This window comes from Aedes albopictus, chromosome 3 (assembly GCF_035046485.1).
Source record: "Aedes albopictus strain Foshan chromosome 3, AalbF5, whole genome shotgun sequence".
In the NCBI taxonomy this organism is placed as follows: Eukaryota; Metazoa; Arthropoda; class Insecta; order Diptera; family Culicidae; genus Aedes; species Aedes albopictus.
In genome coordinates, this window is record NC_085138.1 from 447724413 (window position 1) to 448012770 (window position 288358).

The 288358-nt window shown below is 40.1% G+C and overlaps 6 protein-coding genes and 4 long non-coding RNA genes across 16 annotated transcripts; 5 read left to right on the forward strand and 5 right to left on the reverse strand.

The window, feature by feature from the left end:
* Positions 1-13251: 13251 nt before the first annotated feature.
* LOC109407680 (transient receptor potential cation channel subfamily V member 5) lies at positions 13252-28443 on the reverse strand. Its single transcript, XM_019680833.3, has 6 exons — positions 27775-28443; positions 26412-27650; positions 26203-26354; positions 25871-26144; positions 13593-13835; positions 13252-13517 (listed from the first exon to the last, which is right to left on the reverse strand). Exons 1-6 carry the CDS (start codon positions 28171-28173, stop codon positions 13377-13379), a joined length of 2448 nt encoding a protein of 815 aa, XP_019536378.3. The 5' UTR covers positions 28174-28443; the 3' UTR covers positions 13252-13376.
* A 15517-nt stretch (positions 28444-43960) lies between these two features.
* Positions 43961-61434, reverse strand: LOC109425820 (drebrin-like protein). Of its 2 annotated transcripts, XM_019701164.3 has the most exons (5): positions 60613-61434; positions 60285-60477; positions 45476-45526; positions 45036-45199; positions 43961-44971 (listed from the first exon to the last, which is right to left on the reverse strand). In XM_019701164.3, the coding sequence occupies exons 1-5, from the start codon at positions 60865-60867 to the stop codon at positions 44399-44401; spliced, it is 1236 nt and encodes a 411-aa protein (XP_019556709.3). In that variant the 5' UTR covers positions 60868-61434; the 3' UTR covers positions 43961-44398. The 2 variants fall into 2 exon arrangements, with proteins under 2 accessions (XP_019556709.3, XP_062712750.1); XM_062856766.1 differs by lacking the exon at positions 45476-45526 and having other exon boundaries at positions 60613-61408.
* Positions 61435-77113: 15679 nt separating this feature from the next.
* Positions 77114-79415, forward strand: LOC109407560 (uncharacterized). Its single transcript, XM_019680631.3, has 3 exons — positions 77114-78219; positions 78276-78602; positions 78712-79415. Exons 1-3 carry the CDS (start codon positions 78180-78182, stop codon positions 79320-79322), a joined length of 978 nt encoding a protein of 325 aa, XP_019536176.3. The 5' UTR covers positions 77114-78179; the 3' UTR covers positions 79323-79415.
* A 22248-nt stretch (positions 79416-101663) lies between these two features.
* LOC109425818 (dual specificity protein phosphatase Mpk3) lies at positions 101664-222412 on the forward strand. Of its 2 annotated transcripts, XM_019701161.3 has the most exons (6): positions 101664-101908; positions 102593-103312; positions 206782-206890; positions 219717-219909; positions 219969-220104; positions 220210-222412. In XM_019701161.3, the coding sequence occupies exons 2-6, from the start codon at positions 102922-102924 to the stop codon at positions 220743-220745; spliced, it is 1365 nt and encodes a 454-aa protein (XP_019556706.1). In that variant the 5' UTR covers positions 101664-101908; positions 102593-102921; the 3' UTR covers positions 220746-222412. The 2 variants fall into 2 exon arrangements, with proteins under 2 accessions (XP_019556706.1, XP_029720416.1); XM_029864556.2 differs by lacking the exon at positions 101664-101908 and having other exon boundaries at positions 102061-103312.
* Positions 111581-130641, reverse strand: LOC134289934 (uncharacterized). Its single transcript, XR_009998762.1, has 2 exons — positions 115582-130641; positions 111581-113398 (listed from the first exon to the last, which is right to left on the reverse strand). It is a non-coding gene; the product is annotated as an uncharacterized LOC134289934 (long non-coding RNA).
* On the reverse strand, positions 155991-195784 carry LOC134289933 (uncharacterized). The gene is made up of 2 exons (XR_009998761.1): positions 174951-195784; positions 155991-173027 (listed from the first exon to the last, which is right to left on the reverse strand). It is a non-coding gene; the product is annotated as an uncharacterized LOC134289933 (long non-coding RNA).
* A 10666-nt stretch (positions 222413-233078) lies between the features above and the next one.
* On the reverse strand, positions 233079-281543 carry LOC109407558 (uncharacterized). Of its 5 annotated transcripts, none has more exons than XM_029864560.2 (8): positions 281264-281543; positions 262959-263337; positions 252485-254061; positions 251755-252427; positions 250793-251692; positions 244357-250727; positions 244167-244297; positions 233079-238052 (listed from the first exon to the last, which is right to left on the reverse strand). In XM_029864560.2, exons 3-7 carry the CDS (start codon positions 253998-254000, stop codon positions 244293-244295), a joined length of 9465 nt encoding a protein of 3154 aa, XP_029720420.2. In that variant the 5' UTR covers positions 254001-254061; positions 262959-263337; positions 281264-281543; the 3' UTR covers positions 233079-238052; positions 244167-244292. The 5 variants fall into 5 exon arrangements, with proteins under 5 accessions (XP_029720420.2, XP_019536173.3, XP_019536174.3 ...); XM_019680628.3 differs by adding an exon at positions 280534-280774 and having other exon boundaries at positions 251755-254061; positions 280857-281543; XM_019680629.3 differs by having other exon boundaries at positions 252551-254061; positions 281264-281542.
* LOC134291086 (uncharacterized) lies at positions 243244-243916 on the forward strand. The gene is made up of 2 exons (XM_062858370.1): positions 243244-243843; positions 243896-243916. The coding sequence occupies exons 1-2, from the start codon at positions 243244-243246 to the stop codon at positions 243914-243916; spliced, it is 621 nt and encodes a 206-aa protein (XP_062714354.1).
* On the forward strand, positions 254429-258299 carry LOC134289935 (uncharacterized). Its single transcript, XR_009998763.1, has 2 exons — positions 254429-257962; positions 258034-258299. It is a non-coding gene; the product is annotated as an uncharacterized LOC134289935 (long non-coding RNA).
* Positions 263346-280406, forward strand: LOC115262213 (uncharacterized). The gene is made up of 2 exons (XR_003895190.2): positions 263346-264246; positions 264314-280406. It is a non-coding gene; the product is annotated as an uncharacterized LOC115262213 (long non-coding RNA).
* Positions 281544-288358: the final 6815 nt, after the last annotated feature.

Here is a 288358-nt window from a genome sequence, read left to right on the forward strand (position 1 = left end):
ATTGCATAAAATGTCATGATAAAATTAAGTATACTAGTTTTATGTTGTTTAAACTTTGAAATGGGATTGATTAAAGATAAAAAAAAAATAGTTCTGCATTGAAATAAAGACGTGCCCTAATGCCTGTGGAGTATACCTGTTTGATACTAGCATTACTAAATGGGTTAGAAGACTGCTAAGTGAAAGGACTACAAGTAGTGTCAGAATTGTTGTACCCTGTTTATTTAAAAGCAGATGCTCATACAAAAATGCAAGATATGGTCAAACAATTGGCTTATTTCATTCAAACTGGAGAAATGTATTATAAATGAGTCTTAGTTGAGAATTCTAGACTAACATTTGAAAAGGTCGGAACAACCATTGCAAATTCTCACTTGTTCCGTCCCTCCTAAGCGTATTTCAATATTTTTATGCAAACTTTTCCAGTTAACAGATAGAGGGGAGTCAGATCTATCTGTTACTGGTAAAAGATTTCATGAATAATGGGGTGTAAGCCTAGGAGGGACGGGAGAAGCAGAAATTCGAAATGGCTGTTACGCCCTTTTCAAATGTTCGTCTAGAATTACATTCATTTTTAACATGATTTATTAGAAAAAGAATGTCTAAATTATGAAACAAGTAGTTAATGCTAGAAATTTGAATACTTTCGGTGCCTTTTCTCGAAATATGAGCCGTCCAATGTATGTTATGTCAGCCAGAATACAGTCTGGAAGATGTTGGGAGCTATTAGAAGACGTAGTAGTAGCAAATGCTGTGATTAATGCAAGTGAAACCATAATATTTCATCAAAACAATACTTAAATACGTGATTTTTTGATGGTTTGCGTTATTTTTTTTCTGTTAAAAACATTGTTTTTCGTAAATTTTCAACCTGCTTTGGTCATGAAACTTTCATTGCATTCTTTTGAAACACTTCCGATAAAAATAATTACATCAAATCTCAATTTAGAAACATTTACAATATTATGACATATGTATATGAGATGCATGCAAAATTAATATGGCAACACTTCCAAAAACGACCTAATTCATGATTTTCAAGTCGATCTATAATGCAGGTCACCATACAAAATGACTTTGTTGGATATTTTTCGAAATTTGTTAGTTTTTTATTATGGAATTCTAAAAAATGTTCAATTCGGCTAAACGAATGTCTAGGCAAAAAATGACATTTAAAGGGTTTTTACCCTCGTTTTAGTTTCAGTGTATATGTAAATGTGCTGTATCACATTTTTATAAAACAGTACTAGATATACTATCACTACGATAAAAAAGTTTTATCATAAAATCTTTTGTATGAGTTTCCTGACACTTTTTTGAAAATTTTTTAGCTTCGGCTAAACGAATGTCTATCACTGTATTATGATTTATCAAGCAGTTACTTCAAAGACTTCTACAAAAAATCCTCTAATATTTACTTCAGAACTTTTTTCATGGATTGCTTCAGAAATTCTTCTAAGCATTGATTTTGGAATACTTGAGTTGATTCCTTCCGGAACATCTCCAAGAACTTCTTCAGGAACTTCTTCAAAAATTTATCAAGGAATCCTTCAAATATTCCTTCAAGGATTCATTTTTTTGCGAATTCCTTCGAGCATTTCTTCAAGAATATCTCTTCGGATCCCTTCATAAAGTCCTTCAAGGATTATGTCATGAAGTCCTTTAACGAAACCTTCAGATGAATCTGAAGGAATTTCTCCAAGGAATATTTTTCCTTCTCCATGAAGGAATCTTGCAGGAGTTCCTCATGAAAAATTTCTATGATGAATTTCTGAGATCATGCTTGATCAGGTATGGCTACTGAATGGAGCCTTGTAAGATTTTCTAAAAAAAATTCGGAGGAATATCCGAAATAATCCTTGTAGAAATGCTTGCAGGATTTTTCAAAGGAATCCTCGAAGAATCTTCTAGATGAACTCTAAGATGTATTCGGAAAGAATCATTGGGTATTAAGTAGTTGTAGAAGTACTAGAAGTACTATGAGGAATAACGTAAAGGATTCCTGAAGAAATTTTGAAAGCAAAGGGATTTTTGAAAGAATTAATTATTAAATGCCTATCCAGCTTTTTACGCTGGCTATAAAACGACAAGGGGTGATTCAGTTTTGACATTTCTTGCCGACAGATTTTATGGTTGGTTCTTAGTAGGCGATAAATTCAAGTTGTTGATTCAAGTGTCAAAAATTTTCACCGAATTCAAAAGGTATGTTTCTGACTGTCCCTGATCTTCTCATGTTTGAATGATCTGATTAAATAACTGCTTTTTCATTATTTTAGGCAAATCTTGGATGATTGGATGTACTTAATAGATTATGAGTGGAAATCTTGAGGAAGCTTTTATAAGACTCATTTTTTGGGGCCCCGGAACCGCTATGCTCCTGAGGGGAACAGGCACAAGCTGTTGGTCTAAAACACGACACGATTGGAGAGAGCAACCAAAACTTTTTTTTTGTTCTAGAGTCTCAGGGCTTAGCCGTGATAGGGAGTGGGGAATCTTCGGCGTGCAAGAGCCTTGGCTCCCGAAGGGCTAGACTAGGAGAAGGAGAGGCTAACTATCTTGGCGAGGAATGGGTTTGACTATTCTCACTTTGACCGCACATGGCTTGTCCGAGAACTGAGAACTGCTAGGTCACAAAACACAACCCATACGACTCTCAATCACACCCATCTCGTTCAAACCCTTATGTAGGCAATTAAAATGGCAGTAGGTCACTTCGAAAGTTTGCCAGGGCGAGCACGACTCAGTTGAGTGACAACACCGTCATAATTTTAGTAAATGTAGGTATCAATATCAACCGATTGAGTTCCGAAATAAAAAAAATCATTTGAAAAGCGACACTTGATGGTTTATATCACAGTATAGTGTTCAATATTGGTTCAATATAAATCATTCGATAATTAATTTTTGGTAACATTCTTCTCTTTCATTCCATGCTTTAGTCCGAAAAGCCTCATACTTTCTCCAATGAAACCTGAAATAACAACATTAAATTAGTAAACATCAACGAAAACTCAATTTTCATTCCCTAACGAGCTTGCGAAGAGTGAAAACTTTTGATGTTTGAGTATGAAAACATTCAGCATTATATAGCTTACTTCGATCAAACCATAAAAAATTATAGTGTCGGCAACATATGTCAGAAAGGGGTGATTCAAAATTTATGGGAGGGCCAGCGTAAAAAGCTGGATATTATTTTTCAAAGAAATCAATGGCATAAGCCCCTAAAAATTTCTCTCAAATTCGTTGATGCAAATCAATAAACAATTTTAAAGAATTGTTATAGATTTCGGTGGAGAAATTTCTGCTAGAAGCCTTGGGGGAACTTCTATAACACCGCTTGAGTGAATTTGTGCAGGAATCCTTTGGGGATGAATGTGTTCACCCTTGTAGAATTATCTGAAGGAACACTTTGAAAAATCCCTGAAAAAATCTTTTTAACGTAGCTTTAAAAAATCTTTGGAGGAGAAGATTAAGTCTTTACTGGATTTTTTTAAATGATTCATGGATGAATTGTGAAAGAGGAATTGAAAAAAAAATGCCTAAGGAATCTTTGGACGATTTCATACAGCAATTATTGGAAGAATTTCTGAAGAAATCTTTGAAATGCTTGAACAATGCTTCGTAAGAAATCCTTGAAAGTAATTCAAGAAAATCCATTCGAGGCATTTCATAAAGAACCCTTGCATAAATTTCTGAAACCAAATCTTGAAGGAATTCCTAAAAGATTCCTCTGGAAAATTTGCTCAAGAGATCTTGTGTGGTAGCCAGAAAAGGAATCGTTTCATGAAATCCTAAAAAAAAACTCTATCAAATTCTTGGGAATACAGGTTATTGAAGAAATTGCTTCAGAAACGCTTGGAGCAGTTCCGGAAGCAATCGCTGTAGCAACTGTTGAAGCAAATCTTGGAGGAGTTTGTAAAGAAGTTCTTTAAGTGATTCCTAGATGAATCGTAAAAGAAAAAGTTCTTCCTCCTTTGGAACAAATGCTTGATGATATCGTTAAAAAAAATCGTGAAGGAAATCAGGATGAAATTGGTGTTATCGCTAAGTTAATCTTCAATGGAATCAATAGATGGAAACCTTGGAAGAATACCTAAAGAATTTATTGAAAGAATTCCAATAACATTTCTTGGACGAACATCTTTGAGAATTCTTGAAAAAAATTCTTGCATTTTTTTATTAGAATTTTCATTCGGAAATTTCGTTAGGATCTTTTTCAGTAAATACTTTGGAAATCCGTGCAGGTATTCGTTAATGAATATCTTTGAAAATATATTTGGGAACTCCTTCGGCAAACCCTCCTCTGAAAATTTTCTTCGGAAATTGGTTTGGGAATTCCTGAATATTTTTCTCTGAATTCATTCTTTATAATTTTCAAAGAAATTCTTTGGCAATTCATTTAAAAATTGTCTCGGCTATTGTGTTCGCAATTCCTTTCGTAGCAAGTTACAAGTTTCATTTCTGTTACAAGTTTCATTGAAAATTCCTACGGCAATTCTTATGAGAAATTGTTAGGCAATTCCTTTGGAAACTTCTTTAATCAGTTCTCGGCAATGCTTCAGCAATGGCTTTGCAAACTTCTTCAGATTTTTTTTTCTACGGAAATTTCTTTGGAAATTCCATTTCCAACTGCTCTTTTTTTCATATAACCTTTGGCAATGTTTTTTTTGGCAAGGCCTTTAGAAATCCTTCTAGTCATTTTTATTGGATTTGATCCTAAATTTCCTATAAGATTATTGTTGGGGTTTTCTTGGGCATATTTTTTTTTTTTGAAAACTTTTTTGGTTCGGTAACTCATTCGGTAATTTCTGGACAATAATATTCGAAATTTTTTTAGGTTTTTATTTTTGAAAATATCTTCGACATTAGTTTTGAAGTTTCACCGGCAGTCCCTTCGCTAATATACCTAACAATTACTTTTGTAATTCTTTCAGTAGTTCCTTTCGAAATTCATTCGGCAGGTACTTTGAAAATTCCTTAGTCAATTCGTTTGTAAATTGAGGCGGCAATTTTAGAAAATTTCTCTAGTAGTTCTTTGGAAAATTCCTTTGGTAAATCCTCTGGAAATTTCATTTGATAATTCCTAATGGAATTCCGTCTATTGTTACTTTTGAAATTCTATGATATACACTTTTGCGAATTAAAAAAAAAGCATTTACAATGGAACGGTCAAAGAAGTTCACAAACAATTTCAAACGGAATTGCTCAAGTAATTTTTGTTCAGTGCATTATTTTTCCGTGACCGGAATGGTAAAGAAATTTAACACAACAAGCCCCATTTGATTTGACATTTCGTTTCAGCTTCGTACTAGGATCCGGAATAAAGCGACGCTTTCTCATTTCTTGAGCGATTTCTTGCCTGAAATTCCCACGCATCGAGATAGGCCAAGAAATTTCTTGCGATCTGCGTACTACCCATAAAGGAGCGCTTATCCGGACGTGCTGTGGCTGTTTTTACTGTCGCTATGAGTCAGAGGTTCTTACAAAAGTAAGGATGCGATCATCCAGACACGCTGTGGACTATTTTTACTGTCGTCATGAGACAGAATTGGATACAAACGTAAGGGTACGAATATCCAGATGTGATGTGGACTGTTTTACCGTCGCCATGAGACAGAGTTTCTTACAAAAGTAAAGTTACGGTCATCCGGACTCGCAGTGGACTGTTTTTAATATCACCAAGACAAAGAATATCTTACAAAAGTAACGGTGCGGTCAACCAGACGCGCTGTGGATTGTTTCTACTGTCACCATGATTCTGTATTGGATACAAAAGTAAGAGTGCGGGTCTGTGCCTTGACGTTCGCGATGTAGTGACGCGACGACCGTTTGGGTGCCTACTAGATTGCTTGATGTGCATTTGGCACACTATGAGCTACCGAATCGCAGGGGCATCAAAAAGAACCTTTGTAGGAATTTCTGCTGGAATCCCTGAAGGAATTTCTCAAGAAGTATATAGAGAAACTTTTGGAGGAATTTGCTGAAGAGTTTTTCAAAAGTAGCGGAATTTTATGAATATCCAAGGAACAACTTTTGAAGAAATCTCAAAAGAATACCTTAAAGTACTGAAAGAGTATATGCTTGGTTAGATTGGCTATTTTCGGTAAAATGATTATTAAACAGCATTATTTGCGTGACGCGTTTCGGTCTACTTTTCTTCGACCATCTTCTGACGCCTAAAAACATTTATTCCTTACAAACATTGTTCACATATAGTACAAAATATTTCGCATACAACACTTATATTTAGCTGATTAACTTCACAGTTTCGTCAGACAATGGACACTATTTTTTCTTCTGGTAATTTTGCTCTATATTCCCCACTACCCCATCCAGTTTACGTCACATACTGAAAGAGTCCCTGGAAATAGGGTATGTGTGCCATCATTAATCTCACGCTCCGATATTCATCCTATTCGAAAACAAGCGATTACGGCACCGATTGATTCCGTTCTTTTTGTTTTCATGGGTGCTCACTTCTAATAAAAAATACAAAAATAAGAAACAAAACAAACAGCGCTTCAATCCTTTGTTTTTCGTAGGATGAAAATGGGATCCACATGCTTAAGGAGGGAACCAATACCCTATTTCTGAAGAAATCCCTGAAGAAATTTTAGAAGAAATCCAGGGATTAAAAAAATTCATAAAGGAATTTCTGAATAAATCTTCAGTCTAATTTCTGTAAAAATCCCTGATGGTATTATTGAAGGAACCCAGGGAAATCTTCGAAAAAATCTTCTTAGCAGCAATTGATGCAAATACTCCTGGAGGAATACCAGGGAAACTTCTTGGGAAACGCTTGATGAAACTCAAAGAATAAAAATTGAGAAACTTTAGAAGAGTTTCTTTAGAATCTTTGGAAGATATCCTTCAATAGAGTACGTGGAGCATGGCTTCCCAACCTTCGTTTCACGACCCCCCAATTGCTTGCAGGCACGCTTCGATTGTTCTACGAAAAGCAGAGTGACAACAGCCTGGGGGCCGCGAGAGCTAAGGTTGGGAAACGGTGACCTGGAGGATTCTCTTTAAAACAATCCTAGGGGAATTTCGTAACTCTCTTTAGAAATTTCCAATGCAACTGCCGTAGAAATTTCTAGGAAATATTTCTGAAGAATTTTTTAATTCGCAGAAAAGAAATCCTACGAGTATCCTTGGAGGAAATGCTAGAGGTATTTCTGGAGAAATATACAGATAATACTACTAGGACTCCTGAAACTATACGAATTTCTGCTGTAGAGAAATTGCTGCTAGAATCACTGAAAGTAATAATTCAACCATATCTGGAGAAATTCTTGCTTGATTTTATGGATGAATCTCTGAATTATTTTCAATGAAATCCTTGTAGACATTTCCGAGGAAATCTCTGGAGGAGTTCGAGGAATTTCTGTACGAATTCCTAAATGAATCACATGAATATTATTTGAAACAATAAATGCTGCCGAAAGAATTTCGGAATGCAGAAATGAACCAGCCTAGAGCTGAAAATCTCAATATGTAATAAAGAAATATAAAACTTCTAGAGAACATTCTGATTCCTTCAGAATCATTTTCTAAAGAACACTCTTGAAAAAATTCTAAAGTAATTCCAGGTGAAGTTTCAGAAAGAATCCACGGGAAACTCCCTTATCGAATTCTTGGAAAAAATTCTGAAAAAATTCTTAAAAGCATATCTGAAAGAAACCATGGAGAAATGTTTTAAAGATTCTCTGGAAAAGTTTTTGAATTCTTGGGACGTTTTGTGAATGAATTCCTGGAGTAATTTCTGAAGATATCCTTAGTGAAAATTCGGAAGGAATCGATAGAAAATTTTCTGAAGAAATCCCCAGTAGGTTTTATAAAAAAATGAAGATTTTTTCATGAATCCCTGGAAGATTAACGTAAGGGATTACTTTTTTTTTTCATCTTTATTAACGTGTTTTTTAACAGATGTTAGTTCAACAAGGGGGGTAAGGGATTACTTTAATTTCTAAAAAAAACTTTTAAAAAACTTTAAAAGATGTTCTAAAGAAATGCTTTGCGAAATTTCTGAAATAAATCACTGGAATAATCCGTGGATGAATTTTTGAAAGAATCTCAGGATAGTTTTCTATATATGGAGCATTTTCTATGGAAACTCATGAAAATCTGGAGGAACTTCTGTAGTAATTCATCCAATATATAAAATATTCCTTGAAGAACTTTCTGAAGCAATCCGTGCAAAGTTTTTTTTAAGGAAATTCCTGAAATTTTTTCTTAAGAAATCCATGGAACAATTTCAGAAGGATTTATCAAAGAGGAATTCATGAATGAATCTATGGATTTTCTAAAGGAATCACTGGAGAATTATCTGAAGAATTCATTGGAAGATTTTTTTAAAAGAAATCCGTTAATGGTTTCCTAAAGAAATCCTAAAGGATTTCTGATTAAATTCATGGAGGAATTTCTGAAGCAATCCAAAAATATTTTCTAAAACAAACCTTTGAGATTTTTTTGCAGGAATATCTAATGAAATTTAAAAAGAAATTTTTTATTTTTTTTTCCTTTTTATGAAATATTACATGTTAAGGAATTCCTAAAGGAATACTTACATTACAAAAATATTCGAAGAAAAGAGATTTTTCCTACAAAGCAAAACATTTTAAAAATGCACAGATAACTTTTCTTGAATTTAAGAGGGCGCTCAAAAAATTGCAAAAAATGACTAATTATGAACGGAGTTTCTTTCCCATGATTCAAGCTCCTTTAATATGTATCTTGTCGCGAAATGACTATAATACTAGATACACCGATATATCGCTGCGCATACCGACCTCACCCACCATAATATCAGGATCCTGGCTACGCTAGTGCACAAAATACTTGTGGTAGCTGGCAGCACTGGTCATAAGGACTAAAATAAAGCTCATTATCTCTGATACGGTGTGAGATAAGCAATTCAAATGATCAACAATGTTACGTACAGTACGTTTATTCACGGTGTTGTTGGCAACACTGATCATGCAAATTCAAATAAAGTTTAATATCTTTGATCCGGTGTGTGATGGGCAATACGATTGTTCAACACTGTTTTAGTGCCCCTTTAGTCTGAACAAATCTGTTTTTGCTGGCAACACTGATCATGCAATAAAGCTAAATGTCTCAGATCTGATGTAATTGACAATTCGAATGTGTAATTGGTGAATTAACAGATGCCGATATGGAGCAATCTAAAACTTTACTTGTTAACTAGCGCCACCTTAGCGGCGAAATCACCGGATAATTTGTTTCCTTCTGAACAACCTTGCTGAAAACGACACTTTTCTATCTGCTTTCAATCCCGAGATAGTGAAGACTGAAACTTTACTTGATAACACAGGAGGATATCAGGAGATTCCAGAGGCGTTTCAAGGGGTACCAGGAGGTCTCAGTGGTGTTTAATGTTGTCTCAGGGTCGTCTCAGGGAGTGTTAGGGCGCCAAGGGGTCTCAAAGGCACTTTTGAGGGCCTCAGGGGCGTTTCGAGATTATCAGAAGAGCTCCAGGAGTGCTTTTAGGGGTCTCAGGGGTTTTTGGGAAGTTCCCGCGGATTTCAGGGGCGTTTCAGGTGTTCTCAAGGAGTCTCGAGGTCTTTCAAATAGATCTTTGAAGCGTTTCAGAGAGTATCAGAGGCGTCCAAAAAGGCTTTCAGGGGGTACCTGGAAGTCTCGGGGACAGAAGGGTTTTGTGTGATGGTGGATTCATACTAATACATCAGGTATCAGAAGGCCGGCTCCAGAGGCACGAAACGCAAATAAAAGTGAGTTTTTAGATCATTGAACACACAAAAATATTTTTCTTAAATAAGATCATATAAAATAATGATAAAACCAAGGCTTAATGGCGTGTTTAGGGCATTTTGTGTTTTACAATTTGTTTGAAGCTTAAAAATAACTAAACCTGTGACTAGATTGCATTTATACTTCTCTGGTTCATTTGGCAACATACAACATAGTAATATATCTCCAAAAATGTTGTACTAATTCACACGAAACAGTAAACTTTGAACGCTATTTAAAAAAAAATCATCAAATATCATGTCGGTGAAAAAAATTTACATGAAAGCTTATGTATTTTTTAGGTGATCGCCGATGAAAAAACTTGCCCGAACTTGCCTGCCTGCAAGAACGTCCTATATACATTTTGCGTGATTTCAGGATCTTTCTATAAAAAATCAATGCATATTTTGTTTTTTTTTTCAACTAATTTCTTTGATATATGTTTTATTTTAGTATTTTTCATTATTATAACTCGAAAACGGACATTAAATTTGTTTACAAACGTAATTTAATGAAAAAACTCGATTTCAGGTAGGTATTTTATAAAACGACTAATATCTCATAAACAGTAGGCTTTGGAAATTTGACGTCTTCGGCAAACTTTTTAAGCATAAATAGTCGAACAACTTTGCCGAAGACACCATACCGCTAAAACGAAAGATGGCCAAAATGACTTATAGGACTTTTATGCGAATAACGTAATAAAAATATGCTACCGTTCAGAATATCGACCTTGTTCATAGAAATATTTTCTCTGAAGACACCAAGTGCGGCTCCGTGGTCGTGCGGCTAGGGTCACCAAGCTCTTAGTCGCATCGTGCTGAGGAGCGCGGGTTCGATTCCCGCCGCAGCTGTCAGGAAAAGTTTTCGGCTGTGCCACTGGGCGTTGCATGCTAGTCCGTTGTCTAGTGTCGTGTTTCCTTCAAAGAGCGAAAAGCTCACTGGAAGCATTGAACGTGTCCGTGTCTTTTTTTAAGTGTGGATCTCGACATCTCGACGAGCTAGAGGTTTTTTCCGTGTATTTTCAATCCTGCACAAGTGTGGGGCGTTAAAGAGGGCTAAAATGAGCATGCAGGGGGTACCTCAGAAATCTCAGAGGCGATGCTGGGAGTTTCACGGGTCTACCAGGATTTCTCAGGCGCGCTTCAGGAGATCTCAGGGGCTTTTTTCAGGGAGTCCCAGGGGGTTTCAGAAGGGTTTCAGGGGCGTTTCAGGAGGACATGAAGGTCCCGGAATCATTTCAGGAGGTACCTGTTGGGTATCTCAGGAGGTTCAAGGAATCTCTAGGAGAGAAACTTTGGAGCGCTTCAGGGGGCTTCAGGGGCGTTTGAGAAGCTCCCCAGGAAGTCTCAAGGGGGTTACATGGACGTCTGAGGAGCTATCATGGGGCGCTCCAGGGAGTGCGTGTAGTTTTCAGAGTGTTTCAGAGAGTCTCGGGAGCGTTTCATAGGGTCTCAGGAGGTTTCCGGGGGTCCCAGAGGGGTTTCAGATGGTCTCATGGGCGTTTTAGGGGATCTCAGGAACGTTTAAAGGAATTTCGGGGAGTATTAGTAGGTCAAAGGGACACTTCAGGGGATATAAATGGTTTTTCAGGGAGTTCAGGGTGTCTCATGGGCTTTCAAGTGCGTTGGTCTTTTACATCCTAGAGACTTCACATCTTTGGCAAAAAAAATCATTTTGACAAAATTAACAACTCTTTCGTAGGTGTCAAAATTCCGCGGCATACTGTTTTTAGGTTACATATTGTAAAAACAAATGATATTGATGAAAATCAGTTTTTAAAGCTTATTTTGACAACTTTACTAGAAAACTTGTGAAGCAATGATAATTCTTAAATTCAAATAAAAATATATGACATTTTAGCTATCCAATTTCACATCATGTCTATTTCATGAAGTTCTATTGGTCAAAGTCTTGGTCAAACTTGATTTTAGTTGTTACAAATGTACTTAAACAGTACTTAAGACTGGACTATCCAGTTCCTTACTCAAAATGCTAGAACTGTCTAAAAATAAATCAGTTTTCTAATAAAAAAAAACCTCCAACAAATAGCAATCATCGCTGATGAAGTACCTCAGCTCCTGCTCATCTCAAAAGGTAAATATTTAAAATATGGGTCACGACCACAACTCGCCAGTACCTAGATTATCGCCACTCTCTAGCGCTGGTGACCATGTGCCACTATGTTGCCAACATAGTACATAGGTAGCATTCCCCAATCATATTTGTCGCGGCGTGAATAATTGAGTGTCAATCTACGCTAAACGGCAGTTGTCACCCGCTTGCTTTGGTTTAGGTACTCTTTGGTTCCACATCGGATCGGGGCGCGTCATCCGTGTCGCCATCACAACCATCGATCAACTACTGCACGTGACCTATGCTGCTACATACCAGCAAAACTCACCCAGCTCTACAAATAATTAAGGACTCGAGCGCTCTGGAGTGCCAATGCTTTCCTCGATAGTAGCAGTAGAATGGCACGACGTGATATAGCACTGGCCATTTCTATCAGAGCTAAAATTATACCTCTTCTAATGACTCCACTTTGCTACTATGAATGGCTTTGCTGTTTGTTATTCTACGAGAGATTTCAATTAAAAGAAATAGTTCACGGCATGCTTCGGACTCAACCATATGTGCTTCTTCGCCACAATATACAGTTGGACTGTCACCGTCACCACCATTCGAATGATGGCAGTGATTAGCAAAAGTCACGTGATACTTGTATAGTCGTTGCAGAGGCAAAGTCACGAAGGATCTCTGATTTATTGATTGACATGGTAAAGGTTTCTGCCATAGTTTATCCTAAAACTGTTATTTTGACATTTAACGACTGGTAGCGAAATGTCCTTGGCGAAAATGTCAAAAATTTGCATAAAATTTATTAAATTTGACATGTGATCTCTAATTAAGTTTAAACATGGTTAATAACCAAATTCGTGACCATTTTCCATCGTTTCGTTTTTCGCTTCACTTATCCACACCGATAACATCAAAGCAACCTAGAAAAGTAGCACATGCACCCAGTCTCCGGGGTGACGGTTCCGTGCCGGCAGCTTTCAGGCCATAAACACTCGAACACAAAGGAACCGCTAAATGAAAAGCTTTTGACTCGGATGTGCAGCGGCATTTCACCGCATCCAAGGAGACCGGATTGAAGAGAGAGATGACACAAAAAGAGGAATGTTTATCACCAGAAGGAATGAACGCATCGCACCGCCTACTACGTTCACCGTCGGCCCACGACCCTCGGCCAGGTGAAGTGCCATAGTTAAAATGGATTGCTTTCTGCTGCCATTGTAAATCATAAAGAGTCGGGTAAACAAACGGAAGAGCTTTTACCTCCAGGCACCACCCACCCGAGTTCAAGGCTTGCGCTATTCATATGCGAAATTGAAAAACGAAACATTTGAAAGGGGCGACCTCGAAGGGCGAGAACAAATGGAGCCGCATGGTTATTTTCTTCAAACGTAATCGTTTCTACTCCTATGGCTTGTGGTTTCTAAACAATCGGAATAAAAATGTATTTGATAAATTGAACAATTGGGAATATTCAACAAGGTATTTCGTTAAATGGTTTGACTTTGAAGTGCTCTGAAATTTCACTAAGGTACATTTGCAAATTTCTCCATGATTAGTCGTCGCTTCTCGGCTCTCGCTTCCCGCTCAACTTGCCGTTTCTTCTTCAAGCGCTCATGGACGCGTTTCATCTCGAGGATTTCCTTCATCTCTTCTTTGTCTTCGTCCTATTGTGGCAATAAATAGTTATGGTTATAGTAAGACAATAAACGATGTGCATCGCTCCATAAATTTATAATTACCGTCATATTCAATCGCAGCACGAGGGCTCGCCTTCCGTCCGACATGGGCTGACTGTAGGCCATGAAGTTTTTGAGTCGCTCACTGGGAGGAACTCCTCGTTCCACCACCAGGACAATTCGCGCCCACTGTCGTTGCCACTCGTTCTTGGTCTCGGCAATCATGGTATACGTGTTACCCATCATAGCGATGAGCAAGTTGACTAACAGGACTGCTACGATTACCATGAAAATGACGAACAGAACCTGGAAAGGGAAGATTTTTAGTGAATTATTGTTCTTTAAAGTTTGCAGAGGTAATCTAGATTATAACTAAACATTGCAGAGTAAAAAACATCCAATCAGAACATTTGCTGTTTGATGCAAATGACTAATATTACAGTAAAAACAGTAACACTAAAACTGTTTCAATACTATAGCTTGAAAGAATAGCCTAATGAAAGGAATATTTCCAAATAATATGTTAGCAGCTAAATGCCAAAAACATTCAAAGGAGGCAATCAATTGAAGATAACGGTAGTAGCTGAACGGCAAGAACTGTTTCAACTCTGAAAGTTTAAAGAACAGCTCCGAAGTAACATTTTCAAATAAATAAAATTATCTTGATTTTATGAAAACATCTTGAAAGCAAATTGGAGAAAAAAAAAACATAGTAGGCGTTGCGGCGTGCAGACGTGTTTTGAGTTGCTTGTCACATTACTTTCGCCGTTTTTGTTGTGCGATTCTGTTGACGGCTTAAGTTTAGTACGCACCTGGAACGGAAAGCGGCCAAGAAAAAAATCCTTTAATTACCAAAGTAATTTTCACAGTCGATCTTGAGAAAAAAAAAAGAAAAGTCGACGAAACAATTTGTTTACCAACAACCACATTTATTTACAAATAATCAATCTGCAGGGCATGGAACCGGGACGATAGAGATGATCAGCATTCGGAAGCGCTGCAACTGCACTGTAGCAGGTACATATCCCCGTTTGGAACCAACTAGCAAGAAGATTTACTAGCAGTTAGATGCTCGACCGGACGTGGTTCGAGTTTGGAACCTTGCCTTGGTTTGTTTGTGACCTTGTCTGAGGATCATTTGCGTGCAGTGTTTGGTCAAAATCAGAAGTGGAAGCAGAATAAATCAATAAATCAACACTGATTTTTCATGTGGGCCTAACTGACGTTTTCGAGTTCTCTTCATCGATCCTCTCTTTGTGTTATCACAGAATGTGTATTAAGTTTTCCAAAAAAAATTTGGTTGAAATGCGAAGAAGACGACTACATGTTGCTATAGAAACAAAAAGAACAATGGTTTTGTTTGTTTTGATCAAGTTATTAGCGAAAGAGAGAGTCGACGAATAGAAATCGATCAAGTCAGTTAGGCCCTTATGAAAAATCATTGTCGAATCATCGGGTTTCGGCGATGAAGATAGCGAGGTTGTAGAGGATCCCGGAAAGCAGCTACAAATTTTGGAAGAATCATTAATTCCAAGAAAATGATTTTGAAGAGTAATTTGTGATCTGGCTGATGATGTACATAACGAAAAGCTTATAAAATGTGTATAAAGTAAAGAAGCCAGTAAATGCAACGATCGAAATGGTAGCATTGAAAATATGTAAATTTCCCCAAGAGAATGTTATAAGAAATTCCAAAGGGAAGCCTTACCATATTTTTAGATACTTCTACAAACTGTTAATGGATTGAATTCTACATGAATTCATCCAGAAGTTCTGTGGGATTTCCAGCAGCAGTTCATTGGGAATTCCTTAGGAGTTCTATACGATTTCCTCCAGTTCTTCAGCAGTTTCTCCAGGAATTCTTCGGGAATTTCTTTAGGCGGTTTTCCGCAATTCCACCAGAAGCTCTTCGAGAATTCGGTCATGCGTTCCTCGGAAATCCCTTCAGGAATTTGTCGGGAATTTACTCTGAAACTTACCGTGAATTCTTCCAGTAATTATTCAGGAATATCTCTACGATTTCCTCAGGAATTCCACGATGAGTTTGCTGAACAAAGGAATTTCTCCAGGAGTTCCTCGGGAAGTCCTTCGGGGATTCCTTCAGGAGTTCCTCGCGAATTCTTTGAGTTCTTCGGGAATTCCTCCAGAAACTCCTAGAGAATTCATATAAAAGTTCCACGGAAAACCTTGCAGAAGTTTCTTTAGCATTCATCCGGAAATTTGCTGGGAATTCTCCAGGGTTTTTTCAGGAATATCTACAGAAGTTTCAAAGGAATTTAATCTGTAGTTTCTTGAAATTCATTTAGGATTCCCTCGAGTATTCTTTCCAAATCCCTCCAGAAGTGCTTCGAAAATTCCTCTCCGGGGGAACTCCTCGAGGATCTCTCGGGGAACTCTTGGAGGATCTTCCAGTGAACTACTGGAGGATCTCCTGGAAAACTCCTGGAGGATCTTCCGAGGAACTCCTGGAGGATCTCTCGGGAAACTCCAGGAATAACTTTTTTTTTTCTATTCGGGGATTTTCTGCCGTAGGCAGGAATAACTGCTGAGGAAGTAACGGGAAACTTCTGGAGAATCTCTCGGAAACCTCCTGGAGGATCTCCCGGGTATTTCCTGGAGGATCTTCCGAGGAACTCCTGGAGGATCTCTCGCGGAACTCCAAGAATAACTGCTGAGAAAATTCCAGGAAACTTCTGGAGAATCTCTCGGAAACCTCCTGGAGGATCTCCCGGAGAACTCCTAGAGGACTTCCTGGGGAATTCCTGGAGGATCTTCTGGGGAACTCCTGGAGGATCTCTCAGGGAACTCCTGGAGGATCTTCTAGTGAACTCCTGGAGGATCTCTCGGGGAACTCCAGAAATAGTTGCTGAGGAAGTTCATAGAAACTTCTGGAGAATCTCCCGGAAACCTCCTGGATGATCTCCGGGGGAATTCCTGGAGGATCTCCTGGGGAACTCCTGGAGGATCTCTCGGAGAACACCTGAACGATTTCCGAGGAATTCTCGAAGAACTTCTGAAGGAATTCCCGAACTTCTGAAGGATCTTCCGAGGAACTCCTGGAGGATCTTTCGGATCATCCGGATAGATCTTCCGTGTGTGAAAGAGTGTTGGTTCCGTGCGAATTCCGATAGAAACTAATTTATGTATGTTAAGGGAGCCGCTCGTCACATTTTTTTCGCGTTTGGCATTTTTTGTTCTTTTAGCGATTCCACTGACGTTTTGGCCGGTGCTACGCCATTCGGATGGTTCTTCCGCAGGTGAAAACATGTTTGTGAAATTTAATGGAAAATGATTTGCTGATTTTGAGAAGAATGGATCAATGAAGCCAACTTTTCTTGCGTTCACCGCATGTAAACAAAGGCGCCACCGTATATGGACATTTACATTGTGACAGCAGTGGAGTTATGTCGAACACACAAGGCTACGATGGCGCTATCTATTCATTCCATAGCGGCCGTTTTAGTTTTAAGGTTGCTATGATTCACGTTGTGTTGGTCATTTGTTGGGCTTGTTTGGCCAAATATTTGTCATGTCTAATGGGACCTTTAGTGATCCATTGTGGAGGATTGTGTCTAAATTCAATTTCGCGTTGCTGGAACAGCTGGGTGCGCTACACCATCCGGAGGCGTTTCAATGTCTTGTGAGTGATTGCATGATCTTGCAAAAGGTGCTTAATTTCGTATCGAGAGTGTCAAAATTTGTCGTCAAATCCACGGTTTTTCATCCAATAGTTTTTCGATTGTAAAGTGTATGGGTGTGACTTTAATAGGCTCCAGTTTTTTCCAGTTCTTTACATCTTTGGCTGATATACCACGCCATCACAGTGGTTCGCGAGTTGTTCCAAAATCTAACAGTGTAGCCTCATGTTCATAATTTTATAAATGATGTAGCGACGTTTGTTCTGACGATGACAAACTGCGAGGGAGACGGAACGAGGAGTAAGGCCCAAACATAACGTGAACAGCACAACGACAAGAACGAAACGACCAATTTTCAATGTATGGAGCTCCGTATAGTTGCCCACAATGAACGCGTAACGGTTAGGACATTATACTATGACGTAATTTTTTTTTTTTCTAAAATCTGGAACTCCTGATGAAATTGAGGAAGAAACAGGCAGAGAAATATCAGAAGAAACTCTTGGGAAATTCCAGGAAGGAACTCCTGAAGACTTTCCGGAAAGAACCGCTGGAGAATTTCATGAAAGAATTCCTTGAGCAAACATAGAAGGAATGGAACCTAGAATGATGGAACCTAGGAAAAAACTTCTGGAGGAATCCCGGAAGAAACTCCTAGAGAATTCGAGGTAGGAACTCCCAGATGAGTTCCAGAAAAATCTCTTGGAAAACCCCAGGAAGGAACACCTGCAGGTATCTCGGAAGGAACTCTTAGAAGAATTGTTTAGAACTGTTAAGGAATCTCAGAATGGCCACTTGGTGGAATTCCAGAAGGAACTGCTGGACGAATTACAGAGGGATCTCTTCGAAAAATTGCGGAAGAAACTCTTGGATTCTGCACGAATCTTGGATGAAACATTTGGAGATTTCCGGTTGCAAATCTTGGTGGTATTCCGGAAGCATTTTCCTGAGGAATTCCGGAAAGTATTCCTGTAGGTATCTCAAAAGAAAATTTTCGCGAAATTTTGAAAGAAATTCATCGGGAAATTTCTTAAGGAGCCCTACAAGTAACTATCATTAATGGCGAAATTCCTGGAGCAATATGCTGGATTAGATTCTAGGTAATCTCTGCTACATTTTCTGAAAAAGAAAACCCGGAGCGAATTCCTGGAGGAATCCTAGAAAGATTTCTTGGATCTCCTGAAGGATTTCTGCAAGGAAACCCAGAAGGAATTCCTACATAAATCATGAAAACTGTTTTTGGAGGAATCTAGGAAGGAATTCCCGAAGAAGTGCCGGTAGACAGTTCTAGAGGAATCCCGGAAAGAACTCATGCGAGAATCGCGGAAAGAAGTCCGTATAGAATCCAAGAAGAAATTCCTAGAGGAATACCGAAAAGAACTCCTGAATGATTATCGGAAAGAATTCTTGAAGGAACTCCAGAAGGAGCCCCGGGGGAATCTCGGAAAACAAATTGGAGGAATCCTTGAAAAGTCTACTGGATAAATCGCTAAAGAATCTTCAAGAGGAATTCTGAAGGCAGTTCTTGGAGGACCTCAGAAGGAATTTCTGAAGGAGCCCCAGAAGAATTGTTTGGAGGATTGCCGGATATAATCCCTGAGCAAATCCGGATTGAATTCTAGGAGAAACGTTGAACTTAAGGATTAAAAAAAAAACTAGTAAAATCCTCTAATCCTTATGAGAGGAAGAGAGGTACCCCACCAACAGTTGGTGAACGGGATGGTGAACTGCTTTATGTACATCGTAATTTCTCAGCTGGAATGCAGCCAATGCAGCTGATTTTTTAAATGCAGTTTGTGCTAACTATAACCTCATCACTAAGGTGGCCCACACTTATATGACAGCTGTTTTGGACTCCCAGAAGCTACACACTCAAAACAGATTTTCGGGCTCGGCAAAAACGCGCACAGCCGTCTGCTCAGTAAAACTAGCAGCTGATATCCCAGCAAAAAGTGACATTTGTTAGCTGACTCTCAGCAAAACGATTGCCGAAGCTCAGCAATGAACTGTCAAAATTGCTGAGATCTCAGCAAAATTGTTGTTTGCTGATTACTCGGCTGTGCAAATCTCGGCAAAAGAATGGAAAAATGCTGATATCCCGGCAATCTGAATTAAGTGTGTACGTTCAAAATTTGAGTAAAATCGGTTGAGCCTAAGGGAGCGCTCAAAACGCTTGAAGTTTGTTTGGGAAAACTTGGCCAAATGTATGCAGAAGTTTTCGAATTTTACCGCTAGGTGACACTGTAAGCGTTCAATAATCATACCCTTTGGTATTATTGAAGGTGATTATATGCCAAAGAACTTTGCTGAAGACCGCGAAGTGATTCGACGGCTGTGATAAAAGTTATACTTTAGGCAAAGGAAGGCAAAGTATTGAGAATTCATTATTGATATTATTCCTTTACATGTCTTGGAAAAATAATAATAAAGTTTATCCTCACTTTATCTAGGAGTTCACATGAACAGGCATGTTAGCCAGACGAACATCACAGATGTGATAATCGACAATGCGTTTCAATAATTTCATAAAGAACGAGGTAACCAGATAAATCTGGAACTCATTCTTTCTTTATACAACGCACGCACCCGGTCTTCGACAAAGTTGTTTGGTATATAGTAACCTACAATAATACCAAAGGATTTGATTACACTAGTTTACAGCATTTTTGAACTCGGTAAGCTGATGATCATTTTTGGTGTAGAATCATGCCCTGAGTTCGAAAACGCGAAAGAAAAAAAATACAGTAGAGTGGAAATTTTTTCGACTTTCCATACAAGGTTGATGATTTGAAATCGATTTTTGTTCTATTTTTAAGCAAAGTCGCTCACTTCAAACATCTCATTCTCCGTTATCAATGCTCCGATTAAGCTGAAATTTTTACTGTAACTCGCCTACATATGATGTGTCAAATAAACGTCGAGAAAGAATTTTTAAATTGTTTTTTTTTTATTGAAAAAAATACATTTCTTCAAAAAAATTTGGGATTTTTGCTAAATTTTAAGGAGATCGTCCCTAAAACTTGCCAATATCTTGAAATTCATCAATCTGACGCAAAACCTGCATTCAGATGATCGAATGGTATTGTATTCAGCTTTTAATTTATGGAAAAAGATTTAAAATTGGATGAACAAAACGCAATATATTTGAATTTTAGGAAATTACATATTTTGAAAAGTTGTAAAGCTCGATATTGAGCTAAAACTCAAAAACTGTTCTACTTAAAATTTTTTGAAGGTCGGTTTCGAAATCAGCACTAAATTGCGCTTCAAAAATTTTGGTCGTTGACAGAAGTTCACGACTTTCGTTTTATTTTGTAAACTAGTGTTATTGAGCGCTTACAGCGCCACCTAGCGGCAAAATTCGAAAACTTAAAATTTCTGCATACATTTGGCCAAGTTTTCCCATACAAACTTCAAGCGTTTTGAGCGCCCCCTTAGGCTCAACCGATTTTGCTTAAATTTTGAACGTAGCTTCTGGGAGTCCAAAACAACTGATGTAGGAGGTAAGACTTGGCATTTCTCGATTTTTTTGTTTTTCATAAGTGTATAGATCCGACTGCATCTTAAAGTTCATGAGGCACTTCATTTTGGAAATGCAACTCTATGATCACGACGAGTACTCCAGCAGGAGGTTTCGTAGGTCCTCAGCCACCGCAGATTTAAGCATGTCAAGGACTCCCTTTGGACCCTTCGTGACAGCCGTCAGATGAGGAGGTACCTGGCGGTGCTCGCGAGGCCAGAAGGTTGTTAACCCCAAGAGTGTAAGGCAGTAATGCCGGCAACCGGACCCCACCCAGACAACCAGTAATCGTATACGATGTTGCATAAGATGATAAAGTGGAGGCCATATGCGTCCATGCCTCCATTTAGGCGTATGTAAAATGAACGCATATCGCCTCCACTTTATCATCTTATAAAACATCTTATACGATCACTGGTTGACTGGGCAGCCAGGCATCCCGGGAAACTGGAATAGGTGGGCCTGTCAAGGCCTGCCTGTCTCAGATTGTAAGAAGGAAAGGGTTGCAAAAATTCCCATGCACCACAGGTTAGGTAAATAATACAGGTCAGGTAGAGAGACCTTCTGGAACCAAGTGACCAGGTAGAAAAAAGAGGAAAAACACAGATACACAGAAGCGCAGGGGCTTTAAGCCAAGGAAAGGCAGAAGGGCGGATGTCTAGCGCGCGAAGGGTGACACGCTTGACATCAAAACGGACGAGTCTTGTGTACTCGGAAGTCTTGAAGGTGATGCAGAGAGATGCCAAGCTCGTGGATCTTAGTGCCGACGTACGCAGTATTTGACGTACTCACACAGTCGAAATGACCCTCGAGCTCAAGCGTGATAAACCCCGTAAGGACGCCGCCAACAAGTTTTTGGCGGAAGTGATCCTGGGTGAGGCCATAGTCGTCCGGCTATGGAAAAGTCCGGCAGGGACACAGGCGACTTTCGTTCAGCTACCTGTGGCAGACGCTAACAAGTCTGTTAACCCTCTAATACCCAAATTTTTGATTTTGATCTAAATATCATTTTTCGTCATCTAAAATCGATTTAAACATGTTTTGGAAGATGATTCTTTTTAATTCTCGATTTTGTGAATTTCAGTTTTTGATTTTTCTAATTTTTATTTTTGAACTTTTTATATTTTTCCTGGAAGTCAATTTGGGGTAATGATTTTTTGAGATGAAAACATTTTGAGATTTTATGATTATTGTTGAAATATTTTTATTTTTATTTTTTTTCACAGAAAATTTTATTTTCCGTGTAATTTTATGGAAAATAATTTTAGAGTGTATTCGATTCCCTTAAACTATTAAACAAGGATAGAATGATTTGGGAAAAATTTAAAATATGTTAATTGTAGCGATTCAATACAAAATAAACAATGACTTCTAAAAAGTGACTTTAACATCATTTTTTCAATGATTTAAAAAATGTAAATACGCTTTAAAATACACCAAAAACCATTTTGAGATATACAGAACAGTCCTAAATATTTGCCAAAAATATAAAAAAAATGGTTTTCCACGACACAAAAATAACAAAAATGCTCAAACTATACCCCGTCTAAAGGCGGGATTGGGTATTAGAGGGTTAAGAAAGGGAAGCTCAAGGTGGGCTGATTGGTATGTCTGCTTCAAGTATATTAGACCGGGACACTAGTAATCAGACTTACGTGGAACTGTGAAGGCTGTGAACATTGTTGACGCAGACCAGTAACTACTGTATCAGGTAGTCGCTGTGTGGGAGAACGATATCGCCATCATATACCAAATCTATACCGAGTTCCCGCTGATAACAGTAACTGGGTTACGGAAGGATCCAAAATGACGAGGATATGGACATTGGACAACAAGCAAGTACCCGGTCCAGAAGTTGGTGTCTACAATACATCCTACAAAGGCTTCGTGGTTGCCAAGGTCAATGGGGCCTCGTTATATAGGTGCTATGCGTCTCTGGGGTGGTCGCTCGAGCAGATCACACAGATTATCGACTACATGACGGACGTGCTGACAGTTCGGTGGTAATAGCAAATGTCTTCAATACCTGGATCTTTGTGATACCTGTACAAACCAGCGCCCCGCTGCAGCGGGGTCAGATCCTGTTAGAGGCACTGACCCTGCTCGATGCCGATCTGATTTGTACTTTTGTAGTCCTGGTCCTTTTTGTAGTCCTGATCTAGCATGTAGTTCTAACTGGAGGGTAGATTATGCCTACGCCCATAGCGACCACCTGGTGGTTCGCTACCATATCGACTACAATAACAGTAAGTAGCGGACGGAGAAAAGCAATTGCGAGCTTCCGCCGCGTCGGACTAGGGACTGGTCCATAAGCTAAGCCTTTAAGACCGAGATAAAGGCAATCAGATGAAGACATCTGCCAGAGTGCCAATACGAACCCATGGAGTGATGCCAGGCACGAGGTGTAATGGTTACCATCGAGCAATCTTCAGAGATGCTCGAGAGGGTCATCGAGAGGTTCTTACCGAGTCCTTGGCCTCCAGGATTTCTACAATAATCCTTCCAGAATTAATCAAGAAATTTCTGGTGGAAATTCTTCTAAGAACTTTTATTGGTATTGTTCCAGGAATGGTTCTGCTATTCATTCGTGATTCCAGGAACTCTTGGAATTCCAAGAGCAGTTACTGAAGAAATCTCAGCTGAAATTTGTTTGGAAATCCAAGTAAGAATTCCTGAAGAAATCTTAGTAGAAATATCTGAAGGATTCCTAGCAGGAATATCTGCTGGAATTCCAAAAGAAATTGCTAAAGAAATCATTGAAGAAATCTCGGAAGAAGTCACCAGAGGAATCCATGGAGGAATTACAGTAAGCATTGCCCTGGAGAAACCTCTGAATCAATCGCAGCAATAATGTCTAGAGAAATCCCATCAGGCATTTGTGAAGATATTCAAATAGAATTTCTCCAATGATTTCTCGAAAGTCCTCCTAGAGTACCTCGTGGCATTCATCCGCGGATTTCACCAAGAGTTCCTTCAGCAATTCCTCTAGAAAATCCTCTAGAAATGCCCACTGGTGCCGAAGTTCCTTCTGTGAATTCTACTCGGATTTTTCAAAAAATACCTCCACAAAATACAGCTGGGTTTCCTCCAGAGTTTTTCCCAACTATCACTCCAGATTTTTTTTTCGGAATTTATCAAATACTTCCTGTGGGATTACCTCTAGAAATTCAGGTTAAGATTCCTCCAATTATTCTTGATGGGATTCATCCAGCAATCTCTGCTACAACTAATCCATGAATTCCTCCAGAAGTTCACCCAGCGATTTTTTTCCAGGGATGCTTTCAGAATTCGTCTAGGAATTCTTCCACGAAATCCTCTGCTTACTTGAAATCCTCTACAGATTCCTTTGAGAATTTCTCTTGAATTTGAAAAAGCTCCTAGAATGGTGGTGGGATTTCTCCATGAATTCAGGGTGGGAAACCCTCAAAAAGTATTGTTGGTATTCCTCAAGCAATTCTTGCAGGAAATATTCTAGAGATTCCTTGAGGGCTTGAGAGCAAAAACTGCAAAAATAGCGCCTGGAAATGCTTGAGAAATCCGATCACTATTAGGGAAATCCTGGTAGGAGTTTCTGAAGATATTCCGAGAGGAATTCCTAGATGAATCCACTCTAAAATCCCTTAAGAAATCAATGAAGCAGTTTCTATAAGAACCCTTGGAGAAATCCATTGACGAATCCCAGCAGGAATTTCAAGCAGAAAGTCAGAATTCCAAGAGGATTTTCCAAAAGATTACTATAGAAATTTCTCTAGTGATGCCTCCTGGAATTCTCTCTAGGATTTCTCCAGTATTTCCACTTAGTATTACTCAAGGGAGTCTTCTTGAAGTTCTTCCAGTAATTACTGCTATGATTCCTTCACTGATTCCTCCTTAATTTCTTCAATAAGTTCTCTAGGAATTCCTCCAATAATTACTGCTAAAGTTTCTTTAAAAATACTTTTCGGGAGTTCTTGCTGAGATTTCTCAAGCATTTTCTGCATTTATTGCTCTTGAAAGTCCTTCTTGAAAGAAATGGCTGAAGAAATCCCGGCGGGTGTTTCTTGAAAAACCCATATAACTTCCTGGCGAATTCCAGAAAAGTCTACAGGAATCCCAGTAGTAGTCCTGGAAAAATCCCAGCAGTAGCACCTAAAATGATCTCAAGAGGATTCCCAGTAGGTATACTTAATTTCTGAAGAAATCCTTGAATAAATTACAGCAGAATTTACTGAAAAAAATCCGTGCAAGAGTTTCTAATGGTGATGCCTGATTCTTGAACGAATACTTTCAGAAATTTCCCAAAAGGATTTCCTGGATGAATCTATAAATCCCTTGTAGTGTCTCAAGAAGTATATTAATAAGGTGGTTCAAAAAATCATTTTTGCTCCACACCACTTATTCGATTCGTAACCAGATTCTAAGCCATCTCCCAAAAATCGAGTTGGTTTGGTTGAAAATTGAAAGTGCACAAGCCCTTCAAAGTTTGTATGGGAATTACTATGGGAAAACGATGTTTTCCATTCAATTGACCGTGGCATTTCCCCAAGTGCACGAGAGTGTTAGTTGACCTTTGGTACTCCTAGGCTACTCTATCAGCTACAACTTTGCCGAAGACCACATTCAAATCGGATGCCTCGTTAATTAGTTATTGATTTTTGTCCAACAGTGATCGTTCAAATTTCCAGCTGGCAACATTGCTGCACATGGCGCCAAAGACATCACACAGAAATCATGGCTACTATGTTTCAAGGCAAATTTCAGTGATGTTCATCGAATAGTGTAACCATCATGATCAAAGATTTTCGTTCTGGATAAAAATCGATAACTAATTAATGAGGCGTCCGATTTGAATGTGGTCTTCGGTAAAGTTGTAACTGATAGAGTAGCCTAGGACTACCAAGGATCAACTAACACTCTAGGGCACTTGGGAAAATGCCACGGTCAATTGAATGAAAAACGTCGTATTCTCATAGTAAATCCCATACAAACTTTGAAGGGCTTGTGCACTCTCAATTTTCAACCAAATCAACTTGATTTTTGAGAGAAGGCTTAGAATCTGGTTACGAATCGAATCAGCGGTGTGGAGCAGAATCGATTTTTTGAACACCGCTAATTATAGACATTTACAGGATAAAGTCGCATTTGAACTTCAAAAATGACCTAAACTAGATTTACATACCAGTTTGACATTAAAACGATCATACCTTAGCGCATCCCTCGTGTTCCGTTTTATCCAGCGCCCCGTAGTAGTCACCAAAGTTCGTCAACGACATCAGGAACATCGCCACGATGGACTCCATCGGAGAAGGCATTGGATTTTCATCGCCATCCTCCTCGCCCTTGAACGATAAGAACACAATGTAGTAGGCCTGGGAAAAACCCATCACGAACACCAGATAGATAACGACGAATCGCAGCAAGTCTCCCATCACCATACGGTAGATCATCACAACGAACGGCCCAACGGTTTTGAATCCACTGGAAAAAAGGAATTTGGATTCGTTATTTGGATAGTGGGATTAAGGTTCGTGCGTACCGGCAGAAAAACAAGAAATAGGGTGCCGTGGTCAACATGATCGTAACAGCTACATGATCCTCCATCTCGATCAGGCAAAGAACTTTCAGAAACGGCACGATCATCATTATGCAACATGAGAATAAGAACATCACGCGGGAAGGAGAGATCATCTGAAAATTATTGAACTCGTAATAAATTGTTTTTTGTTTGTTATGCGAAATTCTTACCAAATTCTCGAAAAACATTTTTCGTCCCAAAAACCGGAATTCTCTCAAAGCTCCAACCAAGTAAAGGAACGATCCGATGAGGATGATGATCTCCGAAACCAGCCGAATTCTATCTTGCAATGTGTCGTACTGCATGGTGGCGCATTTTGAGTTGAAGAATGTGTTGTCTTCCAATATTGCTGGATCAAAAAGTGTTTCGTTCATGTTGAATTGAGTGATCTTTTCGTTGACTTCCACCGCTAGCAAGGTAGGTAAAGTTACGTTGGTGGAGTCGGAAAATGTTAAATTCTTCATTGTAATGCTGGTGGTGGTGCGATTGGCTCCAGTTTCTTCCAGAACCATTGGTCCCCTTCTTAGGGTAAAGCTCACTAGTGAAACGCAAAAATACCAAAAGAAAACGAAAAATTGGCGATAGAACTTGTCTTTGACGAACGAGTTCCATTTGGTCTTGAGCAAATCGATCAGTACACCTTCCAGTAGGTCCAGATGCTCAGCTTTGTCACCGAATACCACTAAATTTAATGCTGAATCTTTGTTGATGTTCCCTGTTTCGATGTCGATCGTGTCGATCAGGACCAGTGGATAGGCTGCACAAGTGATACTTCCCAATTGCCAGTAGATTTCCCGTTCAATGTTCATTATGTGGAAAAACATCTCAACTCGGCCTAGCTTGGCCGCCAATGTTAACGGTGTCAAATTCTGCAGGTTTCTTATGTCCAAAGAGGATCCAACTTCGTACGCCATGTCGAATGTTGAAATTTTCTCGTAGATTACCAACATATGCAAGACGGTGTTTCCGTTCGAGTCCTGATTATCGGGATCAGCTCCCCGAGCCAACACCAATCGGTAGCATTCCTCTTGTCCCAAGCAGGCCGCGAAACTCAACGGATATTCGCCCCAGTACACGTACCCATCGTAGTTGGTCATGGGAAGTACGCAGATGATTTCAGTTTCGATCGAATCGTATCGTGTCGCTTTTTGATCCTCAGGACACATAAACGTTCCGCAACATCGCTCGTCCACGTCCGATCCACTGTCCAGCAGATATTTAACCATTGCCGGATCTTCGTTGACAATCGCCACGTGGAGCACACTTTCCCCGTAATATTCATCGCACATGTAAATATCATTGATCAGTTTTGGATAGAATCTCAGCAGGCGCTTGGCAAGATCCGCGTGCAAAGATGTTGCGTTCAGTAGGCACAGATGAAGAATAGTTTCCCCGACTGCTCCGCGCTCCTGAAAAAGCGAGAGAAAGCACAGATGACTAGATTGTGATTCAACAGTTTCTCACTCAAACGTGTCCCAGTTTCGTTTTGGCGCGCTCACCTCTTTCTCATCCGTAGGCCCCCATCTCACTCACCTTGATGTTCCAGCACACCTCCCTGTACCCCGACGGATTCCTCTGGTATTCGCCCTCGGTCACGTCCGGACATACTGCGTCAATATCAAAGTCCTCCTCTGGATTTTCCAAGGCTCGAATCTCGGGCAGCTGCTTCGATCGAGGCCGTTCTCGATTCCTCAGCAGGACCAACTGAGCCACCGGAATGTACTTTCCTTTGCCCTTATTGTACAGAAATGGCTCGACTTTCGTTTTGATGGCATGATCTATTTCTGCATATTGTTTGTTTTGGATTGCTCTCTTCATCATGTCTACCAAAAGACCACCTCCTTTCAGATTGACGAACTTGTACAACGCCTGGGTGGAAACTCCGGCCTGCTTCTTAACTCCACTGGTAACATTACTTTCCGTATTTCCCATGACCGCAGATGGGCACCCAGTTTAGACCCCAGGAAAACTTTTACATAACAATTTTCACTAAATTTTCGAATTGGCGCGAGGAATGCTGCCAAATTTTCCGAACAAATTTTCTCACACTGAAACGGTATCGATCCAACGAGCGAAAACGGGGTTTCCTTGGAAGCGATCGACGTGCCGATTTGTGTTCCCGGAGTGCCATGTGCTTCTTGCATGCCGGTTATTATTATGATACGGAATTGATGCGTATGAGCAATGACAGCGGGCCTCGTTGGAACTGGGATCAGTATTGCTGCTTTTTAGGGGACTCCAATAGGGAACTAGAATAAAGCGCAGTAGGCGTTGCCGCATGCAGACGTGTTTTAAGATGTTTGTCACATTTCTTTCTTGTTGGCCATTTTTTTTTCGCGATTCCAATGACAACTTAGGTTGGTGCTACGCCATCCGGATGTTTCTTCCGCGAGAAAACGAGTGTTTGTTCTGTGTTAATATTGATTTTGAGAAGAATTTGTGTTTCGCGTTGCTCGAAAGTCATATTTATAGTTTTAAACTTTTTGTGTTAGGTACAATACAAATACCACAAGATCCCGGTGTGATAGAAGAATGATGTTTTCGGCAAATACTTCAGTAGACTAACTATCAAACAATGGAGACCTTGGTCCGACATTCGCCCGCTATGCGGTGCCAGTGTAAAAAATAGTCAAACTCCAACATGTCAGAACCCTGATGACATGAAAGATGGCGCCTTCGGCTAGCTAAGAACTAACTGTCAATTGGGTCTATGGTTCAGAATGTATCCTCTAGGTGACGCCTAGCGTTGAAAAAGTGCAAACACATATATCTCGAAACTCTACGAGCAAAGAAGTATGCAGTTTCGCAAAGTTATTGAGCAGGTTACGAACTATCTGATAACGACGGCTTCGGTTCAAGATTCGTCCGCTAGGTGATGCCAGTGTCAAGAATATTCAAACCAATTTACATATCTTAAAATCCTGATAAGTTGTTCAGCAAGCTAAGAACTATCTGACAAATGGGTCTTTGGTTCAGGATTTATTCACTAGGCGGCTCCTAGTGTCATAAAAGTGCAAACACGTATATCTCGAAACACTAATGAGCTAGAAGTATGCCGTTTTCGCAAAGTTGTTCTGTAGGTAACGAACTATCTGGCAAAGGTGACTTTTGGTTCGAGACTCTTTCGCAGGGCGGCGCCCATTGGCGTAGCTAGGGGGGGTTCCAGGGGTGCCTGGCACCCCCTAGAATAAATTTGGCACCCCTTAGAATTTTTCCTGACTAAAATATTAACGCGCACTGAGACGGCACATTTTTCCTAGACAGTCACATAAAATTAAAAATTTCACACAATAAATTCCAATATTTATTAATGACACATTTAAATAAAACTTAAACACACCCGGAATTACTTATATTATCTGTTATACGTTTTGGCGTTTTGCATATTGGTAAGAACAACCAGCAGACTTCGCCATGGATTCCTCCAGTAAGACCTTTATCCATTCATACAGTGATTTCTTTAGGCTTCCTTCCTCATGATTCTCCAGGCTGTTCTGATGGGGTTGTACATACTAGAATTTTTTGCTGAGATTGATCCAGCAATTTTTCGTAGGATTTCTTTCGAAATTCTTACTATGGTACTTCTTGGAATTCTTCTAGGGGGTCTCCTAAAAATTTATCTTGGGATTTCTTCAGGAATTCCTGGTGGGGTTATTCAGGACAACCTTCCTGAGATTCTTTCAGAAGTTCCTCCGGTGATTCTTCCAGGAATTCTTTCAGAGATTTTATTCAAAGTTCTTCAAGAAATTTCTCATGAAATTCCTTCGGGAGCTATTGGCCATCCTCCGGGAGCTGTGGCTAGGATTCCAGCAAGTTCTATTAGAACTCCTCCAAAAATTATCTCTGTGGTACCTACTAGGGAAGTTTTTTCGAAAATTCTTCCAGAAAATCACCGTGAGATTTTTCTAAAAATCCCTTCGGTGATTCTTCCAGAGATTTCTTCAAGGATTTAACCAGGACTTCCTCCAGAGGTTCTTCCAGAAATTCCACAGGGGATTTCTCCAAGATCTTCTATTGGCCTTCCTTCATGAATTCCAGCTGAAATTCTTTAAGCAATTTCCTTTAGAACTCCTTCAAAAATAATTCTAGGGATTTCACCTGGCATACTTACATGCTGCAATACTTTCGAGAAATCTTCCTGAGATTCCTCAAGAAATTCCTCCTGCGATCCTATCAGGGATTCCTCCAGTATACTTCTACCGATTCTTTAAATGAGAACTGTAGGTATTCCTCCGGGCATTTGTTAGAAGAACTTCTTTTAGGATACCCCCGGCATTCCTGATTCTAGGATTTCTCTAGAAGTTACTTCTAAATATGATACCTCCCGGAATTCTAGGAATTTCCCAGACTCCTAAACTCCGTTTTTGCGGCACACCAGCCTCTTGCCGGCTTGCTAAAAGGAGTAGAAAAAGCGAGCCTGTGACACGTGGGGCGCCACGAAAACTGATTTTGGGAAACGCTGCTCCAGATATTCCTGCTGGGGTTACTCTAGCAATTCCTGCGGTTCTTCCAGCTATTCTTCCTTAATATATTCTAACTGTGGTAGTTCAGAAATTATGCTACGGATTCCTCTAGAGCTTTCTCTTGGATTTTTTGCTGGGATATTTCCAGGTAATCTTCCTGGAACTCTGCCAGACATTTCTTTGGTTGCCCTACCAGAGATTTCTCCAAGGACTCATTCAGGAACTCCTGCAGTAACTCCCTTTGGCCTTCCTCCAAGAATACCTCAAACAACTCCTCCTGCGGTTCTTTCAGCAATTCCTTCAGAAATGCTTTTAGTGATTCCTTTACGAATTTATCCTAGCAGAAATAGCTGGAAATCTTCCTGACATTTCTTCAGGAATTCCTCTGGCGATTCCTTCAGGACCTTCTCTAAAGATTCTTCAAGAATACCTCTACCGGTTCTAGGATTTCTGCTGAGATTTCCACAATGATACACCCCAGAATCCTCTTAAGAATACCTCCTGAGATTTTTCCTGTGATTTCTTCAGAAGCTCTCCGGTGATCCTCCAAGAATTTTTATCAAAGATATTTAATCCAAGGATTCTCTCATAAATTTCTCATGGGACTCCTCTTGACCTTCCTCCTAGGACTTCTCCAGAATTTCTTACTGTAACATCTCCCGGAATTTTTCTAGGAATTATTGTAAGAATTTCTCCAGGAATTCCTTCAGAAACTTGCTGGGATTGTTCAAGGCAATCTTTCTTCAGGACTACCTTCAGTGCTTCCTCCTTGAAATCCTAAAGGTTTTTTTCCTGGGATTTCTCCAAATATTTCTTCCAGAAAACCTTCTTGCCTTTCATCCAGGAACTGCTCCTGGGATTCCATAAGCGATTCCTGCTACTTCTAATGTTTCAAGAATGCCTCCTAGGTCTCGTCAAGAAATTCTCACTGTGATACCTGCAGGAATCCCTATTGGGATTTCTCCTGGCCTTCTTGCTAGGATTCCTCTAGCAGTTTTCTTATGATACTTCCAGAAATGCCTTTGATCCTTCCAGGGATTTTTCTAGAGACTCACCCAGGAATTCCTCTAGAGTTTTTATTTGTAGATTACTATAGAAATTAATCATGTATTATTTTTTTAAAATTTTTATTATTGTGTATTTTAACTTATGCTAATTCTACACTGCACGATTTTACCCCTGAAACTCCTCTTGGGCATATTCAAGGAATTCCAGTACAAATCTTTAGAAGAATCCCTAATCGAATTTTGGGAATAGTTGGAATTTCCAGAGAAATCGTAGGAGATATTACTAGAGAAATCTTATATGAATTTAAAATTTGTATTTAATTAGAAGGCGCAGAATGTTGCTAATTGACAAATTGAGAGATGAATTTACGAAAAAAAAATCGCGTTCTGGTGGGATTCGAACCTACAACTCCGTATTCGCTAGTAAGGCCATTTCTTTAAGGATTCTTTCGACATGGTTGCTTGTTATTTTTAATTTCTGCGGTAGTTTCATTAGAATTTCATCGACAACTTCTTTGGGACGAAAATCCAAAAAGAGCAGAATGGCTTCCCGAAGATATTTCAAAAAAAAAAAAAAAATGTAAAGAAGTTCCCAGAGTCATTGTCGAATGGCTTCACTAAAAGAATTCCCAATGGAATTGCCTAGAGAGTAATTGAAGAGTTTTTTTTAAGCGAATATCAATAGAATTGCTGATATTATTAAAACAATGGAGCGGACCTGGTGTGATGGTTAGAACACTTGACTATCACGCCTTGGATCTGGGATCGAATTCCACTCTCGACAAACTCACAAAATGTGGGTTCTTCCTTCGGAAGGGAAGTAAAGCGTGGGTCCCGAGATGAACTAGCCTAGGGCCAAAAATCTTGTTAATACAGATAAAAAAATAAATAAAAATAAAACAATGCTTGAAATACTATTTAAAAAATCAGCTTTATACGGCATTCCATTTTACAGATATATTACCAATTCAGTCGAAATCGGAATTTGGTGCAAACATCAGAATCCCGATGAAAAAATCGAAGTTCGCTCGCACCAAATTCCGGGTTTCAACTGGATTGATAGTATGTTAGTGAAGCTTCAGAACGGAACTCAGGATAATCAAATGCGAATTTTGTAGTCTTGAGAATTATACTTACAATACTGTAAAAGTATTTTTGTAATTGCGTTGCATATTTCCCTACTTTTCACTTGCGGTAAGGGCAATATAACGGCCTACTTTTTTTCACTAAAACAAAAGTGCCGAAAAGTACTACTTTTCGGCACTCTTAAGAGTGCTGAAAAGTAGTACTTTTCGGCACTTTTGCCAGCGCACACTTTTTGCCAACTATCACAACTTCCGTTGATACAGCTGCTGCTTCTATATCCATTGAGCAGCTCGAGTTTGAATCAGGATGATTCAAGGGATGATTTAAATTCTGATTCGGCCTGCAGATCAGGTGTAGAGGCAGTAGCTGCAACTGCTTTCGCTCTTGCCTATGGTCATAGATATTTAATTATCTAAGCTATGGTGCTGCATGACGACGACGGGAGCTTGAAAATTTGTGACACCCAGCCTACCATAGCCTACCTGATCGAACAAAAATACAACGCAGGCGCGCTTAAAGGCGCACACGTGGTTCCTCTTGATACATGTTTGTGTAGCAAGAAGAGATTAAACCAAGGATTAAACTTAACTTTTTTTTTGCAATTACAAAAAACTTTGTATGGAACTCGTTGCAAAACTCGATTTTTTCAGCACTCTTCGTATTTATCCAACTCGGCAAGCCTCGTTGGATAAATGTACGACTCGTGCTGAAAAAATCATCATTTTGCAACTTGTTGCATACATAACTATTTCGTGTCCGCATGGTAATATTCAACTAATTAAAAAAACGCTTTTTAGCCATTAATTTTGTGGCCAAACCAAAAATGCAAATATATATTCTGATTTTGCAATTTTAAATATTTATATTTCTTAAAATTGTTCTTGAAAACTATTTATATAAGGGTTGTTATCATGCAATAAAACAAAGAGGATGTCTCGATGAATACAAGTTACACGCAAATTTGTGGATATTTTTATAGTTTCCGAGATTTACACGTCTAATAATTGCTTTGAAAATGTATTCTAATGGACCTGATTGTTTTCAATCCACAAAACATGGGTTGTCGCGATGATTGTTAAGTACTTAAGTTTAAACTGAAAATACAAATTATATTTTCCCGCGACGCAGTATATCATTATACTAAGAAATTGAGGGTGGATCGGTTTCTCCTTAAAAAAAAAGCAACCTGGAAACCACTGAAACTGGCACCCCCTAGGCACCCCCTAGGAAAAAATCCTAAATACGCCAATGGCGGCGCCAGTATCAAAAATATTCATACTTGTGCTTCTTACAATCCTGGTGATATAGAATGATGGCGTCTCCTGCACTAACGGAAATTTATCCAAGAGATTCTGTAAAGATTCTTTCGGGGATTGTTCCAAAAGTTTCACCAGAAACTCTACCAGTAGTATTTTTCCAGAAACCTACAAGAGATTTGTCCAGGAATTCCACTTGTTATTTTTATAGGGTTTCCTATAAGAATTTCTCCATGTACTTGTTTATGAATTCTACAAAAAAATCTTCCAGAGATTTAACCAAGAATTATTCCAGGAATTCCTCCACGAATTTTGCATTTTTCCATAGATTCCTCTAGTATTTCAGGAAAAAAAAATCAAAGATTTCCCAGGAGTACTAGGATTTTTACATAGATTTCCCTGAGGATTTTATCGTAGATTTATGTGGGGATTCCACCATGAATTTATCCCGAAATTCCTCCAGAAATTCTCTCAATAACTTCTTCAGCAATTCCTCCAGAGATTTCTCTAGGGGTACCTCCAGAGAATCATGCGGAAATTTGTCCAATAATTACGCTAGGAAATTCGTAGGGGTTTTCTTCAGGAGTTCCTTAAGATTTTTTTCTCAGATTCCTCTAGGGGTTCCCTCTGGAGACTCCTCCAGGGGTTCCCTCTGGAGATTCCTCCAGGGGTTCCCTCTGGAGATTCCTCCTGGGATTCCCTATGAGGATTCCTCCAAGGATTCTCTTTGGAGATTCCTTCAGGGGTTTCCTCTGGAGATTCCTCCAGGGGTTCCCTCCGGAGATTCCTCCATGAGTACCCTATGGGGATTCCTACAGAGGTACCCTCTGAGGATTTTTCTAAGAGCTCCCACTGGGTATTCCTCCAAGAGTTTCATCCACCTGCAAAAGTTCCAGAAGTTCCATCTAGGAAATCATTCAGGAGTTCTGAAGATTCTTTCAGATATACTATTGGAAGATTTTCTAGGAGTTTCGCTTAGGAATTTCCGCTGGAATTCTTCTGAATATTTCTCCAGGAGTCTGGGAAATCCCCAGTGGATATTCATCCAGAAGTTCCTTCTATCAATTGGTGCATCGGTTCTCTCTGAGGATTCCATTGGAAATTTCGTCTTTGAAGTCCGCCATAAATTTCCTCTGGAGGTTCAGCTATGATTTCTTTTGTGAATGTTGCCAGGAATTCCCTTTGGAAACTTCTCCAGATGCTTCTTTTGGGTATTTCACAGGTCTATTTCTTGGAATTTCTGCAGGAGCTCCTCCTGATTATATAATCTCTAGGAATACCTTTTCCGGATCACTCCAGAAGTTCGTTCTGGGGAATCCTTCAGATGTTGTACGGAACTCCTAGAGAAATTCCGGAATTTCTTCGAAAATTGATCAAGGATATCTTTCCATGATTCCTCCTTAATTCTCCAAGGATTTTTTTAAAACATTTTTCCAAAGATTTCCCTACGCGTTTTCCAAAGATTTCTCATAGCATTTTTCAGATCTTCTTGCAAGGGTTTTTCAAATAATTCTAAGTAGTTTCAATTATCTCTTCGAGAATTTTCCCAAATATTTCTCCACATTCTCATTTTTGGATTTTTTAACATTTTTTCAAGGATTTTTCTGGGCATGTAATCTTTTCAAATGCGATTGGGCAATTCTTTTTTCCGGAAATGCATCCGGGGATACCTCCAGAGAGTCTTTCAAAGTTTTTTTTCCTGGATTTCTCATATAGATTGGTGGAATAGACCGGCCCAAATACAAAAATGTCGAAAAATTCCACGGGGCACCCTCTAGAATCGTGCCTTTGGATAAGAAGAGCACTCTGTGAAAGATTCAGCTCAATCGGTTGAAAACTGAGCTGGCGCAAATGAGTTGAAGGTTTGTATGGGAATCTCAGTCCAAATATATGGGAAATTGGATGCCCTCCAGTCTCTCATACAGAACGCTGGTTTGGCGAGTTCGATATGACTCAAAATTGAAAGAATAGCAGTTGATACCCTAATGAACAACTTTGTAGAAGACCATATCATGATAAAACTTAATTTAGTTGCGGTTTTAGCCAAAGAAACCAGGATGAGGACATCTTCCCCCGTTTACTCTCGGTTGTTATATGCAGCACGTGTTGGTCGGCCGTAGCTTGCGCGCTACATCATAGGCAGCTATGTAATTCTACATTGTCTCGATACTCACCCACATGCGTGAGCAATGGAAATGAAGGACAACATAGCCGCCTATGATGTAGTGAGCAAGTTTCGAACGGCAAACACGTGCTGCATGTAACAGCCGAGAGTAAACGGGGGAAGATGTCCTAATCCTGGTTTCGTTCGCTAAAACCGCAACTAAATTAAGTTTTATCATGATATGGTCTTCTACAAAGTTGTTCATTAGGGTATCAACTGCTATTCTTTCAATTCTGAGTTAAATCGAACTCGCCAAACCGGCGTGCTGTATGAGAGACTGGAGGTCATCCAAATTCCCATATAATTGGACTGAACATCCCATACAAACCTTCAACTCATTTGCGCCAGCTCAGTTTTCAACCGATTGAGCTGAATCTTTCACAGATTGTTCTTCTCATCCCAAGGCACGATTCCAGAGGGTGCCCCGTGAATTTTGAAAACTTTTTTTTCGCATCATACAAATGTGGGCCGGTCTATTGGAGGAATTGTACTGCGATATTGTAAGAATTTCCGAATTGATAAATTCCGAAGTATTTCTCGGAGTAAATCTTGAAAGAGTCCCTGAAGAAATTTCTCCCCTCTTGATTGAAACTGTTGAGAAATTTCTAGAGTAATCTTAGGAATAATACTTGGACGAGTACTTCGATGAATTCTTCGAAGACTTTCTAAAGGTTTTTTTTTAGGAATCCTTGAAAAATACCTAGATGAACCATCTGAAGAATTCCCGGAGAAACTCCTGTAAAAATTTCAAAAGAAGTACATAAAGATTCCTTAGAAGAATTATCGAAAAAGTCTTTGAAAATTTTCTAGTGGAATCCTGGAAGAATTCCCGGTCGATTCCTTCAAAAACTCCCTAACAAATCTTTGCGAGAATTTCCGGGTTTTCCTTAGAAGGACTCTTGGAGAAGTTTTTGGAACCATTCCAAAAAGATACTTGGAAAAAAATTAAAGATGTCATAGGAGGTATTTAAGGATACATCCCAGCAGGGGTATTTGGAATATTGCCTAGGGAAATCCTAGAGAGGATTCTTTGGAAGAAATCCTAGAAGAATTCCTGGAGAAAATCCTGGGAGAATTTCTTGAGGGAAATCCTGAAATAATAATTTATGTAATCCTTGGAAGAGCTCCTGTAGGAATACAAACAGGTGTTCTCTGAAAAAAAAATGTCTGAAGGAAAAGAATTTCTTGTGAGAAGTTACGCAGTAAATTTATTTTATTTCAATTTTACTTTAATTTCTTTTTAATCTATTTCATTTTACCAGAAGTGCCTCCATCATTGCCAAAAAATGCACTATTATTCATATTGATTTCTACCTTCTTGTAGTAGTCTTTTTTATTACTACATATTTTCTAGAAATCATCCATGAAAAACATAAAAAAAATCTTTATGAGCGATATGAAGTTTTTTAAAATATCAGTAAAGTACAACCCAAAGATTTTTTTCTAAGAATTGAGTAGAAAAAAATGTTCTACAATTTATATTTAAGAATTCCACCAAGTAATCCTTTAGTGATTCCTCCAAAGATTGCGTTAGCGTTTTCTTCAAGAAATCTTTATTGAAGAATAATCTGCCTTGAAGAATCTTTTAAATGATTAATACAAGGATGTCATTCAGTATTTCTCTAAGTACTCTTCCAAGACTTTTCGGAGAGTCTTGTTTCCGAGATGTTTTCAAAAGTACTTCAGAATACTTTAAAAGATTCTTGCAAAGACTTCATCAAGTATTTCTCGAAATATTTGTTCAGGAAGACCACCAAGGATTCTATCAATTATATCTCAGAGGACTCATCTAGAAGATCATTCAAAAAATTCTTAAGAAGTTCCAGAAAGAATTACTACATAAAATGTTTTATCGATTCCTTCGGAACTAGATAATCTTCCAAGAAATTATAACAATATTCCGCCAGAGGAAGAGTGATCCCTCTTGTTTTGCTTCATACATTGGTTTTCATGGTTTGTTTCAGAGAATAATAATGAATGCTATTTCATTTAATGATTTTCCAAGTCAAGTATTTCTACAAAGGTTGATTGATTGATTGATTTGTCTTTATTAAAGAGACTTTCAGCCCTTGGCTGGTTCGTCTCTTCTACAAAGGTGCTTCAAGACTTCCTCAATTATTTCCTCACATATTTCTTTCAGAGGTTTCTCCAAGGATTCATCTTGGCATTTCCACAAGCATTCATCTTAATCTTGGCGTTCTTTCAATGATTTCTTAATATGTTTTGCCAAGAAATCCTTCAGAAATTCCTAGAAGGATTCTTTCATAAATAACTGCATTTTTTCTTCGAAAATTTTTACCACGGATCCTTTGAGGAGTTTCTCTAAGATTTTACTAAGATATTCATCCTAGAATTCCAGGAAATTTCCAAAGAATCCATTGGATGAATTCGTACTGAAGTTCCTCTAAGAAAATCTATGGAAATTCTTTCGAAAAATCCTCCTGGAATTCCTCCAAATAATTCTTTAAAATCCATCTAAAGGGTGATACGGTCAAAATTTGGTCAAACAATATTTTTAATAACTTTAGACTGTGTACACCAAAACAGCTGATTTTTGGACCAGTAATGCTACATTATATGTAGCTTATACCATAAAATTTTCATCAAAATCGATTGAGTATTATTTGATATATAGATAAAACCATCGACCTACCTATTTAAAATTTTGTACAAGGGCGCTCCATAGTAAATTTTCGGAAATTTAAGGTCAGTAAGCACAATTTTGATTATAGAACTATCAATACTGCTCCGATTTTTATCAAAATTTTATAGTGTAATACTATTATGTAAATATGTTCTTAGTAAAATTTTGAGCCATTTTGTACGAATACTTTCAAAGTTGTAGCAGTTTGAATATGAAAAAAACTGACCGGGTGCCACTTAAGCAAATATAACTTTGTAACGGCTGGATCAAATTGAATGAAATTTTTACATTACATTTTGATATGCATACTTCACATAAAGAAAAATTTTCATTGAAATCGGTTAAGTATCTCTGGCTCTATAAATAAAACAGTAAAAATGTGTGAATCCTCCTTGCACAAAATTTTAAAATTGCAGATCTCAGGGTTCAACAATATCTCCGCAAATACTAGACCGATTTTGATGAAAATTTTATGGTACAAGCTACATATAATGTACCATTACTGATCCAAAAATCAGCTGTTTTGGTGCACGCAATCTAAAGTTATGAAAAAAATTGTGTGACCAAAATTTGGCTTGACTTGACAAAATTTGACAAAATTTGACCACCTAAACAAATATAACTTTGTAATGGCTGGATCAAATTGAATGAAATTTTTACACAACATTTTGATATGTATACTTTACATACAAAAAAATTTTCATTGAAATTGGTTCAGTATTTCTGGCTCTATAAATAAAAGAGTAAAAATGTGTTCTTATTTTTTAATCCACTTTGTACAAAATTTTAAAAATGCAGTTTTCAGGATTCACAATATCTCCGCAAATACTAAACCGATTGTGATGAAAATTTTATGGTATAAGCTACATATAAAGTACCATTACTGGTTCAAAATTCGGCTGTTTTGGTGTACGCAGTTTCAAGATATGAAACTAATTGTGTGACCAAATTTTGACCGTATCACCCTTTAGTCTGGGAGCTTCCTTAAAGATTTTTGCTACCATTCCTCTAGACATAGAGTCTTGGAACTGTTCATAAAACTTCTACGATTTTCAAGAGGACTCTTTCGAGATTCTTTCGAGGTACCTACTGAAAAATTCTTTAAAGTTTCCATCAAGCATCTCAGTCAAGAATTACTTCAGAATTTATTATTGATTCGTCCAGAAATTCCCCCAACAAGGTTTTCTGGTATCTTGAAGAAAAAAATCGAAAAATTTCTTCAGAAGTTTCTCCAAGGATTCCTTCAGGAATTTTAGCAGTCTTAGCAGCTGTTTTGTCACTTTCTCCAGAAATTCTTTAAAAATGACTAGATGCATTATTTAAATGATTATAGCGGGGCAAAGATTTCATAAAAGATATTCTTCGAAAATTCTTCAGGAATCACATCAAGAATTCCTTCTGGATTTTTTTCCAAGGATTTATTCCAAAAAATCTATCGAAAATTATACATAAATTATTTCAGAATTTCTTCAAAGAAGAATTTCTAAGAAGTTCTTGGAAAGCTTTCATTAATCATTTTTCAATTCTATCTTGTTAATTTATTTAAGAATTTCTCCAAGAATTTTACTGATGACTACTTTTGGAATTTCTCCAGGAATTGCTTTAGAAATTTTACCAAAGGAATTCCTTCAAAAATGCCTTTAAAAACTCCTCCCAAAATTCCTTAAGGATTTTTTCCAAAGTTTTCTTTAGAAGTTCATCCAATAAATTCTCTTGCGATTTCTTGAAATTTTCTTTCAGAATTTATTTTCCTGTTCTTTAAAATTTCTCAAAAAGATTTCAAAACTTCTACAATAATTTTGTAGAAAAAAAATCTACTAAAACACCCTTCGGGAATTCTCTCATGCAATGATTTTGTCATGTGTATCTACAATTACTCCTTCAAGAATCGTTCCGAAATTCTTCCAAGGTTTTCATCAGAATTTTTTTCTATATTGGGTGACAAAAGGTATTATCGGCAGGTTTTTTCTCTTCGCCAAGGGGGTTTATGTAGGCCAAATTTCTTGAATCTTGTACAATTGCACAATTCAGCTTGATTGGGAAAGATTTGACGCCAATTTTGAGTTCAGTAGGTTTCAAAAAACCTCCCATGACGAAGAGAACAAGACTACCGAGAATACGTCAGTTCCCCTTGATACCTTTGAAGATTTCTTTAGCGATAACACCAAGGATTCTTCCAGATTTCCTTCAAGGAACCTCTAAAAAGTTTTTATAGCGATTTCATCAAGTTTTTTTCCAAGTGTTTCATGAGAAACGTTTCCAAGAATTATTTCGTGGACATCTTTTACAAATCATCTAGGAGTTACTTCAAGCTCTTCATAACAAATTCCTTCAAAGGTTGCTTCAGTGATTGCTTCAGGAAGTGCTCCAAGCGTTCTTTCCTTCAATAATATTACCAAGAATTCCATAAAGAATTACCTAAAGCTTCCAAAAACGAAACCTTTGGGACTACCCCACATGATCCCTTCAGCAATTGTTCTGATTTTTTTTGTCTTTATTAAAGAGGCTTTCAGCCAGACGCTGGCTCATCTCTCAGCTTTGATTCATTCAAGGATTTTTTATTTATTTTGTTCAAGCAATTCTTCAAACATTTTTTCTTGCAGTCCTTCCAAAGATTTCTTAAGAATTTCTTCAATCATTTCTTTAGATATACCCGTAGGATTTTTTTTTCAGAAACTCCTCCATTACTTGCTGTAGGAAATATTCCAAAGATTCCTTAGGTGATTTTTTCAAGTGCTCTTTCACAATTCGTTCAAAAATCCTTCAAGAATTTCCAGTAAAGATTTAATCTTTTTCTCCAAGTATTCAAAAGTTTCTCCACAAATTTCTTCAAGATATTTTACTTAGGAGATTTCACAACGGGTTTCCTTCCGATAATCCTTCAAGGATGGACATATCCATCCTCAAAGGTCTCCTGCACAAATTTCTTCAGGGATCCTGCAGAAACTCTTTCATGGCCTACTGTAGAAATTCCTCCAAGGAAATCTATAGGAATTCTTTTAAAGGTGGTTTCATGATTTGCACCAAAAAAAATAGAGGAATTCTTTGGAGTTTCCGCAATTTATTCCTTTGAGAAAAAATCCAGGCATTTCATAATAAATTCTTCCAAAAATCCTTTTTTTTTCAAAATTTCTTCAAGAATCCTTTACGTAAAATCTAGGTGCTTATGTCTTGTCCACATGGACTACATTTCATAATATTATTTTTTAGTAATTCTTCTGGAATATCATCAAAAATACCTTCAGAACCCATTCAATGATTATTCCTGGAATACATCATAAAATGTATCTAGAAGATTCTTCAAATATTCCATTAAGAATTTCTCAAAAAAATTCATGCAAGTATTTCTACAAGGATCCCTTCAGGAACTCCCTCAACATTCCAATATAAAATCTCTTAGAGATTCATTCAGGTATAGTTCCAAGCATGATCGCAGAAATCATTCAAAATATTTTTCGATGAGGAACTCCTGCAGGATTGCTTCTTGGAGAAATCTCTATAGGCATTCTTGGAAATCTTAGTTATAGTTCATCCATGGGTTCTTCTCAAAGATTTCTTTGAAGGACTTTTTAAAGGAATTCGTAGAGATATTCCTGAAGGAATGTTTGAAGAAAATCCTACGATAAGTCCTTCTTTATCCTTTTTTATCCTTTCCTACAGGTATTTTTTGAAGATATTCCTAAAGTAATTCCTGGAGCAAGTTCTGAAGGAAATCTTAGAGGATTTTTTGCAAAAGTTCTTGAAGTAATTGCCAGAAAATTCTTAAGAGATATCCCAAAAGGATTTTTTTTTCAGAAATTCTTCAAGAAATACTTGGAAAGAAATACTCGATGAAATCGTTGAAATGTCTTAAATGCCTCGTGGATGAAATCTGAATGAATACTTGGCGAAATCGCTAAAGGAACCCTTAAAAGAATTTCGGAATAATTCTTGGAAGGAATTCTTATAGAATTTTATCAAGTATTTTTGTGGAAATTCTTGAAAGGTTTTCTGTATAATTTTATATGAATTTCTGAAGTAACACTTGGGCAATTTTTTTAAACAACTCTTGGACGAATTATTGAAGGAATCATGGAAGCAGTCCTTGAAGGAGATTTACTTTCGTGTTTCTTAAGCCTAGCATAAAGACTGCCCCAGAAAGTATGGACGCACCTAGTCTTCAGTTGTCTGGGACTGATCGATGGTTCTTGTTTCGGGCTCCGTTTTGTCTGTTTCTGCCTACTATAGGATCGAAAATTCAAACGTTCGTTGCCACGATGAACATTGGAATTCGAAATGGTTACTTTTTTGGTCATACCCCGCTCTGTGTTAGTAAGAAGGTTTTTTGTTGTGCTCAAACACCTTCATTATTTGTTTATCCAAACGAGGGATAGCAGGATCTGTATTTTTTACCCAATTTTTGCCTATGCTTTAACGTGTTATTCCCATCGTGGTTGCTAGTTGCTGGTTGTACAATTTTCTTACTTATTCCCACCATATTTTGATCTTTTCCAAAGTGACCTTTCAAACTCTGTAGATCGTTTGTGCACATTTTTTCAATGATGTTCCGTTGGAAGTTCATGTATTTTAAAATACACTGTTGGAACCGCAAAAACCGTCATACAAATGCTGAGAAAATAGGTTGACCAACAGGATGTAGCTTTCAAAAAGAACTAGTCATCAATAGTTATGAAATGCCAGTATTTTCTTACTGCGTCCATACTTTCTGGACCGGTCTTTATATTATTATTTTTTTATTAGAAAATTTTCACAGATGAACCGCACTATTGAATTCTGCAAAGTGATGTAAGGGCCTTTTCATCGTGTTTTAGGATAAATCTGGTGAAATGTCGTACCGTCAAGGCGCCATTCACCGTGGGGGCTCCATTCACCGTGTGCCTTCGAATATTTTTTCATATCATTCAATCATAATATGGAAATAATGAAAAAAATATTCGAAGGCACACGGTGAATGGAGCCCCCACGGTGAATGGCGCCTTGACGGTACATCTCCTCTATTCGAATGCAAGATGTAGTCATAAAGTAGCACATATGAGAGAAAAAACATCATAAAATAGGATTTTTTTTTGGTTTTCGGAGAATGAAACAACACACATCCGTTGAATACTAATTCTCGTGTCGCATAAGAGAAAAAGGTTTTTTTATTATTCTTTGCGGTGTAGTAGAATTTTAAAGTTTATCTAGTAACAACAGTTAAATCTAGGATCTCGTTCCTATCGGGGTTGTAAAACATGTATGATAATGATAAATTGTCTTTACTCCTTGCTACATTGCAATCATTAATGTGTAAGTTACGAACGAATCAAATTCGAACATTGCTGCCCTATATAATGTGATGTTAATGGGTATCCTCTCCGATTGCCACGGGAAATAATCGAATATGAATAATCCAATACTTTGATGGTTAATGAATAAAAAATACAACTCAGTAGTCAGGTTTGGCAATGCTAATCTAATACACGAAATGACGAAGCACGTGGTTGTTGTGATGACTTATTCGAACACTTCAAATCCTTTCCGAGAGTGCTTAGATGTGATTAGATCAATTCGACATAGTTGGCTGGGAAAAGTCCGTACGTTCCGTCCGGAGCCAAACCTTGCCACCAGCCTTCGTCGATCTGATCAATGTGCGTGATGATATCGCCGGGATCGAAGCTGATCTCCGATTCGTCCGCAGCCTGGTAATCGTACAGAGCTCGCGCTTTGATCATGTTGTCCTCGTCCGACAAGTCGATGGTCGCGTTTGGATCGAAAAATTCCTGTGCCGCCGGTTCCGCCGTTGTCCCATTCTGTCCACCGTTCTGTTCGGCTTCTACCTCCGCTTTCAGTTCATTGATCAAGCTAGTTTCTTCGTTGGACGAATCGGGCGACATGATCAATTCCGGAGCTACCGTTTGCTGGATGTGTATCGGACTCAGAGCACTGTTCAAAAAGCGAGCCTTGGCTGAGCTGACCTTTCCGCTGGCTTCAACGATCTGCTTAATTTCACGATCCCGTTCCGTCTTGGAACTTTCCGAAGTCTGTCGATCATAGCTTTTATCGGGACTCTGTGGAGCTTCCAGCGCAGCTTCCCGTTTTTCGAACTCACGTTCCTCGCGACGACGTCGTTCCTGGAAATATTCGTAAGCATTGTTCGTCATCCAGAACCATTCACTGATTCCATTTCATACTCACCTCCTCAAGTTTCACATTTTCCTGTAGCTTTCGATCATATTCCAGCTGCAGTCGATGCTTCTCCTCCTCCTCTTCCTTTCGCCAGAACTCATCCCGCTCGGCAGGGTTGATCTCTTTCGTTGGAATGACTCGACTGTAGTTGGTACCAACGGGTTTCTGAACATCTGAAAACACAATCAATTCGTAGTGTTGTAATATCGCGAATGAGACTATCCGAACTTTTCATAGCAAATAATGATCCGAAAAAAAACAAATCCACCAACTCAAATCGAAGAGCTTTTTTGCGAGGTGGACGACAAACTTGGACAATCACACATACATCTACTAGAGAGAAGGGTTGAGTGAGAAGTCATGAGAAGCGATTGATGGATTTTTAGTTAGTTCGACGAGTTGAAGCCAAGACTTGAGCTTTGTCAGCAACGAACACATTCCTTCGTTACCAGTTGCGCCTGAGTTCCACATTTTGGTCAGAGTTAAAACACGTGGTTGGCCTGTGAATTTGGTATAGAATAAATTAGGTAGTACTAGACAATATTATCATTCATGGACTTTCAATTTTTACATCCTAATGAGTTTTTTTTCTGACCGTTTTCTGGCCATATCACTGGAAAAATTCAATGAAATAATAGTGAGTTTCTCGGATATTCATACGATAACTGTACGACGTTGAAATTCGTTTGCCCCGTTAGCTGCAAAGCATTAGTTGATAATATGACTTAACCTCAAATAACACGGTCCGACAATTTTTTTGCCCAGCTCCAAATTTCACCTTTTCTGATTGCTCTCGACTAGAAACTCATAAATCTGAAGTTTTTGACCCTCCTCCTCCTGGGAGAGGGGAGGGACATTGACTTAAAATTTTGAAAAATCGAAAAATTCCAAGGTTTTTCGATCGCCATTTCGGTTGAATGCACGATATCAAAAAAGGAAAAGGTTGACCACGGAGCTTTAGGGGTTGTGCAACTACCAACAAAATTTCACGAAGATCCGTCGAACCATTCTCGAGAAACGGTGTTTTTACGAAATGATGTTTTAAAGATTTCTTATATTGCACGCAAAGAATCCAACTACTATATGGCACAATTGTTGATTTAACCATGCCGTTTAGCATCATGGTGTCTTCGAGGAAGCTTTTCACTACAATAACGTGCTTCTTTTAACTTGTTGGTAAAAATGATCAATCCCCCTAAAAGTGAGATAGAAAATTTACTTTTTGAATTTTTTAAGATACAAGGTTGATGTCTTAACAAGAGTTGTAGAAAATTCTGTTTTGAATAACTTTGTCGAAGACGCCAAATTCGTAACTCCGTTAGTTTTCAAGATACTTTACGTTTTTATTACCGGCGGCCCATTGAAAGTGGTTTTTTCCCTCAATATTTTTTTTTTACTTTTGATTCCACAATAGGTCAATAATTTTGACTTTCTAAAAGAGACAATTACTTGTGCTTTCGCATTTGTATGAGATAGTTTGCATACAATTGCCTATGAAGTAGTGCGGGGCAAAAGTTCGCACCTAACAGTCTCCACAAAATAACTATTAAGAGGAAAGACATTAATTTCGTTTTTCATTGCTCAACGGTTCCCTACCCGAGTAGAGGAAAAGAGCTTAATAATAGCATATTTTGATATGGAGATCAAAAAATGATATGGGTTTGATTGACATAAGAGATAAAAGATCTAAAAATAAAATCAAAAATTTACTCCTGGAACATCATCATCATATCATATTTAGATTTTGTAAGATCTAATCAATAGCAGCGAGCTATTCGTTTGCCCTTGAAATATCAAGTTTTGATCTTGTTCCAGGATGAACATTTTTCAGATATTATTTTCAGATATTTTATCTCTTATATCAATCAAACCAATATCACGTTTTGATCGTCAGTATTTCACCTCTTCCCGGGTATCATGTAACTTTTTTGTAACGGTTTTTGTTCTGCCGTGTTATCTAGGTGGCCATGAAAACAAGTTCATTCTATGTAAACATGGCACCACCAAAACGCCAAATAAGTGAACTTGTGCAAAAGCTCATATTTTTTTGAAATTCAGCCTTTCCACAGGAAATTAATATAGTGGACGTTATATTTGATGGGTTTGTCGTTCTTTGAAAAATATTAGATCATATTTTATTTTTATGTTGACTTTACATTACATAATTAATTTTAACCCTTAGGGTGAATATATGACGAAGCCACACCTCGAATTTTCAAGAGCACAAATCTGAAAAACTGAATGTCTGTTTGAGCTTAAAAGTTAATCGATTGGTCAGCACCAGCGGGTGTGGCTTCGTCATATATTCACCTTAGGATAGGGCTGAGAGAGAGGAGACAGCTGGCTTCGATTGCGTGCTACTTAATGTCAAGAAGGTCCTGTCACAAACCGTCACAGCGAACCGAGCAGAAAACGCACATCGATGATGTGAAGTGGCCAAATATCAAAAAGAATTCATTACAATTTCGCTTCGTTTGTTGTAATTAAAGAAGCTAAATTGATGATGATTAGTTTTCCGTAATCAGCGCAACGAATCCATTTATTACCCACGCTCTGTAGCTGCGAATTCAATATGCAAATATTTTTTGACCAATTATAAATTTTCAAATCATTGTGCGGCACACAAAATTGTATAAGGAAATAAGAAGAAGAAATGTAAACATCGGGGCCGTCAGTGAGCTGTCTCCTCTCTCTCTCAGGGATAGGGGTATAGTTTGAACATTTTTGTATTTTATAGCTGATAGCTAGGATTGTTTAGCATATATAAAAATAATTTATAATGTCTTTTGAAACGTATTTCCTTTTTTATCATCTAAAAGTTTACGTTTTGGTGACCTCTCATATTTTATTGTTTCTTTTGTATTAAATAGCGACAATTTACATATTTCAAAATTTTCCCCACCCATTATATCATCGTAAAATAGTTATGCGGTATTGAACACTAGCATTATTTTTCCAAAAGTAACACGAAAATGAAATTTTCCTAAAGAAGATTTAAAAATCAAAACATTTTAACAGTAATCACAAAATCTCAAAATGTTTTCGACCAAGTTTTCGAGTCAAACAATGAGAACTCAAATTGGCTTTAAGAAAAAATAAAGTCGCGTAGGGATGTTCAAAAAAATAGAAAAAAAAGAAATTTACAAAATCACTAATAAAAAGGTATCTTCAACCAAATCACGTTTAAATCGATTTAAGATGACGAATAATGATGTTGAGATCAAAATAATAAAACACATTTCGTTGCTTCAGTGAAAGGATGAACATGAATTAACTTGAAATAAATGTACTTCGTACCATTAAACTATCTTTTAACATGTGCGAACTTTTTCCAAAAATAACTCGATAAAATCTAGTGCTATGTTTTGAAGGTTACATGATACACGGTAAAAATTCTGCACGCTAGATGTAAGGGAAAAATACCTTAACTATTCAATGTCGTAATCAACATGATCAGAAGTGCTTTTCCTTTGAGATCGCAATGCTGTCAGTGTTAATTTGAAGACCAAAACAAACCCACCAGAGAAATCAACAGAAAATCCCTTCAATTTGCACTACTGTAAAAAGCAATACGATCCAAAGTGAATAGTTGTTGATTTGGTAATGACTGTTTTGGGCATGAAAGTAAATGTGGAGCGGACCTGGTGTGGTGGTTAGAACGTTTGATTATCACGCCGAGGACCTGGGATCGAATCCCACTCCCGACATACTCACAAAATGTGGGTTCTTCCTTCGGAAGGGAAGTAAAACGTGGGTCCCGAGATGAACTAGCCTAGGGTTAAAAATCTCGTTAATACAGACAAAAAAAAAAAAAAAAAAAAAATGAAAGTAAATATAGATGACATGCGGTAGAAAGTGCTTCGCTTCGATTTGCACTTCTCTAACAGATGTGAAGCAGTGTAGTGGTAAAATAGTTGATCGTGACTCTAAAGGTCCTGGTATCGAATCTGGGTGCGGATGTACATATTTTTTTAAATTTTAGTTTTGAAATCAAAACATTGTCAACAACGAATTGATGTGAAGTTACATTAAAATTGAAGAGGCATTGGATGTTCTTTGTCAAATGATATGTAATTGATAACAAACTGATTGAACAGTAGTGCGAATTCAAGTGCCAATCAGTTTATATCACAGTGCAGATTTTTTAACGTTTAGGGAATCGTTAAGCAATGAAAAACGAAATTAATGTCTTTCCCCTTAATAGTTATATTGTGGAGACTGTAAGGTGCGAACTTTTGCCCCGCACTACTTTATAGGCAATTGTAAGCAAATTATCAAATTATCAAGGGCCCATATAGCCAAGGCGGTAAACGCACGGGTATTCAGCATGACCATGCTGAGGGTGACGGGTTCGATTCCCGGTCGGTCCAGGATCTTTTCGTAAAGGAAATTTCCTTGACTTCCTTGGGCATAGAGTATCTTCGTGCCTGCCACACGATATACACATGCAAAAATGGTCATTGGCAGAGGAAGCTCTCAGTTAATAACTGTGGAAGTGCTCATAGAACACTAAGCTGAGAAGCAGGCTTTGTCCCAGTGAGGACGTTACGCCAAGAAGAAGAAGAAGAAGCAAATTATCTTATATAAATGCGAAAGTACAAGTAATTGTCTCTTTTTGAATGTCAAAATGATTGACCTATTGTGGAATCAAAAGTAAAAAAAAAATATTGAGGGAAAAAACCACTTTCAATGGGCCGCCGGTAATAAAAACGTAACGTATCTTGAAAACTAACGGAGTTACGAATTTGGCGTCTTCGACAAAGTTATTCAAAACAGCATTTTCTACAACTCTTGTGAAGACATCAACCTTGTATCTTACAAAATTCAAAAAGTAAATTTTCTATCTCACTTTTAGGGGGATTGATCATTTTTACCAACAAGTTAAAAGAAGCACGTTATTGTAGTGAAAAGCTTCCTCGAAGACACCATGATGCTAAACGGCATGGTTAAATCAACAATTGTGCCATATAGTAGTTGGATTCTTTGCGTGCAATATAAGAAATCTTTAAAACATCATTTCGTAAAAACACCGTTTCTCGAGAATGGTTCGACGGATCTTCGTGAAATTTTGTTGGTAGTTGCACAACCCCTAAAGCTCCGTGGTCAACCTTTTCCTTTTTTGATATCGTGCATTCAACCGAAATGGCGATCGAAAAACCTCGGAATTTTTCGATTTTTCAAAATTTCACGTCAATGTCCCTCCCCTCTCCCAGGAGGGGGAGGGTCAAAAACTTCAGATTTATGAGTTTCTAGTCGGGAGCAATCAGAAAAGGTAAAATTTAGAGCTGGGCAGAACAAAAGTTGTTTTTTTGTCGGACCGTTTAATACTCGAAACTACTTTTGGCAATTTTAGTCAGATTGAAGTTGAAATCCTCATAATAAACATGTTCTCAATAACATAGAGATGTTCATCAAAAAATTCTACAATATGTTGCCGAATTCCTAAAAAATCCGTTGAAGTTTCTGGAGAAGCGATAGATTCCCTGGATGAATTCTGTTAGCAAGTCGCATATCAATTCCCCAAAAAAATGTTGAATAAATTCTCGTTGGAATTTCCAAGGACTTTATGGGGGAATCCCTGAATACCTGATAAAAGCTCTGAAAAATTTCACTATGCAATTCCTGGAAATATTACCGAATCAATGCCTAGAAGAATTACCTTGCAGATGAATTATCATAGTAATCCCTGGATGAATGCTCAGGGCAACCTCTAGAAAAATGAACTATTCTCTAATTGTTGAACGGTTCACGCTAGCAGTTGAAATTTTAATTTAATTAAGGGGGTTTGAGGCGAAGGCGTAGCAAGCTCTTTGGTCAATGGGGAGGGGTTGTAATAATTTTCGTAGGAAATCATAGCTGAACTCTTTTGGAAATTACGAACTCTTATTAGGAATAATCTAGGCTTTTCTTCATGATTTTCATCAACATTTTCTCCGACATAATGAAAACCCGTCCGAAGATTTTTTTGAAAATGTGTTCATATATAATTTCTTCCATGACTAATAAGGGTTCTTTCAGTAATAAATCATCCAGATTATCTATGCTTATTAGCAATCTTGGAATATCCAAGATCTGTATTCCTCTAAGAATAAATCTTCAATGGTATTGTTCCGAGTACATCCTAGCCGGAAATTCCATCTACATAGTCTGAGACTGCATAAACTCATCTCAGAGCAAAATCCTTATTATTAATTGACGTATTCTCGAAAGGATCCCTGGAAGAATTATTAAAGGTATTCTTGCAAAAGCCTTGAAACTATCACTGGAGGAAACCCTCGAGGCGTCCGTGTAAGAATTCCTGAAGGGAATCCCTGGAGAATTTCCTGGAGGTATTTCCGGAAAACTCTTAAATAATGGATTCCTTGGAAAACTCTTTGAATTCACCTGAATCGGACGAATCGCTGGAATGTATTAAAAAAGAAATGTCTAGATGAACCCAAGATCTTTCTCAGCGGAATTCCTGGTGCATTCTGAAAGAAAATTCCGGGGCGACCTCTGGGAGAATTCCGGAACAGCCTTCCCTGGGTGAATTCCTGAATGATCCCCTGGAGAAATTGTTGTAAGAATAACTGATAGAATCCCTGAGTAAACTCCTGAAAAAACTGGTAGAGGAAGAATCCCTGGACAATTTCCAGGCAACTTCTTGGCGGAATTCCAAGAGAAATTTCTGGAGAAATCCCTACACATATTTCGGAAGGAGACCCCTGGTGAAATACCCGGAGGAATCCTGATAAAATAAAAGTCCTAAAACTATCGTTGGTGGAAAACCCTTGAGGTATTCCAGGGAGAATTTCTGAAGGAATCCCTTGACAAATTTTTGGAAGAATCCCTGAAGGGCTTTCTGATGGAACACCCTCAAAATTTCCCCGAAAAAAATCCTAGAGGAATCTTAAGAGTAATTCCTGAGGAAATCCATAGATAGCTTCATGAAAGATTTCTCGGAGGAAAATAGAATGTCAGGATATATTATAGGACGAATTACTGAAGAAACTGCTTTGCAGGAGGTGCACTGCAAGGGTGTATTCTTGAAGAAATTCATGGATGCATTTCTGAACAAATCCAAAGATGAACTCCCAAAGGATTTCTTGGGGAAAATTGTGAAAGAATTGCTGAATGACTCATTGGAGAATTTCCTGGCTCCTGTATGCATCCCTCTGAAATTATCTTAAAGAATTCCAATAAAAATCGCTGGTGGAATTCCTCTTGAAATGCTTGAACTAATTCAAAAAAGTCTTCAGGTATTCTTGAAGGCATCCCTGGAGAAATTCTTGGGTGCATCTCTGGAAAAGGTGAGGGAAGGATTTTTGAAATTTTTGAGGGAATCCGTGAAAATTTTTTTGAAGAGATCCCGAAAGGAATTACTAGAGGAATTCCTGGAGCAATCACTGGAAGAATTCCTGGAGTAAACCCTGGATGAAATCCTGGATAAACGCTTGGAGGAATACCTGGATAAATTCCTGGAGGAATCCGTACATGAATTCCTGAAGGGATTCCTAGAGAAATGCTTGAAGAAATGCCTGGAAGAATCCCTGGAGAAATTTCAGGACAAACTCCTGGCGGAATCCCTGAAGGATTCCCTGAAGGAATTCCTAGAGAAATTCTTCCTAGAGAATCTGAAAAGAATCCTGGAGGAATTCGTGAAAGAAATCCTAAAGGAATCCTTGGAAAGGTTCTTGGCGGAATCTGGAAAAAAAAACCTGGAGGAATTCGTGGAAGAATTTCTGAAGGGATCCGCGGAGGATTTGTTGGAGAAATTCCTGGAGGAATTGTTGTAGCAATTTCTGAAAGAATTTCATAAGTAACTCCTGGAAGATCTTTTGGTAGAATTCGTGGAGAAATTCCTAGAGGAATCTCAGCAGAAATCCCTGGAGGAATCCCTAAACGAAATCGTGGAGTAATCCCTGGAGTAGTTCCTGGAATAATTATTGGAAAAAAAAATCCTAGAAGAACTTTTGAAGAATCCCTTAACAAAAAAATCCCTGAATGAATTGCTGTAGAAATTTCTGGAGGAAATGCTGAATCAATTCCTGGAGGAAACTTTAGAGTAAGTCCTGGAGGAATTCCTGGATAAATTTTTGGAGTTATTCTTGGAAGAATTTCTGGAGGAGACTCTGGAAGAATTCCTATATGAAATCCTGGAGGAATGACTGAAAGAATACCTGCAGGAGTGCCTGGAGAAATACCCAGAGAAATGCCTAGAAGAATCCCTAGAAGAGTCCTTAAAGAAATCCTAGGAGGAACTCCTTGAGGAATGCCTGGAGGAATACTTGGATGAATGTCTGGACCAATCCCTAAAAGAATTCCAGAAGGAATATCTGAAGGAATGTTTGAAGGAACCCCTGGAGGAATGCTTTGAGGAATGGCAGAAAGAATTCCTGGAAGACTCCCTAAAGGTATTCCAGAAGACATGCCTGGAGGAATTTCTGGAGCATTTTTTGAAGGAATACCTGGAAGACCTATTGGAATTTCTGGAGGAATCTCAAGAGGAACACCTGGAGGAATCTCTAAGGGAATTCCTGGAGAAATCTTTATAGGAATTCTTTAAAGAATCTCAGGAGAAATCCCTGCACGAATTCCCGGTAGAGCCCCAGCAGGAATTCCTGTAGAAATTTCTGTAGGAATTCCTTGAGAAATTCTTGGAAGAATCCCTCGAGGAATCCCAGGAGGAATTCCTGAAGGTATCCCACGATGATTTTCGTTTTTTTTTTATTTTTATTTCTTTTTATTCGTGATTTTAACTTAGGCTAATTCATCACACAACCGATGATTTTCTGAAAAAAATCCCTGGAAGGAGTAATAAAGGAATCGCAGAAGGAGTTCTTGGAACAATCCTGAGAAATCCTAAGAAGAGTTCGTGGAGGAACTCCTGGAGGAATCCTTGTAGCAGTTGCAGGATGAATCCCGGAAGCAATCCCAGAAGAGTTCCTAAAGGTAATCCTTTAAAAATTTCTGGAGGAATTCCTTGAGGCGTTCTTGAAAGAATCACAAGAAGATTTCCAGAAGGAATCTTTCAAGGATTTTTTTTAATAATCCCGGCAGTTGTTCCTGAAAGAATCCCAGAAAAATATTCTCGAGTTAACTGCTGAGGGATGCCATGAGGAATTTCTTAGCAAATCCCAGAAGAGCTTTCTAAACGAATTCCTGGAAATAAATGTGTAAGAGTCCCTGGAAGAAAATCTCAATGAATCCATTTCTACAGTAATTCGAATTATTGAAGGAATGCTTGGATGGACTTCTAATATTTTTTTGTACAACATTTTGAAAGAATTCCTTAATGAACTTTTGAATAATTCCTGGTTAAATTTTCTGAAGAGGTTTCTAGAAGAAAATTCTCTAGAAATATTCCAGATGATATTATTGGAGCAATCTCTAGCGGAATTCTTGGAAGAATATATGAAGAAATTCCTTTAAAAAATCTCTGAAGGAATACCTAAAATAATCTTTGTTAAAGTTCCTGAAAAAATCCTCGAAAAAAAAAACGATGGAACATTCACTGGAGAAACCTCTTAAAGAGAAATCCCTGGAGGAATTCTTGAAAGAATCTCTGGAAGTATCCATGAAAAAATCACTTAAGCAAGCAATGGGAAAATTCCTGGAGGAATCCATCGATGCATCCTTGCAGAAGTATCTGTATAAATTTCTGAAAAAAAAATCGTGGGGGCCTGTTTTAAAACAAGCTCTGAATCAATCACTCTCGGAACCCCGCAAGACGTCCATAGAGGAAGTCACGAAGGAGAAATCCATGGAGAAGCTCCCGAAAAAAATACCTAGAAGAATTTCTGAGGATGTCCCTACAGAAATTCATAAAGAAAGCCGTTTTTGACATGAGGTATGCTAGAATTAAATACTAGAATGGTGCTAGAAAGGCCTTTTCTTTCCTTACAGGAACCGGTTTAGGCATATCTGGAAAATTAGGCATGTTGTTTTGTATTTCAACCAAGCATGTTATTTGGAGATCCCTGCAACGCTCCTGGAACTTTTCTGAAACCGCTTGACATCGTTTGGAACGTCCTTGACCCTTTGAAACTCTCTGAGATCACTTGGAACACTTCTAGAACGTCCCGGGACACCCTTGGAACGCTCGTGAAACCACCTGTAATGCCCTTGAAACGCTCTGGAACACACCGGAAAACTCCTGAAATGCCAAATCCTCTGTAACAACCCTGTAACTTCTTGAAAACAATGAAAACCCCAGGATAGTCTCAGAAACTCCCTGTGAAACCACTGAAATCCATTGAAAGCTCCTGAAATGCTCTGGAACGCCTTTGAAACTTTTTGAAAACACTCAGAGCCATGGTGAATTACATGACATATAATGGAAGTTTACATGATATTTCATGACTTTTACATATACAGTGTATCAAACAATTGTCCGTACAGCAATTTTTTAGTCAAATTAATTTTTCATTCAAATGATCATAACTTTTTTGTACATCAACCAAACACGTTGAAATTTTGATCAATTATGAACCATATATTAAAGCTTCATTAGTAAAATTTTGAGTGAGATCGAATAAGTTTTCTGAAAGTTATAGAACTTTAAGAAAAACTTTAAAGATTTTTGAACACATTTTTAAAACATTATATCTCAATATGTATGTACTCGATAAAACTATATGTTTTATCAGATTATATGTGCAAAATATGGTATTTTTTTTTAAATCGTCTACTACATAAGCTTATATCCTTATATCCCCTGGAAGGCAGCTGCAATCCCGTAAAAACCTCTGGAATGCTCCTTTAGAACACCTTTAAAACCCTATGAGAACCTCTGTAACGCATCTGAATCCTTAGGAACGCTGCAGAAACCCCTGGAGATCCCCTAAATCCTCCTGGAACGCCCCTGAAACCTTTTGAAAACCTTGAAAATCCCCAGGAACGTCCCTGAAATTCCCTGGATCACCCCTGCAATGCCCCTGAAACTTCATGGAACACCCCTGAACCCCTGGAATCTCCTGGAACATTTCTGAAATCTCCTGCTACTCCCTGGTACTCCCTGGAACGCCCCTGCAACCTCTTGAAAAACCGTTTCTGGTAATATACATTACCTAGCGTCAGAAAACTATGGATTACTGCACGAATTTATTCTGGCCTGCTTACTCTCACACGAAATTTGACGTTTGAGCGGTGTCGACACCTCTCAAACGTCAAATTTTCTATGAGAGTAAGCAGGCCAGAATAAATTCGTGCTGTGGACCATAGGGCACCGCATTGTTTTGGATTTTGGCGTTTCTTGGCCTTGTTATTTACAAAATTTCTGTAAGAGTGAAAGGGAAGGTGAATATCATGCAGTGCCCTCTAGGGAATTCCACAGAAACTCCATCGCGGATTTTGCCAAGTAATTCATCGCGATTTCTGCATAAATTTGTTCCAGGACTCCTCCATGAACTTCGTCTGGAATTTCCAGGGAGCTCTTGGTGAGATTCTTCGGAGGGTTTGGATTCTCAGAGAAGTTCTATCTGGGGGTTCTTCTGGGATTTTCTTAAAGAGGTTCCGCCTGGAATTTCTTCAGAAGCTCTTGCCAGGATTCCTCTATGACAGTGATCCTCAGGCCTATTTTTTCAACGCTTGTATTGCAGCTCCTGGATTAATTCGTGAAACGTTAAACACGTTATTCTAGACTATTTTGGGAGTAGAACAACTTCCTTAAGAAACATTGCAAGAAATTCTACGGCATCAAAGAGACTCGGCATCATGTGCGGCCCGCGGGCCGCAATTTGGTGACCACTGCTCTATGAAGTATTTCAGAAGTTCTTCCAGATTTTTTTTTTTAATTTCTTAATACTTCTGATATTACCGTATTACTCCGCTAATACGACACCGACTGTTGTCGAATAACCGGGGTGAACTTTTAATTCGACAAACTGATCACCCTACACGACCATGCTCATTGAAATTTGGCAACTCTATTTTTGTTTTTGTTTTCCGGATTTGTTATGGGACATAATTTCAACAGATATTGTGGCGGTGCGAATGAAAAGCTCGTTCTTTCTACGATTGTTACCATCCTCTGTTCATTCCGGTTGGTCTCCAGGCGGTTTGGGTGTCGAATAGCAACAACTCAGAACTTCCGGAATTAGCTTCTGCACGAGGAGCTGCTGCGGGTGGGAGTATAAGCGCAATATCGAACTGCCATATAGCCGAGGCGGTAAACGCACGGGTATTCAGCATGACCATGCTGAGGGTGACGGGTTCGATTCCCGGTCGGTCCAGGATCTTTTCGTAAAGGAAATTTCCTTGACTTCCTTGGGCATAGAGTATCTTCGTGCCTGCCACACGATATACACATGCAAAATGGTCATTGGCAGAGGAAGCTCTCAGTTAATAACTGTGGAAGTGCTCATAGAACACTAAGCTGAGAAGCAGGCTTTGTCCCAATGAGGACGTTACGCCAAGAAGAGGAAGAGGAGCGAACTGTTTTACATTTACAGTGTACATCGCTGTGACATTTGAGCACTTTTTAATTCGACATATGTCGAATAAGCGGGGTACGAATTAAAAAGTGTCGTATTAAAACGCATCGAACGAGCGGGGTAAGACGGTACTCTAGGTGTCTCTAGATTCTTTCAAAATTCGTTCAAAGTTTTTTCTACAAATTTATTCCGAATTTCTTCCAGGAATTCCTTTTTGTTGCTCCACAAATTTATTCTACGATTTTCTTCTGTGATTCCTTAGGGAACTTCATCTATGATTTTTTAATGATTTCTTCAGAAGTTCTAGAAGTTCCCTCTGGTATCTCTTCTAAAATTCCTTAAAGATTCCTCCAGGAACTCCTTCCAGGATTCCTCCAGACCTTCCTTCTGGGACTTCAAGAAATTTCTTCTGAGATTCCTCAAGAAGCTCCGGGAATCCTCCAGGAGTTCCATCGTAGATTCTACTAATAGATTTGTTTTTGAATGTCTTCAGAAGTTTTTTTTTACTTCCAGAATATTCCTGGAAATATTCTTGCAATTTCCTACTGATTTTCTTCCAACAGTTTTTTCCGGAATTCCACTTTTCCATGAATACCTTCTGGAAGTCAAAAAAACTTCTTTCCATTCCAAAATAAGCTATTAGAAGAATATCAGATGAAATTCTTGGAGGATTTCCAGAACACGTTTAGAAATCCCGGAAGAAATCCCAGAAATAATCTCAGAAGGAATCCCAGCAGGGGTTCCTGAAGGAATCTTAGGCGGAACATTTTAGGAATCTCAGAGGAAACTGCTGGAAGTTCCCTGAGGAATCACGGAAGGACATTCTAGAGGGATCCTAGAATAAATTTGTGGAGAATCCATGGAAGGAATTCCTGCAAGAACCTTAGAATTAATTTCTAGAAAAAAATCGGAAGGAATTTTGAAGAAATTCAGAAACGACTGAAGTCAACTCAGAAGGCATTCCCTAAGGAATCTAGGATAGAATCTCTAGAAGTATCCCGAGAATACTTTCTAGAGGAATCCGAGCAAAAGCTTTTGAAGGAAACCCAAACGGTACCTCTTTAGGAATCACAATAGAAACCCCTGGAAGAACCCCAGAGGGAACTTCTCAAGGAATCCCAAATAAACCCCCGGAAGAATCTCATCAAGGAAATCGCAGAAGAAACTCGTGGAGGAGTCCTGGAACAAACTTGGACTAACTGTGTTGTTGTTTTCTCCATTTCTTGACTCTTCAATAACATAGTTTCTCAAAGTTTTGCTCAAACAGCATCAAAAAATAGGCTTGCAGCGAAACTCAGGGTCGTTAAAAAAATGGCTATATTATAATATTTTGTCTTCTTATAAAATCTTCTAAATTTTCACTATTGCTTGGAAAAAATCTAGTACCAACTGATGAATAATTTTCTTCTTATTTCTTCTTCTATGGCTCGACGTTCGCATTGGAACTTGGCCTGCCTCTCTTCATCTTAGTGTTATTAGAGCACTTCCACAGTTATTAATTGAAGGGCTTTCTTTGCCTGTCATTGCATGAATTTGTACATTGTGAGGCAAGTACAATGATACACTATGCCCAGGGAGTCGAGAAAATTTTCCCGACCGAAACGGGAATCGAACCCGCCGTCTCCGGATTGGCGATTCATAGCCTTAACTACTTTGCTATGAATTATCAAATCACTTGAAAATGCGTTTTATGAAACCGGTTTCATGTAGTGCAATGATATCGTGCGCTCCCCATAGTTTCCTTCGAATTTGTAAAAGAATGTTAAAAAATAATGTACATGGATGGGTTTTGATTAATTTATAGGGAAATTCATTGCAGTAGTTTATTCCCCATTCACTGAAAATCAAGCATATAGAATGCCAAATATTGCGCGTTGCATGAAAAACACATTTATGGCGACTACTTTTCTAAGTCCTAAAAGATGGTTGAAATTCAATCGCGGTGCAAATACCACGTGTAGTCGCAGCAGTCATCACATCACCCGGCCACGTGGTGAACTTTTTTCATGAAATATCAAAGAACTCTATGATGGAAAATTTGAAAATCAGGTCTGTTGCCTTAGGCGACTATCTCGCGCGTATCTTTGACTGCGACCAAAAGTAGTCGCCAAAGTAGATTTTATTTTGATTCTTATAATAAATTGTGCAAGCAATTATTCAGTTTGTTTTGATTCATCAAACTACCTAACACCTATCACTGAAAACGTGCAGGTATAGGCAATCATAGAAACCTATGAAACCAACAAAGCGAGCCTATGCTATCTAAGCGCTGAGAGTATGCAAACGAGGTAGGCTGTGCTATCAGCGCATTACCAATTCTCGGGCTGTCCAATCTATGAACGTGATTCAACTTCAAATGTTGGTCAAGACCATGCAACGACGTCAGCTGTTTCCATACTAATCTAATGTTCCAGAACCAAACAATGGGTCAATTCAAACTACAAAAAAAAACTCGTATTCGAATGAGCACAACCGGTGCAAAATCGATCAATTAATCGAACCTGCTGCCATTCGCCTGCTGATTCATTCAATAAATATAAAAACACACCACTGCTGGCGCTGCTGTCCATTTTCTACATCATCACCCATCGCCTTTCACCAAGTACAGTGTGGCGCTCAACACCGGCCACTGACTGACTGCATTCCCCGTGATGATGTGACTAATGAACAAACTGTTATTTTTCATTTTTTCTATCCATGATGACCCACTTGTTTTCCAGCAAACGCCACCCGTCGCCTTTCTCCGCCTACTTGTGAATGGGCGGCATTTTCTCCACTGCCGTGGCCGTTTCGAAACAATCAAATTTAATTAAAACTGGGAGAAAAGTCATTCGACCACACTTACCGTTGGCCTGTGAGTAATCTTTGACCTTGAAATCGTTGACGATTACTTTCTGCAGCTTTTCTAGCACCAGCGCTTCCTCGACATCGTCTTCGTTGGTGGCATGGATGGTGATGTGCGCCCCATGTAACAAGTTCGTCACGTCCCTTACATGTTTGGCACAAGTGCCTTTGCGAGCAGTAGGCGCCCCTTCACCCTAAAACGACAAGTATCGAACCGTGAATCTCCAGATCTTTATCTTATCTCGTTTCGTAAGGTTTGCCAGATCAACAACACTATTCCGGTGTTATTCCTGGGAACATTAAGATAAGATATACGCTCAAGTAGTCACCTGCCAATTGATGAACACAAACTTTGCAATTCCAGTCTCCTTGTTATCCACCCGTACGAACCCGTATTGAATCTTGCCCGAGTTGAACTCGGCGGCCAGTTCGGATAACCCATCCTCGCCGGTTTCCTGCAATTTGAGCACATTGGTGTGGCCCTCGTACGAAAACAGGGCCCAATTCGTGGAGCTCTTCGTGTCAACCACCGTCGTCCAGGCTTTCACCAGGGATTCTCGATTTTTCACCAAATCTATTGACATGATTTACGCACTTGTCTTCTGCTGCGCTCCGGAAACTTCTTCTCCACTAGCTACTTTTTTCGAGCGATTCTTACACACGCGATTGCACACCATTCATGTTATCAACATAATAAAATTGCACTCAACATCACAATGTTAGAAATCACTTTCTAACTCCTAAAAATGCATTTTTTGTTCCCGTTCCGATGGGTATTTTTCTTTTTTCGGACATCAAAGCAGGCGAAGCGATCTGCCAATGTGACACTCGGTGAGAGTCTTTTCTGGTGGAATGTGACCGAACGAGACGATGTCCTACCCACTATGTTATTTTTCGGAGCAAGTAATGTTCTCACCAACCATTAACAAAGTTGAAGACCATGAGTTGAAGTACGAATACCGACATAAAAAAAATATGCGCTCTTCCGTTTTGCTCTGTATGCGGCAGTTTTCGTCAGTCGGTCGAGGTGCGGTGGTAGTAGGCAGTGCCGTGTGGGCTGTCTGTACGGGTCGGTGTCCATGCATTTACTCTCGCACCACAGCACTTTCTGTGAATGGATCGAAGCAGTCCGTCTAAGGACGCGTAGGATCGCGCACACAAAATTGTGTGTCGTTCATTTGATGTTTTGCTTATAAGCGCATGTTATACTTATGACACACATGTGATACAAGAATCACTGTACAATTGCGCTTGAAATGAGTGCCATACTGAAAATTCTCTCAGTTCAAGTCAGTCTTGTTAGAATTTTCTTGACATTGCGTACCGTTGTACAGGAATCACACTCGTATCACATGTCTATCTGGGGTATTAGTCATAACTAGTTGAAGTAAATTTTGGAATACCGTGTCAAAAATACAACTATCTATTTCCAAAGAATTCTTGCGTTTAGTATCATACAGGCGTATCTACAATGATCGATTTCTCTTCGTCGATTTTCTCTTCGGATTACTCCGGAAAATACGATCAATATTCGGATGATCCCTCGGTGTATTTCGGTGAAGGACGACTAGGACTAAGCATTTAAAACAACAAAAACAACCAAAAATGATTTGCAGGACAAGTTATTAGCCGGAGAGAAAATCGATGAAGAGAAATCGATCATTGTAGATACGCCCGTATGATACTGAGCACGAGAATTGGAGAAACTGAAATAACAGCTAGATGTTCCTCGATTCATAATAATTTCAGTATGATGTTATTAAACAACAATACGATCTTGTACTGACTCTTCGAACCCCCTAAACAGAATACCCTCTTCGAATGAGTGTAATCAGTTTTGTACCATTTAATTCCGCCCTCTTTTGCTTATCTTTGACAGATACGCGTATTTCGACTACCCCTTGTAATCTTCCTCAGTGTCAGTTATCCAGTGCTCTGTTCGGATGTCACTTCAACACGCATTTCGTTCGGGCAAGATCCAGTAACTTGTATGACAGAATCTTAGCGTGTTCAGTTGCATGCTTCAAAAAGTATACAAACACTGTTCGTTAATTCTCCGCAATGAGGTCTGCCAGAGAGTGAGAGATAGTGAGAAATGCAGAAGAGAGTCAGTCAATCTGTACTTATAGCCATTCATAAATGTTGACAGATTTATGCTGCCCATATTGAGCATATTCGATGAATGTATGGTGCTGAAATAATTTTATCTAGATGTAATCGACAAAGCAAGTTCAAAATGATCGTTTATGATCGGCTTTTATTTTTCATACAATAAATCCCTACGAGAATTGCTCTGAGATTCCCTCAGAATTTCGGTTTGGGATTCCTCCAGAAGTTCCCCATCCATGATCTCTCTAGAAATTAATTCAGTATGGCTCCAGGAGCTCTTTCTTACTCCTGTAACTCCATACGGGGTTCCTTCAGAGATTCTTTCCTGAAATTCTCTAGAAATTTCTTCCGAAATTCCTATGAAATTATTCTAGAAGTTCTTTCGGGGATTACTTCATGAGTTTCTTTTAAGATTTCTCCAGAACCTTTTGGAATGTCTTCAGATTTTTATTTACTGAGAAGAAACTTTCGAAAGAATCTCAGAAATCACTCGTGTAGAAATTCCCTACAAAACTGCTGGAGATATTCCTTAAGAAGTTATTGGAGGAATTTCATAAAGAACTTAAGAGCAAGTGTTGAAATACTTCTATAAAGAATAAAAAAAACTTCTGGAGTATTTTCATTAGCAAAATTTAATAAACTTCCAGGATGAATTCCAGAATATGTAATCTGTAAGAATTCCAGCAGGAAATCCTGCAGGAATCCCAGAAGAAGTTCTTGGAAGAACCCCGGCAGGGTATCCTGAATGAGTTATTGGACCAATCTAAGAAGAAATTCCTGGAAGAACCTTGACTTATTTTCCAGGAGCCTAGAGTCCTGAAGAAATTCCGGACTTTTGAAAAATTCCCGGAAGATACTCCGAGTGAAATTCCCGGAGAGGTCCCTGATGCCTGTCCTGGTGTAATCTTAGGAGAAAATCATGGAGAAATACCAGAAGAAATTATGAGAAGAACCCTTAAAGTTACCTAGAAGGGGTTCCTGGAGGAATGCCGGAAGAAGTTGCTGGAAGAAGGATTCCCCAGATAAATCAAATAAACAATTCCTGGAAAAATCCTAAAAGGAGTTTCATGAGGATTCACATAAGAAACGCCCAGAGAAAACCTAGAGGAATCCCAAACAGTTATATCTTATTATTATTAATAGCTTTATTAAGGAGATTTTCAGCCCGCGGCTGGTTGGAGATGATCTTATATCTTATATATCTAGTTATATCTTAGATAGACCCAAGCAACCAAAAGTTCGGATAAAACAGCATGTTTGGGCTTAATCAGCTATTCGTCATTTGAATGTGAACTTCTCCCGAGCTCCGCTGTCTCCGAAGTTCATGTGAAGTTCACCGTTAATATTTATCCGAACTTTGAGTAGTAAGTTCAACACAAGTACAAGACAAGTTCGGAACGAAACATTTCAAGTTGTTGTTATATGTCCATTTGAACTATATTTGAGCTTTAGAGGCACGCAAAAGTTCAACATGAGTTCGGTTAAAATTTGATTGAACTCTGCCCTAAAGTTCAAAGTAAGTTTTTTCTGAACCTTTTTTCGACTTCAATGTCGTTTTGAAGAGAAGTCAATAGTTTGTATGTGTACTTCCAAGTTCATAAACAATACATGAGTAACTTTTTGGAGAATCAAGTTCAACGAAATCGGAATTGAACCAAACTTGAACTCCTGAGTTCGTTCTTCCAGTGGAATCCGAACTTTTGGTTGCTTGGGGAACTCCAGGAGGAATCATTGGAGGAACTCCAGGACAAATCTAAGAATGAATTCCAGTAGAAATCTTAGAAGAAACTCTTGGAATGATCCCGGTAGGAGCTGAAATTATTGGAGGATAGTTCGAAAAAACTCCTGGTAGAATCTTAGAAAACACCTCTGGAGAAACCCCTGAAGGAACTGCTAGAAGATCCGTAAGCTGTGCTCTATTCTTCACATCTCTCTTACAGCATCGTTTCATTAAAATGCTGTCAGTTAAACAAACGTCAAAATTACTTACGGAAAAACGAGAAATTTTACTTGAGCGCTCTTCTTGGGAACAGGATACCTACCTTAACCGTGAAAGAATCTTCAATCAGGTAAGGTACTTCCAAGAAAAATTGTAAATCATGTACGGAGCTAGGAAAAACTTATAAGTGGCAATTCTTCCACGATTGGAGCCTTAAGATTATATAAACTTTAACGAAAAAAAAACAATACATGTGCGGAACTAGGAATAATAGTAATAAGGGGCAGCCTCAGCAAAAATACACAAAAAAAAATCTGAAAGTCATGACTCTACAGTAGAGCAACAAATTCTCAATTTATCTTCATAAATAAAAAGCTAAGAAATTTGCTTTTAGAGAAAAATATAACACATGGCAGTAAGTAAAAAAAATTCTCAAATTAGTATAGTATACATTACTAATGTTTCGTATTCATTTCTCAACTTGTTTTACGATTTCTCAAGCCAAGTTTCGTGTTCAGAAAGAATCGCTCAAGAAATTTCGTGACAGGCAGAAATTTCCAACATCGACTACAATTTGAAAATTTCTTAACAACTTCCCATTACGGTTTCATGGACAATTCAGTCTGGGAAACACCGGTGGGGGGGGGCTGCTGGGTTTGCGGTTCTTAATGTTACTTGGAATCCTTGTAGTATTTTAAGGGCATCGTTAAAAATTTTGATTCGAACCCGATCAGAAAAGTATATCAACTGAATATCAAGGTTTTAATCCTTAATACCATTATACCTTCGTTAAATTTGTATAAATATCACCTCGGAAATTACAAGTCTTGTTATTTTAATAAAGATTGCATACCTACACTTTGGGGTTCTGTAGTTGTTGGATATAGAATAATAAAATAATAACGGTCCAGTCCTCACCCTGTCCATTCTGCAAAATGTGACCTTCTAACCTCGAGGCTGCCACGAGTACCCTGGCCTCCACCCATCACTAACAAACATGATTGAAAAGTTATTATCTTGTACATAGTATATTATGAAGTGTAGAAAGAGATCTTCGGCTCCGTAAAGCGTTATACGCGATTGAGCCTCAAATAAATGAACTTGATAAAAAATAAAGTAATAACATTTTTTTCTTTTTAATTGTACATTTATTCGATACCTTTTATTGATGTAATAACAAAACTTGTTATTCAGTTATTTTCAAAGTAAATCAACAAATACCACATCAATAGCATACTCTGTTCAACTTCCAATTGTTATTGTGATGTTCTTCTAACATTTCGTATTTATTTTTGGCCTTATAGTACAGGTTGCTCTTCGCATGGTATTCCCTTCTGCTCGGGAAGTTGCGTGGGAATTTTGCCTAGGGATACCATAGCAAACTTCTCAAGGTATTTCAAAGAAAAAAAATGCTTCAATGAGTCGTTGAAGAATTCCTTCTGGAACTTATTTCGGGATTTGCTCCAAGATTTTTTTCACATCGGATTTGACACTGGCAGTAGGCGTTGCCGCGAGCAGGGGTGTTTTGATCTGCTCGTCGCATTTCGTTCACATTTGATTTTTTTTTCTTCGCGATTCTGCTGACGGTTTAGCCGGTGCTACGCCATCCGGATGGCTCTTCCGCGGGTGAGAAAGTGTGAAATATCATTTTCGAGAAGATTTGTGTTCAAACGTGGATCCGTGTTACTGGAGCAGCTGGCAGCGCTACACCATCCAGAAGAGTTTTAGTGTCTTGTACGTGATCGAATGCCGCTGCCAGCAGGCAAGCGGTGCCGAAGCTCGTATAGAAAGTGTCGAAATAAACCGTCACTCCCGCGTGTTATCATTAAGTAGTTTTTCTGTTATAAAATAGTTGCGATTTAATTTTGTTTGGTTCCTGTTTTTTCGTAGTTTTTCGCGTTTTTCGCCGATATGTCACGCCGTCAGATTCGCGAATCGGTCGGTACACCACGCTATCAATGATTCGCGAGTGGTTCCAGAATCAAACGGTGTGGCCTCATATTCATAATTATGTGAGAGGTCAAGTGACGTGTGTTCTAATGATGACTAAATGTGTGCGCGATGGTGGTGAGACGAGAGCATGCCGAGGAGCAGCCGATCTGCACTGTTACGACGTTACCGTGGTGATGGCAGCGCTACCTTGGATGGATTCCGGTGAGAATGTTCTGATTACACTAGTTTACAGCATTTTTGAACTCGGTAAGCTGATGATTGTTTTTGGTGTAGAATCATGCCCTGAGTTCGAAAACGCGAAGGAAAAAAATTACAGTAGAGCGGAAATTTTTTCGACTTTCCATACAAGGTTGATGATTTGAAATCGATTTTTGTTCTATTTTTAAGCAAAGTCGCTCACTTCAAATATCTCATTCTTCGTAATCAATGGTCCGATTGAGCTGAAATTTTTACTGTAACTCGCCTATATATGATATGTCAAATAAACGTTGAGAAAGAATTTTTAAGTTGGTTTTTTCTTATTGAAAAAAATACATTTCCTCGAAAAATTTTGGAAATTTTTCCAAAATTTAAGAAGATCATCTCTAAAACTCGCCAATATCTTGAATTTCATCAATCTGATGCAAAACCTGTATTCAGATGTTCGAATGGTATTGTATTCAGCTTTTAATTTATGGAAAAAGATTTAAAATTTGTTAAACAAAACGCAATATATTTGAATTTTAGTAAATTACATATTTTGAAAAGTTGCAAAACTCGATATTGAGCTAAAACTCAAAAACTGTTCTACTTAAAATTTTTTGAAGGTCGGTTTCGAAATCAGCACTAAATTGTGTGTGTGTGTGTGTGTATACAATCCATCGCCCACTGACCGGCAGTGCTTTTATGGAAGAAAAATGTCTGCGTCTATTGTTGATATATGCTGATATATATAGACGCAAATATTTTTAGTCCTGGAGATGGAAGGTGATAGCTCTACTGCACATCTAACGACCCATTTCGAGGTATGCCTTGACTCGCACGTGCATCCTGAGGTCGTCTTCTGCAACAGTAAGCCCCGCATTAATGGATCCAGGTATCAAATGGATATCTGCAATTCATTAACACTTCCTGAATCAAAAAATTGCATTTTTGTTTCTGGCACGTATTTAGTGTAGTAAATTTCATATATATGAATAATGTGGTGCAAGGAAAGGTCTCACCGAATTTCGCATAGTCTGCCAGTACTCTCAATTTTTCAGCAACGATGGATCCAGCAATTCAAAGGCTTAATCAGCGGCATCGGGACTCATAGGCACATCCGGAATATACAAACGGTATTGATTTCACTACACAAGAAACGACGTGAAGAGAACAATCGAGCTGGCTTTACAGTAATACGCACATAAAAATGACTTTTTCACACGCGGAACAGATCGGGTGGCGTAGACCCGGCCATAGTAGCGGAATTGTCGAATCAAATTCACCGGATGGCATAGCATCACATAATTCGACCAAAACCCCAATGAACCCCAATGCACAAAACTGGTTTAACTGAACTTCACAAACTCAAAAGCAGTGGTACATTTTTCACTAAAATCACTTCACCAAATGTTTTTCAAAATGTTTTCAGCAATGCAAAACCTCACCGGCCATTTGAACTTTTCTTCGGCCGAATTGAATTCAATTTCACGAAGAAGCGAAAAAACGTGACACAAGGCAACGATGCAGCGACCCGCGCGCACGACCTGCTGCGATCCAAGCTCATTCGCACTCCTTTCGAAATCAGCACTAAATTGTGCTTCAAAAACTTTGGTCGTTGACAGAAGTTCACGACTTTCGTTTTATTTTGTAAACTTGTGTTATCGTTACTACATCAAATTGAACTAAATACGCGCCAGTTTCGAAGGTTACCTTGAAGCAGGAAGTGTGGTTGCATTATCGTTATCCATTTGATAACGGCAATGCACACATGCGGGGCTTGTTGTAAGTGAAATGGACAGCGGTAACTATGTTGAATCACTTTACACCGATTTCAGTAAGGCGTTCGACAGACTTGACATTCCAATGTTGATTTTCAAGCTTGATAAAATGGGAATCGAGTCAAGACTACTTAAATGGATCGAATCGTACTTAACTGACCGATTACAGATAGTAAGATTTGAGGGAAGAAGTCAGAACCTATCAACGTATCATCAGGAGTTCCACAAGGCTCACATTTAGGACCTTTGCTTTTCACATTGTTTGTAGGTAAATGATATCACGTATATTCTAAAACATCTCAAAATCCTTATATACGCTGATGATATGAAACTCTTCAAAGAAATAAAAAATGAAGAAGACAGAGAATGTTTTTTGAGTGAAATACGCATATTTGACCAATGGTGTAGTAAAAGCCTGCTGCAATTAAACGTGAAAAAATGTAATTCAATTTCGTACAGCAGAAAACATAGTACACCACCATTAATTGTATCTTTAGGAAACCAAGAAGTTGAAAAGTGCAATAGAATTAGAGATTTAGGTGTTAAAGATCTAAGAAGATTCCAAATTAACTTTCACCGATCATTATAACGCTATCACTCATAAAGCAACTAATATGTTAAGCTTCATTAAGCGTTTTAGCTACAACTTTCAGGACCCATACACGATTAAAACATTGTACGTCGCTTATGTAAGATCAGTTCTAGAATACTGTAGCATAGTATGGTCTCCCTACATGGTAACACATGTGGGTCGAATCGAATCAATACAAAAGCAGTTCCTCCTATATGCCTTAGGCACCCTACACACTACTCAAACGGTTTGACCAACATTGACTCCGCCCCCAGGTTGGTGGTTAAGTTGGTGCTGTGTTTGACCGTGTGTGATGCTGCTTGACGAACCGATTTGGCAGTTCGTCAAACCGATTTGACGGTTGACGGTTTGGTCGGCAAAAATCAAACCAGTTTGATTTTAATCAAACCAACGGTGGACGGAGCCAAGGTTTGACGAACCAATCGTACCGTGTGTAGTGTTGTTGCACAAACACAGTGCGATTTCAAATGGGGGATGATGTTGGTGCAACCAAAGTGACATGTTGGTGCAACACAATTTGGCAGTTCGTCATACGGTTGCAGAAACATTCGCTGGTTCGACCAACCAGGGGGCGGTGGCAATGTTGGTCAAACGGTTTGAGTAGTGTGTAGGGTGCCTTACGCAAGTTAGGTTGGTCAACATTTCCACTGCCTTCATATGAGGCTAGCTGCTTGCTTATAGATATTCAAACGTTGAAAGAGCGTCACGAATTAGCCATGGTTTCATTTATAAATGATTTAATATCTCAACGCATCGACTCCGCCAACTTACTATCATGTATAAATTTCTATGCTCCTCCTCCTCTTCTTGGCGTAACGTCCTCACTGGGACAAAGCCTGCTTCTCAGCTTAGTGTTCTATGAGCACTTCCACAGTTATTAACTGAGAGCTTCCTCTGCCAATGACCATTTTGCATGTGTATATCGTGTGGCAGGCACGAAGTACTCTATGCCCAAGGAAGTCAAGGAAATTTCCTTTACGAAAAGATCCTGGACCGACCGGGAATCGAACCCGTCACCCTCAGCATGGTCATGCTGAATACCCGTGCGTTTACCGCCTCGGCTATATTTCTATGCTCCTGCTAGACTATTGAGACGTCGTAATATATTTGCTCTAAACAAACATAGAACAGATTATGCAAAATTTGGTCCTTTGAATCGAATGATGAACCTTTATAATCACCACTGTGCATCTATTAGTTTAACCATGTCTAGAACAAATTTAAGAGAATATTTTAAGTCTTTGAGACATAATAGAGTAGGGGAGACTGAGGAGACTTGATCCCTGGGGAGACTTGTCCCCCCCCCCCCCATATTCGCTTGGAATCAAAAACATTTTTCTTCTAGCATATTTTTTCCAAAACTACTCCTGGACAAACGACTATGTTTTGGCTATAAGTGATTTGGATTGTACATTGCATTATTTTTCAACGGATAATGGTTTGTTTTCAGTCTTTCAGAAATCTTTTAGGCGATTCCGAAAAATCTCAATAACTTTGTGAAAATTGAACCAAATCGTGTAAAAATTTCACAGCACATAGTTTGAATAAAATACTTTCAAACTTATTTATCCAAATAAGGCTGTTGTTAACATATTTTAATTAATTCAGCTTAGTATACACAACAGTGACATGGGGAGACTTGATCCCTCGAGGATTACTTACACATTATACATGTGAAAAATAAAATTTTATTCGGAAGCCTCTATTTACTTGGAATTCTAGTCTATTCAACGATAAAATGTGTCAGATAATTATAACTTTAGTGCAAACCAAGAAAAGGGGGATCAAGTCTCCCCATTTTGAAAATACGGCATATCCTTAAAAATTTAAGGAAATCTTACAATTTCAAACACTCCATATTCATCAAAAATACAAGAAAACTCGAAAATAAAATGAATAGGAAGACTCTGGAATTATTTTTCCTTAAAATAAACCTTGTGCTCAAAGGGGGATCAAGTGTCACCCATTTTTGAAAAATACATCATAAGACATGCCTTCATAAAAACACAGTTTTGAAAACTTTAACAATAGTTTAAAGGCCTTCTGTTGTGTACTAACTTGCAATAGATGTTTAACTGCCATTTTGTACGGAAATCGGATCTAGTTTTGTGTTTTTCTTAAAGTTTCAGGTAAATTAAGAAAAAGCGATCAAGTCTCCCCAGTCTCCCCTATAGTTCTTAAGTGATATAGTTAAGTGAAATTGTAGTCTACGGTATGTTTGACGAAATAAATAAATAAATAAATAAATAGAAAGTGACCTCGGAATGGACGTGAGTAACATTTTGAAACGGATCACTGGATCCCATCAGAGCTTTCAACCTTTCAACCTTTCAACTCTCGGGCTAAAGATGATACACACACACACACACACACACACACACACACACACACACACACACACACACACACACACACACACACACACACACACACACACACACACAAGATTTTTTCACAACGGATTTTTTTCACAGTCATCATTGGGTTGGAATCAAAGCAATCCAGTAATTTCTACAGGAACTCATTCAGGGAATTATCATTAAGTAATTTATTGTGAATTTCCTCAGAGATCTTTTGGCCAATTTCTGGTATTTCTGATGATATTCTAAAGCGATTCGTTAAGGAAGAGTTCAGATATTCTCATGGGAATTCCACTAAGAATTCTTTCGAAAATTTCCTCCAGGCATTGTTTTGCAAAGTTTTTCTGAAAATCATAGGAAAATTCACTAAAGATTCATTTCATTGGAAGTTTCTCAACAGCAGCTACTTTGTTGAATTTCTCAAATGCATCCTTTTTGCGGAATTCTATCAGGGATTTCCACTAACTACTTGGGAATTCTTTGGATAAATTTCTGTCGAGATTTCTTGAAGAACTTCTTAAGGAAACGTTGGGGAATTCTTTCGGAGATGTCTTTAGGAATTCATTAGCAATTTCTTCAGGTATTACAACAATAATTTCTTCAGGGATTCGTTGAAAAATCATGTCAGGGATTGAAAGAAAGACATACCACCGTCTTCAACCAGAGGTTGCACAGACTGAACGATCAGCAACATAGGACAACAGACGACAGACGAAACACTCAGTGAATCAGTGGATAATTTTGCGTTTGACGAAAAGGAATACGAAACGCGAAAACGACTGATGCCACAAACTGCACAGCCACGAAGCCAACTTTGCTTCAATAATTCGTTTCGGAATTGCTCAAATTATTCTTCCATGAATTCCATCTAGGGTCCATCCGACAGTCCATCCAGCGATTTCATTGGAAATTGCTCAGGAAATGATATCGGAAAGCAACAGTGATTTCTAAAGGTGTTGCTATGGTATGCCGTTATACATATTTTCTAGGATGCCTTCGGAAACTTTTTCCTGAGACTCATAAAGAGCTTTCTTCTGGGATTCCTACAAAAGCTCTTGCCTGGATTCCTCCGGGAAGTACTCTCGGGATTCTTCCAGAGATTCTTTCCTAATTTGCTTGAGGAATACTTTCTGAGACTATTGGGGTTGTAAGAGGTGCTGGCGAAAGTATTTGACAAATTCTTGCATTTTTTTTTAATTCCTCCAGAAATTTCTTTAGAAATTATTTCCGAAATTTCTGTAGAAATTAATTCCAAGATCCTTCTAGGATTGCCTCTTCCAAGATTACCCAAGCATATTTTCCTGAGATTCTTCCAGGAATTCCTTCCGTGATCTCTTTACATTTTTTTCTAGGATACCTCTAGGATTCTCTAGTGATTCCTCAGGTAGCCATCTCTGAGATTCTTTTTGGGGTTCCTTCTGACGTTATCGGTGGAGTCCTTCCAGGAGTTTCTTCTGAGATTCCTAACAGGTTCCGTCCCAGGAACTCCTGCAAGGATTTCCTCTGAAATTCCTTCAGGGACTTCAAGGGTTATCTCATGGATTTTCAGGAATCCTCAAGGAATTCCATCTGAAATTCTCCTAATAGCTTCTGATAAAAATCAGAAGGAACTTGCTGAAGTATTTCCTCAAGGAAACCCTATAGAAACTTCATGAGGAAATCCATAAACAAAAACTGCAGGAGGAACTTCTCAAACTACTCCCTAATCAACTTCTGGAGGATTTCCATTAGAAACATCTGAAAGAACTCCAGAATAAACTTCCGGACGAGTTCCAGAAGGATCTGCAGGAATTCCTAACGAAGCTTAAAGGAATCCAGAAAAGAGTTGCTAGATGAATCCAGGAAAGAGTTCCTGAGGAAATCCTAGAAGCAGTTTCTGCAACAATTTCAGAATAATTTCCCAGAATGAGTTCCAAAAGGAATCCCGGAAAAAGTTCCCAAAGAAATTCACGAAGAAGTTCCTGAAGAAATTCCTGGCAGAAGCCTAGAAAAAAATCCCGCAGCGATCCTTGATGGAGCTCCCGAAATAATCTTGGAGTCCCGAAAAAGATTCTTTGAGGAATTCGGAAGAAATTCCCGGTGGAATTACCGTAAAAATCCCCGAAGGAGTTCTTGAAGCAATCCCAGAAGTAGTTCCTGAAAGAATCCCGGAAGGAGGTCCCGGAAAAATCCCGAAGAAGTTTTTGGGAAAATACCTTAGGAATTACAATGCTCCCTGGGAATCCCAAAACTCCTGGCGGAATCCTGGAACAAGTTTGTGGAGAAACCGCGAAGGATTTCTTGGAGAAATCGCGGATGGAGTTCCTGTGGAATCCCAGAAAAACCTACTGGAGGGGTACCACCGTGCCGTCATCATCTCATAAATCAGCACACTTTCACACGCACGCGTCCCCTACATTTTGAATCTAATCAAGCCACCCATGAAAAGCTGGCGACATTCTTCTATGGTCCACTGCACGAATTTATGCTGGCCTGCTTACTCTCACGCGAAATTTGACGTTTGAGCGGTGGCGACACCGCTCAAACGTCAAATTTCGCGTGAGAGTAAGCAGGCCAGAATAAATTCGTGCAGTGGACCATGTCCGGAAGCTGACGAAAGTCCGAATCGTAAACAACAAGGCCACGAAACGTCAAAGACTTAGAAAAAAGTATCATAGCAACCGCCGTATGCATCATGTGATTGCTATGATTTTCAACAAATTCCTTGACGTTTCCCCCATAAACTCTGAATCGATCCCTGAGAAAACTTTCGATGGTATTCCAGGTCGAGATAATCCTTGCAATGATGCTCGAAACTATCTCTGGAGATATTTTTAAAACAGCCAGGTTTTTTCATGGCTATTTGTTCATGGCATGTGTTCTTAAAAAAAACTTCTAAAGGAATCTCTTCAGGTTTAAACATTATCGAAGCAACTTTCGAGAAAATCTCATGCTTTACTTAGAAAAATGAATTCACGGAGGTGTTTCTGGAACAATTCTTCTCAAGAAATCCTTGGAAGTAGTCTTGAGAAACTCTTTAAAAACTGATCGCTGAATAAACCAGACTCTGGCCGAAATTTCCCATAAAAATGAGTTGATAAATTAGAAAGCTGGTAAAGCGATAAAGACTGATATGTCGTAATAGTTATTTATGCAACGAGTTGCAAAATGATAAATTTTACAGGACGAGTCGTACATTTACCCAACGAGGCTTGCCGAGTGCTGTAAAAATCGAGTTTTGCAACGAGTTGCATACAACATTTTTTGCAATAACAAAAAAAAAAATAACTAAAATGTGATCATTTCCATCAGACAATGTTGACTGCGTTCAAGTTCAAAAAATTGAACGCGTTCAGTTCATTTTTGGCTCGCACCATCGTGCTTCGCAGTGCTCCATCATACGAGACACGAAATTTGGATCAAGCAAGCCGTGCTATAACCGTCACAATTTTGCCAGTTCTTACCGTGGGAACTTTGGTTGTTGATCAAACAATCGCATTATGATTCATAATGCAACTGAAATGAGTTGCATTGTGAACCTTGATGCAATTGTTTGGTATAGTACGGAAACTTTTCGTTACCGAAACGGCTAGTATAAACATTGAATTTTTAGTGTTGAGTTGCAAAATATTTTAAAGATACGGTTTAAAAAGCAGATAATACCAATAAGTCAGATTAGGCTGTAAAAGCTGGAGCATCTCTGAATGGTAAAGTTGGAAAAGCTCAAGATTCTAAAACGGCTACTAAGGCTGCAAGGGTCGTAAGAATACCCAGGTAACCAATAAGCAGTTCGAATGGCATTAATTTTCCTATCCCCCAGATTGTCAAAATAAAAACAAAATATTTTCCCTGCCCATTTTACGGCTTGCCTTTCTCTTCTATTTTTATCCTCACTCTCCTCTCTCGTGTGCAACTTTTGAGGCTTGGGGCACGTTTTGGAATGCTGTTGTTGCTTTTTTTGCTGGTTTCGACGAAATTGGGATTTGATCACTCGATACTCGGGTTGACGATGGTGCTGAACTACGCTACGATGTAAGCTATAGATGATTAGATAATGTGCGTTGGTTTTTTGATCAATTTAAAGCTTGAATATTACACCGGCAGCTGCTTCGTCAGATATTGGAGCATTGGAAAGTAGCTAAAATTATGGAAAATATTTGCCAAAGCATGTTTTTTTAGTTGCTACTCTATAAATGACAACAAGCGAATGATAATGGCATATACAGCCGGGGCACGTCAATTAAAAAGTGGAACTGTGTTGTGGGTTTAGCATCACTTATCTCACGTAGCTGTTTTATGGCACTAATGTAGCAGTTATGCTGCTTGTTGACCAAAACATTCAGTGCATCTGAAATGCTACATAACCGCTGTCAGATTTTCAGTAGCATTTCAATGTCTAATATAGGGCAGTTTAGCAGTCGAACTGCTATGATACGGCAGTAAGCAGGTCAAATGCAGATATAAAACAGAAATACGGCTTATTCAAATGCTTATCGGTTACCTGGGTAAATACACTGAAAATGAGGCTTGCAAAACTTGCAATGTTTTTAAGCCACATCCGGTGAAAAAAAACTGAATAGGCTGAAAAGATTGGAAGAAGTGGTAATGCAAAAACAGCCAATAGTCCGAAAGGCGATAGACAAATTTATAAGGCAGAAAATGATGTTTGGTATAGCTGAGAAGTTGATAAAGTTGAAAAAATGGATGTAGTTGAAAAGGTTGATAGCCCAATCTTTTCCGGTAATGTTGAAAAAATGGAGAACAATATATACGTTGTTAAGACGGAATAGCCCGAAGTAATTGAGGGGGTTAGAAGCAAAGGGGTACAAGTGGCAAAACCCCACTTTCGAGTAAATGTGGTTTTAAGTTTTTTACCAATTTTTCATCCCATACAAAATGTATGGAGTTTCAAAATCACCCCATTTTCTTCGTTCAATTTAAATCATCGTAAAAATAAAAAAAATATCCAAAATTTTTAGTAAGGCTGAAAATTATGTGTGAAATCTAAAAAGGTCGTATGGCAAAATGCTCTAGTACACAGATAAAAATAATGAGATTTACACGTCATGTAAACTTCAGTTTAGTCATGTAAATTTAGAGTTATGATGGTTTAAATGATAAATCATGTAAATTTGTGTTATATGTCATGTAAACACAGAGTCATGCTGAATTACATGACATATAATGGGAGTTTACATGATATTTTATGACTTTTACATGATATGTCATGTAAACTTCTGTTCTATTCCACGCTCCAATCATGTGCATCATATGCTACAGAATTTTACACTCTTTTTTCAATCTGTGTAGGTGTAAGAGGGCTGGCAGTGCTGAGGTTGTTAGGATTTAAAAGTTAAGTAATGCTGTGTAAAGAAAGGTACAGAAAGGTTGCAAGACATGCAATCACAAACGTAGATGTTCTGCCCTGGTAGGTATACGTAATAAAAACGTGTGAAAGGAGGCACTTGAAGGATAAAAGCATTTCCTGGAAATATTGAAAAACAATAACTGAATAATCTTCAAAAGAAGAAAAAAGTAGTATTTTAGCTATATTTTTTGAATAGAATAGAGTAGAGAAGATATGCCAGAAGTGTCAGATAAGAGTAAACAATTGTATTGCTAAAAACTAAAAAGCAGTTGTTTCGCCTTTGCTAATGAAAATTTACTATTGTTCTATACTTATCATGTGGGCAGCAGTGTAGTTATTTTCAAACACAGCTGTGATTTTAAATGAATAAAACTGCTTTTCAATAGTTGATGATTGAATGATGATTTCTTTCACAAAACACGCTGTAAAAACTTAACTAGTGCAAATGTGCAAATATTATAAAAATTAAAAACCAAAACAATGTATGCTCCATGAGTTTATGATCACTTTCAATCTACCGTGTAAGTCGACTGTCATGGCCGCCCAAACATTCGCTCAGGTTGGGCCTGCTACAAACGCAAACTATTGCGTTCCGCAAGTCAAAAAACATCATAGTGACCATACTGTCCATCGCTGCCTACTGTGTGTAGAGGGACGATCGGTTCAGCCTACCAGTAGTGGCAACAGCAACAGCAGGAGGATAAAGAGAGAGAAAACAAAACAATCAAGTCAAGTCCGCAATTTGTACAGTCCCTTTCGGAGAGAGGTTCGTTGTCTCCGTTCGATCGGTTTTTCAGAGCTTAGCTTGTCCAAAGGCTGTGGTGAGGCACAGAAATTTCCACCTCGTCTGGTCTGGAGCTACAAACTGTGTGTGTTTGGTGTTTGCGCTGAAGGTGCCTTGTTGCGTTTGCCGAAATTGCTGGTTCTGTTAGGTGATTGTTGGTTGTGGTTGGTTGAGTGTTGATCGTAGCTTGCTTCGGCTGCAGGTGATCGATAGTCGAAATTACTTCGATTGCTGTACTGATCAAATCTTTCGGTTTGATCGTCCAAGTGAAAGGCAGAGAAAAGAAAATTTTCCTTTGCTGCAGCTCACAAAAGAATAGAAAAGAAGCAAGCCAGACAAGGAAAGTCTCGATCGAAGCCAGAAAGAGAAAAGATCACGATCTTTCGGTCAAAGTGGACAGTGTGTGGGGAGAAAGAAGAAAAGAAACAGTGGCAGTGTTTGTGTGTGCTAGTATACTTTGTGCAGAAGGAAGAAGAAGATTTCGTTTTGACATTTTGATTTATCCTTTGCTTCTCTCGCATGTTGTGGGACATTTGCTGTACTGCCCGCAAAAGCAGTTTTTATGTTGGTTTTGGAGTTAATCCGGGCGAATTCTAAGCTCGATTAGCTGCTGAAAAGTGAAACTAGATTGTGGTTTCGACGGTGGAAGTGTTGCAATTCAAGGTTCTAGGTGCAGTTGGCTGCTACGGTAACCGAAAACGACTCGGCTACTGCGTGTGACAGCTCGCTCGGCACGTACAACACTTCTATGAGCAGTGGTGACCGCGGGAGGCGGGGAGTATCTTTTTTTCTGGCAACTCGGTCCCCCAAAGGCAGCAACACTGAAGAAGTTCGTGCAAACACGTCTCAATATGATCCGAGATCCGGGTGCCGGTCCGCACGAAAGTCCAGGTAATTTACATTACATGAGTTATGTTTATTGTGCAATGAATCTGTCTTCTCTGTAGAACCGCAACCGTCGATCAAATATGACCGGATTGTATACGACATGCACCGACCGCAACTGCCTGTGGCAGTACCGCCGGTCACCCCAATGGATCTGGATCCGGAAACACCACTGGACATGACGGTGCGTCGGAAGGACTCGTCCGATCGGCAGCCGGAGGTGAACACCACCTGCGGATCACCGGCGGTGATCGATCATCAGCACAGCTCCAACGCAGGCGGCGGAAATGGCAATGATGCGCCAATCAATCTGAACACACGTCCCAGTGTGATTACGAAAGCGCCTCCGCCGCCAATCAAGAAGCGCATCAGCAGTATGCATAGCAATGGTAAGGGACGGGAATCTAGTAGGCGGATGGGGATGAGTTTTGGAACAGTTCAAAGCATGCCTAGTGTGATTGATATGAATACATTTATACGAACTTTTGTCGATTTCAGGTGAAATAGTGATAAAAAGCGCTGTGGGTGATAATCTTTCTCCGGTCAACTGTGACGTTTTCATCGAGGAACACTTCCGGAGATCGCTAGGTAATACATATGCTTCCATCTATGGAAACAACAATAACAATCAGCAAAAAAGCAGTGGCAGTGATACCAGAAACAGTAGTACTAGCAGCAGTAGCAGTATTAGCAGTAGTTCAAGCAATAGTAGCAGCAACAGTGTCGGCTTGAGCACCAACAGTAGCTCCAGTGGAATCAGTAGTGTTGCCAGTATGGTTGCCAGTGGTACGAGCAGCAGCAGTGCTGGCAGTCTCATCGGGAGCAACGTTAATTTCAGCGTTGGCAGCCACCTTGGAAGCGTAAGCCCTATTGTTAGACATAATAACATAATCCCACCACCGGCTGTCGAGATCTCACCATTGCTTAAGGTAAAAGCCGAGCCGGGTCTTGCTCAGCCGCTCGTTCGGCCGGAGCTTAAGGTTAAAGCCGAACTAGGCACCGTACAACATGTAAGGCCCGACTCGGAGGAAGAAGTCGATGATCATTTTGCTAAAGCTCTCGGAAACGACACATGGAAAATGATACAGGAGAAGAAGATGAACCTTTGAGCAATGGATTAGCCAGCTTTTTCTAGACTCATACAAAATGTTGGTTGGTAATATATTTAGGCAATACTAAGGTTTAATCTAAGAGTCCCGGTGTGGAAGCCTGAAACGTTATAAGCAACGGCAACAACAACAAACGTGCGCTCTTTTTTATTAGTGAAAGTATCATATTAACGTTAGATTGTACACAGAAGTAAAACGAAAAAAACATACAAGCAACATTGGTGGTGCCTCGAAAACTCGCCGAGATTACAGATACACAGAGAGAGTCCAAGACTAGGCTTTTGCGAGGCACGCGTGCGTTCCGTCGTGTCCGCGGGGAGAACGGTCAATTGTTAACACATTTATACCATTTTTAAGAGAGAATCAAAACAACCACTCGTACTATATTTACTAATGCTGATGTCTGTGTTAGGAACGCTTCTCTTTTTTTATTATTACCTTTTTTTTAATATAAATAGTCACTTGTTTAAAACGAGCGCATTTACTAATTCCTTGTTGTTTGTTGTCAATGATATTTTTGTTCCTGATGTAGATGTTTTTTTCCGATCCTTTCGTTGGTAAATTCTTGCCCTTGTGATCGCGTTGGTGGTTCTTTCTGGTTAAGAGAGATCAGATGAAAGGGGATATAATCACAGAGCCGATAATCAACTTGGACTGATGTAATCTGACGACATTCTAGTTTATTATCAAAGTTGGCATTTGGAATTGTAAAGTTCCTGCTGCATTTGAGTGCAGAATGTAGCCATAGTTTACCGGTCCAAGAATGCCTTGGATACGACGCCGACGATCAATGTTTGTTGTTAGTTTTCGGAACAATTCACGTTCCAAGCCTACTTTGATTTGGCCATCTGTTTCAATGGTAGGATGATTTTCATGGCTGTTGTTGGACTTTGACAGCTGCGATAGAACTCTAAAAATATGCAAACACACATCTAAGCTAGCTGTGCTTAGTTTTTTTCCTGCGGATTTTTTCTGAACAGCATCAGTTCTCTGAGAATGTTTATGATTCCGGGACGAAGGAAATTTTCTGAGTAGATTTTTGATTCCGGTGAGGATCTCTAGTACCAATACTGAGACCAATACAAGAAAGAAATAGGTAATTCTGGAAGCAGGCTAATGAATCTAGAGAAAAAGCTGAAACATAGCTCCAAAATATAGATCAGGATTTATTTGAAGAAACCAAAGGCGGGGATGCATCGGAAGTACCTCCAGAAATTTCATGGGCAATCCTTCAAGTGTACCTCGAAAATACTTGCAGAAGTTCATCGGGAAATTTTCCGGCAGTTGATCCTCCAGGAATTCCTCAGGAGTACCTCCAGAAGCTCCTCGCGAATTCCGGCAGGAGTTCCTCGAAAATTTCTCCAGGAGTTCATCGGCATTTTTTCAATCAGTTCCTTTGGAATTCCTCCAGGACTTTCTCGAGAATTTCTCTAACAGTTCCTCGGCATTTTTTTACAGAAGTTGCTCGGGAATTCATCCAGGAGTTCCCAGGATATTCCTCCAGGGTTTCCCCAGATATTTCTGCAGGAGTTCCTCGGGAATTACTCCAGGAATTCTTCGGGAGTTCCTCCAGGAGTTCTTCCAGAAGTTCCTCAGGAAATCCTTCAGAAATTCCTCGGGAATTTCTCCATGAGTTCATCGAGAATTCCTCCAGCAGTTCCTCGGGAATTCCTCCAGGGTTTCCTTGAGAATACCTTCAGGAGTTTCTCGGGAATCCTTCCAGGAGTTCCTTGGGAATTTCTCCAGCAGTTTTGGAAATTCTTCCAGGAGTGCCATGGAAATTTCTCCAGAAGTTCTTCGGAAACACCTCCATAAATTTCTCGGAAAGTCCTTTGAGAGTCCTTCGTGAATTCCTCCAGGAGTTTCTTTGGGAATTCCTCCAAAAGTTTCTCAGGAATTTCTTCAGGAGATTCTCGGGAATTCTACTTGAAGTTCTTTGGGAATTTCTGAGATCCTCGGGAATTTTCGCGGGAGTTGATCGAGCATTCCTCCAGGAGTTCTTACAATTCCTCCAGAAGCTCCACAGGGGTTCCATCAGGAGTTCCTCGGGAATTTCTCGAGGAGTTCCTAGAAAATTCCTGCAGGTGTTCCTTGCCATTTTTACCTGTCAATGCATCCAGGAGTTCCCAGGAAATTCCTCCAGGAGTTCATTGGGAATTCCTCCGGGAATTTCATAGGAATTCCTCCGGGAATTTCATAGGAAAAGAGATTAGAAGTTCCTAGGGAATACCTAAAGAAATTGCACGGGAATTCCCCCAGGAGTTCCTCAGTAACATCCACAGGAGTTTCTCGGAAATTCCTCCAAGAACTCTACGAAAATTCCTCCAGGAGTTGCTCGGAAATTGTCCAGGAATTCCTTCAAGGACTCCTCCAGGAATTCCATTGGATATTCCTCCAGGAATTCCATCGGATTTTCCTCCAGGAATTCCTTTGAGGAATCCTCCAGGAATTCTTTCAGAGATACCTCCAGAAATTCATTCGGGAATTCCTCCAGGAATACCTTTGCGGATTCCTCCAGGTATTCCTTCGGAGATTCCCCAAGGAATTTCTTCGGAGATTCCTCAAGGAATTCTTTCGGGGATTCTTCCAGGAATTCCTCCATGAATTCTTCAGGTATTCCTTCTGAGATTCATATAGCAATTCCTCCGGGGATTTTTCAGATTTCTGCAGGATTTACTCCGGGTATTCGTCCAGAAATTTCTCCGGGGATTCCTCCAGAAATTCCTTCGAAGATTCGTCCAGGAATGCCTACGGGGATTCCTCCTGAAAATTCTCAGGGGATTCCCCCAAAAAATCTTCCAGGATTTCCTCATGGAATTCCTCCAGGACTTCTTCCAGAAATTCCTGCATTTTTTTTATCTGTATTAACGAGATTTTTAGCCCTTGGCTAGTTCATCTCGGGACCCACGCTTTACTTCCCTTCCGAAGGAAGAACTCACATTTTGTGAGTTTGTCGGGAGTGGGATTCGATCCCAGGTCCTCGGCGTGAAAGGCATGCGCTTTAACCATCGCATCAGGTCGGCTCCAGAAATTCCTGCAGTAATGCAGCATTTATTTCAGGAATTCCTACAGGAAATCTTCCAGAAATTCCTTCAGGATTGTTTCCAGGAGTTTTTCCAGGAATTCCTCGAGGATTTTTTCCAACAATTCCTCCAGGATTTTTCTCCAGCAACTCCTCCAGGAATTTTTTCTAGGAACTACTCCAGGATCTCTTCTAGGAATTATTCCATATTATTCTATTCCCGGAGGAATTTCCTGAGAAATCCCCAGAGGTATTCCATGAACAATGTCAGGAACTATTCCTAGAGGAATTCCTAGAAGTATTACTGAAGGAATTCCTGAAGAAATTTTTGGAGGAATCCCTGGAAGAATTCGCGGAGCACTTCCGGAAGGAATCTTCGGAGGATTTCCTGGAGAAATCCACGGGTTAATTCTAGGAAAACTTCCTGAAGAAATCCTTGAAGTAATCCCTGGACGAATCCCCGGAAGAATCCCCGAAGGAATTCCTGAAGGATTCCCCGTAGGAAACTTTGGAGGAATCCCCGGAGGGGTTCGCGGAGGACTTTCTTAAGGAATCCTCGGATAAATTCCTGGAGGAATTCCCGGAAAAATATCTGGAAAAATTCCTGATAGAATTCCTGAATGAATCGTCGGAGGAATTCCTGGAGGAATTCCTTGATGGGAGAAATCCCCAGAGGAATTCCTGGAGCAATTTTCGGAGGAATATCTGAGGAATACACGGAGGATTTTCTGGAAGAATCCGAATTCCCGGAGGAATTCCTAAAGGATTCGGAGAAACTCGTGGATTCCTGGATATCGAGGAGGAGTTCCTGGAGGGATTCCTGGAGGAATTGCTGGAGGAATTCCTGGAGGAATTCCCGGAGGAATTCCTGGAGGAATTTCAGACGAACTGCTGGAGCAACTCCCGAGGAACTTTTGGAGAAATTCCCGAGGTACTGCTGAATGAGTTCACGAGGAACTCCTGGAGGAGGAATTCTCGAGGAACTCCTGGAGGAATTCCCGAGGAACTTCCCGAGGAATTGCAGGAGGAATTCCTGAGGAAGTTCTGGAGGAAGTCTCGAATTCCTGGAGGAATTCCCGAGAAACACCTGGAGAAATTTCCAAGGAACTTTTGGAGAAATTCCCGAGGAACTTCTGGAGGAATTTCCGTAGAACTCCTGGAGGAATTCCTGAGGAACTTTTGGAGAAATTCCCGAGGTACTGCTGGATGAGTACCCGAGGAACTCCTGGAGGAGGAATTCCTGGGGAACTCCTGGAGGAATTCCCGGGGAACTCCTGCAGGAATTCCCGAGGAACTCCTGGAGCAATTTTCGAGGAACTTCCCGAGGAATTGCTGGAGGAAATCCTGAGGAAATTCTGGAGGAAGTCCCGAATTCCTGGAGGAATTCCCGAGAAACACCTGCAGAAATTTCCAAGGAACTTTTGGAGAAATTCCCGGGGTACTGCTGGAGGACAAATTCTCGAGGAACTTCTGGAGGAATTTCCGAAGAACTCCTGGAGGAATTCCCGAGGAACTTTTGGATAAATTCCCGAGGTACTGCTGGATGAGTTCCCGAGGAACTCCTGGAGGAGGAATTCTGGAGGAACTCCTGGAGGAATTCCCGGGGAACTCCTGGAGCAATTTTCGAGGAACTTCCCGAGGAATTGCTGGAGGAAATCCTGAGGAAATTCTGGAGGAAGTCCCGAATTCCTGGAGGAATTCCCGAGAAACACCTGCAGAAATTTCCAAGGAACTTTTGGAGAAATTCCCGGGGTACTGCTGGAGGACAAATTCTCGAGGAACTTCTGGAGGAATTTCCGAAGAACTCCTGGAGGACTTCCCGAGGAACTTTTGGATAAATTCCCGAGGTACTGCTGGATGAGTTCCCGAGGAACTCCTGGAGGAGGAATTCTTGAGGAACTCCTGGAGGAATTCCCGGGGAACTCCTGGAGCAATTTTCGACGAACTTCCCGAGGAATTGCTGGAGGAAATCCTGAGGAAATTCTGGAGGAAGTCCCGAATTCCTGGAGGAATTCCCGAGAAACACCTGCAGAAATTTCCAAGGAACTTTTGGAGAAATTTCCGGGGTACTGCTGGAGGACAAATTCTCGAGGAACTTCTGGAGGAATTTCCGAAGAACTCCTGGAGGAATTCCCGGGGAACTCCTTGAGGAATTCCCAGGGAACTCCTGGAGGAATTCCCGGGGAGCTCCTGAAGCAATTCCCGAGGAACTTCCCGAGGAATTCCTGAGGAAGTTCTGGAGGAAGTCCCGAGGAACTCTTGGAGGAATTCTCGGAAACTCCTGGAGGAGTTTTCGTGGAACTCGGAACTAGTGGGATTTCCATGTCAACTGCTAAAGGAATACTCGGTAATACCTCAAGAAACTCCTGCAAACATTTCTGGAGGAACTTCAGTAGACATTCCTGGTGGGAGCTATGAGAGTTTGTCCCGAACTAGCTTCCGCAATTCCGACTGCCTTTGGAATCTCCAGTTTCCTTCAATTCCCGTGGTTTAATGATAATCATACTTCGACTCCTATTCAGCAGTGGTGAATTAGCACAGAACATTAAGATTATCAACTGTACAACAAAATAATTCAACTGCTGTTCAGTAAAAAAATCACGTGCTTTTCATCCTGTACTCTGAGTCGATGTATGATGAAACTAAAACACTTATACAGATATGTGCTAATTTGTACATAAACTTAACAAGAAGCAGGTAAAGGTCTTGTTAAACTATTTTGTAAAGGAATTACTGCAAGTTGAATAAACTCTTGAAAAGTGTTTTAAATTGTCTCTGTAAATACCGATACGAAAGTTTGAAAATTGGCTACTTTTTCAATTGAAAAATCATTCGTACAGTAATGTGTAATTTTAGTTCAGCTTTTATTACTATAATAAAGTAACAATTCAGCATGCATGCTTGATTGTGGCTTCCGAGTGTTTGTTGCGTTCATATAACGTTAATTTTCATTCCATTTTGACGGGGATTGAAACACTTTCAGAGTGTGGTACGAAGACAAAAGCAAGTAATCAAAGGAATCTTCAATATGATCCTAAAATTAAAGACGAAATCTCGCTTTTATTGAATAATACGATCAAGCATGATATTCTAATAGGAACTGTACTTTACTCGAACTCGAAATACGAAGGAACAATGAGAAAATTCAAAATAAGGAAAACGGTAAATGTAGTTCTAGTTTGACATTTGAGGTCGACCTTGACGTGATTTCCATTTTTGACATTTTTCGCACTAGGGATTTAAAAATGTTCCTATCTGGCATACACGGTGAGAAAAATCACTCAAAGTATGTGTTATAAGCTAAGGGACAAAAGATTTGAAAATTTAAAATTATATATTTCGCAACGATGTGTTTTTAATGAAATTAGTTCAAAGTGTTACGTCTGTTTCTCTGTCTTTTGTCTTTGAACCGCCCTTTGAAACTTTTTTACCACAATCCGGAACGCAATGAATTCCCGTCATTCTAAATTTACATAAATTGAAGATCGTGGTCAAAAATTCAGCTGAATTGGATCACTCTACGCTGAGATGCAAGATTTTGTATGGAATAACTGTCATCGATTGCATGTACAAAAATATACAAAAAAAAATCCAATCATGAATCTGCTAAAAGGCTTTCCCATCATAGTAGGCGCTGGCGGCTGGCAGTTCATTCCATTTTGACGGGGATCAAACAAATTTTAGAGGATGGTACGAAGACAAAAGAAAAAGTAACCAAATGTATCTTCTATTCTGTTATATTACTTTTGTTTTTAAACCACCCTCTGAAACTCTTTGACCACAATCCGGAACGCAATGATATCCCGCAATGTTTTTCTGCCTTCCACCTCGATTTGTTCGTTTTTTTTTTCAGAATCGAATGTTTCAACTTTTGATTCACACAATTGGCGAAAGAATAGCACACACTTCGTCGTTCATTTTTTCTCATCATAGTAGGCGCTGGCGGCCGGCAGTTCTTTTACAGCTTCTGAAGCCAAGGATGGCCCGTATTTACGAACCATGCAAATGAAGTGAACTGCGAAATGTGAAAAGTGGCATTCCCTTCCCGCCTGCGCCTACTGCGATGTACTGACCACAGATGAATCGTTTGTTCAGTGATTTTGATTGATTCATCTTTATTATAGAGACTCTCAGCCCTTGGCTGGTTCGTCTCTCACTTGTTCAGTGTCGTTACAAATGGCAAATGAAACGTTAACGTTTTTGCAGTTGATGTGATGCAAATACTTCGAAAACTCTCGTTGACTAGATCTTCAACTTCAGTACTGATTTCGAATGGTGCTAGAGCGATATCAAATACAATCTACTCACCTTTGGAAGCCAGTACTTAGGAAGATTACAAACTCTCTTTTTCGATTGGTTCGGTTCGGTTCGGTGCCTTCAATTTGATCTCTCACCTCTCACTCTCACAGTTATCCCTTTATTCCTTCGACGAAAAACGAAATCCACCATAGCCTCCTTAGATTGGTGATATTCACGCGCGCGCGACTTATCTCACTTGCAATCAAACAATCAAAAGAGTCGACTCTGCGGGAAACCGTGAACTTTTGCAATCCTTTTTCTCTGTCTTTTTATACATATGTTTACCCATTTCGTTATTGTAATCGAAAACCGATCGGATTAGTAACTTTTTATTGCGATTGAAAAGGGGACACTATTTTGTAATGTCTCAGATATTTTAACTTTTCTTTTTTTAGCTTTTTTTATATGATTATGATCGGTTAATCTTAGTGATAAGTTTTAATACAAGAAAATCCTTTACTTCAAAGAGATAAAACACACAAAAAATATGACAAAACAACAACAAGTTTACACACATAAGCAACTAGTGAGTTGTACCATCCATTGGGTTGAAAGTATCGTTACATAAGTGTAAAGTTCTCGATGAAAAAGTAATAAATATTTTTGTGATAGAAACTTCCTTGAAAGATTCCCCGCACTGTTTCATTCTCCTTCTGCACTGATAATACACTGAGAAAAAAATCCGACTCAACTCCCAACAAGTATCCGAATGCCCTGGACCCAATGTAGACCAGACCACCGCCAAACGACGACTGCGGTGAGCTGGCTGCGCAAAGGTGGGTTTAAATGAAACTTAGATGTTACAGGTGACAAATCTAGAACAAAAAGACATCCGATATAATATCAGCCGCGCCGGATCCCCGCTCACATGCCGAAGAGGAGAATCACTTCAATGTCGGGTGCCGTTTCTGTTTTGTGCGTTCATACGTTGTTTTTTCTTCTCAATCCGTGCGTTGCAACCTGTGGCTCACAGCGCAGCGCAGCGCACACATTCATCGGCTATGGAGAAATAATAAAATCGGATTGAATTACACCCTCAACCGAAAGGTGGTTTTACCCCTGTCGAGCCGGTAGCCACCCTTTTCACCTCCTCCTTCAATCAGATCAGGAAACCCTTCGTGGGTTCAAATCTGTGCGAAAAACGTAAGCAAATGTCAAATCGTAGTAGGCCGCCGTTGTTGTCAGGAAAACGTGTTAGGGTACCCAACCGTTCTCGCATCACTCAATCACACCTGCTGAACCTTCCCTGTCAACCCTACCTACCTTGATTGACTGTTGTGCTTCCTTTGGTTACATGACTTCCAAGCACACACAAAAGTAGACTTACAAATCCAACGCGCCCCGCACGGTTCGGTGACTGAGTGACTGGGTTTGGTGGTCAGGTTCCCATCCCGGGCGATGCAGCAAACAGATTCACAACAACCCGATGTGTGTAATGGAATCCGGTTCTTATGCGAAGTCAGATGAGACCGATCGCATTTTGCAACAGACTGAGCAGCAAGGATTTGAATAAAACGGAAAACATCTAGTTACCTAAGAATTACTACACAATAAAGATGGGTGGTGAATGGTGATGGTTATGGCGAGAGATGATACACAATGTAGTGGCCTACTTTGATGATCACGGTATCCCAGTACGTAAAGAAAGAAAACCTGTTGAAAATCCGATTCCAATGGAATCTCAATCACGTGTAGCACATTCCTCAATGATTACTTCTTAGTATTGATTAGCTTGACATACCAACTGGGATAGAGCCTGTCTTTCAGCTTACACGCTGATTAACATTAGCATTAAGCAAGTCGCACAAATTCGTAGGTGTTACAGACCCAGACCGCTGCTGTTATGAGAATTGCCTCCTTCCCGTTTGCTACCGAAGCACAGGGATTTGGGTTTTATCACTGACAAGATAGACAAGATAGAAGCAATTTTCCAATGGCCGAAAGCTGCCCGGTCATGTCTTTGTGACAGCTGAGGGATGGGAAAGCAAGATTAGTTGTACACCTAAGAGACACCTAGTAGAGAAATCTATGTCCTCTTAGGCCTAGGTGCCCCGGGAATGTGGGTGTTGTTAGTGAAGGGGTTAGGTGCAAAGAATACCTTTGGTAAACTTTTAGGCATCAAAACGATATACACGAACAAACTCACCAAATTATACGAACTCCAGTACTCTCTAGAGAAAGTTGTTGACTGCCATTTGCGTGTCCCGGACATCTAGCAGCAATATCATCAACCATTATACGGAAATGTAGACGAATAAGACAAACTCTCACAAAATCCGCGAATTATCCTAATCGACTTTTAGAGGCGAATGAACCCGTTGGTTTAAAACCTCTTATAGGGTAAGTGTACCAATTATGGCTATAGTACCAATTATTCGCCATAGTTTATTTTCACCCTTTAACGATGTAAATCAACAAGAAAAATTTTGCGAACAACAGATCACGTTAACAAAAGATGGTCGCACTCATTCAAACTCCACATTTTGCTCAAATCATGGTAGAAATAAATCATTTTCCTTAAAATTTCGGCTTTCTTTGCACCCTTTTTCGCCATAGTGTACCAGTTATGGCTAACCCGTGGGCTAACCCCATAAGGAATGCATGCAAATATGTAGTGCGAAAAGGAACCGAAGTTAAAAAATGTAACCATAACTGGTACAGGGTTCCTATCAATGCTGTAATAAATACTAAAAGTAGTTTTGGCTCCGTTTCTATATTTTTCCTGTGATGTATGGAAACTAAGCTGTCTTTTAACTTATTGAGGACATCCGTTGGTCTTCTCGTTATTTTTGTATAAATAGCTTTCCTTAGGTAGTGCCATAATTGATACACGCACCCTATATGTTGAACACCAAAGATCATTGTACCGACTTTTCGAACCCTTCGAATGAGTGTAATATCAGTTTCGTACCTTTTAATTCCGCCCTATTTAAATTAAATAGAGCGGAATTAAGTGATGATGATGATGATTGTGAACCCACATCAGCGCAAGGATTACCTATGTCTGCAGAGTCATACCGGAACGGAATGATCTACCTGATGGTTTGTTGTAGCAGGGTAAGCTAAATTCACTGGAGACCTTCGGAATACAACCTGATGATTGTTATCTCGTGACAAAGTCTGGCCACCCCACGAACATTTGCCCGGAAACCAGTTCATTTAGTTACCTTAGGCTACTCCTCCGAAATCCCCATGTATTTGTCATTTTCAAATATAAAAGGTAGTAGCAAGGAATGAGCTCACCGGATAATCCTCTTCAGCTGGTTTTACGTGTATGCTTCCAGTATCAGTAGCAAATAGGTTTAGAATACTCTCCAAACCATACTGACTGTTCACTCATTCACACCACTCGCAAAACTCTCGGATGCAGCCGCAGCGGATTTCTGAATCCACTCCCTTCACGGGCAGAAGAGGTATTTTGCCACAAACTGCTATCACCATCGCTGCTGACCGAGAAGCTTCGAAATGCGCCAAATTCCATCCAAATCTTCACTCCCGGTCTAAGAGAACTCGAATGACGACGACGCCGACGCACAATTCTTCCTACACTGACAATTGCTGACCGAGAAGCTTCAAAAGTTAAATAGAGCGGACTTAAGTGGTACGAAACTGATTACACTTATTCGAAAAACCAAATATCAATTTGTAAGCACTTTTCGAGGTAAAATTTGTCGGAAGACATAGCACAACTAGCCGTTTCTCTATTCAGCGGCCATATTCAAAACAACGCAGCCGCTCGCGCGCACAGCCTGCTACGAATTCTACGAACAGTATGAAGCTGAGAAGAAACGTCAAATCAAATGGAGCTTGTTATGTTATTATTTTACCATTCTAATCAAGGAAAAATAATGCACTGAACTTAAATTACTTTTTTTCTGAACCATGGGGGATACTTAACCTGCTCAACAGTCACATGAATACGGAGGTCCAGGTAGTGTGGGGTTAAGAACTTTCATCTACAACAAAAGTAACTGACACTGAGGTAGATTACAAGTGGTAGTCGAAATACGCATATCTGTCAAAGGATAAGCAATTAGGGCGGAATTAAAAGGTGCAAAACTGATTACACATTCGAAGAGGGTATTCTGCTTAGAGGGATCGAAAAGTCGGTAAAAGAAAAGTAAAAGTCAGGACTACTTCTTTCTCGACTCACCAAACAACCATGAGGTCGCCAAACCCTTCGTCTTTCCGGAACCACCAAGGCATTGCTTCAGAGAGGGGCTAGTGCATATTGTACCCTCAGGTTTAGCTGCGTAGCATTCAGCAACGAACATCGATGACTCGCTTGGTGACACTCGCTTGAGTCTCCGAACCTTTTTACCACCTCTTGTATAGCGTCTGAATTAGCCATTCTTCGAGTCCACGCGCCACCTCCTCAAGACGCGGGAAGAGCCTTCAACATCTCTGGAGACTGCTTTGTAGAAGCCTTTACACCTCTACACGGATTGGCATTGGCACAGAAACCTTCGAAGCAGGCCTTTTTGCTTTCCCTTATATCGGTCTTCAGCGCGATTCTACCACCCGTCGCTAATTTCGCTTTAACAGTACGTGCTCGCTTCATTCGCCTCCTGGCCCGAAGGCAGGCGCGACGCAGTTTCGCCATCGATTGGAGTCCACCGGTAAGTTGATGGTCTCCCATTCCTAAGGTGGACTTGCCTAGGCATGGTCGCATCGCATGCACGTGAGAGCGGCCGCTACCAGCTTATTTCTGCTTAAACCGAGTAGGTTTCGCTCACGGCGGAGCTCATCCCTAAATATCTCGTCGTTGAGGTATGATGATTTCCACCAATGAGGACTTGGCCTTGGCTGAACCACCTCTTCCTCTACCCGCTGCTCAGGCATTGAAGTCACTTGCTACTACTACCGGTCTTCGTCCTGTCGATACGGTCGTCATACAGTGCAGCATTTGTGTGAACTGCACGATCGATCAACCTCCACATCGCCTACACAGTAGGCTGCGGCTTATTTTTCAAAAGCTGTTGGAACCTGGAATTCGTAAGCTCTTTTGGATTCAAATGACACAAAAATCGAAAGCTCTGAGTTTAAGCCAAAAATATTGAGATTTAGAGGTCGCGCAATCGCTTCAAAGTTGAATTTTCGAGTAATAAAAAGGTGTTTTCACTTCAAGTGCCATAGCTTTCTCAATTTTCAACCGATTTCCAATCTTTTTTTATGAATTTCTCACAAATTAAATTTCGAATAAACTTGTAGAACATATTTTTTTTACAAAGTCACGCAAAATATGAGTTTTTGAAGATTTAATTTATTTTTTCTACTTTTTACAAAAATTTTTAACTTTAGAGTCCTATAACTTTTTAACCGTTTGGCCAATTTTAAATCTTTTAACTTGCTTTTGTAGATATTTTTGTTGCCTATCTTTGTCCCAAACAAACTTCTCATCAAAGTAGTCATTTTTATAATACTTTTCACCAAAAACTGCCAAAACATGCCTTAAAACTTGATTTTTTCATGTAAAATTGGATTTTTGACGATTATTTGAAATTTTTTACTCCAAACCAGACACTTAGCATCAAATTTAGGGATATGGAACACATTGGAGGATTTTTTCCAATTTTTTTTTCCTCGCATTTCGAACATGAAAATATTTTTTTGATTCGGAACACTCCATATGATTATTGAGAATAAATTTTTCACTTTGAGCCCGAAACTAAGCATGAAAACAATTAAAATGTTGCCAAAATTCTGATTTTTCTAATAAAATACGTGTTTCTGAACGGTTTTTGGTATTTATCTAAAAATTTAAAATTGGTCGAGCGGTTAAAAAGTTATAGGACTCTAAAGTTAAACATTTTTGTAAAAAGAAGAAAAAAATAAATAAAATCTTCAAAAGCCCATATTTTGTGTGACTGCGGAAAAAATGATGTTCTACGAGTATATTCGAAATTTAATTTGTGAGAAATTCATAAAAAAGATTGAAAATCGGTTGAAAATTGAGAAAGCTATGGCACTTGAAGTGAAAACACTTTTTTATTACTCAAAAATTCAACTTTGAAGCGATTGTGCGACCTCTAAATCTCAATATTTTTGGCTTAAACTCAGAGGTTTCTCTTTTTGTGTCATTTGAATTCAAAAGAGCATACGAATTTCAGGTTTCAACAACTTTTAAAAAATAAGCCGCAGCCTACTACACAGCTTGCTTCTCTCAGGGCCCCACAGTCCCATCACTTGTGTCCTTCTTCCAGACACCTGAAGCAAGCTTTCGGTGGCTCTTGTAGGGTCAGTTGGTGCACTGACAGTGATCTCGTCTTGGTGTATCACTCATCTCGACAACCTCGCCAAGGATGCGGAAGAGCCACCATGGCTCCCAGATCCACAAGCTTGGCGTCGCTCCTCATCGCCTTCAAGACTTCCAAGAGCCTAGACTATTCAGTCTTGATGACGAACGTATCACCATTCTCGCGCTTGGCACCTGCCCTTCAACGTTTTTAAGCCTGATGTCCCTACGCTCTTGCACGCCCTGCGGTTTCTTCTTCTTCCGCTCAGCTATGGTCAAGGGGGCGTCCTCTAATCAGTGGTCGCACACCCCATTCCCTTTCAATCCGGGGCGGGCCGGCCTTTCAGGCTCATTCTTCCCATCTTTCCGGGAAGCCTGGATAAGGTCCGACTTGCCTGCTGTACTGCCAATCTTCGGGGTCAACCAAGGGGTCAACCCTTGTTGAACTATCCGCGAACTTCACGGTTGCTACCGCTGCCGCAGTTTCCATGAGTTTCTCATGGTCTTGTAACAAGACTCTTGTTTGGCTGCCGTCATCGACTTTTGAAGTCTCAAAAGGCCTGCTTGAAATCCCAAGCAGCACACATGTCACAAAGAAGTGTCGACAGCGCACGTTTTTGGTTGTCTGTTTTTATTGATGACCCTCATCAACCACGCTTCATCGCACCACGCACTCGACAAGATATTAGCCTGGAAGAAAATGAGGTTTCAAACACTGGCACTACGTGCGCAACTGCCTCATACCGTCTCCGATCACCTCAAAGGAGGACTTGCTAACTCACTCTTTGCGAAAGGGTTAACCTTAACATTATATATGTTTTTGGTTACTAGGGGTACACTACTCCTCTATTGGTTTTCTGCCTACAAAATGCAAATAATTAGTAAAAAAATCAAATTTGATCATTTTTTCTTTAAAAAAAATCCAAACTCCCGATTTGATCCGAGAAGAATCGGAGCAGGCGTTGCACACGCGTGGTCGTTTAGAATTTTGTTACGATTGCTCAAGTTAGGACGATTGGAAAGATTCGCGTATTTTTTTTTTCTCGAAAACATTTGTGCAAACGTTCCGGTGTATGTGTGAACCAATTCGAAACGAAAAAAAGGACAGATCCGAATGTTTCGTGAAGTGATACGAGTTTGAAACAACGGCAAACGTTGTCGTGAAAGTTTGTCCCCGGTGATGGCGTTACGCCTTCCGGAAAAAAAATACAAATAATGTTGGGGATATGAGCGGTCGAAGCTTTTGAAGTGTTTTATGTTTTCATTGTCGGGGAAAAAGTGCAATGGTTTTGTTTTGATTTGAATAATATTGGCTGTTAGTGCGATATATTGACTAGTTGTTTTCTAGATTCCAGGTGAGATCTGTTTTGAATAAAACAAGAAGAGTGTTTTGTTCGATGTAAGGAAAAAGGCAGCTGCTATGGACTGGCCTTCCACGTTACACCAGATTGTTTTTTTGCACGGGTAGTTTTTTCGCTATAACTCAGTCAATTTTGAACCAATTGACTTGATTCGACGAAAACCATTTTTTCATTAATCCTCAACGAATATGTTTCGAAAAATAAGTTTCTGTTAATTTTTTTTTTTCATTTTGCGTATAATGTACGGTCCATTCGCACCACCATACTGAAACATTTCAAATGGAAATATATCATGTACAAAAACACGAATCCGACAGACGGTGAACATGCTTATTCGTAGATTTTAGCTCCAGTTTTGTAGAGAGTAATTCTCGCTGAGACCGGCCTACTATTTACACCAGGGGTTCTCAAACTTTTTCAGCTTGCGACCCACTTTTGATTTTTATTGAATTTGGCGACCCACCAGCACATAATTTCATAACATACGTCATTTTAGAAAATTTGGGTTGACTTTTTGACTAAATACATTTTATAGCGTTCATAGGTTTTGATGAAACTGCGTATTGTAGCACATTTTACAAATTTTAGGTTTATCACACATTAATTGAGAACTTTTCATTTTTTTTTAAGTCCAAGTAATCAGTTTTAGTAAGACCCTTGTAAGAACTTTGAATATGTTTGCAAATTTCTAATAAAAAATTTAAAAGTCCGGTTCAATGCAACAATACAAAACATCACAGATTTTAGGAATTCTGTCGCACATTTTTTAAAAAAAGAACTCATAGAATTATACATAGTCATAGTGAATACAAAGACAATTAAATACTTCGGGGAACTTTAAAATATCCATTAAATGAAAAGAAAAAATGTGAAGCATTTTGTATCGTGATTGCTAGGACAAAAAGACAGAATGTATGAATAGAATTAAGGAGAAATCTAAATTCCAGAAATAATTCTGCCCATTATCCAAGAGAGTTTTTGTTAATTTAAAAATGGCTAACAAAATAAGTATTCATAATTTAAATGACACATTTATTATGATGTCACCCAAACTTTCGCGACCCACCCAAAACCTGCTCGCGACCCATAGTTTGAGAAACGCTGATTAACACATCTAAATATATATATATATATATATCTAAATCTATTAAATATATTTAATATATATATATATAATTTAATATATATATATATATATATATATATATATATATAAATGGAATGGTGTTTCAAAGTCACGAATAGGCTCGGGAACGGGCCAACGGATCTACACCATTCTTTCAGTGTTTCATTCGTGCAGGGCTCCGACGTGTTCGTACGAAAAAATAATTGGAAAAAGTGTACGGGAAGGCAGAAAAAAAAACGAGAAAATCTGAAATTGCGCTTTGAGTGGAACTTTTCTTTGGACTTAGATGTCAAAAACACAGTAGGCAGGCAGTACAACGTTTGCCGGGACAGCTAGTATATATATAAATGCAGTGGCATACGTAGAACCGTGCATAACTTGCGAACGGAAGGTCCGATTTTGGTCGTCTTAATTTGTTCTGTTAGTTTTCACCCAATGAGGCATGAAACATGAAAAAATAGAGTTTTTGAAAATCGATCTTCCATGCATTTTGACCGGGGATTTGGTCTTGACTAGAAACTGAAAACGTCAAAAAACGCAGTAGGCAAGATAATGTTTGCTGGGTACAGCTAGTTGTCTATAAAATTGCTTAAGGTGGCGATTTTCTGGAAGTCCTTGCCAAAAAAGTAAGGAAAATGCATTTGGTTACTCAAATTGATGGACCCCTGGTTAGTTAGAGCCACAACTATTTTTGCGGATCCCTCTATTTTGGTCAAATGTAGGCTCATTCGAACTGTTATAACTCGAAAGTTTCTTCTGAAACTTCCTCAAAATGAAACGTTGAATAGAGGAAAGATAGAGCTACTATTTACAGTTAAAAAAGGTTGGAACGGCCATATTGATTTTGGTCGCCATCTAAGATTTTTATACCAAAACTTTTGTCCACCATTTTCTCAACCACCGATTTTCAAATTTTTGCATCAATTGAAAGCTGAGACATTTATGCACAACACATCAAAAAATTAGAGATGTCTGATTTTTCTGGAGTACCTTAACCCCATAAAAGAAAGTTATTGTAGTCATTTAAACGGAAATCTACGGTGAAATTTTCGTTTTAATACACAGTGGGGCATATGTACGTGAAACGTTGAAAAAATATTTTTCTATTTTTTTTTTTTGCGCAGCTACCTTATTTTTATGAGCTTTGTAAATCTATTTTAGGTGACTGATCATGATGCAAAGAGTAATTGATATTCTCTTAATAAAAAAAAAAACTTACAGTTCGAAATGTTCTAAAAGAGGATTACATTAGTAATAACTAAAAAAAATCTACTATTAGATAGTTTTCAACAGTTTTGAGGCATTCCAATATGCATCATTCTAAAAAATTCTATATATAAGTTGATATTCGGCATTCTAGTAGTATATCCTGCCCACCGTATTCTTCTGGCTTTGGTAACTGCAGAGCGTAGCGAGCACGTGGCTCACCCTCTGCCACCACACACCGTTATCTTGTTCAGCGACAAAGATTATCCTCAGCACTCGTCATTCGAAAACACCAAAACTCCACGGCATTAGCAAAATTTACTAATCTGTGAATAGACCGTTGGGCATTCAAGTCTTCTGGTCTCTAACCAAATTGCTGGGCGCTAATTGATCAAATAACGTTGAATTTATCCATCTACTGCTATTTTGCATGAAGCTGACCAATCAGTAGGTCGGCTCCAGAGGCACGTTCGACACAAACGAATGTCTTTGAGATGAGAGTCACAATGAATCCGAGTAACAAATTGATAGCACAGAGCACGTTATCGAAAATTATGTTATCATTGAGTACAAGTTGATCACTAATTATACTATACTATATTTTGTTCAATATTATATTTAGCTATCATTATGAAATAAGACAGCTGTTTGATTCCTATCTGGTTTGTTATCAATCAGTAGCCATGTAGTTCTATTTTATCGTATAAACTTCTTTACCAATGTTAGTTCAGAATTTTCATAGCCCACTTACGCATCTATCATTCACTATCAGATAGCTCTTGATGTCCTGATTGACCTTGTCGAAGTCAAGATTCTTCTATGCTGGGTGCCTGTACCAATTATGGCACTACCTAAGGAAAACTATTTGTACAAAAATAACGAGAAGACCAATGAATGTCATCAATATGTCAAATAATAGCTTAGTTTCCATTCTTTACAGGAAAAATATAGGAACGGAGCCAAAAATACTTCTAGTATTTATTACAACTTGTGCCAATGATAAGAACCCTATACCGTTTATGGTTACATTTTTTATCTTCGGTTCTTTTTCATACTATTTATTTGCATTCATTATGGGATTAGCCATAACTGGTACACTATGGCGAAAAAGGGTGCAAGGTAGCCGAAATTTTAAGGAAAATGGTTTATTTTAACCATAATTTGAGCCAAATGTAGAGCTTAAATGAGTGCAACCATCTTTTGTGAACGTGATCTGTTGTTCACCATTTTTTTTCTTGTTTATTTACATCGTTAATGGGTGAAAATCAACTATGACGAATAATTGGTACTATAGCTATATTCGGAACACTTACCCTAGTCGGGTTCTCGAGATACAAAAGTTCAGTATTTTTAGAGCTTACTAGCTCTACCTACCGGATAAACCCAGCACCAACTAGTTCACTATCCATTAGCTCATGATGTACTGATCAACTTTGCCGATGACGAAATCTTTCTATGTAATCTGATTCTCGAGATACAGGATTTCAGAATTTGTAGGGCTCATTATCGTTACCTAGCGGATGAATTAGTTAACTATCCGTTAGCCCTTGATGTACTGATCAACTTTGCTGAAGACGATTTTTTTTATGAAGCCTGATATTCGAGACTCAACAGCTAAGAATTTCTAAAACTCACTAGCGCTACCTATCGCGTAAACGTTTAACCAACTAGCTCACTATCGGAGAGCTTGTGATGTCATGATCAACCTTACCGAAGAGGAAATTTTTCTATGTAGTCTGATTTTCAAGATACAGAAGTTCAGAATTTTTAGGGCTCACTAGCACCACACTAGCACTACACCTAGTACTTAACAGATTTGCCTTGAACCAACTAGTGCACTATCGGGTAGCTCTTGTTGTCCTGATCGACCTTGCCGAATATGAAATTCTTCTATGTAGTCTGATTCTCGAGAAATAGAAGTCTGGAATTTTTAAGGCTCACTAACGCCACCTAGCGGAAAAACCATGAACCAACTAGTGCGCTATCGGGTAGCTCTTGATGTCCTGATCAACTTTGCCGAAGGCGAAATTCTTCTATGTAGTCTGATTCTCGAGATACAGAAGTTCAGAATTTTTAGAGCTCACTTGCGCCACCTATCAGACAAACCTACAATCAACTAGTTCACTAACGGATAGCTCTTGATGTCCTGATCAATTTTGCCGAAGACAAAAATTTTCTATGTAGTGTGGTTGTTAAGAAACAGCAGTTAAGAATCTATGACTTACTAGCACCACCTAGTGGATAAACCTAGAACTCCTGCACGGAACCGCCAAACTACTTAAAATTTAATTCTTTTGACGCAATTCCATAGTTCGGCCCAATAAGCCAAAATTTGAGTAAATCGATTAAACTCACGCTAGGTAGATTGCCTTTACCCCCAGCTAAAAAATATACTCAAGAGTACGTAAGTTCAACCTAAGATCCCCCCTCATTCAACTCAATTTTGAGTAAATCGACATTTACCCAAAATTGGCTTATTGGGGTCAAGGACCTCCTTTGAGTAGATGCATATCTGTTTGTTTTTGACAACATCGGTGAGCCAGAGAGGGAAAACAACCTAATTTTGGGTAATGAGTTTATTCGATATACTCAATTTTAAGTAAAATCGACCCAAATATTAGGTAGTTTGGATTTTCCGTGTGGTCGACCTTGTCGAAGACAAAATTCTGTCTATGTAGTCTGATTCTCAAGATACATAAATTCAGATTTTTTACAGCCCACTTGCGCCACCTAGCGGGCAAACCTGCAACCAACTAGTTCACTGTCGGATAGCTGTTGATGTGCTGATCAACCTTGCCGAAGACAGAACTCTTCTATGTAGTCGGATTCTTGAGATATAGATGTTTAAATTATTTAGGACTCACTAGCGCTACCTAACGGATATACCCAGAACTAACTAGTTCACTATCGTATAGCTATTGATGTCCTGATCAACCTTGCCGAAGACGAAATTCTTCTATGTAGTCGGTTTCACGAGATACAGAGGCTTAAATTGTTTAGGACTGCCTAGCGCCACCGAACGGATAAACCCAGAACCAACCAACGCCATCTAACGGATAAACCCAGAACCACTAGTTCAGCGGATAAGTATTGATGTCCTGATCAACCTTGCCGAAGACGATTTTTTTATGTAGTTGAATTCTCGAGATACAGAGGATTCAATTTTTAGGACTCACTAGCGCCACCTACTGGAGCGAATACGTACCAAATTACGTACTATCGGAGAGTCCTTGATCTCCTCAACAACTTTGCTGAAGGCACCAGTCTTCCAAAATGCTTCATTTCTCCGCAGTTATCGCAAAAGTTACTGATCTATAAATAGATCACTGGGCGTAAATGGGTTAATGCTGACAAGAAAATATCAAAAGAAATTTTGATATTTCCAGAATGCTTTTCAATACTGGCTGTGCAAGCACTAGAATAAAATAGAATAGGATGAAAATGGGAGCCACATGCTTAATGAGGGAACCAATACTCTATATTGCCAAGTTAATAACATTTTCACAGGCCTCTGATCAATTTGCGATCTTTGACAAAGTTTTTCGGCATATCCTAGACAATACTTTAACCCTTTCGTGACGAATCAGCACAATTGTAATAACAGTTTTGCATATATTTTCATTTGTTTTTTTTTCTTTATGGGATGTAAACAGTTTTGATAATTCAGCCATTAGGTATATATTTGTATGTATGCAAACAAACCTTTGTTTACGTTGCCCGTGAGATTTACCACAACAAGATGAACAATAAGTGGACAAAAATCGTAAAACATGATAAAGTTTTATCTGTCCCATATTTTCATATAGAAGTCAAAGCTAGAAATAAAAAGTTAGGTGTAGTTCTTTCAGATGAGAAAAAAGTTCTGGAGAGCCAAATTTGAGCCTTTTGCCTCCGTTTCGAAATCATAATTTATATGGTCTTAGACTAATGTTTTAAACTTACGAGGCAAATGCAAAAAGTACGTTTCTCCATACAAAATTCCTTACAAATTTCAACCACAATGTGGAAAACGGAGGCGCAACCAATTGATCCTAAATTTCGCACAGATAGTATGGACGCTAAAAGGAATCTAAAAAGCTTTGTTCCAAAAAATCGACTTTATTGACCCAGTCTAATATATTTACTTTAACACTTTGAATAGAACCCAGTCAGTGGTGTGCTTCGTCTGACGACGGTTTCCGTGTTTGAAGAAAGAACCTTTTTAGACGAATAAAGAAGATACTTGATGATACTCATCAAGCAATTTTTTTAGTATTTTCGTTCCTATCAAAGAGATTCGATAATTCATATGAAATCTGAATAATTTTATTATATGAGAAGGACAAAAATCAGTGCTCAAAAAAGAATCGTAACTCCCTACAATCTAATTCAATGACATACTCATTCCCGTACCCCATGCCTAAACCCATTAGGTGATGAATGTGATTCAGCTCGGAGCGCCCCAGCACATCACCCAGCAGGTCGCCACCCAACTTCACCCTACTTCAAATTGCTTGCAAACTTTTGCAACCGAAGGTCATCAAATCCTCATCCCCGGTGCACCTGCATTCCCCACTTGAACGCACGCTCGCTTTAACTGGCCTGAATTCATACCATGTGCACACATGTCGTCCCAACATGTTTCACCTTCCGTCGCCAGACGCTTCGCTATACTATCCTGACAGACATCGCCAAACAAGCAGCGATACCGAAATTTCAGTGCCTAGGTATTGCACATGATAGTTCGATTCGTCCTTCAACTTTTTTTTGAAGCAGCAGCATTCAGTGCAGTGTGTACGAACCAATACCAATCTGTTGCATACATGCAGGATGCACGTTGTGTGTGCGCAGCCCGAATGGGAAAACAGTAGGCTTTGATGCGCCACCGACCGGTGCCAATGCATGCGTTCCCGTCTACCCCGACAAATGCACACGGGCTGCTACGATTCACATGCAACAACGGCGGCGATGATGGGAGAGTGTGAAGGAATGTTGCTTCGGCAGCAGCATCAGGGTGGCAATGTAGGCGCGTTCAGTGCGCATGTGTCATACTGGTTGCATATCTGCTTCCAACACACCATCATCAAGAGCTTCTAGCCTAGCAGCTGAAGCTTCTTCAGCAGAGGCAGAAACACTCGGTGAGATCCGGGAGAGAGTGTGATGTTTTGTACAATTTAGCATAATAGGACTGCTGGGTGTTGTTATAATTTTCCGGTTTCCCGTTTGGTTTGGATGCCCTGGTGCATCGAAAAAGCTCAAGTGTCCTCAAAGTTGTGAAGTTGGAATATTGCGAGTGCTGTTTGTTTTCGGTAGGGTGTAAGGACATTTTCTTTTCTGGTGGTAATCTCGTGAAAAAAGGTGTGCATTGTGGGTGGATTCAAGGGGGATACTTTTTTTTTTCTTCTGCTCTCATTGGAGGTGGGAAGGGATGCTGCGCGTGTTACAGAAGATGCGAACGGGGTCCAAAAGGAAAGGCTCACATCTGAGTGGAAGATTACGCAATTTTGAAACAGTTTGGTCTTTCGCTGAAAGTTTGTAGATCCAGTTGATGATAATTGTTGATTCTAACAAAGTTCTACACGTTTAATTCGCATTTAACTTTCTGAACAACTGTCATTTATTCCCATTTTCGTTCATTTTACGAGTTTGCAAGCCCTGATGTTTTGAAGCTGCAAATGGCCAGCGCTGTCCATTCCCTCGTCGATGTCAAAATTCATTGAAGACTTACACAATCGCAGGAGGCCAACACTCACGCAAAGCGCCGTTGCTTCCATGCTTGTGTTGTTCAGTGGCACACATGCCCATTTTCAGCCTACTATTGGTATTGGTTCGCCCAACACCAGCACAGGCGATTTTAATTCATTATTTCAGTCGGATTTCGTTCAGAAAGAACACGGCCTGCTTTACTTGGTGGAGTCGCTTCATACGCTTCGGTGGTGTGGTCCAGTTCTGATGTCGCTCCTCTCGGCCGTCGTTATCTGTACCGTACGCAGTAGTCCGTGTTTCGTGCCTCCACTGAATACACTGAATTGCTACTCCTAGTGCAATCTGTCCAGTTATCACACAAGCGTCGTGCATAATAAATAGATAGCGTTTTGCTTGGCAAAATAAAACAATAACAAATTAATTTGTGGTGCGATGAGTAACGTCTAGGTGTGTCGAAAAAGAAAAGTCTTCGAAGACGCCGCGATCCAAGTGACCGACCGTAGAGGAAGTTTTTTGAGATAGTTGTCATGAAGAAGTGAATCCGTTGGTGACCGTGAAAGCATCTGATTTACAGCATCGCAGTAGGCGGTGCAGTGTGTTGATTACCATAGTGATTGTTGTTCTTTTTTTCGAGTGTTGTTCATGCAGTAGGCTTAGTGTCCGAGATGCCTGACCACGATATCGAGATAATAACAAGCGAGCAGTTGCACAGCGAGCTGCGAAAATCGCACAAAAATTTTATCATCCTCGACTGTCGCAGCTCCAACGAGTTTACCGAAAGCCACATCCGTACGGCGGTAAACTTCAGCATTCCGAGCATCATGCTGCGACGGTTTGCCGCTGGCAAGATCGACATCACCTCAACGATCAAGTGTCGCGATTTGAAAGAAAGGATACTGTCCTGCTACAAGGAGAGCACCTTCGTGTTGTACAACAATAGCAACGACGGAGTGATCAACGATCCTGGCTACAATAATCAGACGACAAATGACACTACAATCAACGTGTTGCACAGAAAACTAAAGCAAGATGGCTGCCGAGTGGTGTGTCTTGAAGGTTAATATACACAACTGTTTAATTCTTTACTATCACCCAGTTTCCGTTCATTTCACCCAGCTAACATCACCCTATCCCACCAGCTGTATCCATTTAAAGCAATTTCCTTATTGATGTGATCCAGATCTTAGTCATCGCCATTCATCATTAATTGATTTAAAAGGAAATATCATCGGTGATGTGCTGCGCTGTGCAGCGCTGCTTCTGTTGTGTGGAGAATAATTATTATTCATAGCCTACTGTGTGATGGTGTTGGTACATGGAATCAGCGATGCCAGTTGTTGCAGTCCGGTCGATACTGGAGGAGAATTTTGCTGGAAGCTCAGACTAGAGCAGACGTAATATAACTGTTGTAGTCCAGTCCTTAGTCCTTCCATTCGTTTATTGTAAACTTAGATAAAACTTTCCATTTTACGGTAAAATGAACAGCAGCTGTAGCTGTCAGACTACTGAAATCAGTTTCGCCGGAAAACCATTATTTTCACTATACGTGCACTGTTTTATAATCTCTGATCGTTGTGAAAGTAAACATACTCGTAGCGTTTAGCGAACAATGAATTGGAGTTTTCAGCGATATTTATAAAACTGCATTTTTCTCAATTTGCATCAAATACGTCCGGTGAATCTTCTGAAAGTTTAGCTCCACATTTAAACATCAGTTGCGTTGTTGCAAGTTATCCAAACTATTGTTAAGTTTAGAGTACAGAATCTACAGCTACTAGAACTCGTTTTTTTGTTTCATAGTGCTATGTTACACGATCAGCTAGGATTATTGGAGCTAATAGTATTTCAATAGAGAGTATGAGACATATTTTCGAGATATTCAGGGCTATCAAAACTGTTCTGCTATTCTGAACATGGGATCTACAGCCGTAACAACTACTTTTGTGTTATTTCAAGTTACGCAGCATTACCGACCCTAAGGATTGTGTCTCAGATAAGCTAAGAAGATATAATACAATATTTACAGGATTTTCGGCAGATTCAGGAACAATATTAATGTTTCCATTATATAATTCTGCTAAACGTATTTCATTCACTTATGTTTGTAGAGTTTATGGAGTTGTAGACACTATTGAGAGTATAGGGTTTTAACCGAACCAACATTTTTGCTGTAAAAGAGTTTAATAATCCATTATTAAGCAAACTTTAGCTAAAGAAGCTGTTATTGAGTTACTTCTGTTTTTTTTGAGAAACGACAGATATCACTGAAACGAAGGAAAAGACTTCACAATAAAGCTTTATTGATTACGTCCGAACAGCTTGAGTACTTATCTGAATCTACGTTCGCAACCATGAATCCTTGAAAAATGTCATGTTTGCTCTTCTTGCTGACTATCTGACCGCCGCTATGTCATTAGGCCTAAGTTGGTCATTTTCAAGTTTCCACAAAACGGTTCAACTTTGATCGTTATCGTGCCTGGGCACATAACCTGTACAGAGTAGGGTTTATAACGACGGAGGAAAATACTTGAGTTTGCAATAACGGTTTATTGACTATGTCCAAACAGCTTGAGTACTTGTGAAGAACTGACTGTAGTAGGAATTAATCTAAATAAATGAATATCGAACAATATAATTTATTTAGATTACTATAAAGGATAATTCCTACACAGACTAGGAAATTTTCCGAACAAATTGTGTAACCAAGGGCTACAACCATTATCCATTGCTTCAACATTATTAGAGTAACTTTATTACGACCACGGTGTACAACATTTAGAAGGTGATATCTTCCGCAAAACTGACAGTTTTTTGATGACGTAATTCAAATCGTTCAAACACGTGAACAAATTGATCTAGAACTCCACATCAATTTGGTCACGTAGAAGGACGACAAGAACGACGTCACGTGTTTACATCCAAAGTTGATGTTTACATTGGTAACTAGCCTGCTTTGTGAAATTGTATATCGTAAATACGACCACATTGGTTACCCAAGCAGTACACAAGTTACAAAAGAGTATCGGAGGCAGCGACCATTGCCTACTATTTCAACATACCATCTCAATCGCCCAATCGGCGATATTCGCTAACAGTGATAAATTCCCTTCGTTACTGAAATCGGAGTTGAATTCCTTAAGTTCGTTGATCCGCTCATCCAGGCAGTTGAACCTTCCGTTGTGCCTTCGGTCCCACTGGATTCAAACCTTCCACGAACAACACTCGATGGACCTTGTTCACTTGAGCCTTGGGAATCGTGAGCCTGCTTCTGGTACCGGGATCACTCCGTTGAGAACTTCCGCGACGCCCGTGGAACTTCCGATCCTTCTCCAACTTGACTCGTTCAGCTGATGCTTCCGGTGCCACATTGGTGATCACTTTTGATACGCGAGTCGCTTGAAAAAGAAGCTTCTTCCGATAATTTCAGCACTCTTGAGTTTCCCACACCAGTCCAATGTACTCCCGTAAAATTTTCAATGATTTTGTCTTCTTCAAACCTGATCTTGTCGGTTGCTTCTTCAGAGACCACACCGATCAGCACCTCCGACATACCTCTTGCATAATAAAACGTCCGCAATCCGCACATGGTCAGTCACTTCAATCTTTAAACTACATTGCTTCCACGTAGCAACGGGATGCTGCAGGTCACGTTCTTCGCGCTGGGCCCATAACCTCTTGAGTACAAAGAAAACACGGAGTGGTTAAACGAGAAACGAATTCAGTTTTCTCTAAACTAATGATACACTCGTGAAAAAATTTAGATATTGTGAATTTTAAAAGAAATCAAAGGAAGTGCATAGTAAAGTAATGGATACACTTAATGTAGTAGAAAACAATACTGACACATGTGTCGATCTGAAGAACTGATCTTGTACCGACTTTTCGAACCCTAGCAGAATACCCTCTTCGAATAAGTGTAATCAGTTTCGTACCTTTTAATTCCGCCCTATGAAGAACTGATCTTTGTAGTAGTTTGATTGTTCGGTTCTATTCCAAATGACTATCCAAATATTTAATACAATTTTAAGAAAATTTTAGATATACAGTCAGGTTTATTTTTACGCGGTTTTGATTTACGCGGCCGCGTAAATGAAAACTCCATACAAAAAAAAATTTCATCGTCTTATTTTTGCATGATTCGTCGAGAAATGGTGAGACTTTTTTTACGCGGTTTTTCGAAATTTGAACTGAGTTTTTTTTTTACGCGGTACGTATCCCCCGCGTAAAAAAAAACCTGACTGTATGTGTTTTAGATTAACGTAAGACTAAACTTTAGGACAGTGTGTGTGCCTCTGAATGTCCAAAAAGAATATAGTAATATCTAAGTATCAGTCTTCAAGCAGATCCAGCAACTGTAGGTAACGTTACTACTGTTGCGAGCATAGATCTGAAACTCTGCTTTTCTTAGTAATTGGGCTGGTCTGGAATATTCAAAAATAATGTTGGAATGATTCGTTCATTATTCGAAACTACTGTAGCAGCTGTAGATATCGAGGGCTAAACTCCACGATAGTTTGAACGATCTTGAGTACATAAATAATAATATCTATAAGTCTACGAGGAAGTCCAGTAGCTATAGTTGATTACTCTGTATAACGGATATGGCTTCCGTTACCAGTATAGATCTGAAGTTCAGAACTTAACATTAATTTGGATATCCTGCATTATCCTAAGATTGTCCATGGGTGGCTTCCGAGTTGCCAAGAGATTCTCGGATTACAGCAGAGTATGAAATGTTAAAACTTGTTGCTTACCGTACAAAATTACTCATGCAGATTAGAAGGACTGCATTTCGGAACAGTTTGGAAAACTTATTAGAACATCCCAAAATATGAACAACTGCTCCATATTTACAAAGAAGGCTATTCAAATGTGTTATATGCTTGGTTATATGTAAACTATATCCAAAACTTCTTGATGTTGAGGATGTTCTAGGTTGTTAATGCGGCGTCAAGCGCAATTACACTTAAGGTTTTTGCCTTTCTCGTACACCGAGGTGTACGTCAAAAATTGAAATGTCGATAGAACCGTCGCAGGGTCAAGTCTTATAAACCAATCGACTCAGCTCGACGAGTTGAGATGATGTCTATGTGTGTACGAAAAGGTTACCTCACTTTTAGTAAATATCAAACAATGTCAACGCTTTTGGTTTCAATCGACGCGGAATATAGTCCCCTTGTTTCCTATTAAAAATGGTCTGAATTGATTCATCCGTTCCTGAGTTATGGCCATTTTTGTGTTCCGGATCGGTACCCCAGGATGGGATCAGATATCAAAATGCAACAAAACCATGTATGTGACACAATAAACCGCGGTTTTTTCGGCAACCTGATAAACAGTTAGCACAGAAAATGAGCTCAGACCATATGTTATACTACCGGTAGTGTTCCGACACCAGTTCCAAGTGTCCCACCAGTGCAACACTGCAACAGTGAACCAAACCCGTGCATGCGACACCTCAAATCGCGGCATTTTCGCTAACTTAATGAATAGTTAGCATAAAAATGAACTGAGATCACCTTTGAGACTACCGATAGCGTTCCGGAACCGGTTTTGGCCACGCCGGAAGTGGTCTAATGTAATAGTGAACTGAACCCATGCATGCAACAAACCACGGCCTTTTCGATAATCGGATGAACAGTTAGCAAAAACTTAGATCTCATTTGAGACTACCGATAGTGTTCCTGAACCGGTTCCGGGTGTCCCGTAGGAAGCGGTCAAATGTAAAAGTGAGCAAAACTCATGCATGAGACACATCAAACCGTGACTTTTTTCATAAGCTATGACCGGTTGACAGGAAACTAGAGTCAGACCCAAGGTCGGACCACATTTAAAAATATCGATAGTTGTTGCTGCCAACACTGCCTCGTGTATCATGCAACCGAGCTATCATATCGAGAAAACACAAGATTAGATTTGTGAGTGAAGATCGTAGGCAAGCAAGTGGAATTTTTCTGATTTGTTGTTTGATAATTTAACTAGATAATAACCATCTAATCTACTTATAGCTAATGATAAATAACTTACAAATACCTTTAAAATGAATTATCCCTAAATAACACAGAAGTTTCACAGTAAGTTATTAATAGTTGTTACAGTATCTTATTGTTAACCTTAAATTCTACTATCACAGATGAATGAACACAGATGTTGCGGATGAAATTGATAATTGTGCTAAACTATGCCTAAGACCAAATGATGTAAGTAAAATATGTAAAATAATTGGATTCTATTAAGCTAACTGGAGAATAAAATTCCAACTTAAAGCTGTTTTGCACTCGCAGTACGGCGTTGTGATCAGCTCATAAGAATTTGGCGATGACCCTCCAAAGAACTATTACCAAAAAATTATGAAACACTACAAATGCACATTAAAATATAACATATTATAGTGGAACCTTACAAATGCGTAACAAATTAGGACATCACACTTGTGCAAATACAACACAGAACAGATATTTTGCCCTGTTACCCTATTGTGGATAACAGTTTTTGATGACAGGATGACGAGGTTTCATTAATGTTGTTGGTCTATCAGTCAATCCTGTAATCGTATTTTCTCTGGCAGGTTGCCTTTTGTTCGCAGCATTAGTTGCTTTCATAGCTTGAGTTTTGTCTAGGAATTTCTTATCCTAAGGAATTTCATTTTAATGCGAGACGTCTACATTCTGATGTCCCTGTTAGGGAACGACTCCCATATATTACAGTTGATTTTCGCACGAAATAACCTGAAAGTAGGCTACTCAAGTGAAACTGCTGAAATCTCATTAGGCTTTAAGACACCAGAGCGCTATAAATGTGCATTAAAATTGAGGAGATGCTTACAGATTATAATGGGACATGTGACAAAAAATAAAACTTGTAATAGAACACCCCCTTTCGCCGCAACAATAGTGTTCATGAGCCGTTTCCGAGTGTCCCGCCGGAAGTTGTCAGATGTAACCAAATCCATTCATGTGCCACATCACATCGCGGCTTTTTCAATAACCCGATGAACAGTTGGCAAGAAAATAGGCTCAAACCACATTTGAGGCTACCGGCAGTGTACCGTAACAGGTTCAGTGGATCACGCTGGAAGTGGTCAGGAGCCAAACCCATGCATGCGACTTAGAAAATCAAGGATTCAAGATCACTTCATCCTACGTCGTTGGAAAGTTCATGAGTACCTATTTGACGAGAAAGACACTATGACCACTAGGTGGATGAATATAAGTTTTTTACGAAGGTAATGGTGAAAAAAACCGCGTTACTTCAAAAAACGTAGTAAAAACCGTGTTTCAAAAAACTGCGTAAAAAAGGTTCAATCAGGGATAGATGTCAGTAAAGATTATAGGTTTCAAGGGATTCCAGGATGTTTTAGGGGCGTTTGAGGAGTGCTTCAAGTGGTTACAGGACGTTTCAGGCAGATTTCAAAGGCGTTTTAGGGGGTTCCACAGGATTTCAGGGGGTTATTTTAGGGGGGCTTTTGTGAGCGTTTCGGGGACGTTTCAAAAAGTTACAGGGCGTTCCAGAGAGAGTACAAAGGCGTTTAAGGAGATTTCAGGGAATTTTAGAATATTAAAGGGTGGCTTTTGGGGGCGTTTCAATGCGTTTCAGGGCGTTTCAAGGGGTTACAGGACATTTCAGGCCGGTTCCAAAGGCGTTTTAAGGGAAATCCTGTCAAGGGGTTATTTTAGAGGGGCTTTTGTGAGCGTTTTGGAGGGGGGGGGCGTTTAAAAAGTTACAGGGCGTTGCAGAGAAGATTCAAAGGCGTTTAAGGAGATTTCAGGGGACTCCCGGATGTTTCAGGGGGCTTTTAGGGGCATTTATGCGTTTCATGGAGTTTCAGTGATGTTTCAGAGGCGTTTTGGGGATTTCAGTGAATTCCAGAATATTTTAGGGTGGCATTTGGGGGCATTTCAATGTGTTTCAGTGCATTTCAAGGGGTTACATGTTGTTTGAGGGATGTTCCAGAGGCCATTTAAGGGGGTTTCAGCATGTTTCAATGCGTTTCAGAGCGTTTCAATGGATTACAGGACATTTCAGAAAGGTTTCAGATACGCTTCAGAGTCTTTTAGGTGCGTTTCAGGTAGGCTTTTAGTTACAGAACGTTTTAGGGTGGATTAATCGCGTTTGAGGGGATATACGGGAACCCCTTAATTCCGGATGTTTCCAGCAAAATCGTCCACACCTCCCTGATATCCCGTCGGATCCTCTGTAAAGGAGCTACGACCCCCCGAAACCCATTCTGTAACACCTTTGTAACGCCTCTGTAACATCTCTGAAATTTGATGAAAATCCTCTGAAACTTTCTGAAGTGTCACCGAAATCCCTCTAAAACCCCCTTGGGTCGCATGTAACGCATCTGAAACCCTCCAAACCCCCAAAAATACCTATGTAACGCCTCCTGTAATATCTTGGAAACCCGCTGAAAATCATATGAAACTTTCTGCTCCTTTGAAATGTTTTCAAAAGTTCTGAAACGCTCTTGAAACGTCCCTAAAAGCTCCCCTGAAACATCCTGGAACCTCCTGAATTGAACCTCTAGCCTTTTGTCACATCTACCGTGACTTGACATTCATTACACCGTTTTTTGTTTTTTTTTTTTGATATCATAGTTCTTTTTTGTACACGGACCGCTTAAAAATCGCTTGAAGGAACCGTGTAAAAAACTTCAGTGTTCTCATATAATCCCTAATAGAAAAGTAGGTTTGCAATAAGTTTGCTGAAGTCAAAATTCACTTGTCATTACGGCCCTAAAGGGTTAACTTGGTATAGGCGTCAACTTGTAACGTAGTTGGGGGGCAGAAGCTCTCCAAAATTGGACTCAAGCCTACTTTTTCAGCTCAATGCACTAGTTTTCTCATGAATATGCCTGAATTAGTTGAATTGCATCGATGTTTTCTATATTAGATAAAAATAATGAGCTTTACACGTCATGTAAACTTCATTTTAGTCGTGTAAACTTCCAGTTACATGTATATGTCATGTAAAAACTCTGAGTCATGCTGAATTACATGACATACAATAGAAGTTTACATGATTTTTCATTAGATTTACATGACATGTCATGTAAACTTCTGTGAAATCCCACGCTCCAATCATGTGCATTATATGTCACAGAAATTTACATTATCTTTTCGATCTATGTTGGTTAAAAATTGGCTCGTATGGTTGATGTCATTAAGTGGTAGTGTTCTGTTTTTATTCCTTCTATCTTAAAAACATGTATCGATGCTTCAAAGAGCTCATCCCAACAAACACTATTGCTGTACAACGGATGAATAAACTGCTCTAACGCATGATTTTAAAATGTTTAGCTGGATAAGCTGTTATTCAGCTATCATTGTTACTTAGGATGTCTGCTTTAATGACTATTCATGGAAATAAGTGCAGTTGAAGTTCTAACACAAGTATAAAACTTTCTGTTTGTTTACGTTTTTGACGACTACCCATGGCCAACCTATAAGTTCTTAACAACGTTCAGCCTGAACCCTAAACCTTAATAGAGCTTGAGTAGCGCAAAAAAATGTATTAAAAACGTAGTACTTGTAAACAAATATAAAACTTTTCAGGAGATGGTTTTAACAATCTCCTGAAGGGTGACCCCTTTCGGGCTTTATAGCGTTTTATCACGGGTTTATTAGAGCTGTGAGGATTAATTTCAATGTTTTTTTGTTGATATCATATACTTGCGTATAATCTGGCAACACTTTCGCATACAGATTTGTATCAATGAGATTTCCATTCCTATACACACTGCCTCCTATGATCGCTCGGTTGTCTGTCAGTTTCATTATAAAACTTGTCCAGCACACTGCGAGTTGAGATTCCACCACCGTGGATAAGTGTTGGTGCACATGGCGCATACCTACACACATGTGCTCGTTCGCTCGTTCGTTGCCAGCACAGGTTGTTCACAGCGAGTGTAGATATCGTGTCGTGGTCATACCGACCAATCTGCCTACATCCCGACACCAAACGCCGTTTCCGAAGCTCTGAATCCAGCAGCAGCAGCAGCAGCTATAAAACGCGCCTGCGCATTGTTTATATATTTACAGTCGATTACTGCGCGCTCGTCTCCACCACCCTTTCCCAGTAGACCGTCCTTTCCGGTCCTGGCTGCCTGTGTGCGCGCGTGTATTTCCAATTCAACTATCGCCCGCCTCCCATCCTGCAGGCCCCACTCGGCTCGGCGGCGTGTCTCGCCCATAATCATGATTTCATTCAGTTTTATCAACCCAACCTACGCGAACCCACAAATGAGAAACACATTTATATAGTAGACGAGCGTAGTTTTTTTTTTCGCTCGCTCGTGCCATTTCTTTCCCACCAACGGTCGTTTGTTCCCTTTCCAAGTTAGCTGATTGCTAATACCTGTCGTTCGAGGGAAATTCTGGGAGAATACTCCCATCGCCTACGCTGTTTTATCTAGAAACAAAATCCAAATGATTACTTTGCACAGACTTTTAGTTTTTAGGAATGCTGGATGGGATTTTCTGAACATGCCTTTATTGTTTTATGTATACCATACATTCATCTTGAACACCAGGAGCATCAACTAGCTTTTACAGAATTCGAAAATATCGATTTTGTATCCAGTTGCAGAACTGTCTACCTGTGGAAGAGAAAATACATAAACAAACGTTCGATAGTTTTTACCAGGTCTTTGAAAATTTCATCCACTGTGCGTTGGGACGCTGCGATGTGGCCTACTGCCAGTCCCCGGTAACCACCCCAAGTGCCAATATAGTAAATTATTGCTCTGGGCCTTGCGATGCAATGTACATACCTCACGATACCTACCTACATACATAACCAAACCATCGAGGAAAACTCCCTCCCGAACGCCCTGCCTGGCACACTACGATGATGCCGCGATGAGGTTTTCATTCAGCTTTTCCCCCCGACTAACGTTGTCGTCGTCGTCGACGTCGCCGTCGCAGGAGGCCACGGGGAGTCGTCATCATCATAGCACGGTGCGGTGGTCGTGGAGTCCCAGTTGGCCTTGATGAAGGTGGTGGTGCGGGATGACAGGTTTCATAACAGTCAGCTCGTGCAGAAGGGAAAAAAAAAGTCGAACATTAGAAGAAACATGGGCTGCTATGACCGCGGTGACCATTTCTTTCCCAGAAGAAGTCAGCGGCACCTACCTATCTCTAGCTAAGGCTGTGACCATAGTGGGTAAGGTGAGATGCGATCGGATGCGATAAGTTATGAGATGAGAAGAGGGATGTTTGATAGGCCATAGTGCATGAGGTTTTCAATGAGGGTGCGCATGTTATTTTCACATCCTTTTTCCCCTATTTCGTGCGCATCAACGACTCGCGTGATTTGATCGATGAAGTCGTTTGTATGTTGAAGCGCTTCTTTGGATGTGGGTAGTAAAATGATCGTTTAATCTATAAGAGCGGAAAGATAAAATGCACCCGCTTTTTGTTTTGTGCGGGCCGTTTTTTTGCTATAACTTAGTCAGTTTTGATCCTGTTGTAATAGCAAAAACCGACCAGTTAAAAAAAAACCTGGTGTAACTGTACAAGATTGAGGTTATTGAATTAATTATTTGAGAAAAGAATGTATAACATGTAATTATATGCGCGTGAGCGATGTCTTTATGTATACACATATTTTTACTTTCTGAACTGGGCTATCTGAGTGTTGATTTCAATTTAAATCAATATGAGACTGTTATACTGATTTTCGGCATTAAAACATTACTAGATTGTGCTGACCTCGGTAAAAAGAAACACAAATTCGGCAAGTATGTATTATTAAGTGTATAGGTTTTTTTATTACAAAATTTTCGGCGATATCTACGAGAAAAGTTGTCTCTAATAAGTACACAATATTCATCATAAGGACTGTATCGTTAATTATGCGTACACCTTTGAGGCCCTGTATTAAAAAGACTAAGTCTTATTTTGACAACTGCTGTGTGTTTATATGTTGCTAGCGTTGTAAACAAAAGATAATCTTATTAAAAGTTAAAGTTTTTCCTCAAGTGGAGCAACGCGAGTGTTTACGGATGAGAAGCGAAAATCGATTGTGACCAGGTACTGCTATTAAAAATGATTATCGCTAAGAAAATTAGCAAAAGTTGGAGGTGTTAGCGTTTTTTTCTGTCCAAACTGTTGCCAAACGATTCGGTACGCATAACACACTGATAGACTCGCCCGAACGCGACAGAAAACCAGGTGCGTCCAAGTCAAATTTGGACAGCAAAATCTTCAAAAGAAAAAAGGAGGTATTCATCGTAGATTGCGCAAAAAAGTGTGGAACGACTAGGGTAAGTGTGCCCATCGTTGTGGTATTAAGGTAAATTCATTTTAAAAACAATGATCGTACCATCTAATGAAGGGTTGCAAAACGTTAGTTGGTAGTTTTCTATTCAAATTTGCTTGGAAAAATATAAAAACTATCGTTTTTCTATGTTTTCGATCATAAATCGCTTACCACAACAATAGGCACACTGTTTCGTGGCAAGATCCACGAAAAATTAAATATAAAATGATACCATCGGCTTTTCTGATGGTCAATAAACAATGTAATTGAATTTAATTTACAAAACAAATAAAGCATTTTCAGATATAGCAATTTTCAGGTGTACTCATAATTAACGATACAGTCCTTATATTAGGTAAACGAGTATCAATCGAAATTGATGTAACACTCTTTTCGTTAAGGGATCTAGTTTTGCCTGACAAAGAAAAAAGCAGAACTTTTCAATCAGAATCCTTTTAGCAATTAAGTTGAATACCATAAAACCTTAAACTTTCTAACTTGCACATGAATAACATGCACTGAACAAACGACCATGTTTGACATTGATCACTTGATTCAAATCCCGAACAGAGAAAATGAAATATTTTCTTATACACATATAATAACAAAATTATGCTGTAAAAAAACTTAAACGATTTGATGGAATACTATTTTATAAGCAATGAAATATGTTATTTTAGATGGTGATCGATAGACAGTATGATAAATTTTTATTACGTCTGGTCCATCAAAATGCATGTCATGCGAAAAAGCATTGAGTTATGTTTAAAAACAACAACATATTAACGCATTTTATATTACCTACTAGCATGCCCAACACATTAAATCCGCATTGCTTTACATACACAACGAGCGCAATCATAAAATCCATACCCGACAAGCATTCTCTTGCGTTCTCTTGCGATCACATGCGTCGAAGCAGCTCTATCGCATCTCCGCACTCATCGCAACTCATCTACTATGTACGGTTCATGCGTTCTGCATATAGTTTCCACAGAGTGTGCTTCGACGCTTATCCGATCTCTTATCTCTTTGCATCGCACCTCAGCCACTATGTGCTCAACGTAAGGTGGATGTTTCAAAGATATGGAACCTGGATGAGGGGCCTCATCCGGTCGGTGGTGGTGGTACACGCCTTTTGTGTCGAGCCCACGCGCACAGCAGCGGAAGCGGGTGCAAGCAAGTGGGTGGCGTAAATACATATTGAATGGCGTTGGACGTTTTGGATTTCAGTTTGTGTTGGATTGGCAATGCGCGTCTAAAATGGGTACGATACAGTTGATCGGAAATTTCTCCAGTGACACGTGGGCACGTGGTTTATCGCTGTCGACATATATTCCTTATAGGAAAATTACGATAGAGAATCTTTATCAACGTTACCTTTCACCTACGCTATTTTGTTCTATTCTTGAGAAATACGGGTAAACTATTCGCAGAATAACTACCATGCGTCTCCATTACATTTCGCTGACCTTTTTGGTGGATTACTTTTCCCAGCTTTTCTAATGATCATAGATGGCAATGTGATTTAGAGAAGGTTGTCCGTTAGTAAGCTTCAAAATATAAACAAAATTTGAGGGGAAAGTGCTGATGTCACACCCTTAGTCACCAATATGTCTTCTAATGAGTTTTCTTTTCGCAAATACTGTTATATTTTTTTTTTCGATCAATGCAATATGTATTCAGACTTAAAAAAATACTGTCTTGAACACGGCAAATAAGTCCCAAAGATTCGTGATTTAAACCACAAAATATGACACAAGAGTACATATTTACCCATTTTTTTCATTTTTATTAGCCATGGTTGAAAATATTTGATTTTTAACTTTAAATCTTTTGTCCCACCCCTAGCTTGCACATACTTTGAGTGACTTTTTCTTACCGTGTATGTCAGATAGGAACATTTTTGAATCCCCAGTGCGAAAAATGTCAAGTTCCATCACGTCAAGGTCGACAGAGTTTGTAATGCACTGCACGCTAAAAACTATGTTCTTCCGCAAAAACATGTACGTTCGTACCTAAATGACTTTTCAAAATTAAAGTAAGTTTCTAAAATACAAAATAGCTTCAAGGCTCTAATGAGAATCGCATATTATCCAGATCAGAAAAAGCACTTTTCTCCAGAAAAAGTGAACAAAACCAGTGTGTCCGATTATCATAATTGACAAAATAAACAATCGGACATTCTTATTTTCTTCGACCTGTGGATCACTTTTAAAAAAGTGCCTTTTTAGCAATGGAACATTTGCCATTCTCAATTGAGCCTTAATTTCTTTCTTCAATAAATTCTTATTCAAAATTGTATGGTATAAACAGTTGGTGAGATATGAGAGACTTTCAATACAATAATAGTATGGTATAGATTTGTGCAGGAAACTTTAATAACAATTGTCAATCTATAGGCAACTGCATTGCTTTGATTTTGTATGGGATTTTGACGTTTCTTGGCCTTGTTGATTAAGGTGTGGACTTTTCGTCTGCTCTCATGGATAGTGTGATTGATTTTGATTAGTGTGCTTCATTCGCGTGGAACAGTCGCTTGCTGGGGTGATCCGCTGGGAATGCTTAATGACATTTCAGTTCTAGAAAGACTTCCAAAGGTATTGTAGTCAAAGCTATGGTAGAATCAAAGCCTGATAAGATTGTGGTTTAGTCCACGGTAGTAGGAATTCTGCAGTGATTCTCACGCAAAACCTCCAGCAGTTTTCCGTGATGCCTCCAGGGAATACTTATTGGTAATCTTTCAGAAATTGTTTGGAGGATTTCTTGTAGGATTTCTTCCGAGATTCCTCCAGGATTTCCTTCCGAAAGTCCTTGTAATTCTTTCCGAGATTCTTGCAGGAGTTCATTCTAAGCATTCATTGGAAGAACAGGATTTCCTTTGGGAATTACTTCAAAGATTTAACTTTGGAAGTTTTTTTTCTGGGATTCCGAGAAGAAATTCCTAGATAGTACTATTGACACGACCAATGAAGAAAACCTAAAAGGAACTCCTTGAGAAATTCCTTACAAACTTATTGGTGATAAGTTAACGAATATGTTGCTCAAGGATTTTCATAACAAACTTCTGGAGTGATTACATAAAATTATCATAAGAAAATTCCTGAAGGAATGCCTTTTTAATCTTCTGGGGGATTTTCATAGGAGTATCTGAGAGAATTCTTGAACGAAACTCCGAAGGAAGTCCAAAACAATCTGCGAACATTGCAGAAGGAACTCCTGGAGAATCTGGCATTCCTCTTGAAGTTTTTTAAGGAATTCCGGAAAAATCTCTGGATGAATCTCAAAACAAAATACTGGAAATTTTTCAGATAGAACTCATGGAGTGATTACGTAAATAGGTTCTGCTGAAACCCCAGAAGAAGTTCCTGGAGGAATCCTGCAAGAGTTTCGTGGAGGAGTCCCGGAAGTTTTGCCTGGATGAATATCAGAAAGAATGCTGGGAGAAATCCAAGAAGGACCTGCTAGAGAAATCATAGAATGAACACACAAAGCAATCCAAGGAGGAGTTCCGAAAAGGAACTCCGGGATAAATTCCATGAAAACTTCCAGGATAAATATCGAAGGGTGCTCCTGAAAGATTATCAATAAGAAACCCTCATTATTGTTTACGATCGAATCCGCTATTGAACGTAAATTGTTTGCATTTCCTTTAACACCAGCGAATCAAATGGAATGAGCCTCTGTTCGAATTTGTCCTGTCCTGCTCACTCCCACAAAAAAAAAAATTGAAAACACCGCGCACAGTAAAAGTCTCATTTGACTTTTACTGTGCGAACTGTTTTCAAATTTTCTGTGGGAGTGAGCAGTATGCCAGATTTGTGCATAGGCTCATACACGGATTCAAACAAACAAATACGTTTGAGAGTGAAAACGTCCAAAAACAAGAATGAGGGTTAGAATCCCTGGAAGATTTCCTGGGTGAATCAAAGATTTATTCTGGAGGGATGTTCTTGAGGAATCTCGCAAGAAATTTCAGAAAGAACTCATGACGGAATCTCAGAGGGAAATCATGAAAGACAACTTAAAAAATATGAATATAATCCATAAGGATGTACTGGATGATTTTAGAAGAAAATCGTGGTACAATTTCGGGCGAACTCCTGAAGGAATCGTAGAATCCCAAAAGGAGCTCCTCTCGCGTATCTGAGAAGTAGTTTCGAGAGGGTTTACATAAGAAACTCTTGGAGGAATCTCAAAAAGATCTCTTGAAGAGGTATCAGGAGGAACTCCTGGAGAAATTCTCAAAAAGGAAAAAGCAAAAAAAAAATTCTTGAGAAATTCCTGAATAAAGTTATTTAAAAATCCCAGGTTTCCACTAGAATCTTCAGCTGAGATTTCATGAAAATTGAATCCTGCGATTCATTTTGAGATTCGCCTAGATATTCCGGAAGTCTTCCTACAATTCAACTAGAAGTTGTTTCAGTGATTTCTCCAGGAATTCCTTCAGAAATTCATCTAGGAGCTAATTTTGTTTACGCGCTTCCTCCAGCAGTTTAGTCTGAGATTTCTCTCGTTTTTTTATCAGGGGTTCGTACATAAAAACCATTCGGGATCCCTCCAAGAAATTCATGCTTGACTTCCCCCTAGAACTGCTTTAGTTTTAGAGGTTCCTCCAAGAGCTAATTCCAGGACTTCTCCATGAGTTTCTTCTGGGATTTCTCAAGGAATTCGTTCTGGGGTTTTCATCCAAGAAATTGTTCCGAGATTATTCTGAAAAAAAAAAGTTTAAACTCCTCAAAAAATATTTCCTGAGATTCCTCCAGGAAAACCTTTTAGGATTCCTCCAGGATTTACTTCTGTAATTTCTGCTGGTTATTCCAGAATCCCTCCAGAAAATCGTTCTGAAATTCCTTTAGAAGTTGCCTATGGAAATCTTTCAGAAGTTTTTCCATAAAATTCTTATCTAATTCCTACAGGGCTTTCTTCAGAAATTCCTCCAACAATTTCTTAAGGAATTTCTCCGGCAGTTCTATAAAAAATCCTTCTGGATTTCCTCCAATAATTCTGTAGTTATAGTCCTCAAAAAGTTCTATAAGGAGATTTATTCCCATAATCTTAGAAAGAAACTTGTAAAGATATTCCAAAGGAAGAAAACTTTGGAAAAACTACTAAAGGAATCCCTGGATGATTTTTAGAAGGAATTCCTGGAGGAATCTCTAAAAAAAAATTATCGACAAATCTTGGAAGAAACTCTAGGAGTCCCTAAAGGAACAACCAGATGGAGCCACTTTCAGAACCACTGAAACAAAACCTTGAGGAATACCAGATAGAACTTCTTAAGGAATCGTGAATTTCTCGTATGTCGCCCAGAGCGTTTCCTGGCTGCAAAAAAAAACATAAGCTGCTCTTAGAAGCATTAGGCCATATGAATAAAACTGAGTGAATAGCTTTACTCAGGTCTCTGAAGATTCACATAGATTTAGTTAAAAGTATTTACTGAAATTTATTCATATGACATGATTTATAATGCGATTTTCTATTTCTCTCAATGTGTCTATCCAAATAATAAAATAATATCATGTTTCATAACACTACATTACAATATTCAACCTGAAAGAGCTAAGCTCGAAATTTGAACAATATGTAGGTATGGGATACCGATAAACAGTGATCATTTGTCCGGAAGTAACATTTTGATGACACATATTAGTCTTGTAGAGATTTTAAGAACTGTCATAAAACTTAATTTCTTTTATTTTAGTTTCATGGTGGTTCTAAGAACCTCTACTAGCCTATTTGACTAAAAAATGTTACTTGGGTTGTTCTCTTCCAAACAGTCTGTACCTAATACCCCGGACAGTAGGGTGGCCCATACTTATATGAAAAACAAAAAAATCGAAAAATGTCAAGTTTTACCTCCTAAATCAGTTGCTTTGGACTCCCATTGAACGCTTACAGCGCCACCTAGCGGCAAAATTCGGAAACTTAAAATTTCTGCATACATTTGGCCAAGTTTTACCATATAAACTTCAAGCGTTTTGAGCGCCCCCTTAGACTCAACCGATTTTGCTCAAATTTTGAACGTAGCTACTGAGAGTCCAAAACAACTGATTTAGGAGGGAAGAGTTGGAATTTTTCGAAATTTTTGTTTTTCATATAAATGTGGGCCACCTTACCCAGACAGACATGTGATACGAGTGTGATTCCTGTACAACGGTACGCAGTGTCAAGAAAATTCTAACAAGACTGCTTGAACTGAGAGAATTTTCAGTATGGCACTCATTTCAAGCGCAATTGTACAGTGATTCTTGTATCACATGTGTGTCATAAGTATAAAGACTAGAGTGGGTCAACGTTGTATGGGAAAATTGGAATTTGATCAAATCAACCCGGAACAAAGTTTTTTTGATACTTTTTATCGTCCCAAGCAACTGTGCAAAATTTGGGCGCGATCGGTTGCGTCCCCACATTCCGCATTGCGTTTGAAATTTGTATGGAATTTTATATGGGAAAACATACTTTTTAGCATTTTCCTTATGATATGCTTAAATTTGGCTGGAACTATTTAACCGATAATGTCAAAGTATAGCCTAGGGGATGCTGATCAACTTTGCGGAAAAGAGTAAGGTGCTAGAGCGACTCTGAAAAAAGTTATTAATGTCCAAAGTTAGATACCTCCGCGCAACTACTAAAAACCATTTTTGCTGCCAACACTGCTGGTGCTTCAAATGATCACTTTATCCTTGCATTTCATTCTGACATTTCTGAACTTGATTTGTTCGACAGAGTTGTTTAAAAACAACAACTCATGGTATCAGTCGTTTTTCTATGCAATTTTATCCCTTATTTGTTTTCTAATCGCTTTAAACATTCTTATAATTTTAGGAAAACTCTGTCCTTTAAGGAATGATCGCGGTTCCGAATTTGTTTTAGGGGAGTAACGGACAAACCTCCCATCCACTACCTGAATCTGGCGAATGAAACTTCATAGTGTTACAAAAAGGGAATAATGTGAGAATTCTTTATTCTGCATTTGTGCAGTTTTGATTATTTAATGAACCCCGAAAAAGGGTACAACTGGAAAACATGTTTGGCCTATCGAATGACCAACACCACCAAGGTACATGGCGGATCTAATTTTCGCTTAATTATATTGCTGGAGAATTCGATATTCCGACATTCTTCAATAATATTCGCAAACTCTATTCTTCCCTGTATTAACTGAGGAAAATAATTGAATTTTTATTTGTTTATTGTTACATTATTAGTCAGTGTCCATTTAATTTCCATTTGTGTGTTTTTCTGTGAACCATTTTTTTACAAGTTTTATTGTTCAAAACTGTTGAAACCATATCATAGGAATAATAATTATGGATTACTGCTGCAGCGGCAGGACTAGCTCTGTGTTCGGGGAGACCTTATACAAATACTCACAATTAGAAATAAACATAATTATTAACCAAATTTCTGCAAATAAAATGCTTGCATAATTTATTCTATCATGAATGAAGTATTATATGTATCTGCGTTGGTAGCCAAATTTCGCATATGAAAACTCTCACAAATTACCGATTTCGAGGACAAGGGAAACCAGGTTTTAGAATACTCGAAAGTATCAAAGCTTTTTTTATTGTTCTTGGTTTGCGAAGTAAAAAAAAATGTGATCACAAGCCAGGCTACAGAAATACTGGAAAACTACTGTCTTCCTTGAGGAATCCTGGGACAACATCGGAAGTTATCCGTGTGATCAAAAGTTCCAGAATCTCTTGCACACTTCTGATCTCAGATATGTCGTAAGCCAGGTTAAAGGGAATGGTTTAAAAAGTGGCCACCGAGTCAGAAAGATGAATATTGGTTGCTCCTCGTACTCCTCTAAAACATTTCCGGAACTATTCCTCAAAAGCTGACCTAAAATAATAAGAATATTATAAAAAATAAAGGTTAACGTAGAAAATCAACTGGAAAACATTAATTTTTGAACTTCCTAAGTGTTGTTTGTTGATGAAATGGGGTTTGGTTTTCATGAAATGACAGAATGGAATGCAAGGATGAGGTGATCATTTGAAGCACCAGCAGTGTTGGCAGCAAAAATGGTTTTTAGTAGGTGCGCGGCGATATCTAACTTTGGGCATTAATAACTTTTTACAGCGTCGCTCTAGCACCTTACTCTCTTCGGCAAAGTTGATCAGCATCCCCTAGGCTATACTTTAACATCATTGGTTACATAGTTTAAAACAAATTTAAGCATATCACTAGGAAAATGCAAAAAAGTATGTTTTCCCATATAACACTCCATACAAATTTCAAACGCAATGCGGAATGTGGGGACGCAACCGATCGCGCCCAAATTTTGCACAGTTGTTTGAAACGATAAAAGGCATCGAAAAAATTTTGTTCCGGAAAAATGACCATGTTGACCCAGTCTAATAAAGACATTCATCTCAAGCTCTACAGAATCTGTCGCGACGAAAAGGGTAACCCTCTTTCCAAACCCTGTCGCATGGCCTGCGTCCAGTTATTCTGATTAAACGATTCATTCATCTCATCCGGCCGGCTCTTACACTATGTATTTGTATGTACTACCGAGCTTCGAATGCTCAAGCTTAAATTCAAATCAACTGGGTTCAAAGGCGGAGCAACCTATAATGCACCGTACTACGCCGCCGCTAACTTGATGACTACGACGACGAAGCTACCACCAACGTCTACTACGATGGAGTTCAATTGACTTTTCTTGGGGACGATGACGGCGACAATAATGATTAGTCGCGCTTCCATTTTTCAATCTTTTTCACGATCGGTGCCCCCCTTTGTACAAATACGGTGGAGAGGGGGTCATTTTCTTCCCCTTCATTCTTTTTTCTACACTTTCTACTTCAGAGAACAGAAGGAGTCAATCATCTGTGGTGGACACACACTACACACTCGTATAGTGGCTCATGAAATGCTGGATATGATGGACCAGGCGTTTATGATTTGCTGCTTAGTTACCTAGTCGTAAACCTGTGCCTACAATTTAGTGAGTGTAACGCGTACGCCCCATGATGCAAGTGTTATTCTCCTGGGCGAATTCGATGTGAAATTACAAATATATCAAATACCGTACCAACTTGCAACAACACCACATAAGTTTCGTCGCCACGAGTAAGCATTGCTTACTACGTGAACGTGATTCCAGCAGCGCAGCGGTGGCGTCGGTCGGTGGTGCTGCAAAATTCCAATCGCAGTAGGCTGCCCGGTCGCGACACACTGCACTGCAGCAACCCACTAAAGTGGTGTGTAGGTGCATCAAACGAGTAGAAATACCTCATCACCACCGCCGTTCAGCTCCACACATTGAGTTAGCTCTAGCACTCTAGCAAAGCAGGCGACGACGATGTGTGGAGGAGGAAAGAGTGAATGCAAATTCAAACTATAAACGCAACCAACTCCAAACCACCCAGCAAAGCGTTGCGTTGCGTTGCCATATTGCCGCCTTCGTCACCCACCCGGTGACGAACGCAGGGCGATGTAAAATATGTATGGGGAGACTGGTGGGTTCGGGTGTGAGCGAGCACGACACGAAGGACGATATCCGCTCATTCATTCGCCGCCACTGCTCTTCACAACTCATTCATTTAGTTGGTGCGATTTTTTTTTTGCTCTGCCCCGCGCCGCGTGCTGCTTTGTTGCATGTTCGCTCGTATACTCGCTCGCTGGTGTTTTGTCGTTGCTCGTTTTACCCACCCGCGCGATCGGTCGCCACCAGTCAGCAGCCCCCGGGTTACCTCAACGAGTCAAGCTCATTCATAAACAGTTCATAAACTCAAGTAGGAGAGCCGAGACCTGGTACAAGCAAATCTGTATAAGTCGATATTCGCCAGCAACTGTGTAGACAGAAATTGAGATCGTAGCAAACTAGTTAGATCTATTACGGTGTGTTACTACGGCGATTCTTTCAAGGGATATTTGTTTTTTTTTTATCTGTATTAACGAGATTTTTAGCCCTAGGCTAGTTCATCGCGGGATCCACGCTTTACTTCCCTTCCGAAGGAAGAACTCACATTTTGCGAGTTTGTCGGGAGTGGGATTCGATTCTAGGTCCTCGGCGTGATAGTCATGTGCTCTAACCACCACACCAGGTCCGCTCCCATAGAGATATTTGTTGTATTTATACAGTAGTAGTGTAAGACATTCATGTTCCGATCAGATTTTACCTTTCTCTTACATCATAGCGTTCTGGAAGGCTATGATCACTCAAAATACGATTATTCGATAGAAGGTTCGGAGAGTCGAGTCACATATACTAATCAACTCAGTTCGACAAATTGAGACGATGTGTGTATTTGTGTATATACATATGTCTGTGTACAAAACACACTTTCAAGGTTCTTCCCATTCGCCGATTTTTCGGATTTTAGCACGAATAGAACCGTTATTTAATCACATTGTTTGCTAATGAGAATTTTCCGGATCGGTCGAGGTGTTCCGTTTGTGTTCCGTAGTAATGGCTATTTTAATGATCCGGACAAACACCGGGGCGAATGGTTATTTATTAAACTGAACCAAATCTCATCAGGCGACCAATCAAATTGCGTCGGTTTATCAATGGAGACCACGAAATACACGATGTCCACACAAAATTGAAGATGGCTACCTAAAACCAAGATGGCGGCCCACAATTCGAGACTGCGGCTGTTTTGGGCTCACATTGACGAATAAAAAAATAGGCTCTTAGGTATTTGGGTCCGGAGTCCAAAAATGTTTACCAGAATATATGAGGCTCATAGTTTTAACCTATAAAACAATGACTTATAGATATATGATATATAAGGGCCCATATAGCCGAGGCGGTAAACGCACGGGTATTCAGCATGACCATGCTGAGGGTGACGGGTTCGATTCCCGGTCGGTCCAGGATCTTTTCGTAAAGGAAATTTCCTTGACTTCCTTGGGCATAGAGTATCTTCGTGCCTGCCACACGATATACACATGCAAAATGGTCATTGGCAGAGGAAGCTCTCAGTTAATAACTGTGGAAGTGCTCATAGAACACTAAGCTGAGAAGCAGGCTTTGTCCCAGTGAGGACGTTACGCCAAGAAGAAGAAGAAGAAAATAGATATATGGAAGAAGCCCGCAGTCTGAGACCAGACAAACAGACGTAACACTCTGATTATTCCCATCGTGTACACCGATTTAATGGTCTATTCAAAAATTTAATAGCTGACCAACTGGCCATCCGTGGCGCTCGCATCGTTTTTGAACGAGTTTGACGTTTGCCCACTGCCGCCACCTAGTTGATGGTTGGCCAAACTCAGTCCCTTTAGCATTGGGCGAAAAAGCTTTCGTGACTATGATTCGAATCGAAAAATGTTCCAAGTGTTACGTATGCTTGTCTGTAGCTAGATTGCTAGCCTATGGAACCATGCAATATGGGTGTATTTGGTATGGGGAAGATGTCCGAGGTTTAAAAAATGTTAACGCAATTTTCAACATCAAAAATAGCCTTTTATCCAAACTAGCGGCCAAAAATTCAAGATGGCTGATGTTTTAAGGAATTTTAGGCTCTAAAACCATGCAATATTTGTATATTTTGGATGAGGAAGATTTTCAAATCTCAGGTTCAAAAACGACGATCAGAATATTCAGTAGTAGACTAAAAATTGAAAATGGCGGTTGTTGTATGAAGTTTCAAACTTTAAATATGTGTATATTTGGTACCGTAAACCGGGGTCAAATTGATCAGCGGGGTGAAATTGATCACTTGGGTACTAAATTATAATTCCATACTAGGAACTCTTACGCGTCGTAATGATCTTTAACTTTTTACGTCATCTGATTCGTAGGGTAATTCATGTATTTTGGACAGGCTGAGGACAACGTTGAAAAAATCGTCCCCTAGATTTCTTAGAAAGCAATTAATTATTTTGCAAAGTTACCAATACGCTTATAATATGATTGTGCTTTTCGTTCCTGGTGACAAAAACCTTAACGAAAGCATTTTAAGCTGAGAAAATCGCAATTTCCGATCGCCTGTTAGAATTGCATTTTGGACACCCTCAGGTATATACAGGGTGTTAGGTTCCTGAGTGCAAACTTTTTAAAGGGTGATAGAGGACCATAAATGGTGAAAAAAATTGTTCTACGCATATGGTCAAATCTCAACCGTTACGTAGTTATTGAACTTCCCATGTTTTTGACTCTTATTACCTTAACTGGCAATAACTTGAAAATGGTCAAACTTTTCGAAGTTGTTTTACCCTTATTTAAAAGATTATTGAATTTTCTATCAAATGGCATCTTTGAATCGATTGGTTTAGTAAAATAACTAAGTTTTCTAGAGCAAAATAGCTAAAAATAGTGTATTTTTATTGGTTTTTGTCAATTATCTTTGAAACATGTGTAATAAATTAAAATTCTTTCTTCGGCAAAGCTCTGGCCCCTGTTCCACTCTACAATTCGTTCTTTGACACTAAACTTCTAGCTCTTATCTTTTTCTTGCTATTTTGATTTAAATGTGCGACACAATGCGCAAAAAAGTGCTTTCCATGACAGTTGCAAATTTATGATCTGAAATGCGATGTTTAATTCGAAATTTCAACAAAACGATGAGAGATAGAAGTTTGATGTCAAAGAACGAATTGTAGAGTAGAACAGGGGCCACAACTTTGCCTAAGAAAGAATTTTAAATTACTATGCATTTTTCAAAGATAATTGACAACAACCAATAAAAATACACTATTTTTAGCTATTTTGCTCTAGAAAATTTATTGATTTAACTAAACCAATCGATTCAAAGATCCCATTTGATATAAAATTCAATAATCTTTCGAATAAGGGTCAAAAAACTTCGATAAGTTTGACCATTTTCAAGTTATAGCCAGTTAAGGCAATGAGAGTCAAAACCATGGAAAGTTCAATAACTACGCAACGGTTGAGATTTGACCATATGCGTAGAACAATTTTTTTCACCATTTATGGTCCTCTATCACCCTTTAAAAAGTTTGCACTCAGGAACCTAACACCCTGTAGACAGGGCAATTATCTCAATGTTTAGCCATGAATACTGCTAAATCATGGAAGTAGCATAAATTAACAAATATTTTCTTACAAATAATCAAATTTCTCCGCTTAACAGGCATCTATTTTGATAACTATTACAGTTTTTGTTAAAATCGAGGAAATATCGCCAGACCCACAGAATACGCCTCCAAGTATGCAATCGTACAGCATCCCCATGTAGTTCGTCAGATGACCAAAATATATTTACAGTAGAAAACTTGTAATGTATTTTGGACACCACCTATATTAAGCGTTCTAGATGAATGTTAAGAGATTGGCTGCCTAATGCTTCTTTATTGAACATGTTTCAATGCAATAAGGCTTTTAAATTTCTTACAATTAAAATTTCAACGATTTTGAGGTGAATATTGTATGTGACTGTGAAGTGTATGTCGTCTTGCATACCTGTGCATTTGAGGGGTTTTAGTGAAATAATTTACATTTTCGATAATTTTGAAGTAAATTCTTAATTGTTAAGCGTATTTTCAACGTAAGTCATCAGAATAGGGTCTATTTGATCCAATAATCGATATTGAGAAGTATCTACTTTTATTAGCTCTCCGGAACAAGGCATACATCGCCGTGCATGTCCAAATTATATACATGTCCAAATTATATTTTTTACCCTAGATGTCTAGAGATGAGTGTAGACTTTTAATTTTTTAGAAAAAGTTAGTTTTGCCTTATTTTTTCAAGGAATTTGCAATGTATTTCTCATTTAGCTGAAATCCTTGCTACTAAACAATCAATTGCTAGTAGGACTTCCCGTGAATTCTCTGTTTTAACATTTTTGTGGAGCCTTGGTTGGGATGTTATGCAGCTAATCAGAACATGAAATTGTTATAAAAAGTTCATTTTATGAAGAAATAGTCATTTATTGTAATAGAAATCACTTATTTCCAATTAAATTGCCTACCTTTAGGCGTTTAAGGGGAAATTTCGAAATTTAATTTTGCATTTAAAGTATTAAATTCACTAGTTGTAAGATTTTAGACGCGTTATTCGGTTTTAGAAGAGCAAATTAAGCGGTGAAGGAAATTTTCCTTTCCAGCCGATGCTTAATTGTATACTGATCAATTTCGCCCCAAAGTTGCATTTCCAATATTTTGATATTTGAAGTTATTTAACTTAAACTTTAAATTTGTTGAACAAAATTCTGTCACATGGTTCCATGGAGATCCACTGGGTACTGGTTTTACAGAAATTATTTTGGCAATATTTGAACAGGCACTGATGTTATCCGTAAAAGTTGTTTTTAAGTGATCAATTTGACCCCGGATTACAGTATGTGAAAGACTGGAAAATCCTAGATGACGACCTTGATTCCAAAATGGTGGCCTAAAACTCTAGATACAGTCGACTCTCCATATGTCGATGTTCTTCATCTCGATATCTCTCCCAATCTCGATGGTTTACTCGGTCCCTTTAATCTGCACATATTTTACCGTTCCACATGTCGATATCTCCTTATCTCGATATCTCTCTATCTCTATTTGATCTCAGGTTGCTAGATCCCGTTTCTTAGGTGCAAAACATTCTGGGAAGGCGAAGTGGCATCTGTTTGTTGTCGGTTTTTTTTTCCTATATACGGACGATTTTTCAATCTAGTGTGCATTACTAATTGGTTCTTGAGCTCAATCTCTCCTTATTTCGATGGTCTCTTCAATATCGAGATGTGGAGAGTCAACTGTAGCGGCAATTTTGCAGGTTTTGGCTCTAAAACCATGCAATATGGGTAGTTTTGGCATGGGGAAGACGTACAGAGTCCAAAAATGACGACTAAAATATGAAATATGGTGGCCCAAAATTCAATGTTGTAGATGTTTATGGGATTTCAGGTTCGTAAACCAGGCTCTATGGGTAATATTAGGTAAAAGGAAGAACTCCGGAGACCAAAAGAAGGTGACTTTATTATAAAGTTTTATGCTCTTTATTGTTTGTTTTCATTTATGCTAATTCTTCACTCTTTTATGCTATTGAATCATGTACATATATACGTACCCGAGTAACAATGGAGCCTAAAAAGCTAGCTATACTTTATACGTACCGTCGTATACACTTTTTCATGATTTTTCAACTTTATGACATTATAACTCCCAGATTAGTGGATGAATTTCCACAATTTTTACACACAATAATCGTTAGTATGTATGTATGTAGGATGTATACAAAATTTGAGCTAAATCCATCAATAAACAAAAAAGTTGTTCATACACCAATCGGACACATCTCATATAGAAGTGGATTGGGGCTACTTTGGGCATTTTGAACTATAGCAAAACTGCATTTAAAATTTTAAAACTGCATTTTTTTAGAAAACTACATTGTACTAATACTGTTGCATACTATATCTTACATGATTTCAATAAATGTATGCATTTTTGGATGGTTCTGTGCTATCTTTGGTATTATGAGCAGCGTGATATTGTAAAAAAGACAGTCTTAAAAAAGGGACCATCAATCTTTTATTTAGGTGAAAAGGTCATTTATAATGCATAACGATTCAAATATTTGATTGTATATGCTACGTTGATAGATTTTGAATGAATAAATTAACCCTTCGAAATTTATGAACTGTAGCAACAATGCATACAGAGCAAATGTTGTGATAGATTTATTTTTTTAGTTTATTCGATGTTTTTTCGCGTCCTGACAAGCAATAAAGGGTTTGTTTGAAGAACAATTTCTACCAAATGAAGGGGAAAATATTGCTACATAATATGTAGTCCCAAAGAAATCAAACAGATTTGACCCATATTTTGAATTCAAAAAATCCAAATTCAAAAGTGTCCGAGGTAGCCCCGCATTTCAAAAGTAACCCCGCACGACGGTGCACATAAAGTTTATTTAAAGTATAAATGGGCGATTACAGAATTAAATATGGATTTTACGGGTATAGTATCTGTTCAGTCGCAAAATCGTTCTTTTCCATTTCAAATCAACTTCAACTGTTCAAGGTAAGTATCGTGTCCAGACGGACACCGTGGCAATCCGGGTCAACTGATTCTGTCGGCCGAAACTCTATTTCGAGGAAGGATGCAAATGATGCAACCTACTCGTGCAAAATACTGTACAAGACTGACGTTTCATTTCATCATGATCATGGAGCTTGCTGACGTTTATTCACCTCTCTCTTTCAAGCATGCAGGCGGGATAGGATTTGTTTTCATCGGGAAACTTTTCCTGATGACAACAAATCCTATTCCGCCTGCATGTTTGAAAGAGAAAGGTGAATAAACGTCAGCAAGCTCTATTTGCTTTGTTTACCGGTAGCGCATCACCGCTGCCAATGCCATATGCCCTGTTTCTCGCTTTCTCTGTATCCCTCTCAATCCCTACAGTAAGTAATGGTTGCTCTATAAATACCGTATATCTGCACGCAATACGGCTGCCGCTCCGTTGTTACTTGGGTATATGTATTTAGCATAGGGAAGATGTTTAGATACTAAAAATGGAGACTAGAATATCCTAAATGATGACCTTGAATCCAAAAAAAAAAAACCCAATACCCAAGATGGTGGCTGTTTTATGGGCATGTTCGAAGATAACTAAAATATCACAAGATGGCGTTACAAAATCAAAGTTTGCGACTTTAAAAATAAATTGCAGCTGTTTTATGAAGTTCAGACTCTTAAACTACGCAATATTCAGTATTAACACATGAGAATAAGAAAGTCTTAAATGACGTTACAAAATGCTTCTGCTCTATAATGTTTTAGGCTCTAAACCCATACAATATTTATATAATGGGTGGGGAGATGTTACCGAGATATTGAAATAACGTTCTAAATATTCAAGATGAAGAGCTTTGTATAAGTGAATTTTCAATCGTGGTCTTATCAAACAAAACAGATGCTCAGTAACGATTTGATTTTTTTATCATGTAATCAAGTCCGCTATTCTTCAACAAGTTATAAGAGTTTCGTTGATATGATTTTTCTAAGGCACGAGGTAGACACCATAACCGCTAGGTAAATTAATGTAGGTTTTTCTTTTTTTTTTCATAACGGTCCTTTTCGGTTTTGATAGAATATGCTAGATAATTTAACACAATAAATGAAGGAACGTGGCTTAACTTTACTTTCAAAAATGTTTGAAGAATGTCTTGCGCAAAGGTTATCGGCTTATTGTGGATTACCTGTAACAAATCAAAAACAAACTTTACCACGCAGTGGGACGATGACGATAACTTTACTCTGCGACGGTAAATGACACAACATAATGTGTCAGATGAGAACAGATTAATCAAAATCGGCGGATACGAGTGTGTATGTCCGCCGATGATTACTAACTTCTTCTGTTCTGACTGAACCGGAGAGTGTAGATTGTGGAAAAAAAAACATAAAGGGTCAACAACAAGGAAATGGCCCCTCCCCACCTTATTTGTACAAGAGGAGCTAGAGGTGAAAAGGATTGAAATGTGGAAGCGCAACTAACAAATTGTCGCTGTCATCACTATGGTCCACTGCACGAATTTATTCTGGCCTGCTTCCTCTCACAGAAAATTTGACGTTTGAGCGGTGCCGACACCTCTCAAACGTCAAATTTCGTGTGAGAGTAAGCAGGTCAGAATAAATTCGTGCAGTAATCCATACGTTCACAAGAAAACTCAATTGGATTCCATCGTAGTAGACGTTGGCGGTAGCATCATAATATTTGCCATGAAGGATTTCTCTAAGATCGAATTGTTGGCTAGTTTGGTATACGATCAATTTAACACCCATCACATCACAGCAAGCGAATCGAAACAACTTCTTTCGATCTTCACATTTGCCACCGCTGCCTACTAGATAACCCTGTGTATCTATTGCTGCACGTTCCAAAATGGCAAACCTTCTAAACACTAAATATTGCGAACATCCGTCACCGCGGTGGTGATCTAGTGCTTCCCACGACTTCCTTGGCAAAGACCAACCAACCAGCAGTATGGTGGCAGCCAGTGCAGCTAAGTATCCATAAGAAGGCGACCATGTGACCGATCGTTCGTGTTCGTCTGGCCGCGGTCATTGAAAAAAGATCACCTACGCGGCGACAACTTTTCTGGGCTGCTGCTGGCTGCTGGTGGTGTTTTGTTATTATCCTCTAAGTCTGACTACCCCTCGTGAGCGTGTAGGCACTCCAACTTGAAAAGCCCACGATCCGCACCGCTATAAGCGATGGTGCGATGTGGTCCACTCTGTGAAAGCAATAACAACGCAACAACGGCGGGGTAAGGTAAATTAGCACAAACCGTCCCAAGTTGGTTGCACCACCATTTCCTTTCCAATTTTACTAATCATAAAATGACAACGCACTTCGTCCGTCGTCCGTCGGTTGCCCCGTAATAGGCCAGTCCATCCGGTCGAGCGCGATCAAAAGAAATGGGTGGTGAAGCAACGTAACAACAACAAACGGTAGGTAGCTGATAAGGTTCTCCTATCAAACGAACGAACGACCATTCAGCTCAGCTATCAACCCCTTGTGGCGACGATGCGATGGTGCTCGCGTATTCAAAGATTAGATAGGAAGCAACTTCCGGCCAACGTGCATACGATCCGATTGTGCACTCACTGCACTGATTGGTGATCGGGTTATTAACGGGCTCTGATGATTAGGGTGGTTCAAAATGTCTACACCAATAGGCTCCTAAAGGCCTATCTCAATTTCTACATAATTCGATGAAGCATTGATTAAAACGAGATGTTTACTCATTTTTTTAAGAAGTCTTATTAGGTAAAGCCCATAAAATAAATTTTCTAAAATTTTAATAATTTTTGCAACACTCTTTGTTTAGCATTCAATTTTGGGCAAATTTTGTTTACCGTGTATGTCAAACAGGAACATTTGTTGTCAAAGGTGAACCAATGTGATGTCTTTTGCAACCCGTCGTTTCACTTTCGTTACGTCAAGGTTGACCTCGAATGTCAAACAAGACCTGCTCATAATTATTTTATTTTCGAGTTTATTAACTATTCTGTCATTGTTTAAATTCGGAAAAAATACCATTGAGATCAGAAAAGCATGCTCCTTCGTGTTATGCAGTAAAACCGGGAAAATATTTTTCATTTTAGGACCCTATTGATCGCTTCTTAGTTAGATTTAAGCACCCACCATCAGTAAGTACTTGAGTCCATTAGATATAAACTGAGACCAGGTCTGGATTTGGAAATGGACTAGGTCTCTTTAACGAAAATAACGAATTAAGAATTGCCGATTTTTAGAAAAAAAAAACCACTCTGCGGTATCCGCAAAGTTCTACCGCGGCTGTCAAAGTCCTATCGCAGTCAAGAAAATCATATCTTATCATTGAAACTGATGCTCAAATCAAAGTATGCTTGGAATGTGAATTGCCCTAAAAAGTAACACCAAACAACGATCATCGGCGTCGTATGCAAAGCATTCTTGGGTCGCTCGATGATTGAAACCAGTAATCTGACAGCTACGGTAACTTTAATGGTAGCACAAGTCCTTCTCTCGGCGTACTAGGCGCTAGTGAAGGTCTTTGAAGATCCGCGTAGGTCTGAGACATTGTACGAAAGAATGTAGAGGTCTAGCTTACACATACATATGTACACATTCTTCTCCTGGAAGAATCCTGGAAAATGATGAAGTCGACTACTTTTGCATTTTCTTGTCATTATCAATATGCATCGTACAGGCCTTCTGTATGTTGCTCGAAAGAATGTGGAGACTTGTAAAAATTCGCAAAGGTTATTTCAAATCCTTCAAAGCCTATGATGGGTTACAAATGTCCATGCGGTCTATTGACCTTCTTTGTGCATTAGGATCATGTTTGGTCCAAAACTTACACTACGCCAGCAAGCTGTTCCCAACGTCATGCAGTAATAAGGTTGAGGTCTGGGAAGATCTACAAAGGTTCGCCAAGCTTCAAATATATCTACCAAGTTCTGTGAATGATTGTAAAAGTAGGGTAAAAGTCTGCAAGGGTTTCCAAAGAATTGCGGGGATCTGTTAAGATTTTGAATCACATATCCATGAAGATCGCTAAAGATGCGCGATGTTTGTTAAATGTATACCAAGACTGGCGAACCTGGACTACGCTTGAATTGATTTGATAGCGACCATGCAAAATAAAAGGCTACTGCTGTTCGATTACTTGTGCTCAGATTGATTGGTTTTTTCCTGCCCTGATCAGTGTTTGAAAATAATTTGCACATATACGAAAATTATCTAATTTGTAGATTAGTGCCAAAATATGTACATCAACAGTGCCAACATAAGGTCAAGCAAAAAAGTAACATTTACGGTTCACGCAAGTAGTTGATTTTTTCATGTTTCTATTACAAATATGTTAGATTTTCATTTTTAAGTTTCTTTTGAGGTTCAAGTATGTATCAGAGGCATATCAAGGCTTTTTGGAGAATTTCAGGGCAATTCGCAGGGGATTTTCGTTGGATCGAAGAGACGCGAGCACCTGAGAAACCTACTGCCGTTCTACGCATAATTGTTTCATGTAGATAACAATATCTAACCAACAAATATGTTCAGTCATGATTGTTTCTAGTAATGTTTAAATTGATTTCAGTCAACCAGAGTATTCTGGTTGAGAAGCTACTCATTGTCATTTGAATTAATTGTTACTCAAACGATTAGCTAGGCACGAAACACCAAACACCCTGACAAATCTCGCAAAACTGAACAAGGTTGTCGGGTCAAATTTTTCGAATGCTGGGCCATTGTGAGACCCACATCGGATAACTGTTGGCCAAAACAAAAACAGGCCAATGATAGATTTAAGTCGGGTAATATGCCATCAATGACAAACAAAGCTTTAAAACTGTGACGCCACAATATATATTACTGAATGATATGAGCCGATTATCAATCTTCGAAGAGCTTTGACTGATGTGGGGGTTGGTGTCAATTGATATGCCGATGGTAAATGAAAAAGTGAGTGGTTACCTAGGCATCTCAATTTCGGCTTGAAATGTCGGTTGATATTGAGACTTTGCAACACTACCTGGAACACTCTTATAACCTCTTGAAAACACCTGGAATCCACACGAACACCCTAGAGCGCTCCTGAAACCTCATGACCCTCATCACCCTGTAATACCCCTGAAACCCCTGTAACACCCCTAAACCCTCCGCAATCTGCTAATACACTCCTGAAATTCTTTGAAAACCCTAAGAACGCTGATGAAATTCTTTGAAATATCCCTGGAATGCCCATTAAGCTTCCTGAAACTCACTGGAACACACTTAGATCGCCCCAGAAACGCCCTAGTAGAAGTTGAAAAAAAATCTGTTAAGATTACAATTAAGATTAATACTTTTTTTAATTTCTTTTTATTTGTGAATTTTAACTTAAGCTAATTCTTCACATCTTAAGATTAATACCAGTGTTCAACAATTGAATCATGGATGCACAATAAGAGTGAGATAAAAAAAATCATTTATTTAATAAAGTATCGATGAGAAGGTAATTTTTAATAGTGCAAAAACGTCCTTCCATTTCTTGAAACTATGGTGTGACTTGGATATTATTGTTGGTTTGCCAGCAAATCTTATCTCGGAACAATAATTTCTTAAATATAGCAACACAAAGTTTTCAAACATTTTTTTTTGAAATATTTATAATTTTGTAAATGAAATAAACGAATGCACCTCACTGGCGAAGTTCACTCCCTCCGAGATTTTTTACACTACTGCGGGGTACGCTTGCACCAGGTACCACCCAGCTATAAATTAAAATATTTTATTTTGCTTTGCTTTCTCAATAAATAAGTCGAAATATCAGTCAGTACATAAACTATTTACAAATACTTTACTTAAAATGCAACATTATGTCAGAAAACGATCAAAAAAAATTTTAAAATGGATTTTATAGTGTCAAAATTCTCGGGGCAAGTGAACTCAAAATTCATCGCTGCATTCGTTTATATCATGACACTCATGCGTACGCTTCTATCAGCCGCTTAAATTGAACGAAATTTACTTAGGTTTGATTTACAAAATGTTTTTCGGAAACTGTTCTACATTTGGGTAGTGTTCAATAATTGGCGTTTAACCCTATTTGAATTCTTAATAATATCCATATTAAGAAAAAAAAACTCTAATAGTCTATTTTCCGCTAAAACTCGAAAACTTTTATTTTTATGGAAGTTCTAAAATTTAGGCAACTGTTTACTACCAAGGTAACCAATAAGCAGTTAAAATGGCATTTATTTAGCACTATATACGCTTTTACAGCAGGTCATTAAATGCTGTTCTGTCGTATATACGCCATAAGTGCTACTTAAATGCAGGGTTTGGCCCGATATACGGCTGAATAAATGCTTGTATCTCCTATCCCCCAAATTATCAAAAAAACAAAAATATTTCCCCTGCTCATTTCCCCCAATTCAGTATTTCCCTTGCTCTTTTCATTTTTTCTCTCTCTCCTAGTTCAACTTTTGAAGCTTGTGCACATTCTGGATATACAGTTGTTTATTTTTTTGCTAATTTCTTCGAAATTGGGATTCAATCTCTCGATCCACGGGTAGATAATGGTGCTGAACTGCGCTACAGGATAAGCTATTGAAGATCAGGTAATGTGCGCTGATTTTTAGGTCTATTTAAGGCTTGAACCTCACACCAGGAATTATTTCATTTCGTTTTGGGGCTCTCGCATGCTGGAAATTAAAATCAATTATAGGAAATGAACCAGGGCAAATTTGTCTAGAAAATCTGTTCTTCCATTGATTCACTCAATTGCTTATGAATTGATTTACTCCATTGCTAATAAATGAAAGGACATCCGAATGATAGCGGCTGTTACTGTCGGGATAGATAAATTAGAAAATTGAAATGTGTTGTGCTTTCAACATCTCGTAGCAGTTCTATAGCAAAAAAAGTAGCAGTTGTGGTGCTTGTTAACCAAAACTTACCATGCATTTGATATGCTACGCAACAGCTGTCAGATTTTTAGCAGCATTTCAATTGCTAATTTAGGGCAGTTTAGCAGTCAAACTGCTATCATATGACAGTAAGCAGGTAGAGTGCAGTTATAAAACTGATATACGGATTATTTAAATGCTTATTGGTTACCTGGGTAGGGTTAAAGCTCCCTTAGTGGAGGTAGTACCTATAGTGGTGGTAGTGGAAATTTAGCACAATTTCGACCAAAAAGCTTGCAAATGACATTTTCAATAGATACATCATACCTAATTAATAATCTTAATTCAGTTTTGTGTTCAGGATTTGCCGAAAAACCTATTTAAAAAAAAATATTTTCCTTAATTTGTTTGCTCCTTTGCACCTGTAGTGGTGGGTCCCATAAGAATTCAATGGATAGTAATAGGAACCAATGTTAAATGTTATCTCCATAATAGGAACCGTGTACTTATAGTTGGTGCAAGTGATTTATTAGAAAAAACTGAAATAAACAATAGTTTTTACATTTTTTTCTAGAAAATTTAGGTGAAAAACTACCGATTAACGTTTTTAGCCTTTTTATTTTGTGGTTTTATCAATTTTATTCAATTATTTTACTACAAGGAGCTACCAATAGCACCACTATTGGTACATTTACCCTACACGGTTTTGTTCCATACTGCTTTATGTGAAACACCATACAGAATCGGAACTTCGTAGAAAACATTGTGTAGTTCCTAGCAGTCAAAATCAGTACCGTAAACCGTGGTCAAAATGATCAGACGTTTTGCCGTTAGATTGAGTTTCATTTTAAGTATCGTTACTGTTGAAATCAGATATTAAGCTGTATTTGTATGTAATCTATTCAAGGTATGCTTTATCTAACGGATAAACGTCTGATCAATTCCGTCTCGGAGATCAAATTGAATCGGTTTACGGTAAAAAGAAATATCCTGTATTCTTTGCAAACTAAATTTTGATATGCCAGCTTAGTTTTTTATCAAGTTTTCAACAACAAATACACCTTGGTATGCTCGGTTTTCGCACTTACCAATGCAAAAGATGTTTCCAAACTTAAATAAACTTTCAAAACTATCGATCGTTCGAAGGCAGCACAGCTTGGTAGATCGTTGCCGAGTCCTGTAAATTTAAGTGTGTGATACATTTGAACGACAAAATATCTAAAAATTAGTCATCAGATTATGTATTTATTAAAAACTTTTGCGAAAATTTACACCAGACTTCCCTACACAATATTGTTTAGGTTTTTTTGGCAGGTGCCTTTGAGTTTCGACAGAACTTTTCAGAGATCCAAATATTCGTTCTGCAGTCTCTCAAAAAAAAATAATGTCACTATGCCATTAGACTCTGGGCCTGCTTCTGCTGCGATGTCCTGCCTGGATTCCAGTCTTTACAGATTGTGTATCTGCTCCTGAGTAGTGTTTTGTCGACCCTTGGGTCGACCGGCTTCAAATGTTTTACCGTATTTCTGGGTTTTGGTAACATCGATGATAAAACTTAGTATTGAAGATTCAGGCATTCAATAATGTAACAATAAAGTGTTCTCCATCGATACACGTAAGGTTTCACTGACCCCAAAGGATGTTGAACTTTTATTTTAAGTTTCATTCATCTCCATTCATTGAGTGGAGTCGCCTTTATTCAAGACTGTTATGTCTGCATTGCCAAATGAAGACTTTTTTTAGATTGTTTTTTTTCTGATTTGTACGTCTTAAGTATTATCTTGAAATTATTTACTCTTGAAATGAATGCTGACAAGTCGCCAATTTACAACAATATTCATTAGTTTAGCATTTAAAAATACTTACAGGAATTCTTCGGGAATTTATTCTTCAGGAATTTATTCTTCAGGTCATGCTTCAGGTTATGATTAATTCCAAACTTTTAAGACTTCCCACACAGCAATTTGTTTAACGATTGAAAATGTGATGATTTTCTAATTGTTTCCGAAGATATTTCTCTACACAGCTAGAAAAAATCGCTGAATTCTGTAATGGTTTACCGAGACCTCAAACGCCGATCGTTCATTGAACAGTTTCACCTTAATAAATTAGTGAACGTTTATGAATTTCACCGGTTTTCGTTTTGACCGATAAACGATAAAATTTCACAGAAGTTCGTTGAAGTTTGCTAATTTCACTGATTTGTTTCGGTAAAAATGTTTGCCGAACGTTCTGCGGTCGAAATTCCAGTAAACCATCTCCAAAGTCGATGATTTTTTCTAGCTCCAACACCTGAGAACTTACAAAGAAGCTGTATTCAGCAATCTTATTCAGAAGCCCAAAAACCACAACTTTTCTGAAGGCGGCATTTTTGTAAATGTTCAGCTTTTAGACATATAGAAGTGAGTCGGGTGATGCAATAGTTTTTACCTTACGGTGATTAGCCACAAATCTCTGTGCTTTTGTTAACGGACGTGAAGGTGGGTTGCCAGCTAGGTCTGATCACGAATTTGTGAGACTTGCTTATTGCTGATGCTAATGCTATAATACACATAATCCCGACAAGAGTCGAATGAGCTTATGGTGACGCAAGAAAATTTTGTTGAGCCACCCTAATTACGATGCCGGTGAACTGATTGCGGCTTTTGATAAGCAATTGTTTACAGTCGAATCGAAAGATTACACTATGCAGCGTAACAGCTATATCAATATAGTTGACCTGCGGTAGAGGCGTACCAAGAAGATCTTTCTGGGGAGAAGGCTTCGAATGATTTCTATGAAAATTTGTACATATATGGGAAAGGATTCGAAAGTTTATCTTCAATACATCATATGAATATCTAGTAAATACATTGTTTCCAGTGTCTGTACTGTACATAATATATCTTAAATTTCCATCTAATACTGAACGTTATTCCAAGCTATTCAATTTGCTCTTCTCATGATGCGGCTGAAATCGATGAAGTCAGCCATGACGTCAGGATGACGGTATCAACATTCGTAGAATTTTACAGGATGCGGCAGGAAAAAATGCGAAAAGTTCAAGGCACTATTACACGCTAAATATGGGATATATATGACTATTTTTTCATGACAGTGTATCAGTCAATGTCTATATTCTAGCACTGAAAAATAAAAATGAACATATTTGATGTTTAACATGTGATAATGTAGGCCTAATAAGCGGATATGAATAAACTGCGCGCCCAATGGTCATTAAACAAAATGACTATAACAGTATCAAAATTAGCACAAATTTGATGAACAACCAGACCACACTGATCCAGAACCATGTAGTTTCACATACCAGATGAAATAAGTACATATATTTGATGATATTGTAGAGAAAATCAAAAATTTTGTTTTATCAGATGCGAAATTTAGCAACCTGTGCGATTTTCTGCGGTTTGAAAATTCCGGTTGTCTTCATCTTCAGGCACCGCCCTGTAAAGGTTAGTGACCAAAATGGGAAATATTTTAATTAACTTTTCAGAAAACTAGCCTATTATAGATCATGGAACGTTGAAACATAGATTGGTTAATGTCAAATGGACGAAAATGAGGTTTGAAGTTGAAAAACACTTTCGCATTTTTTCCTGCCGCATACTGTACACCTCGCATGATCATTTCCCTGTTTAAAACACATCGACATGTACACGTTTTGCAAAGCCTGCTTCGATGCCAAGGTAAACATTTACAAATAACACTTCGTATAATTTACCATCCAGCATTTAAAAAAAAACTCGGCAAATAAACAAACCTTACTCGGAAAGGCCGCACCGCACATTCCCGGCTTGCTTGGAGTTGTTTAATTTTGCCCCGGTCAACTCCCGTCTGATGACCTAATAATTAGCAACCAGTCGATAATTCCCACATTGCTTTCCGCGCAAATTCTCACGAGTTCACTTCATTTTGCCCTCGGGGGTCTAGTCATCATCATAATGCTCCGGACTGGACTGGAGAGCATTCCAAGAATTCGACTCCAAGCAGAGAATCCAGTCGAAGCGGTCGAAGCAGGCTGGGCTGGTCCGCCTTGGCGGCAGACATGATGTACGCGTTTGAATCGGACCGACCGACCGACCGACGCGGAAAATCAACGCCAACTTGAATCATTCGATTTAAACGAAGAACAAGTTTAAAAACAGAATGAACGCCCCCTCTGCCGTTCCTGCTGAACTAAACGTCGTCATCAGTCCAACAACGGAAGAAGACGGTCGGATCCGTCCACGATTTATGGCTGGCTGGCTGGCTAGTGGTGTGCGGTGCTGGAAGTGGCAGACAGACATCAAAATTCATGAATGAAATCCGCCACATTTAGAAGTTGGTATATACGTAAGGTCGAATGGCTTTCTCGGATATAATGGTGTTCCCATGTGAAATCACCGCCTTACTTCATCGTGCATATACACACAAAAGTAACACATAGTCACAATCAAGCTTCGTCATCATTGTCGTCGTTGACGGGTGGCGGCGACGAGACGACGATGCAAGGCAAGAATCCAGCCATCAGCAGTAGTGGTCGCTTGCTTGGTCGGTCAGTCAGTGTGGGAAATATGCGATAATAGTGGTCTTCTTCAAGTTCGGAGAACACCACACAGAGCGCAACGGACTACTTGGATGAACGAGTTTTGGGTACGTTGCTTCTGGACACCATTCATTCTTTTGGAGAAGAGTAGACGGGGTTGGTTCATTGATGTGCTTTGTTGGATTGAAGTGTAGGGGTACCGTAAACAAAACGCCTACGTAGATGAAAACTATAAAAATAATGAAACATCAATTTCTGAAAATTTCTAAATTTCTCTAGGTTTTTTTACATCGTAATCTTTCCTTTGGCAAAAACTGACAGAATAACACAAAGACGATCCAAATCTGACGCTCTGTTTGCCAGTTCAAGCCAAACATGTCTAAAGGTCCTATCTGCAAAAGAGAGGCTCTCTTTTGTTGCCCTCTCTTTCGTTAATATCTCAGCTGTTTGTTTGTATTATGATTGTATCCTTCATTGAATGATGGTCAAAACAATCGTCTTTTGATTTGTACTGCAAAATCGTAGCGCTGCAGGAGGTGTGTTGGACAGGATCTATGGTGCGAACGTTTAGAGGTAATCATACCATCTACCAGAGTTGCGGCAACACACGTGAGCTGGGAACAGCTTTTATAGTGATAGGCGACATGCAGAGGCGCGTGATCGGTTGGTGGCCGATCGACGAAAGAATGTGCAGGTTGAGGATCAAGGGCCGATTCTTCAACATTAGCATAATAAACGTGCACAGCCCTCACTCCGGAAGCACTGATGATGACAAAGACGCATTTTACGCGCAGCTCGAACGCGAGTACGACCGCTGCCCAAACCACGACGTCAAGATCATCATAGGGGATCTAAACGCTCAGGTAGGCCAGGAGGAGGAATTCAGACCGACGATTGGAAAGCTCAGCGCCCACCAGCTGACGAACGAAAATGGCCTACGCCTCATCGATTTCGCCGCCTCCAAGAACATGGCCATTCGTAGCACCTTCTTCCAGCACAGCCTCCCTTATCGTTACACCTGGAGATCACCACAACAAACGGAATCGCAAATCGACCACGTTTTGATTGATGGACGGCACTTCTCCGACATTATCGACGTCAGGACCTATCGTGGCGCTAATATCGACTCCGATCACTACCTGGTGATGGTTAAACTGCGCCCAAAACTCTCCGTTATTAACAACGTACATTACTGGCGGCCGCCCCGGTACGATCTAGAGCGACTGAAGCAACCGAATGTCGCCACCGCATACGCGCAGAATCTCGAGGCAGCGTTGCCGGACGAGGGTGTGCTCGATGTGGCCCCTCTAGAGGACTGCTGGAGTACAATCAAAGCAGCCATCAACAACGCAGCTGAGAGCACTATCGGGTACGTAGAACGGAGTCGACGAAACGATTGGTTCGACGAGGAGTGCAGAGCGGTTCTGGAGGAGAAGGATGCAGCGCGGGCGGTAATGCTGCAGCATGGAACCCGACAGAATGTGGAGCGATACAGACAGAAGCGGAAGCAGCAGACCCGTTTCTTCCGGGAGAAAAAGCGCCGCCTGGAAGAAGCGGAGTGCGAGGAAATGGAACTGCTGTGCCGTTCACAGGAAACACGCAAGTTCTACCAGAAGCTCAACGCATCCCGCAAAGGCTACGTGCCGCAAGCCGAAATCTGCAGGGATAAGGACGGGAGCCTCCTGACGGACAAACGTGAGGTGATCGAAAGGTGGAAGCAGCACTTCGACGAGCACCTGAATGGCGAAGAGAATGTAGGCACGGAGGACCAAGGCAGCGGAGGAAATGACTATGTTGGTGCAGCAGAGGACGGGAACGAACCAACTCCCACGCTGATGGAAGTTAAGGATGCCATCCACCAGCTCAAAAACAACAAAGCGGCTGGTAAGGACGGTATCGCAGCGGAACTCATCAAGATGGGCCCGGAAAAGTTGGCCACCTGTCTGCACCAGTTAGTTGTCAAGATCTGGGAAACCGAACAGCTACCGGAGGAGTGGAAGGAAGGGATAATCTGTCCCATCCACAAGAAAGGCGACAAGTTAATGTGTGAGAACTTTCGAGCGATCACCATTTTGAATGCCGCCTACAAAGTGCTATTCCAGATCATCTTCCGTCGTCTTTCACCTAAAGTAAATGAGTTCGTGGGAAGTTACCAAGCCGGTTTCATCGACGGCCGGTCGACAACGGACCAGATCTTCACCGTACGGCAAATCCTCCAGAAATGCCATGAATACCAGGTCCCAACGCATCACCTGTTCATCGACTTCAAAGCGGCATACGACAGTATCGACCGCACAGAGCTATGGAAAATTATGGACGAGAACAGCTTTCCCGGGAAGCTGACTAGACTGATAAGAGCAACGATGGACGGTGTGCAGAACAGCGTAAGGATTTCGGGTGAACTATCCAGTTCATTTGAATCTCGACGGGGACTACGACAAGGTGATGGACTTTCCTACCTACTATTCAACATCGCCCTGGAAGGTGTTATGCGACGAGCCGGGCTCAACAGCCGGGGTACGATCTTCACGAAATCCAGCCAATTTGTATGTTTTGCGGATGACATGGATATTATTGCTAGGACATTTGGAACGGTGGCAGAACAGTACACCCGCCTGAAACGTGAAGCAGCAAAGGTCGGACTGGTGGTGAATGCGGCTAAGACAAAGTACATGCTGGTAGGTGGGACTGAGCGAGACAGGACAAGCCTTGGCAGCAATGTTACGATAGACGGGGATACTTTCGAGGTGGTAGAAGAATTCGTCTACCTCGGTTCCTTGCTAACGGCTGACAATAACGTGAGCCGTGAAATACGAAGGCGCATCATCAGTGGAAGTCGTGCCTATTATGGGCTCCAGAAGAAACTGCGGTCAAAAAAGATTCACCCCCGCACCAAATGTACCATGTACAAGACGTTAATAAGACCGGTGGTTCTCTACGGACACGAGACATGGACGATGCTCGAGGAGGACCTGCAAGCACTCGGAGTTTTCGAGCGACGGGTGCTAAGGACGATCTTCGGCGGCGTGCAGGAGAACGGTGTGTGGCGGAGAAGGATGAACCACGAGCTCGCTGCACTTTACGGCGAACCCAGCATCCAGAAAGTGGCCAAAGCCGGAAGGATACGGTGGGCAGGGCATGTTGCAAGAATGCCGGACAACAACCCTGCAAAGCTAGTGTTTGCAACTGATCCGGTTGGCACAAGAAGGCGTGGAGCGCAGAGAGCACGATGGGCGGACCAGGTGGAGCGTGATCTGGCGAGTGTTGGGCGTGACCGACGTTGGAGAGCTGCAGCTGCAAATCGAGTATTATGGCGGCAAATTGTTGATTCAGTATTATCATGAATTTGATGTTAACTAAATAAATTAAATGAATGCAAAAATAGTTGAAAAGTGTACCATTACATTGCAATAATTGAACAAAGTGAACAAAGTGAACAAAGAGAGCCTCTCAAATGCAGATAGGACCTATTAAAATGTTTGGCCTGCGCCTGAGTTATACGCGGTCCCACGTAAGCTCTTGGCCATATGAGCGAGGGAACCTGTTTAAGGCACTTTTCGCTGTAACTCAGTCAATTTCACACCCATTTTTGTACATTGCTGAATAATGTACGTATCTCACCGTGTCCCAAACATGAAGTCAATCGGTTCAAAATTGACTGAGTTATAGCAGCCAGTGCCACAAATAGGTCGCCCTGTCCAAATGGTCCCAGACCTTATATCTTGCGAAGAAGAACAAGGAAATTGAGCAATTTCTCATTATAATTCTCCATCGATTCCTACCACGTTGTATCTTATAATTCCTCCAAATAACTCTGGAGGGATTTGCCCCATATTTTTTTCCCTGGAATTCCTAGCGGGATTTTACTTAGGGTATCGCGCCACTTGGGCGGTGGCTTCTATATTCGTCTGTTTTCCACTATAACTGAGTCAGTTTTGAACCAGTTGACTTGAAATGTTGTACACGGGTAGATACTATACCTATCTCACCTCAATTGTGTCAAGGATGTCCTAGGATTCCTCATGAGATCCTTTTAACCATTTTTCTTCAGGAATTCCTCCGAGTATTCTTTTAGGGGTTCCAAAATTCTTGGAAGTACCAGTTTCAGCTTCTTTCGGGATCCTAGCCGCAGCTTCGTAGTCGCGCACAGACGAAACCACGAATCAACGACAGCACCAAAATACACTTTACTTCAGAGTTTGTTTTAAACCATTTAGTGATTCATCTGGGGTTTTTAGGATACCTTTAGGTATTTCTGCTGATCTTCCTTCAGGCAGTCCTCTCGGAATTTCTTAATTGATTTTTCTTAGGTTTCCTTTGGAGATTCATCCCGAGATTAATTCAGAGATTGTTTCAAGGATTCTTCCCGGGATTATTTTAGGAATTTCTTTCGAAATGCCTTCTGAAATTCCTTCTTTGATATATAGCCCGGGTTTCCGTCGTTGATTCTTCCTCGAATACCTGCAGGGATTTCTCCCGGGACTCCTTCCGGCATCTTTTCAAGTATTCCTCCAAAGATTCTTTTAGAAATTCTTCGTAGATATTTTATAGACTCGTTTGGAGATTTCTCCCAGGATTTCTTTCGAAATTTCTCCAGAATTTCTGTCGAGGGTTCATCATTGGATTCCATGGATTTGTTCAGAGATTGCTCAAGGGGTTTCTTCATTGATTTCTCCCGAGATTCCTTTTGGCTTTTTTTCGACATTTTTCCCGGGATTTTTTCAGTGAATTCAGCCGAGATTCTTTTCGAAATCTCTAAAGGAATACCGTTAGGAATCATTGAAGGAGTCCCGGGAGAAATTCCTGATCAAACGCAGTGAGAGATATTTCACAAGGAATTCCGTGGAGACGAACCAGCCTCGGGCAGAAAGTCTTGAAAATAAAGATAAAAAAAATGGAAAAAAAATAATTCCGGAATAATTTCTTTGAAGGAATCCTATGGGTGATCCCGATGGAATCAGTGATCATAACTAACGGATTCCTTCTGAGAATTTATCCTGGATTTCTTCAGACAATTCTGCAGAGATTCTTTCCGAGATATTTCATTGCGTTCAATCAGGGATTCCTCCCACGACTTCTTCATTTACACTCAATTCTGAATTGCCTGTTCGGCACTTTTTTGACGAAATTAGAACAGCAGTACGATTTAGGTAGTTTCGGTTATCGATATTACTGAGGTTCAGTACACAAACTCACAGTGGTCCAGATATGAAAATACCTGGCAAAAAATATCAAATAATAGTTGTCTGCTAGTTTTAGCCTAAACAAATGTATTGGAACAAGATTTAGTTCTCAATTTTATATTTATGACATTTTCATTATTTGCCGATTTCTTCGAACAAAATCCGAACAAAACGGCTATTTTTTATACAATTTGACGGTATACATATCATCACGGCGCTGTTGTTTTGGCAGCTCTTGGCAGCTGCATTTTTTCTTAATAAATTCTGCATATTTGAACGAGTATTTGAACAGAATATCACCGCGGGGAGTAGCGGGGAGCGATTTGTAAGACACTTTGCAGTCGAAGTGTAAGAATTTCTCGTACAGAAGACTTGTAATGCCAATTTTGGAGCCAAAAGTGTTATTATTATCTCTCGCTCCATTGAAGATGACTGATATACACAAGAACGTTCGTATACACTTTTGGAATCATTTTAATTACGAATATTACTAGACTTTTGTAGGGGGTGAGCTCGTATGTGTTCTTTATAAAAAAAATAGATTTTTTTCATCAGCAGCTATTCAGTACTGTAATAAGATATAAAATCATTATTTTAAAATTCTTTAAATGACATTCAATGCTCCTGATATTGTATATGAATGCTTGATATACGTCAACCCATTTTAAGACATATTCGAAAATTGACTTTCTGCCAGCTTTTCTTAAAACTTGACCATTGTGCAACTGTCAAAAACGGATGCAAAAGGTAAACAATTCGGTATTACTGTATTCAGCTGTTCTGATTTGGGTTTGTTCAAATATTACGTAACGCCAAGGGGGGGGGGGGGGGGGGGTTAGGGGGCCTACCCCAGCAGCACACAAGTCACAAAGCAGTATCGGCAGCGCAGGTTTTTGGCTGTACAGGAGTTGCATTCATGTAACTCAAAGGCAGAATAACTTAAAAATGACTCGTGTACAACCAAAAGCCTGCGCTTTCGATACTCCTTTGTGACTTGTGTGCTGCTTGGGTAGCGCTGTATTACGCTTCATACAAAATTTCAAATCTTTCCATACAAAATTTTTGTCTTGGGGGAGGGAGGGGGTCTAAAATTGTAAAAATTTTCGTTACGTAATATTTGAATAAGCCCTTTAGTCAAAAAATTACCGAACACGGTATACAAAATTAAGCGTGTTGATTCCTTACGAGATTCCTTCCGGTCACAGACAAACAGACGTAACACTCTTCAAAAGAACTTGGCACATACATTTCGGGCGAAACTGGAGGCATTTCCTCTGTTTTGGTTTTTGATTTTTTACTAAGGCCGTTACAAATATTTATTTCACTTTTTGTCCTACCACTCTTTGGCTGGTCGAGGGGGGGGGATAAAAATAATAAAGCATTTCATCTGAAAAATATTTAAAACTCATCGGATTTGTTAAAGAATTTTCATCAAATCCCGAAATTTTGATAAATATTTTTTCATCTGCCCCCTCAAAATTCAAAATCCAGCCAAAATTTTTTGAGGGGGGGGGAGACAAAAAGTCAAAATATAATTTGTATCAGCCTAAATAACGAAGCAATATTTTCAAAATTGGTTTTCGTGCACATGTAGAGTATGGATCAAGGTAGCTTCTGATTTTTTTTTTTTTTTTTTTGTAGTGGAAAATGTTTTTCGTTTTTGCAGAAACCATTTTTGAACAAAGTTTCACAACAAAAAAATGGTTTTTGTAAAAATGGAAAACATTTTCCACCTTAAAAAAAAATCAGAAAATACCTTGATCCATACTCTACATGTGTACGAAAACCAATTTTGAAAATATTGCTTTGTTATTTAATAAAAAATCAAAAACCGAAAAAATGAGAAATTGCTTCCAGTTTCGCCTTAACGGTGAAGTTGAATTTAATTTGATTTCCGCGATCCTTCCACCAGAGGCGCTAATGTTTGATCGCTTTGACGTGTGCTTGTGTACACCTACACGTGTACACGTTGCTGAATGATACAAACGCACTTTACAGATGATTTGTGCACAAGTGTGTGTGTGTGTTAGGCAAACGTCAAATCGCAATCCATCATTGAGTTCTCAAAATTGTATCTCATGAAACCTAATGCACGCCTATCCATATACGGGAGGACAAAATATGTTTGCAAAATTTTTACAAATTCCTAACACGGGGAATTTAAACACAAGTCACTACCACATAGGCAATTGGATTGGTCAATGGCCAACAGTTTTTCGTGCTGTTCTACCAATAGGTGGCAGTATGTTCACGGAAAAGTCTTCAGCCAAAAAAAAATGAATTTCCTTAAAGAGTTATGTCTGTTTGTCTGTGTTCAGGCATTCCTTCCGGAATTCTTGCACGGATTATGCCCCAAACTGCATCAGGTATCATCATCAGGAATTCCTCCAGTAGTCTTCCCGGGATTTATTTAGGTATATCTCCAGGAATTCCTTTAAAAAACTCTCGGAATTCTTTCATTGACTTTTTCCAGGTTTCTTTATGAAAATTTTCCAGAGATTCATTTAGGGAAACTGTCAAGGATTCTTCGCGGGATTCACTGAGGGATTTATTCCGGAATTCCTAGTGAGATTCCTTCATTGATTTCTCCTTGGATTTTTACTAGATCACGTTCAGGTATGACTTTCAAAATTTATTCATGGATTTCTTCAAAAATTTCTTCAAATATCTTTTAACTATTCCATCATTCCATTTCTCCTGGGATTTATTCAGAGACTCCTTGTGGGATTTCTTCGGAAATTCCTTCCGGGATTTATCCCGAAATTCCAACATTCTTAGTATTCCTTCAATGATTCCATCGGGGATTTTTCCTGGGATTCCTTCAGGAATATCTCCTGCTGGAGTTTCTTCTTGGTTCTTCCATGAATTACTCCAGGTATTCCTTCCGGGAGGGGGGTGGGGGGTGGGTATATCGGTCGGATTTTTTTCCTTGAATTATTCTATAGAATCCACCATTGATTTCTTTCATATTTTTTACGAATTCCTTCATGAAATTTTCTATAAGTTTTTCTTTAGAAATACTTCCTTTTAGAAGAACCGCCAGGAATTTCACCAACATGGGTTATTTCAGAAATTTGTCCAGTTATTTTTTCATAAAACTATCCAACCATAAAACCATTCTTACAGCATTTTTTATAAGATCAAGAGTTTAAAAATTTGACCAGTTATTTGTTAAAAAAAAAAACTCCAAATATTCATACAGTAATATTTTAAGGGGTAGCTTCCTTAAAATAATTCACCAGTGATTCATTGGGAGAAATATCTCCCAAGTTCCCTTTAGAAATTCTTTAAAAACTTAAGAGATATCTTTAAAAACTATCCATTAATTTTTCATGAAACTTTTTGTATGAGACCTCTGAAGTTTGTGGATGGATCGTCACCCTTTGCTGATCTTCCCTCCCTCCGCAAGGGCGTTTCCCCTCCAGAAATATTGCAAACAATCCCTGCGTAAAGTAATCTTTCAGAAATTCCTCCATCGCTTTCTTCAGAAAATCATACAAAGATTCTTCAAAAAATTTCTCCGCGGCCCCAAGCAGGTATTTCTCCAGAGATTCATACAGAGAATGCTTCTGAAGCTTCTCCGGGTATTCCTCCATATATTTTCTTGGATATGCTCTCAGGATTTATTCCAAAGATGCTTTTAAAAAATTCTCTGAAAATCTCATTTGGAAATTTCTCATGAGAATTTTCTATTATACTTTACGTGTAGTTTAAGTGTTTGTCTAGACATTATTCCAGGATTTCCTTAAGAAAAACATTCACGACTTCCTCCGGTTGTTCTTGTAGAAAATTCCTGAATTTCGAAAAAGGATTCCTCCAGGAATTTCTATAAATATTTCCTAATAAATTCCTAAAGAAATTCCACAAAGGCAGTTTTTCCTGGTAATACTCAAGGAATTTCTTCAGCAAAACCTTCTGGGATGATGATGAACCTGGGCTTGTTAGGGGAATATCTGTAAGTAAAAAGAAAATCGTGTTAAGTACTGTTCTTTTGAATTCCACTAAGAATTTGCATCCTTTGGCAGATACGTATTTCGACCTCAACTTTAAGGTCGTCTTCAGTGTATTGTACTTGACTCGACTCAAGTACAAGACACTGAAGACGTCCTTACAGTTGAGGTCGAAATACGTATCTGTCAAAGGATGCAAATTCTTAGTGGAATTCAAAAGAACAATACTTAACACGATTTTCTTTTTACTAACCTTCTGGGATTTCTTCGAGGATTTTTCTGGGATTCTTTCAGATTCTCCAGAGATTCTACAAAAATTAGAATGAAAATTTATTCACAACATTTTTCCAGAGTTCTTGGAGAAGTTCCTCCACGGATTCTTTCTGAAACTTCTCTAGCAACTTCTCCAAAATTATCTCCAGGATACTCCTGCAGTAATTTAAAGAGCTTTCATGAACTTCAGCAAGGCATTTCATCAGAAATTCTTCCATGGATTTTTTTCTTCAGAAATTCATGTAGAACTTAAGCGATTTTTTCGGAAATTCTTCCAAGGGCTTCCTCCAAGAATCCCTTGGAAAATTTTGTCAGGGGTTACTGAAGGAATTTCTAGGATTCCTTTTGGTACTGCTCCTGCGGTTTCATCAGAAATATCTCCTGGCCTGCTGGGATTCCTTCAGAGATTCCTCCAAGAATTCGTTCAAATATTCCTTTTCGACGATTCCTTGAAAGAATTTCTAAAGGAATTGCTGGAGATTTTTAAATTTCCTTAAGATATTCCTGAACAAAATTCTCTGAAGCAATTTCTTAAGTATTCTTTAGTTTCTGCGGGAATCACTTGGGGAATACCTGGAGGAAATCCTGAAATAATATTAAGAGAAACTTTTGAAGTAATTCAAGGAAAAAGTTCTGGAGGAGCTTCTGAAAAAAATGACTTAAGCCATTTCTAAAGGACATTCTTGAGGAATTTCTTAAGAAAACCTGTGAAAAAATTGTGGAGAAATCCTTGGAATAATTTCTGCAGGAATTCGAACAAAAGCTACTAACAATGGTGTTGCAGGAGTTCTTGAATATATCCCCGAAACATTTCCTCAAATAATCGCTAAAGGAATTTTCGAAGGAAATCCAGCAGAAATTTGAAACAAATCTGGAGAAATTTTTAAGAGAATCACTAAAATGTATTTCTTAAGAAGTTAAATTTTCCGAACGTATTCCTTTATCCTGGAAATCTGGAGAATACTCTACAGTAGTTCCATGAAGAATTTTTGATATATACTTGGAGCAACACTAAGAAATAAATAATGAAGTTATTTCTGAAAGAATCCCTGAAAGCACCTCTGGACTGGAGGGATTCCTGAACGGTCTCCGCAAACATTTCTGAAAGAATACCCGAAAAAAGGTCTCAATAAATCTCAAAAGACGTTTTTTTTTGGTCTGTATTAACGAGATTTTTAACCCTAGGCTCGGGACCCTGGTGTGATTACACCACATACTTACAATTGTTTCTTGGAATCATGTTTCAATAACTTGACTGTTGATAACAAATTTATATGAAGATTCAAATTGTGAGACACCTTGGGCGTTAACGGGCTAAAGTGAACTGTTCTGATCATTATCGGTATTTGATTACTATTGACTTAGATTCAAACTTATTTCCTCTAGGGGTCTGAAATTCAACCGCTACCCAATTTTATCTCGCTTGCAGATACTTCCAATTACCGAAAAAAAAAACATCAAATTATGAGCAATCCCAAATTGACAACAGCCTCCTAGGATTACGTAGAAGATAAAACCAGGCAACGAAATTGGTCGCGACTTCGAGGACGAAGGAGCAGCTATTTTTACTTGTTCAATCTGTGTCTATGTTTCCACGTCTGATTGCAAGAAATCAAAATACCCGAACCAGGTATACCTCGATTTAGTGGACCCTCGATTATATAGACCCTCGATTTTATGTACTTCGATTTTATGTACATTTTACCTCGATTTTATGTACAATTTTTTTAATGGTAAAATTTTTAATATTCAATCAGCTTAACCCTCTAATACCCAAATTTTTGATTTTGATCTAAATATCATTTTTCGTCATCTAAAATCGATTTAAACATGTTTTGGAAGATGATTCTTTTTAATTCTCGATTTCGTGAATTTCAGTTTTTGATTTTTCTAATTTTTATTTTTGAACATCCCCACACTTTTATATTTTTCCTGGAAGCCAATTTGGGGAACGGATTTTTTGAGATGAAAACATTTTGAGATTTTATGGTTATTGTTGAAATATTATTATTTTAATTTTTTTTCACAGAAATTTTTATTTTCCGTGTAATTTTAAGGAAAATCATTTTAGAGTGTATTCGATTCCCTTAAACTATTAAACAAGGATAGAATGATTTGGGAAAAATTTAAAATATGTTAATTGTAGCGATTCAATACAAAATAAACAATGACTTCTAAAAGGTGACTAAAACATCATTTTTTCAATGATTTTCAAAAAATGTAAATACGCTTTATAATACACCAAAAACCATTTTGAGATATACAAAACAGACCTAAATATCAGCCAAAAATATAAAAAGTTTGATTTTCCACGAAACAAAAATTACAAAAATGCTCAAACTATACCCCGTCTAAAGGCGGGATTGGGTATTAGAGGGTTAAAACATGCAGTTTGTATCATGATGACTTATAATGCAGGGGTTTTCAATCTTTTGACATACGGAGCACTTCATATCAATAAGTTGTTTTGTGGAGCACCCATATTAGCACCAAATCATACCTCATGACATACTTAGTTCTATATATTCACCTTAATCTCATATGTACTCCCCTTTCTGACTTTTTTTTTATAAATATCAGGCCAAACATTTCAATAGGTCCTATCTGCATTTGTGAGGCTCTCTTTGTTCACTTTCTCTTCAGTTATTGCAATGTAATGGTACACTTTTCAACTATTTTTGCAGTACAAATCAAAAGACGATTGTTTTGACCATCGTTCAATGCAAGGAGACAATCATAATACAAATAAACAGCAGAGGTATTAACGAAAGAGAAGGAAACCAAAGAGAGCCTCTCTTCTGCAGATAGGACCTTTAGACATGTTTGGCCTGATATATCTGGCTTTGTCGATATTTTTTACAGATCCCTTAGCAATGACAACATTTATGACGGATGCATGCAAACTGCTCATTTCTTTTAATTTTCTAACAAACTTTTTTCAACATTTCTTATGACTTCCTCACAAGGCACGATCGGTAAAGTACTAGATTTGTAGTAATGAGCTAAGTTTTTGTATGGTGAGAAGGTTAATTCTCCGTTTCTGCAAGGAAATGGTACAGAAAAGCGTGGGTATTATGATTAATACGCGCGACGTGAGACGAAACATAACACTTATAGTTCTTACAATCGTCAAGATATTAAAAATTTACCTTTCGTCGACCGGTTTCGTTTTTAATATCTTGACGATTGTAAGAACTATAAGTGTTATGTTTCGTCTCACGTCGCGCGTATTGTGAATGTCGTTACTGTTCTTACGTTGGCACAAATCACGAAAATTTGATAGCATTATGATTATTTGTCTAATTTGATGCTGTTTGAGCAAAACTGTGGTAAACTGGGCTGTTAAAAAGACAAGATATGGAAAAAACAACAACACAGTTTTTCTCAACAATGTTTTTCTCAAATAGCCTCAAATTAAACAAGGAATCATAATACCCACACTTTTTGCACGACTTCCTCGCAAAAACGGAGAATTTACTTTCTCACCATACAAAAATTCAGCTGATTGAATACCAATTGATTGAATTGTGGCAAATTCCATGAAAAGGTCATTATGATGCTTCGGAAGATTACAAGATATGTAATAAATTATGTCTAATGCTGTCATTGTAGAATCAGTGTTAGTTAGTCAAGATTCTCCAATTTCAGCGTCCCTTCACGTGTACATTCCCAAGGATGAATTCCTGGAGGAATCTTTGAAGAATCTTTGAGCGATTCCTGAAGGAGTTTCTGGAACAAATTCTGAAAGAATCCATGAAACAACTATTGAAGAAATCCCAGCCGAAATTTCTGAAGTAATTCTAGTAATATTGAAGTAGTCTCTAAAGATATTTCCGAAAGTAACACTTAAGAAATTTAAGAAGGAAAAAAAACTGAAGAAAATTCTTAATAAATTTCTGAAAGAATTTCTAAAAAAAGAATATTTTTACAATCCATAGTTGAATTTTCTGAAAAAAATCTGGAATGAATGCCTGGAAATACATAACAAAACCTCTTGAAATACTTTCGAAAAAAAAATCCTGGAGAAATCCCCAAATAAAAATCCAATTTTTTTTAATGAACTTCTGGAGAAATACATACAGAAATTCTTAGAGGTACGCTTGGAGGAAATCCTGGAGAAATTTCTGAGAAAATGCATAGACGGATACCCGGCGGAATTTCTGATGAAATCTCTGTGTCAATTTCTGCAGGAATCTCTGCAAGAATGTCTTCCAGCCTTTCCATGGACATCCTCTGTAGAAGTTCTTGGAGCAATTTCTGGAAGAGAAAAGTCTTGAAGGATTATCTAAAGGAACGTGAAGAAATTTTAGGAATTTCCTTAAAAATCTCTTGTAGAATTCCTTAAGCAATCCTTGGAGATAGTTCTTAAGAAAGCATCTGAGAAAAATTCGAAGGAGTTTTGAGCTTCTGATACTCAATATATCCGTGAATCAAATTCTAAAAAAAAAATGTATGGAGTATTTTTGAGAAAGTTCATGGAAAGTTTTCTAGATGAATGTTTTGAAAAAAATCTGGAGGAATCTCTATTAAAGAAATCTGAAAAAATTCGTAGATGAATTTCTGGAACAATCTATGCAAGATTTATCCAATCCATGCAACATTTCTGACTGTCCGTGCAAGTTTTAATTAAGGTGTTGTTGGAGAAATTTCTAAATGATGTTCTGAAGTATAAAGGAATCTCTAGAAGATAATTCCTGGAAGATTTTTTCAGGAAATCGTGAACGATTTTTGAATCCTAGGATAGATTTCAACAATGGTTCATGAAAAAAATATCTAAAAATCTGTGGAAGTTTTTTATAAGTAATTCGTGGAGAAATTTGGCGAATTCATTATTGAAGCCGCTGGAAATTTTCTGAATGAACCCTTTGAAAAATTTGTGAAGAAACCCCTTGAGTAGTTTCTATAGGAATCCCTGCAGAAAATTTTCAAATGGATCTCACATTTTTTAAAGAGTTCCTGGAGGAATTACTAGAGAAATCTCAGGATTTTTTTTTGTCAGAAATTCAGATTCAAAAAGTAAACCCCGGAGAAGGTTTTGGAATAAATCTTTGGGGGATCGTTTAAGAAAATGATTAATGGAATTTCCGAAGGATTTTTTGAAAAAAAAATCTCAAAAAGTCTCGAAAAAAAGGTAAATCCTTGAAGGATTTTCTGAAGAAATCCCTGGAAAATTTCTACGAAAAAACATACACAACTCTATCTGGAACTTCTGGAGAAATCCCTAGTGGAATTTCTGAAAGAATCTCTGAACGCATTTTTTAAGAATCCATAGAGGAATTTCTACTCAAATTCATGAGTATTTTTTGGCAGAATCTGGTAGATTTTCTAAAGAAATCTCCAATGGATTCTCCAAACAAATGCCTACGAAAATTTATGAATAAATTACTTGAGGAATTTCTGAAGTAATCTCTGGGCGAATATCTCAAACAAAATCTCTCTGAAAAGATTTGCGAGAAATCACGGAGGAATTGGCGAAGCAATTCTTGCCAAATTTCATTAAATATTTATTTGTGACTGTGGAGGAACACATGGAAGATTTTCTGAAATATTCTGTTACATAATGATTTGAAGTGGAAAGTTTTATTCGGAGACATTCGTTATAAAGTTGAAAATTTTGCTTTTACTCAATTTTCATTAACACCTCGAATTGCAACAAAAAGCAACCGAGCAGATAGCGGCACAAACCTACACTGCTTAAGGTGCCATTAGACTGTTTGTCATTATGGTAAACATTTGCCATTGAAGACCGGCATTTATCCAAGGTGTCTGTGATTCACGTTATATTGGTCAATTGTTGGGCTTGTTTGGCCAAATATTTGTTACGTCTAATGAGACCTTTATGCAGAGAGATCGTTCGGCAAATACAACACATCCAGTAACCACGTTCTATCAACTGTTTGTCATGAGTCTCTTAATTTCCGAAGGAACCCCTTGAGAAATTTCAGATGGGATGCCTGGAGGAATTTGTGACACGATTCTGCATTTTCCAAGGAATCCCTGAATGAATTTCTGAACTTTTTATTTTTTTGGGACATTTATACAAATAACGTTGTGTATGTCCATTGCTCAAAATATTGGCTTTTGAATAAACCATACATAGTTTTGGCGACAAAAGATTTCGATAGTAACAAAATAGCGAGATAGTGATTTATTCGTTATTTAGCGAGAATACTAATATATGCCAAAAACTCCGTGCCTTTTATCGAAAACTCAATTTTCATGCAGTTTCTATATGTTTTAGTACATTTTGGTATAAAATTTCAATAAAAATAAAATAAAAAATTTTGCTTCGATTTTATGTAAAATTCGATTTTATAGACATTTCAAAAATTGAAATGTCCACTACATCGAGGTATACCTGTACATTGACGAATTAATTTTCCCGGAAACTGGTTAGAATCGTGAGAAAATCCAGCATAATTATGCTGAAAAATATCGCTGAAATTGTGCATGCGTCTAATATGTGTTACTTTAATAATTTACAGTTCAGCATTTGGGTACCTCGCACCTATTAGATATTATTCGCTTAAAATACTTACCGCACTCCACTCGAGTAGCTGTAGCTGATCCAATCCGGTGAGGTGGTCGAAACATAGTAGGCTGCTGCTGTGGCGTTTGCCCGCGCGTGGGCGTCGCTATCTTTGATTATTATCGACCACTAGCGTGCACAGGGGGGGGCAAGGGGGGGCACTTGCCCCCCCCTTCTACAAAAAAATCTATGCACCATTTTTGCAATTCTTGCACCTTACCACGCAATGTTGAGAATCACTGAGCTATGGTGCACCATTGACACATACAATTTCTTAGTATCTCATGCACAACCATGATGTTCTCAAAATCATCTAGGCTAAACTCACGCACCATCTTCTAACTAATCAGTGATATCAGCACCACATTTGAAAAACATGCAACATTTTGGCATTTCGTATTCCAAAACTGTATTCCATGTACGTGAACCATGGTGACTTCGGCATTACATTGAATTCTAAGCACCATTTTTTGCAATTCGTGCACCTAGCCATACAAAATAACGAGTATCACTGAATAACAGTGACGATTAATACCGCACACTAACATCATGCACCTTCTTCAATGCTTTCAATGCACCATCATGATGTCCACAGAATGATCTAGGTATCCAAGCATTATGATGATCGCATGAAATGTCTTTTTATCAATTAAGTATCTAATACCTCATACTGATATGCACCATCATGAAATTTCATGCACCATCACAGCTCTTCAAGCACCATTTCAGCGTTTATCATATCATCTAGGCATCTAAAGCACCGTAATGCCGTGAGCATCACGCAAAATACATTTTTTTGCATGCTATGCACCATTTTTCCAATTCGTGCACCTAACCATAGGCTTTGAAAAACGTTGACAACTAATGCATCATCTAGTATCATGCACCTTCTTCAAAGCTTTCCAACCACCATTTTTGCATTCACTATATCATCTAGGCATTTTATGCACCATTATGATGTGGTTCACACGTGAATTTGATGCACCATTTTGGCATTTCGCATACAGAATACAGAATTCCTTGTACCTGGACTATGTTGATTTCTGTGCCGCATTGAGTTTCCCGCACCATGTTTGCAATTCGTGCACCTACATATGGAATTTGTTGAGTATAACTGAATCATGGTAAAACTAATGCACCATACAGACATCATGTAGCTCCTTTGCATTCCATGTACCACCATGATGATCACATAAATATCTAAGCACCATCTCACGCGTCATCTAAGCACATCTAAGCATTTAATTCACATTGGAATTTCATAAGCTCCATTTTGCCATATCGTACACCCAGTTGTATTCCATGTACCTGACCCATGTTGACTTCCGCACCATATTAAATTCTATGCATCATTTTTGCAATTCTTAATTTTAGATCTAACCACCCAATGTTGAGAATCACTGAATCATGGTGCAACAAATGCACCCCTGATACAAACAATTTCTTAGAATCTCATGCACAACCATGATGTTCTCAGAATCATTTTTAGGCTAATCTCACGCACCATCTTTTAACTAATCAGTGATGTCAGCACCATATTCGAATAACATGCACCATTTTGGCATTTCGTTTTCCAAAACTGTAATCCATGTATGTGAACCATGGTGACTTCGGCACTACATTGAATTCCAAGCACCATTTTTGCAATTCGTGCACCTAGCCATACACAATGTCGAGTGTCGCTGAATAACGGTGACAACTAATACAGCACACTAACATCTTGTACCTTCTTCAAAACATCCACAGAATGATCTAGGTATCCACGCATTATGCTGATCTCATGCACTATCTTTTAATCAACTAGGAATCTAATGCATCATACTGATATGCACCATCATTAAATTTAAAGCACCATCAAAGCTTTCCAAGCACCATTTCAGCGTTTATTATATCATCTAGGCATCTGGTGCACCATTATGTTGTAAGCATCACATAAAATACTTTTATTTTGTATTCTATGCACCATTTTTGCAATTCGTGCACCTAACCATGCAACATGTTGATAATCTTAGAATAACGGTGACAACTAATGTAGCTCACAAGCATCATACGCCTTCTTCCAAGCCTTCCATGCACCATTTTGGCATTCATTATACCATCTAGGTATCTTATGCACCATTATGATGTGGTTTACATTTGAATTTTCTGCACCATTTTAGAATTTCGCATACAAAATAGTATTCCACGTACCTGAAACATGTTGATTTCTGTGCCACATTGAGTTTCCTGCACCTTTGCACGATTTGCAAGTGCACCTTAATATGAAACATGACGAGTATAACAGAATCATGAGCTAATGCACCATACAGACATCATGCACCACCATGATGTTCACAGAATCATCTAGGCAACATCTCACGCACCATCTTTGAATCCAATATGTGTCTAATTGCGAAATAATGCACCATCGTTAAATTTCATGCATTACTAAAGCATTTAATGCGTAATCGTGGCGTTCACTATAGGCATCTATTGTACCATTATTATTGTATGTAGTTTCGTACATCGAAAAAGCATTTCTTGTACGATGTCAGCTCTAATGCATCATACTGACATCAAGCACCATCTTTGAATGACATGCTCCATATCAGCAATCAATGCACCATACCAATGAACTGAGTGTTATCAGAAGATCCTATACACCACGGTGACATCATGCGCCTTTATTGCCGCTCGCAATTTGGTTTTCACGCAGCACCAACATTTTTATGTTTACACCATCTCCAAATCTCATGTTTTATCTTAGCATTCTATAAATCAAATTGCAATTGCTTGCCACGCATGCATTATCTCGATGTTCCCTTGATCATTAAGGTATATAATTTACCATACTCACATCACACACCTTTTTAAAATTCTTTACACCTTCTTGATGTTCATTGTATCATCCACAATTGAATTTTATATATCATTTTGTGATTCGCGTATCAAAATAGCATTCCGTGGATCATTTTGAGAATTACTTTACCAGCTCGAGAAATATCTGGAGTAATCCGTGGAGGCATTCTAGGAGAAATTCCTGGAGAAATTTCAGGGGGAATCCTTAAAGGGCATCGTGGAGGAATCCCTGAAGGCATTACTAAAGAAGTGCTTGAAAGAATTCTTGAACGTAGCTCTCAAAAACTGGAAGAGAAGTCTAGAGAAATTCCTGTAGAATTTGCAGAAGAAACTACTAAAGGAATTGCTGGAAAAATTATTGAAGGAATTCCCTGGAGGCATTTCTAAAGGAATCCTTGAAGAATTTCCTGGGGGAATCCGTAGAGGAATTCGTGAAAGAATTCATGGAGGAATTTGTGGAGAAATATTTCGAAAAACTCCTGTACAAATTTCTGGAAGAGTTCCAGAAGGGGCTCATTAACGAACCCCTGGAGTAAACTCTGGAGGCATTCCTGGAAGAAACCCTGGAGAAATTCCTGGAAGAATTTCTGGAGGATTCTCTGAAGGCATTCCCGAAGGAATCCTTGAGAGAATGCCTGAAGGTTTCCTTGTAAGAATTCCTGGAGGAACTTCTGGAAGAATGTCCGGAGGAATTTCTGCAGGAATCCCTGAGGAAATTTCTGGAGAGACATTTGGAGGAGTTTCTAAGAATTCCTGGAAGAAGCTATGATAAATTTCTGGAGAAATCCCTGATGTAAACCCTGGAGGAATTCCTGAAGGAATCCGTGAAGGAATTACAAGATGAAACACTGGAGGGGTAACAGAAGGAATCCATGAAATAATTCATGGAGGAATTCCAGGATGAATTGCTGGAGGAATTCCTGAAGTTTTTTTTGGAAAAATTCCTGCATGAATTTGTGGAAGAATTACTCGAGGAATTTAATGACGAATGCTTGCAGAAATTACTGGAGAAATCTCTGGAGGAATTTGTGGAGCAATTTCTGGAGGAAACAGTGGAAGCATTCCTGAAGGAATTTTTGGAAGAATCCGTGAACAAATTCTTGGAGGAATTTCTGGAGGCATTCTTTCAAGAATTACTGGAAGAATTTCTGGAGGATTTTCAGGAGGAGTACTTGGCTGAATCACTGGAGACATTCAAAGAGGAAATCCTAGAGAAAGCTTTGGAAAATTCCTGGAGAAATCCCTGCTGTAATCCTAGGAGGAATTCCTGAAGGAATGCGAAAAGGAATTCAAGGATGAATCCCTGGAGAATTACTAGAGAAATTTCTGCAAGAATCCCTAGAGGTTTTTCTGGAGAAATTCCTAAAAAATGTAGGAATTCCTGGAAGAATTTCTGGAGGATTTCCTGAAGGAATTATTTGAAAATTTTCTGGAAAAATATTTGCGGCTTCCTGGAAGGATTACATGAACTCCTCGAGCAAAAGAATTCCTAGAGGGATTTTTGAGGAATATCTGAAGAAATTCATTGAAGAATCCCTGGAGGAATTCCTGATGAAATTCCTGGAGAAATTCCTGGCGAAATCCATGGAGGAATACCTGTAGAAATTCCCGGAGGTATTCAAGATGGAATTAAGGCGAAACTGGATCCATTTCCTCACTTTTTGGTTTTTGATTTTTTATAAAATAACGAAGCAATATTTTCAAAATTGGTTTTCGTACACATGTGGAGTATGGATCAAGGTAGCTCCTAATTTGTTTCGTGGTGGAAAATATTTTTCGCTTTTGCAGAAACCATTTTTGAATAAAATTTCACAAAAAAATGGTTTCTGCAAAAATGGAAAACTTTTTCCACCTAAAAAAAATCAGAAGATACCTTGATCCATGCTCTACATATGCACGAAAACCAATTTTGAAAATATTGTTACGTTATTTAATTAAAAATCAAAAACCAAAAAAATGAGGAAGTGCTTCCAGTTTCGCCTTAACGAAGGAATTTTTGAAGTACCTAATAATGGAGGAATTCCAGGAGCAATTTCCGAAAGAAATCTTTTAGATATTTTTTGCGAAACATTCCTGGAGAAATTCCTGGAAGATTTTCTTGAGGAATCTTTGGAGAAATTCCTGGAGGAATCCATGTTTGCATTCCGGGAGGTATTTCTGAATAAATTCCTGAAGATTTTTTTGGTGGAATATCTAGAGAAATTCCTGGATGAATTCTTAAAGGAATTTCTGGACAAATATTTAAGGCTTCCTGGAGGAATTTGTAGAGGAACTCGTCGAGGAATTTGTGAAGGATTTTTTTGAGTAATTTCTGAAGAAACTCATGGATGGACTCCTGGATGAAGTCCCGAAGAAATTCCTGGAAGAATCCATGGAGAAATCCCTAAAGGAATTCTTAGAGAAATACCCAGAAAAGATCCGGGAAAAATCCCTGCTGTAATCCTAGGAGGGATTCCTGAAGGAATCTGTGAAGGAATTCAAGGATGAATCCCTGGAGAATTCCTAGAGAAATTTCTGGAAGAATCCTTAAAAAAATTTCTGGAGAAATTCCTGAAAAATGAAGGAATTCCTGGAAAATTTTCAGCAGGACTTCCTGAAGGAATTTTTTAAAAAATTTCTGGAAAAATATTTGCGGCTTCCTGAAGGAATGATTTAAGGAACTCCTCGAGCAATTTCTGAAAGATTTCCTAGAGGGATTTTTGAGGAATATCTGAAGAAATTCATTGATGGAATTCCTGGAGAAATTCATGGAGGAATCCCTGGAGAAATTCTTCGAGGAATTCCTAGAGGAATTCCTGGAACAGTTCCGGGAGAAGTTTTTTCTGGAGAAATCCGTGGATAAACTCTTGGAGGAATACCTAGAGGAATTCTTGGGGGTATCCATGAAGATTTTTTTTTTTGAGGATTTTCTGGAGCAAAAACTAGAGAATTTTTTATAGTTGTCCCAGGAGAAATTTCTGGAGAGATTCCTGGAAAAAAACCAGATATTAAAATTCTGTAGAAATCTCTGGAAAAAAATCTCGAGGAATTCCTGGAAGAGTTCCGGGAGAAATTTCCTCAGGATTTTCTGGAGAAATCCGAGCAGGAATTCCTTAAGGTATCCTTGATGAAAATCCTGTAGGAATCCCTGTAGAAATTCAAGATGGAATTACTGAAGAAATTTTTGAAGGAATGAATGGAGGAATTCCTGGAGGAATTCCCGAAAGAATTCTTTGAGGTATTTTTTGCGAAACATTCCTGGAGGAATTCCTGGAGAAATTCCTGGATGATTTTCTTCATGAATCTCTGGAGAAATTTCTGGAAGAATCCATGTTTGCATTCCGGGAGGTATTTCTGGATAAATTCCTCCAGAATTCAATTCATTTACGAATTCAATTCATTTACGAATTCAATTCATTTACGAATTCTTAGAGGAATAACTAGAGAAATTCCTGGATGAATTCTTTAGGGCATTTCTGGACAAATATTTGAAGCTTCCTGGAGGAATGTCTGGAGGAGCTCCTCAAGGAATTGATAAAGGATTTTTTTAGCAATTTCTGAAGAAACTCATGGATGAATTCCCGAAGAAAATTCGGAGGAATCCATGGAGAAATCTCTGGAGGAATTCCTAGAGAAATTCCCGGAAAAGATCCGGGAAAAAATCTTTTAGAATCTGGTGGAATTAGTCGAGGAATTGCTGGAAGAATCCCTGGAGACAATATTAAGGAATTCTGGCAGAAATTCTTAGATAATTTTCTGTAGGAATTCCGGCAGCAATCCCTGGAGGTATTTCATGAGGATTCCATGGAAATATCCCTGGAGGAATTGCTAGAAGTGTTTTGGGAGAAATTGATTGAGAATTATGTGGAGGATTCCGTGAAGGATTTCCTGGAAAAATCCCTGGATGAATGCCTTGAGAAATTTCTGGTGGAATCCATGGAGGTATCCCTGAAGGAATTCTTGGAAGGGTTCCGGGAGACATTCCTTTAAGATTCTCTGGAGGAATTCTGACAGAAATTCCTAGAGGATTTTCAGGAGTAATTCCTGGAGGTATTTCTGGATGAATTTTTGAAGAAATTCATGAATAAATCGTTGAAGGAATGGTTCCCTGAAGAAGTCCTTGAGAATTTCCTGTAGAGTTTCCTGGAGGAATCCATTGAAGAATTGCTCCAGAAATTCCAGGAGGAAATCCTGGAAGAGTTCCGGTAGAAATTCCTTTAGGATTTTCTGGAGGAATCTGTAGAGCAATTCCTTGAAGAATCCCTGGAGGAAATATTGAAGAAATTCTGGCAGATATTCCTAGAGGATTTTCTCTAGAAGAAATTTCATGAGGAATCTCTGGAGGAATTCCTGGGGGTTATTCTGGAGGAATTCCTGGAGGTAATTCTGAAGAAATTTCTGGAGTATTTAGTGGAGGAATTCCTGGAGGAATTATTTGGGGAAATTCTGGAGAAATATATAAGGCTTCATGGAGAAATTTCTGAAGGAACCCCTCGAGGAATTTCTGAAGGAATTTCTGGAGGAATTTCTGCAGGATTTTTTTAAAGAATTTTTGAAGAAATTTTTTAACGAATCCCTGCAGGAACTCCTTGAGAAACTTCAAGAAAAAGTTCTAGAGGAATTCTTTGAGGAATGCATGGAGAAATCCCTGTTGTTTTGGTGAAAATTCCCAGAGGATTTTTTAGAGGAATCCCTGGAGGAGTTCCTGGTAGAATTTCTGGCGCTCTTCCTAAAGAAATTTCTGAAAGAATTCCCGGAGGAATTTCTGAAGAAATTCATGGATGAATCCTCGGAGGAATTTCTGAAGAAATGCCTTGAGAATTTCCTGAAGGAATCCATGGGGGAATTTCTCGAGGAATTCTAGGAAGAATTCCTGGAAGAGTTCTGTTAAAAAATCATCTAGGATTATCTGGAGGAATGATCAGGATCGAGGATCAATTCTTAGAGAAATCCCTAGAAGAAATATTGTAGGAATTCTGACAGTCATTCCTAAAAGAAAATTTCAGGAGGAATCTCTGGAGGAATTATTGGAGTATTTACCAGAGGAATTATTTGAGGAATTTCTGGTGAAGTATATGAGGCTTCCTGGAAAATTAATGGAGGAATATCTGAAGGAACTTCTCGAGGAATTTCTGAAGGAATATCTGGAGGAATTTCTGAAAACATTCATTATTGCATCCCTGGAGGAAATGTCAGGAAAAAATCCTGGAGAAATTCCTAGGGGATTCCGTGGAGAACTCCCGGTGGAATTTCTCGCGGAATCATTCGAGGAACTCCTGGAGGAATTCCTGGAAGAGTTTCGGGTGAAATTACTTTAGGGTTTTCTGGTGGAGTTCATGGATGAATTTCGGGGAGAAATCCCTGGAGGCATCTCGGAGAAATTTCTGGATAGATTTCTGGAATTTCTGGAAGAATGTCTGAAGGAACTACTCGAGCAAATTCTGAAGGAATACCTAAAGGATTTTTTTTTTGGAATATCTGAAAAAAATTATGAATGAATTCCTGTAGGAATTCTTGGAAAAATTGCTGGAAAAAATCCTGAAGAAATTCCTGAAGGAATCCGTGGAGGATTTCCTGGACAAATTTCTTTTGGAATTCCTCGAGAAATTCTTGGAAGGGTTCCGGGAGACATTCTTGGGGAACTCAGGCAGAAATTCCTAGAGGAGTTGATGGAGGAATTTCAGGAGTTCTTCCTCGACATATTTCTGAAAGAATTCCTGGTGGAATTTCTGGAGGATTTTTTGTGGAATTTCTGAAAAAAATTCATGGATGGATCTCTCGAAGAATTCCTGATGAAATTGTTTGAGAATTTTCTGGAGGAATTCATGGAAGAATCCTTGGAGAAATTTCTTGAGGAAAACCTGGAAGAATTCCGTGAAAAATTCCTTTAGCATGTTATGGAGGCATCCTTGGAGGAAATATTGGGGGAACTCTGACAGGCAGACATTCAGGTTTTTCCTAGAAAAATGTCAGGAGGGATCTCTGGAGGAATTTTAGGAGTATTTACTGGAGGAATTCCTGGAGGATTTATTTGAGGAATTTCTGGAGAAATATATGAGGCTTCCTGGAGATATGTCTGAAAGAACTCCTCAAGGAATTTCTGAAGGAATTCCTGAAGGAATTTGTGGAAGAAGTTTATGAGGAATTTCTGAAGAAATTCAGTAATGAATACCAGAAACTCCTGAAGAAATTTCTGAAAAAAAATCTAAAGAAATTCCTGGAGGGTTTCCTGTAGGTATTCCTGGAAGAGTTTTTGAAGAAATTCCTCTAGGATTTTCTGCAGGAATCCGTGGAGGAATTCCTGAAAGATATCACTAGTTTCATATTGGAGGAATTTCTAAAGAAATGTTTGAAGGAACCCCTCGAGGAGTTTCTAAAGGAATATCTGGAGGTATTTCTGAAGAAATTCATTATTGAATCCCTGGAGGAATTCCTGAAAAAAAATATCCTGGAGAAATTACTGGAGGAATCTGTGGAGGATTTCCTGTAGAGATTCCTCGCACAAATTTTGGAAGAGTTCCGGGAGACATTCTTTTAGGATTCTCTGGAGAAATTCTGGCAGAAATTCCTAGAGGATTTTCTGGAGAAATCCCTGGAGGAATTTCATGAGGAATTCTTGGAGGAATTTTTTTGGAGGAATTCCTGTAGGAATTTTTGGTGTTATTTTTCGAGAAATTTCTTAAGGAATTTCTAGAGGAATTTGTTGAGGAATTTAAGAAGGATTTTTTGAAATAATTCATGGATTCAGGAATTCCTGAAGAAATTCGTTGAGAATTTCCTGGATAATTTTCTGAAGAAACTCCTGGTGGAATTTCTCGAGGAATTCCAGGAAGATATTCTTCAGAGACTCCTTTAGAATTTTCTGGGGGATTCCGTGGAGCAATTCGTAGAGGAATCCCTGGAGGAAATATTGGGGAAATTCTGGCAGACATTCCTAGAGGATTTTTCCTGAAAGAAATTTCAGGAGGAATTCCTGGAGGTAATTTTGGAAGAACTCATTGAGTATATACTGGAGGAATTCCTGGAGAAATATTTGAGATTTCCTGGAGAAAGTTCTGAAGGAATTATTGGATGTTTTTTTGGAGGAATTCCTGGAGGAATCATGCACGAATCTTTGGAGAAATCCTGGAGGAATAGGGTATATGGATCATTCCTTGGCCTAATTTGCAAACCGCCTTGACAATTTTGACCATAACTCATGAATTAATAGCACTAGAAATAATATGTTGACCCTATTACGCACTCTAGGCAATGCATGTTTCACCAATTGGAAGTAAACTAACGTAAATATTCAAGAATTTACTTAACTAAGTTGAAAAGATTCGATGTGATGGTATGCAACGTTGGTCTATGGTACATAAATTGGCCTATTAGTGGATACAACGTTGGCCTATTGCTTTCCATGCACTAGAACCACTAATTATCTCATTTTTTCAATATTTCTGCTGAGGTATTATCTCTGTTTGTTCACCAATCATACTTTCAAATTTTTTCGGAGCCAAATTTTCAAAAAAAAACTATAAATAAATCACTTAAACTAAAGTTCTTTCTTTTTAGTAACGAAAACAATGCAACCCGATTATTGTGTTATATTTTTACAGTCACCGCACACAAAATCTATCTTTCTGTTCGTTCTTTCTGGTTCTTACGCAAGCAATGTTGTTGGCGTCACTTTACTGATGGGCCAAGATTTGGGTACATAGTGAAAAAAATGTCCTCAATATTCGGCCCACATATAATTTGTAAAATAGTTATTATTCGTTAAAATCAAACATACAAATTCAAAATTGCATCTTTGACCGTCGCATCAAATGTTCAGTTATTGAAAAGGCAATTCGAAATATTCCAGAATCATGCCATTTATGATCATGTGTGTAGACTACCCACTAAGTCGAAGAATCATGGCGTCTACAAAAGCTAAACAAAGTGACATTTTCATACAATTTCAGTACTCCAAAGTGCTAAAATTGAAACGAAATGTTACAGGTGTTTGGGGCAAAGCTTTTCCGATATCCAGTTCGGCGTGTTTGTTTGAGTTTTTGGTTAACGTTAAGATAGGCCGAACGAGGGGACTATGCCAACGAAGCATCCCGATACCCTATCTGTAGATTGCAACAAGGATTCCGATCAAAATGTTCTATCTAGGAATTCTGACATTCTCCAATTCTAGGATCACTAATTGTCCAGGATCAAAATTCTTTCACAACGCCAATATTTTTTTTCTATAATTGATAAGGTTCTCAATATTCTCCATTGTATTTGATACGTTCATAAAATTTTATAAGAGTCGAGATAATGATTTCATATTAAAGTTTCGTAATGCCTTGAAATCATCACCATCCGAAGCCTTCTCCAGAATCCCAATATGAAGTACTTGGCGATGTTAGCACCACAACATGTTGAAACCCCTACTTGGGAATTCATATTGCGTGTAACACCATAATTCTATTTTGCACCATGATCATACATATATTGCACCATAATTATGGTGCCCCCCCTAAGCAAGAACCCTGCGCACGCTAGTGAAACTGGTTAGAATCGTGAGAGAATACCCATCAGAGAGTGGGCAGTAGGCGTTGCCGCGTGCAGTCGCGTTTTGAGCTGCTCGTCACATTTCATTCGCGTTCGCCAGTTTTTTTTTTGTCTTTTTCGCGATTCGGCGGACGGTTCGGCCGGTGCTACGCCATCCGGATAGTTCTTCCGCGAGTGAAAAAGTGTATGTTCTGATTTGATTTTAATGGAAAGTGGTTTAATGAAAGAAGAGAATTGTGAAGGATTGTGAATTTAGACCCGCGTTGCTAGCTGTTCAGCTGGGTACGCTACACACTACCCCATCCGGAGGGTACGTGATTGCATGCCGCTGCTCGGGGTTTGCAAACGGTGCCGGAAATCGGTTCGAGAGTGTCGAAATTTGTCGTCGTATCCGCGATTGCCATCCGGTAGTTTGTCGGTCGTGAAATGATTGTGGTGACTTTGGATGACTCCTGATTTTTTGTGTTTTTGTTGACGTCTGGTTGATGTGACACACCATAAGTGATGCGGGATTGGTACCAGAAAACAGTGTTATCTCATATCCGATTCTATGAGCGTTGTAGCGACGTTTGTTCAACAATAGATGACAGATGCTTGCGTGACGGAGGAACGGCGAGGAACAATCCTGACTGCGCTGTTACGACGTTTCCATGGAGGTGGCAGCGCTACCTTGGATGGTTTTCGGTGAGATTGTTCTGATCATTACTACTACGAATGGAACTAAATACGTGCCAGTTTCGAAGATTACCTTTGAAGCAGGAAGTGTGTTTGCAATAGCATTATCCATTTGATAACGGCATTGTACACATGCGGGGCTTGTTGTAAGTGAAAGTGACCTCGGAATGGACGTGAGTAACCAGACATTCTGAAACGGGTCACTGGATCCCAACAGAGCTATCACCTTTCAACTCCCGGGCTAAAGATGAATTCAGATTGTAGTGTGAAATTCAGTAAAAATCATACATACAACTGCAGACATCTTTCTTCCATAATACCACTGCCGGACATTGGGAGTTGAATTGTATATACACACACACACAAACTGGTTAGAATCGTGAGAAAATCCAGCATAATTATGCTGAAAAATATCGCTGAAACTGTGCATGCGTCTAATATGTGTTACTTTAATAATTTACAGTTCAGCATTTGGGTACCTCGCACCTATTAGATATTATTCGCTTAAAATACTTACCGCACTCCACTCGAGTAGCTGTAGCTGATCCAATCCGGTGAGGTGGTCGAAACATAGTAGGCTGCTGCTGTGGCGTTTGCCCGCGCGTGGGCGTCGCTATCTTTGATTATTATCGACCCACTCAGCTTGTCGTCGGCTACCATGCTGCTCTCTGGGGAGCTGTTTTTGTTCCTAGGTACCACCCAGCCCACTTACCTATTGCCGCCGCCGCCGCCGCTACATTTTGGTACCCCCACGTGCAAAACAAAATGATATTTACATTCCACGAACTTTCCGAACGCAGTTCTAAACAGAAAATCATAAAACTTGGAAGCCGATCTTCACCACTGACTGCAACAGGGGGAGGGGCGGGGCGGTCGTTAAATGGAACCGCCGCGCCGGTAATATGTAAATTGACAATACCCAGTGGGGAAATCGGAGAGAAAGAGAGAGCTGGATCTGAGTGTGTGTGTGTAGGTGGGTTGATTTGTCGTGGAATTGACAACGGTGCTGCTGCCAGTGCCCATACCTAATGGTGTTATGGCGTTAGAAAACTTGCCGACAGCGGAAATTCCATTGGACGCACGCACCGTATCCGTTTCCCGTTTTGCGTCTCCAACCAGAGTTTCTGGATACCGGCAGAAGACATAACACCCGCCGGGTTGTGCTGAGGGGGAATCGGAGTAAAACGCACAATACAACGATTCCCATAAATATCTAGTTCGTTTCGGTGTAGAAATGATAGTAGGCCATCCGATCTAGTATGCAAGTCATTCGTGTTTTACAATGAATAATGCAACATTCTTCTTCTTCTTTGTCTTGGCGTAACGTCCCAACTATGACAAAGTCTGCTTCTCAGCTAAGTGTTCTATGAGCTTTAACGGTTTTTAACTGAAAGTTTCCTCCGCTAATGACCATCTTGCGTGTGCAAATCGTGAGGCAGACACGAAGATACTTTATGTCCAAGGATGCCAAGGAATTTTTCTTTACGAAAAGTTCATGGTTCGAGCGGGAATCGAACACATCACCCTCAGCATGATCTTGCGGAATGTCCACGGCTTTACAGCTGTGATAGGGGCCCTGAATAATGACTGCATATTTTATTGCAAATTTGAAGAAAATTTTAATTTTAAAGCAGATTAAAAAGCTACCGTAGATGTACTGTCAAACTACTAATTTTCAGGTGTGTCGACAGAATAATTCAGCGGTTTACAGAATTCACAAGCATAGTTTTTCTCAACAGAAATGCGTTTTACGCTGATTTCCCGTGAAGTGAAGTAGCGAGGCCTTGTCTATATTAGCACGCTTCCCGCCATCATTAGTAGATGTGCGATTTTAGTCAATACTGTAACTGCCTTCCGTTTTTACAGGGAAATCTAAACGAGCGCATCCGACAGCCGGTTTCGCAAAACTGTAAGCTAGATACTCACTGGAAAAAGAATGACGTAATTTTTGATTGTTAATTGGAATTTACATATACACTTGATACAATGCAGAGTAATAAAACTTTGTTCAGCTTATGTTTAGTGAGTGTTTGGTTAGCAGAAATCTAAATTGATTCTGCTCATGTGGGGGTAAGTTGTTTAGATCGGGGTTTTTCAAACCATCATCATATGACAGATAAGGACATTTCGACACTGATTCTTCATTAGGGCCTAACTGAAATTTTCGATTTCTCTTCATCGATCCTCTCTTTGTGTTATTACAGAATGTGAATTGAGTTTTCCCAAAATTTTTTGATTGAAATGCGAAGGAGATGACTACATATTGCTATAGAAACAAAAAGAATAATAATTTTGTTCGATTTGATCAAGTAATTATCGAAAGAGAGAGTCGACGAAGAGAAATCGATCAAGTCAGTTAGGCCCTTATGAAACATCATTGTCGATTTTTCAAGTTTGCCAATCAATCGATGAATGAACGTCTTTGTTGTCAACAGTAGCTCCAACTAAATGTTTTGCCCGGGTATCTTGGCGCGACGACGTCGTCCACGGTTACCATGCCAACGTGCGACTCGCGATCGAAGCATGCGAGCAGAAATTCAAACTGGAGAAAATTTTCAACTGAACCAGACGCGTGCTTTCAGCTAGTGCTTATTGTAAAACTAAATTATAGAGTTAAATTGTTAGATTAAATAAAGTAATATTAGAAATTATTATAAGAAAAATATTTTAATTCAAGTTCTTCTTCTTCTTCTTTATGGCTCGACGTTCGCATTGGAACTTGGCCTGCCTCGCTTCAACTTATAGTTCTTTTGAGCACTTCCACAATTATTCATTGAAGGGCTTTCTTTGCCTGCCATTGCATGAATTTGTACATTGTGTGGCAAGTACATTAATACGCTATGCCCAGGGGGTCGAGAAAATTTTCCCGACCGGAACGGGAATCGAACCCACCGTCTCCGAATTGGCGATCCATAGCCTTAACCGCTAGGCTAACTGGAGACCCCAGTTCAAGTTCAAGTTACTAGTGGAAAATTTTGAGGCATCGGTTTTTGAGCAGTTCAGGTGAGTGCTGACCGAGGCCCCCGCATAGTGGCCTTATTGAAAGATCGGTAAAGAGTTGGAGAGTATCGTGAAGTAGTAGAAAATGTTTACAATAGCCTTAAAAAACTGATCCGAAATACAAGTACATTTCGAGTCACGAATCAAACCAGTATTCAAAAACATATGTAAAATTGATATTATTGTTATTTTATTTGCATGAAGCAGTCTTGCAGCCAGAAATCTCTATAAGGGATCGACCCAAAATTACGTTACACATAAACTTTATACATATACAGCCATTCCAGAAAATCTTTATACTGAATCTCCGAATGCCATGAAACATGGTGGGTTTATAATTCATTTTAATAAGGCAATTAATGAGACAGATGCAATCACCTATTTTTTTTTTGTTTACGATGTATTTTTGACATCCGATGATTGGGGTGATAGTTGAACACAAAGGAAATTGTTAAGCGCCGACGACACTTGACGAAACGTTGTTAAGTTGTACTCACACTGTGTTTACTCGCAAAAAGTCGTCATGGATTGCCTTATTAAAACTGTTTTTTCATCATTAGAGTGGAAATTTTATAATAGGGTGGTCTGAGAAATCAAAGTTTTTCAAAACCAAACATTTTAATATAAATCATAAGTTTAGAACCAGTAGGCTATACAGGGTGTTAGGTTCCTGAGTGCAAACTTTTTAAAGGCTGATACAGGACCTTAAATGGTGAAAAAAAAATTGTTTTATGCATATGGTCAAATCTCAACCGTTACGTAGTTATTCAACTTCCCATGTTTTTGACTCTTACGATCAAAACGATCAACGATCAATTCTGACTATACATGTCAATGGTTGCTCCTCCGTGATTGATCTGAACTGGTACCAGTTGCACTGTGATCCAACTGAATAAGGGGCTGGGACATTCCACATATTCTCAAAGTGCAATTTTAGCAGCTCATGCATTTTTGATCAATAACGGCGCCGGCCAAGTCCTTATAGTCAGCTGGGAAGGGAAAGGAATGTTAGAGTGTACTGGTTGTTGCTACTAGAGACCGAGAGCACTCTGCGTCCCACAACCCGCACGGACTGGGGTATTTGTTAGACGGAAAGGATGGGAGATCTGGGAGTCACCGTTGGGTCGGTGATGCGATCCATGGATAGGGTTATTTATAGTGTTCGTGATAGATTGTGTGGTGAATAAGGTGAATAAGGTCAAGCGGCACAGCACGCTTTGGTTGCATAACTTATAGGCGTTATATATACACTGTGCTGTGAGTGGAAGTTGGAAGGGAGGGAAACGACTTTTTCAATTCGTTTCTGGTTCTAGCGATGGCTATGAACATATGAATATACATGAGTTGTATATGTAGAGAAGAGAGAGTAAGAGAAAGTGGATAGAAAGATACAAAGTAGGATGAAAAGGACGGGCCAGGGATTGAACCCATGACCTTCTGCATACGAATCAGAAGCGGTAGCCACTAGACCACCAAGCCCGTCCAACTTCCCATGTTTTTGACTCTTATTGCCTTAACTGGCAATAACTTGAAAATGGTCAAACTTATCGAAGTTTGTTTACCCTTATTATTTTAGTTAAATAACTAAGTTTTCTAGAGCAAAATAGTGTATTTTTATTGGTTTTTGTCAATTATTTTTGAAACATGCGTAATAAATTAAAATTCTTTCTTTGGCAAAGTTGTGGCCCCTGTTACACTCTACAATTCGTTCGTTGACACTAAACTTCTAGCTCCTTTCGTTTTCTTGCAATTTTGATTTAAATGTGCGGCACAGAGCGCAAAAAAGTGCTTTCCATGACAGTTGCAAATTTATGATCTGAAATGTGACGTTAAAATTGCAACAAAACGATAAGAGATAGAAGTTTGATGTCAAAGAACGAACTGTGGAGTGGAACAGGGGCCACAACTTTGCTTAAAAAAGAATTTTAAATTATTAGGCATGTTTCAAAAATAATTTACAAAAATAAATTAAAACACACTACTTTTGAGCTATTTGCTCTAGAAAACTTAGTTATTTAACCAAACCAATCGATTCAAAGATGCCGTTTGATAGAAAATTCAATAATCTTTCGAATAAGGGTAAAAAACTTCGATAAGTTTGACCATTTTCAAGTTATAGCCAGTTAAGGAAATAAGAGTCAAAAACATGGGAAGTTCAATAACTACGTAACGGTTAAGATTTGACCATATGCGTAGAACAATTTTTTTCTCCATTTATGGTCCTCTAACACCCTTTAAAAAGTTTGCACTCAGGAACCTAACACCCTGTATATAAAGTACTTTTTATCGTTTAAAAGATGTTTAGTTTAATTGTTTTTGGGTACAATACGTTAGTTTTTTTCTCACGTTTTCATGGTCTCGGTACCTGGATATCCTCAGTACCGTCTATATGTTTAACAGAAAAATTTGCATATTTGACTGAACGGAACTGGTTCGGGTAGCTAGAATAATTGAATGGACAATTGTCCATGATAAGAGCTTAACAATCAATAGTGCCCGAAAACAGAGTGAGCAAAACTAAAAGTGACTAAACTATAAAATTAAATTTTAAAATATTGACCAGTTGACCAACCATATGACATGTACCGACCAAAACCTTATACTGACCGTAACAGAACAATCATACCCTAAGACAAAGAACAACATCAATTTTTTCCCTGAAGAAGACGCCGAACCCGGTGTCGAAACGTCGGACAAAATTAAATAGTTTGTTCCACTAAAACAAGACTGCAAAGCCGAAACTATCTCTGAGTAAACATAATATAAAAAAATCCCATTTCCTATCAACAAGTTTGATTTGCTCGTACTGCCCCAACTGGCTCCGATTTCGTTGGCTTTCCGTGATAATTTTCAATGTGTACTAAGCCGAAAACAACCTCTGCACAATGATTTATTTTCCCATTTTCACGCTTTTAATAAATAACTCGTAGGATTGAGGAAATAGAGCAATGGTGTATTCGGCAAAAGTTGACGGGAATAAAAGTGTTCTGCAAAGTTGTATGCAACAATAAAATACGCAACTTTGACGAAGATATCAAAGCTGTAGGAATTAAATGAGACGAGTTATTGATAAATTTATGTTTTTTTAATCCTTTCTTAGGGGCAAAAAAGTGCAGCTGAGGATACCCTTATCAGAAAGTACATCTAAAGATCCTTCAAATAAGGGTTAGTTTGTCCGTCCACGATTGTCTACTGAGGAGATATGACCATAATAAAAAATGTCCATATTACGATTTAACTGCATTCAAATCTACGTTGACAGTAAAAATCATGGCTACTATGATCGAATAATATATAGCTTTATTTAAACTAAATTTGCGCAACAGTCATGATTGTTTTAAATACCAAATTTGTTCTAAAAATCGTTTTCACTGCCTTTTCTAAGATTTCCACTGTTTAGCACAAATCGCATTCATTGAATAAAATATTAAGATTTATCGGGGTTTCATACTGTCTCACAGAGCCGTACAACTCACGAGTTCTTCTGCAAAGCAATTCGAACTTTTATATGAAGAAAGTCTACACAATGAACTTTTGTTAAGATAAGACGGAAGTGGGTTTAACTTATATTTCATCATAGTAGCCATGAATTATTCTGTCAAAGTAGATTTGATTTCAATTAAATCATTAAATCGTAGTAAGGACATTTTTTTATTATGGTCATATCTCCTAAGTAGACGATCGTGGACGGACAAACTAACCCTTATTTGAAAGCTCTTTAGATGTACTTTCTGATAAGAGTATCCTCAGCTGCACCTTTTTGCCCCTAAGAAAGATATTTATCCCTAAAAGTGGATGGAAAAATCATAAATTTTTCCAAAAAAATACTCAAACAATTAGGCAAAATCGTTAAGGTTGAAGAATTCGTTATTGGCATTGAAAATACGAAATCAGTTTTCTCGCTCAAAACATAAATGTTCGAATTAAAAATGTATCCACTGTACTTCATTCTGCACCCACAATACAGTGAATACATTTTCACTGCCGAAATTTCAGATTTGAATGAGAAAACTGCTTTTGTATTTTCAATGATGATGATGATTATGTCAATGACGAATCCTTCAACCTTGAACACTCATCGGATATCCGGAAAGAATCTGCGGAAGAATCCTTGGATTACTTCCTGGAGAAATCCTGGCAGAGCTCCTGAAGGAATACCAGATGCAATTGCTTGATGCCAACAGACCGTGGAGGTCACAGCATCGGCACAAGTTCATCCAGATATCGAAGTGTCGTTGGGAATTGTTTATTTTTAGCATAGGGGTTCGCATTAGTGCGATGAATGCCATGCGTAAAGTGATAGATTGTGTGACGATTACTGTGAAGCGGCACAGTACGCTTGGTTGCATAACTTCTAGGCGTTATATGATAGATTTACACTGTGCTGTGAAAGTAGGAAGGAAGGGAAACGACTTTTTCAATCCGTTTCTGGTTCTAGTGATGGCCATGATAAACGTATGTTTATGAGATATATATGTAGAGAAGAGAGTATAGAGAAAGTAGATAGGAAGATACAAAGTAGGGGGAAAGGGATGAGCCAGGGGTTGAACCTAGGTAACCACTAGACCACACCATCGTCTTGATGGAACCGCTTTTGGAATCTCAGAAACAAAAACTCCTAAAAGAATCCCAGATAGAGCTTCTGAAGGAACCCTTAATAAAACCACGAAAGAAACTCATAAATAACTAGAACTCAGGAATTCCTTCCGCGGTTGTGAGATTCCCCCAAAAGTTTCAGTGTTCCTCTAGAAATTTCTTCCGAAATGTCTCTAGGAATTCGTTCCGAGATTCCTCCAGAAATACTTTCAAGGATTCCACTAGAAAATTCGTCTGGGATTACCCCAGCAACTTCTTCTTGGATTGCTTCAGGCATTCCTCCCGTGGTTTCTCCTGAAATTTATCCCAAAATTCTCGAGGAATTTCTTCCAAGATGGCTTCTGGGATTCCATCCAAGATTCCTGCATAAATATTCTAATCTTAATAGTTTTTTTCAATGTCTGTAAAAGTTTGTTTCTAAGATTTCCTGAATGAATTTCTGAAGAAAAAATGGAATTCTGGATGGTACTACAGAAGCTTCAAATTCCTCATAAAACTTCTGTAGGAACTTCGTAAGGAACTTTTTGAGTAATTCCATTAATAATATCACAAAAACTCCCTGAGGCATTCCGTGATAGACTCCTGGAAGATTCTAGGAACATCCAGGAAATTTTCGGAATGAGCTTCCGGTAGAATTCCGGATGGATATGCAGGGCTTCCAAAAGGAACTCTTGGAGGCATCAAGAAAAGAAATCGTGAATCGCAGACGAAGTTTCCGAAAGAATCCCGTAAGAAGTTCTTGGAGGGTTCTCTTAGATGTTCTTAGAGAAAGCTCGGAAGGAGTTCCCACAGTTGCCAGTTGCTTTTCTATTTGTATTAACACCCTGACAATTGAACCAAAATATGCAAACAACTTCGTGTGGCTTCGTGGCCGTGTCCACCAAGCATTTATTCGCATCATGCTGAGGAGCGCGGGTTTGATTCCCACCGCAGCTGCTAGGAAAAGTTTTCGGCTGTGACACTGGGCGTTTCATGCTAGTCCGTTGTCTAGTGTCGTGCTTCCTTCAAAAAGTGAATAGCTCACTGGAAGCATTGGACGTGTCCGTGTTTTTCAATTTAACTTAGCTCATAGTTCAAAGAGTAGATAGATATTCGATACAATCAGTTCAAACTTTGCAATTTAAACGTTGCACCATGCAGCAACAAAGATAACTAAATTACACAGGAAAATATGAATGAGAGCAATTGCATGAAGTAAAACTTTCTTCCTAGTATCAAGCATTACTGTAGTGAGCATCCAATCACAGTAGTCGTTGGCCGTGTTCATTCATTTTCTTCCTTCCGTTTCCATGCAACCATACACCGTCATTAACAGCAGCAGCTTCAACGCAGCGCCAACTTGGTTAGATTGCTACTTCCCTTGTGCAACATTTTTTCCCCAGTTGATGGTGTGTAATCTGATATTTTATGACCTCTTTTCTTCTATTGTTACGGATTTCTCAATGGAATTTTCTGTTACTGTTTTCTCATTCGCATCTAAGTAAGCATTGCTGGCCGAAACAAGACCAGCGTGTGGCTCTGCTTACCTACCTACATTCTGCCACTGACTGACTGACGACTGTGGCTGATGGAAGAAGTCTTCATAATCAAGCTATAAACATCGACACGACCTTCAGGGTCAAAGATCCCGCATACTTTCAGCCTTGTTAGGCGCTAGCTAGCTAGCCCACAAATGCTATTCCGTGGAATTCATGCTCAACAAAAAGAATGAACATACCTACCTTCAACCAACGAAGGAAATAAAAATGCCGGAGAAAGAGGAAATTATTCTTTCTCGATTTTTGGAATTTGATTGCACTGTGGCGTATCAGGTGGCCAAAAATGATGAAGGCGAATTGATGTGATTTTCTTCATGATCATACAACAGCTAGCACATGCACTAAAAATTTTCCAAAATTTCGGTTCATAGTCTACTATGGTTTCAAAATTCAGAACTAACGGTATGGTTCCTTCTTAATCGATAAAGTTTACTAATTAGTGTAATGATTTAAAAAAAGTCTTGGCGCAATGTTGTAAAGTTTATAAGACCTTAGTTTAATGGTTTTGTTGAACTAATTTAGGAATTGTTTTCTCCATTTCTTGCAACTTAAACAACAAAATTACCCAAAGTTTTGCTCAAACAGCATCAAATTAGGCAAGGAATCATAATGTCCACGCTTTTTGAACCATTTCATTGCAGAAATGGAGAATTGACCTTCTCACCATACAAAAATTCAGCTTATTACTTCAATTCTAGTACTTCAACGATTGTGTCCTATTGTTTCAGGGATTTCTTCCAGAGCTTTTCCCGATGTTCTTGCAGAGTTTATGCTGGATTCCTCCTGGAGGTATTTTAGTTATTTCTCTTAGTAGTTTATCGGGATAGCATTCGAACCAAGTTCACCGGGGATTACTCCCACAACTTTTGTCCAAGATGTCCCAGCTTGGATTCATTCCGTAGTTTCTCACGAGATTTCTCGAATAAGGCTTCGTTGAGTTTCTTGTAACATTTCACCTGCTTTCCTTCCGATATTTTTCCGGGATTTTTTTTCAAGGAATTTCGTAAGTTATCCCAGGAGACATTTCGAGAAAACTCATTAAAAATACTTGCAAAAAACTCCGGGAGGAACTTTTGAAGCAATCCCAAAACTAGCATGAAGATATTTTTGGACAATTGGGTTCTTTAGGGATATTCAGATTATGCCATAATCGGGTTCTCCGTCTAAAAATAGTCGAAATTCAAAATTTCATAATTTTTGGTGACCGGGAACTATTTAAAAAAAAACATTTAAAGTTTGTATGGGGAAAACTTTTTATTCGGGGCGAACTGTCATTTTATCGAATGAACTGTCATTCTATCCACAGAAATTAAATTTGTTTTGTTTATTTAACTATCAAAACAAAGGAATCGGATCGCAACAAAATCACCTTACACTCAGAAAAATGAGCTCTTTTGATTAGGATATAGAAAACAGCAATGTTTTATTCACTAAACAACTCAATTTCCTGTAATTGATTGATTGATTTGTCTTTATTAAAGAGACTTTCAGCCCTTGGCTGGTTCGTCTCTCGTTTCCTGTAAGAATTTCGAGAAAAACTCTGGAAATAATCTCGAGAAAATCCGGTTGATCACTGCGCAAGAAATACGGTAAACAACTATGCGGAAAAGTCTGGAGAAGTAAAAGAAACAAAAACTGGAAGAACTCTATGAGAAAAATCAGCAATAATTCCAGAAGAAATTCCAGAAGGCACTTCATAAAAATCTTAGAAGAAAGTCTAGGGTATATACAGAAAAACTTTGACAGACATCGCAGGATCAACATCAGAAGAAATCTTCTGTGGAAAGTCCTGAGAGAAACTCCGACAGAAATCTCAGGGGAAACATCAAAAGAAATTCCACGAGAACCTTTAGGAAGTATCCCAGCTCAAACTCCTGTAGAAATCCAGGGAAAAACTCCAGAAGAAAGTTGCGGAAAATACAGGAGAAACTACGGAAGAAATCCGTAATTAGTTACTGCAGATTCTTAAAAAAAAAAAACTCCAAAATAATTCTTTGTAGGAGCTCTGGTAAAAATCCCAGAAATAACTCCTGTAGCAAACCTAGGAAAAATCCCAGGAAAAAATCAAGAGGAATCCCGATAGAAACTCTTGGAGAAATTCCGCGACAGCATCTGCAATATATCTTTAAAGAAACTGTTGTCAATCCTGATAGAAATCCTACGTAAATGTCGCAGGAGGAAATCCGTGAAAATACCACGACGAAGGTACCAATACGCCGGAAAACCACTGGAGGTAATTCTGGTGAGAGATTCTGAAGGATCCCCGAAAAAAACTTCCATGGAAATCAGGCGGAGTTCAGGAATCCTGGAAGGTTCTCGAGAAAGAATCACGGAAAGACTTGTTAGAAATTTTTTTTTATTTTTTTATTGTAAATCAACTGACGAATTATCTTATTGAATATCTTATCCTACTTTAGAAAAAAAAAAAACGAAGATAGATCGACATATTTAACTTCGCAGTATCACATTAAACATAGGCCTTAAATATCAACAAAGAAGTTTACATTATCTCCATTCAATATTATTACAACAAAGATAACAATCTCCGCATTTCAATTTATAAAATTGCATTATTGATTTGGCACCCACGTATCATTTAGTCAAGTTCGCTACTTTTCGTTCATTCGAGCCTATGTTTTATTTTTTATCGGTGCAAAATTTCCCTGACTATTCAAGTTATTCCCTGAGCATTCTTGTGATCTCAAGAACTCTTTTAATTCCTTATTTCCTTCTTATATTATATTATATTATATTATATTATATTATATTATATTATATTATATTATATTATATTAATTCTTAATTCCTTCTTCCATCCATCCAACCAAGATTCCATCCAGTGGTTTTCCCGTATTTGCTCCCAGAACAGCTATCCAGAATTTTTCGGTAATCCTTTCGGGACTTCCTACGAGAGTTCCCTCTAGGACTTCTGCAGGAGTTTTTCTCGGGGTTTCTACAAGAGCACTTCTCGGAATTTTCTTCCTGAATTTTTTGGAAGATTCCTTCCGGAGAACCGGAGAACAAAGTTCTCTCAAAATTTCTTCGGGGATTTCCCTTCGTTGTTATCTGGGAAAACTTTCCAATAGTTTCTCCCGGGATTTTTGCGGTACTTCTGATGAACCGGAGACTTCTTCCAAAGAATTTTCCCGGTTTATCTGTCGTAGATAATTCAGAAATTTCTCTCGAAGGTTTCCAGAGCTCTTCCCGAAATATTCCTTATATTTCCACCCAAGATTACTGCCCAACATTTTTCTTAGATGTAACAATTTTTCTTGAAATTTCTTCAGAAGTTTGTCTTGTTTTTTTTTTTACTAGTAGTTCGTCTTGGAGTTCCTAGCAAGATTCCGCCAGGAATTATTGAGATATTTCTCCGGGATTCCAGGAGGTACACTAGAAACCTATTTTTATGCTGGTTATTTTTATGCAGGTTTAATCAAGGGCGGTTGATCAAGATTGCAGGAGGATTAAGGATGGTTTAGAGGGTCTGAGGAGTATTTTAACGTTTTAGGTACTACCATGGAAGCCCCTGAATCCCTATGCAACGATCCTCAAAATTCCTGAACGCATCTGCTCTAAACCTTCTCTAAACAAATCTCAATTCCATGAAACCCCCTGAAATTCCTTTGGAATGCCCCTGAAAGGTTCCAGTGTAATCCGTGAAAACTATGTGCAAATCCGGGCAACGAGCTCCTAAAGTATTTATTATAGCAATACCAAAAGAGACATCCAGAAGGATCCCAGGATTAGTTTTAGTAAGAATTCTGGAAATAACAGTGAGAGTAATTCTAGAAAATCTCTGAGAGAAATCTCAAGACGGTCGCAGCCAAAATATGTTGAAGAAATTCCTGGATGAACTCCTGTAGAAAAACCTTGAAAAACCTAAGGGAAAACTTTGGGAGAAATCCAGGAATAACTACTGTAGAAATTCTGTAAAAAAAACAGTTCGTAAACCTCTGGGAAGAACTCTAGAAAAAAACCAGGGAGGAACACCGGAAAGAAATGCGGAAAATAATTCAAGAGAAACTCCGAGAGAAACAATAGAAGCCCGTACCTCTGGAGCCGAGCTACTGATACCTGATACCCATAAAAGAAATCCTACTAGATCTCTGTGAGAAACTTAGGCGAAATTGATCGGAACTCAGGAATCATGGAAAATTCTCACGGGACATTTCCGGAAAGAATTCCGGTATGAATCTAAAATTCAGAGAGAAATTTGATGTGAAATATCGAGAAAAACATCGTTGAAGGAACAATTCTTTTCAGAAATCCTGGAAGGCATTTCAAGAGGTATCACTAAATGAGTTCCAGAAAGAATTCCTGATGGAATGTTTGGAGAAACCTTTGTGGACAAATAAGGGGGTTAGAAGCAAAGGAGTGTAAGTGACAAAAAAAAACACTTTCGAGGTTCAAAGTTTTTCACCCATTTTTCATCCCATACAAATGTATGGAAAATCAATCCGATTTTTCCGATTTATTGAAAAAATCTGGAAAAAGTTCCTGAGAGCTTAAAATCTGAAGAATTTTTTGATATGCTCAGCTCAGTTCTAAATCCACAAAATGGTCACTTTGCATCGGAGCCCCTCAAATTTCTTGATAAATTTCAGCTTCTATCGTTCACCTAAAATTTGCAGCCTCTTATCAGAATCGGCAGCTTGATTTTGAAGTGCTGTGCTACTCTTTTTTAATGTAGTACGGAAAGATTTTATTTCTTAATTGAACTTGCTTTCCGAATAACCATCCGGAGAAACATTCAACTTCTACGCTATACCACAATCTTCCAGTAAGAATCTTAAGAATTACGCAAGATTTGTTTTGACAACCTTTTTTATTCATACTAACTGTGTAGTCAACTCTGTGGACTTCACTTCATATATTTTTATTCATACAACCCATTCTGTTGGACATCCAAACAACTGAAAATTCGTGTTCTATTGTTTCATGTGTTTGACAATGTTGTCCATTCATCAGCTACCAATTATCAGAAGGGCTTTCAAACTTCACATTATGTGGTTTATATTGCAGTAAATCTTGAATGTGAGTAAAACTTTAATTCACTCGTTTCAAAAATTTATCTCGAAAATGATGCTTTGAGTGGCAACTAACCAACGGAACGCATATACACTGAACGGCGGCTTGCGGTGAAAATTACTATTCTGAGGGTCAATTTAAATGCACAACGCCACTAAATTTGTGCAGACTGAGTTTCGTTTTAATTCAACAGAATTATGTTTTCAATTTTACCATGGACTCGATTTTCAATTAAAAAAAGTTTCTGTTGGCATCTGGATTCGAACCAAGAATCTTGACATCACCATGCTCGCACGCTACCACTCAGCTATCGAACCGGTTGATGTGAGAAGAAACAAAACGCACACAAGAAGCGTTGGTGGGTCCAGTGGCGTAGCTAGGCATTTGGGGGCCCGGTGTGGAACTAAATTTTTGGGCCCCATGAAAATTACAGATATACATATTTTACAATGATAAATCTATTCTTTTAGCTCTTAAATAAATACGCCGTTGTATTTTGTACAAAACTGACCAACTGACTGACGGAAGGTTAAACATTATTTTTTGTATTCCTTTATGAATTTCTTCGGGGATTTCTGCAAGGATACATCCCGGAGTTCCATCAATGAGCGTATGATTTTTTTCTAAGAATTATGTCTTTTTTTAACAATTTATTTAGGAATTGTATCAAGTAATCCTTTACGAATTCTTTCAAAGATTGCTTTACCCTTTTCTTTGAAAAAAAAATCATTCAATATTTCTCTGAACACTCTTTCAGGTATTCTCACAGTTATTATTATTATTAGCTTTATTAGGGAGATTTTCTGCCCGAAGTTGGTTCATCTCCAAGATTCGTACAGTGTTGTCTCCGAGGATGTTGTCAAAAGTACTTTAGAGTACTTTAAAAGATTATGGCAAAGCGTTAATCGAATATTTTTCGAAATATTTGTTCATCTTAATATCAAGGAATTAAGAAATTCTAGAAAAAAAACACTACAAAAAAACTCCAATGATATTTTTTCAAGAAATTACATCGGAATTCCGTCAAAGGAAGATAAACCCTTCTAAAATTTCTTCAAACATTCCTCCATAGTTTCTTTCAGGAGATCCTCCAAATATCCCTTAAATGATTTTTCCACGGAATTAAAGCATTTATCCATTTCCTCAAGCATTCATTACTCATCTTGGCGATCCTTTGAAGATTTCTTAAGAATTTCTTCCAAAAAATCCTCCAATGATTCTTTCAAGTATTACTGCAACGTTTATTTTTTGAAAAATTTCTGCAATGATTCTTCAAAGAGTTTTTCTAAAATTTTATTAAGAGATTCATACTACAAATCCTCCAAGAAATTTCAGAAGAATCCATGGATAAGAATTTAGAAAAATCCTCCAAGGATCCCTACAGAAGTTTCTCTAAGAAAATTCTTAAAGGAACATCTGGAGGAATTCTTTCAAAAAATCCCTCTAGATTTCTTAAAACGAATTCTTTAATATCCATCTACTCTAGGAGTTTCCCCAAGGATTACTTTAGGAATTTTTGCTAGCATTCCTCTAAGAACTCTTCTGAAAATTTTCATATTGACTTTTGATGAGTCTCCCAAGAAATTCTCACAAAAACCTTTTGAAAAATCATTCTAAGTTGCCATCAAGCAGTCAAGCCCTTCTTCAGGATTTATTATTGATTCCTGGTAGGGTCAACGTGCCTTAGTAATCTTATAATCCCAAATCCATCCTATTCGAAAACAAAGCGATTACCGCATCGATTGATTGATTGATTTTCGTTATCATTTTGTAGGATTGTAGGATGAAAATAGGAGCGTATATTCTTAAATAGTAAGGGAACAGATACCTGATTTGATAAGATTAAATCAAATAGTTTCTTCAGAAGTTTCTCCAAGGATTCCTCCTAAGACTGTTTTGCCACTTTCTTCAAGAATTATTTAAGAATGCCTAGAAGCATCTGATTAATGAAAGCTTAAGATTTCATATAGGATGCCCATCGAGAATTCTTCAGGAATCACTTCGATATGGGAATTTTTCCAAGGATTTTTGAAATATTTCTCCAAAAAAATCTTTTGGAATTTCTTCAAAGATATCGTTAGGAACCTCTATGAAGGTTTCATCAATCGGATGAAGCATTCTTTGCTTAATTTATTCAATAATTTCTCCAAGAGCTCTACAGAGGATTACTTTTGGGCTTATTCCAGCGATTGCTTTAGGAATTCTACCAAGGATTTATTCAAAATTCTAAAGAGAAATTGCCAAAGGGATTTTCAGAGGAATTAACGGAGAAATTTTCTAAAATTACCGCCTCAATTTACTAAGGAATTTTTAAAGTACATGCCGAATGAATTACGAAAGGAATTGTTGAAAGAATTTCAAAAGTAATTGTTAGGTATATTAGCAAAGGGACTGCCGGTGAAACTTTCAAAGAAATTGCTGAAGGGAATCTCGCAGGGGTTGCATGAAAAATTTCTTAAACTGTTGTCCAAAGAATTTCGAAAAGTAATGCCGAGATATTTTCAAAAATAAAAACCTAAATCAATTTCGAATATCTATTTTTTTTTTTATTCTTAATCACTTAACCTAATTTACAGCTCTATTGTCCACTGGGGCACTACGTGAGCAATTTTCAATTGACAGCTGCACTTACATTTTGTACAGCGCCTAGATTCTATTCTACTTTATCGAACTGGTTGCCTTTCTGCTGCTTTTACTTTTTCTACTTTATACCTAGTAGAATGATGAGCACAAGGATGATGATGGATGGCCGTTGTTCCTTTCCAGTCCGATTGGGGGTCCATTATGAGTAGCAGTTCGCCGATGTCCAGGTATCCGGGTCCGTTTGAGCCATAGGGCTCAGAAGAGGGTCAGTGTCAGTTGCTCTCGGGGGAAAAGCAACTGACGAAAAATTGCAAGTGCCGGGGCTTGGAATCAAACCCATGACCATCCGCATATGAAGCGAACGTGTGACCAACTACGCCACGGGCCCCGGCTCGAATATCTATTATTGCCCAGAAATTTCCAAATGTTACCAAACCAAATTTCAAAGGAATTTCCAAAATAGTTCGAAAAAAAATGTCCAAGAAAACCCCGAAAAAAATCTTATAGGAATTTTAGGATCAAATCCGAAAAAATAGCTGAAAGAATTTCCAACGGATTTGCCAAAAAAATCTCCGCCACAGGTAATATGAAAGATTTCCACGGGGTAGCTCACAGGAAATTTGCCAAATGCATTTCCAAATTAAGTTATTCCCAAAATAATTGCCAGAGGATTTTTCAAACGAATTTTCCATATAAAAAATATTCTGAAGAAGTTCGCTAAGCCATTGCTGAAGCATTGCCGAGAACTAATCAAAGAAGTTTCCCAAAGAACTTCCTAATAATTTCTCAAAAGAACTGCCATAGAAATTTTCGATGAAACTTGTAACAGAATTCCCTAAAAAATTCTTGATAATTTTTACCAAAGGAGATGCAAACACAATAGCGGATACAATTTTCAAAAGATTTTCCATAAAATTTCTTTAAAAATAATGAAGTATGAATTCAAAAACAAAAATACTTAAGGAATTCCCAAACCAATTTCCGAAGGAAATTTTCAGAGTAACTGCTGAAGGAGTTTCCAAGTAAATTTTCAAAGATATTCCCTAACGAATTGCTGCACGGATTTCCAAAGTATTTACTGAGAAAGATCCAAAAGAAATTCCCAAAGGAAATTATAATAAAAATATGTAAGATTTTTTTCAAGAAATTCCCAAGAAATTTTATTGGAATTTTTTCAATGAATTCTTTAGGCATTCTTCCAAGTTTTCCATCTATTGATACCATTTACCAAGATTTACTTACCGATAACACCACTTTCGTCCGGATTTTATTCACGAAGCTACTAAGAAATTTTTCTAAGGATTTCATCAAGCAAATGAGGAACTCCAAGAACTTTTTCTTAGATATGTTTTACGATACATCTAGAAAATACTTCAAGGACTTCTTTATAAATTCCACCAAGATTTGCTTCGAAAGTTGTTACAGCGATTGCTTCGGGAACTCCTCCTCCTTTCTGAATTTCTTCAGTAATATGTATTCCCAAGAATGCCATAAAGAGTTTCTTAAATATTTCAACAAACGATTCCTTTACGGCTACCCAACATGATCCCTTGAGCAAATTTCCCAGAGGAATCCTTTCTGAATTCTTTCAAGATTTGTTTTTAGAAATTTAAGCAAAAATTATTTTTTTTAACAAATGTTTTTTCTTGAAGTCCTTTCAAGGATTTCTGGCGAAGTATTGCTCAAGCATTTCAAAGATTTTTTTAGAAATTCTTCCAATAACTGCTGTATAAAATCGTCCAAAGATTCATTAGGCATTTTTTTCAATTACTCTTTCAAGATTCGTTCATAAATCCTTCAAGAAATTCCGGTGAAGACTTAATCTTTTTCTCCAAAGATTTTTCACGCTACGTTACAAAGATTCATTCAGGGATTTCTCAAAGTTTTCCTTCAGATAAACCTACAAGGGTGAACACATTCATCCACAAAGGATTCCTGCACAAATTCCCTCAGGGGACAGCCATAAAGTCCGTCACGCTCATAGGGGGAGGGGGTTTCGGAAAGTGTGACAATCAATGTATTAGGTATACGAAAAACCCGTACAAAGGGGGAGGGGGCCGAAAATTCCCAAATTTATCGTGACGTACTAAATGGATGCCTCCTCAGGGGGTCTGGAAGAAATTCTTGAAATACTTCTGATACTTCTACTACTACTTAACCCTCTAATACCCAATCCCGCCTTTAGACGGGGTATAGTTTGAACATTTTTGTAATTTTTGTTTCGTGGAAAATCAAACTTTTTATATTTTTGGCTGATATTAAGGGCTGTTCTGTATATCTCAAAATAGTTTTTGGTGTATTTTGAAGCGTATTTACATTTTTCAAAAATCATTGAAAAATTGATGTTTTAGTCACCTTTTAGAAGTCATTGTTTATTTTGTATTAAATCGCTACAATTGACATATTTTGAATTTTTCCCAAATCATTCTATCCTTGTTTAATAGTTTAAGGGAATCGAATACACTCTAAAATTATTTTCCTTAAAATTACACGGAAAATAAAATTTTCTGTGAAAAAAAAATTAAAATAATAATTTTTCAACAATAATCATAAAATCTCAAAATGTTTTCATCTCAAAAAATCCGTTCCCCAAATTGCTTCCAGGAAAAATATAAAAGTGTGAAAATGTTCAAAAATAAAAATTAGAAAAATCAAAAACTGAAATTGACGAAATCGAGAATTAAAAAGAATCATCTTCCAAAACATCTTGTACCGACTTTTCGAACCCTCTAAGCAGAATACCCTCTATGAACTGATTACACTCTTCCAAAACATGTTTAAATCGATTTTAGATGACGAAAAATGATATTCAGATCAAAATCAAAAATTTGGGTATTAGAGGGTTAATAGTACTGTAGTAATCCATCAAGAATGTTATCTAAGATATCTCGAAAATCAACCCAATGCTTTCCGAATTCATCTAAAAGATTCTTAGAGGATTCCATTAACAATTCCTCCAAAACTTCCTGTGAACACTTCTACAAGGATTTTTTTGGGAATTCCTCCGAAATTCCTTTAGAAAATCTCACAAGGATCCATTCAGGAGCCATGCCTGATCAAGCATGATCTCAGAAATTTATCAGAGATATTTTCCATGAGAAACTCCCGCAAGAATCCTTCTTGGAGAAGTCTAAAAGAATCCTTGGAGAAATTCCTTAAGGTTCATGTGAAGGATTCGTTGAAGGGTTTCATGACATAATCATTTAAGGACTTTATGAAAGGATCCAAAGAGGTATTCCTGAAGGAACTCGTAAAAAAATCCTTGAAGGAATTTTTGAAGGATTCCTTGATAAATGTTTAAAGAAATTCCTGATGAAATTCTTGGAGGTGTTTCTGAAGGTATCAATTCAAGTATTCCAAAATCAATGCTTAGAAGAATTCCTGAAGCAATCCATAAAAAAAGTACTGAAGTAAATCTTAGAGGATTTTTTGTAGAAGTCTTTGAAGTGACTGCTAGATAAATCGTAATACATATTCCCGAAGGCTATGTAAGTATTTACCTTGCCCGAAGGAATTCTCGCCGAAAACCCTTTATATTCACAATGCCCTTGAATTTAACTTCCATATTGATACTGAATTTCGTAAAATTCAATTTTAATTCTAACACATTTTTCTTGTAATTTTGGAGCCATCTGTGTGCCCCATTCCAAAAAAAGGTCATATTACTTATCGAAGTGAATCCTGACCCAACGATACCTGCCCTACTAACAATCACTCCTTCCTGCAGCCTTTGGTGGAGACGTGCGGTAAACGCCAACTTTCACATAACAAAGGTTGCTATTAACATTCCTTCACTCTTCCAACCTGATTGCAAGGACGTGGCCGGCGCCGTTATTGTACTGTTAAAGAGAGCCTCTGAAGCGTGCACAGTGAGAATGTTGACCACTCCCAGTCAATTATTCAGTTGATTCATTGTGCAACTGTCATTGGTTCGAGTCAATCACGGAGTAGCAACCATAGATATGTGCAGTCAGTCTAAGCTAAGCTAAGCTAAGCTAGCATCTGTGTGCCCCATTCCAAAAAACTCTTGATAATTACGAAGGGGCCCCCACATACCTATCAGCAGTTCTGCGAAGTGTTGAACTTATAGGAATCTTACGCTATTTTAAGAACTTTATTCAAACTTGTGTTAGAAACCTTCCTTGATTTGGAGGCCCCCTGAAATCGGGGGCCCAGTGCGGACCGCACCCATCGCACCCCCCTTGCTACGCCACTGGGTGGGTCGATGATCATGTTTTGCCATGGTAAATTTAAAAACATTTTTGTGTTTGTCATTACTGCAAAGCTCCTTTCAGTGTATGGTACAAAGGAATCAACAACATTTTTGACCACCAGCTTGTATGGAAACCGACCACTGTCCATTGCCGCGCTATGCACGATGCGCGGCACAACTGTCAGCAGAGCGCTTAGCTTGCTTTGTTTGTTCGATGGAGGAGCTTGTTTCGTGGGGAGCTGTCTGTCTGGCTGTTCGCGCATCATCGTAGCTAGCAAACAGGAAACTGACTGATGGTGGCTAATAACCAAGTAGGCCTCCCTCTGGAGTTGCGCCGGGAAATGGCCACATGTTTATGCATAACTTCACGCTCGTTTGCCTCCTTTTCTCGAAGGAAGAAGTAGAAAAAAAACCGGGTGCGTTCCACACCGCAGTGACCCGTTTCGAGGGAAGTGGGGGCTCATCCGCCCATTGTCCAGATGGGGGCATAGCAGGCAGGCAGGCATGGCGCATGGGAGAATCCGTTCGGGTTGTGCTATTTGCAAACGATTGGTGCCATGAGCATGACCAACATTCCGAAGTCTGCCTATGCACTGTGGAAATCGTGAATGAATTCCTCTGAGGGGACGGGAGGAGTATCGATGTTTTCCGTCCCCACCGGATGAGCTATGTTCTGTGACGATTCATTCAGACAGCCAAATATCGATTTTTTTCCCGTTTCATTCAGCTCTTTTGGCTTCAATTGTGTTTCGGTTTTGGCGCAGAGGTGTTCTAGGCTAGGCTCATTCATTATGTGCTCTAATGTTCCATTCGCATGCGACATTGCTGTTCCGTAATTAACGTGGCATGCTTTGGTTATTTTTTATGGTTTAATTTCGTTCAGTGTACGAAATGAATGTTTTTGCCTTTCTCGTACACAAAGGTGTACCGAAAGGCTATATGTTCACTCCAAAAACGAAATTTTGATAGAGCCCCCGGAGAGGCAAGTTTCATATACCAATCGACTCAGCTCAACGAGTTGAGATGATGTCTGTGTGTGTGTGTATGTATGTGTGTGTGTGTATGTGTACAAAAAAAGGTCACCTCACTTTTAGATAGTAAATATCAACCGATTTTAACGATCGACGGCTCATTCGACGCGGAATCTGGTCGCATTGTTTCCTATTGAAAATAGTTCGGCTCGGTCCAGCCGTTCCGGAGTTATGGCCATATAGGTGTTCCAGACCGATACCCCTGGAAGGGGTCAGACATGAAAATGCATCAAACCCATACATGCGGCACATCAAATTGCGGCATTATCGATAACTTGATGAATGGTTATCATGAAAATAGTATCACACCATATCTGAACCGGTAGTGTTCCGGAACCGGTTCTGAGTGTCCCGCCGGAAGTGGCCAAATATAAAAGTGAACCAATCCCATGCATACGACATATCAAACCGCGGCTTTTTTGATAACCTAATGAAAGGTTAGCAAGAAAATAGGCTCAGACCATATCTGCACCAGTAGTGTTCCGGAACCAGTTCTGAGTGTCCCGGCGGAAGTGGCCAAATATAAAAGTGAAGCAAACCGATGCATGCGATACCTCAAATCACGGCTTTTCAGATAACATGATAAACAGTTGGCAATAAAATAGACTCAGACCATATCAGTGTGTTATGGAACCGATTCCGTGTATCCCGCCGGAAATGGTCAAAGGTCAAATGTAAAAGAGAACCAATACATATAACATATCAAATGATTTATTTGGTAGCAAGAAAATAGCCTCAGACCATATTCGGGACAACAAGTCGTGTCGGGGAACCGATTTTGAGTGTTCCGTTGTAAGTGGTCAAATATAAAAGTAAACCAAACCTATGCATGCGACACATAAAATCGCGGCATTTTCAATAACTAGCAAGAAAATAGCCTCAGATCACACCAGAAACTACCGGCAGTGATCCAAAACTGATTCCGGGTGCATGCGGCATGTCAAATGCATGCGGCACATCAAATAGCGGATTTACAAAAGTGAAAAAAATCAATTCTAGCGATTGATCAAATCGTGGCTTTTTGATAGCCTGGTAAACTTTGGGTTAGATTAAAAGTGAAGAAATGGTCGAAGTCTTTATATATGCAAGAGAACAAAATTGTGACCAAATCACACCATTTCAGATTCCTGCGGTGTTGAGGGTCAAATGAGGAAAAATTTTACATGAATCGTGTTACCAAGGATAATATAATATAGCTAAAAGTGTGCTAAAGAAAACTTTGTCGAAGATCGTGAAGTGATCTGTGGTTGTGAATAAAGTTAAGGTGGTCAAGCAGTCAACTGAGAGGTCTGATATTGTTCAGCTCTGTTCTGTCGTTGAACATAACATCGGAATATGTGCCATCAATAAGATTCACAAATCGATGCCGGCTTTGTTAAAATTTTTGCTTTTCTATATAAAGTGTTCCCAGGATTTCAAACATTTAGGTTAACGTCGAAGGAAAGATCATGAGTACATATTCGATGAGAAAGGCACTATCACCACAAGGTGGATTAATCTGGGTTTTTTCTTTACCATAACATAAAGCTAACTATAGCTATTTTTATTCAAGCTTTCATATGCTTTTGGAGGCGGGTGAATCAATAATTGTGCTTTCGAAAATTGTATCAACCGACGCAATAGCAAGCAATCCATCCATAACGAAATAATTTTATGCATTTTCCAGTGCAAAAATAGAACTTAAATCGACAAGTATCGTGGGCGGCTAGAATAAACTGTGGGTCCTCTGCCCGTCATTTGCCCTCAGGGCATTCCTTCGCACACTGACTGCCTTTGCGTGGGTGTGCACAATAACAATGAAATTCCTAACGAGCAAAGCTCAAATTCTAGTTTCAGTGCACTGCTCGCACACAGACTCAAACTATTGGCCAAATACTAGCTGAGTTTCGCACAGCAAAACCATCTTGCCTTCGCTGTTTTGTTGATGCAAAAATGTATACATGTTTCAGAAAAAGGACACATAGAAATCATAAAACATAACCTCAGCACATGAACACAAAACGGCTCCTTCTCTGCTCATCTACTTTCGATTATACATAGACGTTCTGTCGCCCACGCTTTGCTACACGTCCGCCTACACGCGCTGAACGTTTATTCTGTTTTGCTTACTATACACCCTTCTGGAGCAGATCAGCCAGCGTCGGCATTCATATAGGGACTCCCAAAGTGTGCAAGAAGCGCCTCTCCATTTGTCTGTGCCTCCTCTCATCATCTAGTCATCTTCGCCTGCTGCGATTCACATGCGGCGGGGCTAGCGTCGCCAATCGGGCCAATGTGGGTGGGACGGGCAGACGCAAATCAACCCATGCGGGGAAAAGTTCTTTTTGGGTGCCGGTCGACCTTTTTGCCACCCACCGCCCACATGGCTGACTCACAGTGGTCCAGATTTGAAAATACCTGGCAAAAATGGCCAAATCATAATAGACTGCTAGTTTTAAATAAAAAGAAAATCGGGTTAAGTACGGTTCCTTTGAATTCCACTAAGAATTTGCATCCTTTGACAGATACGTATTTCGACCTCAACTGTAAGGTCGTCTTCAGTGTCTTGTACTTGACTCGACTTAGTTTTAGCCTATATGAGTGTATTGGAACATGATTTAGCGCTCAATTTCATTGCAAAGGCTTTTTCATTTTTTGTCGATTTCTTCGAACAAAATTTGAACAAAATTGATGTTTTTCATACAATTTTACTATACACATTAGAGTGGGTCATCGTTCATATGGAAAAATGAAAAATTCAATGGTATCCCATCAGATCAAAGTTTTTTTGATCCCATTTCAGGACCCAAATAAGTGTGCAAAATTTTAGCACGATCGGTTATGTCTACGTTTTGCGCATCGCGTTTGAAGTTTGTATGGGGTTTTACATGGGAAAACATACTTTATTGCATTTCTCTCATAACAAGCTCGATTTTTTCTAAAACCATGTACAGTCAGGTCTTTTTTTACGCGGTTTTCATTTACGCGGCCGCGTAAATGAAAACTCCATATAAAAAAAATTTCATCGTCTTATTTTTGCATGATTCGTCGAGAAATGGTGAGACTTTTTTTACGCGGTTTTTCAAATTTTGAACTGAGTTTTTTTTTTACGCGGTACGTCTTCTTCTTCTTCTTGGCGTAACGTCCTCACTGGGACAAAGCCTGCTTCTCAGCTTAGTGTTCTATGAGCACTTCCACAGTTATTAACTGAGAGCTTCCTCTGCCAATGACCATTTTGCATGTGTATACCGTGTGGCAGGCACGAAGATACTCTATGCCCAAGGAAATCTAGGAAATTTCCTTTACGAAAAGATCCTGGACCGACCGGGAATCGAACCCGTCACCCTCAGCATGGTCATGCTGAATACCCGTGCGTTTACCGCCTCGGCTATATGGGCCCTGTTACGCGGTACGTATCCCCCGCGTAAAAAAAAAACCTGACTGTAACCGATAAAGTGAAAACATAGCTTAGGGTGTCCTGAAAAACTTTGTCGAAGACCACGAAGTGATCTGATGCTTATGAAAAAAGTAATAGCGTTGACATTGCTTGACGAAACAATATGATTTTGTTGCTATTGTTATTCCTTTACATGTTAAAACATAAACACATGCATGCGGTTCGTTTTACACATTTCTATTTTCACAAGCATCGGATCGCTTTGCGGTCTTCAACAAAGTTTTTCAGAACATCCTAGGCGATCATTTTATAGTATCGGTTAAAAAGTTTCAAACAAACTTTTTTAACTTATGACAAAAAAGTATGTTTTGCCATGCAAAATCCCATACAAATTTCAATTGCAATGCGCAAAGTGTAGACGCAACCGATCGTGCTCAAATTTTGCACAGATACTCAGAACCCGAAACGGAACCAAAAAAGCTTTGATCTTAGAAAACGGTTCCGATGACTCACTCTAATACACATATCATCATGGCGCTATTGCTTGGGCAGCTCTTGGCAGTTGCATTTTTCTTTAACCAGAATTCTTAACCAGAATTCTTTATGCAGAATACATAAGGGAACGTCCATAAATTACGCCACGCTTTGAGGGGGGAGGGGGGGTTCACCAAAGTGTGACGACTCATACAAAAATTTCAGAGGTCCCATACAAAAAGTGTGACATAGGGGGGAGGGGGGTTGAAAATGGGCAATTTTTGCGTGACGTAATTTATGGACGTTCCTTAAACGAGCATTTGTACGGAATCTCCTCGCGGGGAGTAGCGATTTGTAAGACACTTTGAAGTCGAACTGTAAGAATTTTTCGTACTAATGACATGTAATGTCAATTTTGAAGCCAAAAGTGTTATTTAGATCTCTTGCTCCATTGCAGATGTTTGATATACACAAGAACTTACAAAAAAAAACTTTTGAAAGCAATTGTACTACTTATATCAATAGACTTTTCTAGTGGTTGAACTTGTTTGTGTTCTTTATCAAAATTTTAGCACTTTTTCCATCAGCAGCTATTTAGTGCTGTAACAAGATATAAAATCAATATTTCCAATTTTTTAAATGCCAGTTAGTGCTCCTGGTATTATGGATGAATGCTCAATATACTGTATCCCATATAAGACATGTTCAAAAATTGAGTTTCTGCCAGCTTTTCTCAAAATTGGACCTCTGTGTGACTGTCTGGGTTGGCAGGCAGGCAGATCGAAAATAATGGCTGCTGACGCTGACTGCGCCCATTCATCTGAGGAGGAGTTGTAGAACTTTCCCACTCGCAAAGACCCCATCGATCCTTTCTTTTCTTGATGCACGCAGACACTTGGGAAGGCGTCGCGTCATCCATTACCTTCAACGTGGAATCAAAGCAACCCGCACTGGAAAGCTGCTTTCGGCGCATCAGTCGACTGACGACACCCGACCCGAGCTTGCTTGGATGGGTTTGTTTTGCAATTGATTCCCCCCATGATAACAAACGGTGATGATGGGAAAGAAGGGAAGCCGACGACGACGTGCAGAACATGACGTCACTGCAGAATCTCGAGAACATTTTCAATGAAATCGGTATGTTCTTCCACCAGAATGGATGCGGTGGCAATGGCGGCGCAACAGCGTTGGTTGTTTCAACTTTTGCGTCATAGCTTTTGGTGAAAATTGTTTGCAGACTGTGTGTGGTGATGAGGATTCGCGTGGGCGGGATGTTATTTGGCGTCAATCGTGCCGATGAGCTTTATACGGGGGATGCTTGGTTGAAGTTGCGGTCAGGTATGAAGTACACTACCCGTCATAAGTACGGGCTCACTTAACCCTCGAGCAGTCGCGTCTTTGACTACATGCAGCGACGCCGCACTCACACTGTGTACCACAAGCGTGCATTTTTCATGGTGCGTGTACTCAGTACACGACGCGACCGCTCTCGGGTTAAAAAGTATTGCAACACTCAGTTGAATATTGCATCACCCCACAAAAAGTTTAGCATCACCTGAAAACAGTTAATTTTGTGATGCTTTATCTCGAAATCCTGATAATATGCAAAGGTACAATCCTCAGCAAAGTTGTTCGGAAGGTCGTTGGCATCACAATGACAAGCAGTTTGATTCGCAATTCTGCCGCTAGGTGACGCTAGGTGCATGGAAAATGAGCATTTTCAACTAGCTTTATCTCGTGATCCTGGTGAGATAGAACGTTCAAGTATTCGGCAAAGTTGTTCATAATAATAAGCAGTTTGGTTTGCAACTCTGCCGCTAGACGACGCTAATGAGCATGGAAAAATGAGCATTTTCAACTAGTTCCATGTCGTGATCCCGATGAGATAAAAAGTTGAAGTCTTCGGCAAAGTTGTTCGGAAAGTCATGGACATCACAATGACAAGCAGTTTTATTCGCAATTCTTAGTTCCATATCGTGATCCTGACGAGATAGACAGTTCAAGTATTCGGCAAAGTTGTTCGGAAAGTCATGGACATCATAATGATAAGCAGTTTGGTTCACAATTCTGCCGCTAGGTGACGCTAGTGAGCATGAAATAATGAGCATTTGCCAATGACAAGCAGTTTATGAAGTGAATCAGACCTGAATTACTTGAATATCAAGCGAATCAGGCCTGAATCACTTGAATATCATCTTTAAGAGGAAATAAGAGTGCAAGGGGCACAAAAGGTAATTTCAAGACGGGTTTAGGTTAATTGTATGAGGAAAATGTCTCTGGAGGGGAAACCAAAGAGGGTTTTAAAAGTTTATTTAAAGGGAAGCAATAAAAAGGTTGTCTCGTAGGCATTTATGGAGAGGCCCACACGCTCAGAAAACCGTTCTGATAAACGTGAACAAACAAACGCAAATATGAGAACAAGCAAATATACACCGTGAACTGGAACTAGTTCCAGCTGTCAATATGGGCGTTCTAGAAACCGTGACATCTAGTTCACGGTGTACATTTCTTATTGTTGTTATCGTTGCTATGCATAGTTCCCGTTCGTTCCCGTTGCCGTGACTGGGAGTGCACGTATATCGGAACGGATTTTTTTGCGTGCAGGAGGAATACGGGAGTTTCATGAAGACTTAACCCCTACGACCTCTGCAACAAACCGCTGAATTGAGATTCAGCAATTTATTGCCAAGATGATAATTTTTGCCATTTTTCGGGAATGGGGCATACGTCACCCTTTTCCCCAATCAATTGCAACAATTTTGCATTTTTCGCTCATGACGAAATAAGGGATATGAAGAATGCCAAAGGAAAAAGATTTCTTGAGCCCACACGATGTGTGGAGCACAATGACACCAATTGTTAGAAACACGGACGGAAAGCGCCCAGAAGGAGAAGAGACAGGAATTCAAGAATGACTCGAGAAAGGGAAACCAACATTTTGGGATCTCGGCTTTTAATTTATGGCATAAACATTGGGCATGGTTTTCAACATATGTTGAAGCCTTCTCTGCCTGTATTCGGGGTGACGAAATTCAAGTACCTACAGGGTTGTCTTGATGAAATAAACAATTGCCTAGAAATCCGATCGCTAACGACGGGAGGCTAGAACTACAGGTTTTTTCTTTCAGGTCGTAAATTATACAAGACTTCACACGCAGAGGATTTTTGCTGATTATGCAGCAACCTCAAGCCGATATGGAAATGAAGGGATGATCGTAAAATGGGTTGAGAAGAATGATCTGATTGTTTTTGCAACAAGAAAAAACTTGGAAATGCATAACCTTCCCCGAAAGAGAAAGGTAATCACAGACGACGATCATAATTGGATCGTAAAATTATGTTTATGGACGACCGTCCACGCATCCATGTTTAGAAGGCGTGAAAACTCTAACGCATGAGTGATCGTAAAACTAAGACGGGTGACGAAGAAAAGTAAACACTATAAATTTACGATCGCCCGGTGCGTTCATGAAAAATCAAGTTCGGGGATGATGATGGTTGGTGTGGCCCTTGATGACTCAGCCACTAAGGGAAGAAATTTTGAGATTGAATTCGCGAGTAATTTCGCTCTCCTCAGAATTTTGGTATGGTCTCACAGATGTGAGAATGTGGATGGGGGATGCTATGATGCATCGGAGATTTAGCCTTTCTGTATTCTGTTTTGGGGAGAGTTGTTGGGAGGTCCGAATCTCAGAGGTGAGAATAAATTGGCCATTCGATCTGGAGGCTCAATTAATCTCGCAGATGTGAGATGGCGAAATGGGGGGCATAGGGAAAATTGATCATCCGTGTAGGGGAGAGATTAGAATTGCTCTCACGGATGGGGGAGATGCAAATATTAGAAAGGAGCGTAATTAAAAAATCAATTACGCATGGGGGCATTGTGAAATTAATTTCTCTTTGGTATGGGGAGAGTCCTGGAGAATCTTTGATCAGGAGAATAAGAGTTGATGGTTAGGGAGAGGACCCCTATATAAAGGGTTGCAGATCCAAGGATCGGGGCGGCTGCCACTGCTGGTCTCGTCATATTATTTTTATCCTAGAAGTTTCTGTAGTCAGTTTAGTTTAGGCTGTTAGCAGGTGTTTCAGTTTTCAGTGCATTTAGTCAATGAGTCAGTTAGTCGGGTTTTTCTTGTAAGACATTATTTTTGTTAAAAAGAAGAATAAAGTGGTGTAGTGTTAACAAGTGTTGGTGAATCTATTGAAATGATGACATATCTTTAAGACTGCGAGTTCGAATTACTAAGTATCGGTTGCAATTTTGGAAAGTGAGTGGGGTCGCGGTCCGGTTACACCTCCTCATACCCCTGAAACCGACGTTTTTTGCTATTAAACTAGCCTGAAACCTAGCCTAAAGCCTTTTTTTCACCATTTACACTATATCATACTTATAATTTTGTCCCCTCGAGATTCGCCATTTATCACAACTACTTCCCTCTGAAACCCCGTGTACACACTCAATCCTGAATTACCTATTCAGTACTTTTGTAATGAAGTTAGAACAGCAGAACTTGAACTATTTCAGTAGCTTTGGTAATCGATTTTACAACTACACTAACTGTCAAAAACATATGCAAAAGAGGTAAACAATCGATTTTTGCTGTATTCAGCTGTTTTGATTTCGGCTTCCTTAAAAACTCTTTGAAACCTTTTGAAACACTCAGAATGGATTACTGTACGAATTTATACTGGCCCGCTTACTTTCACACAAAATTTGACGTTTAAGAGGTGTCGGCACCGCTCAAACGTCAAATTTTCTGTGAGAGTAAGCAGGCCAGCATAAATTCGTGCAGTGGACCATAGGGCACTGCATGGAATTCTCTCCTTCTCTTTCACTCTTACAGAAATTTAGTAAACAACAAGGCCACAAAACGTCAAAATCCCATACAAAATCAAAACAGTGCGGTGCCCTATACTGATGTATGCATGGAACTAGTGTAAGAATTTTACTGGTGAATCTTAAGCTGCTAGTACACAGGGTCAAATATTTGTCCAAAAAGAAACCAATGCTCAAACATCTTGTTTGACTCGATCGAATTTTCATTAGTGTCAAACTGATGTTGTTTCTTGAGTTCTTTCCTTGTCAAATATTTGACCCTGTGTACTACTGGCCTTAGTAAGATTGGACAACCGAACGAATGAGACAAGTCATGGCCTGTTATGCTGACTTCGGCTAGTAATTGAGGGGCCTACATGTAGAGGGGTGTAAGTCACCTTTTTGTCGAGCTTTTTTAAGCTTAGTACACTCAGCCAAATAAACTTAAGATTTCCATAAGGCCTAACTTATGAAACGGCCTTTGAATAATTCTAAATGATTAGAATGAGTTACATGTCGCTCTATGACGCAGAATCGTCTCACAACTTGGTTGTTATGCATATTTAGTAACATGGTATCCTCAAGCGTCGGTAGCCTGTGGATTAAACACGAGCACAGTGATCCCGACGTTCATGGATCGATTCCAGTCTGCATCATTTTAAGATTTGTTTTACTCTTTCCATAAATCTATCTTATGAAGTTTGTCATAACAAGAACACTGAATTTTCTCAAGGAACTCCTAGACGAGTTTCATAAGGAATTACACATACAAACTCCAGGAGGAATTCCCACAATCAGGAGGAATCAGAGACAATCCCGAAAGAAATTCCTAGAGAAACCCAGGAAGGAGTTCGTGAAAAAATCCTGGAATCAGTTTCAGAAAAAAAAAAAAACCCGGAAGAAGTTCCTGGAAGAAACCCGCAGGGTTTTCCCGGAGGAATGCTGGAAGGAGCTCCCGAAGGGATCCTAGAAAAAAGTTCATGGAGGTATCTCTAAAGAGGTTCTTGAATGAATCTCCAGAAGAATTCGTACAGGAATCCGGGAAGGAGTTTTTGAGAGAAATCCCAGAACAAGGATGGGAACACTCACTTGCAAAGAGTTACACTCACTTGCTTTTTTCTCAGCTCAGAAGCGTGCAATCGAGAAACGATGTATGGATGACTTTTGCATTGTGGTTTTGTCTAAAACTTTGCCGAATAGAGTAGGGGTCCCACATGCATATCAAAGTAGTGAGGGAACTGCGAAGGCAACTCTCCACGAGGTGAATGTAAATTACACTCACCTCGTGGAGAGTCTCCTTTACAACTCTGTCACGACTTTGGTATGCGTGTGCGACCCCTATTCTATTCGGCAAAGTTTTAGACAAAACCACAATACAAAAGTCGTCCATACATCATTTCTTGATTGCACGCTTCTGAGCTAAGAAAATAACAAGTGAATGTAACTCTTTGCAAGTGAGTGTTCCCATCCCTGTCCCAGAAGAGATTCTTCCCGGAATTACGATACTTTCGCAAGGAGTTCCTGGAAAAATTTCTTTGATAAATACCGGAAGAAGCTCTTGGAGCATTTCTGGAAGATTTTCCTAGATAAAATTCAAAAATAATTCCTGGAGAAATCCCAGAAAGAGCTCCTGGATGAACCTCGCATGGAATTCTTGGAGGAGTCCTGATGGAATCCCGGAATTCCTGAAGAACATCTGGGGGAATCTTTGAAGGAACTTCTTGAAGAATCCCAAAAGGAATTCCCTGAGAAATCTTGGAAGGAATCTTTGGAGGAATCCCAGAAGGACTTCCTGGATGAATTCCAGATGGAACCTGTTTAGAAATCTCGGGAGAAGTTCCTGGAAGAATCCCAGTGGGAACTCCTGAAGGAATTCTCAATAAACATTCGGACAAATCTCATAAAGAACTTCCTAGGAAGCCCAGATAAAACTCCTGGATGAAATTTGTGGAGAAACTGCGAAGGAGTTCCTGGAGGAATTCCTGTGGAATCCCAGAAGAAGCTCCTGGAATGGTGCCACCAGTATTTCATAAATCAGCACACTATCCCCCACGTACCCGAACCTCACATTTTGTTGCAAATTGAGTCCTCTATTAGGGAAAAATGGGAATATTTATATTTGGGACTTCATTGATAACCTAGAGCATCCTGAACACAATGAAATTTGAGAAAATGAAATAGTTAACATACCAGTTGTTCTAAAAGCTGAACTTGGATAAAAGCTGAATACCAAAAGGTGTTTTATATTCTGGGATGTTATAGGTGTTCCAAACTGTCCTATAGTGAAGTTCTTCAAATCTACAAGAATAATTTTATGTATTTTCGCCACAAATAATAACATTGTATAACCTACTGGAGTCCGTGAAGCTCTTCACATCTACAATGACATTTATAGACACTATAGGAATATTCCAGGTCAGCCAAACTACCCTGGGTTCAGAACTTCAGGCCTACACTCGTAACAGTAGCCATATCTGTTATACTGAGTAACATTACAGAATAAACCGCAATTACTGGAGCAATCTGAAGTTTACAAGCTTATCATAAACCTTCCTTCCATAAAAGTCCTTCCAATCTACAAGAATAACTTTTTGTGTTTTCGCCATAAAGTGTATATTATTGCATAATCTGCTGGGATCCGTGACGCCCTTGAAATCTCAAATGTTATTTGAAGACACTACATGGATATTCCATGTCAGCCAAACAAAATTGGAGTTCAGGTCTACACTCGTAACAACAGCCATATCTGCTATACTGGTAACGTTGCATATTTATCCGTGGTTACTGGAGTAATCTGAAGTCTACTTTTTTATCATAAACCTTTGGGATATTCAAGTTCGTCCAAACTGTTCTATAGCAAAGTCCTTCAAATCTACAAGAAAAACTTTATGTGTTTTCACCATAAATAAAAGCAAAGCATAATCTGCTGAGATCCGTGACGCACTTGAAATCTGAAATGACATTTAGAGACACTACAGGTATATTCCAGGTCAGCCAAACTACCTTGGAGCTCAGAACTTCAGGTCTACACTCGTAACATCAGCTATATCTGACATATTGAGTAACGTTTCATCAATCGCGGTGACTGGATCAACCTGAAGTCTACCATATATTATTATGAACCTTTGGGATATTAAAAAGACACGGACAACGTCTTCAGCTTTTGGCTGTACAGACTGTTTTAAACTTAACATTAGACAACGGACAACGGAGCATGCACCAGTGGAAACGGGGAAGAAACTATTCTCACGAAAAGTTTCAACGCCCGAAGCGGGAATCGAACCCTCACCCCATAGCTTGGTGCGATTATAAGCTTGGTGACCCTAACCGCACGGCTACGAGGCTCCACCATATTGAGGGTCGTTTAAACTATCTTGATAGTAACAGTAGTTATTCTCACAATGTACTTTAGACTATAGTCTGCAATCCCCCTGGCATATCATGAGTCATTTCAAGATAGTTTTAAGATATTCCAGATTAACAACACTACCACTGAGACCATAGCTTCAGGTCTACACTTGTGATAATAGCTTTTGCCACTACGTTAAGGACAAGGTATTTGGAGTACATTGCTCAAAATTTCTAGAGCACCGTTTTTTAGAACCGTTGAACGGATTTGGACTAAAATGCATCACGCTATTGACAACCACTGAACAATTAGCGTGATGCATTTTCATCCAAATCCGTTCAACGGTTCTAAAAAACGGTGCTCTGGAAATTTTCAGCTATGTACTCCAAATACCTTGTCCTTAAGTAGTGTTACATAATCCACTGTACTTACCAAAGCTGTTACAGGAACAATAAACGTTGTTATAGATTTTTGGAATATTATGGGATTTCTTACTGTTATGAAGCTTAGTTGCTAAAAACAACCACTGTAACTTTCAGAAGACATACTGGACATGATAGATTACAAATGGTAGCTTTGTATAACGGAAGAAGTTACCGTTATACCTGTAGACTTTAGGATCTAATCTCAAGAACAGTTTGGATGACCTAGGATATCCCGAATGATCTGATACTGTCTATTGAATTTTCAGAAGACTTGCTGGACAGGATAGATTACAAATCGTAGATTTGCATAATGAAAAAAGTTACCGTTACACCCGTAGACTTATGGAGTTAAACTCAAGAACAGTTTGGATGACCTAGGATATCCCGACTGATCTGATACTGTCTATTTACCTTCCAGAAGACATACATGATAGATTACAAATCGCAGCTTTGTATAATGAAATCAGTTACCGTTACACCCATTAAGATCTAGACTCAAGAACAGTTTGGATGATCTAGGATATCCTGAATGATCTGATACTGTCTATTGAATTTTCAGAAGACTTACAAATTGCAGCTTTGTATAATGAAATAAGTTACCGTTACAGCCATAAATTTAAGGATCTAAACTCAAGAATAGTTTGGATGACCTAGGATGTCCAGAAAAAATATTCCGCATAATATTCTACCGTTTTTATACTACTATTGAATACCCAAACTACAGAAAACCGTAGAAAAAAACTCCAGAAGAACGCTAGGAAAAATTCCGGCTTCGAAGGGTTAAGCAGTGCAATTCATTTCTATACTGTATAGTGGTAATCACGTTCAAATGTATGCGTGCCTTTTTTGTAGCTGTGAAACTGCGAGGAAAATATTTGCACTCTTACCCCGGACGTTAGTTTTTTAATTATTTACCTGTTTTACCCATTTTGATTGGGTAATATTTGCATGTGCAATTTGAATAGCCTTTGAATTGGCGTGTACTTTTGTGTGAGGAAAAATTTGCACTAGTGTTCGTGTGCTGAAATGTCACTTCTCTATAGGGCACTGCACTGTTATGACTTTGTATGGGATTTCGACGTTTCTTGGCCTTGTTGTTTTCAAAATTTCTGTAAGGGTACGGCCAGAGTGGACGCGTCACGCGATGCGGCGCGGATTTTTCATACGATTTGACAGCTCCTTATTATTGATTGTTATTCCTTTGCGTGCAAATTTCCGCGCCGCGTCGCGTTGCGCGTCCACTCTGGCCGGTACCTAAGAGTGAAAGAGAAGGAGAGAATTTCATGCCGTGCCCTATTCCTTTATATATAGGGTAAATCGCCAATTGTTGCACGGCTAAAAATTCGTCAATTGTCGCACATCTCATAAGAAAAGCATGGAGTGTGCGTGCAACAATAGGCTACTTTTTAGTCATGCAACAATTGGGTTTTTGAATTAAGAAAAAAGTATTGATTTTTTGATGTTATATGAAAGATCACCTTTTTCTGAACCACCGTGATATTTTTCAGATTTTTAGAACTTTATTTTGATACCTAAATCGATTTCGAAGAAATTATTCGAAATCACCTTTTGACAGTTGACCAACTGCTTGACAGCTTCGCCCAGTACAAAATGTAACGAGGGGTGATTCGACAAATCGCTCCCATACAAACTTCAAACTGTTTTTAAAATAGGTTCCCGCGCACCAAAATTCATGAAAATTTGGATTTCGGCTCAGTTTTGCATGTATATTCAGAAAATGGAACTATCTCAACACCGCTAAAGAAGCCAATTGACGATTTACCCTATATTTTAATATGATTGCCATGAGCAGCTCATTAAAGCTTCAAACTAAACAAAACGAATCGTGTGTCAAAGTTTAATAAATTTATACAAACGAAAGTACCAATGTAAACCGAAACGCCCACCTAAAAACTCGAGTAATGCCACTTAGCAAAGCACTCCTCTTCTCACTTTACGACCTATCCATCTATCAGCCGGCGGGAAACCCACGCAACCCAGCTTCTGTCATGTAACTTATGTTCTATTTCGCTTCTCTACGTGACGCAACTGTCTTCCTCCGCAATCGCCGCGCAATGCAAAGAGCCCTACCCCTAGTGTCTTCCCGCAAAGAAAAAAGAAACTGGCAAGGCCCACACTTTCATTCTTGAAAAATGAATGGAAAAGCTTTGAAGGGTTTTCCTCGAAAGCCCACGCATTGACAACCATCACAGAGTAGGCGAAAAAACACACCGAACAACCATTTATCCCTGCGATACCGTCGTTTTCCTTCACCCGCCACCACCACCCACCTGCACCCTTCTTGAACGGTAGCCTGCTTCGATCTCTAATACATTTTTTCTTCTTCTACCGCCAACTTTCTCTTTCACATGCTCGCTCCGTGCGAATGTGCGTGAAAAACAACATCAACAACAACGGCGACGAATCCTGCGATGCCTACTGTGTTTGCTGCGGCGCTGCCACCACCAACCACCCACGCGGCTACCGACCAATACACACGTTCGCCGCTGCCGTTCATCCTTGCTCTCCCGGTTTCTCCATTGCGTAGGCGGCTATGCGAACTTTCGGCAATCGTTTCCGGAGTGGTGCGAGGATGAAGTCATCAACGCTAACCTGCAGTCGGGATGTGCCGCTACCGAACAACTGATGGGATTGAGGTGAGTGTGCTTCCGTAGTGTCACGTGTAGTGTGCGCTGTTAGTGTTTTCCGACGAAGCCATCCGGTCACGGTTTCGCGGTTTTACAGAACGTTCGATGAAATTACGCGGTTAATTTGCAAAAGTCGTCGAATCTAGTGCGTGAGAAAGAAGAAGTATGCTTTTTGTTCATTATTGTTGAATGATCGATTACGACGGCGGCGAATGAATGCAACCTTTCGAGGGAAAATCACTCGCGAGTGCTCCATCAACCGGCACCGCTGTCTACGACCACCACCGATGCCATAGCAACCGACCGAAAAGGTTACGTGAAGTTTTTACTACCATCTTTCTAATGATAGAAGCATAATGAAGATGATGACGGTGAAGTGAGTGTTAAATCATCCGTTGCGGTTAGAAGACAGTTAGAAGACATTTGAAATACCTTCAATTTTATCGTTTTAGATGCTTGGAATGTTAAAATCTTGTGATAATAATAGTGTATTGTAGCGCATCTTAGTTTATCATTTCAATAGGTACCCTTTGTTTTGCCTTTCTCGTACACTAAGTGTACTGGAAAGGCTATATGTTCACTCCAAAAATGACTTTTTGATAGAAGGCCCGGAGGGTCGAGTCACATATACCAATCAACTCAGCTCGACGAATTGAGGTGATGTCTGTGTGTATGTATGTGTGTGTGTATGTATGTGTGTATGTGTGTGTACAAAAAACTCACATCACTTTTTGGCAGTAAACCTCAACCGATTTTAATGACCGACAGTTCATTCGACGCGGAATCTGATCCCATTGTTTCCTATTGAAAATGGTTCGGATAGGTCCAGTAGCGTGGTTCAAAAAATCGTTTTGGCTCCACACCGCTTATTCGATTCCTAATAAGATTATATGCCTTCTCCCAAAATTTGAGCTTAATTGGTTGAATATTGAGACTGCACAAGCCCTTCAAAGTTTGTATGGGAATTACTATGGGAAAACGAAGTTTTTCATTCAATCGACTGTAGCATTTCCCCAAGTGCCCTATAGGGTTATTTGACCCTTGGCACTGCTAGACTACTCTATCAGCTACAACTTTGCCGAAGACCGCATTCAAATCGGACGCCTTATTAATTAGTTACCGGTTTTTATCCAGAATTGAAATCTTTACTCATGATGGTTAAACTATTCGGTGGGCATCACTGCATTTTGCAGTGAAACATAGTAGCCATGATTTTAGTGTGCTATCTTTGGCGCCATATGCAGCAATGTTGCCTGCTGGGAAGCTGGAGGATCATTGCTAAAGTTTGTCCAGTTGGATACAAATCGATAACTAATTAATGAGACGTCCGATTTGAATGCGGTCTTCGGCAAAGTTGTAGCTGATAGAGTAATCTAGGAGTAGCAAGGGTCAACTAATCCTCTAGGGCACTTGGGGAAATGTTATGGTCGATTGAATGAAAAACATCGTTTTCTCATAGTAATTCCCATACAAACTTTGAAGGGCTTGTGCAGTCTCAATTTTCAACTAAATGAGCTCAAATTTTGTGAGAAGGCATATAATCTGGTTACGAATCGAATAAGCGGTGTGGAGCAAAAACGATTTTTTGAACCACGCTAAGGTCCAGCCGTTCCGGAGTTATGGCCATTTAGGTGTTCCGGAAGGGGCCAGATATGAAAATGCTACAACCCTATGCATGCGACACATAAAACCGCGGCATTTTCCATAACCTGATGAACGGTATGCAGGAAAATACTCTTAGACCATATCTGAACCGGTTGTGTTCCAGAACCGGTTCCGGGTGTCCCGCCGGAAGTGGCCAAATAAAAATGTGAACCAAATCCATGCATGCGACACATCAAATAGCGGCTTTTTCGATAACCTGATTAACGGTATGCAGGAAAATAGTGTCAGACCATATCTGAACCGGTAGTATTCCAGAACCGGTTCCGGGTGTCCCGCCGGAAGTGGCCAAATATTGAAGTGGAGCAAACCTATGCACGCGACACATCAAATCGCGGCTTTCTCGATAACCTGATAAACGGTTAGCAAGAAAATAGTCTCACACCACATTAGAAACTACAGGTAGTGTTCCGGAACCGGTTCCGAGTGTCGCGCCGGAATTGGCCAACTACAAAAGTGAACCAAACCCATGTATGCGACACACCAAATTGCGGCTTTTCTGATTACCTGATGAACGGTAAGCAGGAAAAGAGTCTTAGACCATATTTGAACGGGTGGTGTTCCGGAACCGATTCCGAGTGTCCCGCCGGAAGTGGCCAAATACATAAGTGAACCAAAGTAATGCATGCAACACATCAAATTGCGGCTTTTTCGAAAACCCGATGAACGATTAGCAAGAAAATAGAACCAAACTACATTAGAAACTACCGGTAGTGTTCCGGAATCGGTTGCAGTTGTCCCGCCGGAAGTGGTCAAATGTAAAAGAGAATCAAATCCAGGCATGTCACACATCAAATCGCAGCTTTTTAGGTAATCTGATGAACGGTTAACAAAAAAAATCTCAGACCACATTAGGGAAAACCAGTAGTGCTCCAGAACCGATTCCGGGTGTCCCGCCGGAAGTGGACGAATGTGGAAGGAAACCAAACACATGCGTGCGGCTTATTAAATACCGGCTTTTTCGATAACCTGAAGAACGATCAGCCAGAAAATAGTCTCAGATCACATTAGAGACTACCGGTAGTGTTCCAGCTGGAATTGGTAAAATGTAAAAATGATCCAAACCCATGCATGTGACACATCAATTCGTGGCTTTCTAGGGGTGAACAGTTAGAGGAAACTAGTTTCATGCCATATTTGGGACAATTGGTACTGTCCTGGTTCCAGATGTCTCGCCGTAAGTGGTAAAATGTAAAATTGAACCAAACTCATGCATTCGGTGCATCAAATCACGGCCTTTTCGATTACCTGATGAACGGTTAGTAAGAAAACAGGCACAGACTACATAAGTTACTACCGGTAGTGTTTGTGGTTCCGGGTGTCCCGCCGGAAGTGGCCATAAACAAAAGTTAACCAAACTAATGCATGCCACACGTCAAATCGCGGCTTTTTTGATAACCTGATTACCGGTTAGCAAAAAAATAGGCTAAAACCGTTTTAGAGACTACCAGCAGTATTACAGAACCAACTTTGGGTGCTTTGCCGGAACTACGAAAGTGAGCAAAATCATAACAAGCGATAGATATGTGCAATTGTTTTCTTCATCATGACAAAACTAAAGTGATCTCAGAACTCATCAAATTACACCATTTCAGATTCCTACTCATCCTTACAGTCAACGTTGTATGGGAAAATTAAAATTTAATCGCAACAACCCTGAACATTTTTTTTTCAATCCCCTTTTGCGTCTAAAGTTACTTCACAAAATTCTGATGTGACTAGTTGCGCCCTCGCGCTCTGTAATGTGGTTGAAATTTTATTGTGATTTAGTTTGGGAAATTTCACTTGCTTGCATTTTGTTCAATTTTACATGGATCTTGTAATCAGCATTAATAAAATATAGCCTGAAGTGTACAGAAAAAATTTTGTCGACGACCCCAAAGTGATCTGTGGTTGTGAAAAAGGTTATATCTTAGCTTGTAATCATCGTCTTCATATTGATTGGCCTCCAATGACAGTGGTCAGGCAGTCAACTGAGAGCTCTGATATTTTTAAGCTCTGCCTATACGTTGAACATAACGTCGGAATATGCGTCATCAATAAGTTTTTCTATTCGATAATGGCTTTGATAAAATTCTTGCTTTTCTCAATAAAGTATTCTCAGGATTCAGGAACACTTCGGCTTACGTCGACATCATGAGTACATATTTGACGAGAAAGGCGCTATCACCACTAGGTGGATTAATCAGGGTTTTTTTTTACAACAGAACTATGTATGTAATTGAAAACATAAAGCAATGATTTTCAATAACTTCTTAAGGACAAACGTCTTGGAATCCCGCTACAACAGTACATCAGAACTTCAGACGCACAAATCTCAAGAAGCAAGCTTCAAACAACAGTGCATTACATATTGAGCATACATATTGAGCAAAATCAAAAAGCAAAAAACGGGAAAACCTTGAATTATCAGTATTGGAAGTTCGGGGCTGGGCGAACAGTGAGGACTCGGTATTGCGACATTTGCACCCATTTAGACTTGGCCGAAATTCATTATCATCACAGTCGAATTTCGCACACGACTTCGCAGCGGCTGGCATGCACAAGTTTGGTTAAGTTCAAGACAGGGGCGTCGGATGCACAACAGGTAAACAAAATAAGTTTGATTAGTGTGAAATTTCGCTGGGAAATGATGGTTCAGTGGATTCTCAAATTATCACAGTAGTCTAAACATTAATGAGAAACCCAATATAAACGAATACAACACGGAGTGTTTTACTTGAACGTATGCTTCACAGAAGAGCTTGATAGGAAATGACTGAACTTTGCATAACGATCGTACACGTCAAGTTATCACCGCCTACTACTTTAACACCCCCTCTCGATCGTTAGCGGCAACGGTTCAACGAAACGTCGCGATGTCCAACGCGTCGGTTCACGGATAATAACAGTATGTTCGATGAAGCTGATTTGCCTTGTGAACCTTGGAAAGGACATACTGATCCCAACAAACCTCGTCAATCCAGGAATTGCTTGTTGATCGTGATCTTCTGAAATATGCCTCCGTATCTGCATATTCTTCTTGTAGCATCTCTTTCGGTCCAGATTCCTCTCCAATCTCCATACCATGTCTCTGCTGGACAAACTTTGTTTGCCGCAATTAGAATCAAAGAAACCAGCAGCACGGTATTCTGAATCTAGTCAAACGATTCGGGAACTTACCTAGAGGCACGTGCTCCCGATCGCTACGCTTCGTGTTTGACTCCAAGCAGTCGCCATGTGTTTTCTGCGAAGAGAGCGCCTTAAGGCTTAAGGGGTTTCTTCCTTCTTCCACCTTTCCGATTGATCCACTGTTCTTCAACGGATCTTCCAGCGGGATCTTCAATATCCCGTTATTAAAGAATTTCTGGAATTTCTGCTCCCCCTCCCTCTGGATCAATTGGCTTTCTCCGTTCTTTCTCATTTTTCTAAATTTGAGACCAATGCTGCCGCCGATTGTGTGTTTGATTCAACTCCAACTCGCATGAATTTCCTTCTAGATTCGCTTCATCAATTAGTTCATTGCTGAGCTTGAACTGCGCACGTCATCCAAAGAATGACAGGCCCATACCGGCTTGAGCTAACTTCCTCACTGATAGAGGGATCACTCGCGACTCGCAATTTCGGAGCGACGATCACATTCTTCTTGCAAAACCGAACGCCTACTTTTTGATACTCTCCGCTGTACTCCCTCAACTGTACCTTTCAACAATACACCGTCCTTGGCCACGTCTACTGAGATTGGGTTCTTCAGTTTCCATACATTCTGCAGATAGCTCGCATCGTTGATGAAATGATTACTGCTCCCCCAGTTCACGCAAAATCGTATTGGTTCAGTACCCGATGAATTTTCAGCACGAGTTGACATGAACGTAACCGCCTTTCTATCCGTCGCTGAACAATTCGCACAATCTTTAGATTCGTTCCAGCGGCAATCCTTCTTCATATGCCCTAAGCTTCTGCAACGATGGCACTCCAGTAAACTTCTTTGGCTGCCGCTTCTTCCAAGCCGCACCAATGTCTTTACTTGAATCACCTTGCCGATCTATCCGCTTTCCTTCTTCGGCAAGCAGCGGCTACTTTACCACTCTCATCGGTAGATCCTTTTTCTCAAGGTTTTCAAAAGCCGATACCAACGTGCTGTAGTTATCCGGTAGTCAAAAACAAATGTACCACCATCTTCATCATTTTCATCATTTTCATCCATTTTGCCACCCGCAGACTGACAAACGAGATCACCAAACACTTGAAAGGGGCTTCGTATTGACGAACCTTCTCTCATCCGTAGTCTTGCTAACTGCTTCCTCAACAGGGTCCGACTGGACACGGAGCGTTTGTCAAATGTGTGGCAAATGGTGCGGAGGTGAACCTTCATGACCGTATTTTCTTCTGGAGCCCGTAGACTTCTACTGATGATGTGCCTTCTTATTCACAACGCACATTGCTGTACCTCGTACCCCAGCTGTTGAACCCGGCTCGTCGAATCACAGAGCGATGTTTGAGTGAACGGGGCATTGCAGAGGCTCCCGGGATGTTCAGGTCTGCTATGCAGAAATACCTGAATGAGGGAGTTTTCCCAGAGGTTTGGAAGCGGCATGCCTGATACTATTGCCAAAGGCGGGAAAACCACACGGAGACCCGTCGGCATAAAGACCAATATGTTTGATCGAGGGCTCATATAGCCGAGGCGGTAAACGCACGGGTATTCAGCATGACCATGCTGAGGGTGACGGGTTCGATTCCCGGTCGGTCCAGGATCTTTTCGTAAAGGAAATTTCCTTGACTTCCTTGGGCATAGAGTATCTTCGTGCCTGCCACACGATATACGCATGTAAAATGGTCATTGGCAGAGGAAGCTCTCAGTTAATAACTGTGGAAGTGCTCATAGAACACTAAGCTGAGAAGCAGGCTTTGTCCCAGTCAGGACGTTACGCCAAGAAGAGGAGAGGATGTTTGATCGACACGGCAGGGGAGGTGCTCAAAAAGATCATTCTCAAAAGACTGTTGAGGCACACCGAGGATGTAAATGATGTCTCGAGCAAGCTTGTTATTTGGTGAAAACATTCGCGAAACGATGCGATTCGCTTTCGACAACGAATACGTTTTCACCCTTCCTCGCTTTATCAAACCAACCTCCCGTACAAATAGCACACGAACAAACTCGACGCTGATCAGCATGGTTGCCTGCTCCTTTTCGCCGTTAAGTGTTGCGTTCCAGCCAAGCCTGCTGTCTTTTCATCGCTTTCGATGCTTTTCGATTAGCTTATCGCGAAGCTTCGTAGGCTGGAAACATTGTTGTTGTGGTGTCGGTACATGCGAATGTTGATTCTGTGTGCGTGTCATGTGCGTGAACATGTGGCGGCACTGACAGATGTGTGCAAAATCGTTTGTGAGTTACATTATGTTCGTTTTGCCACCTCTTTACCCGCTGAGCAGTGTACAGTTCAATCGCAATCGATAAAAATACAATTGATAAGTCGGTTGAGCATTCGTGAGGTGATAATTTGTATCATTGGTCTCAAGCAACCAGTTCAGCTTCCGGTACGGGGAGGTCGACCGTAAACGATGTCTTGTCGGTTACAAAGACCTCCGAGATAGTGTTACAGCGTAAGAAAAGGGGGATTCACTACTCTGTAGTAGTGACTCTGCATGTAAGAAACGCTTTCAATAGTGCCAGTTGGACGGCTGTTACCGATGCGCTCCTTCGTCTGGGAATACTCGAGTACCTGTACAAGATTCTCGTAATCTACTTTCAAAATCGAGTATAGTTTACGACACAGATGTGGGTCGGAAGTGGTTCCATATAACCTCAGGAATCCCGCAAAAATCCATCCTGCATCCGGCGCTATGGAATGTCATGTACTACGACGAGGTGTTGAGGTTCAAGTTCCCTGTGGAAATGGCAATCGTCGGCCTCGCTGACAACATTACAATGGAGGTCTATGAGGAATCGATCGAAGACATAGAATTGGTTGCTGCCCACTCGATCGCAGTTGTGGTAGAGTGGATGACATTCAGGAATCTGGAATTGGTTCATCACAAATCTGAGGTGCTGGTTTTGGAGGTGATGATCGACGAACAGCTTACCTCGGAAGCCACGTTTATTATGCCTGAAAGAGAGCCTCCACATCTATAGTGGCACTGCCCTGGATTATGTCCAATAGTTTTGCGGTGTATGCCAGCAAGCGCAAGCTTCTGCCTAGTTTCGCCTCGTCCATACTAGGATATGGCCTCCATGGCCCAATGGTAGCTGCGTGGCACAGTTCTACCCACAGGAGGTTCCGGAGAGACGAAGGGTTCAGGTATCTGTTCAGCAGATTATCATCCATGGCTGAGATGAAAAAAGCGGTGTTTGATAGTAGGCATGAGAGTACGTCACCTTGTCGCAGTCCCCGGTGAGATCCGAATGAGCTGAATAGTTCACTCGAAACCTGCATCCATCGTTGCTTTGATGAGTCTGGTCAGTTTCCCAGGAAAGCTGTTGCCGTTCATGATTTTCCGTAGCTCTGTGCGGTAGATACTGTCATATGCCGCCTTGAAGTCGATGAACAAGTGAGACATTGGGACCTGATATTCACGGCATTTCTGAAGGATTTGCTGTACGTTGCGGATTTGGCCTCTTGACAACCGGCCATCAATAAACCCGGCTTGATATTCAACTTCCGATGAACTCATTTGTTTTAGGTGACAGACGACGGAAGATGATCTGGGATAGCACTTTGTGGGCAGCATGCAAAATGGTGATCGCTTTGAATTTCTCACATTAAAAATAGTTGCCTGCTTTCACGTGCATGACTGGGACAGATTAACACCGTCTTTCACTCCTCCGGTAGTTGTTTGGTTTCCAGATCCTGACTATCATCAGTTGCAGGCAGGTGGAAAACTTTTAGCTGCGATACTATCATTACCAGCTGTTTTGTTGGTTGTTGGTTCTCAGCTCGTGAAAGACATCCTTAACTTTCCTCAGCGTGAGAGTTGAGAGTATTTCCGTCATTTTGCCTTGGTATCTCGAGCCTGCATTATCCACGCTATTCAAGTGCTCATCGAAGTGTTGCTTTCACCTTTCGACTGCTTTTCGTCCATCCGTCAAGAGGGTCCGATCTTTATTCTTACAGACTTCGGCTCGCGGCACATAGTCCTTGCGGGATGCGCTGAGCTTCTAGTAAAACTTTCGTGTTTCTTTGGAACGGCACATCAGTTCCATTCCTTCGCACGCTGCTTTTTCCAGGCGTCGTTCAATTATCCCGACATAGGCGGGTCTGTTGTTTCCGCTTCTTTTCGTATCGTTCTACATAACGATTTCCTTGCTGCAGAATTACCACCCGCGTTACCTTCTTCTCCTTCAAAATCGCTCTGCACTCCTCGGCGAACCATTCGTTTGCACGTACCCGATGGTGCTCACGGCTACGTCCTTGATGGATGCTTTTACTGTTCTCCAGCAGTCCTCTAGAGGGGCAACGTCAAGCCCTCTTCTTCTTCTTCTTCTTCTTCTTCTTGATGGTCAGAGGAGATCGCATTGTCCTAGATGGGTTCTGGGCGTCTTGCTCGGCTTCCTTTGGGTCGTTATGTGGGCGAGTTCAGGACACGCGCTTCGGGATGCCTTGCTGGGTCGACTTTGCTTGAATGGTTTCGGGTGGCTTCCACGGCCACGGGTCGAAATGAAGATGTTCATAGGCACCAGTCGGGTTGACCGGAGGCGGATCCAGCGGTGGTTGTATCAACTTTGATAACACCATGACCCACTTCTTCTTGGGAAGCTCTCTAAAGACCGGACGGGTTTCGGCTGTCTTCTAGATTGGCTTGAGTGCCGCACGAATTTATTCTGGCCAAGATTCTGGCCTGCTTGCTCTCACAGAAAATTTGACGTTTGGGAGGTGCCGGCACCGCTCAAACGTCAGATTTCCGGTAAGAGTAAGCAGGCCAGCATAAATTCGTGCAGTGGACCATACCAGATGATGCACACGAAGAAGTACCAGCGGGAATACTGTAGCAGTGGTAGTTGACTTAGGGTTCGATGCATGGCACAAATGTCCCAAATGGAGGATAACGTGCCTCTGGAGCCGGCCTTCTTATAGGGTTCGACTTGATCACCGGCCGAGTACCGACGGATATCGGGATGGGCTTGTCCATGGAACGGCTTCTAGCAAACATCGAAGATAGCTTAGTTACCGGACGGAGACTGACTGACACGATTACAGGCGCGACTGCTGGACTGGTACCGGCGAGCATCACGATCGGCTTCACAGCATGCTCACCGAACGGGCACCGATGGGCATCAACGTCGATTTAGTTTCCGAGCAGAAAGCAGCGGATTTCAAACCGGAACTGTCTACTGGACTGGACCAGCGAATGGGAACCGACGGACATCGGAGCGGAATAGCTCATCGAACTGATTCCAGTGGGCATCAGAGTTATCGGAGGAGGATCGGTTATCGGCGAGTTGGTATCGACGGGCATCAGATTGGAATCGACCACTGGACTGCCTCTGGTAGACCTCAGGATCGGAATGGCTGCCGAAAGGGGGGTTGGGGTTACCGAACGGGGTTCGGCCACAAACTGCAACTTCTGGAATACCGGATAGGAATCGGTCGCAGAATGGTACGGCTGGAGTACTGGAAGGAGACCGGTCGGATTTTGTTGCGGCTGGAATGCCGGAAGAGAACTGGCTTTACATTGGAGCGGCTGTGGTACTAGAAGGGATCTAATCGGATTCGTAGGAACTGGAACTTACGTCCCCACTGGAACAAAGTCTGCTTTGTAACTACCGATGGACGTCCGTACATTCTATGGTATCGGCGTCGCCTCGCTTAATGGTGTCTTGCTGACCGGTGCCTACTGGCCATGGGCATCACAGTCACAGGGGTTGGATGTTGACGGTCGAATCATCGGATGCCACCTGGCGGTTGGTAAAGCCTGAAGATGTTTGTCGAACTTCGTAGGGTACCGAACTCGTAGGTCGAATTGCTTTGCTGGACCGTCCTCGAATCTATGCAATCCAGTAGCAGGAATATTTCCACTAGATTTTAGCGCACTCTAAGTTACTCCGTAGAAGTAGAATTCTTCTTCACCTTCCGCAGCCACTATTGTTCAGCCCAAAACTGGATTTTTACATTGCACTATCCACTTTTGTTTCGTGCCGACCGCGAGGAACCCCTGCAGGAAGTCCTAGAAGAATATCTGAAAGAGTTTCTGGAGGAATCGCTGAAGGAGTTCCCGGAAAAAAATCCTGCGAGAGTTCTTGAAAAAATGCTTTACAAGTTACAGGAGAAATCTCTCCAGTATTTCCGAAGGAAACTTCTCAAACAATTCCAGGAAAAACCCTGAAGGTATTTTCATAGGAATTCCTGAAAAAAAATATCTACCGGAATCCTTGAATAAACTCCCTTTGACTCCTGACGATGGACGACAGTATTCTACAGAAAACCCTGAAGGGACTCCTGAAGAAATTCATGAAAAAAATCTGAAGAATTGCAAGAAGAAATTACTAGAGGAATAACTGACAAAAAAAATCCCTCAAGGAATTCCTGGAGGAATGCCTGAAAGAGGTGCAAGTGAAATTCCTGAAAGCACGTCTGGCGGAACCCCTGAAGTAGTTGTTCTTGAAGGAGTTCCACGAAAAATCTCTCCAGCAATTTCAGGAGAAATTCCTCATATAGAATACCATGGAAAACTCCTGAAGGTATGCATGGAGGAAAGCCTGAACAATCATCTAGAGGAATCCTTGAATGAACTCCAAGAGAAACTTTTAACCCTTTATAAGGCCGAGAAAACTAGAAGAGTTATCATCGCATACTATTATGCAAATGATTATATACATGATTACATATACAAATCAATTTTTATTTAAAAGAAACTCTCAAAAATCTAGGTGGCAATATAGTTGCCACTGCCCGTTTAGGCCAAAAACGCTGGTGGCAATATAGTTGCCACTGCCCGTTAACCCCAAAAACGAGCTTTTGAGGTGGCAATATAGTTGCCACTGCCCGTTTAGGCCACCAGCGCTGGTGGCAATATTCTTGCCACTACCCGTTTAGGGTACTTTTCTTCTTTTGACTTCGGCAAAAAGCCAGAAAAGAGAATTTAGAGTGGATTGGGGCTTAACCTATAATATAAACTGCGTAGTTCAGCTCATGTCAACCCAGAATTTGATTATATCTTAAAATATTTACCAAATCTATAATTTTACAATAAGTTTGAGCTAATTTTCTTCACGCGGTCAAAATTAGCCATTTTTGAGACTACAAATGGCTCCTAAATTGTTGTTAAAGCTTTGTTTAGTACCAAAAAAATACCAGGCGTTGTTAGTAGTCCTAATTTTGCGTAAACAAAAAAAAAGTTTGAAATAAATTGTTATAAAACAGAAAAAAATACAAACAGTAGGTGGCAATATAGTTGCCACTGCCTTATAAAGGGTTAATAGAACTCTAAGAGGAATCCTTGAAGGAACTTCTAAATGAATCCCTGAAAAACTTCCTGAATTATTGATGGAATTCTTGGAGAACTCATTGAAGATCTTTTTGGAGGAATTTCTGAATTTACTCCTGGAGAAACCACTGAAAGACATCCCTGAAGGAACTCGTGAATGATACCTTGAAGAACTTCTTGAAAAATCCAGAAGGAATCTCTGAAAGAACTGCTAGCGAAATTATTGAATTAATTTCAGTAAATCTCTATACGGAACTTCTAGAGAGTGATCCTTGAATAAGTTTCTGGAGAAATCCCTAAAGGCATTCTTGGAGGATTAGCAAATTAATAAGGTTTCTGAAGGTTCTCTAAACCTCTATAAGACTACTTGGTCATCATAATATTACTTGGGATAATTGCTTTCTGAAACCTTTCCATTTTTTTTGTCTGGGTTCATAACTTAATACCAAAGCAAAGCAACAAGTAAAGAACTAATTTTAAAGGATTTTAACTTAAAATTAAAATTACCCTAAAATAAAATTGGCTTCTACTGTGAATTGAATACATATTCGATTTGCAGGGCTTTAAACGAAAGCAGAGTAAAGAAGCTTAATCTGATTCAATATTGAAACAGAACAAATTCATCGATGGCATGACCGAAAGAAACTTCGAGACAATTGATTTTAACAGTCATTGACTTAGCGTTTAATATCTAAGATTATTCAATTAACATCAACAATTATCCAATAAATTAAATTGGCTTTTCCCACTTTATCTGTCTTTCTTCTAGATCGCTTCGTATATCGATTCCATTTTCGGACTCGGCCTGCAGCAGCAGCACCGAGTCGTCCGACTGCGAAAGTACAACGAACTATCTCGCCGAGCCGGCCAACGTCGAGCCGGTCGAGATCATGACCGGCCTCTTCCTCGGCAACGCTTCCCACAGCGAGGATCTCAAATCACTAAAAAAGTACAATATTAAGGTGAGACCTACTAGGGTGATATAGTGTCGACTTTTATTTAACGAATTCTACCCTTACAGTATATACTGAATGTTACACCCGACTTGCCAAACGTATTCGAACGCGATGGACACATAAAGTATCTTCAAATTCCAATCACTGATCACTGGTCCCAGGACCTGGCCGGGCATTTTCCCAATGCAATAAAATTCATCGGTAAGTATTATAGAGTTACAACAGCTATGAATAGCAATCATAGGTTATAATAGCCCCGCCTACTAGTCCACCAATTTATACATTAACTTCCTCTTTGCCTTCCAGACGAAGCCCGTTCCAAGGGCGTCGGAGTGCTAGTTCACTGCCTAGCGGGCGTCTCCCGGTCGGTGACGGTGACGCTAGCCTACATCATGTTTGCCCGGGCGCTCAGCCTCAACGATGCGTTCTCGTTAGTGCGGGCCCGCAAGCCGGACGTTTCCCCCAACTTCCACTTCATGGAGCAGCTGCACAGCTTCGAGCGCCAGCTGAACCTCGACGCCACTCACCGAGCGAAACTGCTTCCAGGTGCTTGCTCATCCGCCTCGACGCCTTCCTCATCGTCCGTTAGCGGTGGTGCGTTTCCATCGTCCAGCGGACTGGGCGGTCTACAACGCAATCTATCCAGCGATCAACCGCCGGGGTCGCAGGATCGCAGTGGGCCACGAACCCACATGGGAAAGTACAGTTGCACCTGCTTTGAAGTCGAATGCAAATGCACCCAGGCAGCCATCGAACTGCTGGGGCCGTTCAGTAGCGGCATCTCTCCCGATTCCGGCATTGAGTTCGACAGGTGGACACCCAGCAGCAATACGCCTAAATGAGGTTTTGCCGTAGAGAAGACGTTCGCTCTTCCAGACCCGATCCCGCCACAACTGCCAACCGAATCATCGTCTTCGCAGCCTTCTTCGATGGAATCGCCGGAGGCTACCGAGCAGTGAATCGCAGCAACCGGAATCTGGGAGAGTTAATGCTTTCTCTACACAGCATCAGCCATATTGGAGAACAGAAAAGAAATCAGGTTTGACTACCCCCTTTACACACGTACAGTTTTTGCCACAAAACAAAGATTTTAATGTAAAACAATTGATGTTAGTTCCTTCAAAGGAATCCAATTAGGAGCAAAAAACTGTACCCATTGTTTTTTGAATGTATAACCGGAAGGAAGGTAATTCCTTCCGCAAGTTGCAAATCTACTTTAGAACCAGATCCACGTGGCAAACCGCTTAGAAGCGTTCACATGCACTGAAAAGTTACGAAACTTGACGGTCAAATTGTTTTTGGAACGCTCACCGGGACCGCCACGTGGATTGCGCGTTGTTTTCATTGAAAAATATACTCAATGAAATTATGAGACGTACCGTCACAGTTTTTTGGATCCAAATTTTATCTTGACGCATTAAAGTCAGGCCAATCTAATTAAAATTTAATCGAAATTGAACCATAATTTGTAATAACAAACTGTAACAGTTTTTTCTATAAAACCCGAAATGCAAAGTTACATAAGAAACTTTTAACAAGGTAAACCCCTACAAAACCTACGTTTGAACGTAAGCAAAGCTAGAAATGGCGACTGTTTTTCGCTGTATTTGTATTACAATTAAACTCAAAACTACTAAGAACGTGAATTAGATCGCTTTTCGAATGCAACTAGCAAATTCATTAAAAATAAAACAAGCAAATGTCTGCCACACATTTGCTGAACTGTACAATTTACTAGATTTTTAAGTTACTTTGGTGTAAAATGATCGGATAAGAATCTTTCAAACACGAATTATATTATATTTTAAACAAATTAGTTATTACTAAAGAACTAAACATTGAGTTTATTGGTACGAGAAGATAATCGGAATCCGGTAAGTTTAATAGGTACTCATACACGAAATATTTTATTTATGTTGATCCTTATATTCTTGATTTATCAATTTAAATATATTAATTCAGCTACTGTCAAACAAAGACATATAGGCAGCTGTCGCCAAAATCAAAACAAGATATGAAAACGAACAAAAATCCAGTTGATTAGATGTTTATTGACTAGCTTGTATAATTAACTCAAAAAACAACAAAGCAAACAAAACAGTAACTGTTGGTTTTACACAAGTTGATGGGAGAACAAAAGTCTAAAATGAATTCAATTCTAATCACAATTCAAAGTAAAATGCAAAGCAAAACAAAAGTCACAATTTACAAAAACAAAACAAAAATCGCAGAAATGAATCGCATAAAAGATAACTGAAATCACACAAAACAGAAACACTTTCACTCAAAGTCTAAATGAAACATGTTCCAGCGTACTATGTAGAAACAAACAAAAAGAAGAATATTGAAACAAACTAAAAGAGGAAACACAAAAAAAAAACATGCAAGCAGGCCGTTGTTTTTTTTTATTTCAAATAATTTTACATGATGCTACATTATGGATAACTATGAAAGAAGGAAACACTATAGAAATATATTCATGATATTTATGTCAATAGTAGCAGCTGTATTTCATGAATTTTGTTTGAGAGAATATCCGAAAACCTGAACCAAATCCCGGAGGACTAGAACTCGTGGGAAAAACAGAAATCTTACGTTCAGTGAAAGCCATCCTGCGGTCCTGCAGCTTTAAATTAATCTAAGGAGCTGCACATTGTACAACGCTCGTTTTAGCTAAAAAATCATCATGCCAAAATTTGAAGTGCGTATCTCAAGTCAAATCAAGTGAAAAAGTTTTATATGTCGCATACTTTTTATTTCTGGTTTATCTAGGTAGTCGAAGTTAGAAATCGAAAGATAAAGAGTAGTTCTTCCAAATGAGAAACCACAATTATTGTTTTGATGGAAAATCTAAGAGTTCTGGAGAGTCAAAAGTAAGCCAAATGCAGATAGGACCTATTGAAATGTTTGGCCTGAGTTATTTATGTAACGAGTTGCAAAAAGTTGATTTTTTCAGCACAAGTCGTACATTTAGCCAACGAGGCTTGCCGAGTTGGATGAATACGATGAGTGCTGAAAAAATCGAGTTTTGCTACGAGTTAAATACATAATTTTATGCAATGATTTTTTTTATAATGCATCCCATTTGAGTAGCATAATGTTCATATTAAGTCTATGATTATACAACTATTTTTCATTATGCAACTCATTTCAGTTGCATAACGAACCAGTTCGGAAAAATTGGCCATTATGATACCAAAATGAGTTATAAAAATAGCTCCTGGACTACAAAAATTTGGATGTCGACTAAATTTTGAGCGGAGAATCCGGTTATGAAATAATCCGTATATCCCTAAAGAACACAATTTCGGAAGGAATCTTAAGAGGTATTCCAGAAAGGATCTCTAGGAAAATTCCAAGAAAAAATAACGGATAAGTCCGTTCAGTAATTGTAGAATGATTTATGGGAGAAAAAAGTCCTGCGAGGAAACTCAATAAGAACTTCTGAAGGTATTTCCCCGCATTACCCCGAATTCCATTACCGCGACGGTCCTCCGAATAACCCACAAGTCATCTGCTTTTCTGGTGATCCGCTCTGGATAATTAACGGTACAGCAAGTGGTTCACCACATTTTCAAATAAGAAATTCCTCCTATTCCATCGGTCACTGTTCATCGACGCGTTGGAGCGCCCCTTGAAGATGCATACTATCATAACCATAGCATTAGTTCATTCATTATTCATGATCAGTTTTTCTCGAACCACGAAGGTGTACACAAGTAATAAATAAAAAGTTCTGTTTTAGAAGTGTATCTTCGTGTTTGATTCGTGGCATCCACGATTTGTAGGCAAATCTGTCTGCCAAACGGTATCCAGCAAAGGTCCCACCGAAACTCCAGCGAGTTTACGGTGGACTCAGCTCCGAACCTCCACTGCAAGCCAGCTTAGACCCAATCGAGCAAATTCCTCTAAGCATCACTTTTGACACACAGCTATGTGTAAAGCAATTTGGGAAAGTTTAGAGATGATCGACATATTTTTCAATTCAGACGAGTATTCAAGCTTCAAACCGTTTCTTCGTTTACTCTACCTGTGGGGTGTGAATACACTGAACGAAAACCCCCGCCGTGCAAAGAATGATTCTTCATTCAATGCGATACAGATCCTCAGAATCTTTATTTTGAATGATAACTCAGCAGAATGACTTTACTGCGTCCTGCCGAATAAAAATCATCCTGTTTTAAGATTACAATAGTCACAATAAATACATGATTTTTTGCTTAGGGTTTGTTGTGATTGATTATCATCACAAAAACATCTGAAAGTATTTTCTTCAGTATCCCAAACAAAAAATCATTCGATTTCAGGTTTGCATCTGTCATTGATTAAAAGTAAAGATGGTGGTTTCGGACTTAGTTGATTTTCCAGATTCTTGGATCCAAAGATCCACCAAAGGTAAGAAAGAATTATTGTTTATTATTTTGTTTTACGAATATCGTTGGTCCTATACCTGGAATTTATTTACAGGATGCCAAGCAGGATGCTTCCAGAATCGAGTCCAGAATATCTAGTTTTTGCGTCGGATTGCCGGATCCACTAGGAGACCTTCGCACCCAAGTTCGCACCTATATGTATTTCCATATTGAATTTAAATTTGGTGAAATTGAAATTATGAAAATAAATTACTAAAATCCAATTCAAAAATGTTGCATGAAGTTTTTGTTTCCATTTTTAAATACTAATTTGAAAATAAACAGACCCCACAAGAAATCAGACCGAAAAAGGAATAAATATCATTCGTTTATTGGTTTCCTTAAAAGAAACGAAAATCACCTTTTTCTGAGATAGTCATCATTCAAATTATTGTTTTGGTTTTGAAGGAGGCTGAATCAAACGAAAATCATCCGATTCTTGACTGAAAATAGGCATGGGGCTCGGATGAGACAAAAATCATTCAATTTATGGCGGGGATTTTTGCTCAGTGTAATGATTAGTAATATTCCCCTTGCGTGTCCTTCCCCTAGTAAGCATCGGTGACAGCAATCATCATGACGAGACAGTGAGTGTGTTGCTGGCTCATTGAGGAGTGGAGCTTTGGCGGAGCCAGTCGCCTGTATTGCGAGGTCCCGTCAGAGCCGTAGCGTGGTCCCATGGCGCCCTTGGCAAGCATCCAGATTGGCGCCCCACGACAATTGAACATTGTTGATTTGCAAAAAAAGGTGATCATTTCTTTTCTTTGTTCAAATTTTCTTTAGTTGGATTTTTGTGTTTCGTTTGTTCTCTTAGAGTATTTTCCACTTAATGGAAATTCCGACATCCTCAAATAATCTTTTTTAGAAACTTTCTACGAATAATTCAGTTGGTTTTATCAGAATTTTCCATTAACTTTAGGAAATGTTTGTTCTAAAGTTTAATCAAAATATTTCCCAGAAAATCTGTAAAAAAAATGTACAGCAAACATAAGCGAATCAAGGTCATAACAAATACCAGGAGGAAATCCTGAAGAAATTTCTATATGAGTTTTTGCTGAAATCTATGGAAAAAATCCTGCAGGAATCACTAAAGGAATTTCTGCAGGAATATCCGGAGAAATACTTGATAAAAACTCGGCAGACATTTCAGCAAGAATTTCCAATGATATTCATGGATAAATTCTTGCAGGAATTCCTGGAGCAGTTCCTGAAGATATGCCTGAAGGAGGACTGCCTGTAAAAAATGTGGAGACCCATTGGAAGAGTTTCTGAATTCTCGAAGGAATCCCCGATAAAGTTTCCCCAAAAGGTTTAATGAAGAAATTCCCAAAGGAATCTATGGAAGGATTGCAAAAGAAACCTTGAATAAATTTGAATAAAATCAATGGCAGATTTTCTCACGGAATACCTGGGAAATTTTCTGAAAGATTTCCAAATTAATGATTTTTTTCGAAAAATCTATGGGGATGGAAAGTTTTCTAGAGGAATTCTAGCAGAAATTTATGGAGCAATCTTTAATGAACATGGAACAATTTTAGAAGGAATAAATGGCAGATTTTCTTAGTGATATGAGGGATTTCTGTAGGGAATCTGTAGAAGATTTTCTGAAGGAGACTGGTTGAATTTCTGAAATAATCTATAGATGACTTTCAAAAAAACCTGGAAGAATTCCTGAAGGAATTCTCAGAGGCATTTATGAAGAAAGAGCTGGAGGAGTTTCTATAGGAATCCATAGCAGATCATTAATCATAATCCGTAACCCGTAAAGATATTTTTGCAGGAATCTTAAAAAAAAAACTGAGAGAAGTTTTGGAAAGTTTCTTAAGAAATTCGTTGAAGATTTTCCAGGATGAACCCATGAAAAAAAAGTGAAATAAATATTGAGAAATATAAGTATTCAAGAATTTTTGAAGCAATCTGTAAAATTCCTAAAGGTATCCTTGAAGAAAAGAATTTCTGAAATATTTTTGAAAGAATATCTGCAGAAGTTTCTTCAGAAAACTATGGAAGATTATCCAATAAAATTCATGGAGAAAGATCCGGAGGAATCCTTTGAATCATTTCTGAAAAAAATCCTAGATAACTTCCTGAAAGCCTCCCTGGAGGAATTTCTAAGGAAATCCTTCGAGAATCCAGGAGAAATTCTTTGAGTTGAGAAAATAAAAATAAAATCTCACTGATAGTTTTTGGGCGAATACGACTTGTAAGGTTTGTGCTAGATTTACAAGAGTTTTAAGCCAAAAGAAACAAAAAATTGTATGAACTGAAAGAGCATCATCTGAATATTTTACATTTAAAATACTTTTTGTCAACGCTATAAAATGTTTGAATGAATGCGACGAATGACCTCGGAAGTAACCTCAAGACATTCTCCAGTAAGAATGTTTAGGAATCATTAGAAAGAAACTTTCACTAGAATTTCGAAAGCATATTGATTTTGCTTTGTCATTGAAAAAAAGAAATAGTTTCTCAACATCGTAAAATTCCAAATAATTTAGAAAAATCTAAATTTTTGAGAAATCGGAAGAACGTAAAAAACCATCAGTCTTAGATACTTTAAACAGTGAAATCTTGATAACATTCATCCTGTTTGCTTTAAGCCTCAGGCCTGTTCGGCACCCCTTTTAGGCTGACGCCCTTGGCGGAGGCCAACCTGGCCAACCGCACGCTACAGCTCTGGGTCCCGTATCATGCCTAGTGATTCTACTGCAGTTTGCTAAGAATGTCGGAAACGGATTGTTATAGTGAGTTGCGTAATATTCACATTACCCATATTTTTTACAAATGTTTGTTATGCGAGTGAGGGTTGTATAGGAACTATAGACTTACCCCTGGCTGTTGAAATCTCCAGCCTGATAGCTACGATGTCTCGTTTGATGAATTCTGTAATGGGAGTAAAATTAATCTTTCCACAATCTTTCCATTTACTGGGATAGCAGTCCTTGGAGAAGGATAACTGCTATCATCATTGAGCAACTTACATCCTGGTGTTATTAGAACAAACACTCAATGATTGTTATTGTTGGCCAACGCTTCCTGTACTAACGCTAGATTGAGGTCTTCTTTGGCAAACCTTTGAAAAAGTAGCCTGACGTCCGTCTTAATGTAGGATTGCTCGAGCATTTTTTATGTTAGTTAGCTTTTTGTCACTGGTGGTGCGTCGGTCTTGTTCCACATTCATCGCCTGTAATATTTGTGTTTATTATACGAATAGAGTAATATGACACAGCTCGACTCAAACGAAGTGACTGGCCCGTATACATCAAATGGAAAGTCACCTCATTCCAGTAGAGAATTTTCCCCTCGATATACGAATCAGACTGGTAGAATGAGCACAATTAGTGGACTTGGCCCAGAAATTTGCTGCTGCTGGTCCACTTGGGGGCCCAGCAACGGGTGAGTTCCCTAGGTTTTGCCCTGGTGTCATTACTTCTGTTTACCATATCTTGAACCTCTTTGCGTTCAGTGTTGCCAGCGGCGTCATGGTCGCGATTTTTTCCGCTGTCAAGTTCGCAAATTTTGAACAATCCTCGGTAATTATCTTTTTTTTTTCTTTTTTGTGGCTCAACGCTCCCACTTGAGCTTAACCTGCCTCTCTTCAACTTAGTGTTCTTTGAGCATTTCCAGTTATTAATTGAAGGGCTTTCTTTGCCTGCCATTGCATGAATTTGTATATTGTGAGGCAAGCACAATGATAAACCACAGACAAAAAGACGTCTCACTCTACTCACTTCTCATCGTTACCCTTTTTAACGGTTAATTCAAATATTTTGTAGTTCGCAAATCCCTCGGTCACGGCGCTCGCATCGTTTTTGCTCCTATTTGACGTTTGCTCACTACTGCCACCTACGGAGTGGTTTGCGTAACAGAGCCTGATTAGCATTGGGCGATTATGTTTCCGTGACGATGATTTTTATCGCAATTTGTCCCACACGCTAAGGTCAGTTTACCTATTTTTCTAAAATATGGGTAAATTTTACTCAAATTTGCGTAAACTTTACGCAAATATGGGTAAATAAAACTCATATTTTGCAAAAGTGCACATTCGCATTTATGGGTAATATTTACTCATATTTGGGTTACAGTTAGATACACATTACCCATATTTGAGTCTTGTTTACCTATATTTGAGTATCATTTACGCATATTTGCGATTGTGCACTTTTTGGAAAAAAGGTAAACTGACCTTAGCGTGCAAGTGACCCGTCTGTTTGTCTGTGGATAAACTATGCCCAGGGAGTCGAGAAAATTTTCCCGACCGGAACGGGAATCGAACACGCCGCGTCCGGATTGGCGATCCATAGCCCTAACCAGTAGGCTAACTGGAGACTCCAATTAATTATGTTTAGTCCTTTAATGTCACGTCGGTGTAAAACGCTTAATATAATTTACACAAAAGGCAATTTACATGAAAAAAAAAATACACGGTAATAAATATTATTGGGTACCGTATTGGACACACAAAATTTAATGGTTTTCTTTGGTACATCGAGGTCTTGAAATTAGTCTATGGTGTTGCTGTCCTGCTTTTCCTGACTCGACTTAGTTTGCAGTGTGATACAGAAACCTAGAAGCTTTGAAATCCTCATCTTGTTAACTTCAACTTCGGCATCGTACTCGTTCCCTTTGAAAATCAGCTCAACATCATTCCTATTAGAATGCAGGAATCCATAACCAAGTCATTTTGTGTGACACAACGTGCCATTCAGCAGCAAGTAGTACCAAGAGTTACGATCTAGGAAATTTGTTTTGCCCACTCTCCATCCAGCCTATCAACAGGGATGCCACATATACAGATTTTTCTGTAATCATGCAGATTTTCTCGCAGCTTTTCATACAGAATTCTGGTGGAATTCCTCCAGGGATTTTCAAAGGAATTTCACCTGGAATTTTCAAAGGATTCCCTGCCGGAGTTTCCGAAGGAATTCTTTCATGAATGTCCGAAGGAATTTTCAAAAGAATTTCTCCAGGAATTCCTTCACGAATTTCCGAAGGAGTTCCTCCATAAATTTCAGAAGGAATTCCTCCAGGACTTTTGCGAAGGAATCGCTCAAGGATTTTCTGATGGAATTCCTCCATGAATTTCCGAAGGAATTCCTCTACGAATTTCCAAAGAAATCCCTCCCGGAATTTCCAAAGAAATTTCTTATTGATTTGCCTTGAAATACCTCCAAAAATTTCCGAATGAATTCCTCCAAAAATGTTTGACGGTTGTCCTTAAAAAATTTCCTTAGGATTTTCTCACATAATCCCCAAACGTGTTTCTGAAGGAATGTTTGAAGAAGTTTCTCAAGTTTTCGTAGGAGTTCCGCAATATACTTTTGAAGAAATTTCTTGAGGAATTTCCAAAGAAACTTCTCAAGGATCTTTCGCTGGAATTCCTTGAGGAATTTCGTAAAGATTTATAAAAAACAAAAAAAATCCTCAACGACCCTATCAAACAATTTCTCACGAAATTTCCGAAGGTATTTCATATGATATTTCAGACATATGTCAAAAAAATTTCCAAACGAACACCTTTAACAATTTCCGATTTTTTCTTATCATGGCATTTTTAAAGGAATTCTTCAAAGAATTTCCGAATGAGTTCCTCTAGGAAATAAAAAAAATCACAAAAAGGATTTCTTCAGGAATTTCCGAAATATTTTTTCAAGGAAGTTTTGAAAGATTTTTAATGAAATTCCTTATGGAATTTCAGAAGGGATATCTCATGAGACTTTTAGTGGAATTTTTTCAATATTTTCGAAAGAATTGCTTCAGGAATTCGGGAAGGAATTCTCACAGAAATTTCCGGATGAATTCCTCCAAGAATTTTTGAAGGTATTCCTCAAGGAATTTTCGGAAGAATTCCTCAAGAAAACTCCGAAGGAGTTCCTCAAGGAATATTCTAAATCTATTTCAAAGAAATTCCTCAAGAAATTCCCGGAGAATCTTCTAAAGGAAATCGTAGAAGAACTCTCGAAGGAATGTCTCATGGAGCTTCTCAAGGAGCTTTAGAAATGAAGGAATTCCTCAAGAAATTTCTGAAGAATTTGTCAAGGAATTTCCGGTGGAATTCCTCAAGGATTTTCGAAATAAATTCCTGAAATTATTTTTTAAATGATTCCTTTAAAAAATTCCGAATGCATTCCTCTAGCAACTTCCAAAGATATTCCTCCAGGAATTTTCGAAGGAATTCATTTAGAAATTTTCAAAGATTTTTTTCCGGTAATTCCGAAGGAATTCATCAAAGGATTTTTCGAAGAAATTTCTCCATAAATTTCTTAAGGTATTCCTCGAGGAAAGGAATCTTAGTTTGTATGGAATTTTTGAAAGAATTCCCGGAGAAATTCTTAAAGTATTTTCTGGAGTTTCTCAAACGAATTTCTGGTGGAATTAAGAATGATATTTGTAAAAAAATTCTGGGGAAATTCTCGAAAGAATGCATGGTGAAATTCGTAATAAAGCTTCTGGAGGAATTATTGCAGAAATTTCTGAAGGTATTATTGCAAGTTTTCCAAAGGTAATTTCTGCTGGAATATCTACATTAAAATAACCTGGAAAAACATTAAAGAAATTTCTGGAGAAACTGCTGGATAAATTCAAATTCATGATGGCATTTGTTAAGAAATTCCTGAAGCAATATCTTGAGGAATTCCTCAGGATTATAATCATATATGATTCTTCCATTGAACCATTCCTGTTAATCACCCATATTTCATACTTCACTTTTATTTTTTTTTTAAATGATGAAGTATTTGAACTCCCTGTTACTGCAAAGTGGTTTTCAGTGTAAGGGTGCTCGCCCCCCCCCTGGCCGAAAAGCTGGCTACGCCCTTGGCTCGAGTACCACGATATAGAAGCGCCAGCCAAACCCAAAGAAATCAATCATATCTTTTGAGGCGCTAAAACATTTCTTCATAAATTTTGTAATTTTTTCAATAAGAACTTGCACTTTTCATTATTTCACCAGAGGAATCCAAACTCAAACATATTCTTCAAACGTTCTTGCACACTAAAACTTCCCGGCTGCACACGGGTAGACGACGCACTAACAAACCGACGATAGCGCGATCAAACCGACATGAAAAAGGTGGCCTCCGGCTACTGATTCCCTTCCAGCGCGCGCGCCATCAAACAACCGAAACTGCACCGCGCTTGCGCTGTATACGAAAAGCGAGGTTTTTTGGTAGTGTTGTACTTTTTACAACAGCGCGCGCGCTGAAGGGTTAAAGACACCCTTAGATTACTGTTAAGAAGTAAACATGGGATTTATTCACACTTAATTCAGATTGCCGGGATATCAGCATTTTTCCATTCTTTTGCCGAGATTTGCACAGCCGAGTAATCAGCAAACAACAATTTTGCTGAGATCTCAGCAATTTTGACAGTTCATTGCTGAGCTTCGGCAATCGTTTTGCTGAGAGTCAGCTAACAAATGTCACTTTTTGCTGGGATATCAGCTGATAGTTTTACTGAGCAGACGGCTGTGCGCGTTTTTGCCGAGCCCGCAAATCTGTTTTGAGTGTGTTCAGGCTGTATTTTATACCCATAGATAGCACACACAATTACCGTGAGGTCGCCATTCACCGCTCATTTTGGGTCAATCATACAAAAATGATCAAATGTTAGTAAAGTATCGTAACAAAAGTGAATGTAACATGCTGCCACAATAAAAAACTTTCATCTCACCAAGTTTTTATATGGGTGTACCTGGAATCACGCTCTCAAAAAATATTTCTCACACTGCGCTGCAGGACAACATGGGAACTGTTCAGGGCAAACAGCGGAAAAAATATCCAACAGATAAAACAGATTCCATTTTGACAAAACAGGATGAACTGAACGTCATGAATCATCAATACATTGGTAAATAAAAGTTATTTTGTTTTTATAAATGAATAGTTTCTGTGATTCCATGAAAAGATAATCCAGTGAGCGGTGAATGGATGCATGAGCGGTAATAGGAACCAAGAGATTACACATTTGAATTTTTATTTTTTTGGCTGTAAACATATTTTTTGCAATTTCTCATCGTAATAGGCTGTTTTACCTCATGCAAATCTGGCAGGAAAAGGCCTACTTTCCTACACCAAATTAACAGTGCTGTAATGGTTCATTACAGCACTGATTTGCGTTGCGTAATGAACCATTACAGCACTGTTTTCAGTTTTGATCAACTTCTTGATGCTTTCTGGATGCAGTTTTGAAAAATTGTGACAACTGCACAGTATAACCTGCTATGATAAGATTTTCTTAAACATGGCTATGAGCATCAGTATGCGGTTTGATGAAAAATTTTGTTCAAGCAGTAATTTATGAACTTGCAAAAAACGTACGCAACTCGGTGCAGAACTCGATTTTTACAGCACTCGTCGTAATTATCCAACTCGGCAAGCCTCGTTGGATAAATGTACAACTCGTGCTGTAAAAATCGTCTTTCTGCACCTTGTTGCGTAAACTACTATTACAATTGTTTTATATTTTTTCTATAATAACAACATCATTGTTGAGTTGTTAACGTAAATTAAAGTGCAATATTCGCAAACATCGATTTTTAATGTCATATATTTTAACCGGGAATATTTAACAGCAAGTTCATAAACTACAGTAAGTAACTCATTAGAAAAGAATCATAGTTTACTCACTCAGTTTTGGAAATCAATTCTATGATTCGGAATGTATGTACATTTAGCTTTTGCGACCATTTCGATATTTTCAATATACATTTATAGAAGAGGGAATTGTCATCAAGCAAATAAAATGAGCAACGAATCAAAATCGTTAAATTTTCGATTGATTTTATATTGTTTGAGTTCAATCATAATCATATGATTTCCGTCGGTATATATATTACATGTGTGTAGTTCACTTTTTCTGCATTTTTTCGTTTTTTCAATAAACTTAGATCATTTAAAAATATAAATATACAAAAAGAACATTTAAACATAATATACTCTATGTGGGCTTCGTTTGCATCCGCATTCCATCATCCAGCGTCCGTTTCCTTTTTCTAATGTTAATCATTATATTCATCATTGTTAAGCCTAACCAAAGCAGGTAGGTGCTTTTGTCAGTTATCCTCTCTTCTGGATGAATAGATGGTAAAAGTTAATAGGCGGGTGTGAGATGGAGCACAGTCGACCCAGTGCTTTTCTATATACTACATATTTACACTTACACTGGAGGATGTGCAAACCCCCCGAAAACGCACTGCGTCTTCTCGATTTGTTTTTTTTTTATAATTATTACTTGGGCTTGTGGGAAAAGCAATTTTAGTGTTAAAATTTCAAGCTTAAAAAGTAGGCTCTCTTATGTGTGTTTGTGTCGTAATCATCGGCGATCTTGTAAGCGTCACGTATGTTATTATGATGAGGGGAGGGCGATTCTAGTGGGATGAATAAAATCGATACAAAGCAACAACGAAAAGAAAAAGATGTTATCAACTTTTTAACAGCAATTCTGGCTGTTACGAAAGTATTATTTAGGATTTTGCTATTTGCTTGCACATATTGCGCGAGCAATATTTTTTTAGGTTTTTTTTTAGTTATAGCTTACACCTTAGCGTCAATAATTTAATGCCTTAATTTCTGCTTAGCTTGGTAAGATTTTAACTTTTATTTTAGGTCTAATACAAGATGACATGAGAGTTCTCCACCAAGGATAGATCATTGCTTCGGGGTCTCCTCCAATTAGCCTAGCGGATAGGGCTGCCAATCCGGAGACGGCGGGTTTGATTCCCGTTCCGGTCGAGAAAGTTTTTTCGACTTCCTGGACATAGTGTAGCATTGTGCTTGCCTAGCAATATGCAAATTCATGCAATGGCAGACAAAGAAAGCCTGCCAATTAATAACTGTGAAAAAACTCAAAGAACACTAAATTGAAGAGAGGCAGGCCAAGTTCCAGTGGGAACGTAGAGCCATAAAGAAGAGTAGATCATGTAGATAAAACAACTACCATTTCCTTAAAATAATTAGATTGAATAACTGTCCTTCGAATTCTATTTCCATCTAGTCCACGTCTATTTCCGGCACAACATAAATTTAATTCCCGTCACACCTTCTACATGACACTATGGTACATAAGATGGTAAAAAATATAATTTGACCGTAGTTGTGTATTCGAAAAGTCGGTCAAATTCTTCGCAATCCAAATCAAATCATGAGTTCAAAGTAAGATTGAGCAGAATGCTTTGAAATTGAGATAGATGTAGCTATAGAATAACGACCAAAATATTTCAGGTCATATTTTCGTCCACTAGATCATAAAACGCCATCACAGAGCAACGAAGTAAACTTTCTCTGTGGTTGTAAAATATGATGTTTTGTATGCAGAAAATCCACGCACACATTTGCCTACATCTTCCCTGGGACGAAGACAAATACTTGTTTAAATTTTATCGACGAGAACAATCAATTTATTTCGATAATTGAGAAGATTTTGCTGCATTCTGTAGCAATGAAATCCAACTTTGAAGTGCCACATAGCTTTTGTGAGGTGTGAATTGAAAGTCAAGTTCATAAGTGAATCTGACAAAGTGAAAATTGAATAGTGATGAAGAACAATTCGGCTAGCTGCTGCTTTGATGCGGTTGCCTTCGTCATTCACAAAACGATGTTATGTTTGTAGTTTTAAGAAGTTTCCATGAATCGCATTATCCAAGTCATGAAAAAGTTCTTCGATTGTTACAGGGATTGTGTTACTTTTGTCACTTGTTGTGAACATTTTATCAGTTTATTTTGTGGTTTGACCCTGAACTTTCATAAGCATTTGTAGTGCTCAGGCCATTTCGAGCAACAATCAAGTACAAGATAAGCAAACGGTCCCCTAGCAAGGACATCAAAATGTAGACGGTCTAGTCTAGTCTACACATACACAGTCATTCATAGAAAGAACCCTGGAAAATGATAGGATCGACTACTCCTATCATTTTTCTTGTCATTATTAATGGTTGCAGTACATCAAAGATGCATTACAAGCATTAAAGCGGCCAGGCTTATTGTGCAGCGTTGTTATTGTTATTTAAATCAGAAAACGGGGACAACTCGTACCAACCGTTCCTTAAGAAGTGAGAATAATGTACCGCATCGTTGGGAGTGACTATGTTAAGTATGTTAATGTCACTCCATGCAAGGACATCAAAATGTAGACGGTCTTGTATTTTAGACCGAATCAAGATGCCCCTTTAGGATTAGAAATTCCTAGACCAAACTCGAGCTATGCAAGCAGCCGACGCTGCGAACAAAAGGCAACCCGTCAGAAAAAAAAAATCGATCACAGGATTGAACTGCTGGACCATTATCCATTTGGATTACATGGCTCAATTCATGATGATGGTATTTTGTGCATTTGTAGGGTTCTAATTTATTTTCGTAGCAGCGTCCAACGTGGGACACGGTACGCAATATGAAATAGCGCATTTGTAGGGTTTTATTCCAAGTTATTCGTTGTATGTCGCATCACGTGGGGTACGATGAATTTGTAGTGTTCTGTACATTTTTTTTGTTACATTGGCGCCCAATGTTTGGACCGAGTTATTTGTGGAGCTCGTCTTTTGTTGTTACGACAAAAAATGTGGAATTGTTCGATTTCCAGTACTATAGGAACTGGTTATCGATGATAGTCTACATCTTTTTGCTTCCATCACATAAGCCATTGACAAAGGTGAGTTGGAATATCTTGAATTATCGGCTATTTTTCATCTGATACGACGGAAATTAGCGCATATGACGAAGTAAATTTCTACCCCTCCAATCTGTTAATCCAAATGACATTAGGCCAAATTGACATTATGTTATAGATTGTCGGGTGTAGAGAAAACAAATGTGACTACGATTACAGACATCAGAAGTCATATAAATTTCACATGCCAACTTCTACATCGATCCAGTTACGTAGTGTACTTCTTGATCTTTAAAATTTGGGATTGAAGATGCTCGTTTTTGTGAATCATTTCAAAACATTTGCCAGCAATGGAGGCGCTTTTAAACTGAATCATAACAAGAATGAAATGTGGAAACTTACATTTTTGTGAAAGTATGTTGTTCGTAGCACATTGTTTTCCAAACTTGGCTCTCTTGACCCCCCTTTCTGTTGAGTTGGGGACGAGATTTGGGCAGCTATACCGTGGCAAACGATCTATCCCTCGATGGAGAACCACTCTCTGTAATTAGGTTTCGATTCCCGGTTTTCCCTTAATCCCTCTTCGCACCCTTCGTTCTTCCTAGGTAGTTGCATATTTTTTGTGTCATTTTGCTACACTTTCCTCCTCAGCTACGCGGGATATTAATGTTAGTTGTTTTACCTGTTTACTCTTTTTTTTTCTATTAGCTAGAAGTTTGCATACTTTCCACTTTAAGTGACATGTTATTCGTTTTTTGTTGTTGTGTTGCCTTTTTAAATTTAACTTTTCACGTTTATACATGCTATTTGTACTATTTTACACCATGTTTGTAGTCGTTTTTGTGTTTTTTTTTCTTTGTCGAATCGATTTACTTAACGCTCTGGGTAAGTAGAAGATAATTTTGATTGAGAGTAGAATCCTGTCTCGATGCTGCATCCACATGCACTAGCAAACCGGCATTTTTCTGAGATACACTTTCTGCGTTTCCTGTACACGTATATTTACACTCTGTTTGAGAGGATATTTCCTGTGTGTCACTATTCTTTTCTACAAGTAGGTGGGTTATTGAAGTAGGGGATTATCAATGACTGGCTATTTACACTAAATTCACTGGTTAATGAGTAGGTCTAACGAGGGGGGAACGACGCTCTGCCGGATCCTGTTGCCCATGGCTACCGCTGTTCTGCAGGATTCATATATTGCTGTTTCTACTTTGAACGTTCGGAGATGGTGCCGTCTCCTTCTTTTAGGTCATCTACAAAATGTACAGCTTCACAACTTCTGAAATCAGTCTTCACGATTCTGGGTTTCTTGTTTTATCTATATACACGAATTGATTTACCGGGAGGATCCGACAGAGCGTCGTTCTTACTAATATGGAATACGGGAACTAACTTTCGGACTTGCCTCTGGCATTGGCCGAAAATTTGAGCACGCTCGCGTTCATGGTTAATAGGATTTTGCATTTATTTTCAAATCGTCAATAAAAATATTTAACGGCAAAACAGAAAAGGTCGCTAAGTTCGAATGTTACAGTTTTTATACAATGCATTTTTATTCTACATGGATGCTGCACGCGCAAATTTATGGGATTTCATCATCATCATCATCAACGTCATCATTATCGGGAGGGAAAATGGCTTCAAACTGGTGCGCGATATCCAATCTAATGCTATTCGATTCCTACTCTTGATCCTAAATTACAATATTACATGTACAATCATAATCCTAGGAGCTTCATCAGAACATTACAATATATCCTACGAATCGGGTTGTACTTCCACAAGAAGTATATATTAATTCCTTTCAAACTGTTCCTGGCGAAAAAACAATACAAAAGATCTCTGCTCACTCGCGGGCTCCCTCACCCCTCTGGTGCCACTCTCCCTCAAACTACATGTGCCACGACATGTTTGTTGTGGTTTATCACTCCGTAACTGTTGTTTACGTTCCCGGGCTGGGCCACTTTGTGACCAGCGTACCGTCCAAGACTGCGTGTGTGTTTGATTGCTTGTACATAGTTTTGTTTTGCGTGTTTTTGCTATATGTCATCTCGTTTTTGGTAATGTTGCTGGTGGTGATCAGCGGTAGGTCATGTTTCTTCTTTTTTGTGTTTGTGAACCGAATGTGGTGCTCTGAAATCCGAAAATAAACAGAACGATGAATAAGAGAATGCTACTTAACTGAAATGCATCATTCAGTCGAAAACCTCCAACGAAAGCACACGTGGTGTTGAGAAAGTGATTTTTCGAGAGTTTAGCGAGTGGAATATTGGAGTTTGTTTGAAGTGATTTTTTGGGACTAGAGTGAAGAAAGTTTTGCAAAACCAAAAGGAAGTAGAAACACGGGAGAAATGACGGGACCGGGGAGTCCCGACCCAGGAGGCGGAACGCCGAAATCTGGCCTAGACGAGAGACAATGGATGACATACGAGTATGAAGAAACCGACGCGGGACCATACAGAGTTATCGTACAGTTGAACGAGAAGCAGGATGACGCACACATCAACAAGCTCGCAGTAGGAAAAATTCTGGCCAAATCGAAGGAGTACAAAGAAAACGTACTTAACCTCAAACCGTTGGGACGCAACAAGGTGCTGGTTCTGGTTAGGACCCCACAGACGGTGAACAAAATCCAAGCGGACAAATCACTCCGGATGCAGAACTACAAGGCGTACATTCCCAAGCACTTTTTGACGGTGTCAGGTGTTGTTACCAGCGTCCCGCTGGAGATGACACCGAAGGAGATTATGGAAAGCATAACCTGCAAAGTGCCAATCCTGGGCGTTTCCAGGCTGCACAAATACGAGAACGATCAGAAGATTCCTACCACAAGGATCAGCGTGACGTTTCGGAGCAATCAACTGCCATGTGAAGTTCGTATGTTCTGCTGTACGAACCAAGTCAAGCCATTTGTCAGCAAGGCGGTTTTCTGTCAAAATTGCCTTCGATACAACCACCGCACCAACAACTGTCGGTCGCGGCAGAGATGCGAAACCTGTGCAATGAACCATGACGAGCAAGAATACGGGCAATGCGCTTTGCCGGCAAGGTGCGCGCACTGCAAGCAAGAGGGACATAAGTCAGGAGATGCAACGTGCCCTGAACGAATCCGACAAAACAACTTGAAGGTCATATTGGCGAAAACGAATCTTACGGCACTCGAAGCGCAGGAGCAATTCCCTATCTACACCCAGAATCGGTTCAGCCTACTGGAAAACACAGAGGACTTCCCCACGCTAATCAACGCATACGCAAAAGTGGCGCATCGACCAAGCAATGTGAACATCCGGACGAACCCCATGGACAAACGAAAGAGAACGGACGGAACACGCAAACAACACAACCCAAAACGTACGTCAGAGGAGGCGTCGAACAAAATCATAGGCAACGAGGTAGAAGTGTTCAACGACAAAAAGCGAAGGACAGACGACGAAGTAACGAGGAATGGAACGGCCCTCTTCAATCGTTACAAGACAGATGAGTTCGAAAAATTCCAGTGGAAACTACACCAAATGCAAATGGCGGCACAAAACACACGGGAAGGAGCACAACAGAACATGGAAGTCACCAGTGACAGCGATGAAAGTGGCGCATACAGCCTCGCTTGTGGCGGTCACACAGGACAAGAACAGGTAAGCCAGTCGGTAGGGAGCAAAAACGAAAAAATAAGAGAACAGAACTAAATAAATGAACAAAACTGATGTCATTTAAAATCATACAGTGCAATATTCAGAGTATATAGAAAAATAAAGCAGAGCTTGCAAGGGTACTAATAAAAGAACAATATACGGTTGGATTGATATCAGAAAGCTGGACGAAGAAAGAATGCGAGAACAGCAAGTACAGAATTCCTTGTTACAACAACTACTATTGTTCAAGATTCGATGGGTATGGTGGAGCTATGATCATCATACACGAGTCGGTCAAAAGTAGAGATTTTGAGGTGGATTCGACGGATAACATCCAGTGCGTGGGAAGATTCATCAAAAACATGGATTTAGTGGTTATAGCAGTATATGTAGCACCAAATACTTCGGCGAATGAACTGAAAAGTTTCTTAACAAGCTTGGCAAAGAAAATGGAAGGGTTTAGATCGGTGTTGATTGGGGGAGACCTCAACTCACATCACAGACTATGGGATCAACATCACTCGGACGCAAAAGGAGGAGTGCTGTTTGATTTCATCAACGACGAAGATATCATCTTACTAAACAACGGCGAACCAACTTTCATACCAGCGCAACTGAATAAAAGATCATCGACGATCGACCTGGTCATGGTGTCCCCGGGTCTGTATCAGGACACGAGCATGGAAATCTTGCAATACGGGATAGGTAGCAGACATCTGATAGGCCACATCGTCATCTCCAGGGATCAACAGCCAAAGGTTAGTTTTTTTCTTAAACCGGAAGAAAGTGAAAGAGGAAGTAGAGAAGTTAGACGAAACGGGAGTAGATGGGTTAGCTAGTTTACAACAGGAGATGAAAACAATTCTGAAACAGGCAAAACAAAAAAATCGCTTTGAGCCAAAGTTTTGGTGGAATGAAGAAGTGGAAGAAGCTTGGAAGTGTAAAAACGAAGCTAGAGCAAAGTTTAAGGCCCCTTAGCGTGTCAGCTCAAATTTTACTCTTCTTATTTGATTCTTATTCCAAACAATCATCAAGCACGATAGTAGTTGTGAAGCCTTTCTATACCATTTCCATAAACAAACAAACAAAAATAGCACCTCTTTGTCTCGGTACCTCCAATGTAAACATTTCTAGAATATGAATCGTTTGAAAGAAACTCAGGCAGTAAACTACTCTACTTTAATGAATAACAAGGAAACATATCCAAATGACACGAAAAATGTTAGATTTTTTATGTAACAAACTAGAAATGATCGAATTATTTTGGTACGCTCTCCCACTGTTTATGTTTGCTGCAACAGCAGTGCTGGCGGACCGCTTGGTGAAGATTTCGTAAATTATAATGCTTTGCTTATTTCACTAACAATTGTGGTAAAAAAGTTAAAAAATAATCACCCCACAAATTATTTTTGATTTTATGACGCATAACCAATGGGTTTGACTTGACTTTTTGATCGATTTCGATTAATTTTATTGATGCTTTGGCCAGCAGGATCGACATCACTGCGTGCAATGATCGATGATTGTGCGCGCCAAAAGACACCACCGCGCTGCCGTCGTCGTCGTTGGTACTGCGGTGGGTGGTAAATACCGCCAACCACAGTTTTAGTGCGCTCGAAACAAATCGTTAAAAATTGCTACTTTCGAGTGAACTAATGCTTAGAAATCGTGATTACTTGGAAAGAGGCTTGTATTTGAAGTAGTGTGAATACATTTTTATGCCGAATATCTCTCGTGAAATTGATTATTTTATAGAATAAGATAAGTGTCGATTTTTTACAAATATGTATTGGTGCAATGTTGTGTAAAGTTGATTTCGGTCAATGATTTTGAAGAAGCCATTTTGCGATGACACGCTAAGGGGCCTTAACCGGAGTGGAACGTTAAGTGACCTGATAGAAATGAAAAGACTAGAAGGGTTGTTCACGAGGGAAAAAAACCAGGCAATGAGAGAAAAGTTTAAAGAATTTGTCAAAGGAATAGATCCCAGTACGAGTAGTAAAGAGTTATGGAAAAAAGTTAATGGGTTAACGGGAAAAAGGAAGAAACGAAGTACATGAAGAGGAAGAAGCAGCTACTCAATTTCTGAATAAAAACTTTCCGTTTAGTGAACCAGTGGAACAACAAATAAGTGTGAAAATAGATTACGACATTATGAGTGTGACGAAGTGGAACGATATCTTAAGCAGAAAAAAGAAAGCATCGGCAGCTGGTCCGGATGGAATCAGCTACGAGGTACTAAGGAGCGTCCAAAGGGAGGTTAGAGACAAGCTGATAGAAGATTTGAATCGTATGTGGAAAGAGGGAAGAATCGATTCCGACACGAAAAAGATTAAGGTGATCGCGATACCCAAGCCGGGGAAAGATCCGAATTTAGGAAGCATAGCTCCACTACAACATGTTTGAACTATGTTATTAACAGTATAAACTCATTAAAAAGGGAAGGAAAAGTCACAGGGGCAATCTTCATTGATCTGTCAAACGCCTATAATACGGTCAAAACAGAGACCCTAGAAAGAATACTGTATGGCTATGAAACTCCAGCTGAAATCACAAATTGGATTGTGAACTTCCTCCAAGACAGAATTGTGCAAATACAGGTAGGAAAGCGGTTAGTCGAAAGAAGCGTCGGTGACGGACTGCCACAAGGGGACGTGCTGTCACCGATGTTGTTCAACATCTACACGGCACAACTACACGAAGCAGCAACAGAAGGAGTCATCCTGGTACAATTCGCCGATGATTTTATGGCAATTGTAGCAGGGGAAAATAGGGAACAACTACAATGTCGGGCTCAAAGGTTTCTTGACACCTTTAAAACCAGTTCTGAGCAATTGAACCTAAAAATAAATGAGAACAAAACCAAAGTAATTCTCTTTCAAAGGAACCAAAAGACCTTGAACCTGAAAATCGGGAGCATGAACATAGAAACTGTAAATACTCACAAATACCTAGGGCTGACTATGGATCGGAGCATAGCGTTTGGAGCTCACATCCGGGAATTGAAAAGGGGAGCAACCGACAGGATAAACATGTTGAAGGTCATTAGTGCCACAAAATGCGGAGGACACCCGCAAACACTGAACCTACTATACAATTCTATAGTACGGAGTTATCTCGACTACGGTGCTTCGGCATATGCAAACGCGGCAAAGAGCAACTTAAACAAACTGACTGTAACTAACAACGTATGCCTAAGAAGGGTCACAGGCTGCTCTAAAACGACGCCAATCAACACGCTATGCGCCATTGCCAGTCAGCCTCCTTTGGAGTTCCGTAGGAAGCTAACAACTGCCAAAGAGCTAATAAAACATGCACAATTCCAATCCCTGGTCTGGACACAACTACTGGAGTTGAATGCTGGAAACGGGGAAAAGCTAACATACCAAGAGGAGATCTTCGAAAAATACAAGGACATTTTCGACAAAGTGACACATACGAAGTCGGTGCAGCAAAGAACTACAGCGAGGATCGAAGCAGAAATAGACGACGGTGCATGGACGAAAAGGAATACGTCCCCAAGAATACTTAAACAGCTGGCTCTGGGAAAAATACATGGAATGTATAAAAACCATAGGAAAATCGTCCATAGGCGTCCGTGTACCTCAAAGGACGACGAACTTTGTGGCATAGGAATCTACGACGCAACAAGTAGTTTTAAACTCAGCTTGAAACTGCAGAACTCTGTTTGTACAATGACAGCGGAGCTGCAGGCCATCCTGATAGCACTACAGTACCTGGAAGAAAACGATATTGAGAATGCGGTTATTCTAACTGACTCAAAGTCGGGTAGCGAACTCGTCAGTAGTCAACTGGAAGAGACAGAAAGAGACGAGATCATACAAGCAATCATAGAGAAAGCAGCCTCACAAAATACTTGCATACAGTGGATCCCAGGACACGTTGGACTGGAGGGCAATGAGATCGCCGACAGTCTGGCCAAGGCGGGACTCCACGCTAACGAAACCATTCAAAATAGGATTCTACCTCACGACGCCTACAACTCGATCAAACAAGCCATTTCTACAGAAGTCCAACAGTGGTACGTGAACTACACCCAAGAGTACGGTAAAGGAAGAAAATTCTTTAAGATTCAAACCACAATCAACACCAAATCGTGGTTTCACAACCTACCATTCACCAACACCGAAACAAGGACCCTCAACCGACTGCTAGCGGGTCATGACTACTCGCCTTTCTGGCTGAGCAAGATGATGGTCAAAGACGAGATGTTCTGCGATTTGTGCGACTGCCTCAACACTTCGGAGCACATAATTTTCCAATGTGTGAAACACGTAATACCCAGAGATAAACACAATCTTGACCCTTTTTACTCAATCCAACAAGCGTATGACGACAAGAACGTAGAAACTCTGAAAAACATATGTAACTTTCTCAAAGAAATCAAAATAAACATATGATGTCCCAACGATGCACTAAAATGACAATCAAATCAAATTTGCTCCCATAACAAGAAACCGACTGGCGTTATAGCGAATGTGCTGTGCCATTTAGCAGTGGGTGGTTGACAACCACGCACAACCAGAAGTAGAAGAAGAAGAAGAATTGAAATGCATGTTTTAAAACACCGATCAGAACATGGTCCTTTTTGACTTACCTCGCAGATCAACCCCCGAAGCTGCTCGTTGAATTGTACCCATTGAACTCAACCCATCGAATTCAAGACAACACATTCAACTGAAGTTTGTTCCATCCGCCCCTGTGATGCGTCAAGCGTATCGGTTCAAACTGAAAATCAAATCCCTCATTTAGATACACTTTCTCATTCTTCAATCAACCACTCTTACCTGTTCCCTCGGTTGAATTGGGCTCTGCCTTAGACGCCCCCGACTTCGAGCTGGACATTTCATTCGAGGAAACCTTCGCTGCTTCTTCATCCTCACCCATCGGATTCTCCTCCCCAAGCTCCAGCTCCAGTTCCTTGCAGATCGAACTACTCACATCGTTGCTACCGAGGCTACTGGTTATCTGGTTACTTCCACCAGAATCACTGCTACTGCTATTACTGCCACCCAGCTCCGGAGTGGTTGTCGAAGTGCTCGTGGCCGCTGAAGACGACGAAGACGACGGCGTCGTCGTCGATTGCATCTTCCGCTGACGGTATTCGTTGATGGACAGCTTCCGTTTCGGTGTCACCGACGCTGGCGGCTCTGGAGCGGTTAATGCCGGGTTCAGCCTAGGATCCGAACCGGCAGTTTTGGTAAAGATCTTCGGATAAGGACTTCCGGCTGACCCGAGCGTGGACAGATTATCGGTCACTTTGGTCGACGATAGCAAGAAGGAACTTCCGACTCGTTCCGTGCTCCGATCTGGTCCTAGCGTCGAGAAACTGGACGGTCGCGTACTGGAGAAGCCTTTGTCTAACAGTGAACTGATTTCACTGGATGATTTGTACTGGAAAGTGCTGCTACTAGTGGTGTTATTGGTAGTCGCTGTACTTCCACCCAGCGAGGACTTTGGATAATCCAAGAAGGATGATGTGCTGGTCCGGTAACTTGTGAAGCTGGAGAGCGGTTCGGATCCGGCCGATAGCGATGACAAAAGTTCACGAGCAGCTTTCGATTGATAGGTACTGGGAGAGTTGTAGTTTATCTGCGGGATATCCGGACGCAGCGTCGAATAACTTCGCACTTCCGGGGTCTCCCGAAAACTGTCTGTTGTACTATACCACGAAGGGTGCGAGTAGGATCGACCCAGCGTAGAAAACGACGGCGGTTCTTCTACTGGTGGTGGGACTGGTGCAGGTACTGGTTCAGGTTCGCTGACAATTGGTGCTTCCAACGTGGCGTCAGCTACAGCTGGTTCGACGACAAAATCCGAAACTGGTGGTTCCTCCGGCGGAGGTGATGGAGGGGCAGGTGGAGTGACACTTCCCTCCTTGCTGGACGCGCTGGATCTGCTCTTGCCAGTTTTCTTTGGCAATCGGGGTTTCTCATCCGAGCTGTTCTCGCGGGAGACGACTTTCTTCGACTTCTTGTTCCTTGAAATGAGATTCATGATATTTTCCGAGTGGAAGGAAGCAATCACCTTCTGCAAGTCTTCCAGTTCACTCTTGTCACTGTCTTCTGCTGGCGCAGCCGGCACACTTTTATCGCGTCCATTCATGGTCTGAACGTTCACTACTGGTTTCACACTACGATCTTCATTGTCAACTTCCATTCGCTCTGGCGAATGCTGCGTCGTTTGTTCTTCTTCCACTTGCGAAACACTCGATTCTTCTGTCGTGTTCATCACTGTGTCACTTTGGTCCATCTGGTCGACTTCGTGTTCTTCGTGGACAATTTCACTCATTATCACTTGTTCTTCCTGTACAAAAGAGGAATCTTGCTGTAACGACGGTTCGCTGCTTCCACTGCTGGTTATAGTTGTAGAACTTTCGGTCGCTGTCACACTTTCCTGCTCGGCCGCCACTGCCATCTCAACCTGAGAACACTCCACCTCCTCTGTGGAAGCAGATACTTCCATTTCCGGTTTAGCTGTTTGCTCGTCATGTGCCTCATCATCGACGTCGGAGCTTCCCAAACTGCCACTACTGTTACTGCTAGCCACCGAGTTCTTTTCGGGTGTTTCCGCTACGCTTGAACTGAGCGACTCCGACGGCGACGGAGGTTGGAACTTGGCCGGGCTTCCGATGTACTTTTGGCTTCCTTTACTGCGCGTGATTCCGGGAACCGGGGCCGAGCTTGGATAGCTTACGTCGATTCTGGCTTGCGGTTGTTGCTGTGGCTGCTCTGCCGGAGGGACGACAAAAGTTACTTCCGGGGGAAGAAGCGAAGCCGGTACCATTGCGGCCACTGCCGATGGTGGTGGGGAGGGGAGTTTTTCATACTTGCTGATTGCTTGATGTTGTTGCGCTGCAAGTGGTGGTGGTGGTAGGGATGTTGTCCTCACAGTTTCCTGCGCTTCCATTGGTATTAGATGGTGATGAGCTTGCACCACCTGTGGGATTGGCACTGGAACTGCTGATGGCGTTGGCAGGGGTCCAGGATCCGCAAAATGCAGTGGGGTAAGCGCTTGCGCAATGGGGACAATTTTGTACGGTTGTATTCTACGCACCGGAGGAACTGCCGTTCTAGAGAGATCCATAGCTTGCTTATCTTCCGCTATGCCGAAGGGATACGACAACGGAGGCGGTCCAGAATTGGGCCATTGTAGGCCACCTTCCTGGAACTTTTGCTGGGAATTTATCACAATTGGCTGCTGCTGCTGTTGCGGTTGATGCTGAGGTGCCAGGCTATCCACAAAATCAATCTTTTGGGCGGAGATCAATGCAGGTTGCTGCTGTTGTTGAGATTGAGTTTGGATCACTTCGTCCGATTGCCGTATGACACGGCGCTTCTTGAGCGGTGTTGTAAATCCATTCGGAGGAGGTGGTGATGACGATGCTTGAGTCAACAATTCGTCCGTCTCTTCGGAAATGGCTTGTCTTAGCCAACGTTTTTTGGCTGCGGCGCTTTCCGATACGTTTCCCCCGCTGGTGGGAGTGTGAGTTTGTTCCTGGGAGTTGTTCACCGCAGTGGAACCGATGCTGACCTTATCGTCCCATTTGTAAGCGGTGGTTACTTCAGGTTCGGCTTGAGGCGAGTTCTGGGCAATGAATTCTTCCACCTTTTTCGCCACGATACAGATATTGGGCTCGCTTACATCTACACCAAGAGGAGTCGTTAGGCTGCTCTCCTCGAACGGTACCCTCCGGTATTCATGGGATTTTTCCTCGCTCATGTATCCGGAATCCTGGTCCGGGGTATTCCTCCGGTAGGCGTCCACTGCCTGACCACTCAGCCACTCGCGACTCATGCTTTTCTTCGTTTTGGCCTTCTGCGGAAACTTGAAGTCTTGCTCAACTGTCGAACCGCTAGAAACCTGTTCCAGCGGGCCTACGGCAGCTTCAATCAGCATACACGCGGAACTGAGCAACGGCAAGTTGGACGACGAAGCCGATGGTACCGTTTCGACGTTATTGTTGTCGTTCGAAGACGCAACGTCGGCCAGCGGTTTTACATCGTCTCCGAAGAAAGTGCTCTGCGTTGGTTGCGCTGGTTCTCCGGGTTGTTGCGAAAAGGTGAGTAACAGTTCAGCGGCCTTACTCTCGTACGGCCGACTGGGAGTTTCCGGATCCAAAGCTAGCACCCTTCCGTTTTTGCTTTTCTTCGAAGATTTGGACACTTTCTTCTTGCGGCTTTGATTGGGCGATCCGAAGTGCTGACTCAACGATTTGCTCTTCTTCTTCTTTCGCTTTTGCGAGCTGAGACTCTTCTTCTTGGTCGAACTACTCCCACCGGATGGGGCGCTCTCGTCCGGAGTGGACGACGAAACGCTTCGCCGCTTCCCTTCCTTGCGCTGTTCCTTGAGTTCTTGCTTTCGCTGCTGGGATTGTTCCATCTTTTCGAACGCCTTGACGATGGCCTCCATTTTGCGTTCCTCGCGTGTCAGCTTCCTCGACGGAGGTTTTTCCTTCTTTTCCTTCTCGGTCTCCTTGAAGGGATTGTTCTTCTTTTTGCTGCTGCTTCCACCGTGGTGCTGCGAGGAGGTCGAATGTGGAGAGCTGTGGGCACTGTTGCCAGGATTGGAACCGGACGTGTGATGCAGCGGCTGGGTGGATTTTACCGGAGAACTTCCGACACTGTCACAGAGACTCGCCGTGTCAAGTCCGTCTTTGCTGTCCATGTCGTGTGCGGGAGATACAGCGATTGCTGGTTCTTCCTTTACCGCAGATTCAGAGACTTCAATAGGTGGCTCAGCTTCGATCTTAACGGGAAGTGGTTTTGGCTCCTCTAACTTTATTTCCGGCTCTGGCACAGGTTCCGGTTTGACTTCTGGTTCCGTTTTGATCTCCTCCAGCGGTATCGGTGGCTTCTCGTCAATCACGAGAGGACGATGCGGCGGTTCGTAGACGTGCAGTTGAGGCTCCTGTTTCACTTCAATTGGGGGCGGCGGGTATTCTACTTTAACCGGTGAGGAAATGACCGGAGGAGCCGGCGACTGTGGCCGCACTGGAGGTTGATAATGGGACTGGAAAAGTTCCTGCTTCAGTGTTTCTGCACAACGCGGCCGCTGGGCAACCGGGATTGGAGGTGGCGGTGGCGGAGATAACATGCTGGTCGTTGCCGCCGGTGTAATCGTTGAAGACGGAATCGGAGAGTATTCGTGCTTCATAGGACTTGCCTTGGGCGATTTGATTTTGATCTTTATGATGTCTTCCATGATTTGATGCTGTTGCTGAATCAAGTGGTCTGGCAACGGATGCGAGTGGTTAGGGATGGTCAACGCAGGAACGTTCATCGGTGCCACCGGAGGAGGTGGAGGAGCAACGTCCGACATGGGTTGCAACGGAGGAGGATGCTGAGACGAGGCTTTGACCGGCGATGGCATAGAGGGAATCACCAATGGTGGTGGTCCAGTTAAGTTGAGTGGTGGCGGCGAGTTCATTGGTGACTTAATCTCCGCATAGAACCCGGTTCGATGCCCGATGTTCATAACTGGACTCATTGGAGGAGGATGTGGCGAAGTTTGCGGATGTATTACCGGTGGTTGTGGCGGCAATGAAGTCGGCGCCAATGCCGGGGGTTGAGATTGATGAGTAGGCGATGGACTGTACATGTAAACAGGCTGCGATGGCTGCATCAATCCAGGTTGACCTTGTTGTTGTTGTTGCATAAAGTGCATTGCAGTTTGCTGTAACTGTTGATGCACAAGTTGCGACGGAGTAGGCTGGAATTGTTGTGCCGGCTGTAGTGGCGACAAAGGAGGCTGCTGCTGGGCATACATCATCAGTTCGCTAGTGCTGTCTCCGCTGGACGAAATGGATCGTAGCCGAGCTTCGGCGTTCGAGCTGGTAGATCTGCTGTTTCGCTTCTTTGGGGCCTTCTTTTCACCATCGACACCAAGGGCACCGTTGTTTTTCTTGCTTTTACTTGCTTTAGGAACCGGCGTTGTTGAACTACTTACACCTCCTTGGCCACTCGGCATGATTGCTGGGTTGACGCCAACGGGATTCGCTGCTGGAAGTAACCCATCGCTCAGCTGTGCTGAGTATTGACAGTCCTTGATCAGACCACATGCGCACAGTTTTGTGACGGTAGTATGCGTCAGGATGATCACTCCGCCTACCCTCTGGATCAGCTGTTCGTCGTGCTTGATGGTAATTTCCGTATTGGCCTTAATGTTTGCCGTCGAAACGACATACAAATGCACTACTCCCTTTTCGACGTTGTGCAGAATTTCGGCATTAGGTCGGCAGGATCTCCTCACAAATCGCGCATCGTTACCGTAAGTTCGGGTGTCAACACAAAGCTCCATCCCTCCTTGGGTCACCTGATATAGGAACAAAAACGGACCAGCATTTTTGTTGTTGCTCAGCTTTCCATTCGCAGCCATGTTGAATAACGACTGGAGCTGTTTGTGCTGAGAAGAGAGCATATACTTCCCCCGTATTTCGATAATAGGAGTCTTTGGTGGTATTTCCTCAATGCTGATCAGAATCTTCCCGCCAGCATGGGGAACAGTGGTACATTTTTGCGCTAGATTTGTTACGCATCCTGCCGGAATGAGACGTTCCGAATTCAACAGCGGATTTTGCGATTGCATCTTGCCGAATGCCGTCAGCCGGGCCCGCAGCTCCGGAGAGTAGTGATTTGTGATGGCACGCTCGTAGTTGTCGATCCAGGTTCGGATCATGTTGGACATCTTTTCTGCGTTTTGTTCCGTTGTTTTGATCTTTTTCTTAGATGGCTTTTTCAGCTCCTTCCTCTTGCCATTGATTCGATTCAGAGCATCCAACGCCTTCTTGGCCGCTTTCTTCGCGGCAGCATTTTCCCCAGATTTCTTCTTGGAACTGCCACTAGTCGACTTGGCTTTTTTCGTTCCGGCCACAGCTTTACCGGTGGTGTACTGGTTGGCACCTTTTGCACTGGTGCCAACCGGTGTTACCGAACCAGTTCCGACGACACCCACCAGATTGGTACTCGTAACGGCTGCGTCGCCCACCGGCATCTGGAGGTTGTTATTCGCCAGTAGGAGCGATTGTTCTTTTCGTTTCTCCAACTGTAACGTTCGGGCACGGATCCGGTCAACGGGCCGTGGCTGGCACATCTCACAGTTGTACTCATCGGGGATGTTGGCCCGATCAATACCCATACAATCCACGTGCTGCCATGCGCTGTTGGAAGACAAGAAATGAAATTTAGGATAAGAAAATTTAAGAATTCGTGACAGATTACTTACGAGCACTTATCACAGCATATCATGTAGCCATCGTCATGCGTCAGATCACAGATGCAGCGGGTGACGGAATCGTCCTCGCCTTCGCCCTCCGGGGCCGTTTCGGTTTCCTCGCCCAAGTCAATATCCAGGTTGTTGTAGTTCCGCGAGCCCGTACTGATGACCGAGTTGGCATCATCGTCCTGCGGAGGAATCACTTGCCGTTGGTAGATGTAGTCCAGGGCACTGCCCGGCATAATTGACGGTGGCTGTGGCGGATAGCCAACAGTCGTCGGAGTTGTCGTGGTCACAGTCGATGCCGATATCGGTGAGCTGGAACTACCGGTAATGGTGGCCAGCGTGTTCAAACTCATCTGGGTCAACGGAGCAGGAACACCGACCGGTGGAATCGACGCATTAACTGGGACTGAAGTGGGTGTCATCACAGTGGTAGAACCAGTCGATGAAACTGGCGTGGACAAGCTAGAATGGTGCTTGTAGAGTGACTGCTGCTGTTGCTGGAACGGCGGTTGTGGGGACTGAGATTGCTGCATGTAATGGTGTTGTTGCTGAGATGAAGAGTGTTGTTGCTGGTGCTGCTGAAGGTGATGATGATGATGGAGGGGCGGAGGGTGATGTTGCACTGGGGCTGCGGACACTGTATGAGACTGTTGGGTTTGCTGCGGAGGCGTTGGCATAGGCGGTGGTTGAGGATCAGGGAGTTTTAGCTCCGGTGACGGAGCAAAATATGTGTGATCCTGAAGAACCGCCTGCAGTATGTGGAACCTTCCATTGGACACATCCACCGGAGCTGGTCGCACTTCTTCGATAATGTTGTCATCGGGATGGTTGTAGTCATCGTATTTGGCAGGATATCCTTCCAAAAGAGGAATGTTGTCTGCATAGGTAATGACCTCCGATATGCTGTTGGCGAAATAGATAAAGTTTAGGTTAACAAGAATTGAACTACAATCCCGGAAACTTACCTTGTCCTCCTGCCATCGGATTTGTCCTCGAAGAACCGGGGGTTACTTGGATCGTATGAGACCCCTGTCGTTGTGTTTGCATTGCTGCTGACACTGGCCGGCGCCGGCATGCTGGACATAGGCGGTGGCGGCGGCTGTTGGGGTACATTGTCCGATCCGTAGAAGGTGAACTGCTGTTGCTGTTTGTAGCCGCCGTATCTGCCCGGCTCGGTTGATCGTTGTGACAAACTTTGTAAAATACGGGCAGATGATTCGTCCGTCATTTGTTGACCGTTCAGGAAAATTTGATCCTCTCGGGTACTGGTTGCAGGATGCTGACCAGAACTTCCGAGCGGTGATCCTGATTGAAACTGTTGTTGTTGAAGCGGTCTAGAGGGGGACGTCGAATACCGTTGTTGGTATGGAGCTGTTGCCTCCGTCGGTTGATAGTTGGAGATGCTGTTGTTTCGCCCGCGACCAGAGCCCTTCATCTTAACCGGGGACAACACGAACCCGGGACTGTTGCTCTCGTTTTGAATTGTAGAACCGTACTTTTTGTTCTTGCCGGTGGAACTGCTATAGCCAGTAACAGTGACCGACGGAATAGGATGTTCGTGGTGGCCGGTTCCCGCCATTGTCACGGTTGAAGGTGATCCAGATGATTCGAACGTCACTCCAGACGACGAGGTAGCACCTGCGTAAAGATGATGATTAAACGGTTTATAGTTGTTGCTGACGGACGTAGTTGTACTACTACTGGACTGGGACTGAGAGGCTGGGATTGGGTACGAGTTGTAGTTCTGATAACGGGTGTTACCTTGAACCATTGTGCTCGATCCGAAGTTTCCACCGTAGGTGATGTTTTGTGGGATGGCCCCACCACTGATTGGACTCGAAGGTGTTATTGATCTCTGGGGAGATTGGTGGGGTGGTGGCTGATGTTGTTGTTGTTGCTGTTGCTGCTGCTGTTGAATCTGGATCAACTGGTTTTTGGATGTTTTGTACACACCTCTGCCTTTTCCGGTGGTCGTGGTTGTGCTGACTGGGATCTGGACTGATTGCTGCGGCGGAACAGGCGTCGGGTTATGGTAAACAGCTTGAGCGGGAGATGTCGTGTAAATTGACGTGGTGGTTCCCGATTGCTGCTGTTGTAGAGTTCCATTAGACGAATTCTTGATGTAATATTGCGAATTGACTCCTGATGTTGCACTGGATTTGGAATTGTTCCGAACGCTCTTCAGATTCACACTCATGCTTTTTCCAATCGGTTTCGTCGGATTGCTTGTACTGGATTGCGTTATTTGGGAGTTTTGCATCATTTTCAGTGACGCTGCGTTTTTGCCTTTGGTGGATGCAGTTTTACCCACAATGCCAGTAGTGTTGGTGGAATTGATGATCGGACCTGACACCGATGAGCGAATTTCCAGACTGGGAGGAATACTTGCGCTGGAATCCGCATATTGCTGTATGGTGAACTGAGGCGGAGTCGATTGCTGTTGCTGGGGTGACGAAGGAGTAATCTGTGACATTCGTCCATTGCTCACCGAAATGGTAGAATTCGGTATTCGCGTCACCAGCTGGATGTTCCTGGGGACAGTAACCTTCTGTACATTACCGATTTGCGGCGTTTGCAACTGCTGCGGTTGTTGTTGCGGCAGCTGAGATGACACAAACGGTGTTTGTTGCGACAACAGCTGGTGTTGCTGCGGTTGCTGTCCGATGTGATTGAATGTTTTCACTTTCGTTATTGGTACTCCTATCAGCTTGTTTGTGCTGATCTTGCCACTCGATGTAAGGACGTTAAAGTTCTTACCACTGGCGTCTACGTAGCTGAACGTAGACGGCTGGGAGGCGCCCTTCGACGACACTAGCTGCACATTGCTCAACACTTGCACTCGCGAGTTCGTCTGAGAGGCGTCCCCCGGGATAATGTTCACCGTATTCATTTGGGAACCGCTGTTGCTTCCCACGATGGCCGTTGCATTGCCGTGCTGATTGCTACTCGCTGTGTAGCTGCTGATTACGTTCGAATACTGCACGGCACAGTCCCTCGTCAATTTCAGACCTCCAGCTCCGCCACCGGACAGTTGCTGGAGACCTGCTGCCGCCACGACATCGTTACTATCGAGGATCTGGTTATCCAGGATGACAATGTTCGAGCCAGACGAAATGACATTGCGGGAGTTGTTACTACTGTTGGTATTGTTACCGCTGTTGCCGCTATTGCTGGACGATTGTACCGAACTAATAGACGACGTAGCGGACATTTTCCTTCACGATATATGTATAAATCACTTTCACATCAAATGTTCAGAATAAACGATACACCTGAAACAAACAAAACAAAATATTAAGTTATAGTACGAAGCCAAAAAGGGTGCTGATAAGTATAATATCTAAGCCAGTATTAAAAATGACTGCGTTATTCGCCCTATAAAAGTCGTCAAAGTACATCCCTGTTGTCGATTTTTGTTCCAATTAGTTTTTAATGAAGGAAGATTCGCTGTTAGAGCCTGTCCATAAACTACGTAGACTCTAAGGGGGGGACGGGGGGGTCTGACCAAAGTCTACGCTCCATACAAATTTCGAAAATTTTGTATGAACGAAAGTCTACGCGGGGGGAGGGGGGGGGGGGGGTTCTGAGATGGCCAAAAATGAGTCTACGTAGTTTATGCACAGGCCGATTTGCCAGGCTGATAGGCAAGTTGAGCTATGATTATCTTTGCTGCCGTTCTATAGCATATCTGTACCATGTTGTTTTCTACGATTGTGCTACTTTTCCCCGAATGTCGTTTCTCCGAACGCCAGTTCCCCGAATGGCCCGTTTCCCCGAAAATTACATTCTTGATAGAAATGATCATTTACAAATGGCACTAGGTTGTTCAAAAAGTTATTTGACCATAATTTAACAATAGGAGACAGTCAGTGATGTACTAAATTTGAAGTAATGAGCTGAATTTTGTATTTTTTTTTTGTAATTTGTGTTTCAATTTAGAAACTAAATAAAACAAATTAAATCAACAAAACTTAGCAATTTAACAAATGACTATCAGAAGGCCGGCTCCAGAGGCACGTTATCCTCCATTTGGGACTTTTATTCTATAAAACATTTGAAGGAAGACAATGTTGGTTTCTGTTTCACATCGTTTGGCAGATCATTTGGCTCCGTACACTCGCACACTCTTCCCACTGGTGGTAGTATGCCGGGGAACGATGAAACAACGGGTTCACTGCTGTTGTCCTCGTTGTAGATGTTCCTCGACGTAATCCGGTAGATTCCCGTAGTACGCCTGTCTCATAAAGCAGTATATTCTGAGGCAATCGTTGGATGGCAAGTCGACTCACAGAATTGAGTTCCGAACGGTTGCAGTTATTTCTCGCTGGCGAAGGTTATACACAAAACGTATTGCAGATCGGAAGCTTCTGTGAAGTCGCTCTTCTAGAGCTACAGATAGTCCAGGGTAGTATTATATGAAAATGGGCATCACTACCGCTTGCACGAGCTTTCGTAGAGTGGCTAATGAGAGCACCGAGGCGAACCGACGAAATGTACGTAACACATTGTACGTTCTTAGGACTACCGTGCCATGCCCTAATACTGTGTATTTGACAAAAAACTCAAATATTTTACTAAGTGTATTATTTTTTTAACTGAGTAACTAGTTCAATCATAAGCATATCAAACCTTCTCAAGTTAGACGTGATAAATTTAGCACCTATTTACAAAAAACAAGCAATTGAAAATATTTACACAATGTGAGTACAAAGTAACAATACACGATATTAGGACATGGTTTCTTTCGTGTTCCAAATACCGTGTCTCGGCTAAAATTTGCAAACTGAAAATATTATTAGTACTTTTTACTTTATGAATCAATTGCACAAACCTCTAGGCAACGTTTGACGCACAGGTTCTTTTAAGTATGAACTTAGTATGATTGATATAGTGATGATTCAAAGGACCACTAATGTATGTGGGTCACATACACGGTATTAGGAACAAAGCTATGCTATACAATTTTGATTTTAACAATGGATAGAACATTTCGAATTCCATTAATCATATTTATTATACATAATATACACAATAAGCAATACTATAGCGTTTGAAAAATCAAGAAACATGGATTATTGATTTTTACAGGGCTCTTTGAAGTGAAAAGCATCCTTAAGGTCACGGAATTAGGGCATGGCACGGTACATCGTTCACTTGATGAGACCAAGATAGACAGCGTTCCAGTTTAAGGCCAAGGTTTGTTACTGCGGTGGTTAACGGCACAATTTCTCCACAAAAGATTATGTTGGGCTGTGGCATAATTGGTCTCGACTTTTTGTCTGCTGTGGATTGGGGGCTAATCGGTTTGCATCGGCCCAGCGAGATATTGCTTCAAGATCAATGTTGATCTCTCGTACAAGTATCTCGATTTCGGAGGCTGGACCGGAAATGTAGACTTGCAGGTCATCGGCATACAAATGGTAGTTGCATTTGAGTGACAAAGGCAGGCTATTGATGTACATACTAAAAAGCAGCGCGCTCAGACTAGATCCCTGAAGTGTACCATTAAGGATATCCTTCTCACCAGACACCACACTTCCTAGGCGCATTGACTACTCACAGTATACCAAGAATGATGAAATCAGGTCGCATGCAGCCTGAGAGAAGAAGAACTCGCGTCGGAGTTTGTTACTCAAAATTTCCTGGCTTACGCAGTTGAAAGCGAGAGAAAAGTCCACCATGACTGTACAGAGATCGTTTTTAATCCTTTCTTTCCCACAAGGTTTTTTGACATTTAAAAATAGATAAAATGGTTTCTAAACAAATCACTAGAACAAAAGATGTATAGTTTTGCTCCAAAATATCGTTAGAAATGAAAAATTTAATATTTGAGGTGGATCACCTGTGATCCATTGGGAAGATGGATGCACTGAAGGCACATATATAAATTTTGTTTTTAATTTGTTTATTGTTTTTTTTCAAACTATATATTTATAAATCGTCTATTACACCTTTAATTTATCTCGAAATTCTTATCTAGCCCTTCTGTTAAACTTAATGAAACTTGTCGAACTTCTTGCAGTTATCATAAGTAGTTATTCAGACATGGTTCTCTTCGAATCTGGATTCTCCTCGTACCATATAAACCCTCCTGGATTCATCTGCGACTTATTGCCGGCGCTAAATAGATTACATTATATGAAATAATGACATTTTTACATGAAACACTGTTAATAATGGCAAATGTCTTAGATGTAAACAAACATTTTAACAAGGAACAGGTTAGATCAGGAAGGATAAAAATGTCGTTATGTTCCCAATGGATCACTGATGATCCTAATGTTTGTTCATAAAATTAGTGTTTTATCGTCAACTTGTTTGTGAAACGGTATTTTATTGTGCTAATATACATACTGTAGGGCATGCTAGTATTTTTTTCCGCTGAAAATAATGTTCATGTTTGGGAATATTGAATATTCAAATATTGTTTGAATTAAAATAAAAAAAATACCGACTTTCGCTAAATCATTTAGCTCTAGAACAAAAACGAGCAGGAAGATTTTCACCAAACTTGGCATAATAGTTCAATAAACATATACAAACATCTGACGAAAAAATGGAAATGATCTAACTTATACTGTGTTTGTATGAACAGTGCAAATTAGTGGATCACCTGTGCTACCATGGGAAAGAGAGGGTTAAGATTCATTTACACGTCGTGTACAACTTTGGTGAGGGCAGTCGTTGTACTATACCTTTTCCTGTAACCTGATTGGAATCTCGCCAGTTAGGGGGGCAGTGGAATTGTCGAGATGTTCTGTTATTTGCGACAACAGTATTTTCTTGAACACTTTGGAAATCGCAGGTAGAACACTGATAGGACGAAATTTTTTGGGTAGAGTACACTCTAAAGAATTTTCACGTCCGATTTACGTGAAATATCACGTAGCTCATCCTTATTCTCAAAACCTCAGAAGTTACGTGAAGTTAGTAACCTTCACTCAATAACCACGTCGTATGCACCACCCTGTTTGGTGCAATCCACCTTATTTTCACGTTAATCGTTTCAATGCGTTTGTGTTAGTGTACTTTCGACTTGGAAGTTTCCGCGAAAGGAAAGTTACGTGACTTTCAGGTGTGAAAATAAATGCAGTATGGCGTCGAGAAGTAAGTTGGTGCAAGAAATGCTTGCGGATTTAGAGCTTCCGAGCAAGTTGCTCCAAGTATTGAAAAGTAATTTAATTGTTTAAGGCAATTGATAGTGAATAGTTATAAGCACATGTGACTTTTTATATTCTCAACAGTTTAAGAAGCTGGACCGTCTTCTGACGGTAACGGAGGACCAGTTCAGCGAAGGCTTGGAACAACTGGACGACTAAGATTTTGCGTCAAAATCCTTAGATTTGGAATCAAGTTTGGAATTATCCAATCTTGGAGAGGACCCGAAAGGTATATATACACATCATGATTGTCCCAGATGTTTTCTAATACATTTGTGTTTCCTTTTTCCTCAGAAAGCAACAGTGCGATCACTGCATTTAATCGACCAAGCGGATATCCCGAAGCTACTTTGTTGCACTACTTTGTTGCCTTTCCGATACGAGGTGAAGGTGCAGTAGTGATTCAGCATCCAACAACGCTTGCATCGGCAGCATAGAATGTGAAGGCGTATCTTCTAGTTTAAATTACAAACGCAAATGGCGCCAACGGTTCGAATCGCCCACCAGCGAGCACAAGTTAACTGTGTAACAGTAATCGAGCACCCTTCAGAGTCGACATCGGTAACAACGGTGTGACGACACATGTTCCGGACAGCGTACGATATCGACTTGACCCGGTTGCGTCGGAAACGGGAACAACGGTGCAGCAGAAATCGATCATTTATTTATTACTTAATTATTTACTTTAAAATAAAATGCTGATAAAGATTTTTCTTTAATTGATACATATTTGTACCTGCTTGTGGCGCATTTGAGGAGGCAAGAATTTTCAAATCCTTATGAAATGCAATGGCATATTTACCGATAGGGTAAAATCTATGCTTTCTTCATTGCATTTTGTAAGGATTTAGAATCTCTTGCCTCCTCGAATACGCTGCAGGCTGTTGCGGCTGCTGTAGTTTTTATTCCAAAATCATGTATAAATTACGTGAAATTCATGTAGAACTAATCATGTTTTCACGTAAAAGTTACCTGAAATTCCAGTGGCACTCACCCACATTTCACATAAACGATACGTAAAATGCATGTCAAATTTACCTGACTCATCACGTCGATTATCGAAACACAATTTTTCCAGCTACCTGAAATTCCGGTGAAGGCTACGTGAAAATTATGGTGGATGAAAACTACCTATCTTTTCACGTAAATCGGACGTGAAAATTCTTCAGAGTGTAGGGTTTGGCCGCTTTTGGAATGGGAGTGAAGATTGCTTTCTTCCTGTTAGCCGGGAAGGATTTGGATTCGATTATTGAGTTGTACAAAATGGGACAGTTGAGAAAGTATGAACGGACAGAGCAACTTGATGAAGGAGATCGCTACTTCATCCGATCCTGTTGCATTCGTCTCTATATCATATATTTTCCTGCAGGTTTCCTCGCTACTCGTTTGTCGAAAGTTGAACTCCGGTATACCTCGGTCGATGGCTGATCGATGAAGTGGTGCTGTGGGTGCCTGAGCTTGGCCTGCATTTTGCAGCAGGCGATGGTCGTCACAGAAGAACCTATTCAGTTCGTCTGCGTCTAATCCTTCGGTCGTAGAATTCTTTTTTGGAGTTATTATGGATCCCTTCTCTCCTCAGATTGGACCACAACTTTCTCGCAGGTAGGTTATGATCAAAATGCAGTTCAGCATTACGTTTTTTTTTGCTGTGAAAATGAATGAATTGGCTCTGTTTCGTTAACGTTGATAGTCCAACCATTGTTCATGGCTCTTTTTGGATTACACGAATAGAGGACGTAAGCCATATTCATCAATGCTATGGCTTGTTCGATGATGTCAGTAAGCCAGGGCGTATGCTTATCTCGTACTAGGATGGTGCGTTCAGGTGCATGGCGTTCAACAAACTCCTTCAGCTCAGTTTTTAGCAATTTCGTCTTTACCGTCGTGTCTTCAGAGTCGTAAAACGGCTGGAAGTTGGCCTGCAGTTGTACAGGGTCTATAGCACAGAAGTTTTTGTATGGGGAGAAGGTAAATTCTCCGTCTTCCTTGTCCAATTTTATGATGTTTGAGCACAACTTTGGCTTTGGGTAACTGATCCGTGCTTCTACATATGTCGAACTTGGTATCACCATCTGACGCGATCTGGCTGCCAAGATATTGAAAGTTTTCGACCTGCTCCACCGTGTAGGGAATCTGGTGACCGGCTTTCGGCTCCATGAGGTTGACGGTTTTATCCGGAACTCTTGCATCTCAGGACGACCCACAGGTTTTCATGGTTCAGACGATCGAACCCGTAGTGTAGCGTCTATCTTCTCCTGTATCCAACAATACACAGTGATGCCAAGCCAGTTGTCGCAAACAGTCAGATCCCCTTTCTTGGGAACAACAAAACGCCCTGTATCCAGTTGGCAGAAAAAGTCACGCCGTTCCGGATATTACAGAATAGTTGATGCAATATTTGCGCGGCTAGCATGAGGTTAGCTTTGAACATCTCTGCTGTTATGCGATCGACCCCGGGACCTTTTTGAACTTCATGCTTCAGATGGCTGTTTCAATCTCCTGCAGTGATGGTGCCCCAGAGTTGACGCGGCTGATGTTCCATACCGTAGGTAGGTTGTTCATGCTGAGATGTTGCTGATTGGTCGGACGTCGCACCTTCAAGAAGTTGTTCGAAGTGCTCTTACTAACGTTTTAGCTGACCAGTTGGGTCGGTGAGTAACTGTCCAATAACATCTTTTACTGACATCCTCGGATTCATCGACTCAGGCGTCGTGAGATATCGTAGAGGAGGCGGATATCGCCGATTGTGGCGGCTTTTTCCCCTTTGTCCCCTTCGGGAGTCCATCCACACTCGCTTGTCTCGTTTGCAGCAGCGTTTCACTTCCTTTTCTGGAACCGAATACCGTTGATGGGACTCGAGTACTTAGCTGCTCTGGTTTTTGCCCTCAATCTTTCGCCAGGTTTCATCAGTGATCCACTCTTTTCGCTGAGTGCGCAGCTCACTCAGGTTATATTCTCGCTGGGTTCAAAAGGCATTCATGATGGCTGTCTATTGCTCTTCTAAGCTGCCACCTTCCGGAACATCCGCTGCTCGGGTTCCAAGTTCGTCAACTAACGATCTTTTCACAGCTGGATCTCTTTCTCGGCGTGTGTTGAATTGTCGTGGGAGTCCTGTCGCTGGATCCGAGCAATGCTTAGCCACATCTCGCTGAAGGCGATTGTCAGACGCGATATCCTGCGATATCTTTTAATTCGGACACTAGGAAGACTGTCACAAAACGCGACGCGAGATAAGCCGTGACACTTATGGTTCTTACAATCAAGCCCATCTACGAGACAATGTCCGACAGAATGCGATGGTCCAAATCAGAAAAGAGAGAGAATGCTACTGCTGGTGGTTCGAGTCGACGAGATCGAATAAACTCGACATGATGGGGAATCGTTTTCATTCATCAGCGGTCCTTGGGCATTGCCGATAAACATTGAATGCCATACGTTCAATTAATTGGGAAGTTTTTCTCACCGTACGAACCGCCACACTCGATTCGTTGCTCCTATTCAACACCACGGCGTTCTTATGTTTCCTAATGCGGACTTCGACTTTCCGACGGGTTTGTTCAATGTAAACCGCTGGAAAGTCTTTACAGAGAATCTGGTATATGTCAGACTGCACATCAGATGGAACCTTGTCTTTAGAGTTTCAAAGCTGGTCACGCAGAGTGTTTGCACTTTTGTGAACAACGTGTAACCCTTGTCGGTGGAGTGTGGTTTTTACGGGGTTCGTTATTTTCGGGTAGAATGGCAGGCTTCTGGTGTCCGACTGTAGGGTAGGTGATGCAATCGCGATGTGTTTTGCGCTTGTGTTTTTGGATGATTTTATCCACAAAAGGCTTGTCCTACTTATTCACTTCAGCTGCAAAATAAAGACGGTCTTTCTCTTCTTCCAACTCTTCCTTCTCCATAGGTACGTTGAACAACCGGCGTAGAGTGGAAGGCGGCTTGCTTATGAACATCGAAGTGATTGGAGTCCGAGGTTATAGAGGTAGGCTTGATGTAGATCCCAAATATCAACGTGCTGTCTTTTTTCCTGCTGAACAACAGGGGAGTCCTCCGTCTACTTTCTTCTTTACCGTGAGTTTAACATGCTCAACGTTTGATCCAGATATCCAGGAGCTAAAATATCGTCAACGTAGCGGCACTAGATCCTGAGTAACAACTTTTTCTTTTGAGATTCGCTCATGTAGAGGTCCGCTAGCAATGGGAACAACTTGCTACCCAAACTGAGCTCAAAGGTTTGTCTGTAAACCCTCTCCCTGAAGGTGAAAAAAATCTGGTTCATACACACCTGGGCTACGGAGAGATACGCTTCTATATGATTTGATGTAGCTCGGCTGCGTTCCAAAGACGACGCAAGCTTTGTAGAGCTTCGTTGACTGGTACGCTCGGGAACAGTGCCATGACATCAAACGAGACCAAAATTGCTCCTCGTCCCAACTTAAATCCACTGATTTTTTCACACTTTTTCCGTGTTTTACGGGACATTTTTTTTTTATTTCACTCACCAGCCAGGCTAACATTTTTTTGTGTGGGGGTATGAATGTTGGAAGAGATTGGATTCATCCCGATAAAATACCGCGTTGAAGTCGCCTATGCAGATCCTGATGTAGCCTTTTGGAACTTTATCCACGACGACATTCAATTCACTGTAGAAATTCTCCTTGCCCTGTACCTCGGCAGCATCGATCAGTGCATAACTTTAGGTTATAGCACCGACGAAGTTATAGTGCGGTTGCGAACCCGTGTTCTGAATCTGGTAGTAATTATTCTTTCATTGATTGGTTACTACTGCCTCGAATACCTTTATGTAAGTTTAGCTAGATTAGATAGTTTTCGAGCATTTTTCTAGGTTTATACAGATACCGTACCACCATCATTCATAAAGTACGGGGGTATCCACAAAGTACGTCACGCTTAGAGGGGAACACCTTTACTGTTAGTCTGTCAAATAATGTCTAACACAAGTCATGACCTGTTCTACATTATCCTCCCAAATGTCCCACAACACTTACCTTGCATAAAATCTTTCTTCCTAATCACCAAATAGGACTTGCTGCTTGCTTCCCGGACTACCAATTGCTCCGTGGCAGACCGGCTTTGCGTCGTGTTCACTACGCCCAGAACGGATACTGAGACTGCTGATGCTGAGACTTCTTCTTTGCTACTACTTTACGGTTTTTGATCTACACGGCTGCGCTACTAAGCGCAAAGTCTAATAACATCGAAACTGACACTGGATTCTGATTTTCTGTGCTTGCAGACGACGACGATGACGACGACGAAGAAGGAGGATCACCTATGCTATGAAAGTTGGGATTGCCTTCAATATTCCAAGCTGGGATCGGCAGGACGGCCATGACAAGGTAGTTCATATCAGGTGGACCTGAAAATCTGGAAAGTCAGAAAAAGAAACAAAATGGGGAAATTAGTACGTGGAAATAGTGTTGAGGAATCGAGTCTTACTAAACAACAAAATATCAGAGGGAAATCAAATTCTCGATGAATAAACACTTGGCTAACTCTCATATAGACGACACTAATCGTAGTAGTCATCTCCGAGTATCGAGAGTACTGGTACAAAACCCGGGTAGGAAGCATATGCGTGTATCTGTGGCAAATCATGGCCAACTTTGTCGTAACGCCAAAGCTGTGGCTTCATTTTTCATTGCTCAAACGTTTCGAAGCTATACTAACTGCAATTTCATGATGCTTGTAGCTGGTTGATTGGTTGTGCTAAAGCTAAAAGAAAGCCAGGCAAACGAATAGGTACGGTGCATTTGTCGGTTCATAAACCCGAGCCGAGCGGTTTTGGTGAACGGCGGCGGACAGCCGGACAAGTGAGAAACCGAAGAGAATGTGCACAGCGGAGGAGAGAGATGGAAAACGAGCAAACATAACTGCAATTTACTTTGGTCCACCATTTTTTTCCCTTTCGAGGTTTCTTTCTTCTTGGCATGTACCAACAAAGCATACATCTTATCCGTCGATATGGTGGCTGTGGTTGTTTATTGTCTTGGAAGTGAACTTTTTCGAATCCTCTGTAATAACATCTTTACTTGTTTGTACTCTCCGAAACGCTCACATCTCCCTTGCTCTTTGACTACTCGCGTTCGAGGTCAGCATCTGGCATTATAGGCAGTTCGACAAGTTGCGGGATTGGATGCTGTGCTGGAAGAGCTCATTCCATCCGTTCGACACCGCCGATGAGATTCGGATGACACAGAGGAGAAGGAAAGTCAATTATGGGTGTGCGTAATAATACCGAGGTAGCAGTAGCTGTGAACGCGGCTACACGAGAAGGTAAAAAACAAACCAATAAACATAATAGACAGCACAAAAGGTACGAAATCATACACATTTTCTGCAGGTTATTTCGTTAGTGTTGCACTGCTTTCGGCACGTAGCCCATCGACCATTCAGCGCACATTACCTCGGCCTGCTAGTCGATGCTGCATGTAAACGAGGCACGATCCGAAAACCCTCGAAAAAAAAAAACAAACATGAACAAAACCAACAATGCGCAAAGAAGAATACGTTAAGTAAATTTTACACCAACACCAATGCAAGTCGTAGCCAAAACTGAATAATCCATCTAAAAGGTGAACAGTATTTCTTAGGATTTTCATATTAGTTTTGACTTTGATTTGTCCAACGTTTCGGTCCGATTGAATCTTGTTCAGGCTTCCCGAACTGAAAACTTTGATATTTTTCCAAATAGAACGAAAAAGGATCCGGATCCGACCCCAAATTCGGATATCTCGAACTTTTGATGATCTATAGCAAAAGTTGTTTTGATTGTCTCAACAAATTGAACGGAGAACAAATAAGTGCAAAGCTTCAATAAATAAACCAGAATATGTGAAAACATTGAACATAAGTAGGTAGGTGGAAATGTTGTTACAACATGTAGAAATGAAGAATAATGGAATATCAGTTTTGTATGATTTGTTGCAATATTTAAGCCGTATGTTATAAAACATGCTGAATCAAATGAGTCATGATAGAGTTGTACAATAAATCTTAAACAAAGCATTGATTCTTCATTATTCAAAACGATTTATGAAGATTAATCAAAACAAGGCAAATTACAATGTTCATTACAAGAAAATAACAGCCCACACTCGAGCAATACCACCCCCTTAGGAGAAAAATATCGATCTTTGCCTTCCATTTGACGTGACTGCAATTGGACGTGTGAGTGAACTAGATAATATGGCACAGTAAACCAACAAAACCAAAGGAATCGAATTAGTAGCTCACACAGGAGAAAATACACGGCGAGTGTGTTCAGGTTTCCAGCCGTGAAGCATTTTTCAAACTTGCACCTCCGGACACGGACACGGAGTGCGCGCGAGTTATCGAGCGAAAAAAAAGTTACCCATAGAAAACACACAACGCAAGATGAGGATAAACATCGACGAGAAAAAAAGCTAACAATAAACATGCGCATTCTGACATTCCTTAGAAAAAATATTCCATCTCCACGTCTGGCGTTGGAAACCGTCGCTCTCCGCTCACCAGTCGCGAATGTGGAAGATGTTGGGATCCTGTCGATATTACACATTATTTTACAGCGTGCATACTTGTACTTCCAGTTTCAAACATCAATCGCTCGGTGCTGCTGCTACACTGCACTCTGAAAGAGGAGGCATTAGTGGCAGAGGCCAGCAATTCACTTATTCACAACTTCACAACACAAGTCATCAATCGCACACGTCGCCATTCGCTTGCGTCTGGATATGTGTGATTATTATTATTATGTGTCCATATTCGTGCACACTCTCTGTATATATCTAAAGAGCACAGCACAGTTTTGCAAAGAAGCAAATGAGCAAAGCTCTGCGTGTCCATCCGTCGTTGCCTATATCTTGGTTTCATTCGCGGGATACACCCACACAAGGAAAGACGAAGGAAATCGAACATTTTTTTTCACACAACGCTCCAGAACAGTGGGATCGATTTTGTGGAAAATTTTCGTATCCAAATTTATGTAAAGTAAGTTGTTTTTGAATAACACAAAATCAGAGCTTGACAATTACACAATGCAATAGATGGAATCAGGTTTACACCAATTTTACAAATGATTGTAGAAGTACTGCTTCCACCTTTCAATCACGTCACTAAGGTAAGATAATGTCATCTTTATCTCTTCATATTCTATGTCGAGAAAGACATAGCTGCCCGATAAGGATGACATAGAGATGTCCGTTGACATATCATTGGTATACCTGCGTGATAGTGATTTGTTTACAAATTTCCTTTGTTAAGAATTGGTGAGAACTTCTATTCTCCCGTATATGGATTGCTTCCGATAGGTTCCGTGAGAATTAGAGAAGGAAGTAAGAAGTATTTCTATTACGAGAAGATCCTGGACCGACCGGGAATCAAACCCTCACCATGGTCTTGCTGACTACCCGCGCGTGCATCCCTTCGACTATACGTACATCACGAATCCTCACGAAATTTGAATACCCTTCATGGCCAAAATGCCCATAATTTAAACCCACAGTGCCAGAGGAAGAAAAAAAATCGTTTGTAGTTGTGCAAGGCAGCTAGCTGAACTTCGCTGCCTATGAACGTTCTACGCTTCTTCGTCGCGTTTCGAACGTCCGATTGCACAACTACCACCACCGTTTCCCTCTGGCAAAGGGAACTACACAAAACTTGCAATAATTATTGTGTATAGTAGTACACATATTTTGTTCTCGTTTGACAACCTTTCGAACGGCAGCGGAACACTCTCCTCCTCACTCGGGAGCCCTTTGCTTTGCGCTTCGTTGGTTGGTTGGAGTCTCGCGTTCGTCGTTCCCAGGGTTGCTTCTTCGTTCCTCTTGCTCTTTGTCCGCACCCCTTTCCTCCGCCCACGACGACTCGACGACGATACCATTCAATTCGTGGCGGAATCAATTTTATCCATCTTCTTCGCATTCTTCTTTCGACGGGGTTGTTGTTGTCGTCGTTCTTCTCAGTTCGCAGTTGCACCCATCAGCAAGCAGTATGCCAACAAATCAGCAAAAATAGAAAATGGATGCGACTCGCACTGCTCCCTCTGCTGGTGAGCGAAATCCATTCAAAGTGCGCCTACTGCGCGTAAAGATTTGGTTTTGATTGAACATGACTTTTCCGGAAGCGGCGGTGGCCATACAAATTCATACATCCCACTTTCTCGTAGGGTAGCAGCTTAATCGCCGCGAAAGCATCAGAACCTCGCACTCGAATTTGATGTTATTTTTAAACCCCGAAGAGACGGCGGACGAGAGCAGGCGAAAAAATTGTAACAAGATAAAAATGAATTCAATTCAGTGTTTTAATATAAAAATAACACCCATACAGGCGCAGGCGAGCCATTTGGCATGTTATTTTCCTTCCCGTCGACACATCGCGCCAGGGCTGGTTGCGGACACTCAAAAATGAAACCTTTCAGATTTAGGTAGCAAGGGTCTACCCCCGTTTGGCAAAATGCGATTTGTCATGATACCGTTTGGCGTAAGTTATTTGGCATAATTCTGAATGAAAGACATATTTGGCTGAAGATGGTCAATCCAATCATTATGCGCTCATTGTACTGACGAAGGTTCCATATTTGACCTTCTCGCGTCCTCCTCAAGTTGTAATGATTGAAGTCTCATCTTCTTCCGATAGCACTTGAGTTTGACCGACAAAGGTTTAGTCAGAGCGTCGGCGATCATTGATCCTGCAGGGCAGTATTCGACATCGATAACGTTTCTACTCACAATATCCCGGATGAAGTTAAACCGTGTGTGTGCTCTGTACTCCGGCTTCATCCCTCGACACGTAGCATCACCATGCAGCTCTGGTTGTCTTCTCGGACGGAAATCAGTCCGGTGGCTCTCTTGTTTACGTCCTTCATTAGCTTCTGCCTGCAGCCAGATCAGTTCCAGTTTAAAATCTACAGTTGACTTCAGATATCGTAGCTTTCGTTTGGCCTCCGTCCATTCAGCTTGAGATGGATTACTCATCATTCACTTCGTCCTTCCATAGATCCTCCGATGAAATTCATACGTAGACCCACGAATCAAATATCTTGAGATGGCTTAAATCAGGCTTTTCTCCAATCCAGAGTTCGTACGGGGTAGACGGTATAGGCTTCGTTAACAAACGGTTTTTCACGTATGTGGCCGTATTCACTTCTTCGACCCAGTACTTGTTCGGTAACTGTGCGTCAAGAATCATCCAGCAGGTGAGGTCATTTCCACTAGTAAGCGATTTTTACGCTCCGAAACTCCGTTCTGTTGTACGCTGTGGTGAACTTCTTGACGACAATAACGATCCAGAGTGTCATTCCGGTACTTACCCCCTTGATTCGATCGTATAATTTTGGGATCTTTTCTTAAGGTGTTTTTGGCATACTACAAGTACATAGTCTTGAATCTACTCAGTAACTTCCATATTTTTTTTTTCAGAAAATACACGATGATGTACCGGGAATGGTCATCGATCGCCGTAAGGAAGTAATGATAACCTCCTGATGTCCGCGTCTGCATCGGCCCACAAACATCCGTGAGGATAATGTCCCTCCAAGCAGGATTCGCTCATTACGTAGTGTTCACGGTCTTCGATTTGAATTCCAGTGGCTAGCTCTTTCTCTCCAGAGCCTGAATCGTATCAGGCTCGCGATGTCCAAGAATACGATGCCAAGTATGCAAGCAGTCATCCGCTACACGATCATGGCACTCTTGGTGGCGAATCTCTTCATAGAAACAAGGTTTGGCTGTGGGACGTACATCATATCTGAAAGGAGAACATTACTGCGTTCCTCCTCCGGAGATATCCATACTATCCTGTAGGAACCTACTCCTCCTGTGATGATCTTCTTACGTCCGTCATGGACCACGCTCTGCTCAACGCTCCTGCCCGACGTCAGGAAGTAATCCAGAATTACACACACATGTTGGACGTCGCGTTGGAATTGATTTCCACGCATCTCGCTCACAAACCTTCGGCAACATCAACAACGAAAATTCCTGCTCCCTGGAATCTTGGTAATCATAACTTGATTCGGGGCTTCTACATAGTGGTCCCGAGGAGCGTTCCATGTCTGCTTGGACGTACTTGAGTTCTTGATTGGTTGTCTTCCAAAAGCCGCCACCGCCGGTCTGGATGCGATCAGGCTTGACAGAAACTCCCTCGCGAGAAAATGAGGAAGCGATTTTCTGAGGAGTGAAAATAAAACTCAGAAATCACAACGCAAATCCTCAACAGCACCGAGCGAGAGCTTACCGCGCAGCGAGGAGTTCGTCCAACACTCATAATTGCTTGTTGTGCTTCTCACGTCCACTCACACTCAAAAAGCTCTCGCGAGTTCCACTCCCATACAAAGAAAGACTCTCGAGGCGAAAATCGCACTCAAAAACCCGAAATAATCATCGGCTCTTTTTTCGTTCCCCTCTTCCTCGCTCAGTTTTTATTGCCTCTCTGTTTGGGGTTCGTTCGCTCCCTCGCGACGAGGCAAAAGCAAAACACCGCTCTAGAGCATGTTGCAAAACTCTTTTGATTTCGAGGAGGATTATCAAGCCTGGTTGCGATCACGAATCGTCGCAAGTCGTTTCAAACCATCAAAAATTCGACCTTCGTCTTCCACGTCCCGTAGTTGCGATTCTTGAAGATTTTTCGAAACTTTCTTCGGGCTTGAAACAATTTTCTTCTCTTTGTTGATCGGTTGGCAGGGTAATTCGCGCAGGCCCATAACCTATGGTCCACTGCACGAGTTTATACTGACCTGCTTACTCTCACACGAAATTTGACGTTTGAGAGGTGTCGGCACCGCTCAAACGTCAAATTTTCTGTGAGAGTAAGCAGGCCAGCATAAATTGGTGCAGTGGACCATTAGCGGGCAGTAAACGATCTCTTCAGCAGTCAAACTAGTTCTGTAATTTATTACTAGAGTTGCTGTGATTGGCCGTTAATTGACTTACACAGTTCTGAAACTGAACTTGGATGTTCAGGGTGGCCACTCAACTTGGTAAAATAAATTCCCGGTTTTTCCCGGTTCTTCAACAACTTTTTCCCGGTTTTGTAGAAACTTATTTATATGGTAAAATCGAAACACTGTCATTACTATTTTCAATTTTCTCACTTTTCTGAATTTGTTAAGTGATACAGAAAAACATTTAAGCAGGGAGTTCTAGTTATAACATTTATAATAGAAAAAAAAAATTGATGTTTGGCTTAGCATGACTTGGTCCGGCAAGCCCATAAACATCAATTGGTAGACGTATTGCCTAGTGAAAAGACAACGCAGATGGGCGAAAGCCAGGGGATGCGTTGATAATAGCAGAATATAATAGAAAAAAAAATGATAAAAGCTAAATTTTATAATGAAACTGACATTTTCTTCAATCCTGAAAAAATGATATATTGTTCAAGGCAGGGTTCCTGATTTCCACTTTTCATCTTCTTCCACATTCGAAGACAGTCACCAGCGAACGGTTGTCGCTTTAGTTCGTGTGTATGCTTGTCAGCGACGATAGCAAACTCCGGCGAATGGTGGGAAGCCACACTTGAAAATTATTCATTCGCCCACATTCGCATCGCAAGCGAATGCGATTCGTGAGTGATGCGATTGATATTGTGCATACGAATTTTTGATGTTTTCGAATTATTTTCTTTGCTAATCTAGCATTTCAACAACAATACAGTAAAAATGTATGCATTACATGCAGAAATTCTCTTCTACTTATGATAATAGCCGCTTCGATCGCTCACCAGCATTCTTCACCATTCGCCAATCATTCATTCGCTTGCGATCCAAACTGCGACGAATGGCAACGAATATTCATGTCAAGCAGTTGGCTCATCGCTTCCCACTGGTGATGGGGTTGCGTGTTTGAACATGACGATCCGTTTGCTGCATCTTTTTCGATTCGCTTCAGCAAAGAGGAGTGAATATGAATGGAGTGAGGCGAATATACCGATCCTTGGTTCAAGGAAATATTTTTGAAATTTTATACATATTAAATTCGCTTTATTGGAAGTTTAATATAAATTGATGATTCGATTTACATTTTACTGAGAAATGAAATTTGACTTTTCCATCAATGCTCTACATTTACTTCAAGCTAATTAAAAAAAAAACTATAATTGTGGAACTTCCGTGAAAATATCCTTGTGAAGCTGGAAAAAAATCTTACTGATAGCCAAAGTTTTTGGTGGAGGAAAACTCTGGCTGAAATGCTGTTAGAATCTTATAGAAAATCATACTAAAATTATGGTAGAAATTTGTAATGGAAATGCCAAGTGAAATAGTTGGAGAAAAATCATATCGCATTTTTGAATAGACTTCTCTAGAGTTCACTGAAGCAATTCCTCGAAAATCACTAGAGGATTTTTTTGAAAAAATCTTGAACAAATTAGTAATGGTAATCTACGTTAATTGTTTGTAAACACTTTGAAATAACTATTGGATTCTTGATAATGTTTTCTGTTAGAATAGATAGAAATGCCTAGAAGGATTTCTAAAGATTTTAAAGATCCGCGGGAGATATTGTTAGAATTCCCAAATAAATCACTCCGGAAATTGGCTTTTTAAGCGATGTTGAGATAATTCCATATTCTGAATCTGCACGCTAAACTGAGCCGAAATCCAAATTTTCATGAATTTTGGAGCCCGGGAACCTATTTAAAAATCAATTTGAAGTTAGTATGGGAGCGATTTGTCGAATCACCCCTCGTCGGATTTTGTACTGAGCGAAGCTGTCAAGCAGTTGCCTAGCTGTCAATAGGTGATTTGAATAAATCTTTTTGAAATTGATTTTAGGGATCAAAACAAAGTTCTAAAAATCTGAAAAAAAATCATAGAGGCTTAGAAAAAGGTGCTCTTTCGTTTGAAGATATAAAATCACTAAATTTTTCTTAGTTTAAAAACTCAATTCTTGCAATAAATGCATGTAACTTTAAAGAATGTCTTTAGGAATTATTGGTAAAATTGCTAGATTGTCTTGAATTTGTTGAATTGTAGTTGGAAAAGTTAGTTGAGGAATGTTTTGAGCAATTCCTGTGGAAATCAGTCGATGTATGTCTTGAGAAATCTCTGAAAAATTTGCGAAGAAAGCCTTGGTTAATCACCAAGAGAGATTCTAGGCTACCAGCAATAATCAATGTTATACTATTTCTGGGAAACATGTTCAGGTTAACCGGGAAAAAAACATTAAAAATTCTTGAAAACGATCGAATTCGGAAGATTTCTAGTATCATACAGATTTGGAAATGTAAAGTGTTCAAAAATATATTATTTTTAGTGACAAGATTTGTTCTGCAATGTCTGAGGTAGAACAATACACTGACTGCCTATCCAAGATATTTACTTGTCCTTACTACTCCTCGCACATCAAGGAATCAACATATTTATAAAGTTTTTTAGATTAAAAATCCTTATCGTTCTAAAAGTGAAAGTCAATCATTTGATTGACCTTCCATCAGTCACGCAGTTGGCCATGCAGCAAAAGCGTGCTGAGTACAAAATGCGATTTTTTCAACATGTTGTGTGATTATTCAAGGTTTAGCTTTCGATCTCCGTATCTAGTATCTAGGATCTAGTATTGATAGATCCTGTTCTTGTAAAATCACAATGATTCTTATATAGATGGAATAATAATGATTATCCTGGACTTTCATTACCAAGGTAAGTTCAACTACAGTTAGCCTAGTGGTTAAGGCTAAGGATCGCCAATCCGGAGACGGCGGGTTCGATTCCCGTTCCGGTCGGGAAAATTTTCTCGACTCCCTGGGCATAGCGTATCATTGTATTTGCCTCACAATATACAAATTCATGCAATGGCAGGCAAAGAAAGCCCTTCAATTAACAACTGTGGAAGTGCTCGAAGAACACTAAGTTGAAGCTAGGCCAAGTCCCAGTGGGGGCGTCGAGCCATAAAGAAGAAGAAGAAGAAGGAAGTTCATGTTCTAAGCAAATTCCCGGTATTTTCCCGGTTGTTTGCGATTCCCGGTTAATTCCCGGTTTTCCCAGTATTCCCGTTTGGGTGGCCACCCTGTGTTTTCTGTGCTGAATTCCTCAAAGGATCTCTATCACAATTTCTCCTTCAAATTATGTTGCAGTTTCTCACAGAATTAATCGCATGTGTTCTTCGATGATTTTTTTCATCCAGAGGTTTATTACGTATTGGTTCCCATGAATAGTTATTTGCGAAAATTGTTCGGTGTTCCTTCGGGATTGCATTTCTTCAAAAGGTTTTCCCGATATGCTTCTGTTTGTCGCTGGATTCCTTCCAAAATATATGCAAAGTTCCGTCAGGAATTTCTCCTAGTGATTCGACGGAATAACTTTCCATCAGTTTCTCTCGGGATTTGTACAGAAGTTCTTCTAGATATTTTTTCAAGATGGGTTTCCAATATTTTTCATGGATCTCTTTGCGGAATTTCTCACAGGTTTTTACAGTTGCTCCTTGAATTTCCTTAATATTTCTTACAACGAATTTCGTGAATTATTGCCGGAGAATTTCGAGAATATTATAGCAATAGCTCCAGAAGAAATCCCAGAAGGAAAAAAATCTTAGCTCGGCCTGTTGATTAGGCAAATAAACAAGAAAAGTCCCAGGAGAACTCTAAGAGAAATCTCAAGTTTATTATTATTATATTTTATTAAAGACACTTTACCAAAAAAGTTGGCATTCGTGTCCAAGAAATCTCAAGTGAAACTTTAAAAGAAACCCCGCATTTCAGGCCAAACATGTGTAAAGGTCCAATCTGCAGAAGAGAGGCTCTCTTTAATTTCCCTGTCTTTCGTTAATATCTCAGCTATTAATTTGTATTATGATTGTCTCCTTGCATTGGACGATGGTCAAAACAATCGTCTTTTGATTTGTACTGCAAAAATAGTTGAAAAGTGTACCATTACATTGCAATAATTGAAAGAGAAAGTGAACAAAGAGAGCCTCTCAATTGCAGATAGGACCTATTGAAATGTTTGGCCTGATTTAGGAAATATCAAAGCCGTAACTTCTATAGAAATCCAGAGAAGAACTCTAGAAGTAAGCTCACGGAAATTTCGGAGAAACTTCGAAATAAATCCCAGGAGGAAATATTTGTGTAAAGACCCTTAAACCCTTTTGCCTTCAAATGCTTCATGTTTTACATCCCTCAAAACTCTCTAGTAAAAATTCCAGTATTAACTCCCGTAGCAACTCTGGAATAAGCCCCGGGAAGATTTTCTGGGGAAATTCTAAGACGAATGCCGGAAGTAATCGCGGAAAATATTCATGAGGAATCCATACAAAAACTTTAGAAGAAATCCCGCGATAACATCTTTGATATATTCTGAGCGAAACTGTTGTGGAGATGTCAGGATAAATTTTGGCAGAACTCTCAGTAAATGTCTTTGAGCAAGACGCAGGAGGAATTCCGTAGAAATCCCACGAAAGACTATGCTACCATGTGCAACATAGTTGTCTCAATGTTAATAAAGATTCCCATAGACTATGGGACAATTATGCTGCGCACGGCAGTGTCGGGAAAATCTCTGGAAAGTTCTGCAAAGAAATTCTGTAGGATCCCGTGAAAAACTCTAGAAGAAATCAGTCAAAAATTAGGAATTTTGGAGGAATCCCGGTAAGACTTCTTGAAAATAGGAATCCGGAAGAATCTCCAGGACTTCAGAAACGAATATCGTAAACTGGGGAGTAATTGATCAGTGGGTGCACGGTGTCAAAATTTCGATTATTATTGAACTTTTATGTACCTTGGAACTTTGTTCAGAGAATGTCAGCTTTCCGGCTATATTTTATAATTGCAAAGCTTGAAAATACTCGATCGGAGAAATTTTGATTTACCTATTTTACCTATTTACCTATTTAGCTATTTTCCATACCAAAATTCATAAGGTAAAGTTTTGAGCCGAAAAACATCCTATTCAAAATGTATGGGAAAATTTTCTCCGATAGAATATTTTTCAGTCTTCCGATGAGGAAAGTACAGCCGAAATACTAATCATTTTCGAAGAGGAATCCGAGGTACATAAAAGTTCGATAATAATCGAGATTTTGACACCGTGGGGGTGAACCTGATCACTTAATTACCCGCGGATATCGAATTTCAAGGAAGCAACAATAATATTTTAACCATTCACAATCTAATGACATAACATTAAAATGGAATGGTAACTTCCTTGGAAGTCGATATCCGTGGATAATTGAGTGATCAGGTTCACCCCACTGATCAACTACACCCCAGTTTACGGTATCATGAAAAACAACGTCGAAAAAACCGGAAGGAGTCTTGTAAGAAATCCTGGGAGGCAATGCAAAAGGTATTTCTAAAAAACTTCCAGAACAAACCTTAGAAAAATCCTTGTAGTGGATTTTTTGTGGATGCACACACTAACGCTACCTACTCTTCAACAACTTTTTTATTCTGTAGATGTACAATGTATAAACTCTGTTGACTCTACTGCCGCCACTCGCATAACAGTCCCATTTTTGCTGGGTTTCCTATTCATATGGGACTGTTTTGCGAGTGGGGGCAGTCTACGTTTGAGCTGATCAACAAGAAGTAAACTTCATTAATTTTAATTCATACAACCCGATATTTATTTATTCATCGGAGCAAAATTTCCCTGAGTATTCCAGGGTTTTCCCTGTTAGGGTTCGTTCAAATATTACGTAACGTTAAAGGGGGAGGAAGGGGGTCCATCGCTATGTTACGCTTCATACAACCATTTAAATAATCCATACAAAAATTGTTACATCGGGGAGGAAGGGTGTCTAAAATTGTCAAATTTTGCGTTACGTAATATTTGAACGAACCCTTAATTAAAATTCCATGATTCCCGGTTTTTTCAGGTAGTAGACATCATGCACGGGGGTGAATCTTCGTCACGAAAAGCACTGCCCGTTCGATAGCTCAACACTAGCGAACCTGATGGTGGAAGTCAAGCTTTAGCCTACAGCGAGCATAGGGAGGCGGCGTAGCACGCTTTGATGATTTTTTATTTTCCCATGTAAATTCATTCCAATCTACACTGAAATAATTCTAAGAGCCTTTTTTATCAGACACCACACATACATTGTACCTCTAGTCTGACACGTTCACTTCAAATGAATCGTTATACGTATTATTTCATAAACAGTTCCGATTGAAAAGCCTTCCAATAAATCTAAATGACACTTGCGCATATCGGAGTTATATGCATATTCCACGATCGATACATTTTTCCTCATCTGTAGAGCCTTTTAACCACTGCGTCCATTATTTAGGAATATTGTGGTATGACCCATATTTAATTTGGTGCTAGTCAAGTATCCTGTCACAATTGAGCTGTGATGGACAATGGTTGATGTAACACCTGATCCCAACTAGGCACAACTCGTTTTATAAAGTTTATTACCCTGTTGGGATTACTTCTCCAAATTTCCAAGGGCTCTAGAAACCCTTTACCAAATATCGCCAATCTGTGATGGTACAGCACTCCGCAGTTGCAGAGTAAATGCTCGGCAGTTTCGTTTTCCGTTTGACAGAAACGACACTCGGAGGATTGGATTTTTCCAATCTTACTTAGATGATATTTACTCGGGCAGTGGCCAGTCATCAGACCAGTAATTACCCTGAGATCTCTTTTGTTTAGATTCAGTATGGACCTGGCTTTTTCTGCACTGGGTTTTATGAACCTTTTTGCTTGCTTGGATGTATCCGTGGCATTCCAATTAGATTCTACCGTGGACATTTCCCAAGTTTTTAGTTTCATCCGAAGAGCACACTCAGGAACTCCACAGAAAGGTTCAGGGCCTACAAAGCTTGATGCCGCACCCTGTCTAGCTAAATTGTCGGCGTTTTCATTTCCCAGAATTCCACAATGACCGGGCACCCAGTATAAAGTTACCTCGTTCCTACTGGCCAATTGCTTCAGAGAAATAATGCATTCCCACACTAGCTTTGATTGACACGTGAAAGCTTTTAGCGCATTTAGAGCCGCCTGACTGTCCGAAAAAATACAGATCTTGGCAAACCTATAATTTCTTTTCAGACAAATGTTGGCACACTCTAGAATGGCTTGAATTTCCGCTTGAAATACAGTGGGACTGCATCCCATTGGTATAGCCTTACTGATACCGGGGCCAAAAACACCAGCTCCAGTATTTTCTCCCATCTTGGACCCATCAGTATAAAATACAATAGAACCTGGACGTAAACTTGGCCCACCAGCATCCCAAACATAGCGACATGGTTTCACCACTTTGAAGGGAACATCATAGTTGGTCTTCGTTATCATCCAATCTTCTACTGTTTTTATGTCCATGTTTAATTTGAAGTCTTTGATGATCCTCAAATGTCCAGCAAGATCCCCGTCTAGGACTTTATTGTAACGTATAAACTACAGGGCACGTTTTGCCGCTTGTAGTTTAACAAATTGATGCAATGGCAGTAAATTAAGAAGGGCATCCAAAGCAACTAATGGAGTGCTTTTCATTGCTCCTGTCATAGATATACATGCAAGTCTTTGTAACTTACTTAGCTTCTTTTGACAGGTTACCTCATTTGTTTTGGGCCACCAAACAAGTGAAGCATAAGTAATCTTAGGCCGGACTATTGCAGCATAGATCCAGTGAATCATGTTAGGTCTAAGACCCCAGGTTTTTCCTAAGGCTTTGCTGCAAACCCAAAGGGCATTGGTACCCTTGGTTAAAACATTGTTTAAATGAGAATTCCAATTCAGTCTTTTGTCCAAAGTTACCCCAAGATGTTTAACTTCTTCTGAGAACTGAATTTGAACTCCATCTAAAGAAGGTTCAGTAAGATTTATTTTTAACCTTCTAGTAAAAGGTACAATTACAGTTTTTGAAGGGTTTACGTTTAATCCCTCCTCTCGGCACCATTTGATGGTAACATTCAACGCAGATTGTAGCCGGCTAGATATCGTGTCGTCATATTTTCCACGTATCAGAATAGCTACATCATCTGCGTATCCAATAACCTCAAAGCCTTGATTGATGAGTTTTTTAAGGAGTTCGTCCACTACCAAAGACCACAATAAGGGCGATAGTACTCCTCCTTGAGGACAGCCCTTCACAGATCTTACTGATAGTTGCGCACCTCCAAGAACGGAAGAGATCTCTCGATCTCTAAGCATCGATATTATCCATTCAATAATGCATTTATCCAAGCCCCTTGCTTCCATTGCAGAACGCATTGAGCTGTAGGATGCGTTATCGAATGCTCCTTCAATGTCGAGAAAAGCAACCACGGCTATTTCCTTGGCTTGGAACGATTTCTCAATTTTGCCGACTAGCGACTGTAGCGCTGTTATAGTAGATTTGCCTGTTTGATAAGCAAATTGAAACTTGCTTAGAGGCATTTCTACTAAGCTGGTAGACTTGGCAAAGTCATCCACTATTTTCTCCATGGTCTTTAACAGAACACAAGAAAGGCTTATGGGTCTGAAGGCTTTTGGAGTTGTTTTGTCCCGCTTGCCAGCTTTTGGGATAAAAACATGCCTTAGGTATGTAAGCTAAAGTAATACTGGCTCTGAATATTTCGGTTAAGAGCGGACGATCGATACATTAGCTGTGCATATAACTTTGGCCAGGTGGAAAAGCAACATTGGCAGATGAAGTGGAACATGTTTTGCAGAATTCCGCAATTCCAGTAAGTATGCTTCGTGGTCGTGCGGCTAGCGGCGTCGGTCATTTGGGCGTTGTGAGTTCGATTCCCGCTCCAGCCAAGGAAACTTTTTTTCAACATATGAAGGATATTATTGGAGTTGCATATACATTGGTGCACCCAGCCCACATGATAGAAGCAAAATGCATGGCATATAACAGTATCATGGCCATCTGAGAGTCATACCACATGCGTCGCATATAACTCTCACTTCACATTTTCAACCCTTGATTAGATTCATATGATATTCCAATAGTGCAGAAATATATGACTGGCACATAACTGCGATCGAGAGAGTTGGCTCAGTGTAGTTTTCCAAGTGGAAATTTCACTACTTCCACCTCGAAACTTCACATTTGTTCGAAGATACACATCTGTTCTGTGCATCATGTTCAATGAAACCTCGTCATCCTGGGATTAGACTACTCTATTCAGATAACTGGGCACAATTTGTGCTGTATTGCATGCTATGTTTTGTGCATTTGTAATGTTCCATTTTAGTTTTCGTATCGGTGCCCAAACGTGGAGCCCGATGCGGACACTAAAAACCGAGCATTTGTTGGGATCTGCTAATATTTGACCGTAATGTGTCGCCCAATGTGAGATACGATGTATTTGTAGTGCTCTGCAAAACTTTTGTTTGTTTCAACCGGCGATCGATGCGTTGCAACATCCAGCGTTTTTCAGCAGACGATATGATTGCTGACTATCACCAGAAGCTGAACGAGCGGGATGAAATCAACGAGATCGAAAATCTCTGTGGGAGGTGACCTATTTGCAACTGATGAGGATCTAAGGACTCTAAGGACGTTCAGAACTACTGGAAGCGATTGGCCCAGGACCGAGACTAGTAAGGGCGAATAAGCGCCATTCGGCGTAAACTCGCCGCGACGAGCTGCAGCCCATCATGAATCAAGTCAGGGTAACGATGACGGGTTCGGTTGATCCAGGAACTTTCCGTAATGGAAATTTACTTGACTTTCTTGAGCATAGAGTATCTTCGTTCCTGCCACATTAAGTACACATGCCAAATCGTCCCCTTAATGCTAGAACTAGGTAACTGGTTTTGCGAAATCGCGAGCAATTTGTTTACTTCTGAACGTTCACCACAATAAACAAAAGTTTGTCGATTGAAACTACAAAAACACATAATGATGCTTCATTTAAGACCGACAAAGTGTTTGTTTTATAGCAGGATAAGTTTTATGTACCAGCCATTTTTACCCATATTTTCCAAAACGAGTTACCTAGTTCTAGCATTAAGGGGGCGAAATAATCATTGATAGATGAAACTCTCAGTTAATAACTGTGGGATGCTCATAGAACAGCATGCTGAAAAGCAGGCTTTGTCCCAGTTGAAACGTTACACAAAGGACAGGGGATCTAGAAATGACTTTAGTTATCCGCCGTCATCCTACTTCAAATCCAAGGAGCCCTCTGTTTTTCCATGGGTCTCATAGGAAAGACACCATTTTTAACATCAGCGTTCGCTATCATCCCTGTCTGCCAGCGAATCGACGTCGTATTGATGATGGGGTTCGGATTCGTGTGTCTTTGTTCCGTCGTCGCGAGTTGGTTGGTTGGTTGGAAGCAGCAGTACTTGCGTGTTTTTTATTTGCGCTAATGAAAACCGACACGCACACAGCCTCGCGACCTCAATAGGTTCGATGACGACGACGGCGGGAGACGGGAATAGGTACAGCAGCAGCAGTAGTAGGCTTTGCAATAGCCAGCTAGAAAGAGGAGCTGCTCGCGAGACGGGAATCCGATAACGGCAATTGGACTCGCGGATTTTTTCGTCTTTCACTGCTGCTCCTCTGCACAAGTTGATTGATTTTAATGGTTCAGAAGTTTTCGATTCCGTCGTCTGGCCCGTGAATCGAGCTTGTTTTTGTTGCGTAATAAATTGACGATTTCGTCATCACTCCGCGACTCTGCCAAGGGTTCATGGTCACTAACCAGTTCTCTTGCTGCAACGGACGGATTTTTTTTTCAGCCAGTCGAACCGCGTCCATAGCATGGAAAAAAAAATCCATCGTCTTTATGACACAATCTTCGAACACTTTTTTTTTCTTCCTCTTGTTCCCTTTACGTGCACTGATCTTCTTCCGTTTTCTTCATTTTTTTTTTCATCCGCTACGAGACATTCCCGTTCCACTTTGCATTCTTCGGATTTCTTCCAACTTTCACACCTGAAAAACTGAAAAATAGCTCTAGAAGTTCGGAATTCACTAAAATTCTCTAGAAAAACACAAAACACTCAACAAACATTGACCAATTACCGATTTTTAGCAGAAAATTTCCAAGTTTTTGCTTGATTATTCCTCCATGAAAAATAACACAAACACTCACACTCGCAAACGGGAACGGAATGGAGAAAAAAGAAGTCAATGATGGCTTTTTTCACTAGTACCAATACGCGCGTACAAAACCGCGGCGGAGTACACCCAAAATACTGAAAAAAGAAACCTAGCAGGCCAAATACTGCGAAAAAACCCTGCCAGGCCAAATACTGCACCGATTTTGCGAGGCCTCAAAACTTTCCTTTCAAAATACCAAACCATCCCGGGGCTTTTTTCCCTTTTTCGAGAACACGAAATTCCCTGCCACTGCGCCCCCAAAAGAAAACCAAGAAGAAAAAGGGAAGAAAAAACACAATCCCGACCGAGAGCTGCCTTGTAGTACTTACGTTTTTCCTCCGCTACTTTGTCCAGAGCGCTGCACTGCCTTTTCCTCGGGAAAGCCTATCCCACCAACCAAGAATTTCAACGTTCGCGCACTGGTGACCGGATTGCCTACACTTTGCACCCACTAGGAGGACATTTTCACACTCGATTACCGTCGCAAAAACCGTCTGAAAAATCTGAACCGAGTTCCGAGTTTGGAGTTTTTCCCGATCGGACGAGCTTCTTTGAGTGTTGGTTGGGTTTTTCTTCTTCTTGTGCTTTCGTCTGCGCGGTGCGCACTCTCTACCGATCTTGGGTTTGTATCGTTTTCGTCACGTCCGGTCGGGGAAGCGATTTTCAAGCCAGTTTGCGGCGGTAAAATCGATCAATGCGACGAGGGGGTTTCGATAAGTTCTACACGGAAAGATTGTCGTTTTAGTTTTAGCGGCGGTGCTCGTTTTTGATTTTCTTCACTGCAAAAACTGCAAATATTTCAGGCCGAACATGTCTAAAGGTCCTATCTGCAGAAGAGAGGCTCTCTTTGGTTTTCCTCTCTTTCGTTAATATCTCAGCTGTTTATTTGTATTAGGATTGTCTCCTTTAATTGAACGATGGTCAAAACAATCGTCTTTTGATTTGTACTGCAAAAATAGTTGAAAAGTGTACCATTAGGGCAACTTCACTGGTGGTCCAAATCCTTGTTTTGTTCCAAATTTTTGGACCAAATGAAAAATCTCGGCATGCACCGGTGGTGTAAATCTTGTTCTAAAAACTTTTTATACCAGTTTCCCGATCAAAATTTTTGGAACTAGCATAATTTTTGTTTCATTTTTGTCTGGATTTGGACCAAGATTTTGCTTGTTCCAAATCAATTATGACGCATGAACTGTCATGCGCGTTTGTTTTTCCCTGTTTTTCCAAGTGGTCTGACACGTTCGCTGAAGCAGCATTTGAGAAAAGTCGCGAGAATTTCGGAAAGAAACATCCGGACGGAGTGCAGTACCAGGATTATATCCAAGAAATCAGCCAACAGTGGGTAACCGATTCTTAGCGACGGAGCAGTTGCTGGAATATTGGTAGCGTTGGTAGCAGATTCACGAACGTGCGCAGTGTTTTGGTTTCTCGTTTCTGCCGATACATATTTAGCCGGTGCTGCTGAAATGTGGAAAACGATAGCTCGCTGAAATGTTTTTGGATCCGATGGAGGTGGATTTTGTCGGGGTTAAGGACTTCCGCCGCCGGATCGAAGGAACGGGATAAGGAATCAGATGTTTGTGGCGTAACAAAGCTTTTTTTGACGCCTTCATTTTTCTCCTAAAACTTGGAATGCTGCCAGTATTAGGGTAAATAACTGGGTTTCTTGTCCAGTATTCCCATCCATAGTGTTTTTAGATACAATGATACATACAGGAAAAACTATGTTGAGGAATCCTGCAGAAAGGCCATCTGGGGATTCCCAAAGCAGTTCCTTCTGCGAAATTCTCCAGGAGATCTCTCTAAAGATTCCTAGAGGAGCTCCATCTGAGGATTCCTACAGAGAAATTCCCTCAGGATATTCCTCTTAAAGTTCCCTTCACGGATTCCTCTAGCTAGGAGTTCCCCCAGGGATTCCTCCGGGAATACCTCCAGGAGTTTCGTCAGGGATTCCTCTCGAAGTTACTTCAGGGGATTCCTCCAGGAGTTCCTTCAGAGGATTCATCTAGGAGTTCCCTCCAGAAGTTTCCATAGGGTATTCCTCCAGGAATTCCCACAAGGGATCACTGAAGGAGATCCTTCTGGGGATTCTTCCAGGAGTTCCCTCAGGGAATTTCACTGGAAGCTCCCACACTGGATTCCTCCAGGAGTTCCCTAAGCGGATTGCTCTAGGAGTCCCCTCGAGGGATTCCTCCAGAAGTTCCAACAAAGGATTCCTCCCGAAGTACCTTCTGGAGATTCCAGAAGGAGTTCCCTCAGAGCAATCCTCCGGGAGTTCTCTCAGGGGATTCCTCCAGGAGTTCCCTCAGGGGATTCCTCCAGGAGTTCCCTCAGGGGATTCCTCCAGGAGTTCCCTCAGGGGATTCTTCCAAGAGTTCCCTCAGGGAATTCCTCAGGAGTATCCATAAGGAGATTCCTCCAGGAGTTCCCTCAGGGGATTCCGCCGGAAGTTCCCACAGTGGGTTCCTTCCGGAGTTCCATAAGGGGATTACTCTAGGAGTTTCCTAAGGGGATTCCTCTAGGAGTCCCCTCGAGGGATTTCACCTGGAGTTCCCACAAGCAATTCCTCCAGGAGTTCCCACAGGGATTTCTCCAGGAGTTTCTCAAGGGGATTCCTCTAGGAGTTCCCTCGAGGGATTCCTCTAGCAATTCCCACAGAGGAATCCTCCAGGAGTTCCCACAGAAGATTCCTCCAGGAGTTCCCACAAGGGATTGCTCCAAAAATTCCCTGCGAGGATTGCTCAAGAAATTCCCACCGAGGATTCCTCTAGCAATTCACATCAAAGATTGCTTCAGGAATTCCCACCGATGTTTGCTGCAGGAATTCCAACCGAGGATTGCTCAAGAAATTCCAACTCCAGAAAGCCCCACCGAGGATTGCTCAAGCCATTCCCACCGAGGGTTGCTCCAGGAAGTCCCGCCGACTATTGCTCTGAGCATTCCCACGGAGGATTGCTCTAGGCATTTCTACCGAGGATTGCTCAAGCAATTCCCACCGAGGAATGCTCCAGGAATTCCCACCGATATTTTCTCCAGGAAGGCTCACCGAGGATTGCTCCAGGAATTCCTACCGAGGATTGCTCAAGCAGTTCCCACCGAGGCTTGCTTCAGGAATTCCTACCAAGGATTGCTGCAGGAATTCCCACAGATATTTGCTCCAGAAGCTCCCACCTAGGATTGCTCCAGGAATTTCCACTGAGGATTGGTCCAGGAATTCCTACCGAAGATTGCTGCAGGAAATCTCGCCGAGCATTTTTCCTGGAATTCCAACCGAGGATTTCTCCAGGAATTCCTACCGAGGATTGCTCCTGGAATTCCCACGAATATTTGCTCCAGAAACTCCCACCAAGGATTGCTCCAAGAATTCTTACCGAGGATTGCTTCAGGAATTTCCTCCGAGGATTGGCCCAGGAATTCTAACCGAGGATTAGGTACTTCAGAAATTCCTACCGAGGATTGCTCCAGGAAAGCCCACCGAGGATTGCTTCAGGAATTTCCACAGAGGACTGGTCCAGGAGTTCCTACCGAGGATTGCTGCAGGAAATCCCGCCGAAGCTTTTTCCAGCAATTCCAACCGAGGGTTGCTCCAGGAATTCCTACAAGAATTTCTCCAGGAATTCCTACCAAGGATTGCTGCAGGAAATCCCGCCGAGGATTTCTCCAGGAATTCCAACCGCGGATTACTCCGTAAATTCCTACCGACGATTGCTCCAGAAGGTCCAGCCGAAGATTGATCCAAGCATTCCCACCGAAGATTGCTCCAGGAATTCTTACCGAGGATTGCTCAAGCAGTTCCCACCGAGGCTTGCTTCAGGAATTCCTACCAAGGATTTCTCCAGGAAAGCTCACCGAGGATTGCTCCAGGAATTTCCACTGAGGATTGTTCCAGTAATTCCACCGAGGTTTGCTCCAGAAGCTCCCACCGAGGATTGCTCCAGGAATTTCCACTGAGGATTGGTCCAGGAATTCCTACCAAAGATTGCTGCAGGAAATCTCGCCGAGGATTTTTCCTGGAATTCCAACCAAGGATTTCTCCAGGAATTCCTACCGAGGATTGCTGCAGAATCCTCACCGAGGATTGCTCCAGGAATTCCTACCGAGGATTGCTCCAGGAAGTCATGCCGAAGATTGATCCAAGCATTCTCATCGAGGATTGCTCCAGGAATTCCTACCGAGGATTGCTCCTGAAACTCCCACCGAGGATTGCTCCAAGAAGGCTCACCGAGGATTGCTTCAGGAATTTCCTCCTAGGATTGGCCCAGGAATTCTAACCGAGGATTACTCCAGAAATTCCTACCAATGATTTCTCCAGGAATTCCAACCGAGGATTGCTCCAGAAATTCCTACCGAGGATTGCTCCAGGAAGTCCAGCCGAAGATTGAGCCAAGCATTCTCACCAAGGATTGCTCCTGGAATTCCCACCGAAGATTGGTCCAGGAATTCCCACCGAATATTGGTTCAGGAATTTCCACCGAGGATTAGTCCAGGAATTCTAACCGAGGATTACTGCAGGGAATCCCGCTGAGGATTTCTCCAGGAATTCCAACCGAGGATTGCTCCAGGAAGGCCCACCGAGAATTGCTCCAGGAATTCCTACTGAGGATTTCTCCAGGAATTCCTATCGATTTCTCCAGGAATTCCTACCGAGGATTTCTCCAGGAATTCCTGCCGAGGATTGCTACAGGATTACCGCCGAGGATTGCTCCAGGAATTCCAACCGAGGATTGCTCCAGGAATTCTAACCAAGGATATTTCCAGGAATTAATACCGAGGATTGCTCCAGGAATTCCTACCGAGGGCTGCTGCAGGATTCCAGCCGAAGATTGCTTCAAGAATTCCAACCGAGGATTGCTCCAGAAATTCCTACCGAGGATTTCTCCAGGAATTCCTACCGAGGGCTGCTGCAGGATTGCTCCAGGAATTCCCACCGAGGATTGCTCCAGGAAATTACCAAAGATTGCTCCAGGAATTCCTACCTAGGATTGCTCCAGGAATTCCTACCGAAGATTTCTCCAGGAATTCCTACCAAGGACTGCTGCAGGATTCCAGCCGAAGATTGCTCCAGGAATTCCAACCGAGGATTGCTCCAGGAATTCTCACCGAGGATTGCTCCAGGAATTCCTACCGAGGATTTCTCCAGGAATTCCTACCGAGGGCTGCTGCACGATTCCAGCCGAAGATTGCTGCAGGAATTCCCACCAAGGATTGCTCCAGGTAGTCCAGCCGAAGATTGATCCAAGCATTCTCACCGAGGATTGCTCCAGGAATCCTCACCGAGGATTTCTGCAGGAATACTAATCAAGGATTGCTACCGGAATTCCTACCAAGGGCTGCTGCAGGATTCCAGCCGAAGATTGCTGCAGGAATTCCCACCAAGGATTGGTCCAGGTAGTCCAGCCGAAGATTGATCCAAGCATTCTCATCGAGGATTGCTCCAGGAATTCCCACCGGGGATTGCTCCAGTAATTCTTACCGAAGATTTCTCCAGGAATTCCTACCGAGGACTGCTGCAGGATTGCTCCAGGAATTCCCACCGAGGATTGCTCCAGGAAATTACCAAAGATTGCTCCAGGAATTCCTACCTAGGATTGCTCCAGGAATTCCTACCGAAGATTTCTCCAGGAATTCCTACCGAGGACTGCTGCAGGATTCCCGCCGCGGATTGCTCCAGGAAGGCCCACCGAGGATTGCTCCAGAATTCCAACCGAGGATTGCTCCAGGAATTTTCACCGAGGATTGCTCCAGGAATTCCCACCGAGAATTGCTCCAGGAATTCCTACCGTCCAGCCGAAGATTGATCCAAGCATTCTCACCGAGGATTTGTGCATGGGAGGGAAATCCTGAAGGAACTCCTGGAGGAACTTCCGGAGGGAACTCCTGGAAGAACTCCCGGAGGGAACTCCTGATGGAATTCCCGGAGGGACCTCCTGGTGGAATTCCCGGAGGGAACTCCTGGTGGAATTACCGGAGGGAACTCCTGGTGGAATTCCCGGAGGGAACTCCCGGAAGGAACTCCTGGTGGAACTCCCGGAGGGAACTCCTGGTGGAACTCCCGGAGGGAACTCCTGGTGGAATTCACGGAGGGATTTCCTGGTGGAACTCCCGGAGCGAATTCCAGGAGAGCACTCCTGTAGAAACTCCAGGAGGGAACTCCTGTAGGAACTCCCGGAGGGACCTCCTGTAGGAACTTACGGAGAGAACTCTCAGAGAAACTCCCGGAGGGCACTTTCCGAAGGCAACTCCTGGGGAAACTTCCGGAGGAACTCCTGGTGCAGCTCCCGGAGGGAACTCTTAGAGTAACATCCGGAGGGAACTCCTGGAGAAACTCCTGGCGGAACTCCCGGAAGGAACCACTGGAAGAACTCCCGCAGAGAAATCCTGGTGGAACTACCGGAGGGAACTTCCGGAGCGAGCTCCTGAAAGAACTACTAGAGGGAACTTCTGGAAGATCTCCCGGAGGAAATTCCTGGAAGTACTTCTGGAGGGAACTCCTGGAGGAACTCTCGGAGGGCACTCCTTGAGAAACTTCCGGAGAGAACTCCTGGAAGTATCCCTGGAAGAATTTGCAGCGGGAACTCCAGGAATCCTTGAAGATAATGGAATGGATCTGAATTCCACTATCTTCAAGCAACTCCTGGAGGAATCCTTAGAGAGAAGTCATGGAAGAATCCCTGGATGGCACTAATGAAGAAATACCAACAAGGAAAGCAACCCCTGAAGGAATTCCCAGCAGGAACCGGAAATCTCAAGGAGGAACTCCTGGAAAGATCCTAAGAGGATACATTAGAACTTAAAAAAATCTTTAGGAATCTTCAGGTGGAACTCCTGGAAAATCCGTAGAGAAAACACTACCCGGATAAAAACTAACCATAGGGTGTATGGTGAAAACCATTCCTGCACCATACAGTGTACCAGCTACAATAAAGTGTATTGTAATGAAATGGTTCGCTATACTATACATTTACATTGGATTTTTATGTAACAATATATTATACTGTTTTTCTTACGTTTGAACCATTCACTTTTCCGAAAAATTATTTTTCCGTGAATTTTTATTTATTTCTGGTGTTCGATTTGAATAGATCGTATGTTTGCTGTGATTCCTATGCAGATTCGACCTATTCAAATCGAACACCAGATTAATTCAGTTTAAGATTTTATCCGTGCTTTGTTTTGTTGATGTTTGTGACTTTTTTGATGCAAAGGAAAGGAAAGAAAAAAAAGTGAATAAGTTGAAACATCAATTTAACCTTTTGGAATCGATTTTTTTCGCCGCTGTTGACGCAACGTCGCTGGTGTCGAACACATTTGTTATGCTCGGTTTCATCGCCGGGGTCATATATGACCCTTCCGGCTCCAAAGGGTTAATGCCAATAACATGTTTAAATCAGTGGTAAACTGCAGGTCCAAGCAGGGGTCCAAGA

Excerpts from the sequence above, each read along its gene's own strand:
- LOC134291086 (XM_062858370.1), top strand. The coding sequence starts at position 243,244 with ATGACAGCGGAGCTGCAGGCCATCCTGATAGCACTACAGTACCTGGAA. Across the intron at positions 243,844-243,895 it reads TTTTCCAATGTGTGAAACAC|CGTATGACGACAAGAACGTA; the intron begins GTAATACCCAGA and ends CAATCCAACAAG.
- LOC109407560 (XM_019680631.3), top strand. The coding sequence starts at position 78,180 with ATGATCCGAGATCCGGGTGCCGGTCCGCACGAAAGTCCAG. Across the intron at positions 78,220-78,275 it reads CGGTCCGCACGAAAGTCCAG|AACCGCAACCGTCGATCAAA; the intron begins GTAATTTACATT and ends TCTTCTCTGTAG. Across the intron at positions 78,603-78,711 it reads CAGCAGTATGCATAGCAATG|GTGAAATAGTGATAAAAAGC; the intron begins GTAAGGGACGGG and ends TGTCGATTTCAG.
- LOC109407558 (XM_019680627.3), bottom strand. The coding sequence starts at position 254,000 with ATGTCCGCTACGTCGTCTATTAGTTCGGTACAATCGTCCAGCAATAGC. Across the intron at positions 251,693-251,754 it reads TCCGATGGCAGGAGGACAAG|CATATCGGAGGTCATTACCT; the intron begins GTAAGTTTCCGG and ends TTTCGCCAACAG. Across the intron at positions 250,728-250,792 it reads ATATGCTGTGATAAGTGCTC|CGCATGGCAGCACGTGGATT; the intron begins GTAAGTAATCTG and ends GTCTTCCAACAG.
- LOC109425818 (XM_019701161.3), top strand. The coding sequence starts at position 102,922 with ATGCCTGACCACGATATCGAGATAATAACAAGCGAGCAGTTGCACAGC. Across the intron at positions 206,891-219,716 it reads GAACAACTGATGGGATTGAG|ATCGCTTCGTATATCGATTC; the intron begins GTGAGTGTGCTT and ends TCTTTCTTCTAG. Across the intron at positions 219,910-219,968 it reads TAAAAAAGTACAATATTAAG|TATATACTGAATGTTACACC; the intron begins GTGAGACCTACT and ends CTACCCTTACAG.
- LOC109425820 (XM_019701164.3), bottom strand. The coding sequence starts at position 60,867 with ATGTCAATAGATTTGGTGAAAAATCGAGAATCCCTGGTGAAAGCCTGG. Across the intron at positions 60,478-60,612 it reads TTGTGTTCATCAATTGGCAG|GGTGAAGGGGCGCCTACTGC; the intron begins GTGACTACTTGA and ends TTGTCGTTTTAG. Across the intron at positions 45,200-45,475 it reads GTGGAACTCAGGCGCAACTG|ATGTTCAGAAACCCGTTGGT; the intron begins GTAACGAAGGAA and ends TTGTGTTTTCAG.
- LOC109407680 (XM_019680833.3), bottom strand. The coding sequence starts at position 28,173 with ATGGGAAATACGGAAAGTAATGTTACCAGTGGAGTTAAGAAGCAGGCC. Across the intron at positions 27,651-27,774 it reads AGGTGTGCTGGAACATCAAG|GAGCGCGGAGCAGTCGGGGA; the intron begins GTGAGTGAGATG and ends TCGCTTTTTCAG. Across the intron at positions 26,355-26,411 it reads AAATGTTTTTCGAGAATTTG|ATGATCTCTCCTTCCCGCGT; the intron begins GTAAGAATTTCG and ends AATAATTTTCAG.